The sequence below is a fragment of the Sylvia atricapilla genome, chromosome 4, assembly GCF_009819655.1.
Source record: "Sylvia atricapilla isolate bSylAtr1 chromosome 4, bSylAtr1.pri, whole genome shotgun sequence".
Classification (NCBI taxonomy): domain Eukaryota; kingdom Metazoa; phylum Chordata; class Aves; order Passeriformes; family Sylviidae; genus Sylvia; species Sylvia atricapilla.
Genome location: NC_089143.1, coordinates 29,495,218 through 29,783,575, shown reverse-complemented (window position 1 = coordinate 29,783,575; position 288,358 = coordinate 29,495,218). Strand labels below are relative to the sequence as shown.

Here is a 288,358-nt window from a genome sequence, read left to right as displayed (position 1 = left end):
GCTACTCAAAAATCAGTTTGCAGTGACTTTACCATCTGGACAAAAGAGAGACAGTAAAACCCTATTCTGGAAATTAAATGAGAACAAAATGGAGCAACTTCACAAGCTGAGAAGCACATACTGCAAAAATTATCCATGTTACAATGAAATAAAATATTTTTTTCCTAGAACTAATTATCTTAATGTAAATCTCATTGCCAGTCCACTGCAGAGATCCTCATGAGGAAGTTTTAACTGCAGTTTTCCCTCAGGCTCCTCTTCTCCAGGCTGAACAGACCAAGTGCCCTCAGCCTCTCCTCACACGGCTTCTCCTCAAGGCCCTTCACCATCATCACTGCCCTCCTTTGGGCACTTGCTAACAGTTTAATGCCTTTAATATTGTGGTGCCCAAAACTGCACACAATATTCAGGGTGAGGCTGCCCCAGCTCAGAGCAGAGCAGTTGATGCTGGGCCTGATGTCCCCAGGACAGGGATGTCCCCCCTGGCTGCCAGGGCACTGCTGGCTCATGTTCAACTTTCCACTGACCAGGACCCCCAGGTCCCTTTCCCTGGCACTGCTCCCCAGCCCCTCATTCCCCAGTCTGTCCATATATCCACAGTTGTTCCACCCCAAGTCTGATTCAAAAGCCTTGATTTCTATCAGAAATATAATTACAATGTCAATACCACTCTACCATCCTTCTATAACAAAATTAATGTACCAAAATTCATGATCAATTTAAAACAGTCAACTGAAAAACTGCCATATTAATGAAATAGAGAAACTGGCACGAATTCTACTAAGTTTGTTGAAACTTATAATTTATGTCCAGATCAGTATAACTTGGACTGGGAGAAGATTGTATTTTTTAAAAGAAGTCAGAAACACCAGTTTTATAAACCGCTACGGTATTACTCTCCATCTGTCCTGTTTGATCATTCTGTTCCTCCTGTGCAAATGACTTCTCCTCTTGCTGTTCCCCCACGACTGAGCCTATCACCCCCTTATCTGCCAGCTCCAAAAGTGCTAATTACTCCTTTTTCCTCTTGTCATCTACTGTACTACTACAGTTAAATTAATATATGAGCACTTGTCTCTAACTTTTGGTTAGCATGGAGTTTGTCGCTTCTTTGTCAGATACCATGAAAGTACTTGTGCCAGAAAGCTTTTTATATCAGCATTAGGCTGCTTAATAAACCCCATTAAATCTCCCTACACTTCTTCTCTTATGTTCTTAGTACAGCTACAACAACAGCTGTTACTACACATTTGTAGGGCAATTTCTGAGTTAATTGAGCCAATCTATTACTGTAAAAATAAGTGAGATCTACTGCATTCTGTCTTGTTTAGACTTTTCAGCTAATTAAGATTTTGTTTGATTCTATCCACTCTAGATAAATGACACATTTTAACAGTCATAATGGGGAAAGTTTAGCAAAGTTAGTGTCATGCATTGAGCCAGAATTCATTACAAGGACCTTCTGTGGTAGAAGACCTGTAAATTTACTTTGAGTAAATTTTCTATTCAGAATAATAGATGACAAGATTTTTTTAATATCTCGTTGTTTTAGCTATGGGCATTCTTTCTCTTTTGAAACTTGGGTTAAATAACCTATATTTTAGGCTCTGCAAAAGAGCCTAAAGCTCTGAAAGAAAAAATTGCAATCTTCTTTGGAGGTAGTCTGATAGGGATATACAGGAATATATGTACTAGTGTAAGTAAAAATTTTTAAGAAAGAATTCATTTTCTGCCTGAAGCAGCATGTTGTACTCCACACACAATATATTCATTATTAAACATTTACATTTTGATTTCTCTGTCATTATATTGTTTCTTGCTTTTTGGCAACTGTCAGAATTTCTAGAAGGAATATGAAGAATTGAAGATCTGTAATATTTTTCTGTTTGCTGCATGTCTTTACATTCATTTGGAAAGTGAAGGAAGGCTTTTACAAACTTTTTTTTTCATCTAGGCCTATTCAGAAGAGTTTTCAATGAGATTCTGTCATTTATGTGCTAGAATTTAAAAGGAGCTCACCAAATATTCTGTAGATTTTGAACACCTTTTGAACACTTATTTCTGTAAAGACTATTTGGTAATGGGTAATTAGGGATTATTATTATGGAAGTGGGAAAAATAAGTAGAATAAACCCATGGGGAAAAAAAAAAAAAGGGGAGGGGGATTAAATGGAAACTAGGCTCATAATTAACTGCCCTTTAAAAACCCATCTTTAAGAAGTACCTTGGTGATTCAGACTTCTATGCAATACTAGATCTCTGCAAGGCTTTCACTCCTTCATCCCTCCTCCTCTTTTCTATTTTCCACATTTGCTATATTTAATCTCTGATTAGATGTAAATGCTGGGAATCAGGCAGGGGTCACCTTGAGTTTGAACAGTACCTAGTTCACATGAGTCCTATTCTTAGTGGTAAAGTTATTACTGGATGTCATAAGATCACCCCCAAAATAGCACTCCAAGAAATCAATCTCATGGGTCCAAGTCCTGCAAAGACTCTGCCAGAATTAATTGGACCATTGGAGAAGCATGAAGTAAAATAAGTGCAAACAAGTCTCTGCAGAATCACAGATGGTCACTGGAGATTAGGAACATATTCTCAGCTGCACTTCAAGGCAGAAGTCTAAGCATATGGAGCAGGCATGCTGAACTTCTGTTACTTAGCATTTATGGAATGAGCAACAGTGAAGACACTGGGAAAATGTGTGAAGGAGAGAACTAAACTTTTTCATCACATTTTTCACCAAAGAATCATTCAAGACAATGAAACCAATTTCGTACTAAAGACACAAGTTCTGCTGACTTTCTTTATTGAAAGTTTCAGCGGAGTGGAAAAAAAAAATTTAAAAAAACCCACCACATTTGCAGATAGGGAAATTATTCTTGGGTGTGGGTGTAGATAGAAAAATAAAAGTAGCACTTAAGATTAAACAAGGAGTAGGAGGCGATGTCGGTAGAGAGAAAAGTAGAATTTTATATCCTTAAAGTTCAAAGTTAAAAGACATCTGAAATACCATCAGAGATAACAGCAATCAAGAAAATGCAAAATTAGGAAACATGTAAAATTAGGAATCATTTGTCAATAGGGGTCAAATTCCATTTCAGCTTTTCCTGCCCAAAATAAAGACTGTACTCTTTTGACAGTGAAGAAAGTTTTATTATCCTCAAACAAATCTGCTCTTCTTTATATGTTTGTATTTTATTTTCCTAATTTTTTGACTTTTATAATAAAAACAGTCAAGAGAATCCTTAAACTGCTGGAGGAGGAATCATAGCCATCAGATGACTTCCAATAACTCTCAGGAGGTGTGTCCTCTAAATTAATTTTCTGCCTCCAGCGCTCAAAAGGCTGAAATTTACAATTCTTGCCTCCCAAGAGAGAGACCTCAAAAGCCTCCATATGTTTTTTAAAAGATGGAATGATTCCAGCACAAAACTGTTTGAAGCAAGATTTCTTTTCACAAATGGTGAGACCATTTCCAAGGAATTAGGAGACCATTCAATCCCTTCAAATAGCTGGGCAGCACAAAATCTCTAAATATGGTAAAATATGGTAATATGAAGGGATCTGTCAGGAACAACTACTGATTAACATAACAAAACAAAGCAAAGGCAACCCAGCAGGATAATTCATGTACCACCGTTTCTGGCCATAGGTATCCGGTGCAGAAATTCATGTAACCCTGTGGTGGGAGTCAGATGGAGATGGCAGGAAGCACAGAAGCAGCAGGTAGGCTGCCCAGGGGGCAAGTCTGGCACATGACCTACTCCCACCTCCTCATCTGGCCAGAGAGAGCTCTGACAGGGACTCATCTGTGCCCTTGGAGCTGTTGCTCTTCACTTTTCTTGCTCCTGCTGTTGCAGGACCTCCTTTTCCCCTCCTCCCCTTGTATTCATTGGTTTCTGGTATCTACAGAAGTTTTCCAGCTCATCCCTGAGGTTGGCTAAGCTCTGGGCCAAGACTTTTCTGGCTGTCTTTGAAGTACCAAGGCCCCAGGTGCTTCCCAGAGGGGTACTTCAGCAATGTTGTGCTGTAGCCAGACAAAGGAGGGATGGGAAGGCAAAACAAGCCTCTGAAAGATTTGGAATTTTCTCGAGAAAGGGAAACTAAATTTTTTTAAAAAATTGATTCCTACTGAGGGTTTTGCCTCTGCCTTCAACTTAAATAATATGAAAGGGGATGGATTTTTCCACCCTGGGCATGTAATTCCTTCTCAGTAATGATTACTATCAGTATTTTCACTCTTGTGTCAGTTGGTGTGACATTGTCCATGTCATATACTCACAACCTTTGGCTCAACCTCTTGGTTGCCCTAACAGAGACCCATAAAAACTTTCCAAGATTAGGATTAAAGTCTTTCTAATTTAACCCAATATCCATGTCATAGCTATCGTGCCAGGAATATTTCTCCCTCTCTCCAGAGAAGCCAAATGCTGCCCAACCAAACCACCACACTTCAGTATTCAATTTGCAGGACCAAAGGAAGTGCAAACATCTTCAAGTTCATTCCTTAGTGTGCTACTTTCACCTTTGAAGAAATCACTACACAACTCTTTCCAGCAAGGCTACAGCATGAGCAACTGTGCAGAGAAAGGCCATGAATTAAGGACTCTGTTCCCAACATTGTCAAGTCAATGCTTCTTTTAAGTGTAGTGCTAAATTAATTTATGATAACAGACAGCTGCCTGCAGTGTCCTCCATACATTACACAGCAGCACAAATCTGACAAATAATTCAGAAGGAATTATTTGTACCATTCATAATCATACTTACTCACAAATATGCCACCAAATGATCCCTGGTTGGCTGTTTAATAGCTTTATCTCTGATTACTGTTACCATCAAAACCTCAGAGAAACAGAAGTGCCTGCATTTGGATGATAATATCACCAGCTATTTCTAAGACAACTAAGATTTTAAAACAATAAAGATGTTTTTATGGTTCCCTACAGTAAGAACATGACAGACTAAATAACAATACCAGCATAAATTCAAGCAAAAACTCCCTCTCTTAGCAGAAATTGAGACAGAAATCATCGGCCTCAGTCATTAGTTCAGGCAAATATTCATAGCAATCTCTGTAACAATTTACTCTGAAATTCTTATTTCAAAGTAAAACTAGCCCATGTTAAAGATAAATTTGAGGTCTCTTTCACTTTTGATGTGTTTCCTCTTTCAGATATCAAAGGCACTTGGCATAGGATTTTCAAAACAGTTTTCTACTTTGAGGGCATCCTTCACCCTGGACAGACACCATAATTACTACTAAACCACATCCCTTGTCCTGCAGCTTTCCTTTTATTCCAAAATCACAACCCTGACCTCTGCCCCTTCCAGAGCTGGCTGTTATCTGTCACTTAGTGACATCTTGGTCTTGTCCTTGCCCACAGAGAAGAGCAGGACTCTCACTCAGCTTGTGGCAGAGCTCTGCTGCTCCAAATGCATCCCCAGGGCTGGGCAGGAGGACACACCCCACACATGCAGCTGTGGGACAGCTGTCACTGGATGTCACCTGAAGGGACCTGGGGGACAAGGTTGCTCCAGGGCTGTGCTGAATTATGAGATCTGGCTGTGGTTTGTGTGTCATACAAGGTGAGAAATGATTCAGAATTTTATGTCAGGCTTGGTGTTTTCATCAGCTACCACTCATTTTTCTGACGTTGAGGGTGGAATTCCAGTCTCCAAAGGGAGTTTTTTACAAGTGAGTTGGAGTTCTGGCAGCCCCTATATAGGCAGAAAAGAACTTTTAGCTTGCCGGTGGCAATTTGGTTAAAATACCTGACTTTCTCTGTAATTTTTTATTTTGTTATTTTGGGCATCTGCACTGCAGGCATGTAAAAGGTGTGGGGAAAAAGGGGAAATTAATTCCCACCTCCATCATCAGCACTGTAGTTATAGCACAATAAGTAGGGAAAAAATTGTAAGGGGAGGGGGACTTTAAAAGCAGTTATTTTACAATGATTATTCTTAATCCTCTTTAATTAGATGTTATTGGGCTGAGAAGAGAATTATTATTAACAAAGAATGAGGAAAAAACAGGGACTTTTTTTGTTCCTAAGCATAAAGCCACAGAGATGTTGCACTAGGATTACTTCTTAGAGGTCCTGTCTATTTGTCCTGTTATCACAGAGCCAAAATACAATCATGTCTACAGCCTCCACAGTAACTGAAATATCTTTGCACCTTCTTGTCTAGCCCAGTAAAATATCAATAGTGATATTACTCCAGTATCTCTATAAGGCAAAGCTATATCTGCAAATTGTATTATTCCTCCATTTTCAGCCCAAGATATGTCATTAAAGGAATGGCTTTTTATCTCTGGAATTGTCTCCTCTGCCGACAATCTGGGATGGTCTCGCTGATAAAGTTTTATTCGTGGAGAGGAAACCATGATGCCTGGAGTGTTCTGGGCATAAAAAAGGAAATATGGAACTAATCAGTGGTTGCAGTAAAAGGGCTTGGAAGCAGAAATTTGTATCTCATTGGAAATTTCAAAACTTGAAAGGGCATTTGTTCTTAATTTGAGAAGAAAAAATATATATTTGCAAAAAGCTTAAAATTAAAACACACAGAGGAAGAGTGATTCACAACCAGCAAAAAAACTCTGTTTCAATAAACTAAAACCACAGAAAATGGAAGTTAAAATGATAACATGAAGGAACCAAAGAGAAAATAGATATTTTGCCAAAGGATGAAGTGAGCTGGAAAGAATCCTTTCTATTGTCTTTTATACAGAATTTAATCAGAACAGATACACTCATATGAAGCTTTTCAGTTCCCAAAACTGTCTTTTCTGAATTTGCTGAATGACATTTCTCAGCAGCATAATTTTCTCTCCAGTTTTTGAGCAGACCTATTTCAGAGGATCACGCAAAAAAAAAGTGGATAAAATCTCCCAGAACATTCCAGTATTTCCCAAGCCAGACTGATCTAAGAATGCAAACAGAGGAGGTCTGTGGAGAGTGGGTCCAGGTTTCCAGAGGCCAACAGGGACAGCTACAAACACAGCTGAGGTACAAGGTGCTCTGCAGGGTGGAAGTAAAAGCAGCAATCTCCACAGGTACCTGCATTTGTTGACAGGTGCATTAGCAGAATTTAGGTCATTTCAGAGAAAACACACCTGGTAGGTCCAGGCACATGTGGAGACCTTGGTGACAAAACAACAAGGTCAGCAGGTTTTAGGGCTCATTACTGTTTGGTAAACAATTAAAGAAATAAGCAGGTTCAGCAAAAAAGCAACGCGAAGCCTTTTTTTTTTTTTTTTTTTTTTTTTTTCCTGTCTCATTTGATATTTTCATCCACTTCAGGTTAATGTTTCTGTTAAGGACCTGGATAATGAAATACAGATGTGCTTATACTCGTAATCATCATCTTAAATAGGGTTGCTGGGATCATGTGAGAGATAGATCTTTTGTTTAATGTAAATCTGGTAACCTGAGAAAATGTTTTAAAATCTAAAATAATCAATAGTGATGAGCATTTGTCCAAGAAACAGAAATCCAGGAGCTGCATACAAAAATGGAGAAAAAAAACGTGGGCTGTTTCTTGATAGGAAAAGAACTTGAGGAGGTGATAATGGGTCATAAAGTGAGTAAAAGTTAGTGGGGTATTCTTGGTCTTCACGAATTGTCTGCATAAGAACTGGAAGAGGAACTGCAATGAAATTGTGTCCTATTTTAAGCAACATACCCAAAGAGGTAGCTTGAAAAATGGAAAACAAAAAGCATTATACAAAGTTTGGAAAAAATAAATCCTTGCAGAAAAGTAGATGTTTGCAATCTAAATTTTTTACTAATGGGATTCACAGAATGCTCAAATCATTCAGGCTGGGAAAGGTCTCTATGAGGATAATCAAGTATAAACATCAATTTAAGCACTATGACTATAGTCATCACTAAACTATGTCCTCAAGAGCCATAACCACATACTTTTTAAACACTTCCAGAGTTGGTGACTCCACCACTTCCTTAGACAGCCTGTTCAAATGCTTCCTGTGAAGAATTTTTTCCTAATATCCAATTTAAACCCCTCCTGACTCAACTTGAGGCCATTTCCTCTCATTCTATCACTTGTTACCTGGAAGAAGAGACTGACCCCACCTGGGTTGAATCTCCTTCTGGATACAGAGAGTGATAAGGTCTCCCCTTAGACTCCTTTTCTCTAATAAAATACTTTCATTTGTGTATCTTAGACTCATCTTAATCGCCAAAGTACTGTGGGTTACCAGCTTCCAACTGAGTGCACTTTTTGTTTAATCTGTGGATGGCTGTAGTGAAATTTTGACTTGTGCTGAGTTAAGAATTCTGTTTAGTGGAAGAATTATGCTTAATGCTACTGGTCTAGTAATGCATACAAAATATAAACAGAGAAGGAAGTAAGATTTAAAACAGGGATGTAATGAGGGAGCAGCTGCCACTTTTCTGTACTTTCTCCTGAACTCAGAGGCAAAGTAGTACCAGACTTAGCTCCAGATTGTGGAGGAAAAGGAAGAGGGAAACTAATTGTCCTGTTTCAAGTGTAAGACAAGGATTTCAGCAGTTTCATTTGTAACTTCTGACTGCAAACTCAAGTGGGGAGAGATTTTTCTCTGATGTCAATGCAACACTGATAAGTCAGCACCAGTAAATTATTCTGTTCTGTATTTATTCATACACCTGCCAATGTAGAGATAAGATGGAGCTTTGCCAAGTGGATACCATAAAGCCTCTGACTTGCATCACTTTTGTTTCCTTTAAGGGGAAAAAGGATATAATGAAATTTATTTGTTGACTTAATTGAGCTTATCTCAGTTTCATGATTGTCCCCTACAGCACCAGTTCTGACTACAATTAACCTTGTTCCAGATATACACTACTGAAATTGTCATCAGAAGCAATCCTGAAAATTTGGACTATTCTGATGTATCATAAGACCACAATAAAAATCATCAGCACTTTTCTAAATGACTGACTGAACTGGTCCATGATTGGGAACCCTTATATAGTCAGCTTGAAGTTTATTTTTGACAACCATCCATCTACTCAGAACAATAGCCTTTAATTAGGGGCATGTAGAGTTTGGGAACTTTTGGTGCATGTTTATTATATGCATACTGCTGTTCGCATCTCACAGCCCTGTGTTTAATTGAGAGTCACTGCTGTATCCTCTGATGCTGAACTTTGGCAGCTTTGTCATGTGTTACCAGTGAGAAGTGAAGATGATGAGGTTGGATGAACGCCTGCACATGTCGAACATGCCACAGGGACCAGATGGAGGCACCTGAGTAATTTGGCACTCTTCAGGCTGGCCTACATTACAAAATTTTGAGGCCATCCGTTGGTTAAGGAGACATATGAGACAACAATGTGAGAGTCAAAGCAAGCTCCAATATGTTTACATAATGTTCCACATTTTTGGAACATATCCTTAGTGACTCTTTTTCAAAAGGCTGAAAAGAATTTTGGTCCTGATATATAACAGGCACTGACAATTGTATCACCAGTATTTTTGCTACAGATTTGCTTTACTGTTTTGTGCTGAGAACAAAGATGCACCAGGAGAAAAATCCACTTCCCTCTAAACTGGCTACACACATAAAACAAATATTTAATGAAATGAAATTTTGCTTGTAATTTGTACAGCACAGTAACTTTCTGCAGCTCCTGTAATAACCCTCCATAGAACATTTTTCATGTCTGCATCTCACATATCAGCAATAATTCATTTTTCGGATATTTAATGGCTCAAGATTGTCATGTAAATCATACCCCACAACAAAACTGGGATCTAAATCCTGGACCTTCTATAAGCCAGGGCAAGTTCTTTCAGCTCAGTCTCCTCAACTGGAAAAAGTAGGACAAAAATGATATTGCAGAGAGTCACCATTGTATCAACCCATCAAGTATTCAGTACAAAACCCTGACAGCCATGGCTGGGTATGATTTGTAGCAGTGTCAAACATTAGGTTTATTAACAGAGGTAACCACAGGGCAGTCAGGAGGTAAAGGTTTAAAAACAGACTTCAAAAGAATACTTACATCTGTGGATACTGAAATTCCATTGTCTTGCAAGCAAAAGTTTAGGGCCCAGACAGCTTGCTCAGATATATTCAGGATTTAATTTTTTTAAAAAAACCACATAAATCTATGTTAATGCTGCAAATTCTGACAACTCAATTTAACTACCCTGTCCCAGCTGCATTATCTGTAATGTCCCATGTTTCCTTCCACAGAGCTCTTCATCTTTTGGTCAGTTATGAGTCTACTGATGATGTCTGTCACTAATACATTAAAGAGCAGACTTAATACACTAATAGCACTAATTCATAAAAGAACAAAATAATAGCACTAATACATTAGAGAGAAAAAGCTCATTCTCTTCAGCTCAACACACATATGTCAGATCCTGTCATACTGCTTACCCACTTATAATAATTTACTTTCCTTGAGAAGTAAGAGGGAGAAATCCTTTTTTTAAAGGCTCAAAAACACTGCAGAGCCTTAGTACAGCTTTTGCAGCAAACACAGATTTGTCTTTTGCTGAGCTTTCCAATCTGCCTTTACCTTACAAAAGGGAACACTGAACAACAAAACATGAAATATTTTAATTTCTGCTTCTCAAAAACCTAACACAGAACAAGATCAATTACCAGCGGTGTAATTTGCTAGTAATGCAATTCCAAATTTAAGGCTTATACATCTATATTAAAATCCACTTAAGGTTTTTTATATAAATTATTCTAATTAATTGTCATTATGAATATTTACACTGCACAAGTTATCCTGCATGTAATAGCAATACTAACAGAAGTCATGAGAATATCTAGAAAACAAAGCATTTGGCATTCTGGAAGAATTGTCTCTCTTACTGATTGCCCTACAGAATGCAATTATAGGCTTATGTTATACATCCTTCTGCAAACAAGGAGGGAAGGTCCTAACTAGAGGATTTCTGGGTCCCCAAAAATCCTGTCTGTGTCCTTTTGAGCGTTAACAGAAACCAGATTTTAATTCCTCTGTGGATATGTTAATGCTTAATGACTCCAACACTAAGAATGGCTATTTACTGGCTGGGATCAGTAGCCCTGCATGTTGGAGAGCTTATACCTGAAGACACAGTTACAAGTAGAGAGATAAAGAAAGAAATGTTATGGGCTTGGGTGTTGGGCATGGGTCCCAACTGACATAGTGGCATCCATGTGAGTGTTACTCAAGTACCAAAGTGAAATGTACTCAGCAAGCAGGATCTGTGCAATAACAAAATAGTTTCTTATCAGGTCAAGTTTCTTTTTGATGATGAGTTCACCTTCTTCCAATCTGCCATCAAATTTCTTTTTATTAGTCAATTATATATCCTTCATTGGTGAGTTCTTGTCTTTATTCTTAAAAGCTTTCCAATACTTTCAATACCTTTCTTTGGAGCATTGCAGCTGTATTGTTTAATATTTTTCTTACAAAATCAAGATGGTCTTGTCTCCTCTTGAATGGATCCTGTCCTTATCAGATTTACTGCGAGATGAGGCAACGTTCAAGTACGTCAGTTCAGACATGATCTTGTTTCTTATATATTCCAAATGCAAAACAGCCTCAGTTTTCAACTTCAGTATATAATTCATAGCTACAATAAGGACTTGATCCTTTCCTTCAGTTAGCATGAGGTTTTACAAATTAGACAATAACATCACTCGTATTTACTGAAAATTAGTCTGACATAGAAATCAGTGTATTAATTGTCACTGCTGCAGGAGGGCACAGAAACTATCGTGTTAACAGATTAGTTATTTCATACTAGATGGACATAATTTGATTTAAAAGCACTGACTAACTTAAGTGGTGGTTTCCAAGCAGAATAAATCAGCAGATGTACTTCCGAGAGTAAATGCAAACACTGCTAATGTGCTTGCAGATTTAGATAAAAAGCAACAACAATGTTTCCTACCACATCTATTTTATGTTCTAAATAGTATTTTGTGTCAATTTGAAAACAAAAACATATTTTTTGCTTTATTTCCCAGAGCTCCATTTGAATAAAATGCACAATTCCAGGCTAAAGGTGCTAAAAGCATGCTTTAATGAGACAAACATTTTTCTCTTGACCATTTCTGAGCCTGTAAGGTTTTTTTTTAAAGAGAAGATCTTTCTTTATCATGTTCAGAACTGAAAATGCAGCTAATGCTGTGAAAACTATTGATGAATTGGGTTGTTGCAGCAAAAAAAGCCCAGTCATTTGGGGCAAATGATACCCACCCAAGCCACACAAGAAAATATAAACATCTAAACTATTTATTTCAGCATTGACCCAACCAGCCAGAGCCACTCAAATCTGACTACCTGTGCAATATCAGTGTAAAAAAGTATGTTTCACTGCATCCACCTGCTTTTGTACCACTGTACCTTTGTTGGGTTCCAAGCACTGCTAAGGACAGTGCCTAAGGATGCTTCCTGCCTGCTTACTCTGCAGCACCTTCTCCATCTGTGGATTAGTTCCACAAAGCTTTTCTTACAACTGGCCTTTGTTGACTCATGTTGCCTGTTGACTGAGCATCCCTACCCTACACTGCAGCTTCTAGGAAGATGTCATCTGAACCAACAGGCTCAGTGCTGTTTGTGACAGTCAGTTCTTAGTCTTCCAATGAATCACTGCAGAAAAGCGTTCAGCACAGTAATTCAAATCCACCTCAAGTGTCACAAATATAATATTGTAGAAATAGATATTAGAAAATAATCTCATTTAAACCATCATATCCATTAATTAAATTCTTTATTTCTTGTCTCAGTGAGAATGGAGAAAACTAATTATAGTCTGATTTAAAAGGTCTTTCTGCTTGGAAACTAGAGTTCCTACTCTGCTTTCTCTTTGTAGTATTTGTTTGAGCCTTTGGCTATGACTCTTATACATCTCATATGTAGCTCCAGAGGCTAACAGTGCTTCAGCATGAAAACATCTCAAAAGTGGGGTATTTTCTTCATCAAATGACTAAAATGCCTTTGTGCTGGGAAAGGCAAAACACAATCAATGAATTTACCCAAAAGCAAATTTCCATATCTGGAAAAAAGCAACTGGAGGAAACAGGAGTTGGCTAAGGCATTTGACAGCTGAGAACCCATGAGAATGTGTTCTTCACAGCACGAGTCAGGGACCCCTAAAGTGTTTCCAAATAACTGATAATATTACAAATAACTGTCTTTAATAATTGTTAGTTCCTACAGTCCCTGCTGAGACCAAAGAATATTTGATCTCAAGAGTACAACCAAGCTCATCACACAGAATGATAAACTCATCCCATTAGGGAGGCTTCATCTAGAGGGAACTGATATCTCATTTCTAACCTTTTGCTGAGGGCCAGCTGGCAACCAAATCTGCAAGCATAAGACGATGCAGCTGCAGGCCAAGATCTACAGTGTTGTTAAAAGCATCATTACAGCACAATGTTATGTTCATGATGTTGGAATTACATCGCCCAGGCAGGATACAGGTGGTTGGTCCAGGCCTCAGTCGTGAGGATTCAGATGTCAAGTGAGTCACAGCTACTCAGAGAGTAAATAGTCAATGATTTAACACTGAATATGTCAAAAGGCAAGACAAATACTATTGTTGCTCTAACAAAGAATAATCCAATGCAAATGACTCAGGGACAAGGGACACAATGTACAACGTCTTAGCAAAGGTGGATGGTTGGTTTTACGAAATGGAAATATCTAGACTGTTATGATGAATATAAATACCCCAAAGATGTATTGTGTATAGCATGAACTTAGCAGGGAAGCAAATTTTTTGCCAAATAACCTAACAGAAGTTCAAGCAAAGCTTTCTCTCTTCAGATATAAAAGGTAGGCAAAACAAAGAAAAACCCAGCCATGAAGACCAGCAGCAAGTTGTGCATGAGAAAGAGTTCCAGTTCTTTTACTAAGGCTTAAAAACTGCAGTTCTAAAGGTGGGTATGTCAATCCACTTCTCAGCAGAGAGTCAAATACAATTGGCAGATGAAAAAAAAAACCTTGCGTGAACACTGCAGCAGTTTATTACACAGCCTGTCATCTTGGATGATGTCCTGTAAGAAGGCCCAAAGCAACCGGTAGCCACCCCAGCAGATTTTACTCTTAAAGCCACCAAAGAATGCCACACATGAGTCAAAATGCTTCAAGAGTGCTTCTATAAATTATGTGAATGGTGGGCAGCAGATGGTCATGTTACCTGTTCAGGTAAGAGGAAGTTTAATGATGCAAAAATATCCTCCCACAGCCCAAAAACACACAGGAATGACCATCCCTATTCTACTGTGTTCAGCCTTCAGAGAGGAATAGGTGCCTGCTGCAAAACTGTTTCTAAAGGACAACTGAACTTCAATGGGATTGAGATCTGACTGCAACCATCCCTTCTTACATCTGGGTAAAGCCAGGTGAAGTGTTCAGCAAAGTAAAGGCTTGCAATACAGTCTGGGTCAGATGAAAGCCTTTGAGACTGTGCGTTTTGCCCATCTTTGGAAGTCTTTGAAAAAATCCTGATGCTCAGATGATTTTATGAATGTTTATCACAATCTTCATGGGAAAGAGATAAGGGTTCCTGATCATGGCAGAATGTCCCAACATTTCTCCTGCTTCCCTTTCATCATACTTCTGCAGTAAAATTTTTATTCAATCAGAATGCAAGATCCATTTTAAATTACCAGATGGTAAGCATGTTCCCAGTGCCCAAACATTTAGATGATTTACTGAATTTGCTGTTCATCTTACTCTGACATATAAACTGAGATGAAATATAAGGCCTTTCTGTAAAACTGTAAATCACTGTACAAGACTGAGATTCAGAATTGATTCCTCCAGCCTCAACAAATAACCAGAATTCTGAACTCCAGGTATCTGAGACTTTGAAGTATCTGATATTTCAATAATACACTATTCCATAAAGCTTCACAGCAAAATATTAATAAGTCTGAAAAAATATTTGTACCACAAATAAAGTATTTTAAACTTCTATCTTTCAACAGCAAACAACTACAGTATTTCAGAGCTATATTCCTGTGACTGCAAACATGATTTACAGAAGAATAAGTAAGTAAAACACCTGAAACACTTCTCTTCACTTGTCCAGTATAGGTGCCATTAATTTATTTATTATACTAGGAAGAAGGCACTTCCTCAAAGGACTACACATTGGAAAAAAAAAAATAGAGGTTTCTTCAATATAAAAACAGTAAAAGTAGATTCTGAGCTGGGTAAAAAGCATCTAAGGTTAGGTTTCCTGTACAAGATTTTTCATCATTTCTCTTTGTGAGGTCAAAACATGAATACACACTGAAATGCCTCTTTTAATGAAGGTCATTCTGACAGAGGTTGTTTCACTTTGAAATAATTTCACCTTTATGATCAAGAAGTGCAATTCACGGTGCCACTGGGTCCCATTACCATGGTTCAGGACTGCAATGTCAATCTGTACAACTAAGCTCAGTATAACTGTTGGTATTAGTTTAGTTTTAACTTTGCCTCAAAACCTCCATAATGTGCTGATCAATTTTTCTCAAAGCAATTTACCATTAGAGTACTATTATGCTAAAATTCAAAAAAGCAGGGTATCAATTCAGACAAAAATGTGTTTTGAAAACAGTGGGAAAAGCTCTTCGACAGTGTTGAAATATCTTGTTTTGACATTTTCAGCATAAGAAAGAAGAATAGGGAGTTTGCTAAGAAGAAATGGTGTTAAATGACTCTACAGTTCCCAAATCTCTCTTTTGATAATTTTAAAGCTCTGTTTACAGTAGCAATTATTTATAGCATATTTCTGCAGTGTGGAAGCTATTTCTCTAGGAAATTAAAGTGTTTGGATAGAAACATTGAGAAACATAATCTTAACCCAAACAAGCCTTAAAATATTTTCAGGAAAAATAGCAAATCACTAGTTATTTTCTGTCATTTTCTAACTCTTTTTAAAGACAAAATTAATTAACACTAGTGCACTTCATCTTTAAGTCACTCTAATAAAAGTTCACCTTATGATTGTCACACTCCCATTTCTGGATTATAAAGACCAATTTCATGTCAAATTTAGGTTGCCTGTTTGAGTTCAGAAAGATATTTTTGGTCAGAACTCTACCTCATCAGTTGAAATTCTGCCAATTCAGTCTTTCTGCTGATCTTCAACTTGCATTGCAAAGACAGATAGGGTTTTTTAGCAAACAAAATACAAGGTCCTGCAGTGAAATTTCAGGACAGAAGGCACTTAACTTTGAGAAGTTAAGTTTGTGTTCCTGATCTGCCAACAAATCCAAATGCTAGTGTTTAACTCAGCCTGGATTTTGACCCAGAGTTTGTGAACAGTGTTATGGAACAGGGTAAAGTCTCAGGAAATTGATATTGTATAAGTAGAGAGAGTGGACAGGGAAACAAAGGCTGAGAGGAAGAAAAGCAGATGTCCAAATTGTATGTTAGATGGGTCTTCTGTCCTTTAGTCCTTTAGTTCCTATTAATTTATGTTCTTGCACAATGCACCTGAATGGGCTGTGCAATTTATGCTATGTGAGAAGTAACACCTAAAGTCAGGGTAATATTATACATACAAATATGACCATATAAATGACACTATCAGATTAAACTTTTAATCAGTGTCAAGATCTTGTACTAAGGAACCATTTGCCCTTCTGGGTACATCACTGTTCAGAACATAGTTCTTATCAAACAAAAGATATTAGGGCTATACTAAAGTGTGATTGGCAAGGTATTGTTATTTTTTTGATAGCAAAGAGAAACAGAACAATAAATAAGCATATTTTCCTCTGAAATGAAGGTCTGAAATAACTATTCAGTTTCTGATTTTGATAACGTAATCTGTTCACTTGGAAGATTCATTTACAACTGAAAATCCTGAACCGTCTTGACAATGCCATGGGGGTAGCATATAGAGAATTTTTAAGACACAATTAAAAACCTGAGACCATTAAAAGTGTTATATACAGATTTATTAACAAAAGTAAAAGAATCTTGTTAAGATAATTTCAGTTGAAAACTGCTTTAGGGCACCCAGTTTCATTAAGGCTGTCTAAGAAGTCTCATTCCCATAGAATGGCTGAAGAGGGACACAACTCTTTGAGACTGTACAATTAATCCAACTTGAGCAATGTAATTGCCAGGTCTCAGCGTAATTGCCCAGCTGTCTTCTAGCAGCTGTTTCTGAAACACTGAATGCCTTTTAGACAGCCCTGGTCTTATACACCGAGGGCTGATTTTGAACTGTGATTACTACATTCAAAACAAGAAACATTTTGCAGAACTAACCTGACAGATTAAAGGACTGTATTTATGATCTAAATGCCCTATTTTATAATTCTCTGTGGGTTTTGCTCTGAGTTTAAGTCTAACATCTGTGCACATGTCAGATTTACTGCATCAGCTGAAGAAACTTCTCACACTACCTGCTGGTCGAAAGAAGAGTCCAAGAACTTCTATGGCCTTATCTAAAGGCAGGATAGAGAACACTTAACAGGTTTGCTCATGTTTAACCTGACTTTCTTGTTATTTACATTCCAGTTCATGTCAGGTATGGGTTTGACTGTTAAAAGACATTGAATTACTAGAGGATATCATTCCATAGTCTCATTCACTTCCCTATATTAATCTAGGAATTTGGCACTCGCTGTTTTTTGGGGTGACAAAGAGCTGAGTTACATCAACAGGACTGGCAGAGGTAACACAGGAACTAGAACACGCATGACCTGAGAGGGAGGTGCATTCACAGGTTCATGTGTCAAGATTTAGGTATCTATAAACAGGTATTTCCAGATGAAGAGTCTGGAATTTGAAACTTATTCCCTGTACTCATTCCAGGTGGCAGAGAAGTCTGAAGACTTTTTCTAACACTGTTCAGTAGAAGTTCCTTTTCACCAATAATTACAAGTTACTTTCAATGCCACCAAAAATGAGCTGACAAAAATGCATAAGTAATACTTAAATTTAAGAAGCAGCAAGGGAGGGTACTTGCATTGACATGACAAAACACTCAACAAAAACACTTGAAGTCAAGTGCCTATCAATTCTTTTTTGCATTTCAAAGGTAGGCAGAGGCATCTGCATCTTTTCTGGAACATATTAATCTCCAATGACACATAAATAATAGTGAATGGATAATTTCATTGTGTCATGATGAAAAGTAACATGACATCTATGAATCAGCAAGTCAGATATGTACATATTATTGAAATGTTGTGATATATGATGGGAGGAAAGCACAAAGTAACTACCAGTATCAGCAATTATTTGAGAGGGAGCAAAACCGAGTTTGCAGATGCAAAACCCTGGTATTTTACACTGGACCATTATGAATTTAAAAAGATAGTCTTAGAGAAGACTCTGTTTTGCTCTGCAGGCACATGAGCACTAAAGTTTAGCTGATAGTTATGAGTCCAGAAATCTGATATCTGGATATCAAGGATCCACATTTTGAAAAGGAAATAGCCAGGGTGTCCTACCCAATAGATCAACCGTCCACTCAAGGCCACAGTGGTGACAATGCCAAAGGGAACCTTGAAGGATTTCCCTCATCTAAATACAAAAGGCAGGGAAAAAATCAGCATATGGAATATTATTTAACCAATTAATGGTAATTCCAAAAAGTACAAGGACTCAAGTAGAGGAGGAGCAGATCCGCCAGGAGAGTGGTGCTGCACTGGGACATGTAATTGAGAGGCTGTGGAGGGTCCAGCCAGCCATGAAGGTTTCCAAGACTCAGCAAGACAAACTCAAGGCTGACCAATGGTCTTGTTTGGAGTGGATGGTTGGACTGGACACCTCCAGAGATCTTTTCCAGCCCACAGTTGTATGATTACAAATAGATGTTTTAGAGTGAGGCAGGTACCAGAGAAATTCAAACAATTTGCTGTAGTTAACCCATGTTCAAGTCAAACTAAAGGACCCCCTTGAGTCTAGAAAATTATCTCTTTAACCATTGAACACAAATCCACACAATATATCAGAGATGAAACCAGAGCACTATTAAGGTGTTTCCTTGAATCTCACGATGAAGAAATTCTAAGAAAACTTTCATTTATTGGAAGTAACCACCCTGAGACTTTCAGCTTTAGCTTCCATTTCCTTCTGCTGCTGCTCATCTTTAAAAAACTAGGTTGCAGAGGAAAGCCAAAATTCTTCAAGGAGACGCTTGTGCATCTGTATTGATGATAAAATGCCACAAAGACCTTTATAAAGTTCCATACAGTAATTCCATTGCAAGAGCCATGTCCTTCTTTTGGACTTCTCAAAGTCTGTAATTTTCTTTACACTTACTTGTAGATGGTTGGCATCTAAAAATAAAAGGAGAATGATTCAAGCAATAAAGAGTTGGTTTATTATGTCTTTTCATAATGTTGTAATTATTTTGTAATTTATTTTGCTTTCATATCATACTCTTTCCCCTCTTCTCTGCCCCCATCACTGAAAATAATATTATCCAACCAGGCAGTAGAATGATAGAATGAGACTGTAATGACTTAATGTACAGCAGAAATAATTTGCCCCCAAATCAAGCTGCTTCAGGAAACAGCACAGACTGAAAATTATTCCTCCTGTCTTCAAAGTGAATATTTTCAATCATCTTGCCATTCAAGGTCGATTCACAAAATGACGTAGCAGACACATAGACAGACTACATTTGCAACGTATGTTATTGCAGCAGATAATATGACTCACGACACGAGTTAATAGGGAGACAGACATGACCCTGTTCTTTGTGCAGATTTTAAATCAGGCATGTGCCCTATGCCTAATGTGTTATTTGAACTCGTAAAAAGAACCCCACTCTTAATATTTACATTCTAAAGTATATTCCTTTACTCACTTCAGACACATAGATGTCTGGCTAATGATGTGCTGACAAATGATCTGCTCTCTTGCAAATGGGGCATACAGAGGTGGACAAGATAATTATATTATTTATCAAGTGACTTTTCTATCAAAGTCAAGGAATCTTGCTAAAACATATCCAGAGTGAAAAGTGTTTGTGGTGTGTTTGCAAAAACAGTTCATAAAGTAAGTCCTGTGAGCACACCATTGGAATGAAGTCAGTATTTTACATTGGTATCATTCAATGCTAATATTCACATATATATATATATACATATATATATCCATTTCTGTCTCTCCAGATACGTTTTTATAGGATTGAAAAGCATAATCAAAACATTGATAATATCAATGAAACTATGGTAAAAACTGTGTGGATCCTTTTTCATTTAATTCATGCCATGTTTTATATCTTAAAGATTCTCTGAATTTCTTCTGACCTGTAACAGTGCTGATCTGGGACCAAAGTACTGAATTCAGTTATACAGCCAGAGATCTGATGAATGAAATGTAATAAGCACATAAGCACATAACCAGCATACAAAGAAAAAAAGAAGATTACAGTAATAGTACCTTTAATAATAGTCCCCTTAATATTAAGTCATATTTTCATAGAAGCCTAATTTCCTTTTCTAGAGAGAATGGTAATCTGTCACAACTAGAAATCTCATAAATAAAAAAATCTGCTTTCAGGGATTTTACATTCTTTTTCTGCTTTTGAGTGAACTTAAATATATTTTTATATATGTATATATGCATGCAAAAGAGTCCAAATAGGAGAAGGAAATATCCATCTTATAAATAAATAAATATAACAAATATACAACAAATTTATAAATAAATAAATAAATAAACAAACCAGCAATCCTTCCTTAAATATTATTCCTCTTCTCTTATCATAATTTTTTCCTTTTATTGTCTTATTTGAGCCACTTTTGAGTCACCAGAACTTCCCCAGTGGACCACCACTGACTCTGCTCACAAACTAGAGCTGTGCTCAACAACAACACCAAAATTCCAGGAGGGCAGGTCCTGCTGGGCTGGTTCTGTCCAGAGCTTCTCTGGCACTCCCAGAGAAGCTCAGGTCACCTGCTCCAGCCAAACCACAGTGGCAGGCAAGTGCTCTTGTCTTAGACAAGGAGCAATGTTACACAGAATGGACAGGCAGGACCAGATTTTGGGACATTCATGCTCTTTCTCCCAGGCAGTTCAAGGTCTAGTCTCAAACCCATCTACCACTCAGAACGAGCTGTTTGGGAAGCACATCATCCCATTCTGTTACTGATGGCATATGCAAAGATTTACAAGGCTCTCAAGTACAATCACTACAATCATTATACAGGTTTTATACTCAAGTGAAGAGTCCTGGTGTACCTATGGCACTGTACAAATAAAAAAAAAAGACACAAGACAAATATTATGGTTATGTTTAAGATGCGACCATCCCCTAAACTTAGGGGAATATTAAGTAAGGAAATTGTTTAGAATGGGATGGTAAATTCACATCCAAAAAGCTGGAGAAGGATCTGGAGCACAGGTCTTATGGGGAACAAATGAGGGAGCTGGGGATGTTTAGCCTGGAGAAAAAAGCTGAGGGACGACTTTTTTAACTCCCTACAACTCTTGAACAGGTGGGTGTAGCCAGGAGGAGTTTGGGCTCTTCCTCAGGTAACAATTGACAGGACAAGAGGAAATGGCCTCATTTTGTACCAGGTGATGTTTACGTTGGATATTAGGAAAAAAATTCTTCAGAGAAAATGTTGTCAAGCATTGGAACAGGCTGGCCAGGGAAGTGGTTGAGTCACCACCCCTGGAGCTATTTAAAAGGCTGTGTAGGTGTGACACTCAAAGACATGGCTTAGTGTTGCCTTTGGCAGTGTTAGGTTAACATATGGACCCAATGATGTAAACAAAGATTCTTTTTAACCTAAATGAATTATTTACAATGTGCTGTATTTTGGAATGTCTCTTGGACAACCATGTTGCTAAAAGAAGAGCACCTGTCACACAAGCAGTAAACATTCATTGCTTCATGGAGGCAAAAAGCAGATTAGTGATGAAAGCATATCTATCTTTAAAGCTGCAACTTGAATAAAAAATTTTGTGAGTCCTTAATATCACACAGTAAGGGGTTGGGTTTCTAAAAATCTACTCATAATTTAAGAAGTCATGACTATCAGAAGTTCTATTGTGTTCTTACATGTATTTCTACATGGGTAAACATTAGGGAGCTTGTGTACAAAAATGCAGATGCAAATTCACATGATAAAAGTGGGGAAGTGGGGGAGATTGCTACTTAAAAATAAATAAAAAATAACAGTACCAGAAAAAATCTTGAATGGTGATCTATTTGTTATTTGTATCTTAATAATCCATGTCTGACCCTTGACCCAAGGTAGAACAAAGTGGAATTCTTGAAAGGTCCTTGTGTAACCTTGTGTAAGGTCCAGTAATAGTGGGACAACATCACTTATCCCCACACAGTCTATTCCTTTCTTGCACAACCATCATCAGTAGAGAAGATTTCATAATGTCTGCTGTAAACAATCCCAGCAAATTCCTGAGAAAAATAAGAACTTTTTTTTTTTTTTAATGGGGGATGAACAGTTTCCTCCTCCGTTTCAGGAGCTTTCAGGATTAATGACCTGGCAAGCCAACCCACTTCCCCCAAAAAGTAACAACTCATTTTCTCAGGAGAAACAGAGTTATTGACAAGGAAAACTTGTTACAAGGTCACAGTCTTCTCCTTTTTAAGAAATTCAAGTATTTCAGGGCAGAAAACTGTACTTTTATGGTAGTGATGTCATCCCTCTATTAACTGAGAAACAATAAACAGAGGGATGAAAATCCCTTAGTGAAAAGGAATTCCCTTAGTGAAAATAGTGAAAGTCACTAATCACTCTTTCAATAGCACAAAAAATTCTCACTTTCCAGACTGATGTCCAGAAATGGCAACTTGCTAATATCTCTTCTCAGGCTCTGTCCTGAAGTATTTCAAGTTCTCTCTACAATTTTCTTATTGTATTGTTTTAAGAAAAGCTGGGGACTGAGATATTCCAATTAATTCACTTTTCAGCTTTGCTGCCTAGTACTGCCAAACAATCTGCTTTGTCACAGGCAGAAATGATGCCATTGGATTGGAAAACTCTATTGTTATAGTTCCATGTGCATGGCACAAAGAGGAATGAGAAGGTCCAAGATAACAATAAAAAAAGCCATTTAAGCCTCTAAAACTTTTTAAATGAGTACTGGGCAATAGATGTTGAACAGCTCAACTGTGTGTTTTCCAGAGAGAGCACTTTGGATAGTTTGTTTATTTATTTATTTAATCTCAGCTATATTACTTAATCCAAACAATATGATGTCATCGTTTATACTCCTTTTCTGTGACAGAATATTGAAATTGAGTCTTCAACAAATTCATGCTAAAACTCAGAGTAAATATTTTAAAAGGTTATCAAGAAAATGCAATGTTTGCCCAATATAAATTCAAAGGTTCACTTTTCCAACAATTCATAGTCACACTGTACATAGGAATGTCAAACATTTTACTATGCTAAGCCTTTTCAGTAGGCACATGATGTGATCTGGTGATGTTCAACTAGAGCAGAGTGGTGCTGGCACAGGAAAATGAGCGTGGGATTGTGTGACGACATGGTTATAAAATGAAGGGTGGGATGTAACAATTATCCCCATAAGTAAACCAGGTCTTAAACTGATGAGAAGGCAGAATACATGGTGCCAGTGAGAGAGAACGAGGCTGTGAGAAGGGGGGTGTTCAGTGCGAGGAACAAAGAGGAGTGGCAAGAGTGAAGACTGTGGATGGATGGCTTTTGGTAGGGCAGCCACAGCAGAGAGTCAGCAGTCTTTGACTGTATTGGCACTTTTCTTTGAAGAAAAGAAGTTTGGCTCAGGGGTGGAGGCATAAGGAGGGTTTGGAACTAAAACCCTATAAAACCAGCTGTGGTCTATGCTCAGAAAGGAAAGGTTGACTTTAAAACAGATCTGCTGGAAGAATAATAAGATATGCATACATTTTTTAAATGTTAGTTGGACTCTAGAAACCAATGTAAAACAGCTGCATGATGGCTCAGACCAATATAATTAGCTACTCTGTACATTTTTCTCATAATAGCAACTTCACCCTTATTGCAATAGAGAGCTGCATAAAAGTAACCGAGTAGGAAATTATCTCCACAGTGTATAAGACTTCACTGTTGTGACAACTGATGTACATTAGAAACTTTCTGGTTATATAACTGTGGCATCAGAGTAGAAAATATTCTATTCTGTATCACTCCTAGATTCCCCATTACAACTGTTGTAATAGCCTAGTCATATTTTTGGAGATCACAGACAAAAGTGAATGTTATCTTAGTTATTGCTTTTTTCCTGGTGTGGGTTGGCCACACTAAAAAACAAGGGTGATCTTTGAGCAAAGGTAATTCTTCAACCAAGGAGCTTAAAAGTGAGACATATTTGAGGCACTTAGTGAAATCTCACCTTTTTTACAGTTAACAGAATGAACTCAGGTCCTCCACATAACACCAACTCTAGCTACAGTTTGTGTTTCACTGCACACTTGTATAAGGCATTTCCCTTTTTTATTCTGAGGTTAAAAGAGATACTACAGAAGGTCCCAGTTCCTAAGAGAAGTTATGCTGCTCTATTCTCCTCCATCATTCCTGGGGCTTTTGCACAGACAAATTAGGTGTTCTGTACTACCTATGTTCTCACTCTGCTATTTCAAAATCACTTCACACCTAAAGCGTGGTTTTATAAATAGCTTTAAGGATTAGGGAGAACCTTATAGAGAGGTGCAAAAGCACATGAAGTAAATGCTGATGGCTGATACCAAACCATAGGTTTGAACACACAGTCTCACTCACCATGTGCAGCCCACCTCCTAGAAAAGGCCTGCATGGGTCTGACGTTGTGTGAGGGCTAATGGGGGGACCATACACTGGATTCCTTTCTGTCTCTAGATATCTTTTCCTGATTTATGTCCTTTGAAAGAAGACTATGGCAGGAGCTGATACTGTGAACCTTCATGTGCTGCTCCACCAAGTTTATGTTAGACTTTTCCTGATGTTAGCCTCACTAATCCATGCCTTTGTTCTGAAAAACCACAACACTTAGCATAATCCTGGATTAGGCTGTATTATCACCAAACTGATCTGAACCTTTGCCAGGCTGCCCTCTCCACCTGTGTTATACATGTCTGTACTCCAGAGTAGGGAACTGTTCCCCATAGTTCTGATTCATGGTTCATTATTGCTCGTTACACAGGTGATGTCTGGGTGCAAAGAAATTGATCACTGACTGCTTGAACTGTTCTGTGACCATCCATCTGCTGAATGCTTCCTGATATTCAATTCAAAAACTGAAGAGCTCTGAGCCAGAATAGCACTTTGAAGAGCCACCCCTGGGATATCTATTCAACCATTGCAGCAGAAAATTTGATTCCTAAGGCAGTCTCCGATGTGTGTCCAAAGGTATCCCTTTAAAGAACTCAAATCTTGATATACAGAGACAATATATGCATGAATGTTGTGTGATTTCTCTTTCACTTTAAAAGGGGTTTCAAAGGATGCATCTTTGCAACCCTCCATTTTAATCTGTTTCTTTATCTAAAGGAATATAGTATATTCATGTTACAGTGAATTGAAATTAAAAATGAAGATGTGTCAAATACACCCAAGTTTCTTCAGGCATTTTTCAATCTCCTTTTTTTTATCCACCTCTGCCTTTTCAAGTTAAAAAAAAAATTGTCATTATCTTTTTTTCTGCAATGTAAATGAAGTAAGGCATTGTCTTCTCAGTTCTGTTCTTCCTTCAAGCTTAAAGAATGGATTGTTAATTCAAATTTTCTTTAAAAGACCTAGCCAACATTTTAGAAACCTTCCTATATTTTGGTTCCACATATATTATCTGAAGCCCCAGTTTTGATAACCACATGACTTCTGTTAGATCACCAGTTTATTACAGTCATGTCAAGCCACATTCAACTGCATGAAGAGTTCACAGGCTCATGATAGACAAGTCAGCAACATCAGACATGGCAGTGAAAAGTAAAATCAGAGCCCTAACTTGCATGGTAGAGGCGTTCATCTGCCACACTGCTCAGCCTGAAACAAGTGATGGGGAAGAACCCCCTGCAGACATTCCAGAGGACAGTAATGGGAAAGAAAAAAAGTGGAAAGAATTCCTCTTGAAGAAATCTGTATAGCATTGGGGTTGTTTAGATGCAAAAAAAACTCAGAAGGGGGTACTGCAGCAGTGTTCTGGCACAAGCATTTTTTAGGCCCCATCTAGGTAAGGTGCAAAGAATATTTAAATTATGTCTTGATGCTAAACATACTGAAGCTCTTCATGCCTTGACCTTCAAGACTGGGAAACAACCATCATAAATGATCTTTCAACCAGAAATTAATGGGATTATGAAACAATCCTCAAAAACAGTAGTTCCTTGAGCTAGTTATTTACCCAATTTATGGCTCTTGACATATTTACAGTTTTCTCCAGTCATAGAATCATAGAAGAGTTAAAGTTGGGAAAGACCTTTCAGATCATCAAGTCCAACTACCAGTCTAACACCATGTTCAGCATTAAATCATGCCCTAAAATGCCATATCCACATGTTTTTTTGGACACTTCCAGGGATGGTCACTCCACTCCTCACTGGGCAGCCTGTTCCAATGTTTGGCCACCCTTTCCAGCAAAAATAATTCCTAATTTCCAATCTAAGCCATCCCTGGTGCAAACTGAGGCCATTTCCTCTCGACCTGAATATTGAGTTAATATTTTCTCTTGCAATGTGGATACACCAGATTTCACATTCTCACCTGCTGAAACTGCTTCTTTTTTAAAAAAGAAAGGATACTTGCTGGGCGAATACATCCCAGCTTACCTTGGGAGCAGCTGTGCAACTGAACACAGGGTAAGGCAAAAAGCAGCTCTGAAGCAGCAAACAACCCAGTTCTCCTCAATGGTATTACTGAAGGCATTTCTTGCCAGATAAAGAGAAGCATCAGCAGTTCCTAGGTAACAAAGAGGAAAGGATTTCTGTCCCTCAGCAGGAGGTGTGATTATTGAATCGTTAGGAGCAGACACCAATAAGTCAAGCCCTGAGGCTGCAGCATATGCTATTCAACTATTAACCAGTTTTCTTCCCGTCTGGCCAATTCTGCCTGCAGACCTCTGAACCCTTCCACCTAAAATCCGAATGTCTAATTTACCAAATTTATCTGAAAGATGAGCAACAGAAGAGACACCTGTCAGCTCAAGGCAGGCTGGGTGGGAGGCTGCCTGTCCTTAGAGAGGCTATGAACAATGAAGGAGCTAAACTTGGAGGGGTAAATTCTTCTGATGTGACAATAATCATGAGTGAGGTACATATTGTTGGCTCTTAACAGAGAATGACAACACAGTGTAGTGGGAGTGTTGTGATGGAGATGCACTGAGCCAGGTGCCTGAAAACTCAGCCATGTCATCTGGATTGCAGTCAGTGCTCCAAAGCAAAGCAGCAGTTGTCTCTCTACAGGTGCTTTCATTGTCAGCATCACTGAGGCAGTGACAGAGGCAGTCAGAAGGTGGGAGATGGAGGCCAGCTGCCTTTAGAAGATGGCACATTTCTTCAACACATCTATTGCTGCTGTGATGAACTTGCCTTAGCACGAGGTAAGGCTCATTCACCCTGATGCTAATGCAAGAGTAAATTGAGGTCTTCATGACACAGTTTCTCATATTTATCAGAAGACTCAGAGCTGTTTAGCAAGTGACTTTTTTTAAATGCATGAAACAGAGACTTTGTCCTTTGACACCTCCACTGCTGACAATCACTCTGTACCCTGAAACACCACACAACAAGGTACCACCTTGTGCTGACACTGCTAAACAGTGCTGCCATGTCCTGCTGCCTTGCTGGCAGTGCATGCTTGTGACAGCTTCCAAAAACCTCTTCACAGAGCCAGGATCCAGCGATTCACTAATGCCTTTGCTGACACATCTCAGGGTATCATGCTGCCCAGGTACCTGCTCCACAGGGTGCAATCCCACGCAGCTCTAGGCAAGCACATGACTCTGAGGGATGAGATGCTGCCAGTATGTTGTGCCTTAACAGATCTCCTTTTTTTTTCTTTTCTTTTTTTTCTGTGAGGCTTAAGAAGCTAAAACACCTTCTGTTTCACTTTTACAGCATGCAGTTCATCCAGTTTGGCACATACACACAGATCTGACAACCCTGAACAGCTTCTGTAGGTTATTTGTGCTGCACTCTGAGAGGGGTTAGTAGGCCCTGCTCAGCTCTTTTCATCCTTACAGTTTCCAGTTTACTCTGCCTCTTTTCTGGGAAGAAATGCAAGCATGAAAATACAAATTATCTAATAAGGGCTGAGTTTACTTTTCTTGACTGGGGTAACAGGAAGGTCTGTCTCCAGATACTGAAATTAAAATTGTAGGAATTTAGGTTTTATGCTTTTATTATATTCATCTAATATTCACCATCAGTTCTAAAACTGTATAGGGGGACAGTTATATCCACACACAGAGTTGTGGGTTAAGTAGCAGGGAGGAGAACAGAGCAAAGTACAAAAGTGAGGGATTTTTTTTTCTACTGTAATTCTCATGATCAGTTGAGGGGGGCTTTTTATGCTTTTTAAAGCCTTGTTATAAAGGTGAGGTGATGCCTCCTATTCTGTGTTCTGAGCAGCAATTCCATCACACATGGCCAGTGACTAACAGATTTTAACAGGAGATAAACTGCCGTAGAAAATTCAGACATTTTTGATAACTATTTCCTTCCCAAAAATTAGACGCTTAAAAGAATGATCTTGAAACTTTTGACCCACAATGACACAAGTTCTCACCAGGGAGACAAAACAAGCTGCAGGATCCTTAAGGAGTGCAAGAACCACTCCCCACTATGAAAAGATCGAGAGTGTCACATTTAACTTGCCTTTTCTTCCTGATTATTCAGAGAAACAAGGCAGCCTTAAGGTTTCTCACATGCCCCATCTCCACTCCCTGTGGGTACCCACAGCTCCTGCTTCAGCCTCATTGTTGGCAAGCCCTGCCACAGCCCAGGCAGCTCTTGGCACAGTGGCACAGCCTTGGCACAGCACCAGCACATGCCACAGCAAGTAGCCTCCTATTTGCTGCCTTCACTCCTCTCCACTTCTCTCCTCCTTCCTTTCAGTTCTCCATAAAAATACCTTAGGGCCCCTCAGCCCCTTAACAATCATCTGAAAAAGAGAGGAGTGATGGGGCTTATAGTGAAAACTGGCAAAATGTAATTAAGCAGCTGCCAGTGATGTCTGCTCTCTGTATTCCCAGCAGCTGCATTTTGCATCCTTGCTCTTCTCCCTCTGTCCCTCTACTACCCTATAATCTGCCATGATCTATTAGACTGAAAATTGTAGTCAGTGTTCCTCATCAAGGCAGAGCCTGTTGACTTTGCACTTAAATATAGCTGAAACCACCCAGACTTTCCCCTTGAACACAAAGTGCCTGACACTTTTAGATGTCCCACACACAGCAGAGGTGGAGCCTCCTGCCCTACTGCACAGTAAACCTGTAGATGTAAGCAGGATTATATTTAGGTTTTTCTTTTTAACATCCCAAATTTTAGCTCCTGTCTTCATGTGATACCAGGTATTCTTCTGTTTCTAAGGTGATTGTTAATTTGGAATTTTGATAACATATTGTGTTTGTTGTTCTGATTTGGTTCATTTTCTTTAGCTGTCTGCTTCTAATAGTAACTAGCTATTTTTAGCACTGGAAAATTTTTTCATACAGTCTAACTGCTCCCATCACATAATCTCTACTCATCTTTTACCACTTTTACCACAGATCTAATCAATAATGACATCAAATATCAATTATGTCCACAAAGTGTAGAACCAGATGTGGTCTTTGAACTATGCAGGATCTATCAGGTATTGTTCTGGGTGTTTGTTCAAGCCTTTCTCTCTGTAAAATTACAAAATTGCAGTGTAAAAAGTACTACTCGACACCACCACATCAGATTATAAAGCACAGGTAATAAATTGAAGAAACCCCTAAGAAGGCTGTCAGCATTCTCCTCTGCCCCAGGACATACTAGGATTTTTTTACTTCTTAATTAATTTTTCAGCAAAACACTAAAGAATCCAAGCACTAAGCAGCATTTACATGTTACTCTTACATGATTTTTTTTTTAAAAAAGTCCACATAAAACTGTACACATGAAATTTCAAACCAGAATTATTTTCAATTTCAATTGAGGTAAACAAGTGATAAACTGAAAAATAAAAAAACCCTCCACATTCTAGTCTTCTTTTTGAGAAAATGGATTAATCTGTTCAGAATCCAGGGCAGGAGTACTCAAGTTCAGAAAGGAAAGATCTGGATTTGTGGTTTCCTTCTTGCATTTATTCAAGGCATTAATTAGTATAGTGCCAAAGGATGGTTTCCTCCTTGTGTAAGACTAGTCATTTTCACCATAGAAATGATATAAAATTTCTTTCTTTCTGAGCACAGTCATGGTAGTATAAGTTGAATTTAAAAATCAGCAAAATGTGTCTAATCTCAGATTAATTTAGTCCTTTCAACCCTGAATACAATGGGAATGGAGATGGTTCAAGATTCCTTAATTCATATGAATTTTCTTCCTGAGCAGCTGTAGGCAGCTGAGAGCATGAGGTTACACATATTCCTCCCAAAGCTTTGATTTACTTCAATCCCATTTTGCCCAGTAACTCCTTTCTTTCACCTCAGACAGTTCTGGCTCCTCCACTCTGTGCCTTGTTCAGGTGGAATTGATACATTGAGTTTTGGGTTGGAAAATTTGTCCTTTCCCAGTCCATTTTGGTAGTCAGTGTTATTGACACTCCTTTAGCTTCTGCCATAGGTTTTGCTCCTTTCATCTCTCCCAAACAGTGACTCTTCAAGGTAAATATGTCACATGACCAGATCATGATTAAGAAACTGGCCGTGACAACCCATCCTTACCCAAATCTTACATTCGCTATCTCTCCTCCTAAGACTGTAGTTGCCCTTTTGGATTATCTGCATGTGCTTCTTGCATCCCAGTGCCTCAAATCAGCACACTGGATATCAGAGACTCTTTGAGACTTTTGTTCAGAAACCACAAATTTGTGGAGTTGTGGAATTATAGAGTTATAGGGTCACAAAACAATCAAGGTTGAAGAAGACCTCTAAGATCATCAAGTTCAGCCACAGACCAAAACCCTAGAATCTTCTGAAACAGTTGTTTCTGTCAAAACCTGAGGTGCCCCAAGGCACAGCAGGTTTTCTGTTGTCTGGTTTCCTGCTTATGTTCTGACTGCACAAAGGCAAATCCAGCAACACACCATCCAGACTGAGGAGATTTGAGAGCTGAAGGATCTGATTACGAGGGACAAACCCCTAAAAAATACAGGAGGGAAAAGGTGGAAGCATGCCTCTAAGGTACTACACAAGTGACGCAGTTCCCTACACTTCAGAGCCTGGAGTTATCATCTCATATTTGAGATAAGAACACACAAGTGAAAAACAAACGATCAAAGAACACTTATTGCTGGTAACTGATCCTCTGTTTTAGGAGGTCATGAGTATGGCTGTAGCTTTAAAATCTGTGTCTAAAAGAAAAAAAATGTTTACACTTTGTCTTCTTAAAACCAGAGATCAAGCATGTCATATTTTTTTATATTGTAATATAACTTTCAGAGCTGATGTCACCATAGGTCTGTAACATATGTAACCACTACTATTACAATCCCAGCCAACCCCGTCCTCTGAATTGTACTTCGAAGAGTAAAAAGCTGGCTAATGACTTCCCATATCTCTTTCTGAAGCAGGAGTCTCTCTGAAGCAGGCTGCTGGAAATAATAAAATCAAGCAGCTGCCTACTAAATACCAACAGCTGCAGAAGTGCCTTGCTCAGCCATGAGTAGTACAACTTGCAACTTGCTTTATGCAGAGTCGTTTGAGAAGGATATTTGTTAGACAGACAGGCACAAACAGAAAAGGGAAACATTTTCCTTCCTGGTGCAGTTTTTTAAAGCCCCTCTCCCGCATCCTTTCACTGCCCAATTTGCTTTTTCATAATAAACAGTAGAAATACATATGATAATACCAGACACAAAATCTAGAGAGAGTTGAGAGAGTTTCTCGAGTCCTCCCTTGTCTGAGCAATCTCTCCCTGTCCTCAAAAGAAGAAATATATAGGAGTTTCATATTTTGAAGCTTGCATGCGTGCAGTGATGGCTGTGACAAGGATTTGTTTGGGCCAGCAGACACAATTCACCCATGGCTGTTGGTGCCACTGCACAGGACAGGGTCATCCATGCAAAGCTCACTTGCAGCCCAGGCTTCTCAAAAGTAGCAGCTCAAATCTCTGTGAACATAATCTACCCCTGCTGAAGGGAACATGAAAAATAGCACCCTTTTCAGGCCCCACTGCTTTTATAGTTTGTGAAAAAAAAAAAAAATCTCTGACTAATAGCAACCACTACAGAACTCTAAGGACCTACTATTTACACAGATTCACATATTTTGAATATTTGCAATAATCTAGGGATTTCAGCCCTTGCTGATATTTTCCAATGTTGAGATTTTAGGTAATGTCAGATCCATGGAAGGTAAGTTATCTGAAATTTAAAATCTGCCTTTAACTCAAGATAGGTTATAAAACAAGCAAAATCTAAACTCATAACAAGACAATTCAAGGAAAAAAAAAAAAAGGGATTATGAAGACACAGACATACAGAAGCAAGTGGAAATATGTTGCTGATGACTTAGATCAAGTTTAAGGGAATGTCTTGCCTTGGATGGTTCAGCTAACAAGCTGACAGACTCTTCACAGTCTTCCCAGCTGAGGTATTCTCATACGACTTGTAATTAGAGAAGGGATTCAGCATCTGAAAAACAAGAGTATTTAAAATGCTGATCAAAACCCTAGGTAGATCTTCTCTGTAGATCAATCCTTACTTTTCATGAAGACCTGCTAAGTGGCTACCAGGATCTGTTCACAGAATCAAAGAATGATTTGGGTGGGAAGGGGACCTTGAATGTCACCTAATTCCAATCTCCCTACTGTGGGTAGAGACACCTTCAAATGGACCAGGTTGCTCAAAGCCCCACCCAGCCTCACCTTGAAGACTTCCAGGGATGGGACATCCACAACTTCCCTGGGCAGCCTGTTTCAGTGCCTCACCACCCTTAAAGGATTCTTTCCCTAATATCTGATCTAAACATAGTCTCTTTCCATTTAAACCCATTTCCCCTTGTCCTGTATCTTTCCTTGAAAATAATCTTGGTCTATCTTTCCACAAAGTTCTCTTCAGGTACTAGAAGGCCTCAATTGGGTCACCTCAAAACCTTCTCTCCAGTGCCAAAGGAGACACTCTGCTACACAAATTTGACATGAAAAGGTATTAATTAAAATCAGGAAGGTGGTAGTGATGAACTCCCTGAATCCTCCAGGTCTCAAGAAAAGATAATTTCATATTTGATCCCTTCATTCCTTAGTTTTTAGGGTCTTGACAGGTTTATCAGAAGGTCATGTTCTCTCTGTGCCCTGTAAGTGTTGCATACAGATTAATGGTAGAAGTTGGTGTGGTGTCCAGAGCTCCACTGCAGCTGCATGTGAGCCCAGGCTGTGCTGAGCACACCAGGCTACAGAGACCTGTGTTAAACCCAAATTATTAACAGAGGAAAACTCCCTGATTCCTGGACCATCCAAACAAATTTCATACAGTCAGGAAGCACAGTATAAATCCAAAATATAGTACACACCTACTGATCCAGACCTGCTGAGTGTTTTCCATAGTGTTACACTCTTAGCTGTCCAAATGGGAAGAGAGAGATATAAAATTCCCTGTGGAAGGGAGAGGTATAAAATGCCAATGAGGGAGTGACAGAAAATTTTTTATATCCTGCTGAAGGTATCAATTTGTTGCCTCAGTTTACCAGCCACTGACCTTCACCCCAGAACAAGATGCGACCAAAAACAGCTTTGCCTCTTTGCCTGCTGTGTTTGTCCAAACCTTTGGAAGTGATGATACTGCACTCCTCTACCCAACTAGCCTGAACAAATAGACATTTAAAATGAATGAACCATTTTATCCTTGACCTCCTGGGAGGGATTAGCTATGATAGTCATATTTAGGAGGAAGAAGTCTAATAGGTTTATTTCTGTAATACAGAATATTCCTGTAATTCTGCTAATTTTTATGTAGTTTCCCAAAGAGAATGCGTTGACACAAATTGAAAAATCCCAGTGGCATAATCAGAGATACTAAAGTAGAGGATTTGGCTTAAAATTCTCCCATAAAGGCTAGCTCTTGAGAACCTTTGACACTGTCACTGCTCCCACCTGATCTTTCAGGGTGTATGGTTCCTGACCCTTGCTTCTGGAAGACAGTGAAAATCCAGTTAGAGGAGTTTATGGAAGTGACATTAGCACTAATTAATAAATTTTAAGATGAAATTGAGATGGAATGAGTGTTTTATTAGACATCTGTAAGACAACAAAAAACAGATGTGCTTTCCTCAAAGCTTTTCCCCACACAATATATACCAACCCCTTTTTTACATACTCATGTACAAAAGGGCTTGATTTTGGTAGACCATAGCATGATGAAATCATGTTACAATAATATTCATTCTGAGAACTCAAAGTTAATTAGGAATGACATTTTCAACATAGGCAACTTGGCTATCCTTTAAGGAAATGGCAGAATGCCATCTTTTCTTCAGCAGTTTTCTGTCTATCTTCGGTGATATTGCTAATAGTAGGAAACAGTCTTCTAAACGATTTCCCAATTCTTCCAGATATTCTCGTCTAATAAGCCACATGATATCATCTGAAGATATTATATTCTTTAGGTGCCTAGCTGTGTTCATCTTCCTTAGTGCCAAAAGCATGGAAATGTTCTGGATTTGTAGAAGAACAAATCTAATCAAAACCAGGCCCTAACTTCTATTCTATACTCCATTCTCCACAGTTGCACCACATCTGTGCTAGGCTCTACCTACCATCATTTCAAGACTGTAAATTAACAAGTAGAAAGCAATTTGTACTGATAAGTTGATGTGCAATTTTAGTTCCAGAGTTTTACTGTAACCTAAGAAACAAAAACTACTTTACTAAGGAGAATGGCAGGGAAGAAAAATTCACAGATATAGCCACAACAGGCTGAATTATAGCATTTACTCAACAGTGATGTCTGCTGAGTTGTAACAGAAAATAATACAAATGTAACAAAAAGAAGACCATTAAAATGAGATCGTTCTCATCAAGTGCTGTTCTTCACAATCTCCCTTTCGGCATGTCCTTTTCTGCCTTGTAAATATCACATCTGTTAACTAAGTATAGAAGTCATATAACATTCATTTATGGAAGCAATGATGAAAATAATGGCATTAGTTAATAATGTCCAGATAATTTTATGGAAGAAAAAGCTCAGGTAAAATGCAATGATTCAGGAAAGAATTTTATCTGGAGTCAGATATCCATTATAATTCAGTGAATAAATAGATGGTATTTCTACCAGTTATCACCTGGGGTGTAGCAACACAGAGACTGTTCAGAAGACTTGCCTTGCCCAGATGTTGACATCCACTTTTCAGGATCCATCGTCCTCCATCTGTGAATAAAAATAATCCTTTCATAGTGCTGCTGTGATTTCATCCTGGAAGTTTTCATGATTAGGTGAACTTAACAAGAACATGGAACCTCAAGGTGACTTTAAACCATGATATGGTGGATTAAATGATGTTTCTTTAAATGATGTTTTAACATGGCAACATTAAACTGATATAATGGACAATCCTGCCTCCAAGCCCAGTCCCTTATTCAGTCAGAGTTTCTTCCCGAATCTGGAGACAAAGCACTAAATGTCTTCACCCAAGCTATAAAAGTGAGAAGACAAAATATACCTGACCAAGGTACAATGGATTTTTCTGCTTCCAGAAAACACATCCATAATCCCCAGCCAATTCTTATCCTCTGATCAGAGGAACAATGTGTATTTTCTGCTTTGGTCAGGATCATTAAGGCTATCTCTATATTCTTTTTCTCCTGCTTCTTCTTCCCACATTCTGTGAAATTTAGTCTTTGTAGACTTCTGTCCAATTAGAGTACACAAATAAATAGAAAGACATATGAATTTTGTTATTAAAGAATGCAATACCCTGAAATACCAGCCACTTTGCACAGTTGCTATGCAAATATCAAAACATCTTTCCCAAGTCCATTTTCCTGGCCAAGGCATCACATTCAAAGACACGCACCATTTGTTTGTTAAAACACATCAGTGCTAAGCACATTTTAGGATTTAAATAAAGCCCTGAGAAGTGGTTGAATGATATGGCAAAAGGTGACGGAATCTGGATGGAAGAGAGGAACAAATGAAAAGAAGCTGTATCTTCTGCTATCATTGTTCCTCCCTTGTACATAGCACAGCTCATGAATATGATTCTCTCTAAATTCCAGCTGTCACAGAGCCATCAGTGTCTTCATGCTGTATATGAATTTCTTGCTAAACCACTCACTCATCTCAACTCTGTGTAATGCACTTGTAGCTAAATGACTGCATAAAATAATTTCTTTAATACTTGTGAATTGTGCTACGTGTGGAGCAGTATCCCCACAGAGATCTGAAATTTGCTACCTTAGCAACAAAATCATATTAATTTAATGTCTATGTTTACTTTCACTTGTTTGTTCAGATGATTTAAAGGAGTGAAAATATGCTGAAATATTCCCAGTTCCTAAATCTGGGATTTTAGGTTATGCAAGAGTCAAGATAGTTGGTAATATCATAAGCAGGTCATACTGCTATTCACCTCCAGCCCACCTGAGCAGAATCCTCTCAAGCTCAGATGACCACAGGCTGATATAATTCTCAGCCAGCCCAAATGGGATTTGGCCTTCACTGAGATTTATAGATTATTTCCTTTTCAGGAAAGAGCAGTTCTGTGCAGGATCAATTTGTCACAATCTGTACTGTTCAGCTGTCCACAAGCTGTACACTACAATGACACTTCCAACTGTGCTGTATCATAAAACTTATAAAATGAATTTAATTTAAAATGCATGTTAATGAACACTTTTATTTTAGATGCAGATAAAGAGTAAATGAAGCATGTTAAGGTCTTAATATCTTCCACACCACCTGTGGGGTGTCTGGGAGTTATTCAGCTCTACATCATAGCTCAGGCTACAGATTATCTAAGTGTTCCTTGTAGAGGAGAAATCCTCTTATAATACCAATCACTTAAGAGATATCTTAAATCAGAACTAACCTTGAATTTTAAGAGAAGGATTATTACAACATATTTTGTCGAAAAATTATGTGTTTCAAAAAAATCAACATGTTATAAAAAATATTAATCTTTTCTTAGCAACCCTGGTCAAAAGCAAACTATTCTTTTTGTAATCTGTGTTTTTCAGAGAGAATTTGATATATCATTTTTAAATGCAAAAATGTACCAGGACAATCAATACCTCAATAAGCATCTCTTATCACTGAGAAAGAAGACATGAAACTGAAAGCAGCAAAAGCATGTTGTCACCTGCAGCCCCAAAAAAGTCAAAAATATCAGACATCACAGAATATTCTGACTTGAAAGAGACCCAGAAGAATCATGAAGTTAAATTCCAAACACCACAGATTATAGGAATGAGACAAACAGGGCCACTATGTTTTTAAAATGGCATTTGGACATTTGGAGCCTAGGCCTCACCTGTGCCCATGGTATTTTTTTCCCTGAGTTACCAGTGTGATTCCACCTAGCACACGCTCACGTGGTATCACAACTCTGTTGGGAATCAGCAACATACACAACTGATATTGAATTATTAATTTTGGGGTTTTTTGGGTTTTTTTTTACTTCTGAGAGGTGCTTCATTATCTTCAGGGACAGATAGTTTTATTGCTTTCAGCAGCAATGAAAAGGCAGGAGTGCAGTACTTTGATGTGTGCAGAGGAATGAGATAAACCCAGAACACAGGAAAAGGCAACAACGCTCCAGTGAGTGTTTCCAGGCCATTTAATTAAACTTTGCACCGTCCTGCAGTCACACATTTCGGGGGGTGACCTGAAGCATCTGAAACAATGGAGCAGAATTTGCTACTCTAATCATGCCTTTCCATTTTTAAGAGAGGACCAAAAGGGTCTCAGTGTGGGCAAGCAAGAGGGATGCAGACTTTCAGCTTGGGCTAAGTGGCACAAAGAGAAGTGAGGCTCAGGCAGGACTCTTTATCAGTCTATTAATATCGGCTGAAAACAGCAAGGCTGCATCATGTTTCCTAACTCCCTTCAACAGGGCAGAGAGGGGAAAAGGAAGTTTCAGTGGTTAGCAACAGCATTTCAGTCCATTCCAGATGGATTGTGCCACTTGGCAGGACCGGGATCCCTTCCACCCCACTGCAGGAGAGGAGGCAAACACATCCAAAAGCAAATGCAAACTGTAGTCAAGCTTTCATGAGGCTCAATTCTCAAGCAATGCCTCAAAAGCTGGTCCTTGTCTCTTCCTTTTCAGAGGTGTGAGAGGGAGATTGGAATTTTGCCCATTGATTTGTTGGGGCCTGTTGAGGGTGAGGAAAAAAGCTTCTGTTATTAACAGCTGGGAGATACGAAGAAAAAATTAAGTAAAATCCTTCTCTCTAAAGCAGCTGGGGGCACAGCATGGATGTACACAGCTGGAGTTTCTTACTCCACCTTGCAGAAGGGAAAGCACTGGGAGCAGAAGGAGCAGAGCAGACTTAACAGATGTTGCTTACTTCTAAGATCATGAGTACAGGTTCCTTCCTTTTCATGGGTGCACACTCACAATTCCCCCCTGGCTCCAAAAACTGTCCCAGAAATCCATATTGAGGCTTTGATTAAAGGTGACAAAGTCAGCAAAATGCAGAGCAAAGTGGCAGCTCTGTTTCTGCTCCAACCAGAAAGAGCGGCATCAGCAAGTTCTTAATGCCCCATTGACTTCTGCATGATGGCAATACAGATGGTGCAGTGAAAAAACAGCACTGAGAAGAGCTACATAAAACCCAGAATTTTAGGATCATTCTGCAGAGTTCCATCCTGTTGAAACACATCTGTTCAGCTACAGAGACAAGCTGTGCTAGCTGCAGATTGATCTAAAATAGTCTGAAGAAGGGATGTTGCATCCTGCACTAGCACGAGTTGAGGACTAAAACAAACAACACAAAACACCAGTCAGAGTTTGATTTTGGACTAACTTTGACTCACATTAAAGGACTTAAGCAGAAAAAAATAGCCTAAACTGCCCAATGAAGTGCATAAGAAAACGAGTCCGGCCACACAGCTGACAAGTCTAGTCAGGGATTATATGGGGGTCTATCAAGTTGATTTAATACCTATCTGTATTCTGCAACAATTTTCTCTATAAAAAATGGAGTTTAAAGAGTTGCTTCGCCTCACAAATATTTACTAATGAGCCATATCCTGCTGTTTATTTGTATACTGAATTCTTTACAAAATTCACAGGTATTTAACCCAGAACTTCAGCGTGTTTAGGGCTCTGAAAGTTACATTAGGAAAGGAACGTCATGATGAATATCTCTGCTGCGAGAAGGTGGAATATGAGACTACAGACAGGACTGGCAAACAGCAGCACCTCCATACTGCAGCTACTGATGAATGCAAACAAATGTTGCAGATCTCTGCCTCCTGTATATGGGGAGAGTTCTCTGCATCTCTGTTCCACAGGGCCCTTTGCAGTCCTGCCCTGCAACTCCTGTGCTGCCTGCAGGGCTGCTCAGATCTGGGGATAATTCATGGGAATATCCAGATAATGCACCCAGGCACAGACCAGAGTTCAAATGCTTCAAATGGCCAAAGGCAAAGGAAACCTCAAGCACTTTCACTGGTGCAGTCCCTGTTGTTTCTCCTGAGATTTGTCTTAATGTTTCTTGGAGGAAAAAAAATGCCAGAGAAGAAAATGAAAGGTTTAGATAAAACTCTACACACACACAGAGAAAAGAAAATCCTAATAAAAAAAAAAAAAGTGAAATATCTCCTATCACAGACTAAAAATCAGTTAGAAGTTATAAAAACAATAAGAAAAAGGCACAGGAGAAAGGTCTTAATAGTAAATTAATCCCAAGTAATGAGTTTATTAATGATCAACATAAAAGGAAAAATTAAATAGAAAATTTTTCCTCAGCTGAAAATCGTTTAGCACAATGCAAGCCAAAGAAGGAAACAGAAGGGCTCCTTCCTCAGCCCAAAACAACAAATATAATGCAGAGAAAATGCCCAGTAATCTATAAGTATAGGAATGATGCAAAGCCCTAGGATGAGTCCAAACAGACTAAAATGGTCTTAAGTGCAACAAAGCATCCTTGTGAAAGGCAGTGAACCACATCACGGAAAGGTATTGGGTGAGGTGGGTAATACATACCTATGTGCACACACCCATGGGTAACATATTCCTTTATATGACTTTATTTAATCCCTTCACACAGCTTCATAATCATGTGTCCAGCTGTAATCACTTATTATTTTAAAAAAGTTTGAATGGAAGTGGTGAAAAATATATAAAAAAAGGCCCCTATAAAAGATACTAAAAAGACACTTGTCAGAGAGAAGCAACAAACATTACAGACAGTGAAAAGGTGAATCAGATACTTCCAATTTTTAAAACAGACACTCATGTCTCCTACTAACTTACTAAAAAGTAACTGAAAATGTAGTTAATCCGGAGAACTGAAAGTTTTTTTTTTTTAAATCAGACTAATCCTACGCAGATCACTACCACAACTCAAGAAAAACAGTTGGATTTATAGAACAAAGGAAGCGGTGGCCTAGTTAAGATTAGAAACAACAAACAAACACCCAAAACAAAGATTCAGATATGCAGAGAAGTGCATCATTTAGACTGAGGGGAAAAACACTTTAAAATACGTAATTAATTAAAAATTGGCCGGACAGGATTTCTAGTGCCTTCCTCTAAAGAATCTGACTGCTTCGAGAATGCAAGAGCAGAGTGACAGGTTTCCCCTGGAGTGATGTCTGCTCTTTCTGCTTGTGCTCCTGTACTGGGTAATTGGGAATTGACATAAAATTCTTGGACTTTACTGACGAAGAAAAATAGTGTGTATTCTGCTGGATCTTCTTAGAGAATGGTATAAGCAATAAAGGTTTTGGGAAAGCTTTTTTCTACTCGAGTTTTATTCCCTGCTGTTTCCAGAACAATAATAAACATACTGATCCTGCACTGGACAATACTCTGCCCCTAAAATTGTTCCCTAGCACAGAGCAGTATAAAAGAAGGGTAATTCAGTTCCCTCACAGCCCCACATATTGCATAGGAAAAATGCATGTTTACTAGGATTTTTTCACAGTCATCATTTTCAAAGATACCAGGAGAATGCAGATGTTGATTTATCAACTGTAATAACCAGCAAGGTATTTCTTAGCACTACAAACAGCCAGCTGAATTTCCATTTCTAAAAATCTTAAGAACATATTCTCATTTTCTTAAAGAAAATGCAAGTGAAAATAAAGGGGGGAAATCATATAGGTAATTCCAGAAGGAAAAAAAAACCTACATATAGATCTATACATATCTATATATCTCAGGAAAAAAATGCTATTAGTTGCTAGGTGACAAATTTTTACCTGTTCTGTCAGAGTATTTGCAAAATACTTACAGTCAAGAACATGAAAGTTTCAGCTTCTCATCAGCTCTATATCAGGTGAAAATATTCAAAAAGACATAAAATCATGCTTGAGAAGCAATCCAGTGTCGCAAGCGCCAGCTAAATAATGCAGGACAACCTATTTAAGCTAGAAATGCAGATGGAAAATTATGAAATGAGATTAAATTGATTAAAATCTCATGCATATTGTGGGAGAATAACCAAAAGGAAAGATAGAACTGCCTGATATTCCTCATGCTTGTGGGTGAAGTGCACTGAATTTGCAGCGTGAGGTGAGAGCAGAAGGTACAATTTTAGCATTCATACACAAGTTAAACATCATGAAGTTGGATGCAGTTCTCCAGTGCAGCAGCACATAAAATACAGGGCAGACTCATAGGAACTACATCACCTGAAACAAAAAAGCAGGAAGAATTCTGGAAAAGAGCAAAGAAATGGTGCCATGGATACCAAGCCTTTTTTATGCAAACAATTAAAATAATGATATATACCTTGATTAAGGGATTACTGAAACAAGACACAGTGAAATGTCAACATATTAAAGCAGAGAAATATACAGAAATCAAAATTTAATGACATTTTCTTCTTCCAGTGGATTGTCTTAACTCTGGAAGCAGAGTTTTGACACGTAAAAATCAACTAAAATCCTCATATTCCTTATTACTATACATAAAAATTAATATATAAAATTAATATTAATTTCTTTTGCTTTGATGAATTATGTACATTCCTCTTAAAGTTATATTTGATCTAGTTGTGCAGACCCAGAAAAGGGGGGAACTGAAAAACAAGAAAAATAATTTTCATACAAAATTAGATGTGCTTTGAGACTCTCCAGAACTTCACCTCAGTTTGTGACACCTCTACCACTTTACTGAAAACCGGCAGTACAGAGAACAAAGGCAGTGCAATCCTCCATCCTGGCAGGGATCAAACCTCGTGACTGCCTGACCAGCGCAGAGGTGCCAGCCTGAGCCTTGAACACTTGCTGGCAGCATTCTTGGCTCTTGCACCTGCTGGTAGAGGAGAAATCACCAATGGAGGAGCCACTACCTGTAGCTTTCAAAATACAGATACTAGAAAGCATACATTGAATAATGACCCTTTTCAAAGAATTTAGCACAATCACAGTGGTGTACTACACCTCGCAGTATGAGCTGGGGACTTGGTGGCCACAGCAAAATAACTGGATTCTCTTGGGTCTCCAAGCACAAATGAGACAAACCACAAAACAGGAATTAAATCTCATTTAAAGTAGTACAGCACATTAGTGCCTGATTCCTTCTTGATCACTTTTGTTCTGTACAAAGAATCTTTCTTAATCATTCTTTTACCCTATACATAACAAGTCCCATATAATTATATTGCTTTAATATTATATTCTTTTGGATTAAGGAAGTACCTCCTCTGCTCTTAGTGACAATTATTCCACTTTGTGAAAGAAATTGGTTACTTTTTCCCAGCAACAGAGCTGACGTCCATTGTGATTCCTAAAATATTGCTTGATTAGTTAAATGGTGATCATTTTCAGAAATCACTGTGTGATAATTATCTACCTATTTTGGTATCATGCTTTTAATGATTTCTCCACACACGAGGTCTAAGAACTCCTTATTAGGTTTTTTAGCCTAAATCTTAACAAAATAATGGAAACTACACCAAATTTCTTTGCTTAACACAAAACTTACTTCGGTTTATCTTCACTGTCACTTGCCACCTCTGAAAATGGCTCCCAATTACATGTTTCTTTCATCATATTTGAGTGTAATTTTAAACTGTGTAACTGTCATAATGTTCATCAAATTTTATCTGTCTGTGGCTACATGGTGAGGTTTGATAGTCCTGCCATGATTGCAAATGGAATTCTGGAAATTTCTGGAAATAATTCAGGAAAGAAGCAATTAGCAAAGTGCCAATAAAAAGAAATGCCTCTGACATCATCAGCAATGAAATGAATGAATAAATTGGTGATGCCTAAGCTTCTCCTCTCTTTGGAGGTTGTTTGGGTTGAAAAACCAAGAATAATGTAAAGTCTGTGTGCAGAGTATGAAATGGTGGAGGCTGCATTGTTACTGACTGCAGTGCAGTACTCTGCAGTTGGAGATCCTGCTCTCTCTAAGGAGGTTTTATAGACAAAAAGCAAACAAACAAACAAACAAGACATACTGTCAAAAAGCATGCATTTACCGTTTAGAGGAAAAATTACCAAAATTGAAAGAAGTTTGACAGACCATGAGGCCAAGTTCCCCATGGCTCATAAAAGCTCATTGAGCTCCATTCTGAAGCAGGATGTCTTTGATCTTTCGTGTAAATATCACTGAATCAGTATGTCTTGTTTCACTCTTTGAGGTTTCACTCCCAGGGATTTACAACTGGTGATAATTCATGCCTGAACAGAATCGGTCCACAGCAAAGCAAGCCGAGTAAGGGCAATTTCTTCAAGGGAACAAATATTCAAATCAGCCTTTAGGGCTCCTCTTAATGGAAATACTTCTTCTTTGATGAGGAATGTTGATATAACAGACATGGTCTTTTAATTAATTAGTGTGCCGATAATCTGCTGATGTCAAGAGATGATGAAATCTTAGTATTCAAAGAATTGAGAAGTTATTTCAAAAAACTTTAAATGCTGAGCTAGTCTATTCAATAATGAGTTGAAATTCAATGTGAGAAAAGCTGTAGTAGGAATTATTTGTTCCAACATCTGTGTTGCTGTTCCAAGACTTCATAGTAAACAAATAAGCACAGTAAAATCTCTTCATGTCAAACAATTATTTCAGCTTTTTTTTTTATGAACTAAGCACTAAGTGCATCTGGCTGAGTCTGACAAACTAGTCTTCAATTATAAAAATTTATAAATGAAACAGAAAATATTTTCCTTAATTGCTAAACAAATGTAGAGAATATCAGCAAAACTCAAAATGACTGCCTTTGGGTTTAAGATCTTAAAGAAATAATTTTTTTTTCTTCTTAGCTGTTATTTACCTACAAGTTTATCCTTAAATACCTCTTCAATATTTTTCCATGCAAAGAAATTATGATGCCATTTATAACACATATTTTTAAATTAACATGAGTAGGAATTTCAGGTTTATTATTCCCCCATGTGAGCATCCTATGAGGTATTCTACTTCATCTCTCAGGAAATCCTTCTACTTTCCTCATCTCTTTCATGTTTTAAAAATTCTTTTTTTCTCAGTGGCCTTGAAAACAGCAATTTTGATATCCTCTGGGCAAAGCAGTGTTGCATATAATCCACTCTCATGCCTCATCTTAGCCCATTAGCTCTTCTCTCCCACTCTTAACCAGAAAATAATATTCACAGTTGTCGTCTTGCACCTGAGAACATTCCTGGGTAAAAGCTCACCTTTTCCTACGCAAAGTCTGACAAGTGCCTACAACAATCACAGTGCAATGTTTCTTCCTGACCTGAAGCTGATTTCCTCTCCCTGAGCCAAATGGCTCTCAATCTACCACTGCCCCCACCTGCTGCAATATTCAGGTCCTTCTGTCACTGCTTCTGGTTATGCACCTCCAACCCATGCTCTGGCCTGCAGCAGCAGAGCATCCTCAGCTCCAGCCTGAAGGAGGTGTCTGGACCCCAGTAACACCTTTTGCTTCTATTTTATAGGGCACTAAACCTCATTAAGCCATCCCTAGAACAGGCATTGAGCTGAGATCAGAGACAGCTGACCTCATCGCCTGCTGAGTCTCCTTCCTGAAGGAACAGGAGCCCCTGAGCAAGCAGGAAACAACAGCAAGGACCTCCTCTAGGCTCTTAGGTGAGCAGGAAGCTAAATCACTTAAAAATGTGAACTTAAACTGTCTCATAGTTTTCTTTCAACTCTTTCAAAATCACAGGATGAACAGAACAAACCTCGCCCAGTTACAGGTTTCTCACAGGAACCAACAGCAGAGGTTTGGAGAAAACAAATGAACAGGAATAGCACCGTGAAGATTTCCCCACTGCATACTCCCACCTTCTGGCAAAACACAATTCAGACACTTCCTAAACCTAAACCTAAACCTAAATCCTTCTTTTTAATGGTTTTTTTTTTTTTTTTTTTTTTTTTTTTTTTTTTTTTTTGTTGTTGTTGTTGTTGTTGTTGTTGTTGTTGTTTTTTTTTTCATTAATATATCTTTGGGAATTTTTTAGCTTTCAAGGTCCACATCATGTGGTAGCAATGTGCTGCTTCTGCTGGGTAGCAATTTTCTTTCTTCTATGTTCTATAAACCATGTGTGATCATTTTAACTGCTGCCCCATAGATCTCATCCTGTGAGAAATAACAGGCAGTTGTTCTTTACTCACTTTCTGTATGGTGTCTATGATTTAAATATATTTCTTTCTGTTCAATCTCCCTTTAGCAACTGTTTGGTATTTTTTATCATTTTCAACCTTCTTTAGATAAAACCAAAGATATACAAAACATGAGTACATAGTGACTTTGGAGTGACATAGTGATATTTTCTGATTTTTTTTCCACTAAAGTTCTCCCGCTAATTGTTTAATACACCATCTGCATTTTTGACCACTTTGACATTGAGCTGACATTTTTTGAACTCCCACAAAAATGCCAAGATATAGTTCCTGAATGGTAATAAGTAATTTACAGACCAATTTTCTTTGGTTTAGTTAGGTTTGATTCCCCCTCTTCTCCCCTTTTCTCCCTCTACTTTGCACAAATCAATAGTAAATTTCATCTGCAAGTGTATTACAGATCTTTCAGCCTCATTAGATTCTCTTGCAGCTTCTCACAGCCAATTTTTGTGTTTACAAACCAATATAATTTCATGCTGCCTATAGATATTTCCTTTGCTCTCCTTGCTTTGCCAGATTCTTTGTGAATTTTTATCCTAGCCTAAAAGTTCTAGATAAGCTTTAAAATTATATCCTTGTAATTATGAGTTTTCCTCACCTATATTAGCATGGGGGACATCAGAAATACGGTAAATAAAAAGGAAGATTTGGAAGGAAAAGAGTGAACAGAGCTATTGTGTCTGAGACTGCTTGTGTCCAAGATTATACTTAAGACTATTTTCAAATCAAATGTACTTTGTCTATCTTCCTTCTTTTCAGCAGATGATCCCAAGTATATTTAACTGAAGTCTAACTATTGATAAAGGTGCAAATTGAGAGAAAAAAACAGTATGTAGTTGCACAAAATTCACTGGCACCACAGTGTCAGCTCCACCCCAACTAAAATCTGAGATTAAAGAGAAGGGGAGAGAATCAGTGCAATTGCTGAAGACAATAGTTTAGTCATCCAAGGCATTGCTGGCCCAATGTCTCCGTTATCTAGTAAAAATGGCTTTTAACTAGATATAAAAGTAAGTTTTTAATTAAGGTTAGAAAACTATTTCACTCTTTTATTTATAGCTCCAGGTGTATTGTTCAACATATAGCAACATTCCTGTGAAAGTAAAGAATTTTTTCCTTCTTTTCTCTGGAACCTTACTTTTTCTGCTGCCTGAATTTCATTCTGTCTGTGCATCCATTCTATAAAGTACACCTTACTTAAATGATGATAAAATCCCTTCCTCCATTAGATGCCCAATTAATTTAATACAGAATATGTAAATGTTTCAACAAAAGAAACAGTGATCACTGGGAGGTCTCATTTTTTCTTATCCCTTCAAAGCAACATTCCTTTTTTGTATGTTTTCCCCTTGCAGTTATTTCTGTAGCATTGAAAACCATAATCTGTGAGCATTTCATGAGCCATAATGAGTTCTCCTAGTATCATCCTGGGAGACGCTGTAGATTTCAGATTGCCTCACCAACCAATCCCTTTCAAGATCCTTCCAAAATGAACAAGACGGTGAAAAATAAGGTAATTAGATAACAGTGTTTCAGTATTATGTGGCATGTTGTAAAAAATAGGAGAGAAAACCTGTAATATTCAGCTCTTTGGTGTTCTGCAGTGAAGCACATAATATTTACAATGCATAAGGCTGGTACTGTCATAGCACAAAACACAGCTCTGTAAATTCTTCAGTTTCACAAGTTAGAGCAGATATTTACATTAAAATCCATTAATTTAATCCACTAAATGTGATAAAAATTCAGAGGATGCTGGACCATCCCTAACCTAAGCATTTACAAAGACCTTGTAATTGAGAAAGACTTACATTTCACTGCAAACTCAGTCATATCAGAGAAGCTTTCAACTGCTGACACACCAGAGTTATTTGTAATATCCATTTTATAGTTAAAAATTAATTTGACTTAAGGTAAGGGAAAAATGCTTGGCTCTAGTGTAAGTTTACAGGTGATCTATATAAACTTGAGAGCAAGAGACTTCAAACAACATCTCACTCACATGACCCATTTCTGATTAACTCTTTCCTTGATATATTTGGATACATTTGTTAGTAAAGATACCAGTTGTTAGTATCTCTATTTATGAATGCAAGTTTAACAGTATAGATCATACATGTTTCCCAGTGTTTCAGTGCCTATTCCCTGCTTAAAAATAAACAAAACAAGGCATCTTATTTCCTCTTATTATCTGCCTTTTAAATCATATTCCCTGCCTACTTCTTCCTGCATTTCCTCCCTTCTTACAAAAGTTTTAAATCATACAGTTACAGCCTGTAGATCTCATTCAGGGCTCAAGCAAATATCTGTGTATATAAGCAGATGTTTCCAAGCAAATCTTCTTTTTGTGTTATCTGTGAAGGCCCTAGCTCTGTTAATGTGAATAATCGTGTAGTGTCAATGCAGGTAACATGGCACAATTACCCATAAAAGAGGCAGAAAAGGCCTGCTCCAAACCTTGAGTCCAGCAGAGCAGTGATCTGGGTCAGATGCACTAATACAATCAGAACACGTCACTGTGTTCCTTTTTCTTGGTTACCCTTTCCCTGTGCTGGCTGTTTCTAACCACATGCAAGTCCCTTAACTCTCCCCCTCATCACTGCTTAAAGAAGTGTTTGCTGCTTCCCTGAGAACTCTACTGAGAGTATTTGTCAAGTAAGAGATCTCCCCTGCTTCAATCACATAGGAACCTTCTGGCTGAGTGTGGGAAGTAAAAGCCTTGCTGCTTACAGATGGCAGGAGAGAAAAGATGCACCATCCCCTCCTGCCCTGACTCTGCAGTGACTCTGGGAGCCCCAGAACCCTCAGCTGGAGACTGCCTTAGCAACCACTTGTTAGAGGAGACAACTTCCATCTGTTTTAGCCTTCCTGTAAATGTAACAGAGATCTTGTGAAGTCTATCAGTTGAAGCAAAATGGGAATTCTTTCCCCATACTTGTTTTCTAAGTATTTTCTCTTAGCCTAACAGCACAGGACTCCACAGAAAGAGTGGACATTAATTTGTCATCAGCCCATGAAAGACAGACTGGGAAGGTGTCACTTTGTAGGTGTCTCCTCAAAAGACAGAGAAGACTGTTTCCCTGCTGAACAAGCTACAGGAAAGGAGGATTGCCTGCAATATGAGCAAGGAAAGAAACAGGTCAGACATACAGGTGTGTGTCTGCACACATGAGTACAATTTCACAGCAAACAGGAGGGTGGGATTTTGGTAACACCTGTAGAAGGGTCAATTCATTTTCTCCAATTCCTTTTTCTTCAATTCTGTTCCTTTAGAAAGTCAAAGGACTATCTTGTGAGCACTGCTTGTCTTTGTTACTGAGACAGGCTGTGAGTATGCTCCCATGCCTTCTGGCGTGGTTTGAAAAGTATGATACTGTGTTTCTTGAATACTTAGAACAAGCCAAAAGATAAAGATGAATTCAGAAAGGAAATAGCTGACAGTTTACTGGCTGCTCAGCATCTGCTTTCATCAACTCAAAAATATCCTCATTTGATATGTGTGCAGGGACGTTCTACTAATTCATTTGAATTCAAGACTTTTACCTCACTTCTCTTTTCCTTTACCATCTCAATCTTGCTCCATACTAAAAGGTATGAAGGATTTTTATCTAATTACTTGCTATTATTTGACACAATAAAAATTGTCCTAAATAGCATTTTCAAAAATGAGGAGCTCACAGGATACTTTTGACATCAAAACTTTATGCATTTGAAAGGATATCTCTAGGTTTAGAAGTCTGGGGGTTGTTCTTTTGTTTGTAAATTGCTCAGATAATGATACAAAAAACCTAAAGGATACTATTCAGAAACATTAACAAACTGCCTTTTTCCTGTCTCTGTAAAGACAACAGTGTAAAATCTTGAAACTGCTCTAAAGTTCAGAGAACAGAGGGATGCTGATCCTTATGAACATTAGCATACACAGCAATAACTCTCTTTAATACAGTATTATAATTTTCAGTTTAGAACCTGATCCCTGTCTAGACATGTACTAAATCTCTGAAGCAGTAGTTTGCAATGCCTGAGGGGTAAGTTGCATACCTTAACTTTCAGACTGGCCATTTTCCTGCTTTACTGGAATACTGTGAAGTAGAGATACACACAGACCAAATGTGAAACACTGTAGCAGCAGGAAAGAGCTCTGAATGCCTTATTGATTCCCAGATTTTTGTGATCCTTTTATTATGCACTGTTGAGCAGTCTAGGAAAAGGTGCTCATAATTGTGGCAGCTCCATAATACTATAGATTTCTAAAGCTTACACCATAGTTGCCAATCTCCCCCTCTACCATCTGCTTTTCCCTCTCCTTCTTCCTTAGAGCACAGCTGCCAGCATTGTGTCTTCAATATTCTGCACAGAAATGAGGATGATCCCAGCTGGGATATCTGAGGACATAAATAACTAAATACAGTAATTCCATCTCTTGGGTTGAGCTCAGATCTCCTGTGTCCAAGCAAACAAAGTCTAGTGGCTCCAATAAACCCTGCATCCAGATTAAGGTGTGTCAAGAAAGAGCAGAGGTAGGGAGGAAGGTGGCAGCAGCAGCAGGGACAACCAGGCAGTGCTGTTAGAGCAAGCCCAGCACTCCCAGGCACTGCATCTTGTCAGAACTGATGATCTTGGTAGGAGACAAAATGAATCAAAACTGGCTTCACACAAATTTTTATTTCTGAGGATCAATTTAATTTACTTGCCCTTCAGCACAGGTAAATTGCCCTCATAACCCTGTAATAGATGTGCAAAAATGTGCCAGTTTTTCCACATCTGGGAATTAAATTACTACAATAAGGGCCAATTCTATCTCATCACGCTTAATGTAATATTTAGAGGATGCTCAAAGGCTTTCCACACTTTGGCACAGGCAATCTGTGAGACTGAGTTTGCTTAGACCTGGACTACAAGAGTAAAAAATGATGACAATTTTTCTTACATGTTTTCATTTGTCAGGAAACCTGAGGGAAAATAAATATTTCAAACGAAATCTGGTATTTTTTCTTGTACACCATTAATAGCATTGCTTTTCAAGTTCAAGGTAGTTAAACCAAATAAACCCACTGTAATAACTGAGACGATGCTGAGGGTCAAAAGTGGCATGTGAAACATCTGCCATGCCACTGATGCCTATAATGTAAACAACTGACCTTCATGAAGGCAACATGACAGAGAGAAGGTGATTTTTTAGTGAAAACATAACTGAACTCATTATTTCTATGAAAACCAAGCACTATTTGTGAGGGAACCACAAAGATTTCATGAGTTTAGCCGTATATTTCTCTAAAGTATATTTCTTCAAACTAGTTTGAAGACCTCAGTTTGAGTTGATGGAGGGATTTTCAACTTACAGAAAACATGTTAAGCTCTGTATCTTGATGATTTTGTAAGGATCTCACTATTTACAGGCTTCCTATGTACAATTTGAATTTTTATGTGTACAAAAACTTATTAGGAAGACTGCATATCCTTGAAGAGCCAGTGTGTGTATAACCTCTAACTACACATATTGAACAACACACTCCCAACCAGATGTCAAATTCTCTCAGCTGCTTATGCCATTTCTAATCTAGTGGTTACCACCACAAAAGGCAATTTTCTCAGAAAAACACAGATCAGCTTCACCCACCTCAGAAAAAATTTGTAAAGACTTATTCACTAGACTGAATAAGTGAGTGCAAGCTAATTCCATTAGAAGGGCTGAGGAGGAGATTCAAAAGTTGCATATACTAGGAAGAAGAGATAGGAGAGTGGGCCAGTCTGTGAACTTACACCATTCTATCACTTATATGGAGCTGATGTAAATAGTCAAGAAGCTCATGCAGCCAGCTGGGCTGACTAAAGCAGGTTTTGAGGGAAACACTGTCCTTCACTGAAGTGCAGGGCAGTAACCATCTGCCCAGGGGCAGCAGTAAAGACATAGGGAACACTTTTATTTCAGGTCATTACAGCTATTTCTCTGCAGTCACTGCGCATTTTAATGATTGTTCTTTGACAAACTGCAATTAGTATGCTGAAGAGCTTGACAGACACCTAAAGAACAAGTATTTTTCTTATCTGTCTGAAGGAAAGGATGAAGTTATGAGTGAGCTGAAATCTCCCAGAGAAGATGGAGAGGTACAGGTGAAAAAGAGAGAATTTTAAAAGGCATCAGGGAATATGAAAGGCATCATAGCAGTGAACCTCGGAAAAGCAGGGAGTAAAGTTTGTACAAGAGGAGAAAAGAAACCTTAGATGGTCTTTACTAAAGAAACAAAAAGGCAAGCAGAGGTCAGGAAAGATGGGTGTGCACATGATCCAACCTCCAACAGATTCATAAACTTTACCCAAAGGATGCTTTAATCCTTATGACAGCAGTGGAAGGAAAATAAATGTGTGCAGGCTTTTCATTGTGCACACAAAGCAAGAGGCAGTGGTGCTTTCAAAGCTGCCTGTTTCTCTCCTGGAAGCTCTGTATCTGTCACATTGGCTTCCCAACCCGCCTGGAATGGTGCCTGAAAGGAGCTCAGAATAAAGTCCAGGAGTGTTCTTTTAACAGTGTTGCACTGGGGGCTCCACTCTGAATCTTTCCTGGCCCTTGCTTTCTCTCTTTTTTCTGTTGTTTTGGTTTTGGGGTTTTTTTTTAACTTTTCTGATAGTCTGACGTGCACATGGTTAATGCTGGCTTAGTGCTTTCAGTTGTATTTCAGCAAAGTACAGAAATACATTCCAAATCCCAGGAAACCCAGAAGACACCACATAAGTGCCTACATTTGATGATTTTACAGCAATTCAGAGTCACTTGGTTCAATAAGCCTTCTTGAAAATTTTCTTTTCTGTGATTTTTTTTTAACTTTTTCCCTTTAAAGAACTTTCTACTGTTCCTGAAGACCTCTATTTCCTCCAGACTGTCCAGCACAAAGAGACAACCTGTCTGCTGCTACTTGACTGACTTGCAGTGAGGCACCTGGCACATGTGCAGCAAGCTAATGTGGTTCCACAAGTTATGTGGTTTAGACATCACACATGCTGATATTTTGAAAACTTTTAATTCAGCCAGACCTACGTAACACAATGCCTGTAATAATTTTGTAGTAAAAATATTTATTCCAAATTCACACTTGTATTTGCAGTGCCGAGGCTTTTGTCTGAGTCCTGCAGCTACACAAGTATCTGCCCACCTTTACCTGGGTGGATTACCCCTTAGGGTGCACCTGCACCTGTCTGATCTTAGCTCAGACCAGGAGGATTTAGTAAATCTCCCAGATGTCCCCATTTCCTGTGCCTTGGTTCATGTGGAGAGATTTTTGAGAAGATAGACCCCATGGGGGCTCAGTTGGTCCCAGCCTCACCTCTGTTTCTGTGCATGGGCACTTTGCCATCCCTCACATCCTCCAGGATGCCACACTTAAGTTTCACAATTCCAGTCTGAGTTTTGCTGGAATGAGACTTGGAATGAGGCAGAGAGCAGGAACGAGCTGTGCTGAGATTCCCACTTTGTTTGTCATGGTGAAGAGCAGTTTTCAAGTTCTGTCCTGGATTTCTTGGTTCCAGAGTATCAGTATTGCTGTGCACAAATTCCCAGATCAGGAAAGAGAAACCTGCACTCTGTGCTTAGTTCCCTGTCACTTCCTATTCTGTGTCTGATTTCTCAGATCTGTCCCCAGCTCTGCATTTTCCTTTAGGGCTGATCTTGCAGCAAGCCTTACAATACTGTAAAAACACCAGTCCAGGTATTTCTTCCCAATACCTAGAAGAAAATAATTATGCAGCTAAAATGTAGCACATATCTGCAAGAGTAATTTATTGCTGTAATTGACAGCACTCATTAGTCAGGATTTTGTTTAATTTTAATTACTGTAGAGGTAGATTTATTTTCACCCTTTATGTCTTGAACAGTAACTCTTTTCATTCTGAATTTTTATAAGAGAGACACCCTAATTTTCTTTTATTTAGTTTTGAATACCATTAACAATACCATTATACTCATTTGTGCTACTTACGGAATAAGATAAAACTAAGGATAATATAATCAAGGTCTTTTCCTTTGCATATCCCTTTTTTCAGCTGGGTTAGGCCATAGTTTAATTTAATTTATGTCTGGGTCACACAAGCTAAGATATATAGGTAAAAATGAAAGTGGCAGCCTACGTAATCTTCCACACATTCTGTCACAGGAACAGAATGTGGGTTTCCATCTGCTTTCTCAAGGGCCATAACAGACCACCAAAACAGCTTCTCAGACTTTGTCATTTGATGGGCCTGTAATGAGTGACATTTAGGTGTAAAACTCACATTTGCCTTATGGAATTGCACTTTGGTCAATCTCTTCAAGATCCACATGCTGTTAAATGTTGAAGTGTCAATCACCATGCAAGAGTTACACAGAATTAATTCATAGTAAAGGAACAAGAATAACATGTAGCCCTGGATATCAGCATTTTTTGAGAAAATGTAACTAGGATGAACAAACCAAACCCAAATTATTACTGATTTAGTTTCCCCCAAGTAGTAACAGCCATAAACAGTGCATCTATAAGGTTCTCTGAGGAATGCAGCCCTTTAAATCCCTTTTCTCCTAGCTCAAGACAGGTTGTCAAATTCAGCTCTTTACTGTTTAAACCCCAAGCAATCCTTTGGACTTCTGTGGGTTTCATAGTAGTATTGCACAGCTGAAATTCATTTAATAACCCAAAAGAGACTTGAGTGTGCTTTTCTTCCTTCTTCAGTTTAACTGCACTAAGTCTGAACATTATAATCTAAATCCCATATCACAGTTTGCCTTTGAGCTGTTTGAAATGGAGAATGAGAAAAAAGTAACAGGGCATGGAGTGCCATGGAAGAACTAACCTGTGAGCAATTCAGGTGTAATTTCTTTACAAGAAGGGCATTATGGAATAAATTGCTTGGGGCATTCAGGCAGTGAGGCAGGCAAGTAGCATAAATCAGCTCTGAAATATAAACTGGGCAATTGGAAGTGGGAGTAATGACAGAGTTTGAGCTTACTGTTTAGGGATGTCATTTCTGTTTGGGATAAATCAATGTTCTGATCTGAAGGTTCACAATGGCAACTGGGGAAGCAGAGGGAAGACCTGGGGTTGGCCAGGAGAAGGAAATTACAGTTTTACTCTAGGTGTATTGCACTCAGCAGCAAAAGAGTCCGCGTAAATACTTCCAGATAAGCTACTTTGCATTTTCCTTTCACAGGAAGAGTTTTATGTTTCCTTGCTCAGTTCTCATCTTACTAGAAAGTCAGGAAGGGGAAGTCTGGGGCCTTTTTGTTTGGGGTATTTTTGTGGTTTTCTATTTTCTTTTTATATTAAATTTGGTGGACATCATCTTTTGCCCTTTCAGCTCAGTAATCAAATCCCAGAGCATGCTACATTACCTTTCTGGCCGTTTGGTCATGGTCAGATGTAATCATCATCTCAACCATTCAGCACCTCCTCAGATGAGTAATGAGTTGGTGTCAGCGAGAAATCAGGCTTTTTACTTCATGTGGAGCTCAGTCCAAAACTTTAATAAGGAGTCATTCAGGAAAAGGCATGGGCACAGAAAGTAAATAAAATATAACTGAGAAACTATTTGAGGTGTGTTCAAACATTTGAGTGAGGAATTATAAGAGGAATGTACAAACATAGAAAAGATATGACAATATTTTTATGACAATATAAAAAGAACTCCAACTGTTAAATGTGAAATAACATATGGACATACAGCAGCTCCCTTCATTTCTCCAAATCCTAATGTTGTGCTTCAACCCCAGCCAGTAATGAAATACCACACTGCTGCTTGCTCCAGCTTGGTGGGGTGGGGAGGAGAATCAGAAAAAAGGTAAAACCCATGGGTTGAGATAAGAAAAGCTTAATAATCGAATTGCAATAAAATAAAATAGTAATGATAATAATGTAAGGAAAACAGCAAAGAAAGAGGAATTAACCCCAAGAAGAACAAGTGATGCACATGCCCTGGCCCATGCTCCATTATGGATTCATCCTCACTGCCAGAGGATGGGAAGATGAAAATTCCTTCCCTTAGAGTAAGTACTGCTTAGAAACAATCAAAACATCAGAGTCTTATCAACAATTATTCTCATACTGAACCTAAAACACAGCATTGTACCTGCTACTGGGAAGAAAATTAAGCTATCCCAGCTGAAACCAGGACAACCAACCAAGCTCTTGAAGAATTAGAATAATTACTTTTTAAATATATGTCTATTTGCACCATTGGTTTTTCAAAATGTAATATGCCTTGAATGTGTTGGTTTCAGGCTTAAACTTTGGGCCAGCCTAGAACCCAAAGAAGTTGCATTCCAGCTCTGCCCAGGAGCTGGTTCTTGACCATAACCACTGAAACTAAAAACACCAAGGAGGAAAACACAAGTCCTATCGTTTCAGTAATGATGGATCATTCTTCTTAGCCCTGCACATTTTTGTGTCCTGGTGCTGCTTGCACCTTTTCCTCCCCAAAGCTCTTTTCCTACTTTTGTTGTCCTTCAGCCAGGCAGCTCGCACTGTGCTCCTTTCTAAAAACATCTGAAGCTGGGCAGCTTCATCCTGCCTACTGCCCAAAGGTTTGTCCATTCAGCTTCACCTGGAGCTTTACCACAGGCACATTCCTGTTACTGAGCAGAGTGTGACCAGCATGAGGAGGGTTCTCATAGAATCACAGAAGAGTTTGGGTTGGGAAGGACCTTGAAAAGTCATCTAATCCAATCCTTCAGACATGGGCAGGGACACCTTCCTCAAGATCAGATTGCTCAGAGGCCCATCCAACCTGACCTTGAAAGTTCCCAGGGGTGGGGCAACAGTCACCTCTCTGGGCAACCTGTGCCAGTGTTTCCCCATGCTTATTGCAATGAAATACTTCCCTATACCTAATAAAAAATGGGCCATCTTTTAGTTTAAAACTGCTATGCCTTGTCCCAATTCAACAAGTCCTGCTAAAAAGTCTGTCCTCATGTTTCTTTTATCATGACAAATACAGCACATGCACCTAAACTCACCTTGTTCATAAAGCTTTTCCCAGAGTTGACACCTTAATAAAAGCATTAACATTAAAAGTGATATTCTAAATTACCTCGTCTTCCCCTCACCCATTTACTCATACAACTATTGTCAGTTTGGAGGAGGGGCAGGATTGCTGCCAAACAAGATTTTCATGCAAAAATTGTGATAAACAGCCTGACAGCGATGACACAGAATGTGAAATCCTTCACATCTGCTTTCCCCAGCCCTCCCTTTGCTGTCCCCAGGGTGCTCTGCTAAGTGCTGGCTGCTAGACGAAGTGTAGCATCAGGCTATCAGAGCTATGAAGGAAGGTCACCACTCTGAGAATTAGAAGATTCCTCTTCACTTGGCTTTGGGATGTGAGCAATAAAGTGGTGATGAGTGAGCCTCACCCAGGAGCACTGTGCTGCACAGTGCACTCAGCCTGGCAAAGGCAGCCTCTGTTACCCACTGAGTTATACCACAGATGCATAAGCAATCACAGCTCAAGGGCTAAAGAAACACATTATAAATTCTTATAATTATTTGTTATGACAGTAAGCAGAGAGCAGCACAAAAGCAGGAAATATTTATGGGGCTGGGAGGAGAGCACAGAGGCTGCTCTGTTGACCTAATGCTCCTATTTATGGGGAGGGAGGATGAGTAGATGCCAGGGAGTCAGATGGAAGAGATTGCTTCTTCTTTCCTCTAAGAGGAAAAGCTGTCACACATCCAGGTGCTCTCTACCTGTGATCCCACAAACTTCACCTCCCTTTCTGCCCTGGGCACAGCATCAGACACACAGCCCCTCTCTCTCCCATGGTTTGTGTCAAGACACAGAAAATGTGGGAAAACATGGAGCTGATCTCAACTTTCCTCTGTGCAATTTCCTCTCTGTCCCAAAGGTGTTGGTACAGCCAGCATGACTTCTTTCTCCTCTACATGTTCTAAAATAGAACAAAAGAGTCCTCCACATTGAAGATAGAGGAACAGGTTTGGGACACAGTTTTCAAGTTATATATTGGTGCTGAATTCAGAGGAGACTCAGACTATGAGCCATGATTTTGATTTTTTTTTTTTCAGGAAGGCCCTTCTAAAAAAAAACTATAGTAACTCTGTTTCACTGCCAACTGATCCTGTTTTTAAAGCAGGAAATTCTTGTAGCCTATAATCAGTTTCAACAAATTTTAGTATTTTGCAAGTACACAATTCAAGTTTTCTAAATTAATCCCTTATTTAAAACAATATTTTTTAAATTAAATTAATCTAAGTACATAATTCAGAGATTTTTTTTCAAACATTCAATTCCTGTGTTTTCACAAGATCAATTCATTTTTCATTTGGATTTCTGTTTGAAAACTATTTCTGACATTTTAGCTTTTTCTTCAATTTCAGATGGATTAAAAAACAGCATTTTAATTATTATTTGCTTGAAAATGTCAGGAAAATTATTTTTATTGGTTACCTGAAGAATTCCTTCATCTTGTAGGGCAACCACAAAAGATATATTCATTTTACAGATTTTCCAGACCAGTCAATCCTCATAGTTAAGAGCAGTAAAATTAATTAGGCAATGAAATGACTCTGAGAGATGTCTCTCCTTGGTAACATTGCAAGTAGAAGAATGAATTACCTCTAAATCTACAGTTAATTGAGATACCATGGAGCACAGCAAAATGAATGAAATTTAAATCTGCAGGGTATGATTTGCTGCAGTTTTTGTCACACTAGTTCCAGATAAACAGAAATTATTTATATGTGAGTGTGTATACATACCCTTAGAAGAGCTAACATACCATTACATACACATATTTATTTAGCTACTTTCGATGATACATGCATTCACACTTTCTATACAGCAAATAATTTCCATTCCTTTGAATTACACCACTCTGGAGCACACAGAGGTCTATGTTTTTATGGTGAATTGACAGTAGGACTGATTGTGCATAATTAACAGAGCAATCACACTGCTGCCAGCTTGGAGAATTATAGACTCACAATGCAGAAAATGAGTCCATATTGCACAGCAAAGGGCCTGAACATGGAGAGCAATTTGGGTTTACTGAAGAAAGAATAGCAATTACTTACACTGACAGAGATGCAGCAGTCACTAACATGCTCTGGGTCACAGAGGACTGCCTTGTTTGAACACCATTTTAAGGTGAGGGCAGATTTAAACAGCATAATTCCACAGAAGCAGCAGATGAGCCTGAGGGTCTGGCATACTGTGATTTGCTGCAGGAGTGGGATGGAGTCCTCTCTTACAGCATGTGCAACTTTCTTTTCTTCTTTGTCTCTTGCAAGCTTTTTTTCCAATGACTGTAGAGACAGGAGAGCAGAACACCTTAAACTAGTGAATGACTATTTAGGTGGGGTTAGTATTTCACTTTATAATGGGACTGAGGAAAGCTTCAAGCTAAAAAGCAAGATCCCTGCCTGAGAAGCTATGTGAACATAAAATAATAATAGCAATAATTACTGGAAAATTCAAATTCCCTTCTAAACTCCATCAGTGCTGTTCATAAAATAATGGAGAGTTAAAGCTTTAGACTTCTCCAGTTAGGCAGCAACATCCAAGGGATATGAGGCTACAGCTACCACTGAGCACAACAGCTCCTCACAATATCCTTGAAATATGCATGCTTGCAAAAAGACTTAAAGCTTTTAATTTCTGATGTTCTTAAGGCCTAATCTCCTCCAAAATACCTGATTCTTCAAATTCCCTGTATAGCTCCCTTATGCGTAGCTAAATGTTAAGAATGCAAAATAAACTTAATTAGCTAGTGTGCTAATATCCTCACAGATCTTTGTACTCACTGGAAAAATCTCATATTTGAAAAAGGGAGTGAAATGCACAATTTTCCCCCTAATGCAGCAAGAAAAGCTGTGTGAAAGTAAATATGAGCTCTCAAGACAGAAGGGGATATAGCTACATATTAATTTGTTCCTTTTTTCCCCAAGCCAATGAAAATTCATTTCCAAAGCATACGAGTGTACTCCTGTGGAAAAGCTTCACCCTTCCTGGAAAAAAGATGCTGCTGCCATTTCCTCGTGCTCAAAAAGATGAGTAGATGGACAATCCTCCAAAACATCCCATTGCTAATTTTTCATCTCTGCCCTTGTTAAGCAGGGAATAAGCATGGAGGGTAGAGCCAGAACATAATCCAGAGCTTTCTTAGGTGCCATGTGAGCTGCCATTGAACAGAAGAAATGAAATTCTTAAATGCAGCTTGCAGAACAGTCACTCTGTGTCAAAATGGCAATTTTCCTATTATGTATGGTGGTGATTCTTTTTTTGGTTGTTCTGATTAATTTAGGTAATTGCAGTTCAGTTAAAGTGTATGATTGTTTCTCAAGGCACAAAAATTGCATAAAGAAATCGACATATTTTTGGCTGCAATCCAGTCTACTTTGGTCTCTATGATCAGATGAGGAATAATGGGGCTATGGTATTAAGTTCAACAGAATTGAAACCAGTACTGAAAATTCTATAAACAACACATTTTTAATTGGATGTAAATTGAAAAAAAAAAAAAAAAAAAAAAAAAGGGAGGTGAAACCTGTGTAATTTTACCTTCACATATTTCTCATATTATAGAAGTGAAAAGTTTTATAGGCTTCAAATATTTTATAATACTTTTTATTTTCTAAAAAGAAAAAAATGCTGAAGACATTTTGCTTAAAACATTTAAATCCTTGGATGTTAAAATCTTTTATCGTGGATAAATTTTCCACTAATGCACACATTTGCTATGTTAACTTTAGACATATTAAACACTTGGGAGTAATACTAATGCACACTGCAATGCTAAGCTTCTGAAGCTGGAACAGCAGACACAGAGGGGAAATCCAGGTCACAGAGTCTTTTAGAGGTACTACAGGCAAACTGCTCACAAATCTACTTGCCTGGTGTAGCCTCACTTTCAGCCATAAACCATGATTGCTGAGGCTCACCTGCAGATATGGATCCCATGGCCGCAGCTCCACAGCACAACTCTACAGGACACTCCTGGAGGCACTGACCCTGCATTTTTGAGACCCATGATGGGAAGAAGAGGAGTATGGTGAGACTGAGCATTGTGCTGGTTTTCAAGCCAGGAGCTGGAGTGATGAGGACCCACAGCACAGCTTCAAAGGAAAATTGCAATTACAGCTCTTCTGAAAGCACATTCAGCTGACATGGCCCCAAATCCTACATCACTTCTTACTGCATTTGTAACATAATCAGTGACTGCTCTTCTGTGAGGAAACAGTGCAATATGGAACAAGACAGGTGGAATCAGGTTTTCTCCTTTTTCACCTTGCAGACACAAAACCAGGGGAAAGACTTATTTCTTACTTCCCATATCTAGCCTGTATTTCTTCAAGATTGGAAGCAATCCATAGAAGTTATTAAAAGATTAAACATCTTACTGCAGAAGACAAGGTTTAAGAAAGAAAAGTTTGGAAGGTTTCTTGACCACAGCAGATAAGATATTGGGGGATATCTAATCTAGGAGAGAAATGCACAGCAAGAACCACTGACTAAACTGAAACCAGGCTCAAATTCAGACAAGATACTAGGTACGCATTTTCTAGATCAATACAGTATGCTTTTCTAGAGAATATACTTCAGATAGAAGTGAGTTAATGGCTGAATAAGGGGCATACTAAAAAAAATTCAGCCCATATCTATCCCAGATAAGATGGATTAAAGGCCCCTTCTGACATTCTAATTTTATTACTTGTAATATCAAGGATATCTTACAAATATTGAATATTCAACACCATCCATTTAGAAGGAAGGTGATCTTGTTTCCACGGCAACTTGCTTGTAGGCAAGCCATTAGTTGGTCACCACTTCTGAGATGCTGCATGTTTGTCCTCTGAATACTTCAGTTTCGTTCAATTCTACAAACTACTTAATTTAAAAAAACAAAAATCTGAATTTAGGCCAAACATAACAAATCTTCTATCTGCATAAAATATAGGAAGACCTATGCATTTTAATTTCTTTCTCAGGATGATTACTTTCTCTTTTGTGATTCATAAATTCCAGCAGATGCGGCAAAAAGTTACATAAAAGGCTTTTTAGGGTAATTATGTCTTCATCTGGAAATTTTGACATTTGTGATCTCTCTCTTTGATCACTGCTATTAATATCTCCTTAGCAGCTATGACTTCCTGAGAGTTAACTAATTGAAAGAAAAAAAACCTTCTCAGAGTTGCAAGAGTGTTCTCTTCTGTATTTCTGTACAAGTGACAAGGCTGCTCTGAACCTTTTCAGTGTTAATAGAACACTCAATAGACAGTAGTAAAAATATGACTGTGACTAGCAGAAAGCTGAGATCTTTGTCTTTGGCTAGTACTTAGGTGTTTACTAATAGTCTACATGCATTTGCATTAACATAGTGCCAGCAGCTTCACTGCATTTCAACACCCTGTTGCTTTAAGAGAGGAGGAAGCCCAACATCACCATCTTAACATGTGGGGAGCTAAATAAATGGGACAGGGAATAAAAATACAGAATCAAAATAACTGTACTGGTAGACAGAGAAGTGACAGAGAGAAAGGTTAAGCTCGTCCAGTGGTGTGTCGAGGAGTGCAGTGTTGTCAATCCAACAGCCAGAGCTCCACAGAGCCCCTACTGAGATAAGAAAGCTGTACTCCCCATACTCCTTTCACTGGCCGTCCAGGAGCCCTAGGATGTCAGGTTTCTCAGGCAATTCAAAATTAGATAGCATCAGTCCACCTCAGAGATTGAGGGAGCTGCCCAGTGTCATGCAAGAAGTCCTTGGGTAAAGTGCATAAATTGCCCAGACATAATTTTGCTTCAGATTGTGGCCTGGACTAAGCTGCTGTCAGAAATCCTCCACCACAAATCTGAAATTCTGCTTAGGATATTGCCACTTCTTCTGATGTAAGGTTTTGTACAACACTGGAAGATACTCAGATTTACTTCATTAAGAAGCATTTTAGGAAATTTTCTTTAAAGATATTAGATTACAAAAGTGTTAACATTCTGTATGATATGGCACAGTTTTGTTGATTAGAAAACAACTTAAACTCTTATTTGCTATACCTAAATGAAAGCACAGCTATTACAGCCTTCAAACCTTGAGTCTAGCAGGTGAGAACCACTTCTGGTTAAATGCAATCCATATGCAGCAGAAAGTTTACTATCACAAGAAGTATGCTGTGCAGTGTGTGCTTTAAATAACTTTCCTGATGATTAGGACTTTTCCTGATTAGCTGGAACAAGGAGTCTTCTTCTTTTGACCATCCTAGTGAAGGAGACTCTCTGAGGACAATATTCCTATTAATGTTGTACTCCTGTCTACAGGTCTGCATCTCTGTTTTATCCTTCCTTGCAGACCAGGAAGAACAAACTTTTATTTTCTCTACTTTGTAACACTCAAAATTTGGGTGAAAAAAACTTGAAAGAAGCAAATCATGGTCTCATTCAAGCACAGAGGCCTTTGTACTCCTAAGTATGCTAACATCCATATAAATGAGGTGTGGAAATGGTGTATCACAACTGTTGTAGTATGTGAATTAATTAGATGTGACATGGCATATCCTTTTGCTAGCATCTTTATTACTTTTCTATGGTTGAAACATCAACTTCTTGATAAAAGTTATGCACCATGGATACAGTTATTTATTCCCATCTAAACGAAAATTACAAATTTCAAATCTGCCCTTACTCTTTCACATTCCATTTTAAATAGCAAAGTGTAACTCTGATACTGGAGTTTCCATTTATTTATAAAACTGCTAAACTGGTCATCATGATTCCCCTCCTTTGCTCCCTTCTTCTAAAAACTGCAAGATAAAAAGAGATGGAATTACAAAAGAGATTTCAGAGTGAAAAAAGGAAAAAGCAACACAGAGGCATTACAGCATGTTTCTTAGGATTAGGGAGGGATATGGACATTATCAGTACCAGAACAAGGACAGGCTTCTGTTATCAGACATATCACACCCTGCGCCAGCTGGACCAAGTCCCTGTGATGTGTGGATGCAGTCCCATGTGCTGTTAGTCACCTAAATTCTAAGCTGCACAAGAGGTTGGACATTGTTCTGACTTCAGGCTGAATTAGATTTGTAGCCGTTCACCCTAAAATTTCCAACAGAAAGTAAAAATAAGTCCAGGTTTCAAAATCCTGCAGTCTATAGAAAATATTTGCATTTCTTTTTGGTCTGAGTTGTGCTAAAGCTCCTGTTGTTAAACAGCCATTAATCACATTTAGGGGAGAAGCAGCATCTTTTTTCTGTATAAGGATATTCTGCAGGAAAAATGAACCCAACTTTGGAGTGAAAAGCAGTTATTTCCTGCTTCATAAGCAGAACAAACATCTAGGAGTGAGGTGTTATGAAGCTGAGCTTTACCAGACTTCCCATCCTGATGAATCTCCATGAATCACTGCTGGTCAGGCAGAGACAATGGTCACACTCCACTGCACCTTTTATTGCTCATCTGCATTCCACCTAATTTACTCTTCTACATCTCTTCCTCACCCTTAGGGTTCTATATCTTCTCATGTGATACTTTTCCCTTTGGATCCTTAAGCCACTAATTTTTACTGTTTTAGCACTTCCATTTCGGTCTCTCTTTTTCACATTTATAGACATGTTCATACACAACTTCATCCCATCTTGACAACTTCCTTGGTAAAAGTGAGCCAAAAATCACATGGCTCAGCTGCACCAGATCAGGGCTTGAACACCAGACAGCTTAACAGGCTGAACCTTGGGTCAGGGCATGCTCTGGCCATTTCAGCTGAAAATCTATTTGACCTTACAGCAGTCACAACATTTATTAGTCTTTTTACCCCAATTATTTCTTTGGGTTCACCTCCTCTAACACCCCAGTTAAGGTAGTGTCTGTCCAGAGCACAAGACTTTATTGAAAGTCTTTTCCACTGCCTGTCAGGTCGGTCTGTCCCAGTTTCACAACAGACGTCATCCCTTAGTGTCAGCACAGCAAAATCCACACTGACCACCTGCCAGAAATTAAGGAAATGGAAAATCAGGTCAGAAAAAGATTGAGTGATAAACTAGATCAAACAGAAATCCTCCAAGAAATTTCCAGCAAATACAGAATGATTGGTCTGCACCTCACCTGCCCAGGGTCCAGTCCCATTCCTTACAACCCACTGCCATCTTCCCACAGCACCAGCAGGGAAATGTCTGCTTTGATTTCTGTAATTGCTACCTTGGTGCTGCTTAGCAATTCTTCTCCTTTGGTCGGAGGGCAATCATTCTCATTAGATGTCAGAGTGCGACAGGCAGAGCGCTTTTGTTTGGAGTGCGGTGTAGAATGATGATTTCGAGTCTGAGAGCTGAGGAGAGCACTCCTCCCTTTGGAAATTAAGCAACTGACAGATGTTAGAACATCACTGAACATATACAAAGGCTCGGGGCCTTCTTGCAAAGTTCACTGCTCTATTCAATATTGGCTAATTCCAGGAGGAATTGCTTGCTGCAGCACAGGTTACTCGAACTGATCTTGTAGCACAATGCTGGACTTAAAACCAAGGTGCCAGTGACAACCTTCCAGGAGCATCGGCCAATTAATCTCAGCAACAGAGACTTTTAAATGTCATTCAAATCTCAAATATTTTGTACTTTTCACAAGCTAACTCTGCTTTCTAACCAGGTCTATCTTTCTCATGAGATCAAAGGAGGAGTTCTGTCTTTATATCTTGTGAAACAAGCAATTATTAATCCAGTGTGAAACTTTATTGACAACTCAGTGTTGAGAATGAGAATGAGGCTCTTGCACCAAGTTTCAGCTATCAGAGATGATTGAAGTGTCTAGTTTGGACCTCTCTACATGGAGTGAGCCTAGCAAAAGATGAACTCTGTGTCTAGAAAAATGGAAGATTGCTCACACAAGAAATTTCAGATAACTGTAATAGCACCTGTAACTTTGGATATGAAGAGCAGGAAAGGACAGTACTGAGATAGAATTACCATTTGTGAGGGTACAAAGAGTGACTGGGAAAAAGACTGGGACAAGAAAAAATTGAGAATAGACTAGTACAAGATATGTAAGGAAAACAGGAACTAACTTTATCAAAGGCTAAGAGACAGCAACAGGCAGAAGAGGCTGCGATGACCAGAGGATACACCTGGGATGTCAGAGTTCATCCCTTTTTCTCCTTCTGGTAAACGCCTCTGCAGTCCTTGGCCAGGTTTTAACCTCACCCCTCCCACTGTAGGATGCGAGAGGGAAGCTGCAGTGGCCACAGGGCTGCCCAAGGCTGCCACTCTTGTTCCTCCACCCCTGAACTGTCATAAAATTACCACCCCAGGAACCTGACACATCTGCACATGCGGCCACAGCAGCAGCTTGTTTGAGAAGCATTATGTCCTTGCTTACAAAGTAGAGGGAAGTGTGTTATTGTGCTCCCTTACTTCATTGTGCATGATTACTTTCTTGAAACTAGACATTACTATTAAAGACAGAAGAGAAAAAATTCAAACACAGTCATTAAAACTATGGAAAAACTTCTAAAGAAGAATGTGCTTTTCCCAGAATAAAAAAAAAGGCTTTAACACATTTTTCAGATTTGTTGTTTGGGTGTTTGAGGTTTGCAATTTTTACATCAACTTGCATTGCGAGTATTGTGGTGAATTCTTCCTAAGTGTTATTTTTAATATTGCAATTTGTCATGGTATTAATTTGTCACTTAGGTTTTAAAAAGTGTAATTCTAAGAGTTAAGAAAACACATTCATGAAAACTACAAGAAATATTAAAGCTTAGCTCCAAGCTCTCCCTCTTGCAATGCCAATTGTTGGAAATACAGAACCGCCTAAGTAAGAGAAGCAATGACCTTGGGTAGAGTGCAGTAACAGATACTAGGGCACAAAGCAAACAGATTTGTACTTAAATGACCCTTACATAAAACATTTTTATTATGCAAGAGACAAGAGATGGAAAATTATTCTGTATACACCTCTTCCAGGCAGAGTGCTGCCAGCCTGGACAGCCCATTGCCCCTTCCTCTGAGGGAAACAACAGGTTTGTTTTTAATCCAAATGGATTTTCCCCTCTCGCTGCCACATTGGCAAAGCTTTTTTCTTCCTCCAATAAACTGAGCCTAATCTCATCCCATCAGACATGTCCTCACCAGCTCATGCAGCATTTACAAGCCCCTCACCACAGGAAAAAAGGCTTCTACCAACAAACCACAAAACATCTTCCCCTACAGAACAGAGCAAATCCAATCAACATGTGCAGCTAATTGAGACAAACAAGCAAGTCCAGGCCTGGCAGCAAGCAACCAGGGTGACGGGTTGGTAACAGATGGTGAAAGATTTGGCACAGATGGCTCTGATCCAGTTCCCTGAAGGAGCTGCAGGAGGCCCATGCACAGTGCAGTGGAGAGAGAGTTCCAGATGCAGGAAGCTGGGCCAGGATAACCCTATGAAACCACAGAGTATTGCTCTTGCAGTACTATTGCCCCAGCTGAAGCACATCTACTCTGCATCCCATGCTTGCTCTGTTCTAGGGAACCTAGAACCTCTCTTTTTACTCCAGGAAAATAAGTGTAAGTAACCCTAGGAAGGAGAAACAAGGGAAAAAGCCTCTCAACAAGCAAAAGGGCTTTCTGAGGACAGAAAGGTCTTTCTGAGGCTCTCTGAGGTCAGAAACCCTCACTGAAGGATTTGTTCTCAACATAAGTTTTCTAAAATCACTTCAACAATTTTGAAACGTCAAAGCAAAAGAGGTTTAGGGTTTTTTACTACGTATTTCAGTGAAAATTGTAGAAAACATTTTATTGCAGAGCTAAAAATGGTATGTCATTATCAAAAGTACTAAAGAGATAAAACACAGTACTGAGCTATGGGAAGTACAAACACTAGCATTACAGGGTTACCCCCTCCTAGCTTAACCTAGTCAAACAATTAAAACACCCAATTACATAGCATGGAATTATCTAGTCCTCAATTCTCATTAGATATAATTAGGTGTGTTAATTTGATTTAATTTTTTTCACCATATAGAAAAAATCCAGGCTGATGTCTGATAATCTGGTGTTGTCATTCACAACTGAGATTTAAGTAATCTTAAAAGAGATAAAATTCATTGTAATAGTGAAGCTGTAATTAACATCAAGCACTTGTCAAAGTCATGCTTCCAATAGCCTTTTATGACTCTTTTTGATGAACTACAAACAGCTGAAAATTTAAATTTTTAAGATTTATAATCCAGAACTGTAGAAGTTAGTCTTTATTATCAAACCTGGCACATAAAGAGATATGTCCCATTTGATATTTCAGGTAAATTTAGGTTTCAAGATATTTCTTCACTCAGAAGAATGGAGCTTGGTTTTTGAAGAAATTGCATTTTCTGCACTTCAAAAAGACAATAATCTGTGTCATCTGCAAAGGGTAAAAGATGAGAGGTACAGTCAACATAGTATATGTTGGGGGTTAGGTTTGTTCCTTTTTACTCTAAAGAATTTTTTCCCCATAAGTTACCAAGGAAACTAAGTGTTGATACTTAACATTGCTTAACAAAATCAAAGTGGTGGTCAAAGCTCAGAGAGGGGGAGATGACGCGAGTTTTGAGGCAGGTGAAGGACAGATCTTGAGGCAGCTTGGCACTCTTGTTTTTTTCCAGCATTTTCAGGGAGAGAGAAAGGCTGGGTTGCTGCTCGCTGCTAGAAGGGTTCACTCTTTCTGGAGGAGTCCACTCCTGGGAAATCTGCCATCATCTGCTCACCCTGGAATTCTGAGCTTCTCTGCTGCCCTGCGAGAGCTGGGACAGCCCTGCCCCACTGTCATGGTTTCCTCAGCACTGCTACTCTTGCTGCAGCGTGACCCTGTACCCCCTGCCCTGCCGGGACACCCTGCCCTGCCCGGACACCCTGCCCTGCTGGGACACCCTGCCCTGCTGGGACACCCTGCCCTGCCCTGCTGGAACACCCTGCCCTGCCCGGACACCCTGCCCTGCCGGGACACCCTGCCCTGCCGGGACACCCTGCCCTGCCCGGACACCCTGCCCTGCCCTGCCGGGACACTCTGCCATCCCAGCTACCAGCCCGGGATGTCTCCACTGTTTCCAGCTTGGTGCTCTGAGGATCCTACAAAGGCACCGAGACCAAACTGCCCTGAGTTTTTGTGACGCAAATTCCTCGAGATTCTTGGTACTCTTTTTGTTATTAATGCTGTATTTGTTGCTTTTTGTTTGTTTTGTTATACATACTAGTAAAGAACTTCTATTTCTATTTCCCAAATCTTTTGCCTAAAAGCTTTTAACTGCAAATTTATAATTGGAAAAAAGGAGGGGAGGGGGTGGTTTACATTCTCCATTCCAAGGGAACTCCAGCTTTCCCTGACAGATACCTGTCTTCCCAAACCAAGACAGTATAGAAATGGATTAATGCACAGAAGCACATGTACTGTACTGTACTGTATGACCTTGAAAAGGTGTGCAGTTCTAAAAATACTACGGCCATGTCCATGGGATTTACTTGCCACAGACAATGGGCTTCCAGTCTGCAAGTGACAAGGAATGAGAAGGAAGTAGGTGTATCAGTCAATCATATGACTACAAGCTATCAATGTGATGCAGACTTGAAAAAGATGATTGCGATTCCTCATCAAGGAAAGTATTTTCCATAGAGACGAGTTATTAATGCCATATTACAAAGCACTATTTAAATATCCTTTGTTGCACCATATGTAATCCTGGCCAAGGATGCTGAAAAGAGATGAACAGAAATCAGTGTAAGACAGAAAAATAGATATTAACATGTTCAGAATAAGAAAAAGCTAATTTCTGAAAAAAAATCAGCAGATTTTGTTTAACCCTATAAAACCACAGCTGCGAGGGCTAAAATGTTATATTGCTATAAATATATCAGTGAAGTAAAGATGAGATGAGTAAAAAAGGTTATGTAATTTTAAAGATAATAATGGTAGAAACACATGACCCTAAATTGATCATGAGTAAGTGTACACTGGAAATGTAAACAAGCTTTCTGTTAAAAAAATATCAAAGTTTACTTCAAAGTTTACTTCAGCTGAATTTTTCACAAGTGGGAGGTTAGAGCTCATGGCATCTCAGCATGGAAATGCCAGTCATAGTTCTCTTACCAATTCATTTATTTCAAGATCTCTATTAAAATGCTCTCATACCTTTCCTGGAGGGTACAAGGAGCTCTATAACAGCAGGAAGAAGGAACAAGTAACTAGGAAATTCTGAGCTTGGGACTTGCCATGACACAAAAGCCTCTGTTTTCCTCTAACAGTCCCTATCTGTATGCCCAGGCACTGTCTGCATTGACAGGAGACAACCTACAGGAACTGTTGTTGCATTTGAGAGAAGTGTATTTGTGTATGTGAGATATTTGTGTATTTATGTGAGGAAAGGACAACCATGAGGGTAAAAGTCTGGTCCAGAGGTAGGATCCAGATCTACCATAAACAGTAATGGAAGAAAGAAAAAAAACACCAAAAAAACCCAAACCAAACAAACAAACAAACAAAAAAAAAAAAAAAAAAAAAAAAAACAACACCATAAAATCGTAAATTGATTAAATTTTACTTGTGGGATTTTTCTTTTGGCTTTTTTTTTTTTTTTTTTTTTTTTTTTTTTTTTTTTTTTTTTTTGTAATACTTAAGGAGCTTAGAAAAACCTCTTGTTAGACAATTAACATTTTATGGATAGGTCCAGTTAAAACAATTCTGGTGTTGGCTGCCCACCAAATAAATGCAAACCTCACAACTGATCTTTCATCCACTGTGGTCAGGCAGTCCCTAGAGCTCAATGCTGAATGCAGTTCATTTTTATCAGCAAATAAGCAGAAATGTTTAATAACAGCAGCTGTCTTGTGTCTTGTAATTCCATTAATCAGAAAATCTGATCCAGGCTTAAAAAATGTATTTTTTTCCTAACTCCTGAGCTCTGCTGCCTTGGTTTATTGGTGTTGGGAGATGATTTAGAGTACAAGAAGAAAGGAGAGGCTGGTACGCCAACCCTGCTGTCCAAACAGGTGAGGATGAGGCAGGAAGGCAAGCCATGGGCAGCTACTTAGGAGGTATAAAAAACTCAGTCCTTGATTTAGGATACAGCAAGGTCCATATCACTTTAGCTATAGAAAAGCAAACTCCATAGAAAGCAAACCACTGCCTGGACCTGATGGGTTTACAAACGTGGCTTTGGCCTGGTTGCACTACCTGCAAGGCAGCATTTTAGTGATAGCTTCCCTTAGCCAGACATCCTACTAAAGGTCTTTGTGAAACAAGTCAGCAGCTTTCTGCAAGCTGGCTCAAATTCAGCCCACTCTACAGCTTGGAAAATGCACAGAAGTGATACTGAATTATTCAATTGCCACACAACCTGTCCAAGCAAAGCAACAGCAAGAAGCAGAGAGCTCTCAAGTCATTTTAGTGGCCGTGGAAAAAAAAATATGCTTCTATACATTATAAAGCATTGGGTAAAAATTTCCGACTACAGTTGCTCCTCCAAGGGCTTGGAGAGGCCAGCTAGCAGATAAATTGACAGTCTTTCAAATTAATGGTACCCTTCTCTGAGTAGATTTTCTTGGCTAAATATTTGCTAAGTTCAGAAGAGCCCAAACTGTGACTTGACCTTAGTATTATGTTATCTCTCTTAGTCTTTTATGAAACTGGCTCATCTTGGCTTTCACTTCTCTTTTTCACAGCTCTCATAATCTCTTTTACCTACTTCAGCATTGTCTATTATTTCCTCACTTTGAATAAACTTCTGAGAAGAAAAAAATATCAAGATTCACCCATTGCAATGCAAACAAAATAAACTTCTGCACATACGTTTATTAAGGAAAATATTTTATTTGGCTTTTCTTTATGAATTATGTATGAAAACATTATTTTTTTCTAATTTTACCTACTCTAATGATCACTGGGCAGCATCAGCTGGTAAGTTGGAAAAAAGTCAGGACCAGAAAACTTTTCCTTGTTTGTATTTTACATTTTTTTTCTTCATGAATTGAACAGACTCCCTACTAAAAGTATTGCAACCATACATAGCCACTTAAAGAAAAGTACCTGAAAGCAATAGATATGCTCTATATTGTCTTTTTTTTTTCTAAGAGAAAGGTTGCAAACAGTGAAACAGTGAAATAAACACTGAAATTCATGGCTACACACCAAAGATAAAAGTTTCAGCATGATTGTGGTGAATCTCAAAGAAAACCCACCTCCAATGAGGAAGTCTCCATCCATTTTTGCTTATACCATTTTCTGGTATTAACAGTACTGAGGTTATCTGTAGTTTAATGGTTAGGATAGAGTTCTTTCTTTCTGCAGTGCAAGTTAGAGGTGCATTCAATCTATTTTTCCAGGTTGATTATACATCACAATTGATTATATTCATTGCTATCAGCAAAAAATCCCTGATTTAGTGACTGATCTGTCATATCACCAAGAAATGTATAATTTTCTTCAGTTGTTTTGGTGAGGTTTTTCTAATGGCTTTTCTCTGAGTGATTTTTTATTCTCCTCCTGCTCTGAAAACAATAAAATGGTCCATAATCTTCACAGTAAACTGTTTTGAACACCAACGCATGTTCTAAAGGCTGAGGGACAGGACTATGAGCTCCCTTTGCTTCTCAAGGGTTCCAGAAGTAGAATCACAGCAGCATTTGTTGGATGTTGCTTGCAGTGGAAGTAACACTACAGACACAATTTTAAGCTCTATCTTTGATTTTCCAGTCAGACTGAGAAGGCAGAAGTCATAATGAATTCATTATATATTATTGCAGTTATCAGTCCTGTTTCCCAGAGACCAGTGTTGGTTGCTGTTCTTATACCTTATTACTTTATAATTCTTTACTAATTGAGTTATGTATCAGTTGCTTTATTATTCAATTTATATAAGCTGTTAAACTATTTCTTAGGCCTGAAATTGTCCCAGCCTCCTGTACATAATTTTTCAATATTGATCAAACATTAATATTTTGCCAATCTTTGGAAACTTCCTTACAGTTATTAATTATCTTATTGAAGATAATTCTTTGGCTGACGGTTTAAAAACTCCTGCATTCAAGTTCAGAATTTTTTTAAATAATTTGTTTTAATTGTAGCAGCTTTCAATCCCAGTAGTAACTGATGAGAAAAATAACTACCTTCCAATATACCCTAAAATACATCAAATTGAGGCAAGAAATAGTTCTCAATTCCATCTTTGTGATTGTTAAAGTTACTAACCTGCTTACTTTTCCCATTTCTGTCTAGCCAATGTCAGAGCTAGTATTTCTTGTTATTCTTATTATACATGTTTCTATCAGTAGTCTCATTTCCATACCCTACCATTATTCTTTGGTCTCCAGTGACCCTCAGTTTCCTCAGCTTTGAGCTCTAAGATAACTGCATCTCACCCCTACAACTGAGGTAGGATGACAATAGAACTGATTTCCCAGAACCTTTTGGCCTGAGAATTACAGAGCAACTCATAACACATCTCTGGAAGGCAGAGCCTACAGCTGCACCACGAAGATCAAAAATAAGAAGCCCTGGTATAATGGAGACTAACATTAATACATGTCAGAGCTGGATATAGTCTTGAGAGAAGAAGGTCCTAAACACATTTCCTCTGCATTTCAGTTTAGAAAACTTGTAGGCATCCAGCAAGTTGCATTGTTACTGTTTGCTCTATGCAGGCTGCACTCATTTTAACAATTTCCACTACTAAATAAAAATACTTATGTCCATCATCTGCACTGGTAGCAAAATGGCTCTAAGTGTGTAGATTTCTTGGAAACCAGAGGTTTCCATTCTTTTTCATTTATTCTCACTCTGAAGTCATACAAAGCCAACAACAAGGGGAGAGTTTAGATCAGAATCTACAATAATGTCTTTGTTTGACATACATCATACAGTTTAAAACTTTATAGGGAAGGGAAAACGGTAAAAAAATTATTGGAAAAAAATACACATTTAATAAAAACTAGTGCTTATCTTGTATAAGTAGACTGCATACCCTAAAGAAGATACGAATGTCCTTCACCTTTATTCTTGACATCCTTGGATTCCATACCCTTTAACTGATAAGAAAGACTCAATTTTCTGTGTCATATAAACAATCTGAAAAAGCCATGGAATTTTAAAATTCCCTTGTAGTAAGAGTCTGTTCCAGTTCCAAAAGGAGGACGAGCTGTGTGGTAAAGTCAAGATACCCCAGCAATGCTGCTGTAGATGGTAAAATGACATTTTCCGACATTGAAAATGGTGATAAACACTGTGAGGTAGAATCCTCCAAAGAACAGTTCTGTAGGACCAAGAAAACAAGAAACTTGCTTTCCTTGCCCAGCAGGTATGACTAACACTGGATAAAGAAAAGCAAGGGAGAAGAGGGATGTCTAAATATGAACATTTCAGACAGGAATGACTCAGAAATATGTGTTTGTGGTATACAAAGAAATTCTTGTATTTTTTAACTCTGTGGAGTTGAACTGTTTTTCTGTACATTTATGGTTTTCAATTTATTGACTAGAACTTCAATATTTTAATGACTTTGGCCAAGGACAGAGTAAGGGATGTGAGGTGATGAACATCACAGCAGCAAAAGTTATCCCAAACCCCAGTAGTCACTGCTTTTTATGCAGTCATGTTTTAAATCCCAACACACATCTGCAAGGTTTCCCTGATGCATGAGAACTAAAAGAGAGATTGTTTAGGAAATACAGCCTTTCAGATACTTCTAAAATTCTGAATCCCCACCACTGGGGTTTATTTCCCCACAAATAAGTCATTCTTCATAAGCTATGCTTTGTCAAACTTGCACAGCCACAGTGTCTAAGTTATCTTGCTTTCTAGCTCAGGAAATGTGGATATAGATGTAGAAGACCATTTCACATGGAGTGGGGCTGTAAGGACAATGACAAATTCAAAGCCAAAAATGGAGGTGAATTGCAACTGTTATGCTAGAAGGATCTTGACTTACTCTTTTAAATAATATAACCATCATCCCTTCCTAGGTTTGGAGAAGTTGATGGAAAAGATAAAGGTCAAAATGATTGAAAATAAAAAAGAAAGTCCTGTAAGAGAGAGAGAGAGAGAGATCTCCATACACCATAGGCATTTTTTTAGTGCTACTGTTGGAGTTTGGAAATCTGGGAAGTCCAAACCCTGCAACTACAAAACCACTCTTGCTGCAGTGTCTGCTACATGCAGGACAAAACATCTTCAGGATATCCTCCTTCTTGGGAGGAAAACTTAGGATGGTCATCCTAGAGTCATCCTTGAACTTGTTCTGAGCAAATGTATTTGGACTAAAGGCAAATCACACCTTTGCTGGCCAAACCCAGCCTGAGGTTTGCTAACAGAGCAGGGCACTGAAAACCCTCCCAGCCCCACTTCAGAAACACTGTACTGAAAATGTTTGATCCATGAAGCAAAAGATAAAATAAGTATTCAATAAAAAGTATAACTTTAAAAAATCCATTCTATCTATCCTAATGGGAAGTGAAAAATGGTGACACGTTTACTTGCTACTCCTCTCTACATTCTTTTTAATTTTTTATCATTAATCTTGCACTTGCACAGGTGAAGTGATGTATGACATTACCTGAAAATTCATTTCATATTTCCTGAGAATTCATTTACATTGGGATGAGTTCAAATTATTTCTCTGGAATAATTTGTCAGTTGTTGTTGTAATTCTTAAATAACCCAATTCAAAAGGCATTTTTTCTTAAACGAACTCCTAAAAATTTTATAACTTGCTATTACACACTGACTATTAAGAGGACAGAATATAAAACTAAGTAGACTAAATAGTCAATAGATTAAATAGACAGTATTATTATTACTGATATTTGAATCACTAATAAATATTTAAGTTTCTAGTTTGATATACAACCTACATGTAAGTCACCAGCCTAAGTACAATTAAAATACAATTTGATTCAGAGATCTCAGTGAAAACTTTTTCCCCCACTGTGCCCTGTAGGAAATTACTTCCATCAAATGAAACAGTTGTTTCCCTTGAAAAGTCTTGCTCCTTGTCTCTCATGCAGATGTCTTTTCCACAGTTTATATGACTCGAGGACTCAAAAATTTAAAAAGTGAATATCCTTCTTTTCAGAATACAGAAATAGAGAAATCCTTATATCAGAATCTCCTGTGATTTCAATCTTAGATGCAGTTTATCACAACAACTTTTGAGAACCCTGTAGGTTTCCCATGTTATAGTGAAAAGTTTAACATAGTTTTGCAAGTGAGCTCCGCAACTTCCTCAACCTGTTTAATGTTCATTTTATTCACAAGGTTTGCAAGCCTTCAAGGTTCTTTCATTCTCATCAGTGTAAACACCAGTAAAGAGTAAGACTAGGGAACTTCCTTGAGTTCAGAATAATTGCCGGCTTAATCACAAATATTCTCTTAAAATTACATCTGTGCAGTGCTTTCTTCAGAATACACAAGTAGTCGATATGCACATTCATGTGCACTTAACAAGTAAGTTAATGTGGATCAGTTCTGAACTCATGAAATTTCCTTTCTCTGCCATCTGGATGGGGCTTATGACAAATCACAACCAGTAAAGACCACTTAGGTAGATTTAAAAAAAACAGACCTACATAATGATCTACTTTTTAAACCTATGACTATTCCACCTTCTGCAACTTTGGAATGGAGGGAAAACTTTCCACAAATTATTTTCTGCCACTTCCTGTTTCCTTTAGCGTGTGAGGCTGTGTTAATCTTTTTTCACAATCACAGGTGGGTGCTCTGACATCAGTGCTGATAACCCACATTGCTGAGCCCATGGTATGAGTCAGATATGGCACAGCTGCTCTTGCCTCTGAGAAGGCACAGAGGTCTGTGAGAATGGGCAGCTGCAGAGAATCTGTCTGTAGGCAACAGATTGGTTTTCTCACTGATAGAAGAAACAATATTAAACAAAGAGTGTTTAATAGGTGGGTTGGGTGTTTTTCCTTACAACAGTTGGAAAGTAAAATTCCTTTAAAAGCCATTCTTTCTCACTGATGAGTTACAAGCCAGCCCTGCTCCCTGAAGATATTTGTTCATTCCCCCCTCCTTCCCCACTGCAGGAGGATTAAACTATTTCTCAGTGCAGTGAGCTGATTAATTTTGTTCAGCCAGTGCAGCTCCTTTTCGGGCAGGGGAGTATCAGATTTACAGTTTTCATTACCTAAGGCTGAAATTGTTAATGAGGTTTATGCTGGCTGCAGGGGGCTGAGGAAAGGCACAGCTCTATTTGAATAGCCAGGCTACAAAGATCCCTTGCACAAGGCACTGGACATGACTCCAGCCTCACACCCTCCACACATAAATGCTTATTTCATTGGCTCAGTGTGAACACTTCTCTCTTGATTCACGAACTGTGGCAAAAACTTGGGGCTTTTCCTCTGCACACCTGACCCAGGTTAAACTGGTTTGGAGCATAAGATGCACATATCTCACTGAGAGCAAGCAGGATTTGCTCCTTTGCACACAGGGGCAGGTGTTCTTGCAGCCCTCATTACTTTACAGCTGGAGATGAAGAAGGTCTGGATGGCTCTGGGGCCATGGGCTGTCCCTCCTGTGTGTTAATGGGTACATCCACAGCCACCAGCAACCTATGCACACCAGATGCTTGGTATTTTTGGCAAAGCAGAAAACATTTAAGTAATTCTTTCTAGATGGGAAAGAATTATTTCTATTGATGCCCAGAGCAGAGCATCTCTAATCAAAAGCCATATTCCACAGTTAAACCACTAAATGGAACCACTAAAGAACAGACAAAGTGCTTAATGAAATAAGGATGCTGAACAGTTCTTTTTTTGGTTTGGGTTATTTCGGCTTTTTGGCAGTGGTTTTTGGGGGGTTCTTTATGTTTGTTTATAGTTGGGTTGGTTTGGGTTTTTTTTACCAAACCCATTCAAAAATATATTGCATTTAGTAGGTTTATTTAAAACCTAGATTAAAAAACAGTGTTGCCCTCTTCTCAGCTTTCTAGCATATGACAGGGATAAAGACATGGAAATATTTCAGTGTTAGTTATTTGCTTGCCTGAATAGAACAAGAATGACAATATTTTTCATTAGGTAGCACGCATAAAGAAAAAAGTCATTTTCACGAGACAGATGATATTCCTGAGTTTCAGTGAAGGAACAGTTTCTCCTGCTTTGTAGGGTAACATAGAACACAAGCTTTGAATTCTTGGCTCAGTAGTCACAAGGTTCTTCAGGAGCCAGAGATCAGCACATTCAGTATTAGCACTGAAGGCAAAGTAAAAGCACTCAGTCAGTTGATTAAAAGAGCCTGAAGAAACAGTGAGCTACAGGCAAGCAGGAACTGCTAGGAATAGCAGAGGTAGCAAGGAGCATTTGGTAGTTCAGGTTTTCTTTATTTATCTACCTCCAGGCTTAAACTTATGTATATCTGGGAAAATTGTCTTTCACAGACTTGGAGCTGTGAAGGGTTTTGTAAGCTGTTATTTTAATTAGTATTTTAATCTGACAAGTCACCTACTCAGAGAATTCAGAGCCCAAAACACTTGAAAACCTCTATCCACTAGTTTTGGGTTGTTTATTTTTTATATCTACTGAGCCTCAAAAATATCTAATTTGTGCAAGTTAGCTGTGCAGCAAATGTGCTCAAAGGCAAAGCACTGGGCTGAAATGCTGTAAAGTGAATTTTGCTTCAAAGGATGTAATAGCCCAGCTGTGATCAAGAAGGAAACATGGTTAGATGTGAAAGCATAATAAATATCGTATCAAAGGTCCTTGAATACATGTCTTTAGAGAATAGATTTGAACAAGACGGCAAAAACACAAAACAACTTTGGGGCATTCTGATACAACATAGAAATAGATGTTTTGCAGTGAGTAAAACATTTACAAAACCTCCTTAGAGTTAAATTTTCTGTCTCCAAAGCATCACACTGTCCATAGTTCAGTTGATTTCCTCATGGAAAAAATATTACCCGGATTTGTTAAACTGAAAATCAAGTAGGATGTCAATGGAGTTACTCAGCATGGGAGAACAAGGCTGAGTGTTGTTTGATTCTGCCAAGGCAAACTACCCTGGTGTGACGAGCCCCTCATTCAGCCTTCCAATAATGTGTTTTCTCTCCTTGAGAGTGGAAACAAATTCAGTGAAATGTAATTTTTATTCAAAGAATCGACCTGTGTTTGCTTTATAAAAGCTCATTTTTGGGTTAATTTACAAACTCCCTTCGGGTTATGCCTTGAAATGAAGATTTAATGAAGACAAATATATTCACCCACCCAGAAAAAAAAAATTTAATTGCTATATCTCTGATATTACCAGAGCATCAAGAATGCTGGCAACATAAGAGGCACTTGTATTTCAGGCAAAGATAGAGGATTAAAAATGGCAGTGAATGATGGAAAAAAATTAAATGCCTGATAAATCAGTCCTATTTGAATTCAGTGCAAATAAGCCTCTTGGCTACAATATGTTTTGGCTGAGGCCATAAAGGGTTACAAACCTGAGCTGTGAAAAAGGCAAGCATATGTCACAATCCTTTCCATGCAGCAGAAATGGTGTAAACTATAAGCTCTATAACTATTTTTTTTCTGGGTGAGTTGCATTGTGGAGATAATTTAGCTTCTGTGTAGTATGACATTATTATCATAATGAATAGACTCACCCCTGGGTGAAGAGTAAAATGAAAAAAAAGGCTGTATGTGTTAGAGTAGGAGAAAAAGAATCCAAAAATCTGTGATTTGATTATAAAAGTCTTTGCATTTTCATGATGCAGAGATATTACTGAAGTAAAACAAAAATACAATCCAAAAAAGGAATAATTTAAAATTCTTGTTTTACAGAAGAAAAATAAAGAATGTATAGAAATTGTCTTAAATATAGCTCTGAAGTATGAAATACAGCAATTTTGAGTGCTTAATTAAGATCTAAATGTACGAGATAGATCAAATATATTTAAAATGCTCATACTGAAAATACACACCTATAATAGGGTAAAGGATAACAAAATAGATACCTTATATTGGAGCCAAATTGAAAATCCAGAAAGACCTCACAACAGTAGAGAAAGAAATAAACAAGACAGTGGTAATCATCCCTAAATGCTTGGCAATCCAGTGTATATATATTAGGATATATCACGTAGAAAATTATGTCCTGGATAAACCGTGGCAGAAGATGAGATAAAAGGCAGTGGGGTTCAGCTGAATTGTTTTGTGTAAGAAAAGCATAAAGAGACCAGTGGAAGAAACTAAAAGGGGGCAGACAAGGAGAGGAACTACCCACAGAGACAGGACAGGCAGGGCAGAGGCCGGGAAGGTTATGGGAGAACCAGTGTGGGAAGGATTGCTACAGACTCAGCCAAAGGTGTATAATTTTACCCATAACTTTGATTCTAGTATCACTTAAGATGAAGCTTAACCATGTAAGATTTCTTGTGCCCTCTTGGTCTTTCTCTCTTTGCCGTGCAGTGCTTTTTATTTGTTAAGTGCTTGGAGAATATTTCAAGTCATGTCTAATGTAGAAGGCAGGAAGGAATGCACCTTGCCAGCTTGTCTGAATCTGAATAAATCAGCATTTCTTGCACTCTTGGCTTCTTTTTTTCATCTTATTTAAAAAAATCACAAAGAAGGGACTTTTTCAACCTGTTGGTGATCAGAGGAAGAGTCTGTACTAAGCAAAGTGTACTACAAGATGCTGAGAAGATTCATCCTCTGACATCCTCCAACATCCTCCGTAAAATTATTCAGTCAGTTAATTTTTGCTGCTTAATTCCTCTGTCAATTCGTAACAAACACATGGCAAGAACAATAACAGCAATAAGCCGTGTCTGAAGACAGATGTATTACCTCTATGTTCTTCTTGAGATATTCCTCCTAATAATTGCAGGGATGCTCAGAGGAAACAGTCAAAGAAGTAAAGCCACAAGAGGCCAGGCTGCAGTTTTCAGGTTCTCCACAAACGCAGCAAGCAGCATCTTCCTAATTTTATAGTCTTAAATTCATGGAGGAAGAATAATACTATATTATTTTTGTAAGCTTGTTTCTCTGATCGCCAAGATCCTACCCCTCTGACAGTGGCCATTCACAGCATTTATAATGAAACTTCTCCAGAACACACTGGGAAAGACCCACCAAAGCACACTTTTGACTTGCTCAGGGTCTGCAAAATTGTTTCAAATCCCTGTCCAAACCAAGGATAGTGCTAACTTGAAGTCAAGTTTCCCATCTCGCAGAAGTTTATAATACCTCCTTTCATATGTGGAGCAAAGGCATCCATGCCCCACCCCACTGCATTTTGGCTGAGAGGGATGATCTCTTTGCCTTGTGCAGCATCTAAGACCTTTTCAAGGTCATCCATCAATGTCTGAAAAAGAAAGAGGAGATTGAAGAGCAATGTGGGTTTTTTATAACAAAAGGCCAGGTGGTGACAGATCACAGGGAGTGGTGGAGATCAAGGCAACACCTGGCTCCCATGGTGAAGATTTATCTTTCACTGGCAGAACCTGCAGAGCACGCACTCCTGGTGGAGGGCAGGGTTCTCTTGGAGGTGGAGCATCAAACTGGCACAGCAGGAGAGCAACACACCCAGAAAAGCTTCAATTGAAGTCTCAGAATAGTTCTTGTTCCTGTCTGTAGTGTGGAAACCATTAGTCTTGCAGGCCCCTGGCCCAGGAAAATTCCTCATCCCAGTACAGCAGAGAGGGAAACCAGGGCTGTTTGTTCCAGCATTACTAGGGAAAAAAAAACTCCCACCAGTTCTGTACATTAACTGCACCTCTTCTAACTGCACCTCTCCTCTTAAACCCAGTTCTCTGATGGGAAGGGTTTCAATAATTACAACACAGAGTCCTGACATCGTCACTGGAACAATGCTCCTGGTTTCTGAACTACCAACAAATCACCAATTTGTAGGTGAACCCCTGCCCTGTCTGCACTGACTGCTTCAACAGCCTGTGCCTTTGTGCTCCCACTGAAGTTTCATACTGCTGTACATGCACTGAGTCACAGTGATTATTTCCTCACTTAAATTGTTTCTTTCTGTCTCTCTCTGTCCCTGTTAAGTGAATACAAATGGCAAAACATGTTCACTCACTACAGCAGAGGAAAAACAGCAATATAGCAGCATCTTACTGTCTTTTTCATCCAAGACAGTTTTATAACCCCAAACAACCATGACTTCAACAGGTACACAACTACCATAATTTGGGCTGCATTTACTGTTGTCAAACAGTCTCATATTGGATTAGGCCCTAAATAACTCTAATTTGGTCCAAAACATCTCTACCTGCATCCCCATTCCTCAAAGTTCCTTTTTCCCTCTTCCTCCCATCATACTGTGTGATACTGGAAAAATCACTGAGTTAATCAACAAGCTAATAGAATGCCTGGAAGTATGAACAATAAACTGGGTAACACATAATAAATACCTCCTTGCCTTTTGGGGAGAAGAGCAGCCCTATCAAGTGACATGGAAGAATAGTTTCTTGAAACCAACGAATGAACGATGTCTTCACAGCCTGATGGAAAAGTAAAAGCTTTAATTGAAATATTTTTGCAGACATGAGAGGCAGAATTTCACTGTCACAATATTAAATTCATGGAGCAAAATCGTCTTTTTCATCATTCCAAGTGCAATAAAGTAATAAAATACATTTTTCTTGGAGTTGTGATTTTGTTTTTCTTTCTTTTTGGGATTTTTTTTAAAGCATTTTAATGCCCCCTCATCGTTAGAAAAAATTGCCTTGTGTGGAAAATCGCAAAAATTCTGGTGACATAACATCTGGGAGACAACAATTTCTCCTTGTGAATGACAAAATCAGGATGAAAAAATCAGGCTTCTGAACATAAGTTCTACTTGCAACTTCAGAGCATTTTGTACCACAAGATAGGAAATTCTCTTGGGTTCTACTTTAAGGCTTCACAGTAACCATGTGTGTTTCACTTTCAGAAATGTAATAAGGATTTGGACAACAGCAAAAAATTGGAGAAAGTATTCCCCCACATGATTTGGATTTGAGCTCTGACGTCTGTTACTAGAGTCTTTAATCAGTGAATGATGTAGGAAGCATTAATTTCTTCACACCTGAACATACCCAAATAATGCTATTTGGGAATATAAAAACAATTTAGCTTAGAGGAGAGGTCATGTACTGCATTTTCCCTCTAGACAAAGAAATGTAAATTTAATCATACCCTTGATTGATGCGACACCATGAGAAGTATACTTTAGAGGACGAGAAGCAAATGCATGAGTGACTAACAAATACAATTATCTCAGATACCAAGGTTCTCAAGAAAGACGTTAAAAATTAGAAATTAATTTCTCTTCAGGAAGAAGAGCACCTGAGTATAGTCAACTGGGTGTTATTAACAGTGGATTTGGGGGGGGAAATAAAATAAAATAAAACAAAATAAAATAAAACAAAATAAAATAAAATAAAATAAAATAAATTAGGTACTTTGCACAAGCAAAGTGCAAAAGCTGTAATAAAAATTACTCCAAGTGGACCTGAGAACAAAAACGAAGAAACCATTAATTTGATGTCATGTTCTCTCATCATCTTCTCCTGATGCTGGATAATTCCTCTTTCCCCGCACGTGCAACAGGATGAAGCCACCAGTCTTGGGCACCAGCGGGTGAAACAACCAGGGAGAGGAGAAGCTGCAAGGAAGTGTATGTATCACAATTTTAACTGCATTGTTATTACTGAGGCTTTTTCTCTGTGGCAGTATTAATTTCCATTTTCTTTTCTTTTTTTTTCTCTAGTAATTAAAATTTGATTATACACACTCCTGGATAAGACTATTAAGGCTTTAATTATACTAACAGCAAAACATAAACATTGGCTTTACATATAGGATGTTTCCTTTTTTCCCTTTCCAGTGCTATGACTACAGTGGTGCACCTGTACTCCTTCCCCACATCAGCTTCCTGGCTGATGGGCACTTCGCATCCAATTAACAGGTGCCAACAAGTGATTCTCCTTTCAATATTGTTTTACTCCTGATATCCCCATCCAACCCATTGGTAAGACACTTTGTATCCAAGATTTCTGAAGAGAATTTTTCCTTTCACTTCCCTGCGGGACCCTGCAGCCAGATTGCCTGATGATAACTACCACAGCACATTTCTACTGGATCCTCTGCAGCTTGGCTCCCACTGCATCTCAAGGTGAGAAGAAAAGCACACAAGATACAGAACAGTTTTTCTGCCTTTCCAAAGGTCTACATGTCTAACAAACTGGTCATCATAAAGCTGTAAAAGGAAAAAGCAATGCTGCTCTTCCTGGTTTTATGTGCCAGTAATCATATTTCAATAAATAAGTCAGAAACTGCAGCAGCTTAATTGAGAAAGAAAAAGAGCAGCTAAGCAAAAGGACTCAATGAATTTTAAAATGAAATTAACTTGACCATTAATGTTAAAACTTTTCAGACATTATTTAATTAAACCTACCCAAGGCACAAATATTCATAAATAATTTAAAAGAAAAAATACTTTAAAGTACTTTAGGCTGGTTCTCTAAAACAATACTGCAACTGCACACGCACATAGGCACTGAAGGGCTTGTTCTTCCAGATAATTTGGTAGTTTTGTCATGGTTGTATCAGACTGGGTGCCATCTGTATGATTCCCTCACTTGACAGAAATATTAATTGGAGAAAGTAACAACAGCACCATCCCTGAGCAAGGAGGGAAATCTTTCTGTACCACTGAAAGCAGAACATGCAAACAAACCTCACACTGGGAACAAACCTGTTCTACCCAGTCTACTTGTTAATATGCCTTATTCTTGCCAAGCTCTATGCAGAGAGGTTCTGTGTCATTAGCTAACACACAAATCCAGGTTCAAAGAGGTTTTTGAAGTGACAAACCTAAGATGACAGGGGATGAAAAAAAAAAGACTGTGTACCCAGCAAGGCTGAGCTCTCTTTAATGATGAGTGTAACTGGAATACACAATAGAGCAGAAATATCAGCTTTTAGGCCCATTATACAAATAGCACTCAATGAGTAGTTATGACTTAATGAATGATAGTGCAGGGACAGTTCAAAGAATGCTGAATTCTCATGACAGGGTTCCTAATGCACAGATGCATAAGAGCAAGACTTTAGAGTTACAGCCTTCAGATCACAGAGACTGCCATAGCTTTTTGCCAGCAATGATGCTGTGAAAATTTGCATCATTAGAGGGTGCATTGGAACATCTCTCTTGGGGTCTGAATTAAAAAATGCAGGTCCACAGCAGGTAGATTATTGCAGCTACAGGGAATGCCAGGAGTAAAGGTTGTGAGGGCAGGAGTAACCAATGGGATTAGACTAGACAAGGTGAGGAAGAAGGAAAAATTATTTATGCATGCAGAGAAGTTTAAACTTGATATGGTGTTGAATGGAAGCTGTTTGCATCCTACACTCGTGCAGGTGATCAGGCAGTGCCTTCCCTCCCTTCCCTCTGCTGCAGGAGTTCTGGCTGGATTCTCATTCCAGGGCTGTTTCACAATAGCTGATCTATCTGGGTGTCTTAAACCAGATGAGACTTTACATAGGATTTTCCTAAAACCCTCCTAAAATGGAGATGGGTTGTGCTGGGGGCAGAACTCAACCCAGAGGTAAAAGGAAATCTCACAGCTTCAAGCCCTGAAGCTGTGGGCACCAGGGTGAGCACGTCCTGATCTCAGCTGTCACTGGTGAGAGAATGTTTGCAAGTCTGCTTTGAAAACCTCCTGTGCAAGTCAGGCTCCCAGACCCTCTGTGACATCTGAATCAGGGGCATTTTGAGCATTTTGACATGTCAGCATCTCTCGGGCTAGAGAGCAAGATCTGAGCAAGGGCTCTGAGGATCCCTGTGGCACATGACCCGTGCCTTCAGTGGCAGTGATGTACCCTGTGGATTTATTCCTACACACCCAAATACTTCAGTGAATCTCAGCACTGAGCTTTGATCTGCATCCTCTTTTCCTCCAGTCACGAGTGCTTTATGATTAGTCTGTCATCGAGACTAAAAGGACTAATGTCACTTATTGTTCTATCTTGGGCACTTTAAACTTTGAAATTGAAGGACAAGAAGTTACAAAGGATACAGAATATGCACCTGGGACCTGGGTGCATACATCAGAATCAAGTGGTTTAATAGGATTCAATCTCTTCTTGAAATCTCCTACTGAAGCATCAAAAAGAGGCCAATTCTAGGCTCTTTGAAAAGAAGTTTCAAAGCATTTCAGATTTAAAGATGACCTAGTTTGACTTCAGATAACAGCTGAAGACAGAGCAATAAAACATAGTAACTAATATTAAAAAAATTATGATAACTCTATGTTTTGTTTCAGTAAGGAAGAAGGTAATTAACAGCAACCACTGAATAACAGCATGAAATCCCATTTATGTCTTCTGACAAAAAAAAAGAGCTAAAGAACATTCAACTATAACATGCAGCAATGCATTTACTCAAATTCAAAGAACCAATCATACCAAGATCTCAACAAGATCAAGAGTAGAGCCTCGTGTGGCATTTTTCAGAACACTTTTTTTTTAATAGAAGAATGGCTGCTAGTTGAAAGACAAAACATGTTTTCAGAAACCTGTTTTGACACAACTGTTTTCACCTGTCTAGGATGAAAATGCTGGTGACTAACAAAGAAAGAAACATCATTTTTTACCTGTTCTCCCACTAAACCAGCATGCTGGGCAATGCATCTTGTTGGGATGGAAAACATGTTCAAAAGCTTGCCACCACCTAGAATTAGAATTACTTTCCTTCCCTTCTCAAGCCAGTGCTGTGTGAGCTCAGTTTGACCCAGCAGGAAGATGTAGTTAAAGAAAACATCACCTAAAGGAGAGATCAGCACAGGTTTGGGAGAAGAAAATGTTCAAACCACAATTTTGAATTCATGCACAGACTTCATCTACAAAGCAGAATGAGTATTCCTATTCACAAAAGGCTCAGGAAATTTTCGATCATAAATTTGGGTTTATTTCTCAATTTTTTTATTTCTCAGCCACACACTTAATGCTAAACAATGCTGAGAAAAAAATAGCCATCAAAACAGATATTGGAACCATTAGCAAATATGTTGTATATGTTTATATTTTTCTCTAAAAATAGGAAGCATGCTCCAAGCACAATGGCCAAAGAAAAGAGCTCTTGGTAGATTTTTTAATATATCTTCCTCCATTTATCTGCTTATCCCTCCTATCAAAATTGGAACCTGACATCATTACAGGTGTAATGCAGCATGGCCATATGTATTCTTAAAAAAGGATACATAGGGAGTAGAATAAATGTCATTGTGTACCCACAGTTGAAAAATACATGTAGTACTAACTTAAAAAGAAAGTCACATTGCAATTCACATTTCATAGTGTTGTTATATAAAGTATGGTATATTAGGCACTTTTCTTCCTCATCAGAGAGTAAAAATAACAATCAGAAGTATTCCTCTCACAAGCACCAATGATGCCAGACAGAATACAGATCTGTCTGCAAATTGCGAAGCACTTACAAATTTATGATCTCTGAAATTGCATTCTCCTGATATCGTTCATATAATGTGTAAGCAAACAGACCTAAGATTATTATAGGAAAGAATTTTGATTGTGCTATAGGCAAATTGGGCATGCAAACTGAAAGGCAAATGCCTGCTTTGAAAAATCTTTAGTATTGTGGCCTTCTCTGACTATAATTACCAACCTCTCTTTTTAATTGCTTGCTAACCATGACCAGCCTCTGCGCCACTGACATAAAATTAGCAACATTTTATTGCAATACTGAGTGGTTCACAATCTTTCTTTTCCAAAAATATGTTGAGTTCCTGAAGAATAATGACAAGATCTGGCTGTAGAGTAGTATAAGTGCACTTTTCTTTGATATACTTAGAATTGTCAAGTGTGAAAAGAATAAACAACCCAATAATTGCTAGTTAGAACTAAAGTAGGTCTAGAAGTTGCATTTTGTCATGAAAATTGTGACAAGAGATGTAAAAAAATTACTTTAACTCAATCATCTTCACAGTCTGTCTCAGTAAAATGAAAACCTGAAATCACTGCTCTAGTTCTTGGGGACTGAATGTCTCTAATTCTTTGTTCTAAAAAGACAAATATGGGTGTGAAGATGATGCTTTAAACACTGTGTTTTCCAGGTGAGCGGCTCAGTGCTTCTCCAGGCAATTGCTCATATGTTTTTTATCTAAGGCAGATGCTATTAGTGCTCTCAAACAATATTTTTATTGCCTAAAACAAATGCACACACAAAGCCAAGTGTCCTTACTAACTCAGGGTCAGTTCCTGCCACTCCATTTAAATTAATGAGAATCTCTCCAGAATATGAACTTCAGCAGTTGTTCCTCATGTTCAACATCAAATTGGCTTTCATAGTGGAATTAATGATGGGGAGCCAATGACAAAACTCAGAAGTAATGATCTAAACTACAAAATACTCTAACAGGAGCACTGCTGTATGTCCTGAAGGGTTTTCCTATCAAATGCGTATCAATAATTTCTGATACTTTACATGTTCCAGACATAAAGAAGAGAGAGTATGATTTTCTCATAGTTATCAGAAAAAATAAACCCACCTTATTTTTCTGACACATGATCAATTTCTCTTGCTCAGGCAGAACGAAGGTATAGGCAAAATCCTCAGCTGGTATTCAAAAAAGAGACAGAGATTCCCTCCTCCCTCAAACATTTTCTTCAAAGTCTTTGCAAGGAATCAGGCTGGCACTGAGATGAAGGTATACTTCTCTCTTTCAGATGGTTTGTAAGCAGCTGAGGGAGAAGGCAGAGGCAAACAAACCCAAGGACTACTTCAATCCAAACTAGAATCTGCTTCAAGCCTTGGGTAAACCTTCACAAGAGTCCAGCACTCAGGAGCATGAAGGACTCCCCACAGTGCCAAGGGTAGGGGCCCACCTGGGGACTTTGCTCATTTTCATTTTTCATAGCTATTTCATAAAAAACACTTATTTTAGAAAGTGGGATTTATGTTAAACGCCATGTTTTGCTTAAAGATGCTCAAACCATTTCAGCTTCATAAGTTTATATCCAATTTTCTTCAAGGCTTTTCTCCCTCATGTTTCTAATCCAATATTTTTTTATTTCTCAGATTTTCTTAGTTACCCACTCACTCCTCAAATCTGCATTGCCTTTCACCAACACTGTAGGTTTAGTCACCAGACAGGCTGTAACATGTTCTAGGTGGGAAAAACCTTTTTATTACTGGTCAATCAGGCAACTAATACAAAAGGTACAAAACTGAAAAAAGGCAAAAGTAAAAGTAAAATCAATATCTATCGATATCTCAGAATTAACTAGACTGTATCCCTGTCATAGCACATGGCACTGGCCATTACCACACTTTATATGGATAAAAAGCAAAAGAAATCAATACTGAAAGATAATATAGAGATATCTTTATAGATATATGCTTAAGGCTGAGTGTACCAGGTGGGAAAGCTGAAAAATACTTGAAAATATTATAAACAGTGCATTCTGGTAAGTGATATTTTCATATTGAAATAGAGTCATGAAACAGGATTGAGAGATGCTGTGAGGAACTTGATGACATCTGAATTGTGTTTGGTCCTACCAGAAATAGGAACCCAGTGAAGAAATGTATCTCAAGTGGTGACAGGAATTAATCACAATCCCTGAATTCCAGGTCAAAATGTGAATTTTATATTGATGTAATGGTGATACTGTCTGTGCTGCAGGGAGAGCTGCCAACATAATGAATGCTTGTGGACACACAGACAAAGCTGCAGCACTGGCATATACATTAAATACATATATTTAATAACTGGTTTCACAGCCAGGAAAGCTAAGGGCACTACTTTGCCCAATCCACTTTTTGGTTGCTTTTTGTAAAAAAAATTAGGTACAGCCCTAGCTGGAATGGATAGGACCCACACTGAAGTCATTAGGATAGTTTTTGATAAAGATGTTCAGTCACCACAATTTGTGAAGGACCACAACTGGCTCACTGAATTTTTGTGGCACCAGAGTGCTTGATTCCTTTAAATTCTCTTGAAATCCCCAGCACACAATTTAACAAAGCTTTACAATAGAATGCATTTCCAAATTATGTCAAATTGAAATTCAAACATGGCTGGCTGCACTAATACATACTAATGGAGCAAAACACTCATATCCTTAATCCTCACTGACACTTCTGGTTTACATTCTTCTCTCCAGTGTCTCATTATGCATGTTCTCACTACTCTTATAAATTTTCATTGATGTGTCTTCTCCCTTACTTAAAATGCAAACATCTGGATTAAATCAACTAAATTCACTCTGTCAGTTTTGCACTTACTCAGTAGTTTTTTAAACAGAGCTTGCAGCTTGTCTGTATTTTCAAACCTCCATCATTAAGAAAACATGAACTCTCAGTTGGTAGTTTCACTGTCTGATCATGTTCCTTTGAATGATTTCTGTGGGAATGTAAATATAATCACTCTGATTTGGTATTTGTTAGCAAGCTGCAGATTCAAAAACAAATACAGATATATAGCTACACAGCCTACATCTTTTATTAACAACAAATTGAGCTGAATTGAGCCCCAGTCTGAGTGAGCATTTCATGCCAGCTCTGAGGCAGGCAGGTGTAACTTGTGTTGCTGTGATGAGTCTCTGGTACTAGAAATGTTTTTGGGTCTTAGCATGGAAAACTTTGTCCAATTGTAAGAGCAGCTCCACCACAGGTTTTAGTTATTTTACACCAGTGGATAATCCTTCCTGTATTGCTCTTTGGTGTGTTGAATAACCACATTTCTAAATTCTTTTCTGAGTCAGGCTTTGCTGAGCTCTCCTCAGCAGGGCCCTCCCAGAGCAACCAAGCTAGGTCACAATTAAATGGCAAATATCTCAGGAGCACTAAGAAATGTGGAGAGGACTTGTGAAATAAAAGCTTCTTAAAAAAAAAAAAAAAAAAAAAATAAACCAGGAAAATTCTAACCAGAGAGAAGACTGGAGTATGCCTGACAAACATCTTTATCAGAAAAGGTGTTACCCTTCTCTCACATCACCTTGCAAATGGAAGTTTGTGTGGTTTGTGTGCCAAAGTAGGGCACAAGGGAGTTGTGTAAGCCAAAACCTGATTGACAACAGCTGGTACTCAGGGAGTTATGATGGAAAAATTTTGGTACAGCCTTACAGAGCCCAAATGTATCCTCTTTTTTACTTCCTCTCATCCCTACACTTCCCCAACAGCCTTTCACAACTGCTCAATATCTTGGTATGTCCCAAAACAACAGCTTTTCTTTAGGGTCTCTCTACAGCCTATGGTGGTACCTTAAAATTAATGTAAATAAATATTTTAATTTTCAAGTAGTTTTCAGCTGGAAAATAGAAATCTTTTCAAAATGCTAATACAAAATCCAATACTTTCAAAACTTTTTAGATTTTTATCTATAAAAATTCACAGAATGGGTCTCCTTCCACAGGCATTTTTGGTTTCAACTGATTATTCCCAGAGAAATGAGTGCAAATGTCCTGATTAAGTCTTGTTATGAAATGTCAGGCAAGTAATGTCTGCAGGAATGAGAAGCAATTAAATGTTCAAGTAAAACAATCAAATGCAGGAAACTGTGCTGTGAAAGTCAAAAGTCATAGGGCCAGCAGAGAAAACTTCGAAAAAGAACATAGGTGGCTAGAGAAAAAGCTAAAAAGGAGACTTTCATTAACTCATCAGTGTCAAGAAGTGGTTGGTCTCTGTTGTGAAAAGAGTAAATGAAGGAGAAAATAGAATATAAATAAAATTGCCAGAATGAAGATCCAAGAGATGTGAAGCTGACAAGGTGTAGAAAAGAGATTCAGAGAAAACTGCAATTAGGAAAATTGAATGTACCACAGTAAGGCATCTTGGTCATATTTCTCAGTAAGAATGATAAAGTTCACTGGTACTGCCTTAAAGATACAAGACAGCTGCAGTTCAAATGTCTCTACTTTAAAGGCTCTTGTCATCAAACTGCCAAATGTTGTTATTTTTAGCAAACAAATAATTTCATGTATTTAGGCCAAGGAAGGTACTTCACAATTTTTAATGCATGCCAGAAGTAGCAGATAATTTATCTGTTGAAAATTTCAGATGGGTGAAATCTCTTTGTGACCAGACGTTTTCTTCTATTACGAAGATCCCAAATCGGGGAGAGGAAGCTACAATTCCGCAGCAAAAGCAAAAAAAATCGCATGGATTTTAAAGCAGGTGTAATTCTCTGATACAAAATGGAGTTGCAATTATTCACAGTAAGGTAACATTTTACTCTTCAGGAAAGAAAAGCTGAATATGCAGATGAATTGCCCAATGAGTTGAGTCAAATCCACTCTGCTGAACTTTTTGCCATCAGATACGAAGCACGTGAGAGAAGTAAGAAATTAAAACAAGTTCTTAAAATATTGGTAAGGCCAGAGTTGTTGGGATGACGACTCTGCTTTTTCTTTAATTTTATATGATGGTTTCCCTCTAGTTCTGGTCATTTGTGTATATATTCCACTCCTAACAAGACTTCTGAAAATGTATGAGTTCTGCAATTCGCACAAAGAAAAATGTGTATAGAAATGTGACTTTCACTCTTTTTAATGTGACTGAAAGAGATTTTTTCCTCAGTTGCATTTATTCTTTCCATCTTCTGCAAAGGATGAAGGATTCCCTTTGATCACTCCACATAAACCTTTTTCAACTCTGTGCTCACTTTACATCCAAATACTTTGGTTTTATCTGTTGTCTCCCATAGCAACAGTAGATTTCATTTCCTTAATGCTGAAATCAGTTAAAACTTCGAAGATCTGTAACTTCTGTGGTTAATGGGAAGTGCATGTCTCATCCTTCCCCTCCAGTCTGGATGTCAAGCTGGATGGATAGCAAAGCTCCTTCAGTATTAATTTTTTTCCTTAGTAACAATACCTGTGTCATTTATATGGTAACACCTTCCAGCAAGACAACTGACTTTAATCTCTTCACAGTATGTGGCACAGAAAAATAAGTAACTTCCCACTTGACTGCCATACTAGTGAAATACATGGAAATGTTCTTCCTTTAATGAGTATTTTACAAAAAGAACCTGCTGCCTACCCTGGGCAAAGGCCACGGAGCTGAAAGATGTGAACCTGGGGGGTGACCTGGGGTGGGGAGTGACATTCACACCCAGCAGCTACTTAAGTTCCTTCCTCAGCTAAATTGCTGCCAATCGACTGGTTCCTCTTGTGAGCACTGTGGGTGTTCTCCTGCACAGAGGGAGAACAAGCTGGAAAATGTGGAGGTCAGCATGGTTAATGGACTGATCAGCCCGTGCATGTGTGACTCAGGGACTCTCGCTCTGACACTCATCCTCCTTGAGGAGCAAGTCCAGTACTGCCGAGGCACTGAAGCCACACTCCTACACAGCTCCAGTGTGCTCCAAGCCGCCAGAGAGGGAAAGGGGCAATACAGCCTGCCCTGAACACACAATGGAGCTCAGGTATGGATGCACGAGGGCAGGTGCCCACTCCTTTAGCTCCCCAGGAAGCAGCCAGTGCGTTACATTAGAGGAGGTGATCACTAGAACCAAAAAACTTTCTTTCCCCATCTTAACTTGTCTGACAGCCAGTTCCCTGGCTGCATTGAGGTTTCCCAGCAGGAGAGATGTGAGCAGAAAAAGGTGGAAAAGACTCTATAAACCTCAGTGTTTTCTTTTCTTTACTGTTAATTTTCAAAGCATAGCTACACACTTCTGAGGCAGAAATCCTATGGACACATGAGACAGAGTCTGTAGACTCAAAAATATATCATCTATTCATTATAGATGTTTTGCTGTCCTTCACCCCATATAGAAAGCCCAGGTATGTTCTATGACACTGCCCAGGAGATCATGCTTAACTTAACCACAAACAATTTCAATTTATTCTGAGCCAGTGCAGTTTGTCGAGACCCACTGTTGTCAAGAAGGAGTAAGCAGGGTTTTTAGAGTCTGTCTGGGTTTTTCTTCCTTTACTTTATGAAATGCTTTGTATATAAAAGATACCTGGAGCATAAAAAAGCACATGGTTCTGTTGTACTAAAGACACTCTGAGAGGAAAGACTTTCTTTAATCCTTTCACTGAAGGGATTGTGTTCCTGTTAACAGTCCTGTTACGTGTCCATGCTTCCTTTTAAGATGCTTTTAATTTCACAAGCAAACAGAAGTGAGCTGTAAGCTTCCAAAAACACAGGCAAGATCTTGGTCACGAGGATGGCAGTAATTTCCCACTTCATGTACCAAACATAAGTGAACAACTAATCATCATAACAATCTGCATGGTGGTTTTTATGTATTGCTATTAGCTTTAATCTTGCAGTGAGCTGGAAAGCATGGCAGGTGCTAAGTAACTTCTCAATGTGATTGTCAGGGCACAACAACATCACATTTGTCAGTTCTGAAGAGAAATATATAGAAAGAGAGAAAAAAAATAGTCTTAGTGCTAGGACCACTCTTGAAAAGCACTCGCCTTTCTAAATTGCACTGGACTGTATGTGAAGACATAAAAATGCAAAGATAAGACTAATTTTGTACACATAAATGCTGAAATGAAATTAAAACCTTGCAGCAAAACTGCATTGTCTCTGAATAATCTCCAGTACCTTTTTTGGGACACCAAAGAAAGCTTTCGTCTGGCACCATCTGCCCCACCTCTTTCACCACGTTTTATTGAAATAGAGCCAAAGAATTCCTATTACTCTTATTGAAGAGTGAGAAGATCCAGGAAGTCATAGAGAGCATCATCTGCATTTGATGTGGAGCACATTCTCATCCATTGCTTTGCTCTATCAAATCCATCTCTTTCCCCAGGGCCCCTGGTTCATCAGAAGCTCTAAGGACTCTGACCACCCCTGGCCCTCCAAATCAGCTGCTCACCCTCTGACTGCAGGTGCTCCTTCAACAGTTTGTTTTCCAGTCTTGCTCAAAGATGAGATTGATTGAGGCTTTCCCAGCTGTACAGCCCAACTTACTGTCACACTTCTCATGTGGTAAAGTTCAAGGGTCTAAAGGATGTGCACTGGCAAGCACAGCACTCAGCGGTGCTTAATTATTTAGCTGCTTCAGTGCAACAAATACAAGCAATAACGTCTGGTAACTTAATCAGCTTCTTATGTAAACACTGGAGACTGTTCATCAGGGAGGTACCATCTTATTGCACATGCCACCATTTATTTGCCATAGTGATGAATACTTCAAGGGTGAAGACTAAGTGCTTTAGAAATGCAATTTTTTAAAAAAAATTAAGTCAGGCAAATCAAACCATGGAGCTGAATCAACCCAAGCCACGGAGCTGTAAAGTCAGATATAACCCAAGCTGCAATCCTCCCCAACAAATCACCACAGGTGTCTTGTGCATGCCTTTGTCAGCCCTTTGAGAACTGCAGTTACCCTCCTGTTTAATGGAGGGTCTGAGTGCTTATGGTGCACACTCTCAAGCTCCCCATGCAACTGCATAATTAGAACAATTACATTTCTTAATTTTTAGGCTTTCATACTATTACTTTACCCTACAATGAGATTCCTGGATCAGCAAACTCTTAAGAGCTCATTAATACCATTCCAGCACATTCCTGAAGAGAGGAAAGGAGAAAATATATTTTAAAAATTATAAAGAAGAAGGAAGTGGTACTATTTCAGTATTTTAAGAGCCCTTTCCCTAGGAAAAGGGGACTAATTTTGCAGTTCTCACTAGATGTGCTCTTGCTCTGGCAAGTCCTCCCCACATGCAGTGTAGGGGAGGTGCTTTTAACATGCAGCAGAGCTCAAAAAGGCTGTTTTGTCACTGGCAACTGCTGGGTCTGTGTTAGTATCTCACTGCTCCCCTGTCTTGCTGCTGAGGAGATGACAACGTCTTACAGTGCTAAAACACAGAAAGGATTTCTTCACCATGATATGCCCAAATAATGGAAGTTTGTGCCCGAGGGGGAGCAGCTCATTGCAGTTCTGTTAATGAAAGGAAAGCTGAATTTTTTTTTTTTTCATGTCAGTGATGGAGAATCCTGCAAGCTGTGGGGAGTGGGTTCTGATTTTTCAGAATAGGCAACAGATACCCATAGTTTATGGGATTATCTGATAATCCCATAGTTTTGGGATTATACTGTGGTATTATGCTTTGTATTACGATATTAAGTTTTCTCACCTGTGTTTAATAGATAGATGGAGTGCTGACCATTGGTCTTGAAAAGTGCTTGAAAAATTATTTCATCTCCAAAAAACAAAACAAAACAAAAAACCAAAACAACAACAAAAAAAAACCACCAAAAAAAATAGCTGTTGCAGTCCATTATCCCCATGCAGACATTGTCATAAAAAATGTTTACTCAGAAAGTGCTGTGCATGTTTGGCAGATTTATATGCATTTATGTTGACAGGTTTCTTGAAATCCCATGGAAAGAAAACATCATTTAAAGACACAGTTTAAGGCTATGCATCTCTCAAAGGTCGCCTGACACTAAGAGGTTACCATGTTTCATTAAGGCAAAATTTCAAAGGATGAAAGCAATGACTGTAATCATACCAAACACCCAACTTAAAACATCAATTCATCCGCCTCTCACCTGAATTTTGTTTTCTAGGCTATTTCATCAGCAACCATAATGACATAAATAAATAACCTGGGAGAACTCAAGGCTTATTTAGCAGTATATTTCTAAGTAAACAACCTGCTGAGTAGAAAGTACGGCTCCAGCACTGTACCACAGCAGATGCTGGCCAAGTCTCTGCAATGTGTCTGTAGCCTCAAGCGCTGCAGGTCCTTGGCATACTGAACTGCAATTATTTAGGGGTGGGTTGGGGAAACCAGTGCAAGTGTGATTCTGACAAGTTCCCAGGGGAGGAACTGGGGCTTCCCAGCAGCCATTTACCAGCTGAATGGTTTGGGGGCTCCTACTTCCATCATGCTGCTCAGTAACACTTTAGTTCTGTCCACAGCAAGGGTGGGCTGCAGCTTGACAGCTCCCTAGAGGCAGCTGGACCAGCTCACAGTCACCTATTAGAAAACCACTGGCAAGGCTTTGTATTTTCACCTCACAATGAACAAAACTTTCTTCAGATAATGGGAACAATCTTGCACAAGAAAAACATAATTTGATAAGCAAAACTTACCGTGCACCTCTGAGCTGGACATTGCAGCTCCAAGTGAGCAGTTTCTATTTCTGTTTCTGCACAGGCTTACTCTCCAAATCTGAAAGCTCTCCTTTTTATTTTCTTCAAGAATTTTACAGATTTTACAAAATTTTGTGAACCAAATTATGTTCTTGCTTTTTCTTTTTCTAAAATCTGTTTTTATTATCAAGTAGTAATGTGAAGCAATGGACAAATAAAAGGAATAGACCTTTTACCTATCTATTTTTTTTACCATAGAGTTGTACTGGAAAATAAGGAATTCTACAGAAATAGTGGTTTTCTCTAAAGAAAACATGAGGTGTAGTCACTGAAATGTTTCTTTCTGTATCAGAAAACTACAGTGGTCTAAGCCAAATGCTGAGTAGTACAAGCCTTATCAACAGGAAGCAAATAGCTAACATTTAGCCCAGTAAGACTCATGATGATTTGCATGTATAATACAGATATTTCAGCATGACAAGCATTGGTCAACTGTTTTGTCTCTGCTCACAAGTAAGCACATATATCTGCTAGTTGTCTGAGAAAGGAAAGTGCAAGGGCTAAGCCCTTGAGATAAACCATTTATTTAGATCCCTAAATACAGATTTTTGGTGCCTAAAAAGGTTCTTCTAAATTTGGAAGTAATATGGAAGTCCCAGATGTCTGGGCCTGTAATGAATTAAATTCTTCCTCAGCCCACCACAATAAAGGAACAGTATCAGTCCCATGTTACGTTTAGATTTTGCCTTTCCCTCAGATGTGATGTACTTCAAGAAGTTAATGGCTTTACTTACATCTGGGACACTGTCTCCACCTCTCTTCCTTCCCTGCTCAAAAATTTCCTCCAATATCTTAAGTTGACATACTACCTGTAGAAAGTCCTCTGAATTTTGTTTCATCATTTCAATTAGCATTTTGTATTTTTAAGTCTGATTCATGTGTAATTGGCATCTTTCCCTTGTTCTCTTCAGTGGGCTGTGCTTACCTCCCCTTCCCTTTTCATCCACATGCTGTAGTTTTCCCCTTTCTGTTTCACTTCCTGCTCTTCCACATTTCAATATTTCTTTATTTCAGCTCATTGTTCTCTTCTTGTCAGCAAAGCTTCTATTTTTTCACACATGGAGGCACACTAAAGGCAGTCTGATTTGAAATGTCACCTGTAATCTTGTTTTTCACTCCAAGAATTTTATGAATTCTTACAAAATTTGGAAAGCCATGTTCTGCACTCAATTTGGTAAACTAAATCCAATATTCCTCACCGCCGTAACATGAAGTAATGTGAATTCTTCACAGTAATTCCAGATTACAATGGTATATACATTAAAAAAAAAAAAAAAAAACCAAACCAAACCAGATTCTTGAACTAAAAATGTATTTTCATTCTTGTTCCATCAGAAAAAAATCAAAACTAAAAACAATTTTTAAGAGTGTTAAGTAAGGCTTTTCCTTGTTTATTTTATGGAAGACATATGCAAGAAGTTCTAATAAGATAATATAGGAATGTTTCAGTATTCATATTTTTTTAGTAATGCCCAAGAAGTCCAGAAAAAATCATGGATCTTTTTTTGCTAAGAACACCAACAGCTACACGTGCCAAAGAAAAGGTAGTTTCTAACCAAAATATGATTAGCAAAACAAGGCAAATTCAAAAAGAAATGTAAAATGAGCTGCTCAGGAAGCCAAACAGATTCCTTGAGTGGAATGTGATCTCTGAAAAGCTTATTTCTCATCTCTAGCAATGCAGATCTCCCTTACACAGAACCTGATTTAAGCTTCAAACCATATACACCAGAGGGAGTTTTTACTGTTTTCTCCCTTTTTCTACCATGATTTAGTGACTATTTCTCTTTGAGACTGAAACTCTTGCCAAGTAACTGCAGGAGCCATCAGGCTGTGTTGCAATTTTAGTAGCTGGAGAAGGAAAATATTCAGCCATCTTTAAAACGCATGTCATTTTGCATATTGATAATCAGAGGGGGGGAAAGGTAAAAAAAAAAAAGGTTGGGATGGGGGAAAATATTCAAAATCCTTCTCTTCCTTGGGTTCCTATACTAGGGTTAATCTGAAGGAGTGTTCCAAGTCAATTTCATCAAATTAAAGAAGACAGGAATAGATATATTTTCAGAGAAGTTTTCCAGACGGACAAAGTTCCTGCTCTTACAGACCAGTCCCTGTTTCCACAAGTGCTGCTTGGTAAGGGTGTGCAGCTGGGGATGCATTGAAAAGAAGAAATTTTATTCTCAATCCACATGAATTGTATTAATTTGGACTAAAAAGGCTCTTCCTGCAGCTGCTCGTCCATGATGTCCCTCTGTCACCTACAGGGGTTCTCCACACTTGCAGAAGCTCACAGAAGAAATCAGTCCAACAGCTTCTCAAAGTAAATATGACCCCACACAAAACTTGCTGAAATCTTTCCTGATGCAGCTGTAAATCAAACAAAGGGGAAAGAGGTGTAATTAATATTAGAACCAGAACAGCTGCTTTCAAAAGACAAAATTGTCCAGGAGTCTGTCTGACAGAGACAGAGCCCTCAGTGTTGGATTCATTTCAGCATCAATAAGTGCTCAGCCAAACATTCATGTGTTCAGATTCGTCCAGTCTATGACATTTAAACCTGTACTTCAGTTATGGGGAAAAGAAAAATCAAGAGAAAGAAAGCTGAGTTCTAAACTCTCAGCAATGGCTTTACAATTCATTTGGTATTCTTTCTTGGAGTCCAAGCTCCTAACTTGTGTCTGTACATAATAATCTCAGCTTTCCTTTGGGGACCAAAAAATAAGTTTCCAAGTTTCTGTGGCTTAGAAAGATAAGAAGAAATATGTACAGCCTAAGGGTTTCCAAATCAGAAAAACAAATTTAAAAAATCTCAGAAGTGATCTGCTTTAAAATCTCATGATTTATAATCTGCTCTGGAACCACCTTTGGCCTGACTTAATTAGTTTTGTAAGCATGGGGTTGTAAATACTTCATTTCCCAAACAGACTTTTAGCAGGAGCCACAGTTCTCCTCATCCTAAGGTTTTTCTGGTCATACAACTTTTGACTAATTCTACTGTAAAAACGACCTCAACAATATTTTTAGGAGTTTTTCTTTAACATCCTCTTATTTCAAGGCACTTTAATATACTGTTGAGGGAATATAAAATCACAGTAATTTTATCACTGATGCAAAATAAGACTGTGAATAAAACACCTAAATGGGCTGTTTTATTCTTATTCCTGTTCTCAGTGAATATTTGGTTTTGAAAAACAGAAATCATAATAATTTTAATGCAAATCAAGTTACCTTATTCCCTCTCCATCACCACACAATCAAATAAAGTGGCAAGGGAAATTACTGCAATTCCCTGAACTTGTTTTGCTATGCACAGAAACTTCTGAATACATATCATGTGAGGCAGTAATTAAGTTCCTTACTTATTTACCTCTTCTATTGGGGCTGCTTCACCTGAGCCACAGTCTTTTGGCAGGAAATCCAAATATTCATCTATTATGAGATGCAGAATATCCTGAGCTGTTCTAGCTGCTCACAGTTTAATTTAGATATTAGCCATAAACACACCTGGGATTAGACAATGGCTATACATTGCCTAGAAATGAAGAGGCTGTAGAAATCCCGGTATAGAAAAAGCTGGCATGAAAACATAAGTGTTGTTCATGAAGAACACAAAACACAGCTTGCTTCCCTGAGGGATTTGAAGTATAAGGAACGTGAAAGATGCAGAGGTGGGAGAACTGTCTTTGCTTTATACAGGTCCCAAACAGGGACTCAACAGAGTTAGTAATTTTTGCAATTCCACAGACTCTCAGCACCTCCTGAAAGTCTTTAAGATGAATATTTCCAAGCAAGAGAGAGAATAAGATATCTGTCTGAGAGTTACTGTGTGACCAGCCACACACTGAGAGGAGGAAGAGCAGCAAGGAATAAGAATCAAAAGCCACTGTGTCACAACCTCCCACCTGTGTACTGAGACCAAGTTCTCCCAAAGGCCATACAATATTAAAACTTTTACAACAATCAGGCCAGAAATGTAAGGTCATCAAGTTTCACTAGAAGAATGATCCTTTAATAGAAAGAGCTTGTACTTTTTTCTCAATTGTCTTGCTGTTCTGCCTAGTTTCTTTGAATGCATGGGCTGATTTTAAGCAGAGATTCTACCTGCAGACCATGCACAGACATTCAATACTCTTCCAGAATAAAAAAGTCTGCAAAGGCAATTTCAGACGTGGGAAGCCTTTACTTGTGTGTTCCACCACTACCTACAGTTCCTTTCTACTGCAACTTCCAACTTATTAGCTGGTTCAAAAATTCTGCTCAGGAAGAAAATAAAATTTATTTTAAATAAAGGTAGCTATAACAGTTATTACAGAACTCCTTCATGATTTTACAGACTTGTCCAGCAGTATCTCCTTTATTTGTTTTAGTTCAAAGAGCTATAGTTCTATTTTAGCTTATTAATGTTGCATTCATTTTATTTTGTGCTTATATTTGTGCCTGGGATTCATTAAGGTATCTAACCAACAGAGGCTAAGAAAATCAGATTTAAATACTCATTGATACATAGAATTTTATTAACGAAAAGTTACAAAGTTATTAAATATTACATGATTACATTAATATTAAAATACACAACTTAGAAGTTTATTTTGTTACTTTGTTTCCATTATAGATGTTCTAGACAATTTTATTAAGAAACTCCCTTGTTTCTTCATTGTTTAGCTCTGATTGCCAAATGTGTATTACCGCTAAATTGTCAGACTGATGATGCTATGAAAAGAAAGCATTCTCACGCTAAAGTCTAGTTGTATCAGTAAAAAATAACATCATGAAATGGAAGTAAAGACCCTGAAATGAGAGACAGCACCATGGACATGAGGTTAGAAGAATTCAGTCCAAGCTGTGGACTTTGGCCTGTTACAGAAGATGCTCTGTTAGATGAGAGTTTCCAAACAGAGATGGACTGCAGTGATTTTGGTAGAGGACTGCCAAGCTGGCTCTGGGCCTGGGGCACCAGCCCTGTGAGAAGGAGCTGAAGTCATGAAAAGAAATTGTACCTGCCTTAGATTATGATACTGTGTAGTTGAAAAATGTAGGAGCTGTGTTTGAGACCTGTTCTTGTTGCTCCTCCCATTGGTGGCAGAGTTTTCTTTGCTTTTGGTAGCACAGGATTAGACTTTAGGCATGACAACCATTGACAATGGATGTGGAGTGGGATTTTCATTGTGTCTACCTAAATCCTTCTCAAAGTGCTGCCCAAACCACTTTCAGAGACTATTCACTATTCAGAGACTTTTATCTGTTAAGGCCCAATGCATTTTGCATCCCCCAGAAGTGACATCTTCAGAGGACCAGACTCACCCAGAGCACTTATTGGTGATGAAATGAATCCAAAGGAGACAGAGGCAGGGCTGGGGGCAAGGCCACCACCTTGCTCAGAGTGGCACAGAGCGGGTGACAAAGCCTGAGTCCAGGGAGGCTCCCAGACCCAAGGACAGGAGCGTGGCTGAGGCCCCAGGTGTGACCAGGAGTGGTCTCACAGTGGCCCCAGATCCATGACACAGGCACACTGAGAGCAGACAGGTGCACACTGGAGACAAGGAGAGAGCATGGTGTCCTTGATTAGGAACGGCAATAGAAATGACACACAGACTTCTGATCTCCAGACGAGAGAAGCGATCTTTATTTTTCACCATCCTTTATACAGACAGTTTTGAGAAAGAAACACTATTGGACACTCAGAGCAACACCCCTTGACCTTTTTTTCCAAGTCAACAACAAGCTGGAAAAACATCAGCTGCTAATGGTTTTCACCTTAACTGTTTTTCACCTCCCAAGGATTGTTTTGATTCCTCCTCACAATTTCTCAGGCCAGTGTGAGAAAATTATGTGACTTGAATTCACACAGACTCAGACTCTGTGGTTGCTGCCTGACCTCTCACTTTCAGTATCCATAGAAGCTTTTCACTGGGAGGGCAGTCAGACAGTGAGATACTGCCCAGAGAGCCAGTCCCTGTCCTGTGCAGGTTTTCCAAAGTCAGGATAAATGCCTGAACATCCTGATGTGACCACACAGCTGACCCAGACTGGAAGTGAAGGTGCCTTCAAGTCTGATTTCTTATAAGATCCTATATTTCTGTAAAATTTAAGTGACTATTTCACTTTATCTTAGTTGTCATCTTTCAAATATGAGTGCAAAAATGTGTATCAGTGGCATTTTACTTATACCACTCAAGAAACTGAGAGTTTCATGCTGATTTAATTGTTTTACATAATTTCTACAGACAAGAGATGGTACAAAGAGGAGTACAGACCAGAATCTTAGTATTCATTTTTCTTGCTTTGTATAACCTGTACATTATACAGTGTTTTTATCTCCCTGTCCTCATATTTCAAACGGATTTATCCTGTAGCACTTAAATATCTTTTGCATGTCTCTTGTACTCTCCATAGAAAACTGGTATTTAACAACTCTATACACTATCAGATGCTCCAAAATATCATGTATTTCCCTACCAAGGCTGTCATTTTTCCCTTGGTGAGACAAGTGCTACAATGGCTATTTAATTACAATAGAAGGTAATTGATTGACTTCTTTGCATTTATCAGAATGAAAATGTTTCTATTAATTTGCTGTTTTGTGCTTTGGCATTGCCACTGATATGTGCAAAGAGCTCTGATGAGAATACAGAGGACCCTGCTACTTGAGTGCATGAGGGAATGTCATCAGGGAAAGAGAAATGTGCTGCATGCCCATAGGTTTTGCTTTTTACTAAAGCAGAGCAGTGTGCACTGCCCACCCATCAATATTTTATTGTTAATGTTGCTGCTTAATTTCAGATGCGTTCAAATAGATCAGTGCACCAATTCTTCTGATATCCTGCAGTAGACCAAAATTAACTACTTTAAATACTTTGACAACAGCTGGCTATAAATGCGTATCATTTAAGCCCTTTTCTATTCAATCACTTCCATTTCCCAGGTGACAATGTTGTATTCCTGTACTTGTAACCATAAACCTGTACCACATGGGTACAAACCTCCCCATCCTTTTTCTGCCTCACCCTCATCCTTTAACACCCTGATACCAATTTAGAAATTCATTTAAGATTTGTCCAACACACTAATAAATATTGGGGGTTAAAATGGGAATCCATTAATAAGGGAGGTGGAAGAGGATCCCTCTACTCATTTTTTGGCAATACATGCAGCCAAAAATAGGCAACAAATAACTGCACTGCAGCCTGCATGTACCATAAATAACCACACTAGATTGATTATGCAGGTTATCAGCCTCTGGACCTGGCTGCATCTCTAATTTCATATTTGGGGAAATAAATCTGTAGTGTCAAATGCTAAATATAGGCTTCTATTTCTCATGATCTAGGTATCTGAAACCTGAACACAGAACATTGACTAGTTTATCTGTATCTGGTTTTTCTTAATAAAAAGAAAAAAGTAGAATTGTTTGGAAAATAAAGTTAAGACAATCAAATTCAACCACTAATCCAGCACTGCCAAGTCCTCCACTAAACTATGTCCCCTAAGTGCCACATCTACACCCTTTTTGTATACCTCCATGGATAATGGTGATAATGACTATTCCTGAATGACTGCAGGCCTCCATCCTCATCAGATTGCACCCTGTTCCTCCACACATCAAGATCAGCTTAAATACTCGTCCATTCATCCAGAGAACCTGCAAAGTGAGCAAGCATCACTTCCATACCATCATTCAGTCAATTTGTGAAAGTACCAAACAACACTGCAGCCAGGAGAGACTTCTGAAGGTCCCCCATGACACTGCTGTGCACCACACAGTGCACAACTCAATATCTACCTCTCTGAAGCCTCCAGTTAGTTTTGAAGCCCTTAGAGGTCTTTTCATTAAAAGTTTCTATTTCACAGAAAAAAGAAAAAGCTTGAGTTTTGAAAATGTGGTGGCAGAAAAATTTGAAATTAAATTTGAAATTTAGAAATATGAAAGTCAAGTAAAATTGCTTTACATTCATACAGTAGGATCTCAGGTATACAAATAATAATAGATATTTGGTGTAAAGCCTTAAGTCCTTGACTCAGTAAATAAGAGTTGCTTTTCTCCACCTCAAAGACAAGTTTTTAAAAACAGCTAGTTATTAAACATTAATTCAAGTGCACTTATTAATAAGAAACCACTTACCTTCTTTGTGATTCTATTCACAATAAGCAGAACTATTATCATATTTTATCATTAAGCTATCATGAGAAAAATCTGCTCACTCAAAATGAAGCTTTCATAAAGGAAAGGCTTATTTAAAGTTCACTACATCTATAGAAGGCTGTCTAAAATGGCCAGGTTCAGGCACTCTGGTATTATAGGGGTCATCTTCAGAGGAACCACTGTTGCTAGGAGACTCAAGCATCAAAGTACCACAGATTTGCAATTCACCCTTTTTTGTTGAGGGATGTTGATGATAAATGTCCTCCCTACAATTCACAAGGCTTTAACCAGGCCTGCATCATTTTGCATGGAAAAGGGGGACCACAAGCTCACCTTACTGTGTTCTAAGCACTCCCCAAATCCCTGGATTCACAGTAAAACAGGACTTGCACATTTCCTACTCTTGGAGTAGAATTGTTTTACCATATCCCTTTCCCACATCATCCCACTGCATTAACAGCTCCCAAAGGCAACTGGCCCTAATAAGCAAGATAAAGAGAGACAGCATTTAAACATCTGTTATTTAAAAGGTTCCCCAGTGAAGGAAGAGCAAGGGGAGTTTTGGGGTGAGCAGCTTGTATGGTAACACTATATTTGAAAATAGCTCAGACTGGATGAGAGGATTCAGTCATATGTGGTGGGAAAGATGTTTGGGAATTTTTTTTCCTGGATGTAGCTATGGATCACTATATCTCCAGATGCACAGAAGCACCATCTGGATGAAATAACCTATTTGCTTCTGTTGACCCCAGGGATGTGGTTATCAGAAAACAACAACCTTTTGACTGGATGAAAGCAAATGTTACACCTATCTTTGAAATAGGCAAGAAAGAGGACCCAGGAAAACTGCTGGGCAGTCAGCCTTACCTCCATCCCTGAAGAGATGATGGAAGATAACATTCTGGAGGTCATCAAGCAGCATGTAAAAGGAAAGAAGGTCTTTGGCACTAGTCAGCATGGACTCGCCAGGGGGAATCATACTTGGCCAATCTGACAGCCCTCTGTGTAACATGGCAGCATGAAGGAAGAGCGGTGGTTGTTGTTTACCTTGACTTCAGCAAGGCTTTTGACACTACCCCCGGATTCTGTGATTCTCTGAGCAGTGCACACCAGTGCAATACTTTCATTCCTTCTAAGGTGCAGTCCCAAGGCACTGCCAGCCTTATAATGAACAATACTTACAGAAATTATTTTGAAGAAGTGAAATGAAAGTGCTGAAGGCATTCTGCCTTTAACATTGAAGTGACTGCAGAGGCTCGTGGGCACCTTGACTGCAAGATTACTGAGATGGCTCCAGCACAAATGAGCTAATACAAAGTAGAAAATAATAGAACAAGGACATCCTCTAAAGACAGGTTATTTGTGACTCTCTGTACCTCTAGACAGAACAGGTCCAGGAAAATTGCCCAGACAGAGACATACACAGCTGCACAGGTAACTACTAATCTGAACTGATCTACCTGGATGGGAGACAGGCTTTTTTTATTTACACAGTCTGGTTACCATGTTCTACCAAAATGACTTGAAGAATTTCACTACATGTGTATTTTGCTTGATTAGCAACAGGTCTGAATATGTATTTCTTTAACATCGAGTCAAAATTTGATTATTCCAAGCCAGCTGCCTCTCAGGGCAGCAAAATAGAGTCTATAAATGATTTATTCATATGATAGGGAAATTGTGCTTCTTTCATATGAATTATTTGGGGTTGGAACTAGATGATCTTTAAGGTCCTATCCAACTTCAAAACGAAGTAAAAATCTATACACAGATCAGGACTATAACACTCTGTAACCCTGAATCCACCAAAAGCTTGATTCAAAGCTATTCCTTGAATATTTTCTGTATTGTAATCATTCTTTGCTCTTTCAGTGATACCTCTGAGTCTCCAGTGAGTGCACAATGCAGCACTTTCATTCCCTGTAATAACCATAACCCTTGCAAAATGATAAATTCCTGAACTGGGCATTTGCTCCTTCTGTATTATACAGTCAGGAGTTCCTCCACAGGTAACATGCTATTGCCTATTCTTCAAGAAGAAAAATTAAGGGGCTTGCCTTTTATCTCAATTTTAACCCATCCCTGGCTCACCAGCTGCAGAGAGTTGTCCAGATCAGGAACAGAAAAGTTCTGCTCTTGGTCTTGTCTCTGCCCTCCCACGGCTGTGGTCTGCAGAACAGTGTTTCAGCAGCAGGATAACAAGTCCAGGAGATTGTTTCCATACTTCATATTTTTAGAAGCCTACCTATTCAAGCATGTGCCAAATTACATTTAACATTAGTCATAAAGTAGTTGAATGCTAATTTCAATCACACACACACTGTCAAGATGAACATACTTGAGGGGTCTATAGACGTTTGGGTCCCCATGCACACCCCAATCCCTTTGTCCATCATTGTCATTCACATCTTTGCATCTCGAAGATAATTATATTCAGAGCAAAACCACAGGGCATGAACTCATTCTATATTTACCTCCTAGTCCCAGAAAGGTCACCAGTTCCCATAGTGAGAGCAGATTTAAAAGTACTGGCACTTCAGCACCTCTGTGTCAGGTGTCTTTTGACCTCACAATAACTCTGAAGGGACTTGGGGTTTTGGCAGCGTGAAATTCTCTGCACAGCTTACCTGTAATTATGAATCCATTTACTTACTACAGTTCCTGACATATATTTTTTAATTTCTAGATGTTTTAAAGATAATTACTTAGTTGCCTTAAGAGTAAATCTGAAATGGGAATACACTACTACAATGGTCATATTTCACTTTAATAGAAAGAGATATTGACATATTTTAGATGCAAAAAAAAAGGGAGATATAGTGAGTACGGCCACTTAGGCTGATTGAAAGAGGATTGAATAATGGCCACATTACTGTGAGAAAAAGTGGCTTCCCTCTTGAAAAATAATTATGTTTTTCTGTCTAGCTGCAGCAAAGTAGGTGGGAAGCTTTGATTGTTTTGTTCAGTCAAACGATGACAAGAGTATGGATGTAAATCTGTACATTTAATTTAAGTTCATTTTTTTAATAGAAAAGTGCTATTTTATAACAAAGCCGAAGTTAACTCTGAATTCACTGAGATATATTCAGATATTTGAACATTTTCCTCCATTTTCTGCAGCCTCAACTATTTACAAAATTTGAAACTGAAAATAGTTTAGTTCTTCTCCCATAGCTCAGTTTTTAACTGAATGTATTTCACCCACAAAATATTATTACTCTGGCTCCATTGGGAGTACAAATAAATAATTTAAAATTTCTTGTGCTTGCAACCAACCGTTTTCATCAGTTATACAACCCTACTGCATTTTGCTCTGAAAGACATCAGCTGTTAGTCTCCAAGGATGTGGCATCAAATGACCAGGCTCTTTGACTTCTCTTGGGAAAGCAAAAAGCAATAATATTGGTCTATTCTCCTCGAGTGGTCAGGAGTAAAGTTACTTTCTGTGTTCTCTTTTCTGTTGCCATCATTTTTCCATTATACATGATTCCATTCCAAGCAGCTTCGAAAAGGAATATTTTATCTTGAGGGTTGTTTTTTTTTTTTCCTATACCCTGAGCAAATGCTAAACAAGATTATGGCAGTACCTGAGAAATGAGCCCTTCTTTCTCCTGGTATCCCACACTACAGGGTCTTAATGGGGGCTGTTTTCTTTCCTATTTGTCAGCTCTGGGACCAGAGGATTTCAGGTTAAAATCCAGGTAGCTTGGTTCTGTAATAGCTCTACAGAAAGAGACATTAACCAGGAAACTACACAAGTAAAACCAGCAATTCAGGCAATGAACACACTGCTACTCTGCTGTGCCAGTGCTACATTAATGATGCAGCATCTCACAGCTGCATCAGAAGTTCCTCAATCTGAATGGGGCTAAAGGTGAATCAATTAGTTTAGATATAGAGGAATAAGAAATTAGTTCAAAATATCCTCTCAGACAAACATACCTGAGAACAACTGTGAAATATTTTTCCAAAAATTGCTCCAAGCAGAATGTGAACTTTGTATAACAATCATGATAGATGTTTTACCTTTACAGTCTGACTTTCCAAACCAAAACTCACTTGAAATGCCAGAGAGGATCTGAAATGTCTTGGTTTAATATCAAGAGAAAATGAGATCTGAGAAGTCACCAGAGGCATAGAGCTCTGCCAGTGTACTGTCCCCTAGAATATAATATTTTAAATTATCAGACAGGCCTTTGCCACTTCAGAATTGAATCCCCAGTTAGCAGGGAGGTAAACAAAGAGAGCTCACTAAAGGCCAGGTTATTGGACTGGGGCAAGCTGCCTTTCTGCCCTCCCCACCAGAGGTTTCTATCTCCCTACTCATCCTTCTGGCTCTGTTCAGCAGTCGAGGCAATGACACACCTGCAGGTGTAACCCAGCCCAGGACAGCAGACCTTTGATCCTCCACCACAGGACCCACGGCAGCATAAAGCCTGGTCCAGGTGGTAGTTGGAAAGGAAAGAAAAACCTGCAAGAAAAAAAATCTGACCTTTCCAGGACTGGGTATTTCTGAACCACAGCCCCCAAAAATAACCTCTTATTCTGAGTCTTCCAACAATCACATCAAAAGCCAACAACAAACCTCTTGACCAACACATCCCCTAAGCATGGAAGCTGGAACCTTATCAGTGTAAGATGAAGATGACAGAACTTGCCAAAAAGATGTTGAGGGTATAAAATATCTTAAAGGAAAAAAAAAATTAGTTCAGCAATAAAACAGTATGACAAAAAATATGCACACATTTGGCAAATTAAACTTTTATGAGTGATAGGAATTCTGGAATGTCATATATTTCTATGCTTTTCTTTGCCATCTTGAAATTCTTTTAATATCTTTATTCAAATCAAACCAGTAATTTCCATTATAGATATCTGTGAGACAGTAAAGGCTATTTTCTGTGTATACTCCATGCATACAAAACTCCTTCATATTTCAGTATTATTGGCTTAATAAAAAAATTAATCAACTACAAATATCTTTTAAAACTGACAGTGAAAGCATTGAAGTCATAATTTGTAGTTTTTGGAAATCTCTGACCCTTCTGAATTGAATGGGGCAACAAAAGTGGAGTAAGATTGGAGAACGTTGCACGTCTTGCAGGGATTTTTTTTTTTTAATTGTAGATTTTTAAATAAAGAATTGACAAAGAAAAACATATTTCTTTCATATTAGTCAAAACAGAAGAAACTTGAAATACTGAACATAAAAGCACAGCTAGAGACTCTGCTAAGAAGGCACTGCCAATAATAAGTCCATAATTTTCAAGACTTACAGCAACATAGGGGAAAGGTTATCTTGAAACAAAATAGTTTCTACATCCATCTCCACACAGGTTTAGGAAGGTTACCAGGATGCTCATGTGTTATAAAGTAGTAAGATTCTTTCTGAAGGAGGAAATGCAGCTGTTCTCAGAATATACTAGACCTAAAGCCTGGAAAATATATTAAACTGTTACATCTCTGTGGACAGCAGAACAGAAGGAGATCACATCATTAAATTGTTGTTTACATTTTAAGTTGTTCATCTGGTATGAAACCAGTGACATCCACTTTAAATGAAAAATTGAACTGAGTGCATTTAGACAAGCATATCTGAGTCTCCTAGAAAAAGAAATTACAGGAAATTATATGGATGACTTGTAGATGGAAGCTTTGCATTATGGTATATCAGGTATTTAGCAATATCACTGCTGCCTACCATAATCATGTTGTGCATATAAGTCACACATGACCATCAGGAATGATCCTCCAGTGAAAGAATGCTATTGCCCTATTTTTCAAAAAGAGCTTCATATTTCTGAACAGTTATTCCAAAATACACAATACCAAAATACTGTGGCTATACATGGTGTGTTATTTAATACCTGCATTTCAGAGTTAACAGAGGGTTTTGTTCTTGGAAGACAATGCCAAAGAGATGATTTCTTTATTTATTTATTCTACAACATAAGGAAGGTGAACACCAGTGTTAGGGAAGTAATACTCTATTGCTTATCAGAGGGAAGGCCTTCTTGTCTTGGGGGAAATTAAAACTATATAATCTTTTGCAGTCCACATTTGAACACAATTTTGGCTTCAGACCTTTCTGACTTCACAAATACTAATTTATGTTAGCATATTAATCACCAATTTCTACATATGAAGCAATACCTCAGCATACATCAATTGTTCTGGCAATTCAACCATTTAAAAAATTGTACATTCATATATGTAAACTAATAGGCATAAAATTTAAGCTAACATTTTGAAACTCACTTCTACATTACAAAAGACTAAACCATGGATTTAGGTGGTGCCCAGACCCCATATTGTCCCCTCAGCACTCCTGATGCTGTGGGTCTCCGGGCAATTTGGAAATGCAGACCTCACTATTTCACTTCAAATATGCAGCCAAAGTTTGTGGAATAAGTAGCAACAGCTTGTTCTCTAGTGGGTTTCAGACCGATGTCAGATCTCAGGAAGAGAAAACTCCTCAAGTTGAGTCATACATTTCTAGCACTCCCCCAGCTGATGGTTACACAAGAGGACAGATTTTTGCACTTGTTCAGCTCTCCAGTACAGTACATCAACAGGGATTATACCTGTGAATGGTACAAGCCTACAGTGACTGACTGTATTTGAAATAAATAAATAAGATCTTTATCCACCAATTAATCATTTGAAGAACACAATGTAAAACAAGTCTCAGCTGGCCTCTGCTACACCTTACAGGATTGTCTGCGAATGGGCACATCAGAGCAATGACCCAAAGCACTTAATCATTAATGTCATTGCCTCTCCAGAACACAGTGCACCTGCCAAGCTGCACTGCTCATTTTAGTCTTAATGTCTTGTGAGAAAAAGCCTTGTGCCCTGTCAGAGGCAGACAGGTATTCTTACATATCCTACCCTATCAACTGCTTTATTTAGATGCACATTACTAATCCAAAGCCTGAAAGCTGTAATACAACAACACTTACTGAATAGTATCTGAAAGACAGAAATCATTCACACTTGATTATTTTGCTCAGAAGCCCATAGGTTTAGAGGATGATCCTAACTGTGCTGTAAATTAAACAGCTGCTGCAACCTGATTGAAAAGGCTCCAGTGATTTAACCAATCACTAAAGCTGTTTATTAGAATTACAAAACAACAAAGAAAATCTTTGGTTGGTGACCCCAATCATATTTTTAAGTATTCAGCATGGCCAAGAGGCCAGGACCCTGTGTATACTCTCCCCCTCCTGAGCTATCAGACATACACCCTGTTGGTGTTGTAGAACACCTATTCAGAAAACATCTAATTTGTTTGTATCAGCCATGAAGATCCCCTCTTGTTTCACAAATGAGTTTTTCAGTTCAGTCAAATAAAGATCATTTGTGAAATGTTAATTTAAAAGAACAATATTCCTCTACCCATCACAGGGACAAGTAGAGGAATCAGGAATGAGCCAGAGATTACTTGGTAAAACATCCTCAATTTGTGAAGACCCCCAAATGTGGTTTAGCTCTCACTTATAAAATGTGCTCATTTTAACACCTTTCTTCATTTTGCAGTATAAATTACTATTCTGTTCACATTTGAACTAACTCATGCAATATTTTACAGTTTTTTATTCTTCCTATAAGGCACAAGGACTGCTTTTTCTATCCCTTTCTCACAGGTGACTCCACTGGTAGCTAAGGAGACACTCCTGATTTTTGTCTGGCAATATAAAAGAAGTCAGAATCAGACTCATATTTTCCTCAGCATTATTAGATTTATGATCTCCTTGGTTTTATGAATATTTCTACTAGGCTTATATCCATTATTGCCTTACATCTATTATTGCTACAATATCATCTTTGAAGGAAGACTAATAGGAATTCAGCAATGTCTTGTTTGGCTATTCACATAAAGCTTTAATAACTTTTCCAGGTTTTTGCTTAATAATTCCATTAAAAGCATAGTTTCTTGGATGCAGGCTGCTTCTAGAAAACAAAGTTAAAGTTTATTACAACATGAAATAAATACTTACTTTCTGCTGTTATTCAGGGAACATTAAATATTAAAATTTCTTTTCCACTCTAAGTTGTAAGGCATTTTGCTAATCTGCTGCAATTTTGTAGCAATTTAAAAAGGTCACAGACCTCTTTTAAACTTGATAATACAGTGCACTGCAACCCTTTCACCAACCAAAGCAATGCTATGCTCCCTGAAGTCAAGTGGATCAATGCCTGGTTCTACAAAATATTTGGGGCCTCCATAATGAGCACTACTTTTCTTTATCACTTTGGTTTTCTTACTTCTTCCTCCATTTTAATGGCACAGCTAGGGAGATATTGTCAATGCAGAATCTCTCTCTAACACTAAATAGAAAGAATTTGTCATTCCAGTTAACAGTTGTGCCTTGTTATTTCTGTGCTTAGGGAGAAGCAACAACTTCTCCATGTGGCCAAAGTAGCTCTGTAAGAGAGATTTACTAAAAAGAGAGCTTTGTCTTTCTTACTGGGATTGCATTGCACATGAGTTTTGTTTGGCCTTCTGGTTTCATCTTTAAAGCCAGAGTGAAATATCACAAAAGAAATACAAAAATAGTGCATCTAACATTCCTTCCACTGTAAAATAGAGGCATTTTGATTAAATAATAAGGCATTATAGAGGGGTGTGATTAAATACAACACAAAGCACAATGCCCTTGTACCATATGCTGTTCATCTGCAGAGTTGCTCTGAAACCTCAACTGCAAATGCTCCATGAGCTGGTACCAGGCCACACAACTTCCAGACTTGCAGCTTGCTCACCAGCACTTCTTTGGGTAGACCAAAAGAGAGACTTTTTAAAAGCTAGAGCTGACTCCTTGCAAAGCCCTCTGATCTGTCAGGAATCTCCCTCCAGCTCCCATGGCTATAGGATGGAGAGTTGGATAGGACAACCAATTCCCAGTCTTGGCACAACCAAGATACTGCACAGCTGCCCCTCATCTGATGCAAGGATGGGTTTATCCAGGTCTTCTGAAAGAGAGGGAACAGGTAGGATAGAAACTGGAGCCTCTTAAAAAAAGGCACTTTGACAAGGATTATGGGCCTGATGCGTGAAACCTTCTGGGAACTTTCTGGACCAAGCCCTGCTCCTGCTGAGAACAGGAATGACAGCAAGAACAGTCCTTGGGGATCCCACTGACCCTGCTTTCCTAAACCAACACTTTAACTTCCCACCCCTACTTGTGTCATTAACACTGTCTGAACAAGACAAATGTTAATTGAAACAATTCTGTTCCATTATGGATCTTTCTTTTTTCTATTATTTATTTGATTCACTTCAGAAAGTTTTTTACAGGGCATCTCTTCAGCTTAAGAGTGAATAATGCAGTAAGACAACTGCAGAGCAATCTGAATTGATTGGAAAATGGATGAAAGCTGTTATATTTCATAGAAATCATTTTGTTTCTGAACTGGCATGTATATATCACTATCCAATTGATTATTATTCACAGTAAATCATCTTGCACCTGGCAAGCTGTGATGATGTGTTGAGAGTCTTCTTTTCTAGAAGAAAAAGGGAAAGCTGGTCACAGTTGCAGTAACATAGAGCTGAAGTATTAGGTGAGGAATGAGATTCACAAACACCTCTGGTGCAGATGGATGGAACCAACAAAGTCATCAGGAGAGATGGCAGCTTCCGTCTGCTAATGGTCCTAATTTTAATGGGTTTCAGGTACAAATAGTTGAGAAGCATTCATGAAACTTCCCTGGGAATCACTTAATTAGGAGAGGTTTAAAATACTTAAATGACCAGCAAGCAAGTGTAAGTGATGAATTAAGCACCATGTTAGAAAGACAGCTGGGAAAATTACTGGGAGGGCAAGCACATAACAATCCTTTGCAAAAGTTTTGTATGGATAATAAAAGCCTCTATGAAAAAATCCCTAAGGTTTCTGCAAATAGAGCTGAGACAGCTTATTATGAAAACCTGCACAGGAGATGGACAAACAAAGGCAAGGCTGTTGCCATACTGTTGTTCACCACAGATGCTTTTCCAAGGTCCAGGAAGGATTGTAAGGTTTGATTTGTTGGCAAGAAATAAGTTTCTAGGTTATGATATAACTTATAAATTAATTTGTGGGCACTTCTCTGAAATGGCAGAAGGAAATGCAGTGGCTGCATTTCGTCAACAAAAAAAATTGCTTAACTTTATTAACTAGCAGATAAGAGAGGCAATGAGCCACATGAAAAAAAAATAAGTTTAGGGGTTACATGCTTTAACAGTCATACATCTTGCTAATTTAAAGAAAAAACATGGTTCACACAGAAAGAGCAAACTCACCTACATCAGTGGCATGAAAGCAAGAATGTGAGGGAATTCACATACCTACTGACATTTTGCTTACTGCAAAATTCTTAGTGCCACAGAAAGTAATGACATTTTAAAATACCTCAAATTCAGCAACAAAGCTGAAAGCAAATGCTATGCAGCAACTTCTAGAAACAGCTGAATGAGATGTTTTGTGGGTGGTGTGGGAATTCTGTCCCTCTGGATCTGTTTATTAATCTGAAATAGAAATTGCAAAATTGAATGAATGCTACAGAAATAAGTTCCTGATCAAGGTGGATATAAAATACTGCCATTTCCTTTAGTAGCCTTGCCCTAAAGCACTAAAAGAATTTTCTCTGGATGCCTGTTTCTGTGTTTATCTGTGCCTAATATTCTAGCTATTCTAGGACTGAGAAATTAAGTTAGTACTGAAAAAAAGTGAACTTTGAGTCTATGCTTTTACAGGCTCTAGAGGAACTAAACTTTCATGTTACAAACTGTATTTCTTTTAATTAGGAACAGAGGAGAAAAAGATTGAGATATTGTAGATAATCTCAAGCATGCAGTAAAAAAATCAGAAACCACTTACTAGCTGCCTCTGGGGAGAGTCCAATAGCCAACAAACCATTTGGTACTGAAATCGAGGCCAATGATAAGTTCATATTCAATCCATAAACAAAGAATGAGTTCCTGCTTATGACTTATTTTCCTTCTTTATAAAATTATTTGATTTGGCCAGTGAAGAGACTTAAGTCTCTAGATTTTATTTTGTCTAGTATGAGCAACATTAAATTTCCATGGTTAGAGCAAGTTTACATGTTGATACTGACACTTCTGGCCCATCAGGTCAGGCATTTCCAACTTAAGACCTTCTTGCTGAAGGTATTGTTGCAGCAGAAGAATAATTCACCACATGATTATGAACTTGAAGAAAAATATATGTCATGATATTCCCTTGTGAAAGGGGGAGATTTTAAAAATGCAGATTAATAAGAAACATTAAGAAGTCCTGGAATCTGGTATCCCATTGCTTTTCTCCAACCAACCCACATGGTGGTTGAAGGTCATTTTGAGTGTCACATGTCCTTCCACTGACTGTAGGGCTTCACAAACTCCTGTGGTAACACACGGTCAGCAGATGCATCTCTGCCTTCCAGAGCAGGGAAAGCATTTTTCCCTGTGTGGGAAATATGTTCCCAAATGCAAACAGTAATTTTCTCAGCAAGTACGAAAAAGCAGGTTAACATTTCTACTTTCATCTTACTGTGTAGTTGAGGGATGAAGTTCCGATCTGTATTTGGATTTGCAACCTAGTTAATCACACACATGCACTATTACATATTTCAGAGGCCCATAGTTTGTGGAACAGTTGTATATATAGAAATAATATATCTTAAATACACAGTAAATGCTTCAGCACCACTCCCCAGCCACTATATTATTTTAGGGTGTCTTATAATTTTACTGACAACATCATAACTTACTTAATTGGAGTCCTGGAAATAATTCTGCCATGAGTTCATTGGGAAGAACACAAGGCTCATGAAGAAGATGAGGTCCATGTTAGATGAGCATATAGGGAATTCCCAGTCAATGCTGGAAAAAATCCAAAGACAAGATCATGAGGTTTCACTGAAATAATTGCTCTAAGACATTCTGTGCAGCTCTTGTTGTAGATTATATCAACATAAGTAAGAGGGAAAAAAAGCAGCTATAAACAATTTTGCACTGAATTTAGTGTAAATAATATAATCTAATAACATCACCTAACAAGTCTTTTGCTATAGTATGTGAAATTTACTGTTATCACTACTAGGATCTCTCAACCCTCTTCCAACAGCCTTGATGCTCTCACTGTTACATTTGCCAGTTTCTCTGCTGGAAATATATTTGCCATCTAAGTTTTATAACTTTCTATACTTGATACCATTTTATGCTTACATTTACTAATTGTTTCAGAACTGATCTATGAAAAACAAATGCTATTTTGGTCCACTAGTGATTAGTTCCAACAATCAAGTAGCAACAGGCTCATCTCTACTGTTTCAAGTTCCTGATTTCTGTATTTCAAGATTATTTTTATTAGCACTAATGCTTATGATCAAAAAGACAGCCAGGCTCCATGTCAAGCTTTTTAAACCTGACTCAAAGTTAGGTTTTTTAAAAAAGCAAGTTCTTACAGAAGTGTTTGAAGCCTTTCACTATATATTTAGATCACAATGTACAACATTCATCATGCAAATGACAGATCATGACCATGTTAGACCTAGTAAGCCTATTCTTGAAACACCTTATTTGAAGTGACTTTCTAGCTAGAATTTGTTGGAAAAGCTTACTACTGTTAACAAAAGACAGGCTTCAAGAGGCTTTTGTTTACCTCTTGGAGCTAAATCTATTTACAGCTGTGGAGAACCAGGACCACAGCCCTTTACTACTGAGATTAAGAAAGAATTCTGCTTTCTTGTTTGCTGTACCTACCCCTTCTTCCCAGGAAATTATGCCTTATATACATACACTCTTTGTTGTTGTTTTTGCAGCTTTCCTCTTCTCTGCAGATCTTTTTCCCTAAACTGTGATTCTACTTCAGATGGGAGTCATCTTTATCATCATATCCAAGCTCCCCCACCACCATCATTTTCATTCTGGATGCAATCATTAAAAAGAAATATAGTCAATCATGCTCAGTAACAAGTTTATTTTAAAAAATACACTACATAATTTTACATGTCAGCAAGCTCTGCTCAACACTTTCTAAAATCTCTGCTGTGTAAAATCTTCCCTTTCTGAGAACATTCATGTTCTTAGCAACAGTAACATGCTCCAGGGAAACAGCCCCTGATGCTCAAAGGAAAGTAACTACTAAAGGAAGAAGTTGGTGGTGGATGGGGCTTTTCTCCCATGTTTCAATTACCCAGAGAACTGGAACAGGCCTAGATTAACCTGCACACCTATAATAACACTGCAGCTAATGATCCAAGCCCAGGGAGATGGCAAATTCAATGCTTCATTGACTTATGCACTCACAGCAGCAGTTTCCTATTCTGCAGAAGAAGAATAAAGCCCCAGATAGTCCCTCCTCCTCCCCTGGCTCACTCTGATCCTGTCTCATAAAATAAGTTGTTGCTCTGTAGAAACTTTTGTGCAACAGGGAAGGCACCTGAAAAGAAACTTGACAGTGAGGTCTGTGGAGACACCCTCTCTCTGATAATTGCCAGAGTGCAACTGTGTTGGAAGAGGATTTTCCAGACCACAGGGAAGGATGCTGAGCATTGTTCATTGCCCTTCCTCCCCCAGCCTTGGGTACAGACACTGCTGAATGCATCCCTTTGCACATCAGGAGCAAAGGAAGGATTACCCTTGTTCACACTCTCCTTGAAATAATGAAGATAAAAACATGAAATAGGAGAGTAATTTAATATCTGAGAGCAAAAACTACTAAAAAAATCAATGCGCCACATATAATGAAATTTTGTCATCGTTGGAAGTCTCAGAAAAGGCATGAAGAGTCAGTGACTCTGCACTGCCTCTGAGACTCCTGGAAGCAGTGAATGACAATGCAAAAGAAATCTTATGTCAACTATAACAGGAATAAAAAGGTATCACAGACCATGCATACAAATATATTTTAATTTTGCAATGTTTTATGTAGGAGAAAAGCAGTGGGGAGTGTCATCTACAAAATAAAAGCAGAAAAATAATTATCATAATATGCCAGCCAGGCAAAATTTAGCTTCTGAAATGTTTTTTCTTTTACTTTGGTGAAAGCTTTCTCCTGGTGAAAAGGTCCCACAGCATGGAGTGAGACTATTTTAAGTACCTGCAGTGCTAGAAGTTGAAACTTGTGATATTTCAGGGCCATGGGGGGAAGGGAAGGGAAGGGAAGGGAAGGGAAGGGAAGGGAAGGGAAGGGAAGGGAAGGGAAGGGAAGGGAAGGGAAGGGAAGGGAAGGGAAGGGAAGGGAAGGGAAGGGAAGGGAAGGGAAGGGACGGGAAGGGAAGGGAAGGGAAGGGAAGGGAAGGAAGGCAAGGAAGGGAAGGGAAGGGAAGGGAAGGGAAGGGAAGGGAAGGGAAGGGAAGGGAAGGGAAGGGAAGGGAAGGGAAGGGAAGGGAAGGGAAGGGAAGGGAAGGGAAGGGAAGGTCACTAGTTTGGAGGTCCACATTGCATCTGCCTGTGCAGCAGCAGAGTTGCTTGCCTGCCTTTGGGCTGAAGTGATCTCAGCTGGGATGCAAACTTCATGCCTGCAATTACATGCCAGGACAATCAAAGATAACTAGATTAAAATAACTAATTAGGTGTCCTGACGTGTCCAGACAGAAGTGGAGGCTTTCCTAAAGCTGGTACATCCTTTTCTCAGCAAGATCTGGTAAATTATGTCCTACCTCCACTCCAACCATATCTGAATTTCTCAAGTACCCAGGCACCTAATAACAACAATCAACATTTATTGGGCTCAGAGACAAGCACCTCCCTCAGAAATACCCAAATCTTCCCTCCACTTTCCACAGCAGAATAACACCTCTCCCATCACCTGCATAACTTCACCATGGTACCTACACCTGGCACTTGCTCAAACCATTACATCAGTGGTTCTGCTCAGCCAGGCTGCCCTTCCACATGAATCAGTTGCCACTAACTACTCCAGTTCTCTCATCTTTCATACTTTACTTATCTCCCCCCTAAAGTTTTGTTCCAAATGAAATGCAGCCAGTTTCCTGCAGGGAGTGACCTCAAAAGGACTGGAGTAGATCAGAGCAGAACTGCACCATTAGTAGTTTCCTGTGTGGACGAGTCACTGAGGCAAAGAGTGGTTGCAGTTCTTGTTACAGCTTTTCCAGCTACCTTTGTGAAGTGCTTTGCACTTAAAAAAGCATTGGATAAAATATGTGTCACTGCTATTATTTTCGTTTAGCTGCTTGAGGCTGAGTACAAAGGTGGCCTAAGCTCAGCAGTTATGACTTTATACCCTCAGCATGTGTTCAATTGCTTATTCCCAGCCTAATACACATTAGAAATCCCACCTGCAGATTGCTATTCCCACATTAGACAGCTTCTCTGAATGTAGGACTGAAGGTAGGAAGGAACAGCACCACGAGATATACAGTACATCCCTGGCACAGACACAGATCTGCATAACAAAGAGCTTTCTGCCTCTTATGAAAAGGGAATTACATGAAGCTCACAGAGTTTTAACCAGCTCAGCTCTAACGTTTCTTTTAAAGCTTACATGTCAGCTTGGATAAATTACTTTGGAGAGGTAGGAATCTCGTGAGTCTGAGCACTTCTTTCTGGAGGTGGGAAGCTGTGAGACACTGCTATGCTACAACAGAGTAAAGAATGTGCATTTCTTCACAGCTATGAAACAGAAAAATATTGCGTTCAAACGTGATTTTCCTACAAGATTAGCAAATTTACTTATTAGATTATGGGACACTTCAATGTGCATTTCAATAGGATAAAAATCTAATATTGGTGAGTGTCGGGTAGAAAACATTTATTGCAAAAAAAAATTTAAAACTGAGAATTTAAAAATTATCAGATCATTAGTCAATCTTTTCCAGCACCACTGGTCTGAAAGGAGCTCAGTTCAGAGCCTTCAAACTAAATACTAGAATATAACCACAGCATAATATACTTAGATATTATACCCTGATAATTTACCTAGTATTATCTCTCCAAATGTCCTTTGAGCACAGTTTTCTAATGAAAGCCACTTCACACTCTCAAGTATTTATTTACTCAAAGAACTTTGTTCTATGGCTTCTATCTTATTTATCCATACCCCAGAGCATGCTTACCAGTATATCTACTTGGCAGCTGTATGTACATTTTAAAATTAATATCAAAAACAAATAGCTGAGGCAGGAGAATGAGCTGGCAAAAATAAATAAGAATTAAGAACTGACAGGACATTGTGACAGACTTTAAATTTTGCTGTTATATATTTTATTGTACAAAAACACCTAGAATTAAATCCAAGAAGACAACTGGTGATTTAATCTGTTTAGCTACCTGACCTAAGTATCAAAGCCAATAATTTTAAGGCTAAAGAAAAAACTTCTGCTTACATAAATTGTTCTAGGACCCACTTTATTCACTGGTTAAAATAAACAAAGATAAAAAAATAAAATATATACTTTATTTCTTGCTTCACATCACCTGGTTTCAGCCTGATCTTGCTATACTTCTCTCTGCAAGATTGAAGTTTGGAACACTGCTCATGCTAATTAAGGCTTTAGCCTTCTGGATAAAATAACAAGTCTGAACTTCTGGGTCATTTCACAGTCAGCTGTTGTGAACCAATATATTGTGAAGGGATACGGTGAGTTAGAATCATAAAATCATAAAATATCCTGAGTTGGAAGGGACCCACAAAGATCATTGAAGTTCAACTCCTGAGCCTGCTCAGGACACCCCAAGAAACACACCGTGTACCTGAACTCAGACAGGCTTGGTGCTGTCACCACTGTCCTGGGGAGCTGTTCCAGTGCCCAACCAGCATGTAGATAAGTGAAAGGTGATTTCTGAAGATTGTTATTTAAAAATTCTCTAAGGAGACAGCATCTGCTCCTTTCATCACTACTCCTGAACTGTGTGCAGTGTGACACACAGTCCCAGTTCACTGATGTGGCTGTGGCTGCAGAGCTCTTTTCTGTCCCATTCCCACTAAAGCTGGCTCTAACCTATTTCCTAACTGAGGCTGATGGGCCCTTCCTTCCCCATAAATTGCTGACCAACCACTAAGCAAAATCCTTGCTTGACAAGGGTGTGATACAATCATACCAGACATGTCAAGCGCATTAACCCAATGCTCAGAAGTACCTGGAAAAAAAGCCCCAGGAATGTCAGTCCGTATCATCTCTGTGCAGAAAACACACCACAGGAAAGGGGCATCTTCTTCATTTCTTAGCAGCCATAGGAGCAGGCATCACACTGCTTCTTCAAGGTAATACAAAAAGCACACCTTTGTTGAAAATATACATTAGACCCTGATTCAGCTCTCTGATAAACAGAAAGGGGTGCTTTGGATTCAAATGATTACATAATAGCATTCAGGTTTGTAGCACTTTGATGTGGAGTCCCATTCATCCAAGACAACATTGCACTTGGTAACTTTGTCAAAAAATAAAATCTGGAATGAGAACCTCTGTGAGGAACTGAAAGCCATAACAAATGTAAGCCGTCTACAATGAGAAGCAGAATTCAGAAGCCTCGTAAGATAACACTGCTAAACCATTTAAAGATGGCTTTTCCTTTCTAACAGTATATCCATTCCTTTCAAAACAGTTCATCTGGAAATAAGTGAAATTTTTTTCAAGTGATGTTTTCATCTAATTTTAAAAGGCCAGATAAATTTTTAGGTGTAAAATATTTACTTTGAAATAACTTTTGGAATATACTGTTTTTCAAATAAGCAGCTTCCCTGATACTTGTGTATGCAGTGCTTCTCATACATCAGGCTCTGCCCTGAAGTGGATTACTGAGCACTGTTACAGAACAAGCAATAAATAAGAACAGCAGCTTACTTCACATATCTCTGTACATGTTTTCACTTTAGATACCTGACTAAATAAATCATGGTTTTATGGTTCTTGTAGAAAGAGGATTAACTGGAAAATTGAAATCCTATTCTGGGCACTAAAACATTCACGTGTTTTCTTTTGGTGTCCGAGCCTCTTCTGGGAACTGATGCAATCTCATCATGATTCCATAAAGCTTTAGAGATTTTATAAATCATCAAAAATCCTGTTAAATTATCCAGCACTTCCTCGTATTTCACACCATTTGTGACACTTCACACAGTATCTGGTCCCCAGTAGTGTGCACACAGTAGAGGAGAGGCAGTGTTTGTGTCACGGGCTTGTAAAAAAATTCCTTAGAGGCAAAAATTTGGTTAAATCTCTGCAGGGAATCGGAGCCAAGACTACAGTGATCAATGTCACAATCTGAGCAAACATATGAGGTTTTCACACCTCAGGCACAGAGAAAACACTTTTAGATCAGAAAAAGTTAAACTTCCAATTAAGTTTCTCCTTATCTATCATAACATAGACAGAACACCATATCTATTTCCTACAATAAAGCCATTAACAGGGCAGCAGCGCCAACTCTACAAAAATATTTTCTAGAATCAAATGCCATTTTCTGCCCTGACACTTCCACTTTTGACTAGAATCTTGTGAGTTTCTCAATTGCACTAATTCAAAACAAGAATGAGACAATTTTACCTTGTTATGGTCACAGTAATATTATTTTCAGAAATTTATTTTTTCTAAAATAAAGTTTTTGAGCTCTGGCAAGAAAGCATAATATCTCAAAGTTTCTCTGCTTAGGTTTGTCTCTGTTAGTTACCATTTAGAACATTTGTTCTGTGCATTTGTGATAACTAATATTGCACTGCACCTTGCATTTTGCACTATTTTCTCAGAAATACCAACATCATGGAAGGTTTTTCAGTTCCAGTGCTTGCTTCCAGGACAATCTATTGTGGATGAAAGTCCTGGAATGAAGTGCCCATCTGCTGATGTCAGTGAAAAAGTTGTTGTTGTCCTTCGCAAGCCCAGAATTACATTTTTATCTCCTTGAGAGAAGAAATATTGGTTGCATCTGACAAAAATTCAGTGCACTGATCTGACTTTAGGAATCAAGGTGTCATTGGGTGACATCAAGGGTCCATGTCACCTAATATTCTCCACAAAACACTATTCCACCATTAGGCAAACATGCCATTAAAGAAGAAAGAAAACATGAAAGGACAGTGCTGACTGTGCATAGAGAAGACAAGAGTGAGAAAACTTAGTGGTCTTCCAGCTTGTCAAAGACTGGAACAAGAATGAAGGCAGCAAACCATTTTTCATGTCCATTGAGCATAGGACAGAGAGTAATGAGCACAAATTGCTGCAAAGGAGAAAATGTTCAATTATCCAGGATAATTAAAAATCTGAAAAGATTTTCAGGAAAACTGGGCTTGGTACTACTGAGGATTCTTTAAAGAAAGCTCAAGTATCTGCTAGGAAATACTGCGGCTGTATTTTTCATCTCAGCTTAGGGCAGTGCATGGAGTGGGGTTAAGTAGGTTTTTCTGAACTCATCATCTTGCCAGTAAGGAAATATGACAGAAGAATTGAAATTTCCATGATTAAGAGAAGGGTTTAGACCACCTGTGAACATGATCTGGTTTTCAGAAGGGCTGAACTTCTTCAACTCTTACTAGACACAAATAACCTGTAGGTACTAAGAGTCTTGATATGCTGGACTTCTCTCTTGCTTTGACAGCTACCAGATTTTACCTTCAGCTACACAGCAATTTACCCTTTTCTCACTAATAATGTTCAAATAGGCAATTCATTTTACGTGTGAGATGGAAACATAGGAATATTTCGTCTTTGGCTTATGTGGTAATTGGGGCTAAGGAAGAAAATGTTTTACATACCTTATCTTCTGAGTCAGAAGGGGATTGTGGTGACTCTGTTTAGTAGAGGTGTTTCTGTTACTTTCCTCATTCTGCTTGAACTCTAGAGCTTAAAGTCCCTTAAGAAGAGAAGGCAGCCTTCTTTTTTATTGATCAGTAGCTTCTGTGGTGTAGGGGAGCAGACAAAAAATGGTATCTCTGCCTTTGTGGGTGTATGATGTAGTGATGACAAACAGAAAATACAGATTGTGCTGAATGCTAACTAAACAAAGACTGAAACCTCTGTACCTCCCAAGTACTTGTCAGTACAAGACAAAAGAATACAATTATTGCTGTTTTGAAAATTCCAGACAAATGTGGAAACTCAGCCTGGATACTTGTATGTTTATGTGATAATGATGAGTAAAAAAATAGCTGTAAATTTTACATAATGCCATAAACAAAACATAGCAGAGTATCTCTGCATTATGCGCAGGATAGCACAAAGATGCACGAGGCTTCTCTCAGAGATTGGGATTCAATGTAAGGAAGCAAATAGTTGGGAATTTTAAGACCTGCATTTGAACTCCTGAAGTTTCGGGAGTGAGATATGTCTTTTAGTTGAGAAGTTCAGATGAGAAAGGTGCAGTCAGAAGCAGAGTCAAATATTCAGACTGTGCAAACTGGAACAATGCCACTGAAGTCAACCAAGCTCTGACAACTTTCAAAAGCCAAAGTGCTACTCTAGAACATTGTCTGAGCACAGTCATTATGTATTGTGCTGTCTGCCTTTATCAAAGCAGAAACTGCTCACAGGTAGAGAAAATTTATTACCTCTGGAACAAACCCACTTCCATCAGCTTTGAGAAGATTTTGGACAAGCTCATGTTCTAAAACTGTGACTATCCAGCAGGCTACTTCTGAATCAGTACAATTTTTTTGGTAAATTAAAACTTCTGACAGGTATTAATGAAAGTCTGCAACGTTCCACTGCTTCAGCAAGCAAGCTGGATGGTCCAAGAGCTGTGATACAATTAAAGGATGTGAAATGAAGCTCGTCTCCCAGTTCATCTGTCAGTTACTGAAGCAGCATAAAAAAGGTCTAAGCTCCTGAAAATGAACATGCCATAGATATAGTTATGCAGAAGAATGCCTGCCTTTTGGGAAAGACAGGTTAATCCTTCAGTTGACTTCAACCATTAAAGTGAAAACCTATCTTGATTTTTTTTTCCCTTCACTAAAGCTGGAAGTTGTGAATCTAACAGAAGGCAGAGTCCCTGACAAGATATTAATCTCTCTCATAAATGTAATCGTGTTGACATAATATGTTGAGATTTCTGCAAAGCATTTCACTCAATGTCATTCAACAGTTGGATTTTAAAATTTTGGCACTACCTACAAATTAATGTTGTCTTTATCAAAGTGATTAAAAACATCCAAATTATGGTTAATGAATCCACCAACATATAAGGATGTTTTCAGGATTGAGAAAAAAAAGAAAAAAAATCCTGGACGATGTTATTGCACGTTGTTACAAAATGTTAGAAGTGGAAAATCAGTATTAAGTTTGGAAGAGGCAGAATTTTATCAGACACTAAGCAAAAGCAATTACCAATTATAAACAATTAGTTCATTATTGATGCAGAAATGGCTTTTATTTAATGACAAGAAAAATGTGCTCCTCTGAAAGATCAGAAAGGACCTTTGGGATACCAGTTTCTAATTTCTTCATAAGGCAGGTCGACAATATTCTCAGGCATATTTGACAATATTCTCTGGTTTCAACCATGACTGACACAAGGTGCTTTAGAAAAACTGCATTCTCTTACAGTTGCCAGCTATCACTCCATCAAACACTTCATAAACTGCTCTATTGACTAGTTGTCCTCATTTGTTTTAGTGAAAAACAAACACATTCTCACTGAGAATGCAGCAATGATCCTCATATCCAGCCTAAATGGGGTTGTTCCAGTCTGGCAGTGTTATTTGCCTGCTGGAGAGGGGAGCCCTGGTTAAGTCAGGGCTGTCAAGCAGAGCACAACAGGAGTCCCTCTCACTCTTGCTGCCTTCTGCACAGAGAAATTAATGGGAAGGGACAAATCCTGTGCTTTGGAACTTTATCACATTGAGAGGATAGAGTCACATTACAGGAAAAAATCCTTCACTTTACCTTCCCCTAGTGCCAGAACCCAGCACACACAGACAGAAGTACAGAGGTCTGGTGGTAATAAATGGTTTTGCTACTTACACAGGCATGATTTTTCCTTTGCTTGAAACAAAGGCAAAAGAACTAAAGGACTGAGGACATGAGAGTCAAAATATATGCCTGCTCTTAATATAGGAGCATGTGCCAAAACCGTATAAGCTTTTTAACTGCTCTAAATTATATAACTCCTCTAAAAGCATTATGTAATCCACTAGAATCCAAAATCTATACGTTCATCCCAGAGACGAAATGTACTGTTGTAAGACATCCCTTTAAGATAAGGAAATAACAAATATCTCATAATTAAATACATTAACAGTATAGAAATGCTCACTGATAACTTATTGACTAAGCCTCAAGATGGAAAAACCAACAAAAGTGAGAGTCTCAAAAGCCTAGAAGAAAGAGCAAACATAGTTATGTAAATGACTATTGACAGGGGTGAAGAATTTTGTATTGAACAGAGATTTTCTAGGTTTTAAACCTAGCTTGTCAGAATTGACAATTATATTACTAGACAGTATTATCTCATGAAATGTCTGTTGTTGAGTTTGAGCCTCACTCATTTGACTCTTCCCTTTTACATAACAACAATTTTGGTCTTTGTGATACCAAATTAGCAGAAATCATTTACATTATTTTAAACTATCATATTTGCATATATATTAATGGACATATATAAGTACTCTGTAGTTTTTAAATTGGCTAAAAGCAACCATAAAACAATGTAAATGCATTAAAGCATATTACTGAAAATTGCCTTTAACATTTCAACCATTTAAAAAATCCTTGAACTCAATGCAGAAGAGCTATAGTGATCTAATGTGCCAACATTCTGAGTTTTCTCTTTTGAAATCTTTAAATATTCTCCAGAGGTCAAAGAAGTCTTTAGCATAAATCATGAGTACATTTGGTTTTACATTGATCATCAGTAAAGCTGGTTATCTACAAGGCAGTACAGTCTAAAGCCTTATGAAAAGTTCAAATATTCTAGACCTCATTTATTGACTGGTTAAATAGCAATAAAAAATTGTAATGCTTGCTGCCTCTCTGAAATTTGATGTACTTAGACTTGCATAGGTTGGTTTCCAAAATTCTTTTGAATTTAATAGGCCCCATTTTTGTCAGCTGTAAACTACCACCTCAGCTGATTTTTGGCACGTTGTTCTGAAATGCTGGTAATTTGGCTGGGACAGAATACAATGAATGGTAGAATGGATGAATTACCAGAAAGGCAATTGCTCATAACAGATTAATGGGCATGCCTAATATTTTTGTGAACTTAATGCCTCTCCATGCATATAAAGTGTCAGCAACCTCTTTTTACCACACATTTTTTCTCTGAAACCCATTTTGGGAGTGGATTCAGCCATGCTGTTGAAGTTCTTTGTAAGAACAGAAAATATTGAAACATGCACCCAAGTCTTTCCACAGGGGTCTTGTTTCAGACATAGAAAGGCAGAGGTGATACAACCGAAGAGAGCAAAATGTGTCACAAAATGTTTGCAGTTGCCCATTTGGTCAGTAGCTCACACAGCTGTCAGACACTACCCCAAAACTTTTCAGGCCTTTTGTATGTGCCGTTTCATACATCTGCCAAATAGCCTTTTTAAAGAACATCTGACAGAGGTCTGACAAGAAGCAGAATGATTTCAGATATGTTCCAGTCAAGAGGCTGAAAATTGTACTTTTGAAGTGTCAAAGGAAAAGCAATACATTTACACATCTCATTTTCAACACAGTCAAATCCTCATCAATATCTCGTTCTCAAAGCTGTCTCTATGGCATTTCTTCTTGAAGAAAGTCTCCCTATATATTTTCATTATATAAGTATGTTTTCTGTCCCTTCCCACTAAATTCAGGCAAGTTTCATGCTTAGAGCGAAGGGAGCTTTTGGTTTGATACGTTGTGCTTGATTAAGAAACCACTCTTCTATCAAAACTGCTGCTGCTGCCACCATTCAAATCCTAAAAATCCCAAAATTCCATGGCACACAAAGAACAATCACTTTGGTGTGCTGACCACTCTAATGTCATGCCATTTATTAAACAGCCTACTCTGATGTACATTGAATAGAACACACAGTCTTCAAGGAGATAAAACAATTCATTCTCAATAAGCAGAATTGTTTGATGGCTTTCAGTCAAATTTCTTATTCCAGCATTTCCATAAAAATCTAAATATTCACACTGGTGCATTTCCTCTGGCAGCAGTCACTTTGAAAGGAGTTGAAATAGGATACTTTTGTATATAAAAAAAAAAGATTGCTGTAAAGAGGTGTTCTCATAAACAGGTGGGAGAAGAAATAGGAGATCACTTAGATGTATAACTGGTACACAAGCAGTTGTAAAAGGCTGTGATCAGCTTGGAGGTATTAAAGCAATCTTAAAATTTAAGCTTCTAAATCATGTTTGTGCTCATCAGCTGGGAGTCATTTAGGGTGATCTTGGTAATACTAATCTTTTTTGAGATGTTTTTTGAAAGAAGCAGCTAAGCAAATGTGTTCAGTTTGAATTTAGAATTGATGAGGGGGACAACTAAACACACCTGCTATGAAAGCATGAGGAACAAACACTGTGGGATGGGAAGTAGAGTTAGGATTTAGGGCATTTCAGTATCTTCCCTGCTTGGAGAGAATAAGATGCTGGGTACATGAGCTCTCCCTTGAACTAGCCTTTAGAGAAACAGGGTCTATTCCCCCATGCTCTGAGCAAAGCTTTGAGATTTTTAAGCTACAGAGGAAATTTAAATGCAGCTTAGGGGCTAACCTTCTTTTAGGCTTTCTTTGTGAAGATCCAGAAGTGCTATATAAGTGCTCATGAACTATTACTCATCAACCCTTATGAAAATAATTCAGGATTGGGCCAGTTTTGAAGATGAAGGAAAGACAAAGGTTAGGCTTGGTTTGTATTTCACTAATACTGGTGTAAAATGAGTTTAACATGAATACAATGCCCTTCATGTAACCAGGATGGCTCTCTATTGATGGTGTTAGGCAAGCAAACTTGCAGACAAAATCAAGAGTAGAGTGGAAACAATGAAACATTCAGGCTTGGATTTCTCCCCTCTAATTTCATAAAGAAGGATTCTCAAATTAGCAGAGCAAAATCAATTATAATTCATTATATAATACATGCAAACAAAAATTAGCTTTTCCTGTGTATCTTAGGCTAAAACATCAGGTTTTATTTACATGATACCAACCTGCTGTGTTCACTAATCTTGATTTTTTTGTTAATTCTACCTGAGCCTGCTCATACTTTCTCTCCTGCTCTGTTACTATACAGAAAGGAGCTTGGCTTTTCTGAAGAAGTCATTTCCTTCTGTACCAAATTTGTGTTAAGACAAATCCGCAGCTGAAACACTTCCAGTTGGCCAAGTAGCTAAAAGTAAATAATGTATCCTAACCAACTCTCTCATCACAAAAAATTAAGCAATAAGATAGTGATGTAAGTGGAAGCTGGTAGCAGTGTAAAGGCTTCATTGGTACAGCACACTACATTTCTGTCCAAAGATGAATAATTCAGGTTTCTGATAAACTGAATATGCATATCTGGTGACCTGCTTGACCAGAAATACTGCACCATTTGCTGTGACGATTCATTAGAACTACAGCTTCAGATTTTTCTAGTCAGGGCTGAAGTAAAAAGCAGACTTTTGCTATCAGGGGTGCACAGCTGTGGGACAATATCATATTTGAAAACCGAAAGAGAAACAAATTTAGAACTAGTGAAGACCTGGAGATTTTAAAAGCATTGTCCATCATCTCTGCTGGAGCTCTTTTTAGAGAAGTATTATTAGCAAACTGAGTATAAACTGATGGAAATCATTCTACAAAACTACTTGCAAGACATGAACTGTGAGATGTGGCTGTAAAATCTCAAATTGCAATTAGGTTGAAGGGTTCTTTGATTGTAATTAAACTCTAATTCCAACACAGTAAAGGCGAATTGTCATGTTCTCCACATGGTATTTAATTCTCAGATGCTGTTTCTTCACCTTTTTCCTCTGGAGGCAAGACTCTGGAGTACAAATTATCAAAAGAGAGCTATAATTTTGGATCTGACATAAAAAAATATATGTGACTCATAGACACTATGCATCTGTTATAACAACCCTAAATACATGATTATCTGGTATATTGAACTTAGAGTTTCTAGAAGAGAAAGTTGCAGTTTTTTCCTTTGAATTACGTTTTAGGTCTGGTACATAATCACAGGCGTGCTTTTTCAGCTTATTACTACAATCAAAGTAAAGCATAAAGCACTTGGCAAGTGGCAGGTGTCTTTTAAAGAATGGAGATGATGTGGGGGTGAAAGCTACGGCCCAGGAATTTCACAATAGGATAGAAAATAGATCTAATCTTTCAGTAAACCACTGAATATGGTGCAAAGCCTGTAATACTGCCTTAAAAGTGAGATTCAGAAATAGAGGCAAATTTTCTATGATAAATAAGGAATTGGAGTGTTGACGGGGGGGACAGGATTCTACTTTTTAGAGTTTTTAAAGAATCAGTCTTGGAGCTGATGTTAGTTAATGTTTTTAATAATTACATCAACCAAAAGAAAATTACATCAATGAAGTTTCCTGGTGACACAAATTTAAAGAGAATATATGAGTACATCAGATGTGAAGAACACTGAGAATTTGACGAAACAAGCAAAACACAAATTTAAATTCACAAATTACAATTTTGTGGGCAATGACAAAAATTTGCAACATTTTGTGAGCTGCAAACAATATAAAAGTAAAATGACAGTCTGACACTAGATAGGATATGTACTTGGCAGGTACTTGTGGGAGTAAAATCAGATTTTAGTATTCTAGTAATTATTATTGATGTAATTTAATAATTTTATGCTCTGAAGCAGTAACAGAGCCTTATACACACTCAGTGATTAGTGTTTTGATCTAGTTTTTTAACAGGAAATGGTAACTTCAGCCTTCATAGTCAGAGAAGTCAATAGAAGCCATCTATTCTTTTACTTATTTTGGAAATAAGACAGACAATATCATCCTAGTCTTTCCTAGTTAACTGTAGCACTACTGGTCATTTTTCTGCCCAAGAAGAAAATACAGTTGACATTTCAAAGATGAGTATGCTCTTTCTGTCATCACAAAAAAAAAAAAAAAAAAAAAAAAAAAAAAAAAAAAAAAAAAAAAAAAAAAAAGATGGCCAAAAAGAGAACAGAGTTTCTTGAAGACCTCATACAGAAAATCTGCAAGGCAGGAAGATCTCATAAAATCTCCAGCTGTAGTAAAAACTTTATGTAACACTTGCTACCAAAGGACCTAAAACTCCAGTCCTGGAGAAACATCCCTCATTTTGCAAAAGATATGGTCAATATTTTAAAACACAAAACCTACAAAATCAGTGTATCAGCCACACAAAATTGCCACCAAGAGGTGAGTGCTGGTGCTTGTTCCTGATGAAATGGATAGATTTGTGAAGCATTTGCCTGTGTGAAATATTTAGGAAATTATGATCTGATCCTTACTTGGAAGAGGGCATTTCAATGTTTTAGTGCCTTCCAGGGAAACACTAACAGCAGACTGAGAAATGTGTGTCATATATCAACATGTTCACTGCTGTACCTATGTATATTCTGTGTGTTTACGTGCTTTGCATGCTGCTTTCTCCTAAACATTGAAAGTTAGAGACCTGCCTGGGGCTCTTCTTTTCTTCCCACATGGCACTGGAAACAAAATATGGCAAGGAGGGTAGGAGAATGACTGAATTTTCTGTTATCTAATCTGATATTTGCACTGCTGATTTCCAGTGTTTGTATAAGGACCTCATCCCTACTGTAAATTATATGATGCTGTGGGATTTTTAAAAAATCATTTTCAGTTGTAAATGGTACAAAGCTAAGAAAGTTTTGTAAAGTATATTCCAATATCTGAATAAAGACAACTAGTTAAAGGAACAGTTTCATATATATCTTGATTTTGTATGCGAAAAGGAGGGTCAGTATCAGGTTTTACAGCCCAGAAAATACCAAAAAATAATGGCCCAAGTGAATACCTAAGTACTTTCTAAGCACCCAAACAGCCTTAAAAGCTGCAGAAGTGACCACCCAAACCAGAGACTGGGGTTAGAAGGTAGCTTTTAGTAAAGGTAAAGCCAGCCACAGACATATACAACATCTGTTAACTCACTGGTCTGGCTATCAGAGCATCCACCTAATTTACATGGAATTTGTCTTGCTTACCCACTCCTTCATGAAGGTACCTTTAACACACAGCTCACTTAAAATTTTTTCAGAGCTTAACATTTCATTAGAGACAGGACTGGGACATAGGTTAATGTCCCTATATTTGCTGCCCATAGTAGCAATACAAATATCCCACAGGTGTTTGTCAGATTCCATTGTGCAACTACTCACAAGAATCAGTTTCCACCAAAGCTTTTGGACTGGCCAAAGAAAAAAAAATCCTTTAATTCTGACCTGATAAATTCCTTGAAGGTTTCATGGTTGGGTTTTGTTGGGTTTTTTTAGGATTTGGGGGGTTTTTTTCTTTTTGTTTTTTGTCTTTGGGGCAGTGGGGTTTGGGTTTTTTTGGGTGGAGGGGGGTTTTGTTGGGGTTTTGCTCGTTTTTTGGGGGGGGGTTGTTGTTGTTGTTCCTGCTCCCTCCTTGTTCAGCACCAATGCAATGAACAGGCATCAGGCTGCCAAACACCCCTCATCACCCTGAGTCCTATCTCCCAGGCCCCTCGGTACCAGCCATCCCAGGATTAACGATTAGCACACAACAAAGTAGCTGAACTTTAATTCTCTTGCTCATGTGAATAAAGCCCCTGAGTCTGTGATTAAATCCACCTGGTTTTCAGACACTCAGGAGCTCTGAAGCACATTTTATAACCAGCTAAGCAAACTGCACAAAGCTTTAATTTTCAGCTAAAGCCTCTGCAACGTGGTGTTTCTTTTCCATGGGGGAGACTGAATTGCTCACCATCCCATCTTTACTTGCCAGTGTCAATATTTCCTTCGGTTAAGAAACAACTGCTGCTCTAACAAATTGCACAAATCTGCTGAAAATCCCATGTGGGACTCCAAGACTAGAGATAATTAAACATTCCCTTCTTCTATAATAAAAAAAATTTATTAGAAAAGATAATTCTGACGTTTCAAACACATCAAGAGGTTTTTCTGTATTTTGGATAGGTGCATGCTCAGACACATTTTTGCAAAATGTTACAGCACCAGATGTGTCTTTGTACTTTATAGGGGTCTGTACAAAGTGATAAACCATAAATTCAAAGCTGAATCTTGGAATAAATGGATTTATTTTTCTGTGGTTTAAATATCTTCCACAGTGAATATTTTACTGCTTAAGATGATCCGGAAGTTCATTAATCATGAAAACCACACCTATACTTCTTTAAATGCTATTCTTTTAAATAGAGAATTTGAGACCAACACCTGCTCTCAGGTAGATTTGTAAAACAAGGCACGCAGAAACTGCTACATTCACTATAAAAATAAGAGGATTTTTCCAGATGTTTAACTGTATTCTTGGTTCCTATTCTTTGCATTAATATCTGTTTCCTTACAGCAATGGTTAACTGTAAATTATTATCCTATACTGTAAATTTCTACTACAGACAAAATTTATTCTAGGAGATAAATAAAGTACAAGAGCAACAATTAATTGCCCTTATTAGCCTGTACATCATTCAGCACTTTGTAGTTTGGGTTTTTTTGCTTACAGGGAATGCACAAAGTATCTTTCTCTGTACCTGCTCCTGCACAGTCCTAAACTAATTGGGCAATGTCTCACAAATTGCATAATTGGCTGAACATTCCTAGCCTTCTGATTTTAATCAGGAACACATGGTGCATATCAATAGTCTACTTCATTACGCCTCAAGAAGATCCAGGCTACTGTCCATTTTCAATTAAATTGTATTTTAAAAGAACAGCAACTTGACCTTTTGGAATAGCACATAATAGGTTTAAAAACTTAAGCAGCTTTGGTTTTTTCCCTTGGAATAGCTAACTAACAAATAGAAATAAGTATCCCTTATTGCAGTATGTCACTAAGGATCAGCCTTCTACTCAGCTTTGGATCCATTGGCTATGTCATGTGATGATGAAAACATCTGAAAATAAAATCAATTGCAAAAAAGTACAGATTCGTGTGTCTCTACAGCCTTGGAGCTTCCTGTTAGCATTTGTTTACTTATAGAAAAACATAGAAACCACAAATGAAAAAGAAAGGGTGTGATCAAACAGCAGAACACTGAGAGGGCTCCAATCTCAAAAGGCTCACCCTTTTAACCAACAGCAATATGCAAGAGAAAAAGGATGAAAAAGCCTTTCTAAAGGAAACAAGCAGATCACTGCCAGAGCTGGGAACAGAACATGCATCTTTTAAGTGGTCAATTCTTTTTATTTCTCCTTAATTCCAACTCTGATTGAAATACCTATTATTTTAAGATTCTCATTACATCCCTGAAAATCTGTAAAACAGCCAAGAAGATTTTACCATCAGCATTATTTTCCTCTAATTTGGATTACAGGGATTCTTTTTGTTTACCTGTGGTGACAGCAGTTGTCAGCCTATATAGTTCTGTGATGATCCAAATGGAGAAACGAATCAGTAGCAAGCCATTAGATAGCCAAAGACAGCACTGCTCCAGAACTTTTAGCTGCTTTGTGAGATTTCATAAGACTGAATAGAAGTCATGAGAGGCTTTTAGTGGAATATATCAGCAGTTCTGGGAAAGCTTATAGAAAAAAAAATCCTGCCCCTCCAGCATATGCTGATGGCCATGCTGCTGAAAACCTCTCTGGTCCCTTAAGTTGATGGGTTGTGTTGAACAGCTGGCTCACTAAAGTGCACTGCTCTTTGTAACAATAAATATCTGGGATTCATGTGCCCCAATGTTTAGGAATAATACTTTTCTCCAGCTTGAATGCCACCATGACCTTGTGTAAGTGAAAAGTGACAAAGAGCTCAGATGGTTTCTAGAGCTCAGAAAAAATCCCACACAGTGTGCTTGTATATCACCAAATGAGATGAAAGCATAAAACAAAACCAAACATAACAACAAAACTCTGAAAAAATATAAAACTACTCACTAAGTACAATAGTACTTAGTGAATAAATACCCTAAACAAATGGTACACAGCATCTCTGCAGACTGTGGTCAGAGGTGATTTAAGTTTATGTAATTTATTATTAGAGATTTCAACTATTCTTGACCTATACCAATAGAACTATTCCCTCATCTGAAAGCACAAACAGGCACCTACCACTCTACAACTAGGAATTCATCTGGCAGGGGTAAGAACACTACCCTTATTTCAGGTATAAGTGACTTTTTTTATTGACAGGTTCTTCAGTGAAAGTCAATCCACTCTTTTTGGAAGTACACTTCCTTTAGTCTCCCACAAGTAGCCAGAATATTACTAAAGAAAAAAGGAACAAAATTAAACCTCTTAGAAGAGTATATTGTGAACACTATGGAATATTTATAGAGCATGCTACTGGGCCCTGGAAAATCATAAGCCTAACTTCAAATATTCTAACTTAGGTATTTGGAAATACAAGTCTATTTTGTTGCTGACAGAGGAACATTTGGACTTTTGGATAAAGTTAGTCTTTCTGAATGCTAATTCTCCTGTCCCATCTACCTTCAAAATCTTTAAAACCCTGGTGTGAATAGTGTTCTGAGTTTAAACCAAAAATATTTGTGGATAGTTCAGTGGGACTGCCAAAGGCATCACGATCCAGGAGGAAGATGACAAGTTATTTTTTGTCACTTTTCTCAAGTGTTCTCTCATGAGCAAAAAACCAGATGTATCCAGATGCCACAGCAGCCACCTGACACTAATTAGATCCAGGATAGACAAAGGTGCAATTCATAAGCAAAGGTAATTAGGGATTTCAAAGATTATTCAATTTCAATAATTACTAGTTAATATAGTGAGTTTTTGTCACTGGAAATCTTGAAACAAAATGTAATGCCATTTTAAAAGCTGTGTTTCTTATCTTAATATGAATCTACGCTGGAATTATGGAGTTCAGTACCCTGGTATGGTTTGTACAGGAGGTCAGATGACACAATCCTAATGGTCTTCTCTAGCCTCTTAATCACTGAATAAAGAAATAGCAGATATGTCTGTGACTAGTCACAAAAATAGGTTGATCATAATAAAAACAAAGAATCAAAAGAATTAAAAAAGTTGGGTTTGCACAGTAACATTCAGAAGTGTGATAAAAATAAGCACTTGAAGTAATAATCATTATAAATTATTTAAAAAGCAAAAGAAAAATATTAAAAAAAAAAAAAAGGCAAAAAACTTCTACCAACACTTGGCCATCTGATTCAGCCTCAGGAAGGGCATTGCTTTCTGTGTGTTTTACTGTTTTGTTTGATTTGTCCTAAAGGTCACAAAGCAAGATTATCTTCTCTTCTGCACGGGGCTATTGGACACCTTAATAGATTTCATTATAAGAGCCATTTCTGTGGCATTCAGTTGACATTTGACTGTTCATGACTGAAGTGACAGAAAATACATACAAATCTACCTAGGAATACAGTGCATGTGTGGTAGAGAGAGAAAAAAAAAAGTGTCAGGTGGAAGCAACATCAGAGTCACCTTTGACATGACCATTTTCACATGTTTTAAGTGCTCAAAAACAGCAAGACTGAAAAAAGCACTACTCCAACTCTCCTTCAATACTTAAGACAGAAAAGTAAATAATGGGATTTTTAGTGTAGTGGTTTGAGCAGAAAAAGTGACCATGGACTGAAGTGAGGAAGGGATTAAAGTCAAAACTGCACAACAGACTTGGGTGACTGGCTCCACTGGTTTTATCTTCACTGTACGTACGAATTAAGTTAAGGGTAAAATGAAATAAAAGGAGTCTTACCTTAGTGTCTAATTTCAAAATATACATGACCCCTAGAAAAAGAAATTTAGCTAGAAAAACTTCAGCACATCATGATTTGTATCATCATTGCCCACCCATGGCATTGGCTGTCACTCACCTGAAGGAATTCCTCTCTTTTTCAGACCACTTCAGGATAGCAGCTCCCAAAATTACTCAGTAGTCTGAAAAATGCTAACTGCCAGTTTGGGCAAAAGGCCCTGCAAAGGACTTGCCATATTCCTTGGGTTCCTGGCCTCTTTGCCAAGTCAGTCACCTTGAAACTGTCAGATTTGTTTCAGTTCACCTCAGACAAATTTAAAAATAAAAACCTTAAAATTTACTCCCACAAAACAAAACATTTTGTTCTTGATTATAATACTTAAAACATGCTTTAAAAGTTAAAGCATAAAATAATAAATTAACATATAAGACAAACCTGAAAAAAATGCTCTTTCTTCTCTTAGACACATTGAGTGGAAGTTCAGCAGAAGAAGAAAAACTGTAGGCAAGAGTTTCAGCATTCACAGATCCACTAGAAGCAGTGTGCAAACTACAAACTGAAAAATACTGCTTGGAAGAATTATCTTTTAGAAGGGGAACTCTTTGAGTCTTTATTCAAGAAAAATAAAATAGAAATAGAAGAGAGAAATAGAAGAGTAAATAGAAGAAATTACAAGAGAAATAGAAGCTAAAAGGGCAGCAGCTCAGTAGCATTCATTCTCTGAAACAATTTCGTTTCCAGATGACCTAAAAAGTTTGCTTGGAAGCTAGCAATCTATCCTTTATAAATATGCCTTTTTAACTTTTAATATTACTTTAATTTTTCTTGAAGACAAGTCCTGCCATACTAGTAGCACTGATGACAGAGCCAGCCCTTAGGAAGCTCCCTTTTTTTCTCTATTAGTCTGAGAGTACAGCTGTCTCCAAAATAAAGAGATGCAGACTGCACAAATAACTTTCATATTAATGTTTAAGTACGTCAAGTATGTTAGGTGATTTATTAAGTAGTCAAATGTACTCATGTCTGATTCTGCCAAACACCATTCTCAAACTTAACCCTTAGTCTTTGCAAACCAAGTATTCCTCGCCCTTTAAAACTTAAATCCACTGGTCTCAAAGCACTCCTAGCAGATTAATCTTCATAAAGAACACAATGGAGCTTTCATTTTCTCTCATAAGACTGAACAGTGGTATCTCCTATTCTTCTAAGAGCCACAAAATGCACATTCAACTCAATCATCTCCTTTGGGGAATTAAAACCTAAAACACTTGCTTCTCTGGAGAATCTTCTAACTAATGAGATTTATCTGACCAGCTAAGAGAAAGGGCATGAATCAACAAAGAGCAAGGGCATAAATCAATAGCCTAATAAGTTAGGACTCCTGTTCCTGCGTCTGGATTCTAGTAAAGAACACACCCTCAGCCTCTGGGGAAAACATAAAAAGTTTCTGAAGTAAAAAAGAAAAGTATACTCCTACTCCTACCAGTATAGTGAGAGTCAGACATCCTGAGATTCTCAGCATTATACCATTATTGGTTAAAATTCTCCTTACTTCATTTTGAAACAGCTGAAAAACAAGAGACAAAGGGCCCTCCACAAGCACCATGGGGGCTGCCAGCGTCCCAGTTGTATTGCCTGTGTCACCTCCTGGTTCTGGCCTCCAGCTGAGGTGGTGGAAGTGAGGACAGCACAAACCACTTCCAATATGAACCAGGGATGCAGAAGCAGTCGTTCCTTAGATGTCATCACAGCTCTCAGATTCTGTGCTGCAATTTTCTCTTCTGAAAAGGAGGATTGAGAGAACCAACTGCTCAGCCCCTGAAAACATAGCTAAAGGCATAAATCCACTTCCTGATCAATACAACTTTGATGATTGTTAACTATGATCAATGCCATTCCTCCTCAGGTACCTGCTGACAAACCAGACTTTCAGGGAATAAAGCTTGCCAAATTTATTATAGAACAGTATTGCCCTCTTGTGGCCAAAAGCTGTTCCAAAAAAGCAAATCTTACGAGGGTTTCTCTGAATTTATTTATTTGTTTCTTTCTTTCTTTCTTTCTCAGGCACAGCCTGCTACCTACCTTTCTGAAAGGAACTGGCAACTGGGAGAGTCACCTGGAAGCCTCTCAAAAACCTAGACCCAAAGCTGGTTTGACCAGGGCAGGTCAAAACATAGAAGCCGAACAGAAAAGTAAGCAGTGGACATCATCCCAGTCCCTCTGGCTCCTTATATTTGTCCTGATGATGGTCTTCACATCAGAAATTATTATCTGCATTCATCTTCAGTGGTGACGTTTGACAGTGACAGCGTTTCTTTCTGTCCACTGTCATCAGTCAGTCCTCTTCTACCTTAGAGTTACTGCCTTTTTAATAATCAAAAAGTAGAATGTGCCCATTTTCAGACTAAGAGACAATCTATTCTTCCACTGTGAGAAAGCACAGACCTTCCAGACCTTTCCAAACCCATGTAGGAAAACTGATTTTCTCTGATTTAAAAGTCTTTCAGATCGGGTCCTGAGTGACTTAGCAAATACAATGTAAGAGTTTGCAGACACATACAGCAGTAACAGAGACTAGCATGGGACTGACACACAGCTTCCCATGGCACCACCACTCAAGTCCCCAGGCTACAGAATTGATGTGCAAAGCAGATGACAGCACCTCACCCTTGGATACATAAAGTTCTCTCTGAAATCCCCATAACTTAGCCAACAAAAGTATAGCTTAATCAACAAAATTAAATTACAAATTTAATTACAAAATTAAATTAAATTACAAATAAGTTGGATTAAATACTTGGGAGATAATAAAAACCTTTTTAATATTGATCAGTCACACAGCTGAGAAAAAACACTGTTGCAAAAGAAGACTTATAAAAATGACAGGAAAAATGTCGCTTAATGCAGCCTAAATTCTTCACCATTTCAAAATTGTTGAAAACTAAGATAAAGTTTCTGTGGAGATTAATTTCACTTTACAAATTTCATGGAATGGGCTTGGCCCAGTCTATTATATCTGCCAACAGTCAGTTAATATGACTCAGCTTTTCTGCCCAGCTGTCAAAGGCTGAAGAAAAGGATAAGCAGCTCCATCTTCCTCTTCTGATTGCCAGCTATGCAGTACAAGAATAATTTACCTTTCCTTTCCACAATATGTGTGTCTTTAATTAAGTCTGATTTCAATTTATACATATGCTCCAGTATCTTCTACACTGGACTTTTGTGTTGCTCTATTCAAGTTAAAAAAACCAGTCACAAATAATCCATATAGCCAGAGAAAGTTTGGGAATACATCTGTGCTCAAAATATGCAAAAATACTGTAAGTCCTTTCTGGAAAACAAACAGCCCAAAACAGGGGACAAATAGGAATCCTGGGCCACAACAAACTTCCTCGTACATAGCCACAGGTTTTCAATGCACTGGAATGTGGCTAAAAGTGCCCACTCCAAACCACAATTTTGTTCTGGTTAAAAAAAAAAAAAAAAAACAAACTTACCTTCTGTTTCAGGTAAGTACTGACAGCAAATTTTACATCTGCCTAATTTATGAACAATTAATTTTAATTATCATTTCAAGAGAAACAACATCTGCTTAGCATTAGGTTCCAGAAGGGTCTGTAGAAAGTGATGAAAAATGAGGACTTCATACCCAGCTGAGTACATAAAGAAAAGGAGGGCAGGATAAGGAATAATTCTCAATCTCTTGGAAGTATCTGAAAAGGCTTTTTACCTGTGCTTTCCTTCCAAGAACACTTTGTACAGAGCAAGAATATAGAACTGCAGTCTGGAAGGAAGGAGAATATTTTAAAAGCTTTTATCTACAAGATGACAGTGAACACAGTCCACTTGCTCATGAATTCTGTATAATCAGTGTTAAGAGCCATAGGCTTGCTAGCATTTGGTTTAATTGGGAAGAGCAACCGTGTCTTCTGGATGGAGGTACAAAAAAAAAATCTGCATTTTTCCAGCTCAAGCTCCATTGCAGTCTTGCAGCAAGGACGTGCACTGGCCACAGCTTTCAGCAATGTGTCCTGTGAGACAGGTGAAGAAGGGCACCAGATTTTTTCTGGGAACCCCACCACCCATTTCCTTTTGCGTACTTTCTTTCTAACCCTATGGCAATGAAAAGCCACATTTGGATGTTGCTACTCACTCCCAAGTGCAGTAAATTTTTGATTGTTTATTTTAATTTTCCATTTTTTTCTGATCAGGTTTTATTTTGGATGCTATCTAGGAAAAACAAATAAAAATTAGTAAGTGGCTCATATTTAGATTCCCATTTATTTTTATTTTTGGCTGCTGGATTTGTCATCTGTAGTGCTCAATATTAGTTACGCCACATATGCAACACTCTCCAGAATCATTCTTTTCATTTAACCACTTTTCCCCAGAAAACAATTTTCTCAACAATTACCCTGATTTCTTTTCTTGTGGTAGCCCATCTTGCAGAAGCAACAGAATCCAGCTGAAAAAGTGAGGATATCAGGATGCCACCAGCTAATGCAGACTTTTCTGCCTCTCCTCTTGCTTTTTGACCCAGGCTATAGCAAAGAAACTCAGTTCATCATCCCTCCCACAGCACACACTCACATTTCTGTTCTATCTGTAAGCTCAGTATTCCTTGCTGTGTTGTAAATTCCTACGTGCTCACCTTTGCAGCACATCTCTACCTGGATAGTGTGTACTTCAGGGAAGGAACAAGTCTCTTCTTCTGGTTCCTAAGTCCTTTTTCAGGCTGTTGTACACAGGAACTTACAAATCTATGAGAACTGCTCCCATTCCTGGGAATGGTATGACTTCATCTCCCTCTACAATTCCTTTTGGGTTCATTCCTCTTGACCAGATGCTTGGCCACTGCTGCTTGGGCTTTGTACATCTGAATGCCTCATAGCCAATAAGGATAACAGAACACTCTGAAATCAGTGTTTTGCTGGTGAAATTCTTCTAACTCAACTGCAGTCTCTCCCTCCTTAGGGAATTCTCTGTGATGCCCACTAGGAAGCAGTAAGATCTCAGACATAGCAAGAGACATAGATTTTTTTCTAGCTCTGGAATCTTCCCATTGAACCTTCTATAGGAAGAGTAGTTACTTCAGCTGACTGGAAGAAGCCATCTGCTTATTTGCTCCATTTTCTACAGCTCCCATGACCCTTCTTCTGCCTAAATAGCAGAAAAATTCAGGAACAGTAATGAGAATGAAATGTAAATGAGAATGAAAACTATTCATTTTAACATTCTCAGGTGTTCATGTCAGAGTTTGTAATACCCTAAAATTCCAAGCCACTGTTGAAGGCTGCTCACCAAACACTAAATTCCCCATATAACAGTAACTTGAAAACTATTGCTAGTTCTCTTCACAAGTTCTGATAACAAACATACCAGAAAATAGAGATGCTTCTGTATATCTCAACAGATATAAAAAAAGATACTGAAGTACCTCTGAATAATGCAAACTGCAATATACAATTCTCCTTTGCACATCTAGGAAAAGACAGCTAGGAGTTTTAAAAGGTACAGATAAAGGTGCAGGTAAAGGTACAGGTACAGGAAATCTATATACACAATGGAAAATGAATGGGAGAAAAATAATGTACCTATTATGAATATAAACTTAGAAAGCTCTGATGTCAACGCCAAAGGGAAAAAATGAAGGGAGCTCATGAAGGTATGAAAACAAGGATTGGCATGACCTAAGGGAGATGGGAAGAGAAAGGAGAAAGTCAGCAAGGCAGAGAAGCAGAAGCAGAAGTCATTGAAGGCAGGTACACTTGCTGAAGACCTCCTACTGTCACAGCTTACCGTGACAATCAGCACTGCAGAACCCATTGGCATTGTTGGCCTTTAGTTTTGAGGGGAAACGGAGATCAAGTGAAACTGCAACCATACTTGGAAGGAGTCCTTAACTAAACTCCTGACAAAAAGGACACAGTTGCTCTGACAGAAAACTGATGTAAAGGAGCACATCTGTCAGGTTTGTTTCTATACTGCGCTGTTGAATTCCAGAAAGGATGATTCAGGAGGAATGGAGTTACAATCAATTATCTATAATAAGATGATGAGAGAAAAATACAGCACTTAAGTATATGGTTTTCAAGGAGATGGCTCTTGGCATTCTTCCGAATACTTTTTTGTTATTTTATGTTCTGCTCCACTAAACAGCTCTTGCTTTTTTTTTTTTTTTTTTAATTGAACTAGACCCAACCATGAGTTCTTCTGATGGGCTTCACTCAGACAGATACAGCATTTTACAAGCAAGATACCTGTTAGCAACTCATTTGTTTATTTTACATTCATTGTTTATTTTATACCAATAATCTATAGCCAAAATTCCATTCAAAAATTACCTATATACTTACTATTAAAAATGCAAGAAGCCTCACAACAGTATAGTTTTTGGATTATAAAACATTAGTATCAGAATTATAAATCAAAGATGTTTTCTGGGATTCTGAGTTCTTGAGAAACCACATCTCATTTCAAATCTTGAACATATTCAGTCCCTAAACTCCATCTCATTGAAACAAGTCAAGATGCTACCACTAAATCCTTATTCCCTGCACCCTTATGGGGACCAAAAAAAAAAAAAAAAAAAAAAAAAAAAAAAGCCTTTAAAAGTATGTGTTGAGAACTGGATAGAAAATAGAAAGGAAAGATGGATTCACCCCTGCAACCAAAAGTCATCTAGAGCTGCAGTCAGGAGCACTAAAAGAAAAAGCCAAGAATGCCAGTGAGTTCTTTGTTTCTTCTCAGAACAAGTCAAGGTTCACTTTAATCAGCTTCAAAGATCATTTCTGAAAGGGCAGAATAGATAAGTTGGTTTTCACACACTTATCTTCAGCATCAGCTCTAAACAATTTAGCTGAGGAAGTAATTTCAGGAGGAAAACAGCAATAGTAAGCTGTTATAACTTCTGAAAATTAACTACTCTAGAGGGATGATTTGTAATAATATTATACCAACACTTGCTTTTTTCTTCCACTAAAACTACGTGCATAGAGGAAATGATCCACTTTATGAGAATACAGATTTTAAAATAAATTCCAAACTGGTTAGTTCTCTTTGATGTTCCAGTAATTCACATTAAAGACATAGGTTAAAAGGGAATGTAAAAACAAGCATTTCCCCAGTTCATCTTTTCAGCTTGTTATGCAATTCACTTTCTGCAATCTGACATTGTTCAACTTCCTGCTTGAATGCACAGAATTAAATCCAAGGAAAATAAAGAAGCTATTTCAGAAAAAGAAAACAGTTACATAGATCAAATTAATTTAAATGCACCAAAAAAAAGTCTCATTCACACTACAACAGAATTGTAGTTTTCCTACAATTCAGACTTGGAACAAAGAAGACATAAAACTTCTGGTGCTAGAAAAGGACACATTCTCTGGGTTTGCTTGGACACGAAAGTGAGAGTGACCCATGCAGAGAATCATGAAGACAGGAGCTGTGATGCAGTTGCTCTTCTGTGAGCTGAAAATGGAGTTTTCCCAGAGAAGGCAGGTTTACAGCAAAGTCTCAGGTACAGCTGTCAGCCTCTGGGCCACTGAGAGATGAGTGTGTAAAGTGCTTTTAAGACAACTGTGACTTTCCATCCCAGTGAGCTATAGCAGATGCCTTGAGGGAATATCAGAGCAATCCAGGTCCTTTTAGCCCTGCTGAAGTAGTCAAAATTGCTGTATAAAAGCTGATTCTGACCTTGGTCTGAGATTTACAGAACAACACACAGTGAAAGAACAGGCTTAATCCCTTGACAAACAGGATTGTGTCTTCAATGAGGGAGCTCAGCTCAATTAGTCCAGATATGTATCTCTAACTGTCTTGTTCTGGAAAACTTAAAGCACATCTGAATAAATTCTCTTTAATTTAAGGTGAAATGCAGTACAAGGAACTACATATCTCTCTCGAAAATCGATCCACAAAGATGCTTTCTCTCTTATTCCTAAAAGAAATTTAGAAAAGAAATAGGCTCCCTCCCTGTTTACAAAACCATACTGAGAGATGGATGCCAGGCACAAAGAATGTTTCGTGTCACTGAGTAAAGGTAACCAGACATCTCCAAAGCCATCTTGATTTGTAAAGTTCCTGTGCTATCAATACCTAACATCAACCCAGGAGAGTTTGTCAAGAAGGAACCTGGATCTGTATAGGGCCAAAAAGCCTTCAAACTATTAATACCTAATTCAAAATATAAAAAAAAACCCTGCAGGTGCAAGTAGAGGCAGTAGGATTACACACAGTGTTAAGGTACCTTTGTGGCTCCACACAAGACCAGGCTGTAGCTCACTGCTGAGTTCAGTTTGTTCAGCCTGGACAATAAAAAGCTTTCAGTGGACCTCAGAGGAGCTTCCAGTGCCTAGAGAGGCCCTGCAAGAGAGCTGGAGAAGGATTCTTAATCAGGGAGTGTTGTGATTGATAAAATTGCTCCTTTCTCCTTTTTTTCCCTTTTGCCAGTCTTGCCCTGGTTTTCCTCAGGGCTCTTGTTATGGAGCTGCATGTGCCAGTCTGGCTCTTGGCAGTTTTAGGTTCTGGCCAGTCCATGCCAGGGACCAAACAGAATCTGAAAATCACAACACAGTGGCTGGTGCTTCCCCTTCTCTGGTTCCTTGCCTTCACCAGTTCAGCAAATCTGGGTGCTCCTAACACCCTTGTAATGACACACTCATTTTCTTTCCATTTCCCTGTTATGATGCTCGTATTTTTTTGCAGTTTTCCCATCTGAGGCCCATCTATGTAATCCCAGCTGAGTACTCCCAGAAGCCAGGTATGCTCTCCCTTCCCAGAAGATATCCCCATTGATGAGACCCCCCAAGTCCATGTGGAGAGCTGGGAGTGGATGCTGCCAGAGCAGCAGGATACTCCTGTGCACCTCTCCCCCAGCCAAAATGAAGCATCAGGTCCCCAAGGAGGAAGGTGAGGGCAGAACTCCCCCCTGAGCACCTACCAGAGCAGATTTTAGCTGGTGCCCAGCTGTGCAAGCAGAGGATCTTGAACTGTGGAAGGTGCTCCGGCCTTTCCCTCTTCCAGTTCCTGGTATTAACCCCACTGGCACCCCAGCACAGTTCTGGGGTGACACTGGTTCTGTCTCCAGACACTGTTCAGGTTGTGCCAGTGAGCTGACAGCAAGGTCATTGTGCCAGCAGAACAGGCTCAATGTCCACAAGAATGGACTGGTGAGCCCCCAGAGCTGACACTCCATGGCCCCCAACCCCACTCACCAACAGTCCCTGGCACATACCCTCTTTCCCCCAACTCTGCAGTACCAGGCCAGTAAGCTCAGCCAGACAGGACCAATGAAGAGGGATTCAACAGCTTTTCCCTGACAACCAGCAGGAGATGGCACAGTTGGCACAGAAGGTGAGGTTAGGGGTCTTCATGCCCCATATCTGGCAGTGCACAGGCCAACAACCCACTAAGGATGCTCTGGTGGCCAGCTGCAAACCACCCACCAGACCCTCCTTTACCTAAAAAGGCTCATTTCTGCAGAAATTAGGTATTTTGAGAGAGTACATTATTTTATCAGTGGTTCCTGTGGCTGGTGGTTCTCACTAGCCAGGCAGCCCACTGGGAGTGCTGGGCAAGGGGTAACCAGGCTCTCAGAGGAGTGTGGCACTGACACCAGCTGCCTCTGTGCCATCCCCTCAGAGGCAGCACCTGCCAGCTGGAGGGCACCTCGGGCACACCACTACAGAAAAATTCTTGCTTGACAAAGGTAGGATATAATCTATTCCTGAAAACTCCAACAGTGCACAATCAGAAAGGAAGCTACGAAACTTTTCCAGCGTCTGACCTTGTTCTGGCTTTCCTCAGAACTCTGGTCAGTGAGCTCTCAGCCACCAGGTCATTGCAGCAGCAGTACCAGGGCTCGTGTCACGGGGGCTTGGGTTCTGGCCATTCCCACCAGACACTCAAATGGAATCTGAAAGCTGCAGATCTGTGGCCAGTGCTTCCCCTTTTGTGGTTTCCTTGATCTCTCCAGCTCAGCAAAACTGGGAAATTCTGGCATAATTTCCCTGTCATGATGCACTCATTTTCTCTCCTTGAAATTCTGGTTGAATAGGAGGGAAGTAGCAGCAAGGACTGAGTATTGTGTAGAGCCACACCAGCTCCAGCCCTGCTTGTGTTCCTTAACTCCTGCAGCACCATGAAGTTCACAGAAACAAATTGTAGGATAATTTATGTTGGAAAAGACCTTTAAGATCATCAAGTCCAACCGTTAGCCCAGCATTACAAAGCCCACCACTAAACTATTTTCCTAAGCACCATATCTACATGTCTTTAGGGATGGTGAGTCCACCACTCTCCCAGGCAGCCTGTTCCAGTGGTTGACAACCCTTTCAGAGAAAAATATTTTCATAACATGCCCTGGTTAAATGTGAAGCCATTTCCTCTCATCCTGTTACTTGTTACCTGGGAGAAGAGAGCAACTTCCACCTCACTACAGCTCTCTTTCCAATAAGTGGCAGAGAGCAGTAAGGTTGCCCCTCAGAGGGGCCTCCTCTTCCACCATCAAATCAACCCAGCTCCTTCAGCTACTCCTCATAAGACTTGTTTTCTTGAGCCTGAAAATCACAGCCTGTGGCTAGCACTTCCCTTTCTGCAGTTTCTTTGCCTTACATAATTTTCCTGGTAGGATATACTCATTTTCTTTCTTGAAACCCTGTGCCCACCCAGTGGCAGGGGTATAAAAGGGGATCAGCAGGAGCTACCATGCAGAGGAGAGCCCTCCAGACACACCAGCTCCAGCCTCATTTGTGGCTCCTTCAGCCCTCCCAGCACCATGAGGGTCCCTGCAGCTACCCTGGCTGTTCTCCTTGTGGCCATCTGCTCCCTGGCTCAGGCTGATCTCAGAGTCTCCAGGAGTGCTACACTTTCCAAGAAAGGTAGGCTTTCCTTCCCCAGGAGAGAGCCCATCCCCAGTGATTAGACCCTCACATCCATGGGGAAGGCTGGAGGCAGATGGTCATGACCAGCGCAGGGACTAATCCTCAGAGACGGAGGTTTTCAGGGGGTGTTCCCAGAGGACACAGCACAGGTGATGATGGTAAATCCCCTGGGAACCACAGGAGAGCTCTGGCACAGAGTGGGGTCTCACTGGTCCCATCTCTGTGCCCTCACAGAAATCTGCTGCTTCAGCACCATTTCACGCCCCATTCTACGCAGCATGATCGTCTCTGCCTACAGGATCAACAACAGCTGCCCAGTGGAAGCCGTGGTGTAAGTACCCAACACTGCTGGGGTCCAGGGTGCACCAGCCACGGCAGCACCCCAAGGGTGTCCAAGGCTGTCCAGGATGGGCAAGGGCATGGACAGACACAAGCAGGGTGCTACCAGCAAGACCTAGAGCAGGCACCCTGATGTCCTGGCTGAGTGCCTTAACACTGTTTTTTCCCTAACAGTTTTGTCACCAGGAATGGGAGGGAAGTGTGTGCAGACCCCAAGGCTCGCTGGGTGCAGAAATACCTGGAGCACTTTGAGCTTCTGGAGTTCTGACTCTTCCCTGCTGCTGCCCCAGGGCAGTGGGCTTGGCCCCCAGCACAAGACATGTAATAAGGGTCATGCTTGAGCTACATCCTTCTTCAAAGGGAAAATTTATTACAATTAGTGTACACTTGTTTAACTAAATTTCGCTTGTCTAAATGCTTGAATAAAGTTTTTGCCTTGTCAAACCCTTTGAGTGTCTCTGAAGTCCCTGCTAGAACCCCCAACATGACGAAAGGGACCCTTGGGGAGCTCTTGCCCTGCCCAGCTCCCTAGTTTCACTGCCACCCACTGTGCAGAGTGGGTAGTCAAACCATGACAGCTCCCACAGCCTGGATTCAGTACTTCCCTCTCCCCAGCCTGGATTCAGCTCCTGCATCCCAGCACGACCCAGACATACCTGTGGGGTGACACTGGCATCTCATCCATTTCTTGGGGCCCACCCTACACAGCACATGTTGAGCCCAGTAACAAACCCTCTGAGCCAGGCAGCCCTACTGAGAGTCTACAACCAGCTCTTTGACATATTTTGCCCAAAGCCTAGAGGATCAGGATAGCCTCTGACTACCTGAAATCCTCACTCCTAGCCCCCTTCTACACTGCAGCCCCCTGCAGTGGTGGAGCTGAGGTCCCAGTGCTCCTCGGTGCTGTTGTCCCCACATACACCCTCTGTGCCACAGTGCTGCCCAGAAGAGCAGGCAGGAGAAGGCAGCATTGTCTCTACCACTGACACCACCTCTGTCCTCACACCAGCGCTGGGGACATGGGTGGGACATCTCTGCAGGTGACACCAGCTCTGCCCCTGGGCCACGCTCTGCCCTGCACCACTTCTGCTTGGGCTGGGACACACAGAATTATACCAAAAACTTGAGGTCACAGAGGTAAGGGCACTGGAGAATGACATCTAACAAGCCAACATAAGCAAACTAATGGTGCTGCAGCTCCTATTTCTAAAATTTTTAGTGTATCTCAAAAACTCAGGCAAACAAATGCATAAAGCTGTGTATAAGTACACTTAATGCTAGAAGAAGATTTGGAACCTGTTGGAGTTTATAGAGTGTAGAAGTTGAATTTATTTGTAGGGAGCCTGAAAACTCCATTAGTATTTCAAATTATAGACAAGATAAAACCATTTATTCCAAAATAACTCAGGAATACATATATACACTGTAACAATGAGACTAAAGAAGCTCTAAATACTAAACTGATGTGTAGAGCTGCACAAGATTTGGGCAAGCCTGATAGGCTTCCTTCCACATAATCAGTTTGCTGTACTTCAAAGCTCACTTCAACTACTTTTCAATGTAATGTATTAGTGCAAAGCTTTTGCCTACTTCTACAATTCAGTCTTATAGCAACAGCTTCTAGGTTAATAATACTAAAAATCTCTGACTTAGGAAAAATGCGAAAGAGAAAACACAAGACTTCCCTGTTACTTACAAGGCAAAAATGATAGTCCAGTAAAAATCCTCCCTTGGAGCACTGTTTTCACAAATCTCATTATAGTTTAGGCAATCTGTTGTTATATATACACCAGCTCTAGATTAAACACCGTGCATTTTCACAGCATCATGGAGTTTTTTCTTAATACAGCTTGACTTAATCCCTTCCCAAAACTGCCTGTAGACCACTGCACTCTTTGGCTGGCTCCTTGAGGAGGATACGCTGAGGTAGGAGGTTGGCACCACCAGGATCAGCTCTCCTGCCCAAGAGTTGCCCTCTGAGCTCAGAGCCATTCCCTCACTTCAGCCCTCAAGAACAACCCAACCTACATGTCCCTGCATTTCTTGCAATCCTCCTTGGTTGGAACCCTGGAGGCTGATAATTTCAGGCTTTCTGAGCTGAGGGGTGCTGACCCTCAGGCAGGCACCACATTTGATATGAGGCCTTGGAATAGACTTCTGAGATTGTGTGATAGCACAGGGATGTGGGTGTGTAGTTGAAGTGGTGTTGTGTGATCTCACAGGGTGAAAACATAGGTTTGAGGTCTTGGTATATAGTAATGTATGTAGGCCAAGACAGGGCATTTAGGGTGTTGTCTGAGTTCTTTTCCTTCACATTCTTCTTCTGTCTTCTTCAAGGATTTTGATGGCTTTCTCTAATTGGGTGAAAGATGTCCACATTGCGAACCTCAAATGGTCACTATTGGGTCAAAATAATAATTAATATAAGTGTCACTTTGGTATTGGGTAATTATCTCTTAAATAGCCTTGGTGAAAGTTAGAGGGCCTCCATTTTGCCTTGTTTCTTTAACTGGCAAGTTGGAGTTCAAGCTGTAAATAGACAATATAATAAACAACCAAGACCGAACTTGACTCTGTGTTTCCTGTGTCTTTCATCCTGACCTCAGCCTAGATAAAGCAGGCAGAACTGTAACACTCCTTCTGCCCGCACTGCCATCCATCCATCCATCCATCCATCCATCCATCCATCCATCCATCCATCCATCCATCCACACTGTCCTGGGTAGAGGTGTGCTTCTCTGCCACTACCAAAGGAGCACGGGGAAACTGCTCCCCATTCTTGCCTTCCGTCCTGCCCGAGCTGCCCTTTCTTTTTCTGTGTACTCTGGGACATTGTGTTAATATCTGAAGACTTTGATGAAAGTAGTGGCATTCAAGGTGTGCTTTGTTCTAGCACACCTGACATCAACTCCGAGTGTTGGGGGGGAACAACGCATAAAACGTGCGACGTTCAGCATATTTTGTGAAGCACTCACTGAGGAGAACGGCACACAGAGAAACAGCTCGAACCGAACTCCCCTCACGCTGCCCACAGGGCGCACCAGGCCCCGGACTTTTGCCGGCCTCGCCTCCGCTCTCCCAGCACCGACCGCCCCTCCCGGCCCGCACGGCATCTCGGGAGTTGTAGTTCCCCAGGCGGCGCGACATGGCGGCTGTGCGGGCGCTGCCGGCCCTCGCCGCCGCGTTGCTCCTGGCTGCTGCCGGCCAGGCCAGCAAGTACTCGCGGGAGGCCAACGAGGGGCTGGCGGCCGCCGGCGGCAAGCGGCGGGAGGCCGGGGAGTTCCGGGTGGTGAGGCTGAACCAGGTCTGGGAGAAGGCGCAGCGGGTGAGTGAGGGCTGTGCGGGGCGATGGCGGTGCTCGGAGGGGGCTGCGAGGTCGGGCCCGGCCTCTTCGGTCAGGGAGATGGGGAGGAGCGGGCACCTGTGTGTGAGGAGACGCCGAGGCTGTCTGGCCCCGGCTTGGGACTGCGGTGGCTTTTGTTCTGTTCTCGAGCATGAGTGTCCCCGACCGTCACGCAGCGAGGGCTCGGCTCAGCCCCGCGGCGGGGAGCAGCCTTCTCCGGGAGAGGGGATGTGTATCGGAGTCCTGGGAAGTGTTGACCTGCCCGTGTTTAAATACAGCAGCTAAACCACATGCCAGAGAAGTGGGAGAGAGAGGGAAGCCCCTCTGGTGCCATGGAGGATCTGCGGCTGGCTCCAGTGCCCGCTGGGTGAATGCTTTAGCCGTGTTATTCCCGACTGTGATGCTCTCATCGGTCTGAAGGCGCTGGCCTCGGTTCCTGCTCTGCGCAGGGTAGAAGTTCACTGCGGGACAAGAGGAAACCTTCCACCCTGGTGGTTGTGTCGTCTGCATTCACATCAAGTGATGTAGACAAATGCAGGAGGACCAGCAAATGAGTGTCACCACTCCCAGATGACAGCCTTAATTTTGATAGTGATACTTGAGTTTCTGTCACATTGGACTGTAAAAAATATTTAATTGATGTGAAAACACAGTTAAATTATTTCATTACAGTGGATATATTTACTTAGAACTGAAAAGAACAGCTCCAACAGGAGAAGAATGCATTGCACATACCCCCTGAATATTTTGGACCATGAGGATTAGGAGTCTTGACTGGCAAAGGTTCAGTTCTTTCAGACAGAGAAATATAGTTAATAGTAATTTTGGATCTCCTTTTTCGTGAATAGCCTAAGCTATTGAATTGGAGGTAGGGCATCCCTGGATTCAGCCAAAAACTAGAACCCTGCCAGAGTGCTGCCTCCCAGTGTGCTAAAGGAAGGTATCAAAAATACTCCTTTCCTTGATGAGAGAAGGATGGAATGGGGAATAGGAAAGTGTGTGTTAATGAAACTCCAGTTGTTGAACTGACAGCTGAAAAAGAAACAACACTGAGACTAGAAAAAAATCTATATCGATAGTAATGTCAGTTACCTCTCTCAGCTTTCCAATTACAGTCTTTTCTCGTGTTCATACCTGACTCCTCTGGAATTAAAATTTGAGGTGCTTTACATCGTCTATGTTAAGATACTAAAATACAAAATCGATTAACTCTGTCAGTAAAAAACTGAGGCTTAGTCAATTCTGTATGTGTGAGCTAGATTTTAAAGATCCAAAACCTACTTGAACTAAATTTGCCACCGTCTAAATTTAACTTTTGAGTACAACTGTCCCCAGCATGTGTTTTATAAAGTGATTTTTCAGTGTGTCTGGGCAATATATGAAATAAGAGGAAAACTATGCCTGTGTGTTACATCTGCTTTGAAATGTGTCAATGTGGAACTCTTCGTTCCTTTATTTTGGTACTGGTAGAGAAAGTACTGAAAATAGGGAACTTCTTTGTTTTGACATAAAAGTCAGATACTGCAATTTGGCATTGCAACACACAGCTGGAGGAGCAGTCCTTAAAAAAGCCCCAAAATGTTACTTAGTGGGACCAGGAGCTGGCAAGCCACAATTCTTTCTCGTTTCCCTGAGGGTGGGAAGGAGGGCTTAATCTTTCTCCAGAATCTCTTTTCATAAATAGTAAATTTGTAGGGGAGAGCTCTTTTCAAGAGTGTAGGTAAGGATGTTGCAGGTGATGATTGCAGTAAACCCGAGAGCAAATGATGTAATTGTTGTAATGTTTGACAAATTCTCAGCACTCATTGCCAGAATTGCCACATACCTATCTTGGATGTTAATATCCAGGCTGCATAAGGAATGAGGAATGAGTTTAAGGAGCTTGTTGTTTGGTTATTTAATCATTAAACTTAACTTTTCACCTTTGCTTCTAGTTAGTTATTGCAACATGTGAGTGATGTTAGTAAAGTGATGGGGAGTCTTACCATTGACATTTTTTACCTGGTGTAATCCATCATGGGATAACCTTAAAAGAAGTAGTTCTTGAACTGAATACTTTAACTTACATACTCACTCCTTTACATAAAGGGGACTGGCAAGGGGCTTACAAAAGCTTTCAAAGGATTTATAATGCTTACAAGGAGAGTTGCTTCAGTTTCCTACTAAATTATAATGAGAATTAGAAAAATACTACTCTAATTGGGAGAAGTTTGAATAGAATCTTGTTTCTCTTAAAGAGTAGCAGGCTTAATGTAGTTCCTTAGTTTTTATTAAGACTCTAACATGTTTGATTGATGATGCCTCCAAACTTTATGTTTAGAAGTTCTAATATTCTTTTCTAAAACTTCTAGAAAACAGAAAGCTGTACATGTTTATGGGATTGAACTAACTGCAAAGAGGCTCTAACATAAGCTGCACTGTGTAATTTTTTATACAGTAGTGCGTTTCTGATGACAAGGTCACAATTAGAAGATTTTTTTAAAATTATATTTGCAGTACTTAGGAGCTAAATTACTTCTTATCTAGTTATGCCTGGCTATTTATTCCTGTATTTCTTCAGCCCAACTACATATGATGTCCTCTTGAACACTGACTAATATTAGGGTACAGAAGTACCAAGATGCTTGGCCATTCCTTTCACAGTTTATAGCAAACCTTTCAATCAGAAGCTTCAGGGCACAATTGTTGCTGAGGAAAACCTTGATGCTTTGTGCCACTGCAGCAGTGACACTTGGGCTGTCCAGGTCATCCTGCACCAGAAAAGCAAATAAGTACATGATTAAGGGTTTTTAATTTTAGCACATACTGAGAACCATAAATGAAGTGGTTCCTTCTAAGTGCTTTGTTTCTATAGAGCAGTTCCCCAAAAGTGGGTGGTAAAGAAGACAACTTTAGTATTAGAGGAATCAAAAGTTTTAATGTTTCTATAAGTATTATATTTACCTGTGAGTCTAAATGCTCTAGATTTTAGTAATTTCAGCAAGCCAAGTGCAAAATGCAGAGGAAAAAAATAGTTTTAAAATCAAAATAATTATATGCAGTGGTGCAAGATTAATTAATAGGACAGCGTATGATGGAAGCATAAACAATAATGTGGATAGTTTCCTGAATTCCTGTCAACAGGAAGTGCATTAGCTCAAAGTAATGACACTTTTCCTAGTTATTGTAAAGTAACTTACTGACACACAAAGGAACAGCTGAATCTTTTCAGTATCATTCAGATGTTTAAAAACAATACTGAGTTCTGAGTCTGTGTTTAATAAACATACTGCTTCCTCACTGAAAATGAGAATAATCTGTAATAATAATTTCTGTAATTTTTAAGCTGGTTTTAATGATGGAAAAAAACCTCCAACAGATAAACTTGTCCTAGGACTGACAGTCCCAAATGGTTTCAAGCTGGATCTGAGCTCCCTGGAGCTGGGCACACTGTAGTTGGAGGGGTTTTAGCATCTCTCTTCTCCAAGTTTCTCCTCACTGCACCTTCTGTTTGGTGACATGCATGTAGACACACAAAAGTAGTTCTGAAATATTAAGATGGTTTTTTACATTTCTTTGTTTTAAACTGAATAACTCAAGTGTCTAAAATCTGGAAGTTCAGGATCAACTCACAGCAGTGCTGCTTAGCCAACTGCTTATTAGTCATTGTTCCTGTTTTCTCTGTAGCTCACAAAATTCTAATGCTGACCTAGCATGCATTTAAACTAGTTTTTTTCCTATCTTCAGCCTTAATGTCTTACAGGTTTTTTTTTCTAGTATGTCAGACAGGAATACCTCTAGGTTTTGTATGTTTTAATGCTCATAAACCATGTTAAGAAATTATCTGAGAATTTATTTTCATTTTGATCATAGTAAAAATTGCTGGTGAACTGGCTCTTTGACCTGGTAGACTGAAGATCTGTACTAACAAATAGAGTTTTTTGACTCACTATAAATTGGAAGATGGTCCACAAGGAAGCACATGTGGTGGCAATGGCATGTTGTTTGAGAAGAACTGCTGTGCCATACTGCTTGTTATGTATCTGTACTGGATCCTGAGGTAGCTCTGAAGCAAAAGGGGACTCCACAGAACTAAATACAAACCTTTCTCTGTTCTTGTTAGCTCCATCTCTCTGCTGTGAAACTGGCAGAGTTGCACAGTGATCTAAAAATACAAGAAAAGGATGAGCTAAGCTGGAAAAAACTGAAGGCTGAAGGGCTGGATGAAGATGGAGAGAAGGAAGCCAAGCTCAGACGCAACTTAAATGGTAAGGTCTGTTTTGGAAAGAAGGGGTTCGAACTTTACATCAGAAACACATGGTTAGACACTTGTGATTAAACTATTAAATAACAGATTTTCTTTCTGGACACTGAGCACGCAACAAGTTCTTTGGAGGTCTGTAGGTAGCTGCAGAAGCCTAACAGAGTCCTTTGGCTCCCAATAATTTCAGAAGAGGTCATTGAACCTGGGACCACTGTCCATTGAGCTGTTAGCTTTTCCTCCTTGAGCTGCAGAGTCCAGCTCTGCTAGTCACAGATGCAGCCCATCTCTCACCTTCCATACATCTATAGTTGGTTCTCATGTTTCTGTATCTTCTATTCCCTTGCAGTCATTATGACTAAATATGGAATGAATGGAAAGAAGGACTCTCAGCTAGTTGATACGAACTATATTAAAGATGGCACAGAAAGTGACACACTAGATGATCCAAGACTGGAAAAATTATGGAGCAAGGTGAGTAAGATTCCAGGAACTGGAATGTAAGAAATCAGTACTTCTACACTGAACTCTTAACTGTGTCTTCTGAGAACACTCAGACTTGGAAATCAATGGTTTTGCTGCTCCTTTGTTAAGGAGGAGCTGCCTTGCTCTGTAGCTCACATCTTAGTGCCATGAGGGTGCCCCACCTGCATCCAGACCAAGTTGCAGCAGGTTGTCTTTGGCAAATAAAGCACCCACCCATTAGTCTGAAGGGTGGAGCCTGGGTCCCCTGAGGTCCAACAGAGCATTTCTTCACATTTCACTGAACTCATGGCTTCCCTTAGTGTGACTCACACTGTGGGGTTGTAGTTCTGTGGTGGTTTTCCCAGTTTTCTTATTGTTGTTAATGGATGTTTTTTAAAAGATACATTTTAAATAGAACCATTTTGTAGACTGTCTAAAAGTGAAATGTACTGGGGGGAAGGGTTTTAAATAAGGACTATCTCAACCTAGTATTCAGCTGAAAATTTCCAGGATTTGCATTCATGCATAAAAAGTAGAAGATGTGCTGTCAAGTTTGGGCAGTTAAAACTAGTAAAGTAATCTTCAGAAATAAAATAATTCAAATTTTAAGAAGCAACTAGTCAGGTAAATTTAAAGAATTCTCCCATGAGTCTAGTGCAGTGGTAGTAAAGCAGAAAAAAAAGGATTTACTGGATTTTCAAACCTTACTTTAACTAGATACAGCTCTGGCAAAGGAACATGATGTCCTGTGCTTCGGGGAACAGTAAAGTGCAGTAGGAGAAATATTCCATAAGCAAAAAAAAAGGAGTCTGAATAGGTTTCAGAAACATTCACTTTTGATCAGACATTGCAGCAAGTATGCTGGCAGATTTGTGGGTAGTGCCCCAGCTGTGTGAACAGTGCTAAAGAGTTAAAGAGCCAAGTGCACAGCTGTGATGAAATCTTCACATGCCAGTAGAGTAAGATGAAGTAAAGACCGTGTTTAATAGCAGGCTGCATCCCTCATGCAAATGGTTCCCTTACAGTTGTCTGTGGAGCTCCATGGCCCTTATTTCTGTATTAAATTGTGTCCCATGGAATAGAAATGCCAGACACCTTTCACTGGGTAGTCCATAGCAAGTCCAGCTATATAAGTCTGAAGCAAACTTCTTTTGACATGATTAAAGGCATCTTATCCATCAACATCTAAATCCTGACCACATACAAATATTAAGAGAATTAAAACAAAAGATCTAAAGGAAAGCTGCACTTAATAATTTTCTGAATGTGGTGAGAAGTGGGAAGATGTTTTGGCCATTGAGAGCACTTGAAAGCACTTGGCTTGGAAAGCATAATGAGCTCATGTTTCTTTCAGGCCAAGACCTCTGGGAAGTTCTCTGATGAGGAGTTGGATAAGCTTTGGCGAGAATTTAAGCATCACAAAGAAAAGATTCGTGAATACAATATTCTGCTGGAGACTGTGAGCAGAACAGAAGGTGCCTGAACATTTCTCTGATGTTTCAAGATCAGTACAACTCTTTTCTCTGCCCATTGTTTCCATCACTTCCAAATTTCTTTGAAACTCCTGACATTTCTGTCAGAACCACTTACAGATGCTGGCATTTTCAGATACTTCCTGGGTTTAGTTCTGATAAGCTGCCAAAATTCTTGCCAGCTAATGAAAATGTTGCCATTTCAGATTTCTGATTCTGCCTGCATTTCATGCAGGGAAGATGTCATCAGATTACAATGATGGCCATTGAAGTTTATGGGAAATTATGCAGCAAGCATAAATCCACTGCTGCAAAATGCAGTTCTAAAGTGTGCAGAACATGCTTGTTTTATCTCACCAGCTGGGTGCCCAAGAGGAGATACTGAGTACCTTAGGCACCAAGCCTGAAGTTTGTTAGAGCATCAAGCATCTGAACCCAGCTTTCTATACTAATCTGAGCTAAAATTGTTAAAACTGAAGAACTCTAAAGCTGACAGTTTGATGTTTGCATTACATAGTCCAAGCTGGAAGCTTCTGAAAATCATTTTACCATGAGATGTCTTGGTTCATGAAATGTCTAGGGAAGAACTCATTAAACATCCTTATCCCATTTCCTTGGGATATTGCTAACTTGGAAAAATAAGAGCATTTCCTTACTATAATCAGCTGGCAAGTAGGGGTTATGAGGCATTTCTGTAACATCACCCTCCAGAGTGCCAAGGGACATTGATCTGAATACTGATCTGCAAAAGGAATTACTTCTTAAAATCTAGGTTTGGTGCTTTATTTGCACTCAGCTTAAATCCTATGAACTTAGCATCTTTTCCCCTCAGATTTGGGGGATATCTGGAGTTTTTGATCTATCATGATTTGCCCCACAATCAGTAACACTTAACTGTGCTTCAACAGATATCCACAAAAATGTTATCAATCCGTCTGAGGAGAACCTGGTGAAAGAGGAAATCTTGCACAACAAGCACAGAGAGCTCAAGGAGAAGTTAAGAAGCATCAATCAAGGGTTTGAGCGTTTGCGTAAAGTCAGTCACCAGGGATATGACACAACCAGTGGTATGATACAGTGGGGTTTGTGCTTATTTGGGATTCATTTAATTTTAAAAAATTTAAATCAGTGGGCAGGTAAAAGGGTATAGTCACAGTATCACAGTGTGTTGTGTACCACAGTGGGCTGAAGGAATACGACCAGTCCTATTTAGAACCAAACGCTGGAAACCTAATGAAGGGAAACAGTCTGTGTGTTAAGAGGATAATTCTGTCTTTCATGCCCCCATGAGAAGGGATATTGCCTTAGGAGGGCAAGTAAATGAGACAACATGCAGGACAAGCAATGCCTTTATCCAGTTCCTTGGGTTTGGGTTTTTTTTGCTTTTGAAAACCTACTTGTTTTACCTAGTACTAGTACCTAGTTTTATCCAGTACTTGGATACTTCTCCCTCTTCACCTAAACAGATCTATTAGAAATGCAGTGCTTAATGTGTCTGTTCTTTATATGTATGTGAGAAAGCATCTCTTCATCTTTCATAGAAATTGGGCATTAAAAGCATTGTGTCCAGAATTTTCATTTCATTGTATGTGTTTGTTTAGAATTTGAAGAACCAAGAGTGATTGATTTGTGGGACATGGCCAAATCAGCCAATTTCACTGAGAAAGAACTTGAATCTTTCCGGGTAAGTAGAATTCCAGTGACTTCTCTTGCACAGAGGTGTTTTGCCATGTAAAGAAACACTTGATGTTACTCTGATTGCAACCATTTCTGTATTACTCTCCAGCCACCATTAAAAAAAAAAGTCATGCTGCCTTTTTAATACTTCAAATATACAGACATGTGTAACTAATCATACGCTGGTTCTGTTATAATCAGCAGAATGAAAATTCTGAGTCCTCTCAAGACAAGTGTTGCATATTTTGAATCTTTGAAAGATCAGGCCCTGCTTCTTTGTTGCCAATGCACCAGATTTACCCCTCTTACCCAATGTCTTAATTATGTCCTTGGGAATCACTGTAATCTGTATACCCAGCAATAGCCGTCGCATGCCCATCTCTTGTACTGTTAACTTCCCATGTTGGAGCTGTGTTGAGCTGGCACAAAACTGTGTTGTTATAAAGACTGCTTTTCAAGGAAATAACATAGAAATGCATGCCTGTGCAGTTTGTATACAATTCAAGTTGTATAGAGAAAACATTTGATTTTTTTTTATCTGACTCTGCCTGTTTATCAGATTTTAAAAAGACACTTTTTTAAAAATTTGTCTCTGTCCCCTCAGTCTTACACCTTAATTTTTACTTGGTGTTCACTTCTGTCATCTCATAGCACCTCACAGCCACCCACAGTCTCCTTTTGAGGACTCTGCAGTGGATCATTTCCAGCACCTGCTTTCAAAATCATCAGTCTGGTGGTGATGGTAATGGAATGTCCAGACATTCTTAAGAAGCAGGGAGCTGAAAAAGCTCTCTGTGCCTGACTTAGTAAAGCATCATTAGGAGTGTCTTGGCAAGAGAAAAGAAGGCTTGGAAAGAAACTCCTCTGAAGCTGTGTGTATTTGCTATCTTAGGAGGAGCTAAAACATTTTGAAGCAAAAATTGAAAAGCACCATCATTACCAGAAACAATTAGAGATTTCACACCAGAAACTGAAGCACGTAGAGGAAACTGGAGACAAAGATCATCTGAACAGAAACAAAGAGAAGTATGCCATGCTGCAAGAAAAGACAAAAGAACTAGGATATAAGGTCTGTATAAATCCAGTATTACATACATGTTGAAAGTTTAACTCAGTAGCAGAGGGGAAGTAGATTATCCAGTGCTGATTTTTCATGCGAGCTGAATGACTTCCAGAAGGGGAGTTCAATGCACATCTGTTCTCCATGTACAGCATAGATATAATTGTTTATTATAAACCTAATTCTAAAAGGCCTGAAATCTTCCTGCTCTCTGCTTTTTCTGTTGTTAAAAAAACCCGTATCAAATCTGAATATATTACTATATTGGTAATTTATTGTCTTCCTGAAATTTGTTTCATGTGTTTGGTTTTCCTTATAGGTAAAGAAACACTTGCAAGACTTATCCAGCAGAATCTCTCAAGGTCTTCAACACAATGAACTGTGAAAATTTGTTCTGCGCCATGGGATCAGTCTGTTAACACAAAGCAGTTAATGTGGTTTCTTGAAAAGGGCTTACCAAGGAGTCCTTCTGAAATAGTAAGGGTTAAACAGATGTGTCCTGTAAGAATATATTTTTTTGTCTACTTAATTACCAATTTTGTATTTGCACTATAAAATTAAATGATTAGATTAAATATTTAGGTTGCACATCTTGTATCATCTAAATCTTACATCTGAATCAAGTAGCAGCCTTTGATATAATCAGTTTTGTCAAAAGGAAAGAATATGTGAACTCTCAAAGGATTCCTATTCATAAAAAAATACTAATCATATAGTCAGGTAAGGTATTCTGATCAGTGAAAGCAAACAGTGAGGTACAGGAAGGTTAAAGAGAGGCCAGAAAAGTCTTTGTTTCAATGCTTGACCTATTACATTTCCTGCTTAAGGTTACAAAAATATTTTTACTGTCTTTGAGCAGTGGCTCAGAGCTGTACTGTATATGAATCATTCATGTGAGAAGGGGAGGAAGAGTAAGGAGGGAACACAAATTGAGGTCAATTTGCACAGTTTAGTTATTGACTAACACGTGTGTAATTACCTTGTTCATGGTTGCTTTGGTTTTGCCACACTTGGTCATTAAAAATCAAAACAAGATACTGGTGATGCTTTTTTATTTCACCTTCCCTTTCATATAGTGAGAAGTAACCAGACCTGTTTTTTAGCATGTTGCTAATTCTTATAATGTTCATTCACACAGTTTTTAAGAGAGGAGGGCTAGTTTTGCACAAGGATGTGTTTGTATGTTCTGAAGAGGCAGAAGGATTTCTATAGCAGCTGATCTCAGCGTATATTCCAGTGCAATCTCCAGTAAAGATTATTATCGCTTCCTCTTTAAGCACCAGATTTTCCTGGTGAGACCTTTGGCAAACATAAGACACCTGGGTTGAAATTGTCCATAACAACAATGCTGACCCTTTATTTCAAATGAAAGTTTCAAATGAAACTGTTTCAGGAACAAGGCCAAGACCGAGGTCCAGTGTGGGTGAATCATTACAGCTGGTTGAGGAGCTCTGTCCCTCGCAGACGGCAGTGCTGAGGTGTGCTGGATCAGGCAGCTGTCCTCGAGCCTTGCTCTCCCTGCCTGTTCCATGAGAAATACTGAAGAGACCAATTCAGTTGGAAAAGGCCACTCATCCTGGGTCATCTTGGGTTAAAATTACATGATTCTTTACTTAAAAACTGTATCTTCATGTGGAAGTGATCTGAACCAAAACTCTGCTAGCAGTCTTACTTTGAGATTTTCTTTAAAGCTGGAATGGTTTTTTTTTTTTGTTTTTTTTTGTTGTTTTTTTTTTTTTTAACTTTTTTTAATTTAATGTAGGCTAAGAGTTATTTATGTTCCAGAGAATCGTTGTCCATCACAATAGCACGCCACCACTAATATTAGCAGTCTCCTTAGAGATGTTTCTGTTCATGTAGTTTATGTTATACCATTGGTTGGCAAGCTAAAAAAAGTAAATCCAAAACTAGCTACAAGCCATTTATGAAAAAAATGCTTTGTTTTTTTTTTCAAATGCTACACCCTATTTCTTCCCCAGACTATGGCTTGAAGGGCTGTTCAGCTTCTGTATCAGAGCAGTAGCTGTATCATCTTACAAGTTTATCTTCACCAGTTCCCTGTGAATGCAGAACAGAAATGTATTCTATATTCTGTTACAAAGGAAAGACTTCACTATGTCCTTCAGTGTCCCCTTTGGCAGAGAACTAAATCTGTGAGCCACAGGTCAGTTTGGTGGCTGTAGCCTGGGTGTGGAGGGTCCCACAACACTGGCCCCTGGGTGAAGAATTTGGACACATGCAGTAAATGCATCAGCAGAGGAGAGGAGATACAGAAAGCACTGAGCCACAGCTGCTGAGCAGTCCTGGCTGGGTTGCAGGGAATGGAAGAGCTTTCACAGAGCACAGATCCTGCTGCTGAGGAAATGTGCCGCACACGGGAAAGCAATCTCAGCAGCTGTGTGCTCCACACAAGAGGGCACAGCACAAAACTGGGTTGTATCTTCAGTGTGTACCTGAAATAGAATATACTTATCCAAGAATTTCTGAAGAAGTCAGGAAGAGCACAGAAGGTGCTGGATTCATGGGATGAATAACCAAGGTCTGATCAGTTAGTGAGCAAATGCAGAGCTGCTTCAGCAAAGGCTGAGCCAGGCAGTGGCTGTGCTGTGTCTTTACCGCCACACCATGACAGTAATTGGGCTCAAAGGCCAGGTGGGCTCAAGCAGAGAGAATGCTTGGCAAGTGCTGCAAAGTACAAGAGGTTGGCAAAATACTTACATGTCACAGTAATTTCAAACAGGGAGCAAGTCACAGCTCATCAGAGGCAAAGGTTGGAGACTGGTCAGCACAGTCGCCTCACTTCAGTTACTGAACAGAGCTGTTAATGAGTCATAGGGCCCAAAGACTGGGCACACAAACCTAGAGAACAAAAATAAAAAGGCTGTTGTTGCTCCTGCACCCAACTTCCCCCTCTCACTCTGTGGCTTAGTTAGAGTCTACAACAGCATAAAGGAAAATGAGCAATAGTCTCTGTTCCTGTCGAGGTTCCTCAGGGCTTTCCTTGCTTTTTATGATTTAGGACAGGCTAGGGAGCTGTAAAGTTGATTCCACTCTAGTTTCTGTGGTCTGCACCTCACACACATCAATGTGTGTACAATTCAGTTCATTCCTGCAGTTTTAATCCTTCAAAGACTGTTCATATGGTCAAAATAACAAGAGTGGGTAGTGTTTGAGACATTAAAGATTAAAAAATAACTTGAGTCACCACTTCTGTGTTTCTGTAAATAGCAAGAAAAATTCAAAGCCAAGAAAAAGGGTATAAATGAGATATACCTACAGTCCTCTGTCGTGTGGGAGGTGAATATTAGAGTTCATAGGTTGCATAGAAGAGGCATCTGAAAAGGAAAGAACTACAACTTTTATACAGTGGTTGAATCTTCTCTTCCTTAATAGCTGTTCTATCTGACCCTTTTGTAATTTTTCAAATTAACAAGTTTTTAAACCACTCTGAGAAACAATTTGAAATACAAAAGCAGGAGGAAAAAAAAAATAACTGCATTTCTTAGGAAAAAAGATCAGAACATTTCATATTTTATAGTCAGTCAAATCTGCCCTGAAAAGAACCTTAATTTAAGTAAACATTCAATTTAAGTGACTTCATGTAGGACAGATTGTATTTGTTAAAAAGGAGGGTGGAAAGGTGTGGGAAATAAATACTTAAGGCATTAAATGCAACAAAAATAACCAATTCTTTAATAAAGCACATCCTTCATGTTGGTACAGCAGCTACGATGGCATCATTCTACCAAGACAGATAAGGAACAGCACTATGGCAGATTTATTGCTGCAATAATTTTCCCTCTCCCCTCCCATGGGATCCTGATGAATGATAGATCTGGCAATAGGAATATTTAAATCACCAAGTAAAGATCATTTACCTTTTGTCAGGTGAAGAGCCATGTGCCTTTTCAGGTCCTGATTCTGCAGGTAGGATCCCCTGTGCTCAGGAGCTGGTGGGAACAGGATCCTTAGCTGGACTCTTCTGCTTGCTGTGTGTCCAGCTCTCCCCGTGGGCTTCCCTCAAGCCAGTGCAGATCAAGGTAAAAAGCAAGAGACAGAGAAACCTCCTTTGCTTCCAGAAGGTGCTGCCTCAACAGATGATCTTGGCTGAGCATTTACCAGTAAGTAGTACACAGAAGCTCTAAAATATATTCTAAATGATCTTTTTTCATTTTATAGCATTTAATGAGAATAACAGAAATAAAGTAAATCAATAAATAGAATAGATTTTTGCTTTCAATACTAACAGACCTACCTTTGTAACTGAGAGCTAGGTGCTGCATTTTCTGTATGCACTATGTTATCTAACAAAGTGCTTCCAAATACCAGAACCAACATTTCCAAATACATCATACAGTTAACATGAACTTCAGTCCATCCACCTAGAGCCTATTGGGAAGCAGGATGTTAATCTACAGGAAAAAAAAAAAAGAATGGATTTCTTTTACTAGTATCTACAGGCATAAAATGGAAGCATTCATAAAATCTGGCCAGTAGAGCCAGAATAAATTCATAAGCTTTCCTCCACAGTAAATATTTCAAGTTGAGTCACGTTTGGTACAGCAACAATTGCAACCCAAATGCTTTTATCAATAGCCCTTAAAGCATTTTCAAATCCAATGTTCAAGTTTATTATCCCATCACTCAACAAAAGAGCACTCTCCTGAAACAGAAACAGTACAGAGATATTAATGCTTAATATGTGAATTCTGTTCCTTCACTGATATATTAATTTATCACAAAGGCTGTCCATTTTAATAAAACTAACCATTTCAGTCTCAAAGGTTGCCTCTCAATAATTGCTCTACTGTAACTTACACTTGCCAATTTCTATAGGCAAAGTGAGCATTGAATCACTTTGAAATAAGCCTCTTATTAAAATAAAATGCTGTTTAATGTTCTACAGTTGTAATTTTCCAGGCAATTTAAAGAGAAGGGAGCTACACTATTTTAAGAATAAATACACTGAGAACTGGAAACTTGAATATGAAACCAATAATTTAGAAGGCCTGGCAGTGAATCCCTTAGTCCAACCTCAAAATTCAAATCTCAGTTTCTAACTGAAGAAGACATCTGAACCAAAACAATTAACTAGATGGTCCTTCAGTGGAGAAGGAGTCCATTTTCCAACCATTTCAGATCCTGGTTATGTCTTAATGTTTGCATTAGTCTCAGTTTGCTGGTGTCACTAAACTCTTGCCACCAATCTGTTGTTTCAGGCCTTGCACAAACTGACCCTCATTCTTTGCAGAACTGCAAAACAAATTTTTTATTCATGGTTATTAATTCAGGATGAGAACACAGTTTTCCAGAGATATTCTTAGGAATTGCTTTCCTTCTCATTTTAATGCCATATGTACAAACAGCTGTACTAGAATTTTTGAAAGAACAAAACAGCCAATGTAACCAAATAGGACAGTTGGAATTCCAAATCAAGGTGCTGCCATATGTGTCTGGGATTACAGAAGGAACAGAAGTGACCCTGTTTTGCCACAAGCATACCATAAGAAAAATGAATTTTCATCAGTTCCTTCCAACCTAGGAACAGAACAACTCACCCTGTTCACCTCTGACCACTTAGAGCAGAGACGGAGCAGGGTGCAGTTAGTTTGGCATCTTCACATTGGCTGTATTGCTGCTGGGCCATCAGGTTCTTTGTTATCCAGTTGTTCTGTCTCTTCCTGCAGTGCTCAGGGCAAGTTCCCTGCTGATGGACAGAGGGACAGGGTTCCCATCACAGTCCACTCTGCAGATGTGGCCAGCTGCAGGCTGTAACGTGCACCTTGGCGATTCCTCAGCCACAGCAACAGCAATGAGAGGGTCTAAGCTTGTTTAAGTGTTGTCACTGTAAAGGAGGGCTTGGCCAGAGGCAGACATGCTGAAGAGTCTTTGCTGTCTGCAGAGCTCCAAAGCAGCACACCTGGGGCTGTCACTGCAGGAAAGGCATTCCCACAGCCATCACCTATGGTCATTTATGGTCATTACTATCATATGTTCACCATAGAAAGCACAGAGACAGCAAATCCCAGATCAGGTCCTGGGCTTTCAGCAGACCTGATCGATCTCTACCAAGCACCCCAGCCACTGCAAATGACACCAGTGCAGCTGAACACCGAATTAGGGGCACCCTCCTCTCAGGTTACAGTGCTCTCTGTTTCACAGCACGTTATGCTCTTCACAGACACACATCTCCTGGTGCTGCCCTTCTGCCAGTGCTGGCAAAGGACAGCTGCTGCTTTCTGGTTCTCTGCTGACACCTACCTACTTCATCAAATTCCCAGGAAGATACTTTCCTGTACTTCTCAGTTTGTGTCCAGTACTGCTGGCTGTTGGCAGTAAAAGGACAAAGTGTTACAGCAGCCAAAGGCAGGCCACGGGGTACATCCTCCAGATGTGGCAGAGACATGGGGGAAGATGAATCTGAGTGATTCATTACATAATAAAACTCCAGTATCCAAAGACCATGTTCCTTTCTGAACATCTAATCAGCTCTATTTTCTGTATATGGACTATCCAGAAATTGCCAGCTCAGCCCACAGATAAGTAAAATTTAACTTATACAATAGCAGATGCTAGGGCTCTTTTATTTATTTATTTTTCTTTTTAAGGATTTCACAACCATATAATGTAGAGAAAAATTACTGTCATGCTAAATCTGCTTTCTGATCCCACCCCCCCCAACTGCATACTCCTCAAATAAGTTGACACGTATTATTTCAGTAAAATGGAGATGTTACATACGCCTCTGTGTACACAGTGGGATAATAAATTTGAATTATTTCTAGATGCTCTGATGCAGGCGAACATTTGAAAGTATATAAGCTTTAAAGTTCACTCACCCTAAAGTTTTTACTAAATTCAAAGTTCACATGTCAGCTGCACTTTTCTAAACCTGCTCACTGTCTTAGAAAGCTATTCCTTGCATTAGAATCCAGGTCAAGATAACGTGTATTTTCCTGTCACTTATATTCCAGTCTTTCAGAGAAAATTGATAACTGATTTATCAATAACCAACTGATGTCAGTCAGAATGGGGCTACTCTGAAGCCTGTTATCTTTGGGATGGGACGGGACAGGACGGAACAGAACAGAATAGAATATTTCATTGGGAGGGAGCAGAATCAACCAATCCCACTGCCTGACTAATTCATGGCTGACCAAAACTTAAAGCATGTTATTAAGGGTATTTTCCAAATGCCTCTTAAGCACTGATAGGGCTGAAGCAAGAATCACCTCTCTGGGAAGCCTGTATCAGCCTCTTGGTAAGGAAATGCTTCCCAAACACCGATCTAAGCTTCTGTGGCGCAGTTTTGAAACATTCCAGCACATTCTATTTCTGGATACCAGCAAGAAGAGCTCAGCACCTTCTTTTCTGCTTCCCTTTAGGAAGCTGCAGAGAGCAATGAAGTCACCCCTCAGCCTCTTTTGCTCCAAACAACACAAAGCCAGAGCCCTCAGCCTCCTCTCACAGCACTTCCAGCCCTTACAGCTCTTTTGTTCCCTGGACACATCCAGGGAGCTGCCCTTGCTTCTTAAACTGTAAGGCCAAGCAGTGCACACAACACTCAAGTGAGGTTGTACCAAGGCTGAACATACATTCACCTCTTTTGCCCAGATGTTTGTGCTGTGCTTGGTGCAGACCTGCTCCTTACAAAAATTCCTTTTAATTACTTTTAACTCTCCCAGCCTTACTCTCTTTTATCATTCTTATGGCTACATGGTGTTAAATTAACATTTCCTTTCAACCTAGATTGTAGAACATTTTTTGTATGACTGGCCAAATGAGAGCTGAGGATCTTCCCAGTGAAAAGCTGACATAAAAATGTAACAGCATTGTCATCTTTAAAAAAACCCATAATTTTAATAGCACCTCATGAAATACTGTGTCTTCCTCCTGTTGCTATTTTAGCAAGTATGTGTCTTACTCCAGACTAACTAGAAGAGAAACGTACCAAACGCATGTTTCAACATTCACAAAAAATGCAATCACTCCTAATTCAATTACAGTTTTCCAAGCTACACTAATTAAAACTGTTTTGTTTGCAGCAGAGAAGAAAAATGAGAACTTTTCCCAAGCCATTTGCTTAAAACAACTCTCAGGGCAGATTTTCACAAACATTTACATGCCTAACAACACCTACTGGCATTTTCCACAATTAGGTGTTGGAGCGCCATTAAAACCCAGACAACTATTTGCATTGTTGGGAAATTACATCCCTACAAACTCCAGCCGTCCATCCTGCAGCAGGTCACCTTGGAGAAAATTCCATCCCCAAAATATTTGCATATAAAACAGTCCCACAGCAGCTTATGAACAATGCCATAAGCGCCACTGAAGCAACGGTTACATTTCACAGTAGGTCTGTCAGGGAGAAAGAGGGACACACACATCACACCAGTACTTATGCCCGAACTCCTCACCTGATAACAGCATTTTGTTATCACCAAGAGCACTTCTACCAAGTTCAAGTCCTTCAAGAACACGTTACAGACGTACCAGCCACATCACATTATTTTGTTCTTCTGGTAATTAATACTTTGTGCTGAAAACAGGAAATCTGACTCTGATAGCACGCTAAATTAAAAATGATCAAATCCTTCTTTTTATCATCAGCAGTTACAAGTTGAATTTAATTCCAAAATTGTCGTAGATAGATTTTAATTTATTATTATTATTAAGAATAATAATTTTAATTTTTTTAAAGACCTCTGGACTCATCCCATAGAAATCACAAACTGTATTTTAAGATCACTCATGCACATATTTTAGATCACTCATGCAAGGTGTGTGAACAAGCACAAGCCTGCTCATGGGTTATGATTTGGTTTCCATTACTCCCAGTTCACTAGTGGAAGTTGAAGGCACATGATTGTATTTATTTGAGAAAAAAGGTTTCCATGTCTATGAGCTGCCTTTGTTCAAATGAGAAAGCTCTAGTTTCTTCAACAGAAATGTCAAGCCTGTAACTTAACAGGGATATATGACCTGCAAGGTACTACCAGAACAACAACCAACCAGTTTTTAACAGATGCAACAATATGGTTTGACCTCCTGCTTCAGCTCCTAATATAACTTAGTGCATGGGAATATAAAATGAATTTAAATCTAAGTGAAAGTCATCTGTTCTATTTGTCCTATTCAAATGAAGTAAAAATAATTTAGAATAAACATTTCTAAGTATTTAGAAAATACTATGACATACACAAACACACGTGCACAGAGAACCATGTGCATATGCACAGCTTCATAGCCCTGCTCAACCTGAAAAATACACTTTTTTTTAAACTGTGATTCCTCTGTGAAGCCAGCAGCAGTCTGATGACTTTTACTATTGTGTCAAATCCTTACCTGTGCTACAAGCCCCAGATTTAACACAAGCAACATACAGAAAGTCAGCCTTTGTAGAGACCCTGGGTAATATATTTTCCTGGTAACCAGATTTTTGCAATAGAAATGTTGTAGTTTCATTATATATTGTCATGGAAAACTGCATTTCAATGCATTAATCAAGCTGTGCTCATCCAAATATTAAATAGTCACATAACAAGAGATTTAATGTTGCAAGTCCTCCAGTGGAGGATCCTTGACTAAAGAATAGTTCAATCAGATAAACCTAGCCCCAGGAAGCCCAGGCTGTTCCAGTTGTACTGAAATTTAAAAAGCAGATCACCACTGTCCACTTGTCAAAGAAAAATCTTTTAAACTTAGAATCTTATAAGAAATATCTCTCTTCCCTTCAGAAATATGCTGGGTGGATCAACAGAAAAATACTTCTGAACACAGGACAGAGAAGAATGGCCATTGTCAACTCTCAAACACATTATTTTTTTTTTTATTTGAGAGATTTCTGATCTTTTACATTGCTATTGAGGCTACATTCAAATAAATTTATAGATTAAATTCTGCCTCAAAATCAAAACCCCACCTCTCATTCTAAGTCATGTAGTGAAACCCTCACTGGCACAAAACTTCTACTCACCAATAAAAATTAAAATGCTTATCCAGAAAACAGAATTTAGCTCTGATATTGGATCTTAAGAGGACACAAACAAAAAAATCATAATACCCAAGATGTCACTCCTGGCAACTTCTGGAAGTTAGCTAATATGTTATCAGAAAAAAAAAGCTTATATGTTATCAGAAAAAAAATTGTTTTCTTCCTCAGTACATTCCTTTGTTAGTCTAGTGTTACTGCCATACATTTTATATAGCATTTTATTTAAAAAACATTTTATATGAGGACAAATAAAAAGAATTACATAGACAACACAACATGGGAAATTAAGTTTTGAATCATAAAATCTCACTGTACAAAAGCAAGATATGACAGACTCATGGGTAAAACTATTTTACAAGATAAAATCCTGTTGTGCCTCAAGTCTGTAGCATCTCTGGAGAGATCCTCTTACACAGAACTGATCTTATGCTACTTAGGAACAGCAGAGAATCTTCCAATAAAAGTTTAAGGTGGATGCTGGTTTTACATTAGGAATAGGTTTTGTGATATAAAAGACTCAATTTTTAATGTTTCTTTTGAATACTTTGGTTTTAAAATATGCTGTGTGAGAAAACTGAGACCTGATTTTCAATGTGATACATATGTTCCACTCCAGAAAATTTGCTAAAAATTCCAAGTACCCATCAACTACAAAACTGAACTTATGGTTTGACCTAGGCTGTTTAAGAACAGAAGCACCCAAATGCCCTTTCACATTACTGTGGTTTATAGACATAATTAAATAACTCGTTTGTGTGTTCTTGTCTGTTTGCATATACATGTGCATCCCTGACATGACAGCTTTTACATCTGAGCAACTTTTGCCAAAGCTGCAGGACTTGGTGAGGTATAAAACTGAATTATCCATAGGTATAGTTGAACATGTCCATAAATAAGCACATAAATTGAACAAAACCGTACCTGCAAAAAGAGCAGGCACTGAATTTTCTTGCTTTTGTAAGAGTCCATTAATATATTAATCAAGGTTTTATGCACTTTATACACTCAGAAATATACATATATTATATCAGTAATGTGTGCTTACATACAGACATATGCAAACATATGTGTACATTTACCACACACACACTCACATTCCCTTATCTACACACATTCAAATTCTTTATTTTCAAAGAAAATGCCACCATTGAATAAACACTGAAATTGGTTCCAGACTCTCCGTGATTTTAGAATTGTAGAAAAAGGTAACTTACATCTGTCATTGCATATGACAAAAAATCTGGACTTTGCAACCAAATTCAAATAAAAGGAAAGACCAAACACACCCCTCGTGCTACCAGCTCTCCAATTAGGAATCAAGATATCGGAATGAATCTGGCATAACTGCAGGAAGCCATGGCAGCGTTTTGCGTGGGTGGGTTTTTTTACGACAAACGTGAATCTTTCGGAAGATGAGTTAATGTGAATTTGTGGTGAGCACAAAGTTCTTTCCTAGGCAGATCACTGCTGGGCTCCTTTCTTCTTCTGCTCGAGCTCCTGCAGGCGCTCCTGCGCGTGCTGGGTGCCCACTTTGTGCGCCGTCTCGGTGGCTGCAATGTCAATCTGGGCGTAGCGGGACGACCCACTCCCTGAAACACCAAATGGAATCCCGTGAAAGACTGCACCCCTCACATATTCCTGAGCTAAAAAAAAAAAAAAAAAAAAAAAAAAAAGCTGCTGTGACAATTCTCCAGCAGATTTCCTGGGTGATTTTTGTCCAGCCTCAGAGAAAGCTGTATAAAGAGAGCAAGGTGATAAACACAACTAAATCAAAACACCTTGAAAGCTTTGTTATCTGTTGGGGCAGATGAATCAGGAAAACCTTATAAATATGATTGCTTAGCAAAAGATTCTGAAAATATGAAACCTATAATCGAAATAGAAATGAAAGCTTACTTTGAGTTGTAGGATACTGAGTCTTAGTTACTATATAACCTGAAAACAATGGTCTAGCTAGCTGAAGGAGAATCCCTTTTGATTGAACAATAACTTTCTGCTGGCTAAGGGATCCAAAGGTCAATGTAGCAAAACAGAAGTCTAAAGAGTAGTTTTTAGAGTTTAAAATATAACATAGTATGGTAATATAGTAGTTCTTACAGGCTGTATGTAGATTCTATAGGATTTTGTGTCTTGTATTGGTTCGTCACTGTAAATTAGAATATTCATCACAAAAGGAGATATAATGTATTGTAGAAAGGACTTCTCCCTCTTACCTCTTCCTCCTCTCCTTCCTGCTACTCTTACCTCTTACCTCTTAACTCTCCCCTTAACTCTCTACCCTTACTCTCCCCTTAACTCTTATCCTTCCTCTTTCCCCTACTCTTGCTCTCTCTCACTGCACTCTTCCCCCTGCCACTTTGCTCTCTCGCTCCCTTCTCTCTCAGCTCTCACCCTGCTGTTCTCTCTCCCTCTCTCTTTGGGACTTCCCTCCAGCCCAGGCTGGTGGCTGAAGGCAAGGCCCTTTTACCTACGACCCTTGCAATAAACCCACATGTTCTAGAACATACAGGTCAGCTGAATTCCTTGTCCCAGCCATCCACAGATTCACCTACAGTTATCTACATATTTTAGTTGTCTGGTTTTCCTCAAATAAGCAAGTGAACCACTTGCATGTCTGCCTGATGTTTGAATCTCCACCCCTCTTACTCCCAGCCAATGACAAATTTGAACTTGGCTGTCCTGCTTCTGGGAGGTTTCCTCACCAGGTTACTAATCAGGAAATGAACAATACCTGGTATTTGAACAGAAAACACTTGTGGCAGCCGGCAGTGTCCTTTGTCTGGATTAGGCACTGTAATGTTTACCAGAGCAACCACCTTCACCCTCACATGGAATGATGACACTTTAGCTCATTTTTCTTGGAGATAGGGAAGACAAAAACTGCTCAGTCCCTTGAGCAGTAAAATACTTCTATAAGGCTAGAGGCTGGGAAAATCTTAATATGAAAAAAAAAATATTTCTGGTCATGAAAGACACCTTCAGATTTACACAATTTGAGATTGGGAGGGTAGTTGATATTTAGGAAAATCTACAGCATTTTACTCTTCATTTTTAATGCCTTGGTTCATTGTCTTTAAAGTTAAGAGAAAATATTGCTTTTACATTACAACACAATGTTGTAGAGAGAAACATATTAAGTTCTGGGAGAAGCTTTAAATTACATAATGAAAAACAAAAACATTTCAAAAGTAACAGGAAAAGTGCTAGCATTTCAAAGTTAATAAAACTTCTGAAATTAGAAGTATAAAAATTAATATCTTTATAGCTGAGATCAACCCATCAATATCAAATGTAAGCAGTGAAATGCCAGATGCTGATGAGGGGCTTGCTGTAGCAAGGACTGTGTCTCTAAATGAAAACACATGGCACAGGTATTGCACATTTATGTGCTCATTGCCCAAGTTAAGCATTAGAAGTAAAATATCCAATCCAAGCAAAATATTTTTTAAAAAAAACAACAAAAACATTAAAAATTAAATAATTTTCATTCTCTCTGTAGCACTTTCAAACTCCCTCATGGCGAGCAGATAGAAGAACAATGTGTTCTGCTCTGAATCATTTGCTGCATGGCTCCAGAGCCAGTGTCTTCAGGAGCAAGCCCTGTACACCCACACCCACAGCCCTGTTTCTGAAGCCAAGAAAGAAAAATGAGCTAAGTGTAGTCCTAGTATGCAATGAACATCTTGATAACACAAGCAAATTACTGTCTTTCAAACTCCAGAGTTTGAAATGTTCACTTTAGGAGTGCACATACAATCACCTGTCAAAGGGATGCAACATCTTATAGAAATTCATTACTCAAAATTCTTTTCCAAAATGAGATGCCAATTTAAAAAACTGCCTCAGAAACATAACAGGGTTCAACCCCTCTGTTAGCAGAAGCCTGTGGGTAGATAATGGAATCATTACGGTAGGAAAAGATGTCCAAATCATCAAGTCCAAGCTTTGATCGAGCACCACCAAATAAGTCAAATAAGTCACAGCACTAAGGGCCACATCCGGTCATTTCTTCAACAGTTCCAGGAATGATGACTCCATCACTTCCCTGGGAAACCTGTTCCAATGCCTGACCATACTGTCAATGAAAAAATTCTTCCTGATGTCCAACCTGAACCTCCCCTGGGGCAGCTTGAGGCCACATTCTCTCCTGTCACTGCTGCCTGAGTGAAGAGGTCAACCCCCACTTGACTACAACCTCCTTTCAGGTAGTTGTAAGAGTGATAAGGTCCCCCCCGAGCTTCCTCTTCTCCAGGCTGAAAGCCCCCAGCTCCCTCAGCTGCTCCCTATATGAAATCAGGATTCCACATACCCCATATATTCTACATATTCTTTGCTGTATAAAAGCACCACAGATTTTCTTACCTCTTATGCTTGTGCTAGATTCTTGAAGCTCCAGTTCCATGTAGTGAAGCTGCTTTTTGGAAGTAGGGCTGACAGGAATATTGACATAGGTGGCCGTCTCACTGTGGGGTCGTTCTGGTGTAGGGACATCAGCTGAATAACCTACTGCCCCTTCTGAAATAAATAACAAGTCACAACAGGAGCTGTTGGCAATGACTGATGATCCAGTTCACACAGACACACTGAAAGCAAACACTGAGCAGCAATAACTCTGCTTGCCAAGCAGGACATTCCTCAGTGGTTGATGGGACAGGAGAAAACTACAGTTTCTGCCTTAAATATCCTGGGACACTGATCCAGTCAGGGTCCCTGCAGAAGACCACAGACCACAGACAAGGGTCTTGGCTGTGGCAGAAAGCAAACACTCTGCAGACATTTCCATCAGAAGCAAAACCTCAGAAGGCTTCCAGCTCTATCTTAGGTTAGTAACACTTTATATGAAGTCATTTGTTCTAGGAAGATGTGAACTATTATGTCATCTGCAAGACAGAACCAAAATAAGTAGAGGTTCTTAAAAGCATGTCCCAAAAACAGGGACTGAAGAACTGTTTCAAGCAAAGGGAAGGCAAACTTGAGGAGACAATGTTGACAGTTTCCCTGTGCAGGACTGAAAAATAATTGAAAAATGAATGATGCCGAGTGGGGACAGACCAATTATTAAAGGACCTTCATGGTAGGTAAAAAAAAAAAGAAGAAGAAGAAGAAGAAGAAGTGGGAAACCCCCCTCTAAACAGATCACAAGAACTTTGGAGGAAATCCCACAGAGTTTTCTAGAAATTTCTTTTAAAAGACACAGACTAACACCTACTAGGAAACAGTTCCTATGAAACAATTTTGACTTAAAAACAACAATTTTTCTGTCTGCTGGTTTGATTCTCAAGACCTCATCTAGCCCTACTTTCAATTATTTTACTCTTGTCTGCCTGTTCAGTCCAGTTGGAGTTCTTACCCTTGAAGACTTTCTACTCTTAAGTCAGTTTGAGACAGAGGAGTGCAGAGAGAAAATGGTATCACTTTGAGGTTCTCCTTTTTCGTGTAGTTCTCCTCTTATGCCCTTCCTTGTCCCCACCAGGAATTTATATCAATTCTTTTTTTGTGAATAACCATTGAGGGAAACTTTTTCTTTTTTTTGGATGCATTATGAGTAGCAGAGATAACTTATACAATGTTTGGCAACAGTATGGTATGGTCCAGGATAATGGAATCTCCCCAGGCATAAGCTGTTTAAATCAAAGGAGACTACTGTACAGTCCAAAAACTGAAAAGACTGGAAATTTGGCCAATTTTCTCACAGATTTTCATTAAAAATACACAGGAAAATCCAAAAAGTATATACATTTCTCTGTCAGTCAGACTTCAAGTTGTTGTTGCAAAGCAAGATGCCAGGAACAAAATTACAAAATCAGTGCAGAATTGAACGCAGAAGGAATTTTTATATTTTCATCAAACATCATTCTCAGAAATTATTTTCAATTACTGTGTCCACAGTGTTGCAGAGGAACTTGGCCTGACTGGGCAAGAAGGGACTCCAAAAAATCACAGCATTGAAAACCTGCAGCACAGGAAGTTATAAGTTGCAAGCAAGTGACAATCTTAAGTACAGAGTCACGAAGAGTTGAAGAGTTGTGAAGAAAAAGATAATTTTTGAAGTCTTTCTGTATGCTGTTAAAGTGATGTAACAGAAGTGTTAAGTGAAGCATCCTCAAAATTAGATAGCATGAAAACTAGCAAGATCCCCTCTAGAACTAAACAGTTAACAGGTTTAAGGAAGCTGAACCTCATACCTGGTGCAAACAAGCCAAGTGATTTTCCTGAGAACTGAAAAACTGCACGTGGGGAATTGGTAGGGCTTTGTGCAAGAAAAGCAAAAGAAACACACAGAAAAAAAAAAAAAAAAAACCAGAAAAACTGTTGGGCATATTGGAATGGAAAGGAAAGTAAAAGCCTTCTGTTTTTGAGTCACTGCTGTCAATAGAAACTTTCTTTGTAAACATAGCAGTACTTGGTTTTCATTTTTCCTTAAAAAAACCCAACAACAACAACAACAAAACCTTATTAGGTACTGAAAACTGGCTTTTATTTGTTTGAAGAGAAGGGTTTATTTAAAAAGCACAATACAGTCAGATGTTCCAACTAACAAAAACATAGTGCACAGAGCGAGCCATGGACAGTGCCTTCAGCAGTCCCTCCTGGCTGGGCAGAGACAAGAGGGGCTAGAGGGCCAGTATTTGAGAACATTGTGAAAGGAGGATTTAAGAGAAAAACAGACCACACTGCATGGTTACAACATTGTGAAAGAATTGGTAGAATATCCTAATGCTTGAAGAGAAAGGGGGAAACAATAGGAATCACAAAAGATGGTCCAGCAAGTAACAGCAGAAGAATAAAAGTGAAAATTCAGTTCTCGACTGAGAAAAGAAAGGAAAAGACTATAATGGAGGAGGGAGGAAGGGAGTTATATTTGAAACTGGTGTTGCAGTCTTTCTTTCAGCAAGTGTTAGTTATGCATATTTTCTACCCAATATAGGCACCATTCTCAGAAATGAAAAATAAATTAGAGAGAAAGAAAACAAGCACTATAGATATAGCCCAAATATAAGTGTGTGTGAGAGCAGCCATATAAAGCTGACATGTTCAAAGGGCAACACTTCAAAAATTACACTTAGAAGATCTCAGTGATCTTTTTATCTCAACAATAAAAATAAAAAAGAAAATTAAAAAGAAACAAGAGGTGTTAGTGACCTCTGACAAAAATCTGTACTCACCAGGTTCCTCAGAACTAGTTGGAGTTCCAGGTTCTGAAGGAAGTGTTAGCATCTCATACCCACCTTTAGGACCTAGAACACAGGAACACTTAAAGACTTTGGATTTAGGGATTTGTACAATATAACCAAAGCCTATGCTTTTCTGGTTTTGGCTTGTAACCTTTTAAACTAAACCATACAGAATAATCTCAGAAAGCATAAACAGTGGCTAGTGCTGACTTTTCTGTAATGATGATGTCAGGATTTCCTCATGAGCGTAACACCAAGGAAATAAAATTTAGGACACTTTTACAACTATTCCCACTAAAGGCCACTGAAGTCAACAGCAGTGCATTTTGCTGTACATCAGTGTGGGAGCAGAGCTATCTTGCATGCATGAATCAGGGAGCAATGCGTGGGTGATCTTGGGAGCATCTGGAAGACTCTTGTTAAAATTCCACCTCCAGCATGATGGATAACTTCTTGATTTCTGAAAAATCATCGAAAATGCTTAAGCTAGCCTTTACAAAGACAACTTTGCTTTCCATGTGCAAATCACCATCTTTACAAAGAACCCAGGGTGCACATCATTGGTCTTTCCTGGGCATAAAGCTGAAATGAGATGCCGACGTTTCTTCACGACTTCAGACTCCGCCCCCGTTAAAACCAGGCAAGCAAAAATGCTGTGTCCATAGAATAAACATATTGCAATTAATTTTGAACAACAAACACACATAAGTCTATCTGCTGGCAGTGGTTTTTTCCTCCATTATCATAAAGAAGTATATTTAAATGTGGTGGGTGTTTTTTCCAGCATATCATTGTTAGGGTACAGAACTTCTCATGGCCTGAGGTGAATTTTTTTTTTTTTGGTGGGTGCCCTTTGTTAAAGTGATGGCAGGATTTTACTGCTCTGAATAAGATTACTGCTTAAACTCTATCACTTATCTCATCTGTCACTGCCTCTTCTAAACTTATCCCATCTGTCAATGCCTTTCTGACAAAAATTCCTCAAAGCAAAAAACCCAAAGAAATACGTAAGCCTTACAATAGGGAATCAAATTATGCATTGCCTTTAATATTTTATGAAGTTTAAAATAATTTAAGTTTAAATTAGTTTCAATTTACATACACACACACACCTCATAATCACTTCTACTTACCAGCTTGGAGACTGTGCCCTCTGTGCACTTTCAAAGACCCAGAAGCTGCCATGACAGAAGCACCACCTGTTTTCAAAGACAGAGATTCACATTAAAGCTAAACACGTGTTTCATTTTTAGTAGATGTTTCTGAAACATCTAGGGGAAAAAAACCCACAAAGAATTACAAGTCATTATTCTTCATTTAGGCAATCTTTTAAAAAATTTTTTGTTAAATTCTTTATCCTGAGTTTGTGGCATTAAAATTAAATTTTGTTGTTTTCTTTCTTTCAAGAGAAAGGATGACTTCTACAAAACCTAAGGATGCTGTCCCTCCCTGTTTGTGGTGAGTACTACTTTCCTCACAGGGAAAGCTGTCCTGAGCTAAGAAGTAAAATGGCAACAAGAACTGAATTGGGAGATACCTTTGCAATCCATAATGTAGCTTTAGCAACCAACAAAGTTTAAAATGTTCATTAAAATCCGGTCAGACTGGATCCAAAACCTATCTAAGTGAATGAAAAAACTTCAGCAGTCCCCCAGCCATGTTTAGACATGGATACACCATGCCAGAGGCAAGGGAACACGAGGGGTCTCGTCTACGGGGATGGAATCCAGGTCACAGCACGTTCTTGTGAAACACCCTCCCAGTGTTCCAGGAACAGGTTTACCATGGACATGCCAGATGGCACAGCCAGCCTCCCTTCCCCAGCCTGATTCTGGCCAGCAGGAAGCTGTACTAGGGAAATTTGAGGAAACAAGAGCTATCAACTCAGAAAGCTGCAGGGTGCTACCCATGCAGTGTCTGCACACACACGTTCCTTCTCTAACCAGCAAACTGAGCAGCACCATCCCCACCTGTTGGGTGTGGGATTACATCACCCCAGCCAGCCCTGAACCTCTGCAGCTCTTGTCACTGTGGACACCTCAGCAGAGCTGAGTGGCATTTACTTCCTCGCATGAGTAACTGTGAGGGAACTTCTTGTGCAGCAGCTGGGACTGAAGAGGAATCGGGTGGGAGGCTGGGTATGAGTAACCCTGCCACGGGTGACAGGGTGGCTCTGCCATGTGCTGCAGCCTGCTGGGGTTCGCATGTAAAATTAACACTCTTCTAAGCTGATGAATAGTCTCTGAGCAGGTGAGACACTGCTCTGCAAATTGTTTTTAAAATAGCCTCCAAAAATTACCATAGCTCTTATGCAACATGAAGGAATTCTGTACAATAAATATTCTGAAATGTCTAGGAAAACTGCATGGCCTGGGAATCTAACAAAAATTCCTTTCAATTTCTTTTTTTTCCCTCCTGTATAAAATATAAATACAAATTTAATTCTAAATCTAAGAGTTTCCAAGCTTGTAAAATTAATCTTACAGTTTTATAAAATAAATCTAAAAATGCTACTCATTATTTCACTTAATGAGGACAGTGGATTAGAAAAATAAGAAACTATTTCAAAAGGGCACAACTGAACTAAAGCCTATAGTTTGTTGTCTTCATTTAGATAAAAGCATATATAGCGTAATCCAAGGCTACAAAATTCAGTTTTAAAGTATGCCATACTGAGAATCTGATTTCGTATTTTAACAAATGAGATCAAATTGTAGAACCTTTACAGATTGTAAAACTCTGGTGAGGACTTAACTACAAAACTGTTATTTGGAATTTTGTTTTTAACAAAATTGCTGATTAAAATAAATGCAAAAATAGGACATCCCCGGGCTAGCTGATTTACTTATATTTTCACTGTAACTCATCTTCCTTTTTCTCACATCAGTGCATCCTCTCTCTGCATTAAAAACATCAGAATATGTTTTATGAAGCCAAAAGCCTCACCTTACTTTGAAGAAAGATTACATTAGATTTATGCTAATTCCAGCTTCATCACAAAACTAGTGTGAGGTTGTGTCAAGACTTAATGCAATTCAGCAGAAATTATTCCAGAGGCATTGTGGATTTTTAAGCAACATTTTTAGGATTTGTGAAGAACACCCAAGATGGGAAAGGAGATTTGAAACAATAAGATATACCAATCCATTTATGGTCAAGTTTAAATTTTCCCATTCAGAGCTTATTTCAAAGAACCATGTTAATGTTTCAGGATTTGACCTGTTGTATTTTCCTCATTTTCAAATCTGGCAACTAACAAATATTTACATAGTCAAATCTCTCAGGGAATTTTTTTGAAGCTTTGAACTTCATTGTATAAACACATGTCAACAGAGATCAACCTAGATATTTTCTTCCTTCTTTTCAGCTACTGTATAAACTGGTTTGTTTCTTATTCATGAATTCTAGGAGAACACTTGCAGGAATGGAAAAAGCAAGTTAGCAAGATAAATTTCAGAGCAAATAAAGTCACTAGCAGGAGACAGACACTCCCTTCCATTATTCTTTTCATTTTACAAGGGATTGTTAAGATTTATTTTTTTTTCAGTTTCCCCTGCCATCCAGTTCTGTGTGGCTGACTTGCTCAAGTCTTTGTCAGAACTGAATATCTCATTAAGAGAGCTACTTCTGTTCCACCTTCCTCAATGTGTAAGAGGAAGAAGGTATTCAAAATGTGACAAAATTAAAATAATCTGCAGGATATTTTGAATTCTGACATTTGATTACACTCAAAATTTTAATGTAGCTCAGTGAAGATAACTATTTGAAATATTTTTCTAACTTTATAGTTATTGCTTTATGACCGTTCTTCAAAAAAGGACAGTTTACAGCACACGTGCTACAAGAAAGAGCCATGAAAAAAAAAAAGAAAAAAAAAACAACCCAAAACAGAAGGAAGATGGAGTAGAAACCAACCGGAGCCCAGACAGTTTACATTTTTAAATCTTCTGACCTATCACTGCATGACCAGTGAGGAGACACACACAGCCCTGCACTGCATTAACCAAGTGATCACTTCTCACTGCCCAGCCTCCACTCTGCCTTCGAGGTGCAGGTCACAAAGTCTGGGCTGCTAAATTTCCTGAAGAGGAGTCAGGACAGAAGAAAACATCACATTCTGTGATACAACCCTGCTTCTTGCTGAATTAAAACTAGCTTTATTATGAAGAACTTTGACCCACTCACCCAAGCAACATCCCATCCCCTCCTTTGAAAACAGATACTTGCTTAAAAGAGCATCCAAAGGCCAAAGTGACTGACTGACAGGAGAAACGCTGTAAGTACACCAGGAGGCTGCTTCATGTAAATGTAACAGGAGACTTCCTGCTGCTGTATATTTGCCCTGCAAAACTTCCCTGTTTGTTCTCTTCGATTTTCAAAGTCATTTCATATATTTTCTACTATACAAATGGCATTATCTGTAAGACATAATGGCTGAAGGGGATAGTTAAAAATGCTTATTGCTCTACAGATTTCTCTATATTCAGAAAGCCTCCTGTCTCTCTAACGGACAACTTTAAAAGTTGTAGAATCTCTCAAAATTAAAAATGCATTCAAGCACTCTGTTCAAACATTGCTCCATAAAGATTGCTCCTATTTAGTTTGTGCAAAAAATAACAGAGGATCTAACTACCTCTAGGTATTATTCATCTTCCCATGATGTGGGCCATTCCAGCCCAGCCTCCTATTCTTAAAAATGCAAAAATGCTAAGCTAGAATTATTACCATTTTCCTATGCCAGGAAATTCAGTATCTGGGTTTTTTTTTTTGAAAAATACACCTTCAAAGATGCTTTACATACATTTAATTCAAAAATCTTGATACATGTGAAGCTCAGGATCTATGCTGGCCAGGGATTAAGGTCTCTCACAAAACCAAACATTTTTTAAAAATTTTGAAATAATCACTATATGTGCAAATGAGGTCCTCACCTTTGTGTTCTAGAAGATTGGGATATGTAATTTCCCCAGATTTCAGTGTCAGAGAAGGCATGGAGAAGCAAATCATGAATAAATAAAGTACAGGACTAGAGGGTTACTATGGCACAGACTCACCACCTTCTGTCACCCCCAATACAGAGAACAGGAACCTGCTGGATCTGCTCAGCCCAGAGGATGAAGTAGCACCACTGGGATCATTCACTGGGATGTTTTCCCCAGTTTTCTTTCCCCCCTAGGAAAAGGCCCCTCTTACTTCAGATGGTCACCAAGGCCAACATTTAACTTGTAAATGCAATATGTATTTTAATCAGCTTACTTTTTCTGAGCTCTGTATTTCTTCCCCTACAGAATTATTCGGAGTGGACTTGTAGAATAAAGCAGGACCAAGAAAGAGCATGCCATATTATGGCAGGGTTTCATTCATCAGCTTCTCATTAGAATGATGTTTTTCTATTACAGTGTTGAGCCCTATAAGGTATAAGATGACATATCTATAGTGGACACTGTTCAACACACAGTTCTTTACTGGCTCAATAAAAATATCTGAGTGCACTTGGTCTCCCTACAATGGAAGAGCTGACATCATAAATCCTGAAAAAAAGTGAGAGCTGTAAATTGTTTTCAACCTAAGCAATAATAACCACTACAGTATGGCCCAGATTCTTCTTTCTCATTGCTCTGAATTAATTCCTTAAAAGCTGACTCCTAAGCTCAGAATAAAAGTATCATGCTGCAAAGTTACACAATAAAAATATTTTAAAATGCAAAAAAAGCACCTAGTTTTCCATCAGAAAAGCTAAGCTGTCAGACAGCTGACTTCATTTTCAGCACCTGTTTTATACTTAATTTTATTCTTTCTTTTTGTCTGCCTGTCTTGAGTCCCTATCTACCGAAGAAAAATTTAATAAAGATACAGTGTTCATAATCAGCATTCAGGTGATATTCTAGCTGAATTCCAATCCACAGCATTGTTTTATGTTTATTCCTTAATCCATCCCCTCAGACATTCCCCATCAAGCATTATGTAGGTTTGGTATTGCAAGCAAAGAGGTCGTCAGAGAGCAAGACTGTCTCTTGCAATGCTGATGAATTTGCTCCTACGGAAGAAGGGGGGAAATGAAAGGGAAAAAAAAGAGAGAGAGAAAGAATTTACAAGCCAAAAAGCAATATTGAAAGTGCACTGCTTCCCTGGGAGCATATTTGTTACTTGGCCATTGAGCTACTGGTTTTTGCAAAGCCAGAGCCTGTAGCACAGAGGCAAAGGGAGATCAGACCTCCCTCGGGAAGTTTGAGTGTTGAAATACTCATGGTTGGGCCTGGCTCATGGGAATGCCCAGACAACCAGCTGTGGGAGTTGGGAAAGGATGAAAGTTTCTGAAATATGGTTCACAGAGCTGGCATGAAACGCCTTCTCCAGGGACTGCAGTGTCCCTAAGCACTTCTGCAAGCTATTCCAGCTACCAGCCTCCCTTCTCTAAATAGGAGTCTTGGGATTCAGTCTGCTCAGCTCATTTGGAAGGGATTGGCAGCTCAGGACAGAAATAGTGGCATTTCCCTAAGGACAAAAATAGTGGCATTTCCTCTCCGCACAAAACAGCTTCATGGTTTAAACATCATTCATAAAAGAAGACTGCTGTGACAGAGTTCTACTCAACTGAGAAAATACAAATATTTTGAAGGAAATCATTCGCCCTTAAGAGTAAGAGCTTGGAGGTTCCTTATCTAAGGTGTCGCAATGGAATAGAAAGAAAAACAAAATTTAAATAAGAGGCCTAAATTACAATGAGAAGCAGCACAACTGCTAGGAAACATATTGAAAATGAAAGATTAGCAGAGGTCTTCAGATGATTCAAGGTGGATTAAGGATTCTCACTGCAGAACTAAACATTTGTCAGACATACACAGAAGAACCTCAGGGCAGAGACTCACTAGACAACTGCCTCATTCCTATTTTTCCTACAATACTTTGGTTTATAGTACCAGAAAGATAATGAGGATAATGACAAACTCTTCAGCTCACCATTCTGTGAAGGAATGTGCGGTCTATTGTTTCACCTCTCAACAGTGAACGTGAATCTTATTCATGATCCATTAACTCACAGTACGTAAGCAGTTCCAGAGAAAAAGACCTACATACATATCTCTGAAATTGCAACCACCAGATCAAGCTACAGGATTTCTTGAGCAGTCATGAGAGTCCCTGTACAGGTCTCATGAGAACTGCTCACAAAATGTACTAAACTGAGGTGACTGCAGAATCCAGCAGTCTCAGGAAATATGGATCATATTTTTGAACCTCTATCCTTCGTGGTATTTTGAGGTCCATTCTAATTATAAATGCAGTGTATATTAAGAGCACACATTCACACCTCATACAATTCCAAAGAATCTCTTACCTTTACTTGTAGTACAAAACTATGATAACAATGGGAACATTTTCCTCCTACAAACTCAAGTAATCTAATTCTGTCTCTCTTTCTAAGCAATATTTACAAAGTTATTTATAACAAAGGCAACCAAATTATTTAAACCAGAATTAAATTATTCACCCCAACTTGGTTTTTTTCCATCTACAACTTAATACAACTTAAAATTGTTGCCATATTTAGAATCCTTTTCTGTTTGCCATTAGAATGAAACACAATTCTCTAAAGTTGCTGAGTCTGTTGCTCAGCATATCTAACTAAAAGGAGAAAGAAAATACCCACATTTCCTACCAATAAATTGAAAAATACACAAACAATTGATCCATGACTATTTAATTCCATGTCCTGCTCCGGAACTGAGACATTCAAGAGCAAAAATATTTCACAGAATACATGGGCACCTGTAGCCCAGGAACGAATGGGTTTGCATTCTACAGTGTATTTGAATGAAAATATGATTAAAAAGAAATGTGTTTGTGAGTAAGTGAATTGCTACACTAGGGAATTTTGTATCTGAGTGTTGGGTCTTTGTACAATCATCCATGCTAGCAGAGGTGTCTTACCATGTATATGCACAATACAGGTTTTGAAAGCAGTTACCTCAGATTAGTGTGCCTTCATTTTATTCACAGCAATAGAAAATAATCTCTCATAACAGAGAACCATAGACAAGTTCTATTGCAGTTCCTTTAGTGAACAGTGTGAATGACTGCTCAGCACCCTGGGACCTTCAGTTAATACCTCAGATTAAATATTCAAGTGCTACAGAGTTACTATGAAAGCCTTGCAATGCCAAGTCAAATTATACTTTAAACTTCACACATATGAAAGACAAGACTTTAACATGAAGAAATAACAATAATAAAAAATAAAATTAAATATCTAAGAACAATAAAAATGCAATGAGACACAGAAAATTTCAGCTCCTTTTGTATTCTGAGAAAAAATAGCTTTAGTATTGAAGAATAAAATTGTACTGGTATAGTGGAGCATTTGAGAGGTGAAACCCCACAAAGAAAACTTCAGTCATGCTTTAGATGCTGCATTTGTCTTAAGGATTTATACTTATTCCTGCAAGAGTTCTTTTCATAAACTATATTTCCCAGTGTACCAGACAATAAAACATGCCTGCTCAACTTCTTCAGTCTTGTATCTTCTCTTTCTGTTGATATAAAAGTCTGTCCTCTATTTCTGCAGTTCTAATTTGCTTCATGATAGGTTTTACCAAAACAGCTAACTCCCTCACATGCATGAATAGTCTAAGATTTTTTCAGATGTTGTTTGCATCCAAAATTAACTTGACACTGAAATTAGTACAGAAATAACAATCTGTCCACCACATGCAGCAGAAGTTTCTCTGTATTTACACAATTTTAATCATAAGTGTTCTGGTATCCTTGGTTTGAGTGGAGGACTAGAAACTCGAGTACCAGAGGGAAAGATAAAATTAATGATCCAATTTGGGCTCCTACTTATGCCTCTATAAATCAAGAGTAATTCCACTGACTTGAGTGGAATAACTAGAAACAAGATCTGCTAAATGCTTCAGGATTTTGTCCTGCTAAGACAGACTAAGGAAGCGAGTTACTTTTAACCTTCTCTAGAGACACCTCCTGATCCTGAGTATCTTACTGGATTTGTTCACACAAGTATCCATCAGTTACACTGCTTTATGTATTTGCCAAGGTTTTTTAGACTAGTAAAGAAACCCAAGCACAAAGAGCTGCTCCATGTCTATTGGAGGAGGGCATCCTATGAAATTTAATGGATCTGATGAATTATCAGCTAAATTATTTAAGGAATGGAAATGCATTTAAGATACTAACCAACTTCTTTCACAAATCTCTCCAAGGTCTAAGAGGGAGAGAAATCAAACAAAACCAAATGCTCATGAAATGTTTTTTTTGAAACAAAATGATAATTCAAAGGTGCCAGACCACTCTGGCTGCATTAGACAGGGAACTTGGGGGACCAACACATTCCACTGATAGAGAGGTTTACAATCCAAGGATGGTCAGTGCCTTTGCCTAAATAATCTCTCCAGGCCAGATACTCAGTGTGCTCTCATTAGTGATTTTGTTAGTCAATCAGTAGTTTAACTGACATGAGAGAAGCATCTCCCAGTTGCTTCTGGTAAAGATTCATTCCTGTGATTTTGTGTTATTTAGAAAACTGGCTAGACACACTGAACGCATAAATCAAGTCTGCCTTTGGTGCTAATACAGCCAAAAAAGAAAAAATCCTTGGTGTTCTTTGAATATGTAAGTAGAAAAGGCACTAAACAGCTTTTTAAAGAATCTGACAACTTTGAACCTCCATAGATTAACTATATATATTCATATATATATTCCAACCAAGGTTATTACAGATTACAATGTATTTCATAACTGCCAGTCATGAATTGCAGCAGCAAAACTAACCATGAACAGGACACCTCTCAACATAGTATTTAGTTCTGCTTTCATAAATCTTCTGTTTCTCTTATCACAACTTGAGACTTAAACATCATTGTTAAATAAAGCAAATAACTAAATGGCTCCTACCTGACATAGCTGGTAAGACTCCAGACTGTAATACTGCTGTTCCCTAAAGAAAACAGAAAATTTTAGAATGAAAAATCTTTACAAGAATTAGAAACTTGACAAAATATAGGAAGTATATAAAAGTAGGAGGGGAAGAAATCAGAAACATGGCCAAGATTTCGTTTTTGAAAGAGAAAAAACAGCCCACAGCATTTCAGAAAATATTAGATTATACTTGACAAATATGCAAAAAACCCCAACAGAAGTTTGATGTGTGAAATTACATCAGATGCGGAACACAGTAAAAGTATCATTGAAATTATAGGAAAGACAACAAATAACTACAACAATCAGCTTTGATTAGACAATGAAATGAACCTGAGATTATTAAAAAAATAAAAGCAGTGTTTTGTTATCAAGCAATTTTTTCAGTCTTTAGGATTGTCTTCATTTCCCCTTTCAGTACATCATATTCTATTATTTCTGCAACTCTGAGGCCTCCTGCTGCAATCCTCTGTAAGGCAGAAACTTCACTAACAGTGGCAACTGCAAAGGCAACTCAGCAGCAAGAACATTAGAGAGACATAAAAGCTACGCCATTTATAATTCTACAAAACACAGCAAAACACGCTTTTGCCTGTAGGAGAAACTTTTAAAATTATGTATAAATGTAAATGTATAAAAAGAGCACGGTTTTCAATTGCAGAGCATAATGCAGATCTCTATGATTGCATCAAAGGAGAAAAGGGGTAAGTGACCTCACTCTAATCATATGCTTTTGTTACGCCTTCTACGATACTCAGACAAAACCTAACATGATTATCTGAGGCCTGCATGCCTCATAGTATTACTCATAAATATAAGTTAAATATGCTCCTAACATCTCAACTTTTATCTGTGGCCCAGGAGCTGAGTGCTGGGGTCTGGCTGTTGGCTCCAGCCACTCCAGCACAACACCCCCCGTAAGCAGATCTGCAGCACTCGTGTACCACACACCACCAGCTGCATGGCCAGGGCTATTTTAGCTCTGCCAGTGATCTGGCTGCAGTCAGATGACATTCATTTTTTCATGTTCTGCTTCCAAATATCTTGGGTAGAGTTCAATGATAGATGTTAGGAGAACCCACTGGTTTGATATGCTGGCTCATCATTCATCGATTAGCTCAGTTGCTCTAAAGAGCTAAATGGAACTTAAGCCTGGCATTTCTTTCTGTGTGTACAAATAACCACCATGGCACATAATCCTTTTCACAATCAAAACTGGATTTTCTTTCTGTGTATATTTGGAATATCTTTGCCTTCCTCTCACCTTTTTTTTTTTTTTCTTTTAAAGTTTCATTTTATTATATTCAACCCTTCACTCACTTTAAGTTCCATGAAATATGTGATCGAGTTCTCATTAAAAAAAAAAAAAAAAAAAAAAATCAGCAGTTAAAAACACTGCCCCATATGAAGAGGCCTACTCCTCTGTATACAACTTCAATGACTACATACCTAATCCTGCTCTGGAGCTTCTTATGGCAGTTTTAGTCTTTGGGTTCAAGATCAGCCCAAAAAGTCCAGATTATCTAATATAACCACCACAGCAAGGAGCAAAGATACTGTACTGCACAGTTTCAAGGCTATGGTAGAAGTTTTGCCAGATTCATAGTGACAAAGACACCAGAACAGCTTTGCAAGATCACCTCTATAGTGCAAAAAGGAGCCAGAAGCTTGCAAGTTAGTTGGATAGAAACAAAAAAAGGAAAATATTGCCTTAAAACTTGTTCTTCCCATTATTGGCTATGATGGGTAGCTGATCAATATTAACCAAGTATTTTCACAGAGCCAAAATATTTTTGTTTCCTATTTTGCCTCCTAAAAAGGAGTAACCTACACTTCCAAGAAAAAGGAGATGAGCTTCTGTAGGTTTGAATGCTGAGCAGGGCTCCATCATCGCTGGCAAGAGAAATGAAATGCCAGTCACCTGATAACTGTGTCAACATTTCAGACACACCTCATCAGCCACTGCTTATGTAATTCCCTTTGTGTATCTTTAGAAATAAAGCTTTTCTTTCAGCTCATCTAAGTTTGGCAGCTTTTTATAGCTCCATTATTCTGCGCCTACTGAGAGTTAGAGTTCTCAGCACAGGAAAGATGAACCTCTTGGAGCAGGTCCAGAGGATGGACAGAAAATATGGGAGGGCTGGAGCACTTCTCCTTTGAGAGTTGGGGTTGTCCAGCCTGGAAAAAGGAAGACTCCAGGTAGACCTTGGAGCAGCCCTTCAGTACCTACAGGGCATTATAATAAACATGGAGACAGACTTTTTAGCAGACTGTGTTGTGATAGGACAAAGGGTTATGGTTTTAAAATAAAAGAGGATAGACTTAGACTGGATATAAAGAATAAAATTTTTACTGGGGGGGGAGGGGGGGTGGGGGGTGGTGAAACAATGACAGAGGTCACCCAGAGAAGTTGTAGATGCCCCATCCCTAAAAACATTCAAGATTAGGCTGTATGGGGCTCTAAGGAACTTGACCTAATGGAAAATGTCCCTGCTCACTGCAGAGGGGTTAAACTAGGTGATCTTTACAGGTCTCTTCCAGCACAAAATATTCCATGCTTTTTAGGTCTCTTTTGCTAAGCACATGTATGAAGTTTAGTCCCAGTTTGAGTCCTCAGATGGAAGAAGAAAGGCTCAACACAAATGAGAGGCTCCTAGATTCTTCTTGTTATGAAACAGAACTTTGTACTTCACAGTAATAGAAGCAAATATTTGCACTGTGAGATTTTTATTCTGCACATACCAAAAATGCACTCATAAACAGAGGCTTAATTGCAACATTGGTCAAATGTTTCATTTTCAAAGAGGAGAGTATCTAGATTGCTTTTTCTCCTTTCCCTTCCTTTATTTAAAAGCTATTAGGTCATAACAAGACTACGCAAAGCATCCAGTTTTTTAAGAGAAAACCATGAAAATCATGACTCAAAATCCCTGAGTCCCTGAAAAGCAGGAACTGTGAAGCAGACTTCAACAACAATGAACAAACACTCTCCTGCTTGCTGTGTGTAGCTGGTGGCACATCATCACAACCCTCTGACTGCTTCACACAGTTTGTGTGTAGAGGGAGGCAGCAGACTACAGTCACAAAATACCGTTTATTGCAATGAACTTGAATTATCAGAAACTGCACAAAGGAGCAAAGGGCTCAATGAGAGATCCTAAATGAGGATTTTAAAATCAGTGTCACAAAGAAACGTTTAAAGTGCTTTTAGAAAATGGAAGAGAAAAAGTTCTGCAAAGCTCAGATATTCCAGCAAAAAAAGGAACCAGTCAATAATGAAACTGACAGTTAAAGTACTTTTCTTGTAGGGATTAAAGACTAAGACTTATTCTATTATTTTAAATCACAGTGAAGTTTAAAGCTTGAATGCTTAGGCTACCACAAGAAAAACAAAGTTCCCAGGAAAGGTCAATAAATAAAGGCACATAGAGCAACCTTTAAAGGTCATCTTCCTTGATTGGCTCTTTCACCCAGCAGTTGATCAGGTTCAGAACAAAAGATACAAGATGTTTAAACTCTATGATCCTTCCTAACAAGTCCAAATGAAACAAACTCCTGCCCATAGCATGTTTCAGGTGCAGGGCTCCAATTTCAGCCATGAACTCCTGATTACTCAGCTTCATCTGTCACAAGCCAACTGCTGCCCTACAGAAAGATTGCTGAAGTCAGTTCAGAGACATCTCTACTTGCTCAGCCAAGCCCAAACATCAGCTATTTTATGAGGCATGAAGCTGGCAATTCCAGTGGTACTGGCAAGCCGTGGGCTGTGCCACATTAAAATATACCCCTTAAAATATATCCCTGTGGGTTAATCAAGTTCTGCTCATCTACAAGTTACAGGTCTTGTTTAAAAAACAAGAGGTGAGGAACAACCAAAAGTATTGTTTAATTCTAGTTCAGGTTTGTGTCATTATCTTCTCTCTCTCTCACGTTTTTACAGAAGCCTCTGCAGTTGTGATTCTTACATGCTTCTGCTGAGAGGCATCTCCTGCTCCTTGCTCTGGGTTCCCAGCTGCCTGCAGCCAGGAGCCACTTGTCACACAACCATTAACAGAGAACGTGATCATTCCCTCCAAAAATGACGCAACTTGCCTATAGCATACTCTGAAGCTGCCCACTCATGGGAGAGAAAGAAAAGCTGGGCTGAATTCCCTACCACAAAAGCCAATAGCAGAATCCATCTGCCAGGCAGCAGAAATTCAGATGGTGGAGTCTCAGTTGCAACACTGAAGGGTCAAATTTCAAGCACTGCTACTGATAATATATGAGCCCATGGGGAAACTGACAGAGCAACAAGGCACATGATTTGCTCTTGCCTTTTGCTTTTCAAAACCAGACCTAGAACTACTACACACTGGGCAGTCACACTAGGAGTGTGCTGAACAACTGGACTGTAATGCAATTACATGGTCACATACCAGTTTTTCCATGGGACATCTGCCCCATTCACTGCATGAGAGAGACACATGTGTGGGTACAATCAAGATGGCATGAGCAACAGTAAATCTGTCAATTCCTTAACAGTGAGGAGCTTAACTTTTCAACCTAAACAACATCCTTTTAACATCACACACATATCTCATTATGCACAGAAGTATTCAGACAGAATTCTAGAGGAAGCAGCTATGCAATATCATCCAAGGCATATAATATACCTGGTGTAAACACACCAGTGATGTTTGTGTCTGTCTCCAGGCATTGCTACAAGCCAAGCTTCGATACTTGCTGGTAAAAATATAAGTCAGGAGAATGTACAGCTGGCCCTAAGCAGAAACATTCAGTCCAAGTCGACAGCAAAGTCTAAAGGCACACAACACCAAACCCTCCTAAACTGTCCTATCACCAATATCAGCTAGACAGCTTGTGATTACAGAGATACGCCCAAAACTACAAGTTATAACACATAAATAAAATAAAGACACTCTGCCACCTCTGTCAAACTGAGGGTTTAGGTTTGTCTTACCATTTCTTACTAATTTCCTAAGGTTTGAGTTTCATGTGGCTCCTCAAAGATTGGTATGATGGCTCCAGATCAAACAAAATCATTTAATACTTCTGTGAACGTGAGGGTCTCTCCTATTTAACCACAGGTGAAACTCAGAAGCACCGGTTTCTATACAGGTAGGAGCATTTCCTTATTTCATAGAGATTTTGTAGGCATAAACATAGTGACAATCTTCAGAGAGAGAGACTGCAGTAGCAAACCCTCTAGGGAGAGCTGTGTAAGAAACTCAAATGGAAAGACGGACACTAACGATTATGAATATTGCTGAAGAGATGAGTTCATCTAAGATTCTGAAGAGACCTTACATCTCTTGGAGTGGCTACACTAGACACAGCAAACTGCCTCTGAAACCAATTTCAATCCAATGTATTTGATAAACACAGCCAGAATGGTGGAGGAGTTAGAAGACAGGAACTAGAAACTATTATTCATGAAAATTAAAAACACCATATGCAAATATCACAGGATATATTCCTCATACTTAACAGTGGGGTCAAAGCATCTCTTGATTTCAGAGCACAGAACCCTAAACAAATACACCTGTGAATTGATGCTACGTACATAATACAATGTATAACATCAGCCTTCACTGCCTCATCTTTCACCAGGTATCTCATCATAATCATTCTACCATTCAGGGCTTGAAAGGCTCCTTACACAATTGCCATTAAAATAAACCACACTCAGCTCAGAAATGATAAATGCTTTCTCTCCAACTGTGAGATCTAAGAATGAAGGCAAATACCCCAACACAATCTGAAGTTCAGTATGTCACATATTCTTAGGACCAAAACAAAGATAACCAATTCTTCCAGGTAATTAGAATCAACTACATTGTTCCCCCTAACTCCTCAGCAGAGCTGTCTTGATTTACAGTAGCAGATGATGTTCTGCAGTTTTATGAAAAGGAACAATTTTTAATTTAAGCATTAAGACACACAGCACAATTTGGAATTCAAAACAGTGTTGTCAGCTTTTTAGAGATGTTTTCTCCGAAATATTACAACCCTTTTCCCCTTCCCAGAGCCTTGTTCAGCTTGGCTCCTGTTAAGCCATGTCTCCTAAGGCACAGGCAGAAACTCCTGCTGCAATGCTCATGCACAAGAGTCCAAACACACACTTTTCCAGACTGTTTAATGTCCAGCAGTGCACCCACAGCACTGCTTCAGCCAGTCCCACTGCCACAGTTGAACACGAGTGTTTTTCCTCAGCTTGCAGCTGAATCACAGTAAGCACTGTAACTTTAGCCATGCAAAGAGAGAGGCTGCATTTTTCTTCTAAAAGTTGCTTTTAGGAAGTTGTTCTAAAAGGCCTTTAGGAAGAGATGTTTAGGAACAATAAAAATAAACTTTAATAGGTTATACATTTGTATTCTTATAGAAAGACAGTAAAATGGTAGACATCTGGGCCTGCAGCTGTATTTTACCATGATATAACATTTTAAAATTAATTCAGTTATAACTGGAAGGAAAAAAAACCTTCCCTATTTATGTTTAAAAAAATACTTTGTTTTTAGAGGGGCTGGCACTTACATACTGGCAAAGGAACATACACAAAGTCAGAGGCTTCAATTCCATGTATTCTGGTTTATGTTTCATATATCCCAAATTCCAACAGGGGGTAGCATTACACTTCTGCAAGAACATTTGTTATTTTGAATACACTCAGTTTCCCCACATTTGATAGTCTGAGCTTCCTTGTACAACAGATCTGTTAATTTCCACTCATTTGCACCTAAGGAAACCACATAAGGCAGAGAGTCCAGCAAAACTCCCCCAACACTGAAAGTGAGGCTCAGATGGGCCCAAACAGGTATGAAAAACAGCAGATTTGACTACTGTGCAAATTATCAGTGTGTGGTTCTCAGCTCATTCTTCTTGCTCAGCACATATCACAAGCAGGAGAGGCAAAGTGCTCACAGATGGGATGCAACACCTCACATGATCCACTCCCTTCGCATTTTAAAGTTCACAAGGCTGACTGTGCCCCCGTTGAGCATCTCAGTACTGCAGAAACACCTGTGAAAACCTGGCCAATGGGAAGTATTGTATATTTTCTCAGAACAGCACAGCCCAGTGCAAACCATAGACTTCTGAGCATTAACCCATTTCAAAGTCAGTACAAAAATTCTACGGAGCAGGAAGCTTGGAGAGGCTGAAAATAAACACAAACGACCATCATTAAGATATGGACCTATGGGCACACGTGCTCACACAAGCATTCAGGTGGCCTTGCTCTTGTGGTTAGCAAAGCAGCAATTTTTGTGAACTTTGCCAACAAAAGTGCATGACACATCCCCTTTACCCAAGTTTTCTGCTTGCAACAAGATTTAAAATCCAAGTCAGCTATTCATGAAGAAAAGCTGACCCGTTTTGCAAATAGAGTTCAGCTACAACTCCACAGCTGCAGTGACAGACAGTAAATAGAGAAAAACTCAAATGAAAACATTTCAAAAGCTGGCAAAGCGGAATCTCAGATCTTAGAGACAAATTAAACCTGCCCCTGTGGGTTCTTAGAGATGGAAAAAAGTTTATGTTAAGCTTTAATTACCATTTTGAAACATTCACCTGGGGAAATCCCTAAGAAAAGTATTTTTCTTCCTCTACTTCCCCAAAGACTGTTGTTCCACAGTGGGAGCTTAGCTTCTGCTGGCACTAAAAATACACTTGGTGCCTGCCTTGTAGCTGATGGAGCTATGCCAATTTACATTAGACTAGTTACTTGATTCCTTCCTTCCAGCCCATTCCACATAAAGACACAGAGAAAAGAATCCTTGTTATAACCTGTGCATCCTGTTCCACAGAGAGAGAACTAGAGTGGGCTTAATTATGGGCCTATGAAGAATAAAAATGAAAGCCTTGCAAGATTATCTTCAAATTCGTTTTCCTCCTTTTTCAACCTCTCATTTAGAGCTATAGTTAGTCAACTTCTTCCAGAAAAAAATTATTAACAAGATAATCAGTGATCATCAGTAGAAAGAAATGGATGGAAGTAGAAGGACAAATAATGGAGGAAAAGCTCAAAATAGTAAAATTAAGACAAGTGTTTTTCTTTATCCCCAGCCCATCACTGAAATTATGGTTTGTCAAAAGTAATGAAACTATAATTAAGCTGCACAGCTTCAAAGGACACAGATACTTAACTATGCATGGGGGCTTCTTCTATATCAGAGAGCAATGCAATAAATTATTAGGTATAATTATATCTGTAGTTTTTTCCAAAGCATCCTAGTGTAGTTATCTCCATAGCACGTGTGTTCTGCTTGACTTTGTGTCTCCAGGAATGAGATGAATCGGCAAACTTCATCTGGAAATGTTTTCCTTGTGCTACAGGGGATTCAAGTATACAGTTACTAGCCCTGATATAGCCCACTTAGCACTTCTCTGTCCTTCTAATTAACCAGACCTGGAAAAGGTTTATATTTCCTTAATATTTTCCAGGCTCAGATTTCTAGTACATCCAAAATTGCTTCCAATCAGCATTGAATTAGCAGAGGATTCCACAGAATCCAGACCGTTGCAGAGGATGTGGCTAGGGAAGAGGGAACACAGCCAGAGTTCATGTCCCACTGATTCCCAGCTGTTGAAACAGTCATTTTAGTTGACTGACAGCTGGCTGCTGCACTTTATCCTGTGAATAGCCCAATATCCTCATGTGACAAGACTTGGGAGCACAAAGTCAACTTTAAAGCCCCTTTTCCATCTACGCTTTGGAGTCGTGTGGGATTGAACTTCTGCAGAGAAAAGTCCCAAGGTCTGCTTTCTTGCATCTACCCTGTTTTTAGAAAAAGAAACGTGGAAAGACATAAAAGATAACTCCAAGGAAGACATACAAACAGAGCTTGCATGCAGTAAAGGCATTTTACTGCAGCCTAGGAGCCCTATAAATGAGTAGTATTCACTCACCCCATCCTGGCTTTCATTTATCATATTAATCACACTTATTTTAATCTTAACATCCTCATCCCACCTGAGAAAGTTCAGTTTAACTTTCGCACACACAAAGTTTGTGCTGTTATAGTGATGCATGAAATTTCCCTGGAGCTGAACTAGAGGAGACAGAAAGACAACAGTAACTCCACATAACAGTTTTCCCTATGCTTCTGTTCTGCACTCACAGGTTGAATTAAAGGCTGAAGTAAGATAGTTTTTCAAGGCATAAAATGTTGTTACACTTGCAGGGATGGACAGAGTTCAAGGAAGCACTTCCCTCTGCAGTGTCATTTAGGAATGGAACAGAAAAGTTTGTGTGCCACTGGTAAAAAGTTTTTTTCGCACTTTAAACAAGATTTACTCCATTGGCCAAGTGAGGTAACTGAGTTTCACTGTGTCACCTTAGTTCTTACCCAGAATTCCTACATTTCAAAGCTAAGTTTAGCCAGAACCAAGGGAACTCAACTGGGTCAAGTGGCTACCAGAAACACTGCTCCAGAAGTTTCCTGCAGTCATCTGCTCTCACACCTCTTACCAAGGAAGAGCTCAGTTTTACTTAATACCTGTTTGGAACAAAATGGCTTTTGATTTATTAGAGAAATCGGGGAGGAAAAGTCATTGCATCCAAAAAAATTGGCAAAATTAGATTTTTTTGCAATATGCTTCTCCATAAGGTTTTTAGAAAAGAATATATTATGAAAATGTAATTCAGGTATAGATTTTTTTTTCTCTCTCTGTTGCTAAAACTTGGCTTGAAGTTCAGGCAATATCCTCAAGCATGTTCTTGATACCTTGCTCCTTTCTAAACACTAAAAAATCGCTCAGCCCTCAGGCTAATCCCATTCCTAGAAGGATCTGATCTTCGACTGCCATGTCCTCAGTCTCAGATTTTCTGAATCAACTGAGTGTAAGGGCTCCCACATTCATAACTTTTTTCCCAGTAATTGCAGTTCTTGAAAGACACCATTCTTCACACTCAATTTCACACACAAAAAATATCTCATGAACAAACTTGTTCAATGCCACTGCTTTGTGGTCTTTCATTAAATAGAAAATGGCCTTCAGCTATCTGTTGAAGTTATGAAAATTAGTCATAGACTTGCCACCATTTTAAAACAAAAATTGTGAAGCAGCTGCTTCATCCTGACAGGTTGATTTTTTCCTTTAGCAACTCTCATTAATGACTTCCTTTTCTGTCCACAGTTCTCTTAAAAGGCAAACATGCTTTCTGTCTCTCTCGCTGCCATGTGGACAACATTGTGTTTAATAAAATCTGTAGTGTTTGGACAGAATTTTCAAGATCCAAAATCGTGTAGAAACACCACCCCTTTAGACAACAACCTTGGGAAGAAAATACAGATAACACAGATAGAGTGAGGTATGCTGGTCACAAGAAAATCCTAACACAAAATCCCTGCATCCGTCCAAATCTCAAGCTTCTTACCTCTCTTTATAACGTGAGACAGTGCCCAAAACACCACTCTGTCATCACAAACTCCTGCCAGGAGTCTGTCTGCTGTAGACAACAGCTTTAGAGCACTGTGGGCACATTTGTCAAATGCATTCAATACTAAGCCAGGCAGAGCAAGAACACCAGATTTCAATATGAATTCTTTCTGTATTCCCTGAGGTCCAGAGCAGTCAATTCCACTCTCCTGTTATGGGACAGGGTTTGAAATCTGCCTGTTTTAAATATCAAAGGTCCATCATATTTACTTTAACTTGCATGCAGCCCCAATCTCTAACGGAGTGAACATTTTAGCTACGCTGATTTTCAGTGGCCTTGCTCCTAGAGTGTCAGAGGAAAGGAGCTGAAGCCTGCACAAGACTTCTGCTGAACTCAGAGGGACATTTTGGTCAGAACTGTACAATTGACATACTGTACAATTGACAGTATGAAATATCTTCCTTGTGGGGTTTAAAGAATTCCCTCTACTTTCTCCTGTAGACAAATTCCCTAGCATTTCAGCAGAAGCATTCAGAACTCTGCATAATAAAGCAACACATAAAAGCTCAAGGAACTTTAAAAACAGTCCATCCTGAAAACTGGTAGGCATTTTTGTATCAGGATGGCTTATGCACATTTACTACCTTCTCTGCTTATTGGAAGCATTCATTCAGTTCTGAACATATAAATGTATTTCAGTGATTCATTCCTCAAATTGGTTTCAGTATAATGAAACTATGGAGCAGGTTCAATGGAGCAGGTAATAAACCATTCTTCTATTCAGTAGATTCATTGCCACATATTTTCATGCTAACAAATGCCAAAATTGCATTACCCATAGGAAGATGTTGTTACCACGTTATTTCATTTCATTTCAAAGAGAAAAATTATTTTCTCTTTGTGACTAAAGGAATGCAACTTGGAATGGGGTCGAATAAGACAAACAGTAAGGATTTGCGTACACCACAACACAACCAAAACCATCAGATATCATTGAATTACACGTAGTTACAATTCATTTTAATTCTGCTAACGTATTATCAGCCAGACTGAAAGTATTTCCATGGATATCTTGAAGTAATAAGTATACTGGGAATCTTGAACTACTAAAACTAATTCCACTCCTAAGTCTTGTCCTGAGTTGTGGACAAGCTTAAGCACAATTTGTTTAATGTTTTTGGAACACATTTCACCCTTTTAATTTGCATACTTACGGTTTTAAGTGGCTCTGTCAAAAAAGGTTGGTTGGAAAGGTCACACCCCTACTGAGCATCTATTTTGAGTCCTCTCATCTACCCACAGTGAGCTGCTGTCAGCCCTCCAGACATCCCATCTAAGTGATTGCTATCCTACTGACACTCACCAATTCCTTCTGAGCCACGCAATTACTCTGATATCACTGACTGTTAATCAAAACAAAATATTTCCTGCATAGTCTTTTTAATGCACAATCTTAAAAATAGAATGTTGGCAGACATTACAAACATATTTTCAGAAATGCAAGTCAAAGAATTGAGGTTTTTTGAAAGTAACTTTGTTTATGATCTTTCAGAAGGAGACAAACCATATGGGAATCAAACTTGGGAATCTTAATCCAGGGCTGCTACTGAAGTTATTCACTTCCCCTGAGTTCAGCTCCATGTAATCTATGCTTTCTTTACATCTTTTGGTGTTTCCTTCCTCTGCAGGTGAATTTTAATTTCTCCCTTCTAGAAAATGAACATAGAAAGTGTCTGCTAACACTTCATAGGATTCCATTTTATTTTTCCAGAAATAAATTTCCAGATTTCTGTTTAAGAGGGGGAAATATAGAAAAAGGGGGAACAAAGCCTTCCATTTTCTCATTTTGGCCACAATCCAGTCTCTTTTACAGCTGGATCAAAAACAGAAACCCCAGAAACCCTACTTTCCAAAGAAAATAATTTTTTCCAGCTTTTATTGTCAGATGATTCCTCCTTCAAAGCATTTCTTTCTGTCTCTTCAAAAAAGCTACTGCTCCCAACAGAGAAAAAAAGTAGCCATCAGTATTAGTAATAATAAAAGCTATTACCCAGCTTGATTGTATTTAGAGGAGGAAGCCAATTTCCCCATTCATCGTGATGAGGATAAAAGGTCAATACTGTGGTTCAATATCTCCAAGGCTCTCTGACAGAAAAGCAATCCAGCAACACTTGTGTTTGATACAGAAGAATGAATTCTGCTGAGTTACACTGTCTGCATTCCCTCATGTAAGGAAAGATGCTCTCTTCTCTTGACATGGTAATCATTTCACTTACCAGTGCTTCTGTGGCAGGCACTTCTTTTCCCATTACAGACCACAGGCTCTCTATTCTCCTTAGTGCCAGATGCCAAGAAGTGCCACTCTTATTATTCCAAATTTAGATTAAAACCCTTATTCTTTGCACAAAACTTCTGAGGATACTTTCACAGCAGATGGAAAGTACCTTGAGTAGTTTTTTAGGTAAAAGATAAGATAACCTCCTACAGAGCTGAAGGCAAGTCAGATCTGCCCTGCCCTGGCAAGGTTGGCATGTCTCATGTGTTACTGTGACATCTCTGTATTTTACCCCTTGACCTCCTCATGCACAACTTTGGAAGAGCTGAGTCACTTACATGAGCTCTTACCAGCAACAGCAATTGAAAAGGCAGCTGGGTCTCTTCTTGATCACTTGGGAGTGAAGCCTGCTGCCAAGAAGCATTACAATACTGTACACGTTAACTGGCAAACTGGGAAGAAAATAAATTCTTCCTTTCCTGCAAGCTGACATTAAGCAATAGCTCTACACAGTGCATAAGCAGGCCTGGATGGGAGATGAGATCAAGAGGATGGAGATCATCTCTGCAACATATTTGGGGTCCTGGCCAAAACTATAAAGAGGACAACAGAATCAATGGAGCTCTAAGCCTGAGACTACATCCACCTGCTTTATGCCCCTTTTCTCTGTCAGCTTCAAGTGGAGTACACACCTTTGCTCATCTTTGATCTGCACAGCACTGGGTGCCTTTGTCAGCACAACCAGCTCCAGAAATGACTGTATTTCATTGTCAAGAGCAGCAGTGATCATGGGTTTCTTCTATTTCAGAAAGATGCTGTGAGAAAATCGGTGGGTTTTAACATGCTTTTGAATCTCTGAGAAGTCTGAAGAGCAACACTACTTTATTGTAAACATTTCAGAGCCCTCAGAGCCTTTCACAATAGCGGTAATATAAGTAAAAAGCCAGATGGCCAAATCATTGTCCAGTGCAGACACCTCATTTAGTGGTGACACGTGCTGGGAGATGCACGTCACTGCTGGTTCATGTATCACAGTCAGGAGTCATAGAAAAGCAACTGCAATTAAATCTTGAAAGAAAAGAGCACAAAAGAAAGTTTTCTAATTCATGCAAAAAGTCAGCAAGACCCAGATACAGAAACCCCACAAACACATCATTCAGGTCAGTAATGACTACTGTCTTCCAGGTTCCTCTGAGGTGCAAACTCTTCCTCCTGTTATAGTTCTGACAATGTGTTGCCCAACTGCCCAGAGCTCTGAGATTAGAGCAGAAATACAAGCAGCAACAATGCTGTAGAAGATGACAAATGCATCCTTCTCAGCTTAGAATTTAGACAGCTTGTAGCTTTTTTAAAGGTGGGAGGAAGCATAAAATGTTACAGCACCACACATCAATACTGTAAAAAAAAATCTTTGAAAAGAGATGTAAAAGATGTGCAATTACAAATAATCATGTTCCTACACTCTCAGAGAAAGCATGGAAATAAACACAGCTCAAGATAAACACATAAGGTTTTCAGTCTCCTGGGGAAAGAGGTAATGACTCCCAACAGAAAAAAAATAGCTAAATTAAGGTTGTAGTTAAAGAGTACATTGTGATTTCTTTAGTATCTGTTTTAGTACTACATTAGAAAAGTACTCGATTAAAAGCCAAAAAAATCAAAACATTCTCAGTCACACAGATATGGCCATGTAGTCATGCAGCTGCCATTTCTCGGATTTCACTACACAAGTTAACACCTTAATAGGCCTTCTCTTGCACCACTTTCCAAAGCAGCATCTACAATGAAAGGAGAAACACCAGCTAACTCTAGGGTTAAGGGCTTTGTACAGCATCTGGAAGACTAAGGCTATAATCCCAACCCAGTGACAGGCTGCTCTGTCCTGGTGAAATTAGTCCAGGCAAGACAGCAACAGACCTCAGTGAGTTCAAGCCCCTTCTCTGACTGAAGAGCTGTGCTTCTCCCTAGGCTTAGTCTCTCTCCCTGGACTACGATGCACAAGGGACACGCAGATATTCACAGTTTCTCCAGAACACAGAGCCTCTACACTCACCCAAGGCTGCAGGTGATTAAGGAGCTCTGAAAGGGGGGCCTGGCACTGCACCATCAAACACAGTAGTAAAGAGCCTGCTCAAGGATGACATTAAGGCATGACATAATCAACATGCCTTCCTGTGGAGCTGTAAAGCAAAATAAAGCAGTTTCTACAGGACAGACTAAAAGAGTTAAATATCCTATCACCTAGCCAAACCAACTCCTCACTTAAACTCAGATCCACGTGCCCTCATGGCAGGGGCCAGTTCTCCTCTGTATTGTGTAGGGAAGGGTTCTCAGCCCCCCAGAGCTATGGATCCTGCTGCCTGACAAAACCCCTTCTATCCATCAAGACCACAAGATTTCTGTATTTCCACTTACTACAGATACGCTGGGAGATTAAAAGTTTGAGGCACAGAGTCACCGTGGTTATCAGGAATTACACAAGTACCTCACAGATAATTTGGGTAGATCAGCTCCCAATTTGGGACCATATTGTCCCCAACGAGGCCTTGGTATTTTAAAATCATCAACTTAAGTAGGTGGCTGAATACCAAAAGAGACTGATGACAACAGCCACACACAAACTGACAACTTCTTTTCCCCTCAATCATAGCAAGTTAACTACCAAAGCAGTAGTGACTATATTTCTACATAAATAAGAACTCCCACTGACATAAATATGAGTTTAGCATGAGCTAGACATACATAAATGTAATTCCTCCTAATAGGCACATTTGGAGCTGTCAACAATGATTTGAGTATAAGACTAAGTAGCATGAAGAGACAGCCATAAACACTTCATATTAATTCAACTTGCAAGAAGAAGAAGGTCAGGGGACAAAAAGCAAAGCAAAACAAAACCCAGAACTTGTCAGATGGAAAAGGACAAAAACAGTTGGAAAATAATTTTATTTTTCAGACTTCTACGAAAATTTACAAACAACGGTGGTGTAAAAAAAAAAGGAACACCCTATAAAAAAAGTTGACATTTCTCAAACTATAGCATCAAAGGAAGTTACAGAGCAACAGGCATACAATGAAATTCTATTCATCAAATTAGTATTAGTTAAGTAGTTAAAAATGTAATAAGTAAAGTCTAATAATAAATCTCTACAGCTTACTCAGAAATTGTAACAATCAATTCTGAGCTTAAATTATACTTACAATAGACAATGAATTCACCTCTGCAATCATCTACAGCACTGAAATCAACTAGGTCAAATTACATAGCAAAAGCACACCTTGGGGAGTCTGTAAAGGACATCTTGAGCACAGCACAATTACGTGCAAGCCACCCTGCATGCTTGCTTCTTAGTCCCCAATGTCTAACATGAAATACAATATACAAATAACAGAAGCAATATTTAGTAATTCTTTTCATCCTGGCTCTGTTTTTCATGCTGAGTGACAGAAAGGTTTCCTTGCCCCGTTTTCTGTTTGAGCCTTGGCACTTTCACAGGGTCTGTTCTCCCTGTTTTCATCATCATCCTTGTCATTAGAGGAGCAGGTGGTTCTTAGGAAGTCAATCCCAGTCAGGACCCTCACCATGCCCTCCACATATGCACATCTTTATCTTGCAACCTCTCTCCAACTCTTCACATGCTGAACCCCAACATGCACACGCAACATGCCCAAACCTAACTGCCATTTGCCAAAGTTTACTTACAGGGTACAAAACAAACAAATGCTTATAGCCTTAATTACTGCTGCAAATTTTACTCAGGTCACTTTAAATAGTAAGTATTTAAAATCCATTAACACAATTCAATTAACACCTTAACTCAAATTTGTGAAGGAACTCCAAACACCAGCACATTAAAGTTTTTCGAACACGAATTTGAATAAACATGAAAACCTGGTGTTTTCATCAATCCATAAATCATCTCTTCCTGGCCTTAACTTAAATATATTCTGTTGAAAGTACAAGGAGTAATAATTATTTTTCAGTTACAACCTATGGATTTGTGCTTTCACTGCACTCATCAGGAGAAATGCCAAAGACAGTGTCCATTAAATACTGCTAAAATAACTCATTCTTGACAGTTCAAGAGAGTGCATCAAAGGGTTATTTCTTCTTTCAAAATTAAAAACAAACCCATGAATCATTCCATTTAATGAGACTTCTTTTGTGACTGCTTATAAATGGATTCTTAAAAAAAATGGCAGATGCGCATATCTCATGCTAAAGCAAAAGTTAGTAAGAAGATTGCACCAGTGTTTATCACTGAATTTAAGTACAGACAATATCTGAATTCTTGCCAACTTATCTTATTAGGGCAGCTAGAAACACCATTAAACCCAACAGCACTTGTGGGTATTTATGTCATTGGGGTCAACAGGCAGTTGCAGTGACATAATTTAGCTTTTTGTTATTTTGAAGATATCCAATGGAATACTCACTTTCAGCTACTAATCTTCCACAGATATCCAGGGTAAGATCTGATATGTTCACATCTAAACCAACAATTCAGATCACCCAGAAACATTTAGACCATGTGAGCTAATTGTACCTGAACTGCTTCTTTTCTCTCTGCCTATAACAAAGCCACCTTAGAGCTTTCTAATTCCAAAGCAGAGCCCTTCCAGAAATCAGTCTTGATCATTTTTCCCAAATTCTCCCTAACTACAGGGAGCCAACAGCAGAAACATGGCTGTGCACCCCACTGCCTGCAGAATTCCATGCTTCCAGAATTGGGCTAGAAGGCCTGTGGTGCAGGTGGCTGGCAAGGATGGCCTCAGAAGAGCACTGATCCTAATTACCACAACCTTAGAAAACTTGTCCCACGAGTGCCTCCCTACCTGCCAAGTGCTGCAGGCACAGGACACAGTAACATCCGAAGTGCTGTGCAAGTGGCCCAGGCAGACAGAGCTTTCTAGTTCATGTGAAGGCACTCGATGGAAATGCATGAAACACCTCACGAGAAAAATAATCCCTCAAATTTATAACTTTTTAAATTTTTCTTCCATCACCTACTAGGCACTCAAGCCCTTTTCATAGCAGTGGTTTATGTAATCTCACTTTTAATTAAATGCACACACTTCGATGGCAGTGTTCAATTCCTCATGCAGGAGTCTCTCTTGCTGAATCCTTGCTTCACACATTCCCTAAATTAAGCACTCCATCTAACCTTCCCAGCCTTTCAACAGCTCACTAATACAAGCAGCTTTACCTTCTAGTTTAGCAAACACACTCACAAAAAAAAAAAAATCTTCTCCAACATGGATAAAATCAGATACATTTTCATGCAATACTGTATAAAGCTTACTGCTATAAAAAGCCAAGAATGTAGCAGGTCCAAAAAAAATTTATAAGAATATCAAAGTCTAAGTAACAAATACTGGCAAACACAGAAAGGAAAGTGAACCCCCACAGTTTAGGCATTAAGTCTTTATGTGACTGGTGATTAAAAATAAATTTTCCTGCAAATACACTGTCCTGTTTGTAGACTGCTAGTGAGCTTTTTACCCTAAAGTACCCGTCATTGGCCAGTCACATTACTAGATTGCCAAGCTGACTTGACTATCTTCTATTTCCGCAGTGAGAAACAGGTCTAACCTGGCTTCTTGGGCAAGGCACATCCAAACTACAGTTTGGACAAAGAAAAGGATAACATCAATAAAATAAAAGTATGCACTCAGATCTCCTTAAGAGCAGCACATACTATTTGACCTCCCTTCTTTCTTTGTAAATAGCAGCAGCAAGACAGGTCAGTGTCTTTCATGCTTGCTTGCCAGTATATGATAAATCCAGTGCCTGTAAAACTTTTCTCTTTCCCTTGCATGTACCCAAAGCCAAAATTGGCCAATTTAAAAGTAATGATTGTGGTCTATATTGTTCAGTGTTTCCTTGACTAGGTACAGATTTTTTGAGGCACCCAGGCCTCTCCATTTTAGCATAAACAACAGAAAAAGCTATCACCTGTTCAGAGTATAAAGGAAACAATATTACTTATGACCTACAACTTACATAACTTTAAATTAAACATGCTATATTAACTAAAGTTCATTATCATCTGCTCAGTGTTAGGTATTTACCTTTAGTCCACCACAGATTGGACAAGATGAAAAAAGAGCTCTTGTCATCCCAAGGTGGGGGCTACATGTGTCACAGGGGTCAGCTGAAGCCCCACCAGGTGGTGACAGCTCACTACTTTTGGAGTCTGACACCTGTCCTTGTGGTTTTATGTCTGACCACCTTGAAACAAAATCCACATATGTCTCATCACTTGAGTCCTTGCTGCTTTCCATGAGTAAGGATGAAGGTCTCCCTCTGTGCTGGCTGTGCTCAGGTCCCTTCCGTGCTTCCAAGTGTGGTAGTAGCAGTTTTGGGTCACTGACACCTTGAGCAGGCAGGGGCTGGTCCTTGGGTAGCGTGGAATCTGCACTCTTCAGTTGCACTTCTTTAGAAGCTGCCTGTAACACACTCCTGGGTGTATCATAAATGTGTCTGAGAGAGCTGGGAACCTGATACTCTGATCCCACAGCTCTCTGGGACTCACTGTGAGAACAAGTACATAGACTCTGATCTGAAGGAAAGTTCAATGGCAAGCTTAGCAATGATCCAAACTCGTCACCATGGCAAATGTCTAAGCTCCCAGCATAGGAAGAGAAGCTCCCAGAGTAGGAAGAGTGACTACCAGTAGCTATTCCACTGTCAGAAGAGCTCTGGCGACCTATTTCCTGCAGCTGTCTGGATCGCAGGGGCTTCGGAGGGGGTTTAGTGGTGCCACGTGCCCCTTCTGGAAGGGTCTTTTCTTCTCCTAGGTGAATGCCCTTTGCAGCTGCCAGTCCATGGCTCTCCTGAGAGGTGCTGGCTGAAGACTGCTCAGGCCACACTGTCAACCTGCTCCCAACACTGACATCCGAGTGGCTGGTATCCGAAGACGAGCTTGAAATACTCCTGTCATCTCCTAGAAAAGAAGGAAACACATCAACCTGTGTTTAAAACACAATCAAGACTCAAGCATGGCAAGTATGTACAAACAGGAAGGGCCCTGAGATTCCATCTGCTTTTTGTAAGTGGAGCTGCCGTCAGAAAGCCAGAATTCCTGCAATAACTCATAGCCCCACAGGAAAAATAAAAGGCAATGGTATGTTACCTTGCCATAACCCTCTGGAATATCATAACACTCTGGAACATAATGCATTCAAGCCTAAATTTTTAAGGTTTATGCACCAAGTTCTCCCCTTTTCAAACTTCATTTTACTTTCATACAGTTAATTGGGTTGCTGTAGCAAAATACAATCATACATCACTGTACAAATAAAAATAAGAATAATACTGTTATAAAAACGTTTACATATCTATATACAGAAGTATCTTCTGTGATTCATTTATGCCTATATTGCAAGATTTTTATCCTCAATGATAGTTGCAAGAAAGTAGTAATTACCTGTTAAAATGCCTATCTAAGACTGAATATGAATGAAAAAAAATTAAGTATTTGCATGAAAAGGCACAAGGCCAAAACAAGAACAACACACAAACAAAAAAATACAAAACCAAACAAATACAAAACTACCTTCTGTAGCACACACAGAGTTCACAATGTTAGTTTTTTCTTTCTTAATAAAGCCAATGTGAAAACAAAAGCAAAACTGTATATGAAGTTGGGGCATGATTTCTGACCAGAGGATTTATATATCAAGTCTCATTTATTTTCTATTCATTCAGTTAAATCTAGTAGTTATGTGCTTATTAAGAAAAACCTCAGGAAGTCTCACTGGAATTCAGACACAAACCACATTACCCAGCAGTGTCTAGGCCAAAGCAGCCATGGACATGTATATAAGCACATAATTAAACTCCTGAGGATCTCCACAGGGACATATTTTAGGCTTGTAGGCTTTAGACTCAAGAGCAAAGCAGATGTTTGGATGATCTAACTTTGGCTATTAAACAGTTCAAATGACAGTTCAGGCATGGGCCCTTTTACAAATCTAGTGCTAGATACCAATTCTACTTTGATATACTAACAACTCCAGAAAAGGCATGTACAGATAGCAGTGGAAAGCACAGGAATCCTACGTTTTACTGCAAAAATCTGCTCTAAGCCTGATGTGTGAACCATAGAAGTGAGTCCATCTCACAGGCTGCACTGACTAAGGTACTTAAGCAGATTTGATGCAGACAGCTCTTTTTCAGTTTTACAGGCAAAAATTCAGCAGGATTCAGCATCCTGAATGGTCTTCCTGGGTTAATGGTGTTTCATTCAAAACTCTGTCTGCTGAGTTAAAAACCTCCAATCTACATCAAAGGACTTCAGACAATGCCTCACAAGAAACATAACAAATCAAATGTCTTGACCATTTCTCTGCTATTTTTCTTGTAAGCTCCAGTTCTTGTAACACAGGCCATATAACTTTTAAAGCCTGGGCAGGAGGGCAGATAATGTATTTTTTATTTAACTAAAAGTATTTCTTACCTCCACTACCTTGGCGACTTGTATGGGACAGCAGGCTCAAGCGCTTTTCTAATTGCAAAGCTTCATGAGCTAATCTTTCTTCTGAATAGGCTGGGTTTGTACTTGGATCTTTAAAAAAAGAAAACAGAAAATGCATAAATAAATAAAGGAGGTAACACAAATAATAATAATAATAATAATAATCTTTAAAAAAAGGAAAGAGACAAAGACATTCTTATGTCTTAGCTTGAAACACTGACTGGAAAAATGTATGGGGCGATCTGACTTTAAGCACATCCTGGACATGTGCTACATAGTAAACTGAAATTAAGTGTCAAAGATTTTCAGAGATTACACCCAGTGCCTGTAAGAATTACCACCAGGGGCAGAACACTGAAGAGCAGAGCACCAAAGTCAATAGGTACAGAAATAATTAGTATCCAGTAAGTCTAAAGGACTTGAAAGCTAATTTGACCCACATAAAATCTGTCCTGAATTCAGTGGATTCAGTGGGAATTTCAACATTCAGAAAGACCAAATTTTTCACCCTAGAAATTTAAAAATCTATATCATAAAGTCAGAATCACAGTGATTAAACTAACATCTTCCAATCCAGATTATCTATAAGACTTGTTTTTCAAGTTGGATGTTCAGAAGGTCATTGAGAAATCAGAGAAAAAATGAGCAACCTGGTGGTTTTCTGTCTTCATATTTAATACAAGACAAGTCAGGATGATATAAACCACTTCTTAAATGTACTGTCATGGATTTTCCCCATAAATTTTAGTGAGTTTGCCATTCCAGCTGAAATTATTTCATTGAAGGCAGCTCATTATATTCCAAAAAAAAAGTAGACCAAAAGTTAAACTGAATGTGGAAGAAGTTTCATCAGTAAAACAGGCCAGTTTCCTCTACATCATTTTATTTCCAGCAGGCACAACAATAAAACCAGATGTTGGAAGTAATCATAACCATTATCCAAAGAGAAACCTTATGGATTCCTTCAAATAGCACTGATGAGTGTGTCATGTTCAGCAGTTGCAGAGGATATGGTCTGCTAACTTGTTCATCATCAGAAACTTCAGTAATTCTTATTAATACACAAGGAAAGAATTAATGACAGCAAAAACAAATTAGCTTCCTCACAACTGCTGCTCTTGCATATCTGATCAATTGGGCAGTAGAAGCACACCACAAAAACACTAAATCATTTAATAAGGGGAGGGGGAAGGATGAAAAAGCTATACATTGTTGTGATTGAGTTAGTAAGACAAAAACCAGTTAGAAAGATGGAATAAAAGTTTCATTTTCACCCCAGGTCTTTTACGTTTAAAAGACTTGGGTCTGATATTGTCAACACAGCAGTCAAAGCACGCTCATAATCAGGGGAAGGAGCACTGCCAGGTCAGCTGAAGCTCCATGGCAACTTCCTACTTTATCAATTGCCCCAAGGAAAAAACCGGCCACATCTCTGTTCCCTAACCATATGCACTTTCTGGCCTGTCCTAGGTAGGAATAGAAATTACAATGCTAAACTTTCTAACTTTCTTTCCCATGTCAAGGAGGCTTCCATCTTTGGCAGTCTGCAATCTTGGTAAGATGAGCAGAAAAACCAAGATACACACAATCCATCTACAACAACATACATTAGAACCCAAGGGTGTTCTAACAGGGACAAGGCAACAATGCCCATGACAAACAGTGTCTGTGACCTCTGTGTCTCCCAGCTCAGACAGTGCTTGGCACACTTCAGACTTGAGAAAATAAGACTGTTTGATGTGGGTTGTTAGGTGTCCATTCCTATTTACACTGCAAGACAGCCCACATTTGGCACTGACTAGTTCAAACCTGTGCAACTGTTTACTCAAAAGAAAACACCCCAAAGCTTCCATATGGACCTCTGCCAGAGGAAAACACAATTGGCCACCAGCACCTATGCTGCAACTCAGGCAGGTCCATGCAAGGATCTGCTCAGTAGCATACAGTGTTACAAGCTGCTGCCTATTTTTTAATGCCCTCTGCTCCAGTTACTCTGCTGTATCTAGTTTAATGCCCTATGTCCAAAAAAGGTCCAAGAAAGATGTTCTACGAGCACTCTGAGTATAAAGTTGTCCAAAAAAACCCCAAACCTGGTCAAACAACTCCTCTTGTAAAACTGGCTTATAATAAAATACAAGATGGGGTAGGAGGGAAGTTGAAGTCAGAAAGTTTGTACTTCACGTGTTCAATTGCTTCCAGAAGCCGAATTCCCTATCAGGAGATACAGAACACACCAGCTTTCACCCAACACCACAAAACCTCCAAGCATACTGTCTGTCAAACAGAACTGGTAATTTTTTGGTTAAACTTCCCCTTAAGGATTGCCTATGGATAAAACAAGTGTATAAAACACGTGCTCATAGTTATGTGCTGCAAGCTCACATTGCCCAGTTTTGTGGAAAACTGAGCAGAAGAATCCTCCTCAGCAAGTTCTAGGAAATACCTAGAGAAATAACTTCAAAACCTGACAAATGTATACAGAGTCTAAGTTTTAGATAATTATCTATCAGTCTTACCCAAGTCTTTGTTTCACCTTTAATCTTCTCTGCTAATATGCCGGACTTCTATGGAAAACAAACACAATACTATTCCCCAGAAGTAACTGATCCTTATTCCAGTATTTTTGGTTACAGATGATCAAGCTGTAGTCAGGATATTTTCCTACAGGATCAGACTGAAGTCACTGGCAGCCACTTTTTAGGGACCAGTCCTTACTGGAGTGCATAACCTGTGACCTCTCATGAATGCTGTTGTAATAACCCTTTTCTAAGATTTTTAGGCCATAATGCTACAAAGTTTTTTGGCATTTGTTGGCATCATCCTCAACCTTTTGCATGCCCAACACACAACCGCTAAATAACTGTGTGGCAATTTACCAGTAACTTGGGGGGACAGAAGCAGCATGACCGGTACTGAGACAGCTGTCCAAGGAAGTTCCAGCAGCTTCTGCCCACACAACATCCGAAAGCAGCTCCAAGAACAATAAGCACCTTCATTTCCCAAGCTCTTAACAAATGTATCCTGTCCTGTGATTCACTCAGGTCTTTCAATTAATAAATTTTTTTATCACTTTCCAATCAAACATGGATCCCTTGCTATTAGGAAAATAATCTTTTATGTGAGGCAGTCATCGAAATTTCGTAAACGATGCTTTGGGGCAAAGGGGAAGGATTATATCAAATTTAGCTGGACTAAAAATGCCTCTGCTGGAGATTTTATTTTTACATTACGTTGGTGGGTATTCATTAAAGCCACATCAGCTGCTCATCGTGGGAGATTTTGAATACTTTGGTAACATACGAATAAAGTGTCACAGTAATTCAAAGCTCCAGGGTTGTTCAATAAGCACCTGTCAGGAAAAAATGTATTGTATCCAGTTCAGTCAGCAGCTACCTAATTGAGTATATGCACCTTTAAAATGCAACACTGGTTAATTACTTTCTTAAATAAAATTAAATAAGTTAGGCTGAAGATCTCCCTTTTCTTTCTTTCTGTGTATCTGTAGGCACATTTGTAGATCAGGCCTGGACCCTCACCTTCTTGCTAACATCTCCACACCTTGTAAGATGCCTGGAGGATTGAAAACATGTCCTAAAATTTGAGGAGGATCCAGTTGGTACAGATACTGCAGAAGGCAGCCACAGAGCTGTCTTGCAATGGCCAAAGGTGTATCAAGCTTCAACAAAGAGCATCAGATGGATCCTCAGCAAGCAGCACTGTACACTCTCCAGTCAGCCACAATGCAGCCTGAAAAAGCTTCCAAAATTAAAAGAGAGTATCCAGACTATTAAAATTACACCTGAGGTCTTTCCAGACTGCAGGACTAGACTGGCACAATCAGATGTAGAGTGTACTGGTCTGCCCACTGATCAAAGATATCACTGATGGGCTCTTGGGCTTTTGCTGTGTTCAGGTTTGGCATTCAACGTGGATCTTGCTAGTGAAAAAAGGAGTTCAACATACACCTGATAAACATTTCTCAAATAATAAGCATGCAATTCAGTATAGATTACAAACCATGCAATCAGTGATTCATTACTAAGTCCATATCTAGACTTCTGTCAAGACAGAATGTAAAATTCTCTGGACTTTTTTCTAAATATCTCTTCAAGAAAAAAAAGAGATCATGCTAGTAGCCAGTTACAGCAGTTCTCTTCCAACTGGTAGCTGGGGAAAACAAGCCATCCAAAGCCATCACCCACCTGAGTATTTTATTTAAAATATTATATTTCTTAAAAATATCTAAAGATACCTATACCTACCTGACTTTCACATTCCAGTCTTCTATGTCTTTGGGGGTGGTTTATGAGACCTGATCATGCAGTTTTTAACAAATCAAAACTCTCAATCTGCTAATGAAGATACCAATAGGACTATTTTGGTACAATTTTGAAAAATTACTGGACCCCCAAAATAAGTAGGACAAGTAATGAACCATAAAATAATTAATGGTCTTTTACTTTTCCAATTTATTTTGGATGTACACATAATAGAATTATTTTTTATTGCAAGAATAGTAATTTGATTCATTTCCAAAACATCACAGAATAATTCAGGTTGGAGGGGATGTCAGGAGTTCTCTAGTTTTACCTGCCGCTCAAAGCTGGTCTGCTGAGAGATTAGACCAGACTGTGATAGCTTGCAAGAGTAAATCAAGTTTATGAGTTCCACTGCACTGGATTTTCATTGCATATTTTATAGATGACATCATAAAATACGTACAGCAATCATATATCTTTGTGAGAACATCATGCTTATAGAGAAGTGAGGTACAGTTTTTAAAACTACAATCCTGAAAAGAAGATGTGAATATTGTCCTTGAGCAAATATCCCTTGCATGCCCAGTCTGCAAATTCTGTTTGGATACTGGCTAATTTACATTTGTTTAAGAATCATCCGGCAAGTAAGACAATTGGTCACTTTTCAGTCCTCTTCAAACCCTTCTCTACCATCTCTTATTCATTTCATACGAACACAAATATTTTAACACCCCTTTTAACCATATTGTTGAGCTGTTTATACATGAAACAACTGGCTTCATTCATTCATCTTTTCTACAAAGACATCTACAATAATTGCGTAACATCTATAGATTATATTTGTGCTGTGGGATTTGGTGTCCAGCACTGTCACTGTGATTGTTTTTAGCATATCACATTATTTCTCTGTACATGTGCCCTTTGTGTGTTTTCCTTGCTTAAAAATACCACAGTGCTTCAAGCATATTTCATGTTTAAGTTAGAAAGGTACAGGCAAAGGCAAGATGCCAAATTCAAGTAGCAAACTGTGAAGAGAAAGTTTCTCTAAACGCTTTCTTAAATTGCACAAAAGCAGAATATTGCATATATAAAGTACAGTTGAGGCTGTGTAGCATTCTGCACTGCAGTAAATACACACTACATAGACAAGACGTTTCTTGGTAGAATCTCCAATCTGGAAGTTTTGATCTAGTTACCTGAAGTGTGCAGATAATTAATCTGTTTACAAGCTGATGCTTTCAAAGGTTGAGTGAATTTCAATACTTGGCACATGGTGTGCAGCTGGTAGACTTGACCTTTTCAAGCAATACAGTACATTCTGTGTAACAACATACTTGATAAGGAAAATTAGTTTATGGATGAATCACCAGAACTGTACATGTGCGTGTGCCTTAAACAGACCTGTACAAGCTTCTGCACGGGAAAACAAATAACAAGGAACATAAAAAATATCTTTTTTTCCCAAAGAACGTGTACATAGGGAGGGACAACAAACTGGGAGAAACAAGTGTAAAATACACAGGAATGAAAGTTAGAGGGCTCAAGGTAGCTTGGATAAATAAAGGCAGAGGAGTCTGCAAGCACATAAGCACAATTCTTGACAAAACGCTTCTGTCCAGGGAAACGAGATGAAATCAAGCGGATGAGATTTTAATGGCAAGTACATCAAGCACCAAAAGAGAAATGAAAAGACCTCAGGAAAAAGACCTTCTCTTACAAAAAACACCAAATACTCCCCAGGATGTTCCACATCCACTTAATCCACCTCGGTGAGGTCAGAGCTCCTGAAGGAGGGATGAGATTGTGGTATGCGGCACAACAACCCACAAACATCAGAAGTGATAACTAACATGTGAAAGCAGATTGACTCCTACATGTTTCTGAAAAATGAACCTTTAAAGATTGTTCTAAAATTAAAATAGTAATTCAAAAAAAAAAAAAGGAAAAAAAAAAAAAAAAAAAAAAAAAAAAAGACAACAGTATAGCTGTTTGTAGGCTTAATTTTTCCAGACAGAAATTTTTGTTACACGAGAGCTTTAGGGGCTGTATATATGTGTGTGTGTGTATATATATATACATACACATAGTTTTAGATACGCAGAAAAATGTGTTCAGAAGCAAAGCTTTCAGTATAAACACTGATTTCTGTGTTTCTGTTGTTGGGCTTTTTCTGTTTGCTTCTTTTTTTAACACTACAGTTAATTGAATGCAAGCATATATCATCACACAAGAATGACTTTTTTGTCTACTACTCTGCTTGATTATTTAATTTACTGCTGCCTTACAACATAGGAAAGACAACATCAACTAAGCCTTGTGTTTACTGCATTTACTAATTTTTAACTAATAACTATTTTTTCATAATTTATTTTCACAAGCTTCACATAATCTAATGATCTAATAATCTAAAGATCTAATCTTTTCCAACACATTTCCTTCCTGCAATTATCCTAATCTTATAATAGCAATAAAACTCTGCCGAATGCTTATTAACTGCCTAACACTTACAAAAACTCTTTGCATTCCACAAATCCCAGCTCATCCTCCACCACTCTTTCAACCTATTCCTACTGTATTCCACCACCAAATCACAGACAATTTTCTGCAATTTTACTTCTACACTTTTTTCCTGTTTGACAGAGTCTTTCTGACTTAATACTGTATTTCACCTGCTGAAATCAAAAGGCAATAGGCTTTATTATGATGCCATCCAAACTCCAATTTGTATATTGCAGTACATACAGCATTTACCATGAAATAGGAAAAGGAATTTAATCCTCACACATCATGAAAAAAGCTCAAGTTGAAAAACTTAAATGTGATGTGGAGGCTTGACAAAGTTTTGTAAGGCTGACAAGACTTAGAACATTGCGTTTTGGAGAAACTCAAAATGCTCCAGAAGTTAGTTTTCCATTAAACTACCAAAATAGCAATGCAGACATGGATCCAAGTTAAATGTTTAAAACTAAAAGTTAGGGTTCCTTTCAATTCAAATTGCCATCTTTTAGTACTGTTAAATAAGAGAGGGCTGGAGTTAGCAATATAGCCAGAAATATGAATGAGCCAGAGCAGCAGGGGGATACTGAGTATGTCCCACTTATAAATCTGTACAGTGACATTTCAGAATGAAAACCACTTTGCACTCTGCACACCCTGGGTGTCTGCAAGCTGTTCTTACACCAGCAGAAGTGGGTGAGAAACGACAAGTTCCTACTTCACTTGGTTACTCTATACTCCCTGTATTAACCTGGGAGCACTGGACGCAAACCAAAAGGGCCTTTGGTCGGGGAGATGCCGCGGACGATGCAGTCGAACAGGAAGCTGATCTGCTCCCCTTCAGCACAAGAGAGGAAAAAAACACCAGCCCCTGCAAGAAAGAACAACATAAATATGTATGGTTTTCACCTGGAAACACTAGAAATATATTTAGCCGAAGATATTTATAATGTAGCAATCAAAAGAGTTTTAAGTGCAAGCCATTAAAAAAAATAAGTCAACAAGATATTCTCCTGGGAAAAGAAATAAAAAATTCACATCAGTACACACACACTATACCACAAACATACATATACGTTCAATAGCTATGTAATAATTTATGTTTATTTTAGGCCATTCAGGCATTTAGAGTAATATCCCAGAATCACAGAATGGCTTGGGTTGGAACGGACCTTAAGGATCATCTAGTTCCTATTCCCGAAAGAAGATATTGTCACCAGCTGTCCAAATCTTTTATTCTTATTTACCACCAAAATTCTGTAGGTCAAACTTAGCTGTGCAGGAAGTGTCAAGGGTACTTAAAGTGTCTTCAAAAGAATGAACCAAGTTAATTCTACTTTGACCAGTTTTAAGCAAGAGAAGCTTTTTATATACCAACAAATTAGAATTTGGTTATATTGCTGGATTATAGTATAAATTCTCCTAGACTAAGTCCTATGTGTCTATTATTAACAGAATGTAACAGAACTCCACAGGTTGTCATCAGATCTTTACCCTTTGCTCTATTCTGATATTTGCTTTCCATTCATTAAGAATAGCCCCAAGCAAAATTAGAATGAGAATCACTAAATAAACAAACAAGTTATGAGCTCCATGACACATAGCTACATGAACAACACAAAAGACTAGAAGGGCTCCACAGAACATTTTATAAATTGTCAGTCTAAATATAAATCACATCAGGAGAAAAAAATCTTAAAACATCAGACAAAAGACTACCCCAGCAACCAGCAATTTCAGGGAAATAAAAGTTCAATACCTGACAAAAAGGGAAATTAAATCAGTATACAGACCTCAAAGAAGTGCTGCCACTTCACCGGAGCCAAGCATGCTAGAAAACTCCTAAATCAAGTCTTAGATCTGCAGACCGTTTTGCACATTACTGTCCTTGTGACTCAGGCCCCTAACTGGACATATATTTGACTTCTGCATGTCTCTAGGCTATTCTGAGTTGCATATGTGTTTTTCCCAATTTTACTCAAAGAAGCAAAGCTGATCTTGACCAGTGACTGCATCCCCCTCACTTTCCAAACATATACCCGGTCATATCCAACAGGATACTCACATTCCACTTAAGCAATGGATACACTTTTGACTGCTTGACAAAGGGTTGTGGGATTCAAACAAAAAGGATAATAGAGAGTGGACCACAAATCACAATACCTATTTGAGTAAATTAGGTACAACCAGCAAGCTGTAAACTGACCTCTCTAGGAAAAACATATTCTGATCCACACTCTTTTGTCATTCTCAATTTATGTGACATCTAGGTCTCTGCCAGTTCTGCTGAAGTCTATACAACACATTGTTAGAGGCATCTTCATAACTTGATTTGTCACTCCACCACAATTGCATCTCTTCAGATCTTACCTATCAAGAATTCTTCAGCCAAAGAAACACGAGCACACCGTAGCTCCAGGATCAGAGGCCATCTAGGAGGCTACAACACTAATCACACAGCCTGACAGATATGAAATTTCTACTGCTGACTCGCATGTGGTCTTGCCCCATTTCTCCTCCCCAGGAGATGCCAAAGTCAGAGAACATTGTATTAGGATAAAAAAATCCTGAGTGCAATGTATTTAGGAATTAATTGAAATTCAGCTTCTTCTTTGAGCTGACTTCTCCCTGAACAGAGTCTACATGAACATGACCTTTGCATTCCATGCACCATAAGCAAGCAGGATATTGGCACAACATAGCAGAGGGCATTTAGGTCTCAAGCATAATGATATACTATATGCCTTGATAATTCAGCAGAATCCTACACCTCCCTGTTGCCACTCAGGGAAAAAAGAAAAAAAAAAAAAAAAAAAAAAAAGAGTCCCTAAATGTTTCTGTACATAAAGAGTACATCTGGACCACTTTGTTCTTTTATAACCTTTTTCAAGAGTTACTTAAACTCCTAAGAGGCTCGACAAGCCTTTGACTTTAATGGAAACAAAAAAAGTAAACGTGTGCATGTGAGCTGGCTGCTTAACTCAAAGGATTTTTTCTGCAAATAACTATCAGCCATTTGGAAATCTCAAAACCAAATGTGATGACCTTTATATAATCAGTGCAAAGAGTGTATGTCCATGTAGATATGAATGTGGATACAAATCCAACATAAAAATACAATAATTTCTCTGTAGATTCCATTATTCATATAAGCACCTTAATTGCTGACTCAGAGAAAACATTTTCTTTCCAGTTTTGGTAGGCAGAACTAGATTGCAAGGGAAGGAAGAAGTCTGAGGGTCCTTGCAAAAAATATCAAGTGAGATGGATGAGTAGGTAGGGCTTAACTGAAGCATACATAAAAGCAAGCCATTAAATTTCTTTTCTACTTTCTTGAGAAAACTGAGAAATTCACTACTGGAAATTACATATCTCAGTCATGTGTTGGAAGAGGTTTGGTGCAGAGGCATTTAGAAGCCAAAGAATGTGTGGTATGCATCACTGTAATACCATGCAGCTGTTCCCCAGACTGAAAGGCTCACTCAGCTCTCTCCATGGTCTATGAGACTTGGTGAAAAGCAGCTTCCAACCACATGCTCAAGACTGAGACACTCAGCCAGTCCTCTGTGGCAGTCAGCAGTAAAGCATTGTACAGTCCCTCAAACATTAAGGACAATTTTCCAATTTCATAAAACTTCCAAGTACTACTTAATCTTGCCAATGTTGATTTTAACTCATTGTATGAAAAAAAAAGCAAACCCATGGGCAAAAACACTTCCAAAATAGCCAAAAATTACTTCGATCTCTGTAGTGTGTGTGAAAAGCAGGGAGGAAGAGTCAGTCCTTTCCCAACTTCTACCAGTTGCCAGACAATACTAGAGGCTGAAGCCTTTTAGCTGCAGAACAAGTAGGAACCACAACAGCTCATTCCATGGTAATCAGCATGTACATTCCAACCCTGGCCTTGAGCAGCCCCCTCCAGAGAGTGTCTCACACTGCTCTTCTCTCTGGGGAAAATGACAGAGTATTTATTATTGCTAACTAAGATATGGGCACGACAACTAAAAACAGACAAACAGAGAGAATGTTAGTTGTCTGCAGTAGGCCAAAGTAGGAATCAGCACAGAATATCTGCATATAAACAGAAGTTTTCTTTTAGGCAACCCAAGATTTTTCAAAAATTCCAGATCTTGCCCCAGTTTATCCACCCTTACTACTTCTGAATTTCAAATAAATGCAAGAGGGGAAACAAGAAAGGAAAGGAGGAGGAAGTACCAAATTTTATAAAAACATCAAAACAATCACAGAAATACTCCTGCTTATTCTGCAATTACCATTTGTTCTTTCAAAGGGCATTAAGGGTCCTACAAGTTCCTTTCTTCAAGGAGATGCTGTCAGAAAATATGAGGCTTAAAATCAGGCTCTGGCAGCTAATCCTGAAGCACTTGAACATTAGAGTGTCTGAATTCTCATGGTGTTAATGTGCCCTTTTGTCACCCTACTTGAATTTTTTTTTCACAGTGACCTCCAAGTGAAGATTCTCCCGGCAACTGGTCATTTTAACTGGTGCACACTAATTGAGCTGAGAACTTGGGAAAGTGAGAGGCTCAATTTTTTCCAGCCTGTTCTTCCATGTAAACCTCTCACTTGACTGCTACGCCAAGACACCTGCTTTCTTGAAAATGGTGTGTGACTAAGCTTCAGTTACAGAGAGAACAAAATTTTGGCCCAGGAAATAACTTACTGATGCTGCAGACAGGTAAAAGATGTTAAAGAAAGGCTTTATGAAATCAGGCCTTGCTATGCCGAATTGCCAAAGCCAGCCTGTCACTTCTTCTAAGTGCAGCCAAGTTACTTCCAAGTTCCCAAGCGAAAACAATCTTGGGTATGAAGAGTTCATTAACACAACAACCTGTTCTTGGGGAGAAACACAAGTGAACCTGCATAAATATTAGATCTGTTCCATGAGAATCCACAAAAGACAAATGTAAACAACCTGAATCTTAGCACATACACACCAAACACCACCTGACCAGAAAATGAAGTAGTAAGGAAACTACCAACCAATGGGTGTTGCACACGAGGTCTATGAAAACTGTATGTTACTTGAATAAAGAATTGACTTTTCTGCATGAAGAAAATGGAGTCTCAGCTGATTTATTACAAAAATTTGCATCTTTCAGAAGCAGAAAATATATTTTTCAATCTCTAGCAGTACAATTGTGACGTGAAGAGCAAGAGGAGTTAAAAATGTAAATGCTCTTCTTCCTATTTATGAATAAACTTCTGTGAAACACCTTGAAAATGCACATAGATTTAATGTTTGAAATCTCAGCATTATCTCAGATGGTTTCCCTTTTCCCGGACTGAGTACCAAAATCTTTGGAGTTGAATTAAACATGTACTAAGCAACAGAACATAATTAAGTATTTTATATTTATAAAACTTTTGTGAGGATGCAAGAAAACTAAAACAAACTCGTATCCTTTTAGATCTCAGTTCTACCATAGGTAACACCCAAAAAAAGCTCTGCTTCAGTTTGGGGCTTTATGTGGTTTATTATGGAGAGGAGAGGCAAATCGAACCACAAGATTATTGGTTCCTTTTAATTAGATATTTATTACAGTGATATTTAAACCTTAAATTCACTAATCCTCTGCATTCAGAACTCCACAGGATGAATGTGAGGAAAGATATGGTTTAACCTGTAGGAAACAAACATTAATAATAGAGTCTGCATAATATTATATTACACTTACATGACAGGGTAATGAAGAGTGCTTTTGTTTAGGAATTAAAACCACTTCTGTAATAACATATCAATTTTTTTCCTGAACACTACTTGTTTGCCTCAAGAATTCCAGAGGACTGAAGTAAAAGATATCTGAAGAAAGATGGTGTTTCTCTTTACCAACACACTTCTGTCAGGAATAACCAAAGTTATTTTTCTTTAGGTTCTATTTTCAAAAACCCTTTTCATATAGTAGCAATATTAAATCAAGTGTATAGACTAAACACATATTTAAATGTTGTTATGCCTGCAGATATGTTTGACTACTTAGTTAAGGGCAACAACTCCTTTAACAAGATCAGCTTGAACTTGTAAAGAGTCTCCAACTGTGACAGGCAATTTTGTACCAAATTGACTGCGCTGTTCTTCTCTTTGAATGCACACATGGAGGGGGAAAGCAAAAATACCCTTTCATGGCAACTGAAAGGTCTCAGCTATCAACACAGACATTTCTTAAGAATGATCCACAGGGTAGTGGGACTCCTTCCAAAGCACTTTTCCAGTTCTATTCACTTGTAACCTTAAAAAATAGTAATTTCATATTTTTAAAAGCGTGCACACAGAAGAGCTTCTGATGACCTCCTGCTTCTTACCACAAACTAGTGTAACTTTAAGGGAAGGAAAAAAAAAAGAAAAAAGAAAAACTGCCATGGATAATTCCGGTTCCATCACCTACAGCTCCTCATTTCACAGAATCACTGAAGCTGGAAAAGATCCTGATATAATTGAGTACAACCTTTGACTGGACACCATCATGGCAACTCAGTGCCATGTCCAGTCCTTTCTTAAACACCTCCAGGGATACTGATTTCACCACCTCTCTGGCCATCTCATTTCAATGCTTGACAACCCTTCCTGTGTAGAAATTCCTCTCAAAGCCCAAGCTCCTCTGGCACAGCCACTTCCTCTCTTATCCCTCCTCACCCGGCCACACCCTCCTATCAGGTGAGAAAGAGGTCAGGAACTTGGGTTTCCACTCCAGAGAAGTATAGCAACCAGAATTTACATGCAGAGCAACAGTATGTAAGTCCCAGGAAGAATGGATTTGGATTTGGATCAACTCTGAAACAAATCAAAAATCTCTGAAACAAATCAAGATTGCCAAACTGGCAATCTGCATGCCCACCTGTGCTCACAGATCATCAATTCAGCATGGCTTCACACTCTGCTTATGAAATTAAAACCTTATTGATATAAACCTAATTATATGTTATTATAATTGTGCATTAATTAACTATCCCTTTCAGACCTTGCATATAATTTACCTGAAGTGACAATTTGAGAACTCCTAAATAGGCCATTGGAACAAAAGATTTATCTCCATATAAAAGTGTATCTTAGGTTACTAGGCTACAGAAACTAGCTTCAGCTTGCTTGCTTTCATTTTGACCTCATAAATTACATGGCTCCATCCCCTAGTTACAAAGCTGCTAAAAGGGATGGGATCAGAGAGTTGTTCTAACTTTTAAGAGAAAAAAATCTCTATGGAATTTAGAAATTAGCATTTTCACAATGAGAACATTGATGCTGCCTGTAATCTCAAAGCTCCATACTGCTTTCCCCTCAGCAAACAATAAAATAATTATCATAATTTAATAATCTGAACATTAAGCCATTTTACCTTACCTCTTGCATAACACAAGCCATAAAATTTCATTACCTTATTTTTTCTCTGTGCTCAATAGCAGCTTTTGACTATCTATCTTCTGGAGAGCCATGGGGAAATTTTCAGCCAGGACTGAAATTTTCAGACACATTTCCCCTCAACACGAGGGTTGAAGCCTGCAGAAATGTACTCAGAACAGATCCTCTGATAAGAGGCTGCCTGTTTGACAAAGCAGCACAGCTGACTCTGCAATCTCCACTTGGAATGAGAGTGCATTTACGTTTCTGCAGAAGGCATCAAGCAACATTTAGAAGACAGGTTCCATCTGTACTTACAGAAGCCGCACCTGGTACCCCCTTCAAAGATGAACCCGTTGGGGACAGCTCCGTAACGACGCAGATCTGAGAGCTTCCACTGCCCCATGACACTGGGAGGAAGGTCCTTCACAAGGACAAGGATGTCATTGCAGAAATGCAGCGTGGCAGGCCCACTCTCTAGTTTTGTGCCAGGGGCTACAAAGACTTGAAATCTATGAACTACCAGATAAGAAAAAAAAATTACTACAGAGTATACAAATGTTCTGTCAGTCGTTCTGTTTAGCTGTGGTACTTGGACCAAACCCTGCCCACACCATGAGACTCTGGTGAAAAGATCTACATGGAGCCCAGACAGATACATGTAAGTGGCTGTAAAACCATTATGGCAGTTTAGGAAAGGAAAAAAATCCACCCTATCTTGGCCTAATGCTACAAATTATTAAAGTTGCAATGCTACATTGGCCTATCCTAAATCTTCCAGGCTAATCCCTGTCTCAGATCAGTTAATTATCCAGCCCAGACTTCACTTACCTCTTCCATCCTTGAACCATTACATGGGTTGCTCTCTGCCTCCTCCTCCAACCTGTGTCTCTGCTTTCCCACATGCATGCACAAAAACAAAATGGTGCTCAAGGTGCCCAAAATCCAAGGCTCAAAGCACTAAACAAATCTGTCTATCACTGACTCATCTGCAACCTTTAATAAGCTGCCTCACTTCCTCCCTAGCAGTAAAATGAGGAAAATTACATTTTTTCGCCTTTGTGATTCTTTCATGAGTTGGTGATGGTAGATGCCAAGACATTTAAAATGACTAGGAAACTAAGTGATTTATAAGTAACAAACACTTTTAGGTGTCAGTTAAATTTTCGTATTTCACTCCCTGAATTTTAGAAGAGTGGAGAAAGCAAAAGAAACACCTATCTCATTCAAGTTTACAAAATCCAGGTTCCAATCCCAATTCCAGTATCGTCTATATTGCAGTATCCTTACCTAAAGTAGTTCTTCTAGGCTGGTCTCCTATTTTCCCTTCCAGGGCTATTGCATTCTGAATAATAAGTTATTGGGATCACTTCAAGGGCCCAAATCTCAGTGTTTCAAAGGGAGCAATTTAAGTGAGCAAGCATATAATTCTCAAACAATTGTTCTGACCTCCACTACTTCTCTAGTTTCTTTCATATTGTAATTAGACACAAAAATAAAAAAGATATAAAAACAAAAAACTCATAATAAATTGAAAGAAAAAAAAAAAAAACCCAATACTTGTATTGGTAGAGAGAAGCATCAAGACTCTTATATTTCCAGGAGGTTTTTGGTTGTGTTTATTAAGAAGCACATAGATTTAGCTTTGGTTATGCATCAAAGATCACACTAACAGCTCCCTCCCTATGAAATCTACAGGGTAACCTCCAGGTACTCTCAGTTCTTACACCCACTCTTCCCTGTTTCTTGCCCATGCTTCTCCAAGCATCACAAATTTCATCTGGGTCTGAGTCCTGCTTCTCATCTAACTGCTTGCTATATTCTTAGTCACGATCTGAGCTGTAAGCCAACTCCTCATCTATGACATGCATTTGCTAAGTTCCCTAAGGCTCCAGCAGAATTAGCCACAAAGTCATTCCAGTGAAATGTGCAAGGAGACAGAGATAGATCTAACTAACCACAGCTCTGCCAGTAGCACTGCTAGGGAGCAAATCAATAGTCACACTATGTCCCCTTTCGGGCACACAGTTGTTACGCAACCTGCTTAAACATATGCTGTGAAAAAGACAGCAAAGCCATGGTGATCAATAATGCTCAGAAACGAATATTTAATGTCATTTGCACCCCTCTGCTCAGTTAACTCTGCCCAGTATTTTGCTGGCAATTAAACCATGGGAGAAGCAGCATCAGGATTCCTTCTGCTTCAAAACTGAGGAATGAAGCCCACTCTTCACACAATCAGTTGCAAGTTACAACAGCTGCTGAACAGAAAGAACTCCAGCCCAAATTCTAGACAACTGTCAAAATACAGCATGCCCAAATCTGAACAAAGTCAAAGTAAAAGGAAAAGCATATTTGAAAATTAAGATTTTTCCATACATTGCTTTCTTGGTAAATTGGAATTTTTTTCAAAATTCTACCCAGCCATTCACTTCTCCTACTCTATTAAAAAAACTTGTAAATACACAGAGCTGAGTATACCCCTGAATAAAAGGTACTACTTAAATCCATCCCTTTCTTCAGCCCATCTTTTCCTTTTCACAGCTATGCACTGACCTGCAGTATGCTAACTTTTCAAAATGAGTTGTGAGCACAAGCACTTCCAGGAATCACATCTATCTCATCTGTTAAAAACTGAGAGAAAACACTGGGAACTCCAATATGAACGCCTCCATTCTGTAGTCCTCATTCAAGAACAGTGTCAGCTCCTTTCACTTTATTTTTTTTTTTTTTTTGCTTCCCAGACTCTGAGGTCATCTCTCACTAGCCTATTTTTATCATCCAGCCACCTTATTTTCAAGGCACACAAAGGCACCCTTACTACACTTTAAGAAAAAACACCGGTCACTATCCTCTCTTCATCTACATCTCTCTTTTCTATTTCTGTCCACTCAAACTAGACTCACTTTGACTTCATTCTACTAATTGAACATGCACTGAAAGACAAAATTCTGTAAAAAAATTCAAGGCTTTGGTTTATTCTCTGCCCCTAAGCTTTTTTGCAATTAACTTTATACAAATCACTGTCAGTTCAACCAATTACACTTGTTTTCTTACTTCTGCATTTCTTCACTTCCACATACACAATCTCTCCTACTTCACCTTTACGTGTCATAATCCAGTAGTCTCTATTCCTCATTCCTCTATTCCTCATTCACAGCTTTCCTTGAAAAAAATTCTTCACTGCTTTTGGATGTCCTCCAACCTCAACCCTAACCCTCACACCCAGACTGAGATTACTCCAGCACTACATCAGTGCAAGATCATAAAAACCAGACCTACTCTCTCATATTCAAATACTCTTTCAGCTTTTAGGACAAGTTTATGCTATATATTGATCCCAAACCTAGTTAAAAAAAGAAATAGCACTGGAAGACTAAACAGCTGTATCATCAAAGTGCACCAACCACTCCAGCTACTCATGCTTGTATTTTTCAGCAACCCCTCTAACCTCTACTGTTATGCAAGCCTTCATATTTGATAGCCCTGAGAGGTACATCCACACATCTTACTTCTGATAGTTCTATATATTTTTTCTGTAAAATTCCCAGGCCATCTTTCTACATATGTACTGCAAAGGAATGAGCCCACAAACCCAACAGATGGCAGAGCATATGTAACAAATGATAAAGATTGCTAATGTGTGTTTCCCTCACACCTACCCTCCTTCCCTAGTTATGACTAAACAAATATAAGACAGATACTATGGATTACCAACATTATCACTCTTTGTTCACCACGATACATTTTAGAGCTGCTAACCAAGGAAATAAAATAGGATGGAGAAGGGTGAAGCTGACAGCTGTGTCTGATGACACTTCTCATTGCTAAAGGTCTCTTTCTGAAATGGCACACTAGCAGCAATGAGAATTATCAATGCAACAGCAGTAGGCACTCGGCAAACTGAGCATGAACTGGCAAAGTTCTACTCAGGACTTTGCATCTCTTAATTCAGGCTCCCTCTGAGTTCTTTCGCCAGAATCCCTAAGTCCGTTGCAGGACCAGAAGTAGAATTTTGATCACTTTGTTTCAAAGCTACACACCATCAGTGTCAAAATCAAAACCCCAAGATCTGTCACAGTTATTCATCAGTTCTGGGTGGCACTGTAGCCAAAACCTATTGTAAGGGATACCTGCTTTAACATCTAAGGGGGAGAACAGTTTCTCCACTCTGAAATGAGTGACAATCTTGTGCTAAACTGTACCGTTTCATTTGCATCCTTGGTTCACTTTTCTTTGGTGATTTACCCTATGAGGGGAAAAATACAATAAAAACAGTGTGAGAAGACAAAGGTTACCTTCCCCCAAACTGTAGCGAATTCGTACATCCCAGGCATACATTGTTTCCTTGTTCTCGAATCCCAGCATCACAACTTGGGAGAGACAGATGATTGCGAGCGTGTGATTCAGGCCCTCATAGGAGAGCCCAGGATCCAAGCCACAGATGTCTTCTAAGGTCATGCTGCTCCTCTCCTTATGCCCTTTCGCTCGTTCAGATTTATCCTTGTACACCAGCATGAGCAAACAGTCTAAAAGGAGCAAAACTGTCAGAGATGACGATGCAGAGCACAGACCATAACAAATTTCTCAGCACTCTGCTGCAATTCAAAGGAGCTTTAGACAACTGCAGGATCAGCTCCATCAAGTCACTGTAAAACTCTGATTTCTTTTCCCAGCCCACCCCCAGGGAGTTTATCGTTCTTGTTTTCAGGAAGCAAACACTGAAGGTGTGTTTCAAGCATAATCTGCAGGCTCAGAAATAAGGAGGCCAGTAATAAATCTTTCCTATTTTACTCAAAGTCCAGTGGCATTTCAGATCCTCTCCTGAGTCTGGCAGGGACTCACTCATTCATTCTGAGCATTAGGAGCTATGCTAGGATAGCTGTTCACATTACAGACTCTAAAGACCAAGAGGCTATTGTTGTCTGTATTTTCATTAGAACATACTGAACCACAAATGAAATTCTTACAGTAGCTCACAGATTACCCAACCACTAAATGGCAAGCAGACTGTGCTGTGAGATTGTTCCCATTGGCTCAGGTTTCCCAGTTAAATGCTACACAGCAGCCATTGCTAAAAATCATTATATGCCACACCTTCTTTTATTTATTTTTTTTAAGCGTTTGCTTGTGTCACCAGTTGTTATTAACCCCTTCCCAGAAGTGTTTATTTCAGAGTAACTATGCAATCGAAGAAACCAGTTCAAGTGATACAGCCCCATGGGGAAAGCAAGCATTTCACAAGCAAACCCAAAAGAAAAGGGGAGCATTTATGACAAAAGCAGTCCTCTTTGCCCTATGTTCATTTCCTATCACACGTCACTCAGATGCAGATGAAATTAATGGTCAATATCAAAGCTGTGACATCCACAGCTTAAGCTGAGCTACAAATCACAAAAGACAAGGGCTCACATTTTATAAATACGGGGAGTGGTGCTCCCAGCCCCGCTGGGGTGTCCTGCAGCTCTCAGAAAGGCAAGGGACTGGCAAAATCTCCATCCACAGAGATGAAAAATGACTGAAAGACTGAACTGTCTGCTAACTAATGCAGAGCTTTGCATGGATCCCCAATTGTCTTTGTGCACCTGTTAGCAAAAACAGCTGCAACCACGGTATTTACACATTCTGCGATACAGTTGTGTGTCTGAAGAATGGCTTTGGTTTACATACCAAGAAAATCAAATCTTTAGGGACTTTTTAGTAAAGCTGGATAATTTAGCTAGAATAAAAAGAGTATTTTTGACAAATAAGCTATTTTATCAGTTGGGCTCCACCACCTACCCCCTTCAAAGCTGGCTGACTCAGGTTAGAAACACAGGCCCATGTTCACAGCTCTGTATACCAGCTCTACGACCAACAGATGCCCCTTCACACAATAAAATACCTATTATAAATTATATTATAAAATATAGGTATTTAAAACACTAAAATATTACTGTAACAACTCAAGTAACAAAGAATTGCTAAGAAGCCTTCAGTCTTTTTAGTAAGAGCTAGAGGTTGCCATAATCCATTCTGCAGCAATGCAGATTCACGTTTTTAAAATGTAGGCAACATTTAGCCCTGGAAAGATAAATTTTTGGGCCCAAATGTTTTCCCTGTTGGGAACAGATGGGGAAACCTGAAGCCTACTTTTCCCTCTGCAGCAGTAAAACATCAGCTCTTTGTAACGTTTTCAATTTCCCCTTCAGAAGCATGGAAATGATCTTTTTTTTTTTTCCTTCCTTAATTCAAAATGTCATTTTATTTTTAAATCGAAGTGATATTTTCTGTCAAAACACTGATCAAAAATAACTACCGAGCTTACAATGTCAGCTTTTTTTTTTTTCCTACAGCCAGCAATCACCCTGAAGAATTAAGTTCCCTCCTAAAAAGTTAAAAAAAAAAAAAAAAAATTAAAAAAAGGTGCATTTGAACGGGCACCAAATCCATTGGCTGTGCCTTGGAAAGTGACTTTTCCCGTTGTTTTAGTGAGTGCGGGAGCTGCCCCCGCGGCTCCCGGGCAGCGCGGCTCTGGGCTGGCCCCGCCGAGGGCTGCGGGCGAGCTCCGGGGCCCCGAGCCCCGTCCCCACCGCCGGGCCCCTCTTACCTGCCACCGGGGACGGCTTGCGCAGCACCAGCCACCTGCTCTTCCACTGCAACGAGAGGCAAAGGGACAGGGTTAGCCGGGGCCGGCCAGGGGAGAGCGGGCCCTCTCCCCTCCGGGCAAGGGGGCGGCGGCCGCGGACCCCCGCGGGCCGAAGGGGCGCCGGGAGCGGAGACCTTTTTTCCGTCTCTCAACTTGACGTGACCCTCCACCACCACGGAATCCGTCATCTTCAGTCATGATTCCGGACAGCTGCGCCGGCTCGCTGCGCCCGCCCCGCGCTCCGGCCGCCCGAGGGGTCACTTCCAAAATAGCTTTATTAGGGCCCCGGCGGGCGGGCGGCCAGCGCGGCGCTGCCCGGCCCCCGACCTGCCGCCTGGGGATACGGGGGTCTGCGGACCGTCTCAGTCGTTCTTTGTCCGCGTGTTTTACTTATGGCTTGGGGGTATTTCGATTTTTTATTATTATTATTATTACTTTTTTTCCCCAGGGTTTCAGGGCGCGAGGCGCGGGCCGGAGCACCTGGAGAGCCGCGGAGCCGTTCCGGGCGCGACCCCCGGGCCGATCCGGCTCCGGACTTTGCCGCTGACCGCGGGGGCTGCCCCGCGCCCGGCCGGCCGCAAAGCCCGCACCGGATTTACTTCGTGGAACGGGGCCCGCCTTTGGCCGGCCGAACGCGCCCTCCTCGCACCTTCCTTATAATGCCTAATTTTCGCTTTTCAGAAGTATAATTACAGCTCTCCTTGGCTCCTAGAAGACACTGCCAACTACCCCTCATAAAAATACTCTTCTCACTTTTTTTTTTCCTCTTTGCAATGCAACTGTCACGAGATAACAACACGCTTACGCCAAATGCGAAACAGCTACAATTAATAGAATAAGATGTGTTAATGATGTCCTCAGATTTATTTCCACGACCAATGGACTAATTAGAGTCCATTATTCCAAAAATACTCTTGCTGCATCTTATTTGATGGTAATTAGTTCTTCAGCTTTTTTTAAACAGCGCTACAGCACATTTTTTCTTTCCGTAGTATAATAGAAGGGGGTTGTTTTAGATGTTTGCATTTATTTCTTCCTTTTAAATCAGTCATTTTGCATGGAATAACATACAATTTAATAAAACCATCTTTTAAGTGTGTTTCATAATGAATCTGGGAAGTATTTGTTCAACTGGTTTTGCATTCTGATTCAATTTCAATACAGAGTTAGGAAAAATATCATATATTTGAGTTTGCTTTTCATTTTAACCAAAGCAATAATCACTTAAAGGAGGTGAAAAATATGGAGAATTAGTTTCCATGAGGTAATGCTCAACAGAAAAGCAGGAGGCAGATGCTGGAGTGCCCCATAGGAATGTGCCCAATGTCAGGGTGTGAGAGGTCAGGACATCTCCCATGACCTGGACATTCCCTTGCTACCCCTACTCTGCTCTTATAATACAGTGCTATTCACCTCACAGCTGATGCTCAAATGATTTTCATTTAGTTCCACCAAGTCAATGCAGTCACAGTGGATAAACAGGCTGCTTTGAAAGCCACAAATTAATTTAAATGCCTTCAATGTACTCAAATTAGTATCAGCTGGAGCCTTGTCATTTAGACCTTTGAGGGCAGAAAATAGACCATTCAACATACTTTTAAAAAGTGTGTTATTGTTTGTACTGGTGTTGCTGTGTACTGGTACAAGTAGCATAGATTTTGGAAACAGGACAGCTAAAAAAACTCTACATCAATTGTCAGAAAACACCAGTCTAACACCTTTCCTTTCAAACAGCCACCTACTTTCCTGCAAGACCAAGAGAGTATATACAACACAAAACTGCAAGATCAAAAGTGTGCATAGTGTGGATAGATGTTAATATCAAAGTGAAACTAAAATCACAGAAGAGATACAGACAATAAATGGATTCATCTTTGAGTGGAAAGCTGTTCCTGACTGAGTCCCTTCCAAAGAAGAGCAAATAGTTCCTTCCTGCTGATGCAGTACTTGTCTCAGCAGCAGGCAGTTAGTCTTGCTACATGGTCACATTCATTTTAGGGCATTAAGCAAGTCAGACTCATACTGCAAACAGCCAGGGAGGCAGAGCCACGCCACAAGAGTCTTCAGCTTGTTTTGAGATCAAGATCCTAGAGGTGGATATCAGTTTTTCAAGCTAGTGTTTAGTGCCTCAGAAAAGCAAACCAAAGGCTTTAATCTTGGGACTCACAGTATCAATAGCTGAGAAACGTATCCAGGTGCTCACATCTGCCTGCTGGAAATGTGTATGACACTAAACTAGGAGCACCACCAGCTGAAATGGACCTGTACGGGGAGATTTTGGGATGCCTTCCAGCACAAAATGCTATTTCATCTTTCTACCAGCTCTCAACCTCTAGAACAACCTACCAAGGGACTCAAAGATCATACTGTAACTTTATACATAACAGACTAAGTTCAAGAAACAGAGGGTAAATGTTTTTATTAAACAGTTTACATCATTTATTTAGATTAGCATTGTTTTATATTTGTACTTACTCAGATGCAGGTTTTGGTTATTTTTCCTTAAAAAATCTCTTTTAACTGCGGATAACATTCACCACTACTAAGAAACCCATGAGGACACGGCAAGTACTATAAAACAAAACACACATCTGAGTATCTAGGCACCACTTTAAAATTCTATTACTTTAAAATACAACTTTGCTTGAAACACTTAAGAGACTTCATAAATGTTCACTGCCAGGGAAGAAACACATTTCACATCAACACTTAAATGTACCCATCTGACATGGCTGAGGGTTCCCTGTAATAGAAAAAAAAGAATTTTCCATTCTTTGTCAGACTTTTTCTGTTGAATAATTTTCTGCCTGTTTTCGCCAATACAGCTGAGTTCACTGCCTCTAAATAGCTGTATATTGTAATAATTGCTTTGATTTTTCCCATAAAAATCCTACAGACCATGACAGCAAAGCTTGTGGTTTATGATATCACCAAATCCCTAAGGAAAATGTCAAGCTGCACCCCAGCCATCCAGTTGAAAAATCTGTTACAAGAAACCTCCTTTCTGAATTATCTAAATAGTTGAACAACTTGTTAGTACAAAACCTAAGACATCTTCAAAACACTGTCAAATTAAAGAAACGTTTAGGGATTTATCCTCAAGGTGAAGTATTTCCATTGCTGTCCTCAGGGCAAGGAGCAGATCACAGTCTGCAAAAGGTCCTGGCTGTATCAACCTAAATCAGCTGCTCCAACTTCTAGAATTTTTCAGCAAAAGACTTTGAGCTCTCAGGAGCTGTTGTGTTAACCTTGCTGGAAAATTGCACACCAGATTCAGCAGAGCTCTGGGGCACATTTCGGATTTTACATCGGTGGAACATAGAAATACGTTTATATAAAAATATGTTTATGTGTTTGGTTGAAATAAATCCAAAACCCTCTGGTTTCTTTCCCCAGAACTGTTGTTGAGGTTAGCTGAGGAGCAGCTTTACCTACGTTGTTCTGTTGCTGTCTCTTGCCCTGAGCTTCAAGAGATCATTTCTTAGGAAGAGGGAAGTTAATTTTTGATTCTCCTGTTTATCTTTTTAATTTCAACTGCGAATACAAGGACAATATTGTTGCAGGTTAGTTTGGAGGATGATAGCTCCATTAGAAACTGCAAAAAAACATCAAATCACATGTTATGTAATCCACCAAGCAGACAGAGAGTAGTAGGTTTTTGTGCACAGTCTCGATGTGTTTGGAATTTTTTTTATTAAGACAAATGAAGGCAGTCATGTGTGTTGAGTAACCACAGCCCAAGGCTTCTGACATCAGATGGAGCAGGCCTGCTTTTGGTGGTCTGGCTTGGAACTGCTAAGGATTACCCTGACAGTTTTCATACCTGCTTATAATAAAATATTTATGCCAGTTTAATAAAGCCAAAAAATTCCTGACCCCTGCTTCAAATGTTAGTGCGTTTAACTGTTCAAGTGGCTTTTCGGGGGGCTATTTTCTCATTTATCCACTTTACATAGTTTGTCACTTTTGTATATACTCCAGGTTTGTTGACTCTGCCACAGCCATCTCCCCAGCTGATAATTCCATAGAGGTAAGAGATGTCATCTTCCTCACAAGCCAGAGGTCCACCAGAATCTCCCTGCATCAAAAGTAAGCAAAGGTTATCTAATTTCATAGAAAACAGTAAGAAAGATCAGTTTGGGAAAATCCTAAAATAGGGATGTTTTCACATGAGATTTAAATTAAAAAAGAAAAATGAAAAAAAAAATAGCAACAGTTTAATGAAGTTTCATTCTAGAAAGTGGTTTTAGTCACATTCAAATATAATGGTGGATCTTTTTAATTACGCATTAAACAAAAGTATCAAAATACCAGATTTTGTTTAAAAATGTGAAATTTTTAGACTCAGACACCTACTGAAAAGCATGGTTGGTTTAGATCATTTTCAATGGAAGTGAATAAGCCTCTGTGTTGTAATATCAGCACTGCATGGATGGGTTACATGGGTGCATTTGAGAGTTTCTGAATGCAGCTTATTGCAACTTTCAGAGGACATGAGAGTTTTCAAAGAAAGATGCTGCATGCAGCCACACTTTGTGACTGTGGGATGCTGTAATTTTATGTGGTATATGGGGTTTTGCATGTGTTTGAATTTGCTACTGAGTATTTACCTTGTCATTAAACCATAAACCAAAAAGCAGTCCAAATTACAGTACAGCAAGGGTGAATTTTGAACATTTCTACTTATTTTAAACATTGAAAACATTCAGGACAGAGGTTATTGTTATTATTATTATTATTATTATTATTATTACTATTACATTGGCTTTCTAGAGAAATTAAAATGTTAGATATTAAAAATTGTGACTTAGTAAATGGTACTGGTGAAAGCAGCCAACATTCTAGTTATTTGAGACCAAGGAGAAATATTTTTCCTGTCTCAAAAGAAAATTCCTTGAGACCAAAAAATACATGGGAAAATTGTGTTGCATTTATACAGAAGATTTCTGTGATAAGTGAGGGACATCAGATGAAGTCTTGTTTGTCTGTGTATTTTTCACAATTATTCTAATGGATTGAAATTTTGGCATCAGTGCACTGATTAAATGAAAAAAAAGTTTACAAGAAAATATTTCCAAAAAAAAAAAATATCAAGGAAAACACACTGTCTGTTTGAAGTTTCTTGATCTTGGAATATTTTCATACATACCAGATGGTTTACAGGTTAATATCCTAAATGTACATTAAGAAAACCCAGAGGTCAGCTACATCTGTTGTTACATTAAGAGGCCTACATTATTTCTCCTCAGACCACATTACAAGTCTGACAACAGGGAAAAATTAATTATTGATTCACTAATAATAATTTCATGTCACGAGCACTGTTCTTCAGCAACATCTTCAGTGACTCTGAATTGCTGTTTCTCAGACCTTGTAATTCTCTGCAGACCACTTGCCTTCGTGTAACTCCTTCCTCCTTCCCTCTTCTTTCTTTTCTCATTCTCATTCCTGATTTCTGTTTTTCCAGGGCAGGGAGAGATAATCAACTGTAATGTTGTCTCTTGTATTTGTACTTCTTGAGAAAGGCTAGGAGAGCTGGGCAGGCAGGTTAATTTCCACCTCTCTGGCTTGTGTGAACCCTTGCAGCCTCAGTCTGAGCCCTGGCCTGGAGCCACTGCTGGCTGCTGCCATTTCACTCTTGACACCTTTCGTAGGATATGTTTATGACCTCTCTGGGGTTTCCAGCACAGAGTATACATGATATTCTTTCCTCCACTTACACTGCCAGCTATTAGCTATGTGCTGCCTTTTCACGAATTTATGTTAATAGAGCAAAACCCTCCTCCTTCCAAATGAACTGGAGATGAAATTTGAAGTTTTATGTAGGGAATAATCTGATCTTTCACTTTGATAAGTCTCATCTATCACCCCAACAATTCTGCATCCTTATTCAGAGCCGAGGTGTGACATAACTGAAAGTGGTAAGAGCATGAGGTCATTCCATGAAAGACTGAGGTTACATAACACAGTTTCCAATTGACTGACATTCTACACCGTTCAATCACATCCACTATAGAAACCTCAGCTCCTTCCTCCAAGCCTCACCACTGCTCCTCACCTCCTACCCAGGTGTCCTTATTTTCCCTCAGGAAGAGGCAGCCGCTCTGGGATTTGTCCCCACACAGATTCATGCTGGTTTTCCTGCCGGCACATCCCTGCCAGCTGGGCAGTGATCCATTGCCACCACCTGCAGGCTCAGCCAGAACACACCCTGCAGTGCACAGCCACTGCCTTATGTGAAGGCAGGAGGAATATAATACCCTTCTGTGGAGCTTAATTGACATCAAACATAATTAAAAAATGAAGGTGGAAGCAGTCACATAGGGTCATTTCTTTAGGAACATGTCTGTTCTTTAGGAACACTATAAAATCAAAGGTAAGAATTGTAACACTGCAACATTTCTGACCAAAATACATTTCTATCACCTGCCTAGAGCTGACACCCAGCATTACCTGACAAGCGTCAGATTTGCTATCCAAGTAGCCAGCACAGAACATATTTTCTGTGAGTTCTGTTCCATAAATTTCAGGACTTCTGCACTTCTCGTCTGGAATAAGTGGAACCAGTGTTTCTTGCAGGACATCTGAATAACCAGATATATCTTTAAAAAATTCCCAGAGAAAAGAAAGTCATTTTTATAGAATGTCAAGAGCATAACAGGAAAACACAAGGCACAATACAACACATTTAACAATAATAAACACCTTTAACTTCTCTCATCATAAGCTGTTATGGACTTCTTTAAATTAAAATATTTTTTATAGTGATGACTTTCTGATCCTCCAGTCAGACTCCATAAAACAACTGTATTGCAATGTCCAGCCATTAATCCACTTTGGCTTTTCTCATTTTCTAGAGACTCAGGAACAGTACCCCAGCACTCCTGTCCTCACCTCTTTCCAGATGTGATAACAAATCATCCATGTTTCAAAGACTTCATTACTTCTTTTTTGTCTTTAGACTACACATTCAGACTGGGATATTTGCTCATAGTACGTCTGTGACCAAAATGTGGCAGCCAGCTCCTCAATCCTTCTCATCTACCTACATAGGCCTTTGCTATCTCAACATTGAAGCAGCATGGTACAGCCTCATAATCCTGAAATTCCTCCTCTGAAAGGATGGGTTGACTTTTTCCACCTTTATCGAGCTGGGTGTAAGCACTTCTTAGCACAAAGCCTATCTGGCCTTCTCCTATTGACTTTTTCAAAGTTTCTTGATGGTGAAGTTAAAAATCTCTACTTTGAGAAATCAGGGGAAGGCTTCATTTCACTAAAATTCCAGGTGTTGGCACTCCAGTGAACTACTTCCTCCCCTCCCAGCCCACTGAGACCAAGCTAGCTGATTCCATCCCAAAATCAGTGTAAACATTTGGTCAAGGGAATCACACTCCAAATTCTAAGGCCTATAAAGGAAGTTCAGGGTGAGTATTTCAGATGTAAGCTCCAAAGGTAGGTAAAAAGAATCCCACCAGAAGTCATTTGCAAAACATTTTACCAAACTCTCAGTTATATAATATATACCTGAGTGTTATGTTTTTATTATTATCATCACTTTTTTTCTGCAGACACCAGCTCTTGTTTTACTCACTCTCGTGCTTGTGTCCCCATCCAGAAATCTGACATTTCAATTGGTCAGGGAAAACAGTGTTACTTTCTGGCAGGCAGATGGGCTGAACAAACTGGGACTTGACAGCACAACGTTGGCCGTTCTTCTTCAGCTTAATCAAAGCTGCAGAACAGAAGATACAGGAGGAAGAAAGTGACTGTTCCCTTTCTTTAATGGGATTGGCAGTAATGGGTCTCAGATATAAATTTAATTATCCCCTAAGCCTCTCTTAATTAAGATATTTCAATCAAAGATAGACAGACTCATCTCAACAGCACCTGATTTCACAATAGATTGAAGGCTGAAACATTCAGTTACTCCCCTTGTGGGAATATTTATTTTATGCTATGCTCACTGAGCAGATTTTGCTTCACTGCCTCTGTGGAGAAAGGGGTAAGATAGAAAATACATGTGTCTCCTCCCACCTTATAGTTAAATAACAGTGACATATCCCCAACTTTCAGCTAAAATAAGTGGGATGTGCAAATACTCACTGCTTCTGAAAGCCTGGCCACTGGCCTAATTCCAGTTCCATTAAAAATTAACTACTCCAAGAGCTAGTGCATTTCGTGTCCTGTTATCACTGACATCAGTGAAATTAAAGGTCTTTAAAATTAAGGAATAAAACCTCAGAACATTTCAAAACCAAGCTTCTTGAAGCTACAAAGTATTATATAACCTAGACAATCTTTACTAACCAGTCGTGGGGCTGAAAACAGTGTAAATACATAGCTGTGCAGCATCATGAGATTGATACGGAAAGATTTCAAAAATTGGTTCCCCTGTAGAAAATCTCTTGCATCTGGCTATAAAGCAGCAAAAGGACTTTGTACTGGGTGTAACAAGGGCAGAACAAGGTTGGTTTGGCCACACCACTCAAAGAGAATAGAGCTGAGGTAATGTGGTCACACCTATTAAACCTTCTCATCAGGCTTTTTGGAAGCTCAAAGTTTCATGAGCACAGCTGTGTGGAAAGCAAGTGACCTCAGTGAATGTGAATAGTCTTATTTCTCTACCAGCTACATTTTTTTGCCTTAGTGGAATACAGAAGCAGTACCTCACAGCCTGAGAAGACCACAGAAACCTTGCTCCCACACTCAGCAGCTTGCTCTTCCTCACCTTGCTCTTCTTCCCCACTAACTCTGCCTGCTTCTGAATCCCTCAAATTTCCTAGCAAACACTCATGTAGTAGTTGTTTCCTTTAGAAAAGTATTTTCAGCAGGACATAACTCTGGTTGCATCAGTAGAAATCACTGACTGGACAGAACAAACACCTGCATCTTCCCCACACAACACAGTTTCTGCCTTCTCTATTTTTTTTTTTTTTTTTTTTTTTTTTTTTTTTTTTTTTTTTTTTTTTGCAATTGGACTTGTTTTAGGCACTCCATGTTCAGCTCTCACTAGATTTGGACATAGCACACTGGTGAGGCACGCCTACCTAATTTCAGAGTAATTAAAAAAGCTATGAGATCTCAAAGTGTCATGGGTGGTTTTCACCAGGATATTTCAGAGCAATGCCTCAAATCTAGTTTGTCTCCTTGTATACTATGACAGAGCTCCCACCAACACAGAACTTGAATGCTTTTTGCTATAAAGTAGAAAATACTCACCATCTGGGAGCCAAAAAAAGCCAGTACATGCCTGACCTAAAAGATTCCCAATGTCAGGCTATTAAATGGTCTCACAGACAAAATGCTCACACAGCTTGATGCCCTGGGGTGACATGACAACTTTCACAAGAGCAGATCAGAAAATAAGAAGTAAGTTGCTGCTCCATTGTCATCCTGACTAATATTATAAGGTCAATCAGAAGGGCATTTAACTTCTGACTGATAAGACAACTGATTTTTAAACCTATCTCAGTGTAAAAAATGATTCTTAGTACCCCAGATTTTCAGAGCAGATGGGGTTATTACATTCATCTAGTCAGATCCTTTATGCAATACAGACAATAGAATTTTACCAAGTAATTCCTGCATCAAGCCTACAGCTTCTGGTTCAGCTGAAAAAATGCCTAATCTCACAAAGACTTGAAGTGATGATGAATCTGCCACACATCTAGGTAAATTGCTCCAAAGGCTAATTATCATAATTATTTAAAATTTGCAATTTATTTTTCATCTGAATTTGTCTAGCTTTCAGATGCTGTTATAACTCTGCATTCAAAAGCTTCTCCTAGTATCTATGATTTTTCCACTCTAAAGGCAGTTTCTAACAGACCATGTAAACTTGAAACTAGGTTGAGTAAATGGAAAATAAAACAGTCTGAACAAAAATACTCACCAATATCATGTTCAGTAGGATTGAACACGGAATACTGAGGATGCAAGATGTATTTCTCTATTTCAAATGTCTGTGTTACATCAGTCGTTTTATTAAATATTTGTTGACCCAGAACTACTCTAATAGTGGATTTTAGTGGACTGTAATACAAAAGAGAGACAAGCAGTTCTGTGATTAGCAGGACAAATGCAGCTGATTTTCCAGTGGCTGGGTATCCTATGAACCATTATAACCTCAGCCTCCCACCATGTCCATTGTTTACCCCCTCATAATGTCTTTACCTGTTTTCCAGGCTTTCTGCCTACACAGGGCAAGGAAAAAGATGTTACAGTGAGACACAGGCTCTGTGGGTCCTGATTAACCAAATTAAAGGCTGTGCTTCTTGAAAGAAGGAAGAGGTCAGCACAGGCACTGCTGCCCAGCTGCTGCTCGGCTAACAAGCATCTTTGGGGGGTGTAAACACCTCTCCTAAAAACTTAACTGAGTCAACTTAAACTCGACTTTGCCAATGATTACAAAAACTCCTCAGAAAGAAATGAGGGATCAAAGGATGAGTCAGTGGTGAATATCTCGTTTCTCCAGGAAACCAGTCTCCTGAAAAAAATTACAGGCAAGGGCCAAGACTTAAAGGTGCTGGCACATTGACAATTCAGGAACCTCTGGGAAGCTTCCACCTAAAAGATATCACCAGTTCTGAGATTTGCTTATCTATGTTCAATCTGTTGTCCAGAATCAAGAGCAACCTGGTGAAGTCCCAAAACCAGATGAATTTAATGGGAAACTTCACAGCCAGAGGAGCACACAGTATTTGCAATTCACACCATCTTTTCCAATGATCAGTTTTTTATTTTAAGAAGACCACAGTCCTCTGATATCCAGTTTCCTAGGAAAGAAAACTAAGAACAAGTACAGCAACTGGGAATTAAGGGACATTTGGAATCATCAGGAAGTGTTTACAAAAGGCAATGTATTCTCTAGCATTGAAAGCAACAGAATTCACATTTCACTCTTGTTTTAAAAGCAATTCAATCTGCACAAGTCTACAATGAATTTAGTTAGCAAGTGTCTTCAACATTGGAGCACTCCTATGTTTTGTTACCCAGTGCAGGAGAAGAAAATACCTGATATCACACGTCATGCACAGATGCAGAGTGGTTTGCATCATTGCAGTTTCCCTGGTTGCATTTCAGTGCCCATCGGGTGCTAAACACCCCAGAACCTCCCCCAGTATTGAGCACATAGCAATGACCAGCAGCCATGGACTCAGAGGAAAGTAATTCTGGACAATTGCAATGCAAAGAGATAGCAGCATCCCTGCTACAAGAGCTATGCTTAAGGAAAGGGCAAAGTGTATTCTGTATTACTGGAATACCAAAAGACAATAAAATGTTCTTTGATCGATATTTAAGGCCAGGATTTTCTCAGTATTTTTGCAGTAGCAAATCAACCTCCTTGAAAATCAAATTTTGGGCCTGTAAAACAGTGGAAGTTCACTTTCTGGAACAGAATTTAGAATAATTTTAGAAGCACTGAATGGTTCTACTATGACTTACAGATGGTTCATTCAGGAAAAGAAATAAACCAGGAAGAATTACAGAAAACAAAAAAGATATATTTGAGCTGCACAGGTATCTATTGTCGCCTAGTGGAAAACAGTTGGAATTGTGACTACCAGAGGTACTAAACAAACAGAAGAGTGCAAATTACAATGCAGTAATTATGGAAAATCTGTACGTACTAAACGACCAGCTGGAAGTGGGTGGAAATGTCCTGAACAGCTGCCAAAGTTAGTAGCTATTTCACAACATTTGAAAAACAAATGCATTGTGGCTTAAGCTCCAAATGCTTCAGTACAGCATTCACAGTGGTATTATTAGCTCTACAAGCTATCAGTGTCTATATTCTGGCAAAAGGCTTTCTGTTTCTCTTGGCTTCTTTACTATGCAAAGGAACAATGGGTATCAAATGATGTAATACTTTTCCTTTCAATGTGATCAAACTGAAATTAGGGAAAGAGAACATTTGTAGAAAATTAATTATTTATAATAAAGTAAGAGCATCCTATAATCAATATTTTCTCCAGTGTCCCAGAGGAGAAAAAAAAAAATCTCAAGAAAATCAGCTTCAGAAGTTTGACAGTTTAGTTCTTCCATGTGGCTTTTTGTAAAGCTCAGCCCACTCTATTTGTGTCAACCAACAGTAATTTATTGTCTCCAATAAATCATTGCTTGGCTGTCTCAGCCTTTCTGAACAAAACACAGCAGTGAGTATAGTCATCTCTGTTGTATCTCAAAACAGGCATAAACATTCAGAAAGGTAACCAAGAAGAAGACAAATACTTCTATTCTCCTGCAGATTCTTGCACATGCAATGCCCCATTCTATGTGCTGCTTCACCCTACCTTATTCCTTTAGTCAGGGTGTTTAGATTCTCTGAGACTCCCTAAGGAACAAGATAAGAGCTTATGAGATTTATAGTAGTCCAAGCCATTTTTTAGATCATGAACAGTATTCGAATTGCCAGAAATTCCTTTTGACACATTGGTCTTTCATAATCTCATCTTCTCTCTTGTTTCAGTTCAGGCTTGTTGTGAGGACCCACTGTCACACTAAGGGGTGAGTTTACCTGTTAGCAAAGCAGTGTGCTGCTGACACAACCCAGCAGGTCTGAACCAGGCTTCCACCACAGAAACTCTCTCCAATATATATAGCTGCTGTCCAGGGGTGAGATCCAGGCAGAGATGATGATCCCCCAACAATCCTAGGTCTCACAAAACTTCTTTTTTTATGTCTTCTCCCACATGGTCTTTTGGTATTTGCAGAAGCTTCTACTTTGTCTGGTACTGGTGGCTTCCTTTCCCTGCTTGCTGAGATAAAAAAGGATATAGCATCAGACTACTCCAGAATCTTTATGTTTTGGAATTAAACACCATGTCTCATACATCTTCAAGATGTTGACCTCTCATTGCTCACAGGGCCCACTCTCTTTTCTGGGCCTGTAATTCCCAGGGTGATGACAATTTTTACCAAAGCGTCAGTCATTTCTGTCATCTTGCATGTTCTGGCAGAAAATTTGGAGATATTGGCATGATTGTGACCAAAACAGTAGTATGACACTGCTATTTCAGGACAAGAATCACAGATTGTTATCACAACTCCAGAAAATGGAAAAGAAGCCCATTGCCTACTGAAAACAGTAAAATATTCAACACTCCTGAGAACAGTAGAATATTCAAAATTATACAATGAAACCGCATTGTAATATCAAGAAATCCTCATTCATTCATAATATGGATTTTAAGAAGCCTTTACATACCGCAAGTTGGAATGTCACAATACGCCCAAGACAAACTGTTGTCCTTCATGATGTAACACCAGGGCTTATCATCATCATCTGGATTTCTAGTTAATTCAGGGGAAGAGGGAATTACAAGCATTAACCACAATGTCATTCCAAGTTTCCAAAGGTTTTCTGCTTTTTTTCTCCTGCGCCATGCAGAGCACTGACAGGACTCTCAGATTTTGAGCCCTCTGACAAGGTGCTGACAAAGTGCTCACCTGCAAGGGTGAGCAGCCTTTCAATATAATTTTTCATCTTAAAACTAACCAAGACTAAGGTTCTCTAGGACCTAAAATACAGACACAACTGCATACCTGAAAAACTCGCCTGCAAGTATTTGGATGCATGAGCATGTTCACAGTGTTTAACTACAGCCCACACTGAAGTGCTTTCACAGGTATGAGCTCAGCTATTTTCAGAACTAAATCCAATGGGAGAGATTCCTGTTTAAGGTTATTTTTTAGGCGAGGAGATTCCAACACAGGTAGAATCATAGAAAATTCATGCAAAGAATAGCTAGCAAAAATGAATTTGCAAATCCCAGGTTCACATTCCCTGGAGAGTCTGAAGAAATGAAAGACTATTTCAAGAAAATATTGTATTCCTCAAAAAGGTTGGGGGAAAAAAGAGTAATGGAAATCATTTAGCCCTTTGTTACCTTGGTGTTAAACAGATTTTGGGCTGATTCCTTTAGTGTTTCTCTGTGGTACAGCCTGTCTTTATCAGTGCATTATAAGTAACCAGAAATCTGCCCAGTTTACACTTCCATGAATACAGGGAGACTTTGAAGACACAGAAAGATCTTTATTAGACCAAGAAAAGTAGTAAAGGTAATTCAAAGCTTCAGATAAGCAGTAATTCTAATTTCAGTTGGATTTATCACAAGCGCTGTCTGTTATTGTAAGGTTCTTCTATTATTTTTTTCTTTTTTCAATCTGACTACTCTTCAGAAAAAGATTAGAGCACTTTCAAATTCTCAGAACTGAAGAAGCAACAGAGGTTGAGTCATCTTCCGCCAACAATGTTTCTAAATTAGACTATTTGAAGAAGAAGATATCTGCAGGATTATATAGTACAGCAGAGATATCCCCAGAAATTGTAACAAGCTGACAAAAAAAGTGAAAAGCTTTTTTCTCAGCTCTACAGAACATGAACACATCAGCTCCTACACCATTTTGTTCTCTGCATTTCACATCTGAAAGTGAATATTGGGCATAAATAATGTAAATCAAAGGGCTCAACTTTTATCAAAGTGCAAAATATGTGCTAGATAAACTGCCTGGGGTACCATAAATCAAATACTGAAGTGTTCTCATGGGGACCAAGCCCTGGAAATCAAAGTGGGAGGGTTTAAAGGAGAGGGTAGGAATTGTTTATTGTTTGTGTTATATAGAGAAGAGCTACTTTCATTATGTGTGCATGCTTTTTATCACCAAAAGAAATTTGGAAGTGCAGTACGTTCTGATTTTCCTGAGCTACTGGTCTAAGTTCCATTAAATAAAAAAAACAAAGAAAACCACACATACAAAAAATAAGCAATCAAGCAAACAAACAAAATCTTAGGTATCCACCAGTAATCCATGGAGAATCATGGATTACTGTTTGGTGTGTTTGGCATTTGCTCATCTCCAGGATGAGAAATGTTCTCTCTAAATAGAAACGTTTCCTTTATTTGTGGATATCCATTGAGCTCATGGAGACCTCAGAAACAGGGGGAACATAAGACCACTGAGGAGAAGGCACAAACCTACACAGCACAAGCTATTTTCATTATAGCTTAACCGAAGACTTCAGCAGAAATGTAGTTTATCATTCTGTGGTGCAAGCAAAATCGAAACACTGTGAAATCTTGTTTGGCAATAGTTTTCCTTTCTAAGAAATCCAAAAAATAAATTTGACATCCCATATCAACCTTATTTAAATATAGTGCTTCAATTTTTCATTTTCAAATAACTTTTCTCTTTTGAAAATATTTCTTTCTGGTATGTCTTTCACAAGCAAAAAATAAGAAATTACATTTAGCCATTTCAATTTAGCTACTGCATTGACGTCTCCTTTTGGATAAGCATTAATGAACAATGTCAAAAGCTTTGCATTATGGTCTTATTTGAAAAAAAAAACAAACCAACCACCAAAAACCAATGAACAATGTCAAAAGCTTTGCACTGTGGTCTCATTTGAAAAAAACCCCATTACCCAGGGGAAAAAAGGGACCTGGAATTTCCAACATTATTTTGTGTCTGAGCTTCTCTCAGCAGACCCAGCTATTGATTGAGCCTATTTACCAGAACCTGTCTTCTGTACAATCCCTCCTGTCAGGCTGACTGACTACTAAAGTCAGTCTAGCTTTTCTGAGACAGGGGTAACACCTGCTTTGAGATCCCTGGCCCTTCTTATTTCCACAACACATCCATCTCTGGATGTACAAATACAGGGGAAGCAAGAACTTTCCTCACCTGCAGTAAGGGAAGGGCCCCAGGCCAAGCTGCAATGCTTTCCCAATGCTGTCAACATGGAGCTCTTGGTAAAGCAGGTCTGAATTCCAAGGCAAGCAGCTGTGTCCAGAAAGGGTTGTCTTGGCTGTACCTCTGTAATCTGTGCCATTGCCGATGTAGCACCGTTGGCTCGGGACTGGCAGAGGAAGAGACTGGTCAGGAATCAATGCTAATTGCATGTTAAATACTCACTTCACAGCTGAGGTCCCAAATGAGAGCCAGAGAGCCCAACCCTGTAAGTGCCTTTCACCTTGTGCAGGACCTGAATGCACCAAACAAGTTTTTTTTTTTTTTTTTAATAAAGACAAAAGGAACACAAGAAGTTAAAACCTCTGCTTAAAATTAGTGGTAAGTTAACCTCATTTTACACAGGAGCGAGTAACTACTCAGGAGGCAGAATGACAGAAAATTAGGCCTCAAATCTCTACTGTGTGTGGAAGATTTCAGTCAGCAATCTGCAGCAAAGTCAGCAATATGGCTGGGATTCCTCTGGTCTAATTTTAGACACAACTGAGCTCATCTCTGGAGGCTCCCTTTTTAGTTAATTAGGAGAAACAGAGATTTCTAGTGCCAAACCAATCCAGCCCATTTGAGGTAACTTTTTTAGGATGAGATGGACCCCATATACTCCTGTCCACATTGACTGAACCTCCATTGAAAAAGATGGGGTGCTTAAGGCACCCAGCTCAAAACAGAGATATAGTACTGAAAATAATCCTGCCCTGCAAGTGCTTCAAAGGCCTGATTTTTGAAAATACTTCTTTTAATGGCCTCATATGTACCTATATATATATACTTTATACTCACGTATATTACAAATATGTTGCTACATGTTGCAGATACATCAATTTTGCAAAATTCTAACTAGTATGTTGAATTTTCTTATTTGAAACCCACGTCTTTGTCACCTGCATATGGGCCATTTCTTCAGATAGGTCTGACACATACATATTCTATGACCTGTATACTCAGCTGCCAAGATCTATCAACAGCACATACCAGCATTATGGCTGAAAAACATATGGGGATGCATTTGTATACAGATAGCTACACTGAGCAGAAAGCCTACACCTCAAAACACAGCTAAGAGTATCCCAAAGGAAACACAAAACCATCTAATGCACAAAGAGGATTAATTGTGACCGAGCCTCAGAGCGTTTCTTATCCCAGCCATGTCAACCTGACATGTCCTTGACATGTCACAAGACTGGTGGAATCTTCTTCTAAACTTATAGACATACTTAAAGATATAACATCATTGACCAACTGTTGAAAAACACCCTCTGAGGATGATCCATTACACCACACAGTGCAGACAGCTATTGCCAAAGATCTGTTTATTTTGACAGAATAAGGTGACATGAATCAGGGCACATTACCAGGACTGAAATAATGAACCACAGTACTGAACTGCTGCTGTTAATTACCCTGCCAAGTCATCAGTGTAGTGACAGACCTCAAAACCACAAGCAAGCATATGGCATAAATTTGGGAGATGAAGGTCAAGAGGTTTGGTGGAAGAACATTAGTTAGCATACAAACACTTAGCTACACCAAATTTCTAGCTTGGCCTGGCAGACACTTCTGGCTTGCTGAGACCACATTTTCTCCCACCCACAACCTGAACCAAATTCCCTTTATCAATGACTATGAATATGACATTAAATCAAACTCATATTTTAACAACCATAATCTAGGACCTCACAGAAATTATTTAGTCTGTCATTTGTATTATTAGCCAAGAGTAACCATGTCTTGGCAAACCTGCCATTTATTTTCTGAGCAAGTTGCAAGTTACACTTGCATTGTTTGCCTGAAACATTGTCATGATAATACCAGAATCATGCTGTATGCTAATTTTTTTCATTTATGAAGGGAAGTGCGAGGTGCTGTGTTTACTTCTACTGTATTTATTGCATTCAGAAACAATTTAGAGTGACTACTTTCATGAGAATGAAACAAGAGATTGTATTTCAGTGCAGACCCAGGGCCATATTCTGCAATACCAATGGTTTGGACATCTTGCAGATGGTGTTTACAAGTTGTGCTTATCCTTGTCAGGCTCAAAATCCAATGTATCTCTGTTTCATCAGGTCTGCCAGTCACTGCTAAAGCTGCCAGCATATTTTAACTGGAAGAATTTTGGCTTCATTCTAAATCATCCCTCACGTTCTCCTTCTGTAGCTAAGAAGTTTATATTACATCTTGCACTTGTTGAGGGGAACAGTAGTATCTCTCAAGAAGTTTTTTGTTTCTTTTTGGTTTTATAAGGAGTATTTTGGACACAGGCATAACTTGAGCTAATCTGCTATTTTGTGGAGAGGCTTCTGAGGAGAAACCGTTGTTTCATTAGTAGCTTTCCACTGGTCTGTGCTCCACTCCAGACACCTTTACCTGAATGGTTGGCAGCAGCACCATGGTACCAACTAAGGCCATGAGAAGTATCTGCAGAGCTTGATACATTTTTTCACCTATAATTCAGGAAAAACAGTTTTAAAAAATATCTCTGCAATTATTGCAATCATATAGATCTTTTGCCTCCAATTATCTTTTTTTTTTTTTTTTTTTTTTTTTAACTGTTACAGCACTGAAAAACTCTCTTTTCCCCTCTTTGTCAGAAACAGTGTGTAGGTGGTCTGCTTTCAGCAGTTCTTAATGAATTGCTCTGGCTGGGAATTGTTCAGCCCCAAATCCACAGCTTCCACAATGTCTCATAGCTCTGAAACATATTTATTTTCTTATGTGGAAGAAATTCATGGAGGATGTAATGTGTGTTTTCTCATTCATTCACTTCCTTGTGCTGCCACCAATCACTCCTAAGATTAGAAATGGCCTAAACTTTCAGATTATGAAAGTTTTGATGCAAATGCAGATTCAACTTACTCTGCAGTCCTATGCCATTATCACTCCTGTTCGCTTCTTTTCAGAAAAAATATTATTGAAATCTAACATTAGAAATAATTTCTTGTTGTATTTTATGTTTTAAATCCAAAGTATTTCAATAGCTCATGTAAAACATTCCACATGTGTTAAGATTTTATATTTTATAAGCAAATCACAACAAATCTTTGCCTTTTCCAACAAAACAGTTTTTGGTCTTAAAATTAAGAGCAACCTGAAACAGCAGTTATCCAGCCAGTTCTAATTGCAAACTTCCTGAAAGCATTTCACAAGACTTTCGTCTCCAGATCTTTTTTCAAGTCCTGTATTTACATACCTGAACACTTTTAGGAGTTTCTTTTGAAAGTATCTCTGCAGAAAATCATGAATCTTTCACATTTTCTTTTCCTCAAAACACCTCACCATCAATTTTCCTGATGTTCTTGAGCTTTGAATGTATTTTTTTTTCAGATACACATAAGTTGTTTAATTCTATTTATGAAAATATATTTTTCCACCAATGGTTCTGATTCTGGGACAGGATGGCTTAAAGTAACCCTCTCATTCAGCAATGTTTTGATTTATCCCAAACCAACATGAAATGCTTTTATTAAGTACAATGTTAGATTAATTCTTTTGTATTGCTCTATATAAGCTGATGGCAGGAAGAGGAGAAGGACATATCCAACCTAAACCTCCCCTGACTCAGCTTCATGCTGTTTCCTTGAGATGAACAGCAATGAACAAGGACATTTTATGCCTCTGCCTTAATTTGTTGCTTACATGGCCTCAGCATTACAGGATATGTTGCTCTTCAAGCCCCCCTTTCCAAGGGTATAAACCAAATTTCCTTTCTAGATGAGTTCAGACTCATCGGATGCCTGCAGAAGGGTTTGTCTTTTCTTCATTCAGCCAGAAGTTCCCTGATCTCCTTTCCAGGGTAGCTGTGAGATGCCCTCAGAGGTGAAAGGTGTGAAAACCTTTGATTTCAGGGAGCTGCACTTACCCTGCTGCACAGGCAGCCAACCACTGCTCTGGGCTGGCAATAAATACATGAGAGAAGGGATTCTCCAGTAGTCGTGGAGATTGCTCTTACAGGCATCTCAGTTCGTCAAATTATGCACTGAAACACAACACACACAGACACACACACCCTGCCTGGTGTTCTGAAAGCAATAAGGCAAATATTTCTGTGCTAAATGAAACAAACACCATGAGGAGAGCTTTGAAAGACATCCACAAGAACCTAGTACTGCTTCCAAAGGAAGATTTGACTTATCTTCCAGTGTGTGTCCCTATGCCACTGATAATTTCTGTAAATATCCAGGAAGGTGCTTGAGTGGGCACCAGACTCCACTGAAAAAAACAGTTGTCTTTTTTTTTTCTCTCTTTAATGATGAGAATGTGAAGTCTGATGACATGGGGCAGAGGATTGCATGGCAGCAGCACCAGGACTGGACTGTTCCTGCCTTGAAGCAAATTGCTTCACAGCTTCCTGTCTGTCTGTGAATGTGAGGAGTAACTGTAGCTTTCAGAGTTTAGAAATTAATGAATACATACCACAAGTGAAATATAAGGGGTATAAATATATATATAAATATATAAATAATGAATATATAAATCTATATTTCAATATAATTCAATCATACTGTTATAATATTTACCTAGATTTCAATATTTCTGTTTGGGGTCATGAACAGCAGATTACACATGTATATAACAAATAATTCATTCCAATAATTTTGCCACTTACTGGTTTGTTGAATAGCAGTAAAACCTCTAACAGTCAGCAGGGAATGAATCTCTGCTGAAACTGCAGCCTGATCATGACACAAACAACCTGTCTGAGCTAAAAGCTAGGCAGAAAGGTGGGAAAACTGGCATATTTTTGTAATCAATAAATCTAACAGAAAATTACCATGTAAAACAAGGATGGATTAAACACTGTGAGGGGGAAAAAAAGTGATTTACATGCTCAAATAAATCTCTTTAAGTTGCATCCTGACATAAAGATAGCAGACTGCATTTATTGAAACTAAACTTTTCTCTTTTTTTTATGGCTTCTTGTTCATAGTGTCTTTATACCCTCATATTTTCCAATGCTTAGATCATCTGAGGTAGAATTCAAAAGATTTATATCTGTTATAAAAGCTAATGTACAAAGCTACCTTTTGAATAAGTTGAATTCTTTAATATTAAAGTTTAAATCCAGAAATCTATATACTCTGCCAGTATTTTCTTATAGCTTAGGAAAGTAATATCCTAGATAAGAGGAAGGACTGGCTCTTTTTTCCATGTCATTTTTCTATTTATTATCTTCAATTCTAGTACAATAGTTATGATTTACAGAGTCATAAATGCAATCCAATAGGTAGGTATATAAAGCTAATGGAAGCAATGTATTTAGGAAATAGGTTTTCAAGATCTAGGGGAAAGAAATTCTGGCACCAACAAGCTGATATCAGTGCTATATTACTTTGACAGATGCACAGATTGCCATACAGGATTTTTAAGAATATCTGAGTGCCTAATTCATAGTGAAAGCTTTCATTCTTTTGAATATACCTGTAGGTCCTGATGTGCTTAGAGTATGAGCCAAAACAACTCTCTGGGCAGGAAAAGGAGCAGACTGTGTAGCAGTTAATGATGGTCAGCAGATGAGCAGCTGCTCTGTAGAGATGTCATGAGATGTGAGGGTCTCTTGAGCCCCCCAAGCATCCAGAGTGGGCTGAGAGAAGCAGGAGATGGGAGAAACAAACAATACAGTAATCAAAGGATGAGCTGCATCACATCTTCCACATCTTCCCTTCAACACTTTCCTTACAATTATACAGGACAACAGATTGCATGGATCAAAAGAGGCCAGTCCCCTCGCATTTCAGGAGAAGATGCACCCTCTGTAAAAAATAAGGAACTGAAACCACTGCCATGTCTCAAATAAATCAAAAATAGCATTAAGAACACCCTAATGGCTTTCAATTAACCAGCACCCAGTAACACTGCTGCCAAGTCAGGCACTCTCACCAGAGTGAGGACTAAGCAGCCGCTTCATAATAGCAACTCCAAATATTAATCATATTATTTTATACTAGGATTACAACAAAGACCTGCAATCTGAAAAGGCAACACTGTAGGAATACAGAGCAAAACACAGAAAACTTAGTGCCCAGCAGCATCTGGAAAATGCATGTCTGTGTAAAAATAAAGAAGTCATCTGTGGATCTTGAGCCTACTCCTCTCTCTGACTGGAGAAATTTTTTCCTCTTCTTTGGTGTCTGTCTTGTCTCTCAATCCTTACAGAAGCAGTCTTTGCTGTATGCCATGCTGCTACCAGCATAGCTCATTAGCTCTCCTCTCTAGCTCACATTTGCCAAGGTGTCAAACATAAATTACTAATCCATAACCTCCATGCAAACAGTATTTCCTTCTTAATTTTTATTTTTCTCTGTATTAGCCAAAAGCTTTATTATGGTCCTAAAAATTATAAGGAAGGCTTGGAGATAAGAAGAGCCTGTCTATCATTGCTCACATCTCCCACCTCCATAAATGATATGGAATGGTTGTTTTGCAAAGCCACAGCTGTCTCTGGCCTCCTGTTCACCATCCCCTAGAGTGGCACTGTCTCAGTGCAATCAGAGGTGGGGACTTAGTGAACAATGCCATGCTCACCCATTCCTTCATCTTCCAATGCCTCCTACCACTGATCATTGCAGGCAACAGTCTACTGGGCATAGTTTTTATCCATCTAACTACAGCATTGTAGAAACGTTTTTTCAATAATTCAAAATCTGATACAAATCCAACCCTATTACTATTTCTTCAGTGGTACTCTAGGTTTTCTCTTCATTGTCCTTGCATTATTAACCCATGCCTTCCCATTCATTCAAATTCCATGGTGACCTGAAAAACTTGTCTTGTGCAAATAACATAATCACCTCTCCAAGCCATATTAATTCATAATGTTGCTTTTTTATCTGCTGTTCCATCTATTTGTCCACAACTGTGGAGAAATAATGGCTTTATTCTTTTTCAACCTGGTTTCATTACTAAGCCCAGCACTTTATACACACAAGCAACAAGCATCTTCTCTGCCCCACTTAGAAATCCTTTTCAAGTCTTTCTTAGAGACCTACTTGTTCAAATTCAGTGACTGACTAACGAGTTAAATGCTCATTTATCATTGTCAGCCAAATGACCTTTTTTATTATAATTCAGTCTGTTTCCCCCTGTGTTTCTAGAAAGTAAAAAAAAATAAACACTAATCCAAAAGCATTCTAGTACAGGGTAAATATAAACCAGAGAGTTAAAATTCATTATGTTCTGTCTTCTTCGGGAAAAAAAAAAAAAAAAAAAAAAAAGATTTAAAACTTTCCTTCCAGCCTCCAGAGATGAATTTCCTTTACTAAAGTAGTTTTTTTATTAGAAAACTGCCAACACACTATTTCAGTATAAGAACCACTAAAAAGGTAGGTTTGCTGTCATTTTTGCTAATTCTATTACCTCAAACTCCCCCAGTTTAACCCTCAAAGATGTGGCCAAGAATTTTTTCCCTGTATGTAATTATATATTCAGCTCTTCTGTCATCTTCCTTTTCTGAAAATCCTCAGCCTACTTTTGACATACACATCTCCTTACATAACCAGAAGCTTTCCACAATTAACATTCCAACTCATGTTTTCTTTAAAGATATGGTGCCCCTCTAATTCCATTATCCATTGCCTAATGAGGAAAATACCCTAAACACTACAAAGCAGAGTTTTCGAAAATACCTTCACCAACTTCAAATTTTGCCATGACCAAAATATTACCAAAATCATTATGGCTACCTAAACCTCAATGCAAAGAAAACTCAAAATGTATAATCCTCTGTGCAGTGCTCCCAATGTGCTCAAACCTAGTGCAACCCACAACCACAGTGAGCAAATGCTTCAGGAAAAGACTTGGTGACTACATAACCAGGATAAATATACCCCACTAACATAATAGAATATAAATAAAGAATAAATAAGATAAAGCAAGGGTAAATTTAAAATACAAATTAGTACCCCAAATTTGCTAACAAACAACAGTAACAAAGCAGTGGTAAGAAAAAGGAAGTGCTTTTACACAGAAATCTGGAAAAATATATATTAAAATATATATGCTAAAAATATATATTAATTTCTATTCACATATTATCAAGTAAAGCAAAAGTGTGAATGCAATGGTGGGGTTTGAGCCACACAACCCTAAAGGCACTAACACCCTGAAAAAAAATTCTACATCTCCTTCCTTTACCCTTTAACGCCCTTCAACTTCTCTATAAATGCATATTATAATGAATTATCTGTCCTCTGGCCAGATAACTACTCCTCTGTCTTTAGCTCTGTATCCCTTTGCATTCATCCAACATCTCCACCATGGCTCCTATCTGTTCAAAGAAACATAAAATGTTAAAGTAATTTTACAATTACATATTTGTAACTGTTTGTCATCAGTTATCACCTCCAGTGAAGCTAAATATTTCTGAAGTTAATTATCTACCAAATAAATTCTCTCTCCATTCCCTATGCCAGCCTGGGCTAGAGATAAAATATTCCACTCACACCTTTCTGAGGTTTCACTTCATGCCCACATTTACCACTGCTAAAGTGGTTGGATTTGGGCCCTTGTGATAACTTTCTGTGTTCTATGGGACAACCATTGCTACTCGTGATTGGACAATTGATTCTGAATTTTCACCTAGAGCCTGGATTCAGAGCTGTCTCAGCAAGAGCTGTTTGCAAAGAGAATGCAGCTACTTCTTTTAGCACAAAATCCTTATTTCTGAAAATAGGTGCATATTTAAGGGCGATTATTATTAATTGAACTTAATTAAAAATGGGTCCTTGAACAATTTCAAACAGCATCTGTTTGGGGAGAGATTTGTTGGTGATATATCTAATTTCCCTCAAAATTAAACTTCACTGAAACCCTATGCATATAAACTATCTCAGAACATGTTTTTAAATGGCAGTTCTTTCTTTAGTACTGAAAGTTTCTTCTTTAAGAAGAAAATAATGTATTACCACAAAGAATAGAAATCTGTATTAGAAACTGTCTTTTGTATATCAATCTCCTTTGTTATGGATATCTCCTCTGTTACTTTTATCACCTCTCCTTTTTTTTTTTTTTAAATCAGCTCATAATTTTCCAGTAGCTATATGGTCATTTATGATAATGGCCTAGAAATATATATATATACACACACCTATATAATGATTGTTTGCAAGAGAATTTTAAGATCAAAGATGAGTTTTGAGTACTGACAGGGACACTGTAGTCCAAAAAGTAATGGACAGATAAATAGGTATCTTTAAAATCACAGAAGTTATGATTATTCTGTTACTCACTGTTCAAAGGGGAAGAATAAAATTACCAGGCAGCAGGTTTTTTGTTAACAATAGAAAATACTTCTTTTCATCACACCTATTTAAATTCTGGAACTTCTTGACATAGAATGCTGTGAAAGGGAAAAGCATAAAGGAATACTAAAGAGTTTAGACAAATTCATGGAAAACAGGTAAAGGTCTGACAGATATCGTGGTCCAAGCATCTGCTAAGTAAGTCCTCAACCAAGAAAAGTGTTTCTCAGTACTTTCCTGCCGGTTTTGCTCCTCAGTCTACTGTACCAATGCTTGAGTCACAGTAGTACTTAGGCTTGTGATCTGATGGATGAAGGATGGTACTTCATTTCATATTTGTTGAGTGTAATTTTAAGATAAAGTTGCAGGTTTTCCATTAGACACATATGAAGGCTGGTTATTCTTTGTGTAAGTCATGGGCAGAAGACATCAGAGATACCTCAAACACATTTCAGCTCAGTAACAGTCTGGGAGACATCCTGTTTATTAAATTGATTGGTTTCGGCTTTAAAAAAAAAAAAAAAAAGAAATCTAAGAAGACATTTTTGCATCACACCTTGGCTTTAAGGCTGCCTCTTTAACTGATAAGTCAGAATAAAGTACACTTTGGAGAGGAAATACTGTAACACTTTCTCTGAATCAAGCATTATAGCCACCAGTTATTCTGACTAAAGGGTAACCTCACAAGTACATCCTGTTAGACAAGGGAAACTGTACAAGACAGCAAAAAAGGAAACTAAGAAAAAAGCCATTTCTGCTCACTGCATTAAACTGAAGGATCAAAGAAAAAATTAATCCAACAAATATTCTAAAATCATTTCTGAGTGCTCAGAGAATACGAGCTTGTAGCACCTTCACCAGAAGGCCATTGCCCTACTGTGGTGATACTACCAGGTCTGTAGACCTGAAGATTCATTTATTTGCATTAATTTAGAATTACTAAATCTTGACAGAGTTTTTTTTTCTTTTTTAAGACTCTTTGTAAGGCCCTGACACATAAACACAATCCTTCAGTTCCCATTCCATGTAGGGGCGTTAGGCAGCTGAACGCAGATGGGTTGTAAGCATCCAAAGCCACTTGTTTAGCAAACCAAATGTTTGTTTTATTATTTTCAAGTAATCAAAGAGCACCTGCTTATTTCTTGTTCTAAGCCAGTCAGACAGAAACTGGTATGACAGCTACAACTCTGCCATCCTGGTATTCATGATCCAGGCCCTGCTGGGTGGATGTCTCCGTGCACCTTCAGGCAGGGGAAGCTGATGATAAAATAGGAACTGGAAAAGCAGTTAATTGTGAAAATCAGCAAAGTGCAGCCCTGGCCAAGCTCCAAGTCACACGTGTGCAGCCCCTCGCCCAGACCCCTGCAGCAGCATTCCCAAAGCCTGGGGCAGTCTCCCCATGGTAACTAAAGGGCAAAACAGCTGAGCTAAAATAGAACTCCTTTTCCTTAGAAAAGTCACAAACCCATTTCACATGGTTCATCAGGTACCTGATGAGTGAACCTTCAGGACCAGCTCATTCACTGTCCAATTTACCCTTTCACTCCTGCTATTTGCTATTCCAGCTGTACTGCTGGTCTCCCAATGGATTTTTTTCTCCAGCTAGAATAGTTGGCTACACCATTTGTTAACTGTTAGAGTAACAAAAAGAACACCAGATATAAATTGCAGTGTTCGTTAACAGGTTTTTTTACCTCACCACCCATTCAGATTAAGAAATGCCCACCAGAGCTACTGGGAGTCCTGTCCTCAGTTATGATGAGCCATGGGATTTATGCAGTCAGAAAGTCACAGCCAGTGAATTGATGGGGTCACAGGATGGTGTGACTGAAGGTCTATTAAAATTTATGCCTAAAACATGCATTTAATTAAAAAGTAGCCACTGGCATAACTGGCAGATACAGTGTGCAGGCAAGCTTTGCAAGCAGATTTAACCCCTGCAGGGATAAATATTAAGTCTTCTGGAGGAAAGTTGTATCAAAACTATGCAGCATCTAAAATGCAAAACAGGACTAACACACAGTTACCAAAAAGCAGATTTCTCCGCCCTGACCCACCAGAGAAAGGAAGAGGTTTTGTACAACCTATAGTGGGCTAAATGTGCTATTAACTTAAAGTCTAAGGTAACCCAAAGGGTGAGCATTTTCTTTGTCCCACAGTCATTTAGTGCTACCAAATACTGGCTGCTAGATTTTGTCAGATGTAAATCCCTGCCTTATGAGGGGATGTGTGGATCTGTAGGGAGGCAACCGCTCTAGAGTACAACTCTGTGACTGATTCTGCAAAATGGAAGCATGCACTTAATTTATAGGCATGTGTAATTGGATAAAAATTTCTGTGTTTGATTTTCTATCAAGTGAAGGGCATGAAAAAAAATATTTTTGGCACCAGAGTCTCAGTGATGAAGTGTGTGTTATGTTTTACACTGGAGAAATACATTAAACCCTTGTTCTGTGTGACTCTTCAGTTGTTACAAGAAATGTCCTCAAATGCAGAATACAGCAGAGCCAAACCCACCAGCCTTACACCCAGATGAAAACTTTGAATTCTGTCTGCCTGTAGGTTGTTATACTCACCAATATTGCAGTACTTCCCTGCATAATTTTCTTTGCAGTCACATACTGTTTTCCCAGTGGAGGTAAGCATCTTGCACTCTCCACCGTTCATGCAAGGATCATGAACACATCCTACAAGAAAACACAACCAAAGATCAAACCAAAGGTACAAATTATTCTAGAGAATCAGTCCATTTTAACTTAGTCTAGTGCATCCCCTTGTGCATATGCATTTGAGGGAGGTTTTTCTTTCTTTGCTTATCTCAGACCTATACTTGTGATAAATTAAAGAAAAGGAAACTCGACTGATTTCTGCCCACTAAGGTCTGTCTCATTGTTTTCACTGCTATTGGATAATGTCAGCTATTGAAAGATATTATCAATGAACAATGGGTAAAATGGGGGTGGTGATTATTATTACTAATGGTAATGGCATTACCACTTCTTTCTCTAAGGAAGGTTCTGCCAATTCCAGGCTTGCCACTGAGCTCTATTAGAATTTAAAATAACATATCTAGTAGGAAGTTCAGTTAAATATTTAAGATTTGTAATTGGGAAATATTAAGTGCTATCAAATTTCCCAACTCTTACATGGACTCTCAATGTTGTAGAAAGCCACTTACTCTCCATAGTTTAGTTTCCAGTTACATAAAGTGGGGGGAAAGCACCTCATTTCAAAAGGCTTTTATGAAACTTATTTGTGCTGTAACTTACTTGTGAATCTGGGCAGGGTAAAAGTTAGCCAGACTGAGTAACAGAATAGCCATATCAGAGCACACGTATAGGTGAGGTACATGATTTGCTTCCCAACACCTCTCCTCCAAATGAAAGGTGCTGTGCTGGCTTCTTCAGATGGGTGACAACCCAAAGTGCATATCCTGTGCTGCCTGGCCAGGGTGTTGGGTTCCTGGCAGCCCCTAAACAAGGAGGAGGCTTCATAATGTAAGCATCATCCCTGCCAGGAATGGGCCAAAAATCATGGGGACTCTGGGGCCAATGCGGGCTTCATGCGATCTTGGAGGCAGGTAAAATTTAGATGCTGGCAGTTTAAGAGTGGGATGGGCTTGGGAAGAAACACAGAGGTGAAACAGCAATATGAACTGATTGTTGGTGTGCAGAGTGTGCCTCTCAGGCAGGTTACAGTTTTGGAGAAAAAATTTACCACTTCTACTACATGACCTGTTGTATATTCTTACATGCTGCAGATCAAGTTTCATCCCTCTCAAATAAAACACTGAGGTTTGTCCCTAAAATTCATCATAATGCGAATAGTTGCTCCCCCAAATAAGGACGGATACACTGAAGGGATCTCCTGGGTCAGTATAACTGCTCATTCTTGGAAAGGAAAGCTAAAATATTGCGGTTTAGAGAGCATACATGAGCTGCAAGGGCAGCATGAGGGTGTGTAACACCGCTCAGGCTTTGATACCCTCACTCTCCTTTATCCCCACTCCATGCAGACCTACAGCTGTGGTGCAAAACAGAGCCTTACTTTTGTGTTCCACAGGGTTACACTCGATCTGGCCGTTCACACACGTGCACTGCTCCACTACTCCTTGTTGGACTCTTGACCAGCTCATGCCCACATCAAATAATTCATAGAGACTGTCGTCAAAACATTTCTCTGAAACGAAGTTTTACAAATACAAGCTTTCAGGTGTTATTTCTTGCAAGAAATGGCACCACAATCCCTATTAGCATTCCCTGTTCATCCCTTTTTTCCTGTTGATCCATGTTGGCTGACAGTGGTTCTCAAGCTAGCCAGCCTCCATAGTGTGGAGGCACTGAGCCAGTAGAGCAGCAGCTCCAGGAACCTCAGGACAGAGGTGGCTTTCTCCTACAGCCCTGTGAGCAGGACAGCATCACTGTACCCAGTATGTGCACGTACATAAGGGATAAGGCACCACCTGAAATTGCGCTGCTTTTCATGTCTCTGTGCATTGCCTACTAGATATTAGCGATTTCCAGGCATGTAAGGGATATTTAAATCTTAAAAATAGCCAAGTAAGGGGAAGAGGTTTTTTATGTTTCCCATGCCCAGAGCATACTTGGATTTATAATTGTACAGTCAAGCTATTTTCAGTTGTCCTATCAGGAATGAATTGTCTGTCATAACCATGTGGAAATCCACCCACACAAACATTGATGCTGCAGTGGTCTCTCCCATCACAACAGCACTACCTTTTCATTAAGCAAACATTAATGAGTTCTACTTACTATTCATGTTTCATGTTGTAACACTTGTGGTAGAAGATACTTACTCAGCTGACAGTCCTCGCCTGTGAATTCCTCAGGACAGGTACAGTGGTACATCCTGTGGCTGTGAGTGAGAGAACAGGTCCCTCCATTTTGGCAGGGGTTGTCTTCACAGTGATCTAGAGAGGCCACATAAGAAGTTGTTGTTAATTAGTATGGTACAAGTCATGCTTTGTCCTTTTGGCTCCATGAACCATTTTGGTTCAATGCTCAGTTGGGTTTAATACCATCTATTAACATAAAACAAAGTTTGTCCAGCCAGTGGACAGTGGGTTTGTTTCCAGCTGTAAAACAGCTATATTTATCCAGCTTTTAAGAACAATGCGGTAAATCACTGAGCTGAACCTTCACCCCCCAGACTGAGTTGTCTGAAGGGGGAGGGTCCGGGCACACCTGAAGTCACCAGAGCTGGCAGTGTGGGGAGGAAGAAGACGGGACAGGTGCCCACAAGATGGAGCTGTGTCTTTACACTGAGGAGGGAGAGAGGGAGGAAGGCTGCGGCTGCCTCTGCCCGGTCTCCTGCCCTCAGCTTTCACCTTGCCACATCCACCGCCGGGATCATGCATCTCTTCAAACTGCACAAAGGACAGCCCTCGACAGAAGAATTTGCTCTGAGGTTTTGGATTATGTCTAAAAGTAATGGACAGCTGGAACCAAGGGAAAAATTATAAAGCAAGCCACAAAGCACATTCAAGTAAATCACGCCAAGGAAGATGAAAACTGGAGCAGTCTAGCATATCTCCATTTACTAGGGAACTTTCTGAAAAATGGGAAAATGCGGTGGGAGAGGAGTTAGGTGCCAGGACCACTCCCGCAATAGAAGCTTTACTTGGCAATGTGCAATGCAAAAGTAGTAAGAGTCTCGCGGGTCAGGCAGAGTTTCTGATTTCAGGCAGTGCTGAGGGATGCATCTCCCCTGAAGTTAACCAACAGCATGTTTACACCTGCTCCAGAGCTGCCCAACAGCCAGCTGACTGCAGCCAATTTGTCTGCATTCAAATCTTACTTTTTCATGCTAGTCAAACTCTGCTAGGCCATCTCCAAGGTTACTCAATCCAGGTACTTCTTCAGCAAGACAGTGTGTCCTGAGCATGAGATGCAACATGTGGAGGCACAGGCACACACAAACAGGGCTGGAGTGAAGCACAAAGGGTGCATCCTGCCGTTTGCTACAGCAGCGTAAATCTGAGATTCCCTTGCATGAATCAAAATATTTACTTCAGAAGAGAATGATGTCATTCCTATCAGATAGCAGGTCTGGGTGTATTCACTGGTAGTTTCAATGCAGGATAATATCAAGAGAAAGCAAGTCAGTGACATTCCTACTCTTCCTGCTGTTGATAGTTATGAAACTGCTAGTGCTGTAATGTTTCCTCAAAGGAAATTCGTGTATTTCCTATTCCTACTATATCCAAACCATGACGTGATCTCCAAGCCATCTTCTGCTGTAACAAATGCTCAAGAAATTTTTTGTACCCTTGTTAAATCTGCAAAAAGCACTTCCACTCATTCATTTCTCAATCTGCCCCTCACTACATCTCACCCACCACTCCAGTCTGACCTTCCAGGCATGTTCTGTGTTGTTCCACATCTTTCCTGGAGTCCAGGAACATCTTCTGTTCATAAGCAGATGGACACATCTCAGTTCCCAGTGGGGAATCCTGCCCACTATTAACTATCCATTAACTGTGCAGTGCCAAGTCCACACTTTCTCAGCGCTGTCTAAAGCACCCTCACGGGTAAAACACCCCATGCTTGCTAGCTCTCAACTGCAGCTTCACCTCTCTGAGTCTCTGCTAATTAGAGAGACAAGCAGTAGCCTTGTCTCACCTTTCTGCCTGTATTTACCAACAAAAACTTTGTCTTTCTGCCACCCACCTTCCTTGGAGCTCCTCCCAGGATGATGCCTCTTCCTCTTGCCTGCACAGCCCACACCACTCTACTACTTCTTTCCATATCAGTCCAGGGGGATCTTAAAATTACTGTCTGGCAATTTTCTGCCCCATGTTTTGGCGATTTGTCCAAGATTTCCAGACATTCAGAGAAGTAGTCCTACCAGACTGCCCAAAATCTGGAAGTCTCACCTATAGGGGCATTTCACATTTATAAATATTTGTCCATATATGTGAGTTATGCATGCACAGCCCAGGTGGCCCACACGTATGGATACTAACACATCCCCCCAGCAGAAACTTCCTACCCATCCACTTCATCCTAAAGCTAAAGGATTCTTGGTTAAACCTTCCCTTGAATTTGGCAGATGTATTTTTCTGGATCAAAGCCTCCAGTGCTTGCTTAACATTGATTTGTAAGTGCCTCCGATATTTTGAAGTTGACTTGTCACATACATGTGGTATTCTTGGCTTGGAGAGAGTTTGTGCTCCAACCTTTGCTCTAAAGAAGTTCCTTCTCCATGCCAATGGATACACTGCTTACCAACCTTTTATGACCAAAGGATATTCTCTCCCTAAAATGTCATTATTTCTTGTTTTCCAAGAAAGAAACACCGAAACACTTAATACTTTAGTGGATTAAAAAATATATTTTACACATTTTAAAGATCACCATTGTTCAGTTTGACTGCTTATTTCTTCCACAGCAGGCAAATTTTCCTTCTTTTGCTTCAAATTCCCTTCATCCATTATGTTGCTTTTCCTTTCAACCTCATCATAAGCCTGTACTCTTTAAGCTGTGGTTAATGATCTGTTACACATTTCCCAAGTCCAAATACAGTGCTTGGTGCTTTAAAAAAAAGGCCAAGTATACTTACCTTTATAAATAAAATAACAACCAAAAACCTTTTATTTAATTTTTTCAAATTCTAAGTGCTTCCAGAAATAAAGGGGTTATCTTTTATTTTGCAACAGCCAGCAGTGATCTCTTCCAGCTACCCCATCCTTTTTTCTCCTTCCTTTTGTCTCTCACACATATAACTTTGTTGTTGTTGTTGTTGGTTTTGGGTTTTGGTTTTGTTTTTCGTTTCCTGAAGGAAAACCAGTGGCCAGGAAAAGCCCTCACTGACGTTAGGGTACACAGACAGAGAGACCCTAGCAGGCAGACTGGGCAGCTTTCTTGTTCCAACCCACCCCATCCAACACTGTTGTGGATAACAGCCAGAAATGAGCCAGGAAGCCCAAAAAAGGCCTGCAGCCAGCCAGATGTCTGGCAGGATAATGGTGATGGCCAGACAGAGGGACAGAGGTGGCACAAGGCACCCCCAGATATATAACACTTGGCTTGGACAGTTCTTTCAGTTCCTGGAAGAGTCTCCTTGAGTCAGCCATCTGTCACCATCACAGTGAATGTTTCACTGGAGGATTAAAGCAGTCACAAGTCACAGCTACCAACATTTTAAGCTCTGGGAAACCACTGATTAATAACTAAGTGCAGCCTTCATAACTTGACTCTTGTAAGCATGAACTGCCCATAAAGTCTATGTTCATGTCTGGCACACTTGCATTACAAAGTTGTATACATTGCTGCTTGTTTTGGGGCTAGGTCACTGGCCTCTGATCTACTGTTAATCTGTTTTAAAGCCAGGCTTGAAAATAATTTAAAGTAGTTACGTTTAAAAAGGTGATGCTGTGCACTGCTTAATTTTAGACTGTCAGCGTGATTCAGCTAACTTGGCTTTTCAAGTGCTCTGGTAGATTGCAATCAGCTTAGCAATAAGACTTGTGACACTGTGGAGAACTCCCTGAGAGGGGCTGGTGGAAAAAGCCCTTCGTTTGAAAGTGGGAAGTGAATACCTAAGGCTATTGGTCATATCCTGCAGACTAAATAAGACGTGTCTCATTTTAGAATAGTGAGACGGCAAAAAGAGGAATAGGATCAGCGTTTAGACTCAGATCCAAAGAAAGCCTCAGGAGCACCAAGTCCAACCAGTGCAACACCCCATTTTTCAAGCTGGTCTGTGGCTGTATGAAATGAGGATTTATATATATATAAGCAAAGGCCAGTCACTGAGGGACTACTGAAGGCAGGGATGCATATTCCCAGATGAACTTTCGCCCGCTCTATCAATTAAAGTGACTTTTTATATATAAAGGTGACTTTGCCACAGACCTTGACTTCCCTTTTAGACAGACTTTCGCAATGAGGTAATTGTAGCACTGGAGTGTGGTGACCACATGAAGCCACAGAGCTCTTCAGCTAAGTAATCCTTTCATTATCCCTCAGGACTCCTGCAATGAACATGTCTGGCCTCTTGTCTTCTCTGACACAGCCCAAAGCTCAAGGAAGTCTGGGTTTGAGATCTGCTCTTTCCTATGAGATCCCAAGAAAAGAAAGCTGGAAGTGATGGCTGTGTGTTGTACAGGGTGTCAAATGTTTCTGCATCTTCTAAAAAATTAATTGGTCAAACAGACAGAAAATGCAGCTGTATAAGTGAAGGGGAAGCTAAAAGGTACATCCAAGCCATGAGGGAGGAGAAGATGATCACCTTTGTGTTTGGCTCCAGCAGGAGTTTGGATTTCCATGCTGGCATTACCATAATTTCTCTCCATGGCTTTGAGTTAACCAACAGAGAGTGAATTAAAGACTGTGATATTCACAGTCTAATGCTATGGTTGTGCAGCATCACAGAGAGATTATGGAAACAGCTGATGTGAAGGCTTGCTTCAAAATAAATACCCAACTAAAAGTTGCACTGAAGGCACTGTTCCTCCTTCCTGCAGGTGGCAAAGCAGGAGCCAGGTAATCTGGAACAACTCAGCAATGGCTTGCCTTACCTGAGTGGTGTCTGGGCAACAAAGCACAGTGTCCCCACCTCCTGTCCCGGTCAAAGTTATGTGTTGTTGAACACCTGGAAAGAATCAAAGGTGCAGCTCAGTGCATCTTTAAACAACCTGGATGTTTGCACTGAAACTACAGGGCCTTCACACCCTGGCAGCCCGGAAATTCCTGCTTGTTGTTTTGTAATTAGGATCAGTTTCATTCAAATTCTCTTAAGAGCAGAGGAGAAAATATGCTTTCTTTTTTAAAGTTGCTCTGGTCCACTTCTCTCAAATTAAAAACAGATTAAAAATAAGATGTAAATGCAGGGTCTGGGATTTTCAATGAATCCTTTAGAAAAACTCAACATTCTTTCTGTTTCTGGGATTAGAAAATGAAAGACAGAAATAAAAAACAAAAGCAAATGAAAGCAAATAAATTATGTCTTCTTTACTTATTACAAAACAAGCATAACAGGACCCAGCCTATTTTTGATGCCTGACAGTTACTGTAATAATCTGTGGAGGCAGGAGACTGTCCACAAAGGGACTTTTCCCTGACTTTCAGTGAGAAACATATTTCACCCTTTTCACACTCAGTTCCTTTAAAGCATTCTTATTTTGGAACTTTCAAGGTCAAATGAGGAAATAACCAACACAGTGGTGATTTCCAGAGGCACATATAAAACCTTTCCTTTTTTTAGAGCAGGGAGCTGTGTCCTGCACACCCTCACTGGTGGTCTGTTACCTCAATCCATTATCTCAGGCTCAGAGCACACCAAGGAGCACTGAGCTGCTATTCCTCTTTTGCAGGAGTAGATTTGGAGGCTTCCCCGAGGACACACAGGGAGCACATGGCTGAACTGAGGCAGAACCTTGGAGGTCCACGTCCTGTCCCAGTGCACCATCCACCAAAACACCCTCCCTAGCCAGTTATCATTCAGAATAATGTCATGTCAGCTACATGACATTAGAAGACACTGGAGTTTATTTAATGTGTCTGATGATCTATTTTCATTATGCATGGTTTTATCATTCCTTGAGCAGTTGCATGATCAAAATTTTCACCCCAGGACGTTACATTGAAATTACATTGAAATTTTAGTTAGATTGAAATCAAGTTAGATTGAAATTTTATTGTAGCGCATGTCTACATTTAGACTGCCCAATTTTCCTTCTTAATTAGATGCGATGTGGTATTTAAAATGCATAATTCCTATGGAGCATCTGAATAGGCCAGCTATATTAAGTGTGGTGAACTCACTTATCTAAGGTGCACAAAAAGAGAGTCTGGTGCAGATTAATGTGGCACATACTTAAAGAGGCTGTTCTCTCGCAGGAATTAAGGCTGATGCAACTGCTGGGAGTTGATGGAAATTTCTCAAAGATCCTTCGGAGGGAAGTGGATTGTGCTTTCTTTAAAGGGCAGTCTAGTATGCACGAGACACGAGAATGAAGGTGAGTTAAAAGTGTCTTCAGCACTGCTTCTCTCACTGTTCAGCAGCAGCCAAGTTCTAAGCAAAGAGGAATCTCAAATTTTTCAATCATAAAAGGGTTTTTGTTGTCAGATACCATGACAGAGGCTTCTTCTACCAGCTCTCCACAAACCACTGGTGCTCCCACTCGATGCTCTCCACAACCAGTGCTTCCCTATTGCTTTGCAGTGACCATAGTGAGGTTGGTCCTCCCATGCCATGCCAAGCCACTTCCTTGGTGCCAAGATTCTTGCACAGACAAAAGCCTTTTAGATTTTCCACCATAGATCTCACTCTCTGTGAGAATCTCAGCTCATCCTCAAAGGTATTTCACTTGTCTCTGTCCTTTTCTTTTAGAAATGTTTTGTCTGAGGGTGACATTTCAGTCTTGTGGAATGTTACCTCCAGCCACCAAAACAACCCAACGTCCTTATTATTTCTTTATTTGCCATTTGGAAATGTGCCTACACTCAAAATTTATAGGATAGCAAATACCTTTACATCAGCTTGTCATATAAAATTGTTAATGAAAGTGAAAAGATAAATACAGAGATACTGAACTAATTATATCAGAAAAGTCTATTACAAGGGATTGATTTAAATAGTGTTTTAAATCCATACATGGTAAACAACAAGGGAATGGACAAACAAAAGGGTGTGACACAGATGAGGCATAACTGGCAGGCAGGATAAATGGAAAGCAGGCTGGTTTTCCCACCAAGAGCATAGGGAGCTTTAAAATAGGATGTTTTGCAGAACAAGCAAAGCCCAGGCCAGAGGCAGACAGGTCTAAGGAAAAAGCTTTGTCATCACACCTGGTGGTGTCACTATGTTTGAGACTTGAAGGTTGCCTGAGACCTTTTAAGTGTTGTCCTGACCATGAGACACAGCCAGACTTTGCCTGACAACACCAGACCTACAACTACCAGCTCCAGAAAAATTCAGAGCCTGATGCTTGACATCTCCCAGCTCAGCCCAGAGGTACTTCTCCTTTCCAGGACTGTCATAAACTCCCCATCTTGTAGCCCAGCTGGCCAAAAAGCACTGTTTTCAGTCTGTGGCCAACATATCAAAAGTCATCTTCTTGTTTCCAAGGAAGATGATTAGATCATGTCCTTCCTACACAGACCTAAGCTCAGCCTTGTACAGGGACCCCGCCTGTCCAGAACTCAAGCACAGGATAAAGCTTCTGCAGGGTATGAGTCAAAAACTTCTACTTTATAGCCAAAATCTCAGGCAGGGGCTGCTCCTTCCATTCCCATTGAGAAGAATCTGAGGAACCCATCCCACCCTGGGACACAGGGACAGGGTGCTGGCAGCTGCCTTGCAGACACAGCTTGGTCCAGTGCAGACCACCCTCCTCTTTTATTCTCACCCCCATTTTGTCTGTCCCTACACTGCTCTGTCTTTATGAAGGTACCAATGAAACTCAGTAGCAATTCCAGCTATTTTTTTTCTCCTCAGCACAAAAGGAACATTTACACCATATCTATAGAAAGTTATCATATAAGACTTGGTAACAGGCCACTAAACGGAAATTTATCTGTGAAAACAGATTATAATTAAAGGGAAAAGCAATACAGGATGCTGTTGTAGGAAGTCTGTTATTTAAATAGTGCAATTATTTTGTCTTCTTTCCTGTATTTTCAGTAAATATCTATAAAGATACAACTTTGTTTTGTTGCTGTCAAAGAAAGCAAGGAGAGCTTTCTGTGGTCAGGAGCAGATTTATGTTGAAACACAGTATCTGTGTCATATCTAGTGTGAGGAAACATAAATCTAAAGCAAATTTGAGTGGGGTTTGGCCTGCCCTGTAAAGTCCTGCCTGTAGTCCTGACTGAAAGGATGACTTGAGGACTGAGGACATGAACATAAATGCCTAAGTCAGTGCTCTGCTGGTCAGGTTTCCTGGAATTCACCCCCAAAGAAGCAGCCTGGACCCAGCCTCCCATCATCCCTTACTAGCAGCTCGCAGGAGGCAGGAGCAGGAAGGGCACAGGCTTTACCCTCACCTGCTGCCTACCAGTCCCTTGGGATCAGTGTAGGTCCAGCCTGGGTTAGTGCCAAGTCACACAAAAAGTGCACAGAGCAGGTTTCCCGACTGCTATTCAGGGCTCTTTTTCCAGGATCTCTGTGCCCACAGTCACACATTAAGTTGCTTTTAGCTTATGAGTGATGAGTAAACACTGGTCAGAAGGTCACCCATAGGGTGAAATGGTCTGTCAAATCCAAATAACTCCAGCTGTCCTCCTCCTTGTCTCCCTGCTTGTAAATGGCTTTTTAAAAGTCAGAAGCATAAGAGCAAGCTGTTCAAGGTCAGCTCTAAAGTGTGCTCTAACCTTGGACTCCATCCATTCACAGGTTTTTTCCATTTCTGTGGCCTAACTGGCTAAAAAACAAATACACAGTGTCATGTACTACCAGGATGCCTCTTAAGCATTGCATGAAATTAAGTGGGTACTAAGGTCATCAAAGTGATGTGGCTACAGTTCATCAAAGACAGGATTCAAACTGGTAAATTATTCCTGTTCCCTTTCTTAAGGAAAAGATAAGATAGTCTCAAATTCTTGTTTCCTGGAGGCTTTTATTAGCTGGGTTGTATTGGTGGATATTGGGGAAATTCTGAGGTGGTTTCCTAGCCTGAAGCTCGGTGTCCATTTGTGTAAGCAGGTTTTGTGTTGTGTTGTTTCCATTACACCATCACTTACACTTGAAACAGATGTGTCATCAGAAAGACACCAGCGGATCATGAAAAAATTAGACAGTCCAGTATAAAAAATGCCTGGGCAAGTAAAATAAACTCTAAAATACTATCTCCACCCTGAAAAGAGGCAAGTGTTTGTCTTTCACATGGCTGATTTGGGCATAATTTTCACATTACTGATACCCACATATTCTCTGCTTTGTTGCCTTTGATTTCAGTTACTATGTCCCTATCATATGAGTTTGTCTGCAAAGTTAATCTTTTTTATTCAGTGCTTTAATTCAGTAGGGTTCCCACCTGACTGCCACTACTCCAAAAATGGATCATGAATACTTCTAACAGCTTCTGCAAAAGTAAAAAGGGTAACCTTTGCTCGAAAGAAGGAGTACCTGGCCTTAAACACATTAGCAGAATAAATCATTAACCAAAAAACAGGAGTAATAACTCACTTCTTAGTACTGCACTGTCCAAAGGGGTTCTGATGCCAATCTGGATAGAAATTAGAGACATGGGGGCAGGGAGAACACAGCTTTCCTCAAAAAGCAGATAGTCTCTGCTGCAGCACAAGTACAGCCTGCATGAATCAAACAGTCCCTTAACCCCTCTTGCAGGTGACTGTGTCTCTCCTTTCTCCTTCAGCAGAGGGTTCCTACCACTTTGTTCTATTGGTCCTGCTTCTTCTGTACAAGCTCTTGTCACTCATGTAAGTTGCAGTTCCAATGGGAAGGGCAGCAAGGAAATATTTCTGCAGTTCTTGAGCATCCTGTGGCCGTGGAAGCCCAGTGCCAGGCTCCATTCCCCCTGGGCATGTCTTGACCCGAGGGTCATGACTATCATCAGCAGAACTGCACCAGTCTACTTGGGCGCAGCATCAAGCTCATGTTAGTTATTCCAAAAGCAAGATTAAAGCACTGAAAGGATGATATTTCATTTGAATGCTGCTTTCATTTATGAGCAATGTCGACTTACCATTTCTTTCTGGAAAATGAATTTGATAAACACGTGTGATAAAACCTTCCACCAAACCGGAAAGGAAATTTGCATAAAAATCCATCCTCTGTAAACACTGAAACACAAATATAAAAAACTCATAATGCAGCTGAAAACCAACCCACAAATTATATTATATACTATTATATGAAATTATGAAGATAGATATCTGCAATTTTTACAGCTGTACTCAGGACTCTGTCTCTGCAATGTCTAGTGCATAAGAAGCAACTTAAAATCCTACATAATGACTGAATCAACAAAGGATAATGGACTCTGCTGTGGAATGAAGATCTCAGATCATTTCAGTTCAAAATATACTGCCATTTCTGGTACAGCAAATGCTAGTTATATTCATTAATTGCAATTATCATTTCTAATTATGTAGTATTGTAATTGCATGTTAAAATAATTTCTGAAGTTGTATCCTTTCAGGCTCTATATCATTTTGTAATATCTGTTTAAAATAATGAAGGAACCAGACAGTACAAACTGAAATAGAAACAGTCAGGAGGAAGAAGGTTTTAAAGGTTGGGGGTAGAGAGAGAATTTTGATCATATCACCTTCTCTCTGGGATAAGCAGATTTCTTACAAGTGGAGAGAAATTAATGGGACCAGTGTCTAAAAAGGGCAAGTTTTGTATTTGCCACATCAGTGATGGCAGTCTAAGGAAGGGTGGTGGGAGTTTTAGGAAGGCTAGTGGGAGTCTATAAGAAAAAAATCCTTCAAGATGAGTCTTGAGAACGAGAGAGGCTGAAGACAAAAAAGACAATGAAAAACTGTCAGAGCTTATTTAATCATTAAAAGAAAATTAATCTGTTTTGAAATCCCAAAGTCTGAATGGGAAGCCAACCACTGCTGTAAGAGAGAAATGGAGCATTCAACCAAACTGGCAGCACAGCACATTTCCATTTCTCAGAGAGGACGTACAGCTGCTCCTTGTCCTGAGCTTACCCCTCCCATGATGGCTGGGGCTCCTGCACACTCTTACAATATCTGTTAACTCTCATGAGCCCAGACATCTCAAAGAGATGCTGAGGTCTGTTATTGGCATTACAGAAAAAATAACCTATGCCTGTGGTCTAACTCCTTAATCACTTGGAATTATGGTCACTCCATCTGCCCTAACTGCCTCCTTCTCTATCAATGTAAAATAGCCCCTACCATCCCTTCTGCCATCCCCTTGTCCATCCCAGTTTTCATTCTCTGAACCAATTAAGCAAATTGTTTCAATATCAACTTTCTGTCTGATATCTCCCAGTATAAGAAGGCAGGAGAGTTGTAAAAATACACCCCCATTCAGAAGATATATTGCATCCCAAAGTCCACTGAAGATTGTTACAACCTATAAAGCTTTTACTAATGGCCCGATGCATGTAATCTTTAACAACAAAAGCACAGGACAATAACAGCTTTAAAAATGGAAACTGCAACACTCTCCCAAAGCTAGGATGTCTGGTCATTATACTGACACCAAAACAAATGCCACCCAGAAAGCTGCATGCAACTCAAACCCTTCTCCCACAGACAGATCAAGGGCCAGGGTAGAAACTGAACCTGTACATACAAAGAGTTCATGTGCTTGAAAGTTACAGGGCAGCTGCAGCTCTGATTAAAGGTTGTTGCACATCTTCAGCCATACCACCTTTTGTAATAATATAAAGCTGTGCCAGCTCAGACAAACTGAAATCCCATCAGCACATTCCCATTAATCTGCACCTGAAGGAAAATTACCTGGGATTCCTGAGCTAATCTCAAATTCCCCTTTAAACAGAAATTAATATTGGCATAACCATTCTATAATCCTTATTCATGTTGAAACAAAGACAGGCTTCCTACTGACTTGCACAGCATAGATACAGACAGGCAGACCATTCTTACTGTCATGAAACCTATTGGATTTGACTTGGTACCTTGTGGGCGAGTGAACCCATGCTTTGAGCCTCTTCCTGCCCCAGATTTGTAGTGCTATAAAGAGAAAAAGAGAATGTGGATTGGAGACACAAATTTACTCTGGGAACCATACAACTGGTAAAAACCTACTTTCCAGGGTGCCCTTACATTGTGTTTCTCCCAGTACTTCTGAGAAAATCTTATTATTTGCTTGTGCTTTTTGGTGGGGTACAGTCTGGTGAAAGAGGGTAGATACTCATTGACTCTTGAAAGTGCCAGCTAAACCAGGAAAACCCAGCACAACACAACAAAGGCCAAAGCTCTGCTCCATTTTCTCTTTCTATTGCCAAGGGATGTATCTCCTGTTTCTCTCAGCGGGAAGCATACATGCATTCTGGGGCCAGTTTACAGTTACAGATAATATCCCAACATTTGCCTTTTCCTGCTATTTAGCTGTATCCCCCAGGGCATTAGTTATAAAAGCATCTTCTAACTGTAGTTGGGTTTGCCAATCAGCAAGCAAAGAGGACAAGGCTGAGCTGATTTTAAGCCACAGGAAATAATAAAAAAAGGATAATACAAAGGATAAAAAAGGATAATATAATAAAAAAGTGCTGCTGCCACTAAAGGGGCTAGCAGTTGAACTATAGCCAAAAAAATCACAAAAGCAGTCAAAGAAGCACACATCATGAACATAGAACTGAACAAGGGACATAAAAAGTGAGGGTTAAGAAAAAGCTGTTGCTAAGATATAGAGAGGGCTTGAACAGTTCTGAGGAAAGAACAGTTTTTGCACTCTACACAGACTTTGCCACCACCAAGCAAGGGCTTCAGCCAGGGATGATCTTCACTTTGAACATGGGCATTCCTCTCTGCTCCCACATTTATTATCTGAGGACATACTTTTGTAATTCACTGGGATAGTTAGAATTTTAACATCATCTAAGTATATCTGAGATAGTTTTAACCCATCTAGAGAAATAAGGCTGCTCTTAGGTCCACAATGCTGACCATAAGGCAGCAGTGGACTAACTATCCTGACTAGTCCATGGTGGTAGATGCCAGGCTGTGGTGGGGTTTAAGCAAAGTAGCAAATTCAAACCATCACAGCACAGCCTGCTCAGCAGTGCTTCATGTGCTTGGCATGACATACTCCCAAAAAAGACACGAGGTACATGATGCAAAAACACTGAGGGGTTTGGCATTGAAACAGGGAGAAATCTGAAAAGAAGAAGATAGCCACCTAAGCTGGCCTGTTCAGTTACCAGACAGCAGCAATGTCTGGCAGTGGAGCACTCTCTCTCCATGCTGCTGCAGGTACTTGCTTGTGTCAATAAATTTCTGAGATATGTTTTCAAAGGATTTCAATTTTTGTGGTCGTTCCTCCCCTCCCATTCCTCCTCCATAGCAAGGCATGGATGTAAGCAAATGCTTTAAAGGGGGAAAGGCAAGTACCAGCTATCCCACAGAACCCCCACTTAGGTAGCACTCCTGTCAGCCTTCACCTGGCTAATCCCTCCTGTGTCCCCTTCGAATCTCTCTTTCTCTGGGTCTGTTCAGTGGCTTCACTCATCCATCCCCAAGGCAACCTGGTCCTGCAGGCATCATGCAGCTGATCCACCACTCCGAAATAGAGGAATCACTTACCATCCTTGCACAGCCACTGCTCAGACTCAGAGCCAAGACAACAGTGAGAGGAGCACAGACTTTCATCTTTGCTCTCCTCTCATGAAGGTTTTGCCTGGCAGAGGAAAACTTCCAGGGCTGTGCTGAAGCAGAAGGATGAATCAGGAACAAGCTTTCACAAGGGACTGTGATTTCCTTGACTTTAGGGTATTTTAGTTTTCTAAGTAAGCAGAGCTGCTATCGCTGTTAATCATTAATGTCTCTGTGGATAGAAGGGAATGCCCCATTGGGAGACACTCTTCCTAAACCACCAGCAGTGAAGAGTTTACAAAGTGCCTGACCCTTGGAGATGGTCCGTGGTGTAATCAGCAAGCACTGAACGGCAACTCCAGAGAAGCTGATCCAATGCTGCTTGTAGCTAAAGCTGATTTGTCATCTGGATGTTTCCCTTCCCTTTCTCTTCAGGAGTTAACTAAAAGCATGGCATAGCAACAACAAGGAGCTCCAAGCAAACCCACTCAGGAGAAGGCATTACATTGCAAAAATATGGATCAGATCAATGCCAATACCAAGGATTACTCATTAACAGATGGTTACCTGCTCAGCCATGGCTTGCAATAGCAGCAGACTGGGAAAGTTAAAAAGAAAGAAAATACACATTACTCTGATAACACATTTTGTGTACCAAAAAGCTCCCCTCTGCCACTACCTGAACAAAGCCATCTCTGTCTTTTTAGTGCCTGTCTGGGACAGGTGTACTGCAGAATCATTACTAATACAGATGCAGAGGGTATTGCTAAAACTGAGATTTCACCAGAGCAGACTATTTCAGCCCCACCTTGCCCCACAACGAAAATCCACAGGTTTGGCTGGTACAACAGTGTCTGTGCTTGAGGCTTTTGCCATGTCCTGTCAATCAGGGACCACACCTCTTCACACCCAAAATCCCCTGAGCCACAACAACAGAAAGAATACCATAGTCCTTGCTTAAGTTGTGTGCTGCCCTTTGAAGTTTCACCAGCACAGCTTTGGAAGGGGTATGATTCTTTTTAATTTTTTCACCCAACAAAGCCATGGCAGTAGGGCCCAGTGGTGATGCAGAGCTATCCCTTCAAAATTTTGTCATGATGATTTATCATGGTGCAGGGAATTTAGACACTGCTGTGTCTCTCATCACAGTAATAACTTAGTTCAACTAGGCCTATACAGGTTTATGGACTAAACTTTGCTACTGTGAGCAAGGCTTGGAACAGCAGGAAGCAGGCAAACTTGGAATTTCCTTCCCAAAATCTAGCAAACAGGCAGAAGAAAAATCTTTGCCTCTGTGCATTGCTTGTTGCCAGAAGACTTGAAGTAAATAAAGCTTCAGAATGGACCTGTGGAATAGATCTGTCTTGTTTCACTCATTTCAAACCTGGAAACAGGACATACAGACAGTCTGATCTGCCTGAGAACACCTAGAAAAACTGAAACATAGATTTTCACTTCCTCTCCTCAATCTTCAGTCTGGCAATCAAGTTTCAAATAATTAATGCCTATTCAATGGCTTGTAGACACCTCCTTACCATCCAGGATACTTAAATTTTGCAAAGAAAGTGGGGTGGGGAAGCCATTACCTGCTATTCTATTCAAGAGTTCCCAAAGGTTTTGAAACTTTAGAAAGGGAGGAGCAGGGGAGTGAGGGGAGGAGGAAGGTACATTTTTAAGGCTGTGGAAATACCCTCTTCCACCCATTTCCAGAATAATAGTCATCCACTTCCAGGATCAAAAATACTGAGTTTCTGTGATGACCAATGTGTGTTGTAGGGAAGCATTTTTCCATGCCTAAAAGTAAGAGAGAAGAAAAGCAAGGATGCAACCTATTGTTGGTGTGTCTACTCCCAGTTGTTGCATTTCATGTTGTAGATGTCCACCAAGAGCTGCAGTGTGTCCTTCTGGGGAGTCACAACTCTAAACTTTCAGCTCAAACTCATTCCTTAACATGAGAAAAGGAAATAAACACTAAAATCAGGAGCCATTTCAGCTGACAGGATGGTGCTGGCACAAAGTGAAAGGAAAAGACATCAAAGCCAGGAGTTGCAACAGCTGCCAGAGAAGCCCCACCATAAAATGGGAATTACCCCTGAGTAAGGTCTGAACAGTGATTTCAGGGTTCAGATGGATCTGAATCACTAAAAACTGCAAGTGTTCCATGTACACTGCCTGCCTTTGTTCAGCAGAGAGGTGTCTGAACAGGTCTTACAGCCATAGCAAAAAGGCAGAATCTGAGGTGTGGTTTTTGGTAAATTGTGTTGAATGATCAGTGAATCTTTCAGCTATTTATAAACAGAAGGACCTCTGTCTGCCTCCTCCAGACATTTTGTAGAATCGTTAAAATGTTGGGGTTTTTTTTTGTTGTTTTTTTGTTTGTGTTTTTTTTTTTTTTTCTTAAGGAACATTTTATCTCATTGGCAGGAAACTAGCAGAAAACTACAGACTCAGTTTTGATACTGAATTCTTATAAACTTCACAGGGCTATGGGCATCTGGGAGTTCATAGATGCAAAGAGTATGACCTGTGCCAAAACCTGTCCCATGGGTCAGGCTGATGAGCCTGCAGAGCTGCTCTCCACCACCTTCTCAAGTTTATTCACCTGTGACTCACTATTTCCAGCCTAGTGATGGAAACTTTGTCTAGAGGGAAATAAGAATCAGGTGTCTGTGGGACTGACAACTTAACAACAATGAGAAAAATAACAATGATATGGAAACAATCCATATGGAATTCAAGATAAATTCTCTAACACGAGGTTTTAGACTTCACCTAGTCCCCATTGAAAATGATGCTCTGTAAAATACTAAATGGATATAAATATATGTGTGTATACATATTCATAAATATAAATAAGAATATTCTGGGAAAAGGAGCTAGAGGAAAACCTGGCTTTGGAGTGATAGAATATTTGGTAGCTCTAAGGCCTGGAGCATTGCCACTCATCCCACCAGTGAAACTCCAGCTAGAATCTGGCTCTTGTTTTCAAAGAAAATTCCATTTTCCTTTTAAAGAAAGGCATATTCTGTTCTTTATCTTGCTGCACATAATACTGAACATTTCCTTCAGAACACAGAACCCAAATGTATTTGAAGCCATATTCTGCTACTAGCAAAGACAAGGAAATGTTTCAAAATAAGACAAGGAATTCTTTTTCATGTTTGCAGACTTCAATCCTTCTGTATCAAAGGCTAAAATCCATTAGTTTCAGCAGTCGTTTTCCTCTTTATACTGACATCATGGGAAAAAGAAAAGGCAAACACACAATAAATGAGAAAGAGAGAAGTCTTGCTGTGACTGTATAACAGATACTGATAATGTTGCCTCATACATTTGCCTTTTCTTCATTTCCCATACTGCAATGTGTTTTATTACTTTAAATTTAAAAATAATTATTAAAACTCAGACTGAGCCCAGCCTTTGAACTACTTAGTAATAATGAAGCAATATTAACAACTATCCTAAATCACTAAATATCAACAAAACCTAAATTAACTGAGTCAGTCATCAGTACGAAATAATAAAATTGCAGAAGGTTTTTTTCATCAATTAGTTGACTAGACGTAAGTGGAAAAGACAAGTCTAGACACACACACATCCATTTGCATTCATTCCTCTGTACCAACCACCAAGGTGGTGAGAGGGCTGTCTGGTGACTGCATGTTCATGTTTTCTCCATTTTTTCATTATTTTCTGACCATTGTAAATGTTTCTGAAGAAACTTTCACTCAGCTACTACAAAACTGAAGAAAATCTATGAAGGTTTCTAATGACTTTCTAATGACTAATGATTCCACCTGCATTTTTGCAAATTCCTATGCTTTTTCATAGTGATAAAGTAAACCCAGCTGATGGGGTAGTGTTACCCTCTGAAATGATCTGATTTCATGGCTTTAGTTGACTTTATTGCTATAAAGTCCAGACCCAACTTCCCAGATAAGGGGACACTTGCAGAAGCATTGTTGGCACGAGGAACTAGTACAGGATCTAAAGCCTCTGCAAGCATGCTCTGTCCAAGACCTTTGTACAACCTGATGAGTACATGTGAACAGGAAGTAATTAGAACTATTTCTGGCATTAAAAATACAACTTTTGATCTATCTTTCAGGAATGTGTAGGATGCAAGCAATCACACGTGGCAGTTCTGCTCCTAGTGTACTAGCAAGGGACTGAGGTACAAACCCAATCAATTCCCTTCTTTTTCCCTCTGGAGGACCTGCAAACCACACTAGAGACCTTGTTGTCCCTGTCAGATGGGATTTCCTTCATCTCTGCTACTTGATAGCATTCCCATCATCCTGGGAGCCATTACCAAAACTCATAATAATTGAGTCTCTGATAAATAGTGAATATTCAAATCACCAGAACTGAGGTCAACACTCATGGGTTAAAAGCATAATGACTTTTTCTTTTTTGGTAAACAAGGCAACACAGCAGCACTGTGAGTGCATGAGGAACCCTTCCTCTTCTCTCCTTCCAACTCCTCAGTTGTCCCAACACGGCGGCACAGGTCACACCTGTCTCAGGAAATGGTGCAACCTCAATCTTGTCATTCACACCCAAAACCAGCATCTTCACCACTGGGTGACAAGTGAACCTCCACCTTCTCTTATGTCTTCTGGAGTGATGCCTTGAGAAAAGCCATTGTCTTTCTTTTGCTAAAGCAAATACAGAAAGCTGAAATCATTTTGCTTGGTTGCTTATTTCAACAAGAAAAAGGAAAAGTTTTCGCTCAAATCAAACTGGACAATTGAGCTATTTATATGGGCCCTAAACAGTGTAAAATCCCGCTATATTGCAACCATGAACATTTCTGTGTGTCATTCCTCTTGTTTCCCTGGGAGCTTCAGAAATCCCAGGTGGGAAAAATTACATTTTGGCTCTCAAAAAGAACTGGAGTCTCAGTCTGTCCTCTCCTGCACCAGATTCTGCTGTCCCCAAACTGGGGATAATCTCTGCCAAACAAACTCTTTCACAGATGCCCCTCCCCGCTCCTGGAGGCAGTAAGGCTGCGAGAAGCACAGCTGCCAGGGTCTGGCTGCTGAGCAGCTGGGATCCAGCAAACATGGATTGGGTGCTGCAGCACTCAGATAATCCTAGGAAAGAAAGATATGCCTTCAGCCAAATGTTTACTCCTCCTCACTCCTCTCACCTCCCACACTCTCCCGAATCTCTAGCAGCTCTCCTGGCTTCCCTCACCCACGAGCTCACAGCTCTGGGGTTTTCTGCACTGATTTCCTTTCTCTTCTCTCCAGGGACTGAAGCAGTTCTCAGATCTATCATGTTATTTCTTTTATCTTACTCACTCCTCACTCTCATCCCCTCTGACTTGTTTGCTGTGGATGTCCTATCCCGGCCCACAGCCTTTGCCAGCTGCCTCCAACACCTCAGAGAGCACAGCAGGAGAGGGAATGACATCCTTCTGTGCACAGGATGGTCTCAGGGTGTTACTGGGGTGTTCCTCCTGCCACTGCCTTCTGCAGGGCTTGGGACCTCCTGTGGCAGCTCTGCAGGAGCTTTCCCTTTCCATCACATCTCCACATGGAGATGGATCTTCTCCTGCATTTTCTCTGTGTGGTTCCTCCAGTTGGCCTTGGCATGTTTCTGTTAAACAACATGCTTCAGCAAACCCCACACCTGGTGTTTATCTGACACTTCTGGTCTTATCTTGCTGCTGCCCCTCAGACATGACCTCTGATCTTACTCTGCACTAGCAGCTTCTCTTCCCACACTGCGGTGCCTGCACTCAGAGCTGTACCACCCCTCAGCTAAAAGTGGGGACTTTCTGAGTCCCTCTCCAGTCAGAGGGTTCTGGATTCAGCTCTCTCCCCAGCCCAGAGCTGCACAGCCTGCCCTCATTGCCTGCATCCCACAGGAGCAGCCACAGGACCCTCCACAGCCCAGCACTCTGGGCCACTTTTGTAATGGCTTCATGTATACTTCTCTGTGAATTCTCAGTTTTGGTCAGATACAGCCACTGCAGTTGCATCTATATATTGCAGGTACATCTTTTTAATGCCTTTATCTGCAGCTGTGCTTATGGATGTTTTGGGTTTTTTGATGCATCCAAAAAGCACTTTAGTTCTATTATGAAAAAACAAACCATATCTATATAGCAATGGAAGAGCTAGGCTTCAGCTGCAGAAACAAAACCAAGCTGTGCTTTTACACTCCTAATCACACAAATCTGTGAGTGATTTAAAGCTCTGCTACGATCCACAATATGCAGAATCCTAATTTATGCATCCAAGACCCAGATTTGAACAAGCTTTGAGAAGTCCATTTCAGGATAGCACTTAGTTCTGTAACACCCAGATGTCATGATATATCTAAAATACTATGCCTGAAACCAGTCTAGGGTGTGTTTGCAGGAAAGACTTCCTCCTACTGTATGAATAAGAGTGGAAAGCAGGTAACTGTATTTCTCAAGGACTTTGATATAAACCTTTGCTGATAACCCTGGCTGAAACAGTAGGCCCATATACAGAGGCGTGTGGGGTTTTTTTTAGCTGTGTACTCACTGAAAACTGACAAGAAGAGGTGTGGAGGCACCCACCTTCCACCGATGCCAACACATTTAGGTAACTTGAGCACAGGCTGATTTGCAATTGTTAGGCACGTACATTTTTAGCTGTGCTCAGATTCCTGCAATTCCACCCACTTTCTTCATTAGCATATTAGACGCCCCCGTGGCATACTTTAAAATGGTCTATAAGTCAGGCATGTGTGAGGGAAGTGGCTCCACTTCTGCAGCTGAAGGCAGCTGAAGTCTTCCCTTTTGGAGGGGAAAGAGCACTAACAAGGAAGGGACAACCTCATGGGAAGGATGCCAGCCCCACAGCCTGCCTTGACTTTGGGGTGATTTCCTATGGTAGGACAGAGAGCCGAGTTCACAAATAATGCTCCAATTGTTCTGATTGCAGGCCTAATAGTATCCTGTATGGAAACCTCTGTGTGTGTATATATATATATATGTACATTTTCTTATGTATAACACATATATAGATATACATTTTCTGTACGTTTTTGATATGTGTGTGCATGTGTGTATATATACATATATATGTGAGTGTGTCTGTATGTATGAACCAGATGTTTTTTCTGCTCTGCAAGTAACTCCTATGCCAAGGGCTGAAGAGCCAGCTGACACCAGCTGTTCAGCCTTTTGGCCATGATGACCAGGGGAAGCCAGACAAAGAGGTGCCCTCTGCTAAACCTGTACCTTGTGCAGGGAGTGCTCCCATCCCTCAGGGTCACTGAGGCAGCTGCCCAGGGCCAGCAGGGCTGCTTGGACACTGCACTTTCCAATTTCATTATAAGCATACTCATACTAGATTTGTCCATTTGTTGATCTAGCACAGTGTTTGCCTCGGCTTCCCCTGGGGTTTTTGCATCCCAGATGCAGTGGCAAATCTGTAAGGGACTTTTCAAGCTTCTCCCTTCAGTCTCCCTGATGCCAAGGTCTTATTCCTATGCAGGAAAAGGACCCTTGGAGCTCAGTCTCATGCCCTGGGGTATATTTGGGAGAGCTGGTGATATATCAGGCAGGCAGAGAGATGAGGCTGCCTCCTGGAAGGAGGGACACAGTGTCCCTTAGCAGGGCTGCCCTCTCACTGCATACAGAAACCCCACTACTTGATGCCTCTGTTATCTCCCTCTGCTCTTGCCAGTCCATGGTCTCATCCTGCTGGAGATTGATGCACAATTTTTTCACCAAATCAATAGGGATTCTGTCCCTGGCAAAACTCCAGGGCCATTTTTTCCTGTACTCCTAAAGGTAAAGCAGTCAGAGATGCTCCCCAGGAAGAACCCGGGTTCCCTTCTGGCGAGCAGCCCTCCTCCCACTGCACAAATCCTGACTTCAGAAGAGACTGTGTATAGCTCACATGCTCGAGAACAGGCTTAGGCTAAAGATTTCACCACATGGTCAATATTCCTGCTGTATTTCCTTCTCTCTTTTTTTCCCCCTCTCATTTTACTGTACTTCCAGTGCCACTCCTGGTAATTGCTGCAGAAATGTAATTGCTGCTCTGTGTAATTGTTGCTGAAACAATCCGAGCTGTCATTGACTTACATTGTTCACAGATCAGGAGGAACTGGCAGATGAAAATCACCCCACCTAGCTACATACATTGCATATGTATTTACATCTGAGGTAGGTATCAAGGCTCACAGATTAGGCCATGGAGACCTCAAAAATAAAGAAGTGTTAAATTTAAGGAATGAGTCACCTGCACAAAAGTATGGTTCAGCTCAAGGATGAAACAAATCATTATTTTTGTACATGGAAGGTATTAAACAAACAATTCTTTATATCCACAGGCAGTATTAATTTCATCCCTAGCAAACAGATAAAGTAACACCCGTGTTTATGGTGTTACAAAGCTCCAAAGACAGCTTTGGAGTAGACACCTAAAGTTAGGCAAGATCCCAGCTGGGTTCTCCTAAAAGAGAAATCATGTCTTTCCTATCAGCTTTGCTAAGTGTACTTTGAGCTAAACTGGACTTTTTTGCAAACAGGAGGCTGGATACTGTTGCCTACAGAGTGTCTAACAAGCAAAATTATCTCTTCTGACATCACAGAGTAGGTGTTTTAATGGTGCAAGCTGATGTCATTGCAATGAATGGCAGCAGAACCTCATACATCTGTCCTCTCTCACAAGAGCATAAAACAAACAGGCAAGATGCAAAGGGAGAACCAGCTTTTTCCAGGAGATGGAGGCGGTGCAAGACCAGCAGAGCTTCACCAATCCAGCACCTTCCTACAGGAGATGAATATCTGCCTCCCTTCACAATCTCACCAGGGAGTGAAATTGCAGCAGGGGTTTCTCTGGATTTTCTAACACACAAACTTTAGTCAACACTCAAATGAGCAAGGGCAAGATCAGAGATATGCTCCCACCACCACAAATTATCTCCTGCTTGCAAATGAGTTTCAGCTAGCTGCTCTGCATATGGAGGGCAGATCTCAGCCAGGCATTGCTTCATCCTGGCCATAACACTGACTCTGGAAATTTTTAAATCATGGAAAAGGTTGAGGTTACATAGCTGTCAGTGGTGAGGGAGTTCATGCTGTTGGTATACCGGTAAATAATGGCAAATAGCTACTGAAAAGGATGCATGTGCAAGTCTATAAGTGAGGAAAAACAGTAATTAAAGTAATAGTAATTAAATTTCTCCTTATCACATGGTTTCATCTTTCCAGAAAATACTCACATCATTAAGAAAGACCCCAGCTATCTCTTTCAGGAATGGGGAGGACCATTAATTTCATTTTTGTGCCCTGGCCTAAGAATGTACCTAAGAATGGTTGTCCCTCCAATAGGGATTAGCTTTATTCAGATAAACTTCTAGCTGGCCTTTCATTTATGAACTGAGGCGTGAATCTGCACCATAACTGAATTCTAGACTATTCTGAGATTGTGAGCAGATCTTTGCAGGCAAAGAATGCAAATGAGGAACAGGTTGGTGCTCCCTGGCCAGGCAGACAGTTAAGGCAAGGTATTTAAAAATACACTTCCCAAACTTGGGACTCCAGGATCTTCTCCAGGGAGGTGGGTGAATGCCCTTGCAGCACCCATGCTGACACTTGCTACAGCTACAGGCACCTATGGAAATGCTCCAGTGGCTTTGCAGCTTTGTGCACCTGCAGGGATGGGATTCACATTTATCACGGGAAATTGGGATGAGATTATCACAGACAAACACAGTGTTGGCATGGACTTGGAAGACAGGTTTCATCCCACTCCCATCAGTCATTATTTTCCACTATTGGAACTTAAACTTCTGTGTTCCTCTTACTCTGGCACAGGTTGTTCCAAGCACAGAGAGGCATGTGGATGAGAAGGGAACCACTGAAGGATTGAAGCACCATTGTGTCACTGATACAGCTTAGTTTACACAAGCATTGAACCCCTGTAACCTCCTCTCCTTTCTTTCCTTTCTTTCTTTTTCTTTCTTTCTTTCTCTTTCTCCCCTTCCTTTCTTCTTTCCACCTCTACCTCTCTTCTATCTCTATCATCTCTATCTCTTTATCTCACCTATCTCCCAGTAGAAAGAGCATCTGTATATTTTAGCAGTGCTAGCAGCAAGGGCAGAGCAGTTCTGATGCACTGGTCCCCTCAGACCACCACCCAGAGCTAGACAACACACCAAGACTGTGCAGATGGGAAGCCAGAGGAGGATTACACTGTACCTAGAAAACATTCAGCTATTCAGGCTTGCAATTCCTTTGTCTTGCTAGAATAGAGCAAAAGGAAATAATTAAAGGCTAAAAACATACCCTACTATTATTAAATTCCAGAGGATGAGCTATTTTTAAGGTATATAAATATTTGGCAAGAATTCTTAACGATGCTCTTTTAAAGGAATTTCTTTATGTAGGCTAGGTTTAAGAAGATGTCTTTGTAGAACCTAATAAAATACATGTGAGTTTTATGTTGTCTCATACTTCCATTTAAACTGCAATGTATAAATAGCAGCGGGTCCCAGAACAACTGAAAAAACATTTTTCACATCTTTTCCCTACACTGAAATTAAATATCAATTAAACATTATCAGCTCTAGTGGCATAAATTATTTACTTACTACATACACAATCAACATTTTAATGAGTTTGACACACTTAAGATTCTATAAACATTATTGTGCAGTATAGGATTTCTTAATACTTTGGGGAGATGACGGATGAGAAAAAAAAAACAATGTTCCTTTTCACATTAGGAACTGATCATACAGATATTTAAAGACAAAACCACAAATAAAACAAGGATACAAATCTGTACAGCAGCATTTTAGACTGTACAATAGATTTATCAGTTGGGACCAAAAATATAAACAATTTTCTTATCTTCCACACAAAGAGTTCAGAAAGCATGTTGGTTCATGTGCAACATCTTGGATTTTGAGCAATGCAGGCAAGATTTGCAAACGTGACCATCCAGCACTTCTCAACAGTTTGGGGTTTTTTTTCTGAAAACAAATCAAGAGTAACCTGGCTAAAAGTTACAGTTGGTCTACAGAAAGGAAATATTTTGGCTAAGAGCAATGAAAACTTTTCCTGTATTTTAACTGGCATTGGATTAAAGGGACACAAATCTCACAGTTCTTCATCACCCCACAATGCTAAAGTTGGGATGCTATTCCAAGAGCACAGAGAGAAGCACTTGGATGTGGCACTTGTTTTGCTGCAGGGTAAACACCCACACTATCCACAGAGCAACTCTGTTGTCACACAGGTTTGCTACAATCCCACAAAGCCTGGAAATCTGCCTGTTCGTGCAGAAAACAGGGTCATTTCTAAACCAAAGTCACCGAACTGTGGTTGGGAGTTGGGAGGTGCCTCAGACCTCTGTTGGCTTCTCACAGCCCTCGATAAGGACCTGCTGCTGCCTAACTGAGCCTCTGGAAACTTCTCAAAATCTTTGAGAAATTGTGAAAAGATGCCTCCAGGTGTTTGCATCACACTACCACACACACTCCCTGTCTCCCAGCTACCAAGTACTTTAGCAGAGACCATTTTAAATGACAGTATTTGCTGTCAAATCTGTGTTGGAGAGGGCTGAGGTGAGCAGCAGCACCGCTGCTGAGAGACAACTACTGGCAAGGGTTTCAGTTTTGTGGCAAAAATCAGGCTACTTCCAAAAAATAAAAATATATTCCTAAGACCTGGTTATCTCTGCTACAATGAGACAAGGAGGCTGCCAGCTGAGCTGTGTCTTCTAGAAGCTTTCTGTTAAGAACATTAAATTCCAGCACCAGAAGAGAAGCAGGAATAATGCAATTCAGGCTACAGGAAAGGCACAAAGAAACCAAAACTTGCACGCAGAGAGGTAGTGCCAGAAGGACACAGCATCTTTGAAGGGCACAAAACAGCCCCCAGAAGATTTCCAAGGGCATGAGAAAGGACAATACAGCCAGGTATTGGCTCCTTCCCACAGAGCAGTAAAGCTCTTGCAAAGTCTATTTGCAAAGCCTCTGTTCGTGTGTCTTCATAACCCCTCAGTTCTTTGTCACACAGTCCCCCAGAGCTAATCAGTGATTTATTTTGCATATGTGTTATATCACAAACATGTTGACGAGGCACAAAACTACAGTAATCCTCTGGGTGAAGTCTCGTTTGGCTATATGTGTACTTTCTATTCTTCACAAAGCCTTTAAAATTAAACCACAACAAAACTGACTTGTGGAACCAATGAGGCTGAAACCACTACAAACAAAAATCAGATACCATGACAACAAGCGAAATGTAAGACAACTGCTACGTTAAATAAGATTTGAAATGCTACAGCATTTTCTGAGTGTTGGGATTGGAGTTTTTTATATCACTGGTTGTTACAGTTTCAGGTTTGAGTACTGACAGGCCATTAGATCTCCCTCTTCCACCTAAAAGGATGGAAAACCCTTTTTATTTATCACCATGGGGTTAGGAAGACAAAAGAGTAACTTGGCACAGGTAGAGTTTCCATATGGAAAAACTGAGAAAAATAAAAAAGAAATAAGGCCAGCTAGAATTCAATTCTCTTTAGGAACTAGCTGGCAAGATAAAGGATCAAGTTATTGAGCAGGGCTTCAGTGAGGCTGATTTTTAACTGTAAGTAGATTTGATTTGTAGTGTAAATCACAGTATGAGGAAGCAACTTGAAATCATATTATAAAGTTACACAGTAATTAAAACTAGACCACATCCCTCGTAAAATATTGGAAACCATCAGCCAGAGACGGGCTGCCCACATTTCTTTTTATTAACTCCTGATTCCAGCCAGTTTAGCTTTTATATTCTGCCAGATATTGAAAGGAAAGCTAACATTATTAATGATCTCTAAGTCTAAGGAATTAATTTCTATTAGTTCCAGCTAAGAGTTATTCTTTTAAACAATCTGCCATTAACTGGCATGACAGTGTAGCATGGGGAGAAACAGCTTTTCCCATGGCCCTTTGTTTACAGGATTTCCAGGCATTATGCCAAGAGTTCTCTGTATGTTGAAGAAAACTCCATTCTTTCACATCCTTCATTTTCCTGCACACAGCTTGACTCCCATGCTGTCAAATTCCCTTTGAATCCTTGATACACTAAAATCCATTTTGTTGCACTCAGGATTTATGAAAAGCATTTCCAATTGCTTGTTTTTCTGAGCACAGCAGCTTGGGGATAGAAAACAGGAGAGGGTGGAGAAACAGCTCTTCGATTTACACCTGGCTTCTCTTAGCTTCACCTGATGACCCCTAATCCTTGCATGAGAGAGGAGTGTGAAAGTCAATCCCTCTCTTCACAGCACTCAAGGTTTTTCAACTGTTCTTGTATCTCCCCTCAGCTGTCTCTTTTTCCAGATGAAGAATTCTGTATTGCTCAATCCCAGTCACTTGCGTCTCCTTGCACAATTTAAGATAAGCATCCTTGCTTTATCTTAAATATTGATCAGAAATTAATAAAAGACTGTAATGATCCCATTTGAATTTCAAGTTTTTATCTGTCAGATGGTAGGATTTTATTTTCAAAGACACAAAAACAGTGAAAAGCATATCCCAGGTCAAAAAGTCCCCTCTTGAGTTTGACTGCTGTAATTTTAGTTTTGATTAGAACAAAGCTATCAATTTTCCAAAAAATAGGAAAAAATATGGCAATTTATCCATTTATCTGTACAAAAAAAAAATCTGCTCAAGGGCAACTGTTAGCAAAATACTACAGTAAACCAAACCAACTAATCAAAAAAAAATAAAAACCTTTAAAAATACATAAATATTTAAGTGTTTTCACATCATTGGGCAGTGTTCTGCCTGCTGTTTCCCAAATCTCTAGTATTGTTACACCATCATGATTTTATCATGATCCTAAAATTAGTTTAAAGCTTGAAAGCTTTAAAAAAGTACAACTATTTTCACAGCATATACCTTCATTCAGGCCCACACTGAGCTGAGTCTAATGTCAACAAGGATTTTTCACAATATCAAAAGCAAAATCACTTACCAGTAGAAAAAAATAAAGTATTAAAGCTAATGGGTGTTGTATCCCTTAATCTCACTGGAGTATTTGATGTAACACTTAAGCATTAAGATTAAGCTTTAGGAATCTTAATTCATTATTACAAAATCATACTTTTGTATGATCTGTATGACCTTTGAGTTTCAGAAACTGAGTGACAGCATCCAGTACTCTCAGCTATTCAGAAAATTCATGATTCTTGGTATGCTTTAGGAGCAGAGAAAGAGAAATTAATCAGTATTTACCTTGATGCTTTATACCTACTGCCTGTGTGGATCTGGAGTCCAGGAGATATGCAGCATGACTTTTTAAGTCTCACAATAATTTCAAAGCAGTGAACCCCCAGAAGTCTCTCTATGTCCACTCAACATGATGAGCAGATGTCCAACACTCACAATTCTTCATGTACCCTTGTGAGGCTTTATAACCTCTCCTGAAGAAATGACAATGGAGGAAAAGGAGCAGGTGGCAAAACCATGTTCAGCAGTCTTAAATATCTTTTCCTTCTCAAAACGCCACCTAAGGCAAGAAAATTAACTGGAACTAAAATGAACAACAAGAATGAGAGGCACTGAACCCTTATTGAAAGAACAATAATCAAATTGCCTTTCCCCAAAGTTAAAAGGCACTGAGAGCAGTGATGAGGAGGGACCCAATGACCACAACATCACTGTGTAATTATATATATATATATCTCAGGTATGGAAACATCACCAGTGTTGGCTATGAAAGCAGATACTATTCCCAGCACAGGAAATTCACAATTTTAGTTTGTTTGGGGGTTTGGGGGGGGGGGGGGGGGGGGGGGGTTGGGGTTTTTTTTTGTTGGTTTGCTGTTGTTCTTATTTTTGCTTCTTGCTGCTTGTATAACAATGGTCTTATTGCATATATCCAGGCAATGCATTGGACAAGACTGAATTCAACTTGGACCTCTTCCCATAT

At 39.3% G+C, this 288,358-nt stretch overlaps 4 protein-coding genes across 4 annotated transcripts; 2 read left to right on the top strand and 2 right to left on the bottom strand.

Annotated features, from left to right (window-relative positions):
* Positions 1 to 148,437: 148,437 nt before the first annotated feature.
* Positions 148,438 to 149,410, top strand: LOC136359913 (C-C motif chemokine 4 homolog). The gene is made up of 3 exons (XM_066316801.1): positions 148,438 to 148,624; positions 148,862 to 148,958; positions 149,141 to 149,410. The coding sequence occupies exons 1-3, from the start codon at positions 148,522 to 148,524 to the stop codon at positions 149,232 to 149,234; spliced, it is 294 nt and encodes a 97-aa protein (XP_066172898.1). The 5' UTR covers positions 148,438 to 148,521; the 3' UTR covers positions 149,235 to 149,410.
* Positions 149,411 to 152,089: 2,679 nt separating this feature from the next.
* Positions 152,090 to 162,258, top strand: LRPAP1 (LDL receptor related protein associated protein 1). The gene is made up of 8 exons (XM_066317432.1): positions 152,090 to 152,291; positions 156,412 to 156,556; positions 156,899 to 157,023; positions 158,369 to 158,489; positions 159,395 to 159,553; positions 160,088 to 160,170; positions 161,056 to 161,232; positions 161,543 to 162,258. The coding sequence occupies exons 1-8, from the start codon at positions 152,112 to 152,114 to the stop codon at positions 161,606 to 161,608; spliced, it is 1,056 nt and encodes a 351-aa protein (XP_066173529.1). The 5' UTR covers positions 152,090 to 152,111; the 3' UTR covers positions 161,609 to 162,258.
* A 9,093-nt stretch (positions 162,259 to 171,351) lies between these two features.
* On the bottom strand, positions 171,352 to 230,602 carry DOK7 (docking protein 7). The gene is made up of 12 exons (XM_066317431.1): positions 230,339 to 230,602; positions 230,166 to 230,211; positions 227,875 to 228,105; positions 223,895 to 224,095; positions 216,974 to 217,093; positions 209,450 to 209,557; positions 207,060 to 207,934; positions 188,305 to 188,347; positions 179,529 to 179,594; positions 178,387 to 178,458; positions 175,583 to 175,735; positions 171,352 to 172,809 (listed from the first exon to the last, which is right to left on the bottom strand). Exons 1-12 carry the CDS (start codon positions 230,390 to 230,392, stop codon positions 172,682 to 172,684), a joined length of 2,097 nt encoding a protein of 698 aa, XP_066173528.1. The 5' UTR covers positions 230,393 to 230,602; the 3' UTR covers positions 171,352 to 172,681.
* Positions 230,603 to 232,597: 1,995 nt separating this feature from the next.
* Positions 232,598 to 273,615, bottom strand: HGFAC (HGF activator). The gene is made up of 14 exons (XM_066317429.1): positions 273,427 to 273,615; positions 271,800 to 271,854; positions 269,865 to 269,961; positions 264,735 to 264,808; positions 260,010 to 260,123; positions 259,241 to 259,372; positions 257,770 to 257,880; positions 245,892 to 246,066; positions 243,412 to 243,497; positions 242,722 to 242,962; positions 240,097 to 240,236; positions 237,796 to 237,936; positions 236,658 to 236,806; positions 232,598 to 234,282 (listed from the first exon to the last, which is right to left on the bottom strand). Exons 1-14 carry the CDS (start codon positions 273,490 to 273,492, stop codon positions 234,112 to 234,114), a joined length of 1,752 nt encoding a protein of 583 aa, XP_066173526.1. The 5' UTR covers positions 273,493 to 273,615; the 3' UTR covers positions 232,598 to 234,111.
* Positions 273,616 to 288,358: the final 14,743 nt, after the last annotated feature.

Coding starts and splice junctions, on each gene's coding strand:
- LOC136359913 (XM_066316801.1), top strand. CDS start 148,522: ATGAGGGTCCCTGCAGCTACCCTGGCTGTTCTCCTTGTGGCCATCTGC. Junction 148,625..148,861: donor TGCTACACTTTCCAAGAAAG/GTAGGCTTTCCT, acceptor GTGCCCTCACAG/AAATCTGCTGCTTCAGCACC. Junction 148,959..149,140: donor TGCCCAGTGGAAGCCGTGGT/GTAAGTACCCAA, acceptor TTTCCCTAACAG/TTTTGTCACCAGGAATGGGA.
- DOK7 (XM_066317431.1), bottom strand. CDS start 230,392: ATGACGGATTCCGTGGTGGTGGAGGGTCACGTCAAGTTGAGAGACGGA. Junction 228,106..230,165: donor CAAGCCGTCCCCGGTGGCAG/GTAAGAGGGGCC, acceptor TGCTCCTTTTAG/ACTGTTTGCTCATGCTGGTG. Junction 207,935..209,449: donor AAGTCGCCAAGGTAGTGGAG/GTAAGAAATACT, acceptor CTTCTTTTCTAG/GAGATGACAGGAGTATTTCA.
- HGFAC (XM_066317429.1), bottom strand. CDS start 273,492: ATGAAAGTCTGTGCTCCTCTCACTGTTGTCTTGGCTCTGAGTCTGAGC. Junction 269,962..271,799: donor TGGGTTCACTCGCCCACAAG/GTACCAAGTCAA, acceptor TTTGTGTTTCAG/TGTTTACAGAGGATGGATTT. Junction 246,067..257,769: donor AGGGAAGTACTGCAATATTG/GTGAGTATAACA, acceptor TTCCTCTGCCAG/TCCCGAGCCAACGGTGCTAC.
- LRPAP1 (XM_066317432.1), top strand. CDS start 152,112: ATGGCGGCTGTGCGGGCGCTGCCGGCCCTCGCCGCCGCGTTGCTCCTG. Junction 157,024..158,368: donor TGGAAAAATTATGGAGCAAG/GTGAGTAAGATT, acceptor TGTTTCTTTCAG/GCCAAGACCTCTGGGAAGTT. Junction 160,171..161,055: donor AAGAACTTGAATCTTTCCGG/GTAAGTAGAATT, acceptor TTGCTATCTTAG/GAGGAGCTAAAACATTTTGA.